This window comes from Cavia porcellus, unplaced genomic scaffold (genome assembly GCF_034190915.1).
Source record: "Cavia porcellus strain 051 isolate PalLab524CR breed Dunkin Hartley unplaced genomic scaffold, mCavPor4.1 scaffold_1, whole genome shotgun sequence".
Lineage (NCBI taxonomy): Eukaryota > Metazoa > Chordata > Mammalia > Rodentia > Caviidae > Cavia > Cavia porcellus.
The window spans coordinates 167,603,532-167,891,889 of NW_026947484.1; the positions used below are offsets into that span (position 1 = coordinate 167,603,532).

Below are 288,358 nucleotides of genomic sequence, written 5' to 3' on the forward strand. Positions count from 1 at the left end.
AAGACAATTCACTTCTGGGACTCTTTCATAAGAAAATGACGTAAGAAGCAAAGACTGATGCACAAAAAATATTTCATATTCCAGAATTGTATACAATTTGGGCCAAAAAGTGGGCCCAAATTCTGGTAATATTTGACAAGCAGGATGTAGTTTAATGCTTATGCTTTCTGAGATAATACATGGTCATTAAGAAATCTTAGGAACAATTATTAAAACAGAAAGAAAAATGGGGCATTTGAAGATGTATATGGAATTCTACTCTTTAAGAAACTTTTGTGTATGTACACCAGAAGCTACATTTCAAACTCTCCATTGCATTATTTGTTACAGTAGAGTAATTGGAAAGAGTCCAAGTGTCTTGTCAATAGGAGGATGGATAGATTGTGGTGTATTCATATACTTTGAACAGAATTTTATGCAGTAATGGAAAATGCATAAATCACGGCTATATTCATCAGTATGGATGAATCTCAAAAACAGTGCTGAGCAAAAAATGGCAAGTCGTGAAAAATATATACAGTATAATTTATATGAAAGCAAAAATGAGAATAGACTATATTGTTTAGAAACACGTGAGAGTCCTATAAATAAAAGCAAAAGAGTGCTGTTGGGCGCAGGCGCTCAACATACCATACCCCAGCCGGGACTAAGGACCACGCCAGCTTCCGCAATGCGCTACGTCCCTCTTTAAATTAGCCAACCCGTGTGCACCCCGCGCTCACTCCGTACTCTGTGGCAACTCCTGATTGGCCACAGCTGGATATAGTAGCCAGAGCCTGCATCTCATTCCCGCCCTGCTTCCTTGTGGCAGCCTGTGATTGGTCACGGCCAAATATATAAACCAGAGCCCGCGTAAATAAACTAGCAGTTAACTGTCGTCCACAAAAGCGTCTTCTGTCTCCTGTTTCATTGGAGCTGCGCCGGTCAACTGGTGGCCCGTACGGGGAGCCCGGGATGCTGAGACCCTCTCTCCAACAGTACGGGGAACGAACCTCTCTCTCAGACGGAACAGAGACGTTAACAGGTAAAACCGTCAAGCGCCAATAGCGGGGGCTACTTGGCGGGCGGGGGCTGACAGGTTAAACTGCTCAATGTTGGTAGCGGGTGCTACACAACAGGGCCGGATGGCGGGGGCTATCGGGCAACCTTGGGCGGACGCGTCGCAAGGGTCAGGAACTCGTAAAGAGAGTTCCGGGGGGCCGTAAAGAGGCCGGTTTTGGGGGCGCCGTAAAGGGGCGCGGGGACTAAGCTGTCCCTGTATTAAAAAAAAAAAAAAAAAAAAAGGAAAAAAAAAATAAAAATAAAAAGAAACTCTTGAAATTCCAGTTAACATGGGCAACACGGCTACTCAGCCACTGTCAGTCGCCTTAAGCGACTTACTGAAAGAAAAGGGATTACAAATGAAACGAGAACAAATTCAAAACTTCCTCGATCAGGTCGATAAGGTAGCACCTTGGTTTGGTCCCATGGGGTCCGTTACCATCCCCAGCTGGGATAAATTAGGGAGAGATCTTGACTTTGCAGCAGAAAATGGCCTCCTGGAGCCAGGAGTCAGACCCCTTTGGGCTGTAGTGAGAAGCTGCCTCGCAGACACCTCTTGTCGTGACCATATAAGGGCTGGCGCCATGGCGCTTGATTACCATTAGGCAGAATCCTCCCGTGAGCAATCTCGCGAGTCCAGTGCCGCAGGCGAGGTGACCCCACCCAACCCAGAAACAAAGGACTCGTCAGATAATGAGGGGGAGGAAGGAGAAGTATACAAAATGGCGGATGCAGACACCACCGAAAGAGGGGAAGTCACACACACACGCAGTCGAGAGGGCCCTACTCTGAGGCCATAAATGAGCTGCAACACAGGATTTCTCAGAGTAAATGGGTCAATGAAAGCGAGTACGGGATCCCAGGGCCACCCCGTATAAGACCTACGGCTCTACCTCCCGACCCGCCAGATTATCACGCCCACCGGAGACCCTGCCATCAGCTATGTAGCTGTCCGCAACGGGTCCAGACGTCCCCTGGGACATTCCAGGAAGACCTTTGGCATCAAGTCAAAAGAGAGGACCCAGGAGGCCTGGGCCGTTTTCTCCAGGCTTTTCCGGTTGCTGTAGATGCTCAGGGAAACAGAGCCCACCTGCCTATAGATATGAAGGCGATAAAGCATCTTAAGGAGGCCAGCACCATGTACGGTGTTAACGGGGCATATACCCTGTCCCTAGTAGAAGCCCTGGCAGAAAATGCCATGACACCTGCTGATTGGGCCAGTTTGTGCAAGACAGTGCTCAGCCCAGGCCAATATCTTGATTAGAAAGCTTAAAATGTTAAACTTGCCACAGAACAGGCCCAAGCTAATACCCAGAACAATCAGGCCGCCTAGAACGCAAATATGTTATTAAGACAAGGGCAATATCTCAATAACCAGCTGATATTTCCACAAGAGGTATATACACAGATAAATAAAATAGCCATACAAGCATAGAAACGGGTCTCGGCTAGGGGAGAAGTCTCAGGCCACTTGACAAAAATTTTGCAGGGCCCGAGCGAGCGAGCCTTTTTCAGATTTTGTGGCCCACATGATGGAGGCGACAGGAAAAATTTTTAGATACACAGAGACAGCCATGCCCCTCATTAAGCAGCTCACAGCTGCTCTGGGTCAGCACCAGGTGTAGTTCGTTAACTTGGCAGGAGTCGGGGCTTGCCATTGTTGACGGCCCCTACCATGAGACAAAACAAAAGCCACATCCAAACTTATTCAAGAGCAATTAAAGTTAGGCCTCATCAAACCCTCAAGTCTATTCTGTTTAAACAAAAGGAGGGTATTGCCCAGGGCATGACACCTAGGGCCAGACTAAATCTCGCCCTCTTCACTTACAATTTTGTAAACATCAACCCACAAGGATCCACGCCAGCACAGCTACATGCCAACCCTGTCGCACCCAAACATGGTTGGGTACGCTGGAAAGACCTCCTGCATGAGGTGTGGAGAGGCCCCAGCCCAGTACTTAGTTGGGCGAGAGGGGCGGTCTGTATCTTCCCGCAGGAAGAAGGCAGCGAACCTGTCTGGGTCCCGGAACGCCTGATACGTCCCTGCAAACCACCAGACCCCGACCCAGAGGAAACGTCAACCACAGAACAGGAGAACCAACAGGAGCCTCACAAACCAGACCAAGCAAGTACACCCACAACTCCCATTAACCATGGCACCTTGGCCAACTCCCCTGGTTAGTAGCCTCCTTTTCCCCTCCTTCTTGCATCTCGTACGGTCCTTGCAGCCAATGACTTTTCTAAATTGCTCCACCGCAACCTGTTATATGTTATAATGTTGGGATAACAGTACACTTTCAGCTGTTGTTATGCAGGTACTCCAGTTCACACCGATTCCAGTTATGGCAGACTCAGACGAGTTTCCTGTGATCCAGCTCGGGCCAACTCTCCAATTGGCTTTCATAAAGGAATGGGCAGGAACAGGGGCTCTGGCTACCATAACTACACTTGCCGCATTTGGCAGTCTACTTCTGCTTTGTCGGATTCGCAGACAAAGGAATAGGGACAAAGTATCAAACAAGCATTGCTGATCATGGAATCTGGTCAAAGCCCGGCAGCATGGCTCACCATGCTGTGACACAGGTGTGGAGCAAAGCATCGCAGGGGGTGTCGTCCTTGGCCAGGAGACACCCCGGTCCCCATGTCGGTGAGCATGTGGGTTGGGCTCATAAAACAATACTCCCGCCCCCTCCAAAAGAGCACCAACGAGTAGTGAGGCACTGTCATGACTGCAGCGTGACACCTCACGAGGGGCACCGACCTCTGGAGACCCTGCATCAGTTATAAAGAAAGGGGGAGATGTTGGGCGCAGGCGCTCAACATACCATACCCCAGCCGGGACTAAGGACCACGCCAGCTTCCGCAATGCGCTACGTCCCTCTTTAAATTAGCCAACCCGTGTGCACCCCGCGCTCACTCCGTACTCTGTGGCAACTCCTGATTGGCCACAGCTGGATATAGTAGCCAGAGCCTGCATCCCATTCCCGCCCTGCTTCCTTGTGGCAGCCTGTGATTGGTCACGGCCAAATATATAAACCAGAGCCCGCGTAAATAAACTAGCAGTTAACTGTCATCCACAAAAGCGTCTTCTGTCTCCTGTTTCATTGGAGCTGCGCCGGTCAGAGTGCTTAATACAAAAATAAATATAAGTCAGGACCATGGTATACATTTGTGATCTCAGCTACTAAGCCTCAAAGCAGAGAATCACAAATTTAAGGTCAGCCTGGACAAACTACTAACATCTCGTCTCATAATAAAAATGAACCTGGGGTGGGGTATAGCATAGTGCTAGAGTAGTGGCTTAGCATGTGTGTCAAGGGCCTAGGTTCAATTTTTAGAACCCCGCACAACTTTGTAAGGGGCAGAGCACTCACAGATGACTTCAAATGTATTGATAATATTCATTGTTTACTCTGTGTGTGGGCACATGGATTTTCACTGTGTATTCATACCTTGAAATTCATGGAGGATTGATTCTGGGACTCCCCGAGGATACTAAAATCTGCACATACTGGAGTCCCTAGTGTAAAATGGTGTAGTATTTGCATATAACCTCATGCATATCTTCTTGTATAATTTGAATCATTATAGATTACTGGTACTTTCTAATATAGGACAGGTAAACAATTGCTATGCTGTGTTATTTGGAGAATGACAAAAAGTTGGTAAATGTTCAATACAAACTATTTTAAAACATTTTTGATCTATGGTTGGTTGAATCTGGATATGAAACCTGTGGACATAGGACTTATTGTATTCTTTTTAAAACAATATGTGAACACACACATGGGTATACATGTAACATTTCATGGTGAAAATTCTTAACAATATGAACTGATGTACATGATGTGATATGATTTCAACTATGTTGAAAAATATATATAAAGAAAGTATTTAGAAAGAAACACCATAGTTTGATGATATTTATGCTAAAGAACAAACAATGCACTATACTTTATTTCACAATGGTAAAAAAAAGTATATGGTTTTTTAAATGTATATGCATCAAAATCTGATAATAGTGAAAAGAAAAAATATGCCAAAAACATCATTATAGTTGGAGAGTACAACACCTCTCAATGTACAGAATAAGTAAACCAAAAACCAGTAAGGATATAGAAAATTTGAACAACACTGTCACCAACTTGACCTAATTGACATGGAACACCTCACTCAACATTAGGATCATACAAGATATGATCACATAATACAGCAAATGCTTAGATTTTAAAATATTTATTACAGTAAAAGTAATGTTGCCATTTATGCCATCATTCTTTCTGACGTAGTTCTGGAAGTCCATTTTCATGAGTGTTTTTAGTTGCACAGTGGGGCTGCCTTGATGTCCTGAATCCATTCGGAGTGTTTACTTTTCATGGTCATTTTTACTTGGAGGAAGAGCTAGAAGTTCTGAGGTGCCAGATCTGATAGATAAGGTGTAGGAGGACACACAGTAATGTGCAAGCCTTCCTTTCTGTTGGGTGGCAGTGAACAGCAGCAGCATTTGCTTTATTTTTGATCATACCTCATAAAAATAATATTTTTGTCAGCCCTCCTTGTACATTCCTTTCAACACACATAGAACATTTACCAAGATAGACCATATACTGGACAATAAAATAAGATGTAACAAACTTAGAAACAAATGACACATTTGATTATAATGAAATTAGAAGTTATATATCAGGGAAATTCCAGAACATTTGAGGACTAACACTTATCTAACATGTAGAGCAAAGAAGTGAGGAATGGTTAGAAAGTAGTTTGAACTGAATGAAAATAAAATCGTAATAGTTCCAATTTGTAGGATGCAACTAAATCAGTACTTAGAGGAAAATTCAGAGCACTGTTTCTATATTAGAAAAGAAGAAAGAAAAAATCCTTGCTTCCATCTTAAAGTAGAAGAGGAAGAGTAAAATAATTCCAAAGTAAGCAGAAGAATTGAAAAGCAAAAATAAATAAAAGAAACATCAGAAAAATAGAAGAAAAAATACAAAATAGAACTGAAATCTAGTACTTGTGTATGTCTTTGTGTATGTTTTGTTTGCTTGGTTTTTTTGGGTTTTTTTTAAACTTCTAGCCAAATGATCAGGAAAGTTAGAAGAGAGGGAAAAGATATAGAAAATAGCCAATATCAGACATGACAGAGGAATCACTGTGGATTCTACAGACCTTAAAGGAATAATATGGAAGTTTATGCCAATAAATTTGATGACTTAGCTGAAAGGTTCCTTGAAAGACACAGACTACGTGCTTACTCAGAAAGAAATATATAGTCTAAATTGTCCCATATCTATTATAAAAATCAAATTCTTAGTTAAAACCTCCCATAATTTCCATGTCCAGATAGCTTCACTAGTGAATTCTAGAAACATTTTAGAGAAATATTATTTGTCCTACATAAAGTCACCCAGCGGGAAAAAAAGCTAAAGAGGCAGCAATGTTTCTTACATTTCATGAATCAGCAATACCTTGATACCAAAATCAGACAAGAAAACCATAGACAAATATCTTTCATGAACATAGACATAAATATTTCTAAGAAAATATATGCAAATTAAATATATATTTATTTATTTTTAATACATGTTTTTTAAAAAGTATTTTATGACCAGATGGGTTTTATCCCATGAATGCAAAATTAGCACAACATTTGAAATGAAATGTAATGGATCATCTCAATAGATGTGAAAAAACATTCAACAGAATCCAATTTTCATTAATAAAAAATGACAATGATTACAAGATGATGATGTAACAAAAAACATATATTTTTGTTTTTGTGTGTCTTCTAGGCAGAGATCCTAAAACCTTTGAAACTTGTTAAGTGACAAAGGAACCAAACATGTAAATAGAAGGTTGGAAATTTCAACCTCATCTTTCATCTCAACCTCTGGGAAGGGAAAAAGAGGTGGAGATTGAGTTTAATTGCCAGTGGTCAATGACTTACCCATGTCTATGTGGTGGGAGCTCCATAAAAACCCTGACTGAAGGGGCTGGGGATTTAGCTCAGCCGTATACGTGCCTGCCTTGCAAGCAGGCAGTTGTGAATTTGATCCCTGGTACCGATAAAAAGGAAAAAGCCCTCTCCACCCCCCCAAAAAAAGCTCTCGGGTTGGTGAATATATGGAAGTGCTGGGAGGGTTCTGTGTCAAATTTTGCTGGTACTCTAACCCATCTACCTAACCCTGTGTATCTCTTACATTTGGCTGAATTATTCTCTTTCTGATATACAAGCATAAAATTTTTTCCTGAATTCTACAATCGATTCTAGCAAATTATCAAACTAAAAGGAATCATGGGGACTGGCATCTGAGGTAGGACAATCCCATGAGAGCTGATGTATAACTCAGGATCTGATGTTAACTCTAAGTAGACAGTGTCACAGTTGAACTGTCCAGAGGATGTTCACAAAGAATTGGAAACTTGCTTGGTGTGAAAAACCCACACTTTAATATTATGAATAAAGTGTTCAAAAGTAGACAGAAACAGTTTTTTTTTTTCTCTTATATCTCTATCAGATTATCTGTACAATTTGAGGGCAGGACTGTCTTCATCCTTGGAGCCCACTGACATTCACAGACCTGGTTCCCTGTTGGTGTCCATGGATCTTGCTAAAGTTCCGGGGGGAAGAACTATGAAAGGATGAAGAAAATATAAAGAGAAATCTGGAGTCAGGTGGAACCTTTCTCCTGCTGAGAGGAAGACGCTGCTCAACTACCACAATGTATTTATTTATACACTTGTCATACCATGTCCCTTTGCTGAACTAGCTCACCCTGTATTCTCAGGGCTGGACCACCTGTTCACCTCCAGCGCTCCACGCCCTTGGGGTGCTTCTCAGGTGCCCTGTTCCCTCAGGGCACTCCTGTTCAGGCACTTGTGCTTTTGGCTCCACACGTGTGAATGATCACTAGTTCAGCAGCTTCCAACAGTACCCCACAAAACCTAATGAATGTTAAGAAATGAATACTGATCATTAATCATTCATGGTAAACATGTACAAATACACTGCTATCTGTAGCTTTGAATTAGTGCAAGCATAAACCAAAAACCAAACAGACTGCTATTTGGCGGAAGCACGAAGTTACTTGTGAGTGACTCCAGGAACATCCTGTGCAAAATTCCCTTGGGTGAAATGGTGTAGATGAAATTGTTTCCATTGATGCGGAGCCCTCAGCCACAGATAGGAATACATCCTTACACACTGCAACACATGCTGACTGAACCTAGTCTCATACATATGCTCCGGGTGCTCTCCCTTTCTTGTCTTTATTTTCAGTAGATTGCAGAAACAACAGGCTATCTCTCAGCTTTTTAATTTCCCCCAAACATTTTCCAAATGAACTGTTATCTTTAATCACTACGGTTAGGGGACTATCCGGCCTCATTTATGGAAGCTACTTTTGCCGATGGATGAGTTCTTAAAGACAAGAATAAAGACATTAAGCATTGCCCATTAAGATTTTGCTTTAGTTGAGATAATAATTTGGGGGCAATTAAGCAAATTGTATAGACGGCAATAGGCCATTAATCCTCAAAGGAGCTGTCTGAGCTGGAGAAGTCTTGAAATTCTGAAAAAAAAAGATGAGAGTTTGGCAGTAGTTACATTTTGAAACTTTTCTGTTAAAACAAAAGATAACAATGCCAACAGGTACTGTCTTGGGTAAAAACTTAACTTCATTTACTTATAGCCTTTATCTTACCTTTTGTATGAAAAGATAGACATCTCTAAACCTTTGAATTAAAGATTAAAGTGTCAGCTAAGAATAAAGAAAATAGAAATATACCAGAAAATCTGAGCTAAAAGGTTACATTAGCAATAGACATCCAATTTAATTATAAGCTTCCCAATGACTAAGAAAGCATTTAAAAATTCATACTGAAACACTAGGAGAAAAATGTCTTTTTCTGGGCTCTAAAAAATGATAGGTTTTTTTTTTTTTTCTTTTTTGTCTTTTTCCTTTTTATCGGTACCGGGGATTGAACTCACGACTGCCTGCTTGCAAGGCAGGCGCTTTATGCCGCTGAGCTAAATCCCCAGCCCCCCAAAATGATAAGTTTTTAAAAAAAAAATTTAAAAATGATAGGTTAGTACAAAGAATATCTGCTTTTGAGGCATAGAGATATATGGCTTCCTGATTCAGTTCAGAGTTAAAAGAATTTGGGGCACATCAACTTAGTCAACTCTTAGTCCTGTTGTCATCACTTGAAGAAGGAATAAGGGTTGTGACCTTACAGAGTTTTAGTGAGGTAAGGTGACATCCTACACATGAAGCACCAGGCACATACAAGGTCTACAACGAACCACAGTTCCTTTTTCTCTTTTATGCAAGAGACCTTTAGTAAGAACTACAAAAAACACAGTACCATTCCTTCTCTAGTGAGTAGAGAACTGGGTCAGGAACCATGAGGCTTGTTTTCTAGCTAAAAAACCAATCTGCAGATTAGTATTGGAGCAAGGCCACTCCTTGATTTTGGGTACATTTGGAATGACACCCGGAATTTTCTAGGTTGAACTGCTGCTGTGTTTGTAATTTGCTGTGGGTGGTTTGGTGCCAGGAGGCTGAAACAGGCAGTGTGACACCTTGTAGGCATTCTGAGGTCCCACTGAGATGTGCTTCAATTTGGAAAGTGGAAGCAAGGGAATTGCAGGCCTTGGTACACTGGGATCTAACCTATGCTTTGGTGTAAATTTACAGTGAACATGGACAGCCCACTAATCCCATTTGGAGCATAGTTTTCCGCTGGTATATCCAAGAAGTTTAGTTAAATGTTCTGTCTGAGGGCCATTTTTAACCTTGTATTTTGTTATCCAAGGAGAAAAGGGTGTTTGAACATAAGCTCATTAATTCTGGTTAAATTTACTAATTTACTCTTTCACCAACATTTATTGAGCATCTATTACCAGCCAGACACTATTACAGACCCTAGGATATGGACGTAAAAGTTCCCGCTGTTCATAGAAGACAGACATAATAAAGTACATACTGTACAATTTCAATTATAAATAAAACTAAGAAACATAAATCTTTAGCAACATAAAGTAGGTCAGCAGTTTTAGAAAGGAGATGTAACAACTAAACACAGTGTGGAAACCTGGATTGGATCCTGGACCAGCGAATGGAAATTAATGACAAAACTGATTAAATTCAAATAAGGTCTGTAGTCAGTAGTATAGTTGCAATGTAAATTGTAACAACTATGCTATGTTTATGTAAGATGTTCATATTTTAGGAAGCTGTTTGAAAGTTTGTACTATCTTGGAAACTTTTTTCTAAGTCTGAAGTGACTTCTAAATGAAAACCTAACAGAGGAGAGAGAAATGTGACCTTTGGCAAATTTCTTCCCATTTCTGAATCTTAGTTTCTTTGCTTAGTTTTCTGTTGTTCTGACAAAATGTGTAACACACATCATGGTGGCAACTCCTAGTAAACAAGTTGTTCCTTTCCTGGTGGCCAGGAAGCAAAGAGAAAGAGGAATGGCCCACATTCTAATAACCTCTAAGAGATCCTCAGCGACCCAAATTCTCTCAAGTAGGCTCCACCTCTTAAAGGTCCCATCGGCTGGGACCAAATCTTTTACCTATGGAACTCTGGGGAAATTTAAGATCCAAACTATAGCATTCTTCCTGTGTGGAGCTGGGCAATCATCCCATCTACTTCATAGTGTCCTGAAGAGAAAATGGAAGAGGTAAAATAGCAATGCAAATGTGTTGATTTGTAAAAAGTTACTCTTGCTGTTAGTAATGGCAAAACACTGTCTTCAGCTGCTTAAAACCAGAAACATTCCACCCAAATTAAAAACATCTGGGTACAAATTACTTCTAGTCATTTGATATGACCTTGTCCAAGGAAATAATAATGCCAGCTTTGTGGCAAAATGGCTGTTGTCAAGGAGATGGCTCAGATAGCCCAAACAGCTGGTAGCAGTGACATCACCTCTAGGCTCAGCAGAAAGAAAAGCCAGTGATACAGACAAGGCAAAAGCCTTTGTATCTGACCATGAAACCACTACTGTAGCAGGGAAAACAGCTTCTCATGTAGCCTTTCCTTTCTGCAATTGCTTCTATTTTCAGGTTCCAGATTCACTAAAGGAATTTGAACTAAATCCAAGAATATGGTCTTGCTGAGTAAGTTAATGGATTAATCTTAACAGAACTTCTTATAGGTTATTTCTTTTGTATAATTTCCAAAGTGTCTAATGAGATAATGTACCATATAAGCCTGACATTATCTGCCCCATTTCATACACAGGAAAACTAAGGTGAATCAAGGGGGAGAGATCCCGTGGATCTCAAGGATAAGGTAGAGTTAGAATTCAGACATTCAGATTCCTAGGCCTGCAGGCATATTACTTACATTAAGATTCACCTCATAGCCACCTTGGAGCAGTTACACAAAGAGCAGAGCCTGATACATGGCTCACTTAAATACTGTGTTATCTGGATGTAGAATTCATCTCTATTCTCAAATTCTAAGGTGGAGAAAAACAAACAAATGTGGAAGAAAGCTGCCTGAAACACTTGGGTTACTGGATTTCAGAGAGACGAGGGCTCAAAACTTAGATCTGGCATGTCCCAGCATTGGGACTTCAAGTAAGTTGTCCCAGCCTCGGTCTTCTCAAGGATGAGTGAAAGAGTATAACAGCAGCACCTATTCCTGAGGGTTGATGATGGTTAAATGAGAGTGTATGTGATAAGCCTGGCCCGAGTGACACATTAGATGTGATTAAAGAACAACAAAAAAAGACCTCCTTGTTTCTTCTCTCAGAGTTTTTTCTGCTGAATGGAAAATTATTTCCTTCAATTGGGAAGTGATGATTTATAATTCAGCCTCTCTCACCAGAATAGAGCTGGTTCTTTGTTAGTAGCTTTCAAATAAACACAGAGAAATCACCCTCAGAACAGCAAGGTCCAGGGAGCTCCATCCATCCTTCATTTAACAGATTTAGACATAAAGAGCAGAGGTGGTCTGTCAAAGATCACAGAGTGAATGGCGCAACCAGGATGGGAATTCTGACACTCTAGTTTCCTTGCTATTAATCAATTACTTAACTGAAGGATGAAAAACAGAGGTTATTCATGATTCTAAGGACGTCACTATCTACTGCTCAATCATATTTCCAAGTTCTTTTAACCCAGGACTCTCCCAATAACCTGCAAAGGACGAAGAAACACTGAAAAGGAAAGGAAGGTTAATTTCAAAACAAAGCCCAAATTATCTAGGTGTCTTGTGATTGCTGTAAGCTTTAAGACAACCAGGGGTATACAGAGCCTTGATGTAGCTGGCAGGAGCCCCTATCTGGATCCAGTTGACAGATGTACTTTGAGTGTGAGTCCTAAGGGTAACAAAAGGCCACTAAGAACCTGAAAGTGCAGTGTGGCCTACTTTTCTCTTGTGGTTGAGCTGCTCCAAAGGAACTGTGCAAAATATTGCTTTTGCTAGGATCCTGCAGGTAGGATTTTTCTAAAGGGAAGCAGCACCTAATTACCTTTCAAGGCAAGGTGGTTGTATGGACCCTAAAATCTAAGGGGTCATTATTCTAGAAAAGCAACTATTAGGAATTCTGAGTTGCAGTAAAGGGCAGTATTTCCATCTCCCGCTCAAATTAACGGACCAAAATTGGTTTTCACCCTTAACAAAAAAGGCGGTTCCCGTTCTCCGCCCTTTAGTGCCCTCATAAAATATGGCTGCCAAAATTTTTTCCCTTAACTTGGCCGGTCCAAAGACTGATGCTTTGCCCTTAGTTAAGATGGCACCCACCAACTTTTCCCTGCCCGACCTCTAGCCCTGGCAGATCGGCTTCATTGAGCGAACTTCGATGACCCCGCCTCGTTTCCGCAGGAAGCAGCGCGGGGGAAAGATGGCGAGAGCTGCGGTTTGAATTCCAGCGGCGGCCCCACAGTCTGAACGCGAGCCGGATTGGAGTGGGCGGGGACCTAGAAAGCCGGGCGGGTCGCAACAGCCGGGCGGGGGAAACCAGTGGCGCTGCCTCTACCGACACTGTTGCCACCACTGCCTTTGTGTCCGTGATGGACTCCGTGTTGGAAGAAGACGTCACTGTCCCCGGGACGTTCAGTGGCTGCAGGTGCGGCCCGGGTACTGGGGTTCGCGGTAACTGGGCCGGAGTTCCCACTGATGGGGAACTTCTCTCTAACCCGGTTTTGGGGTTTGCTCTTGAGGGTGGGTGTGTGGTCAGGGGCAGAGTGTGGGGTGGGCTTCTTCGGGCAAGGTCTACACTGGGGCCCGCCTGTTGATACTGAGTTTGGGGCCTACGAGTTCTTGATCTGCACTACACTCGATCCTTTTTGGGGCAAACTTGAAAGGGTATAAAGGGCAGTAGGATGAGGGAGAATTGCTTGGAGTATGGCATGGTTTCGGGGACGGGGACCTTGCAACCTTGAAAATTAATTCTGGTTTGGGCTTTGCATTGATTATGGGGAGTGTAGTCCTTATGTTTAGACTTTTGATTATGTGTTCACACAGTGGCCACCTAGGACAGAGACAATGGAGTGCAGTGGTTAAGAGCTGCTGCTGGAGGTAGATAGAATTACAATCAAATCCAGTTTGTACGCTGACTAGCTATGTGATTTGATAAAACCGATCGTGATCAACTTTTCCATCTGTAAACTGGGTTAAGGTAGTATCGACTTAGTAAAATTAGGGAGAAGATTAAAAGAAGCCATGCCTGCATCAGTGATGGAGAACTGAGCCTGTATTGTTGTTAGTGTTGTTATTGTCACTACTACTAATATAGGTTGAGTATCCCATATCTGAAATGATTAGGGCCAGATATGTTTCAGGTTTAAGATTTCTTTTGAATTTTTTCATATACATAATGAGATATATTAGAAACGAGACCCAAGTCTAAACATGAAATTTATTTATATTTCATGTATACCTTATATACTGTTTCGTATACACCTTATACGTGTAAGATAATTTTATAGTATATTTTTAATGTTGCCTGCATTTTGTGATCTGTCACATGAGATCAGGTGTGAAACTTTCCACTTGTAGCTGTCATATTGGCATTCAACAAGTTTAGCATTTTGGATTTTGGATTTTTAGATTTAGGGATGTTCAAACCGCATTATCAGTAGTGGTAGAATTCAGGAAACAATGACTGAAACTGACCTTCCAATGAACCTGCTCAAATGGTTGGAGTCTTTTTGGCTGGTGGAACTGAGGCCTTTTTGGAGGCTTGATGGGGTGCTATATTGCTCCAGGGGCCTTTGGTTCTCGTGGGCTCCGGTTTGGAGAGTGGGTAGCAGGAAGAGAAAGAGAGGACCTGACTGAGAACTTGCAGTCTTTATCTATTTCTCTAGGGATGGGCTACTACTTTTTTCAGATCCTACTTGAGAGTGGTTTTATAATTTGTTCTGCACACCAGATGCTATTAAGTGAGCACAGTTAACATTTATGTCTGTTGTCTTACTTTCTTGTCCCTGACACAGTACCCAACACCCACAACTCTAGGAAAGTGAGGTTTATTTTGGCTCACAGTTTGCAGAGGCTGAGTCCGTAGTCCTGATTGGCTACGGGGTAGAGGGGCATGGCAGAGGTGAACCAGCTGTTGTGGCTCCAGGGAGGAGGATTGACTCCTCCAGGCCACGCCCCCAGCGGCTATTCTCTGATAGACTTCATCTCCTAACATCACATTTAGCTGTAAATTCCTCAGTTGACTAAACCATTGATGAGTGTCACACCCCCATAATCCAGTTGCCTCCCCACTTATGAGAATCTGGGGCTTTGGGGCAACATTTAAATATAAACCCTGATGCTGGGACAGCAAAATAAGCATAAACAGTTTCTATCTTGGGCAAATCTGGGAAATGTTTACTCTGTTTATTGAGAATCTCCTATCAGGTATCAGACAAAGAGCGTAGCCCTTTGTAGTTAGCTCTGGATCCAGTGAAAGTTCATCCTGTCCCCTTCTCTGCAATTTGCCTACGACTGCCTCTTAACCTGGATTGTCCTGTCTTCCTTCACATCTCTAATAACCCTTACTAGTACAGCTTGAAAGCTTCTGACTTGTAAATCTTACCTTCTTAAGCTGCTGCCACTGAACCCCGGGCATTTGAACTGAGCTACGTCCAAGGACCCCTTTTGTTTTTCTGAGACAGAGTCTCTAAATTGCTATATTGCCCAAGCTGGGATCATACTCAAGTATTCTGCCTCAGCCTGTCAGAGTGCCAGGATTATAGGCATGTACTACCACACCTGCCTGGGCCTCAGTTTTCATTAACTCTAAAATGGGCTAAAGCTTAGGGTTGGCGTAAGAGTTAAAATGACTCCAAAAGGGTTTAGCCAAGTGTCTGATCCAGTGTAGCTCCTCAGCATATCTACAAACCTTTCTTTCTTCTGCCAGCATTATAGAACCCAAGTGCTGAATACATTCCTGATAACTAACGCTTTACCTACTGTAGAGTCTTGGCAGCTTCTTGCCACCCTCAGAATGAAAGTCTTTAATATGATTTCCAGGGTCCTTCATAATCTGGCCCATCTACTTCTCCCGTTTCTAATTTCCCATGCCTGTCTCATCTCCAAGCTCTTCACCCTGTGCCTGGCTGCCAAGCTCTTTATCTTGCCGTGTTTCTTGCCAGCAGGCCTGTAGACTTACTTGCTGTTTTGCTGCCTGAGTTGCCCTCCTAATTCCCCTTTGCCTTATCATTTCTTTCTCAGAGCTCAATTTAGGTGTCACTGCTGGGAAATCTTCACTGCCATTTCCAGGCCTTAGCTAGGTCTTCTCTATTCTTCTGATCACTTTATCTTTCAGTGATCCTAGTGGACCTCACCAAATTTTACTGGCTAGCACTTTCCAGTGTATATAATTTGAAATTTTCTAGCAACCACCTTAAAAAAAGTAGAAGAAAAAAAAAAAGATAATTTTTGTCCTTTCTTTTTTTGTGTGTGTAGTGTTGGGAAATCAAACTCAGGGCTGCAGTGTGTGCTTTACCACGGTTACCCCACCAAAACAGTGCATTCAGTAATACTGAATATTTTATTTAGCCTAATATTTCTTTCTTTTCTTTTCTTTGTTTTGGTATTGAGGATTAAACTCACGACCTAGGGCTTGCCAGACAGACGCTCATGCCACTGAGCTAAATCCCCTAGCCCCTTTTAGCCTAATATTTCCATATGTTATTTTAATTTGTAATTAGTAGGTAAAAAGCATTGATGAGATAATTTGCATCCTTTTTTCCTCTTACTAAATCTTTGAAATTTGGCATGAATTTTAGATTTACAACACTTCTCAATGAGGACAAACCACATTTCAAGTGCTTAGTGGCTTCTGTAGTGGATCCTGAAGGTGTTGGTTATTAACTAACCTGTTGCCCAGATTTGAGAGCAGAAAGTACATTTCTTTAGTGCTTTTTTTTTTTTTTTTTTTTTTTTTTATCGGTACTGGGGATCGAACTCACGACCGCCTGCTTGCAAGGCAGGTGCTTATGCCGCTGAGCTAGATCCCCAGCCCCTAAGAAAGTACATTTCTTTTGTCTTTGTAAATACAGTTCCTAACCTGGTATTAGGGTCTCTGTGACTGCTAATCACTGAATAAGCAGAGATCCTTGGAGTGATTGCATGATCTCTAAGGGGACCAGTGAGACTTAGAGAACTGAAATGTGTGGTCTGGGTTCACCCAAAAAGTGCACAGAGTCAGGATGTAAGACCTCCACTTACTGACTTCAAAGCCTGTGCTGCCTTCCAATTTGGATTGAGGGGATTTGGGGGAGATATTGAAGACCTCTTGGACTGAAGAGGTTCTAAAGAGTGTCCAAAATATCCTGAGAGGCAAGGTCTCTGTTAGATGATAACAGTGAAAAAGAGTAATGCCTCAGATAAAATCTTACCTTCTTATTGTACTATTTTTTGAGTGCTCTTCTGCTGGATAATTTCCAAGCCCTAAAGTATAGTCCAATCTGTTCTTAAACTTTCGTTTGAGTAGGACAGTGTGTGTCATTCCCTCCAAAACTCATCACCTGCGAGTGTCCCAGACAGCTCTGTCTCTGGGACATTTAGGCCCAGATTCTGGCCTCAGGGTCCTCGTCCAAGCAGAGGCCTTTTATTAAGCCTGCCTGGTGGTGTGTAAAGAACCTGGCATTGGTGGTGGAGAGGATTGGGTATAAATCCTGGTCCAGCCAGTTCCTGGTTTTGGTTCTATGAGTAAGTCACTTAACCCTTCTGAGTTTTCTTTTTAACGATCCTATCTGTTGTGTTGAAGGGTATGCAAGTGCAGTGAGAGTTTGTGTATTAAGTGCCTGGCACTACTGGAGGAGTGTGAAATGCTGATGCCTGATGCACTAACCCCAACCGTAACCTTGCCAGGAAACACTGGACAGGACTTCTTTTTTTTTTTTTTTTTTTTTTTGTCTTTTTCTTTTTTATCGGTACCGGGGATCGAACTCATGACTGCCTGCTTGCAAGGCAGGCGCTTTTGCCGCTGAGCTAAATCCCCAGCCCTGGACAGGACTTCTGTACCACTGCACTGGGCACTTCCCTCTGCTTCGCCCACTGTGAGCTTCCTAAGGTCCGAGCTCAGGCTTATTTACTCACAAGCTCGTCCAGCTCTTGGCCATTAAGTGTTCGTTTTGTGCTATGAGCACAGTTTGTACTTTCTCGGGCAGTGTGCCTTTATGGACTCATAGTAGAAGGTCAGGAAGTGGGAGAGTGGACTGAAATTTCTGGGGAAGGCTTGATGGGAATGGATTGCTGCTTTGGATAGAGGGTCCCTCCTGAGATGTGAGGTATGAGAAGAGCACTGGTGTGTTCTTTCCTGTGTCTTAGCACTTATATTTGTGTCTGGCACGTAGTAGAGCCTCCGCATATATTTGTTGAATGAATTGATTTTGCTCAGTGTCTTTTTAAAAAAATGAAGACCATGTAATCTAGGCCCCATGTTTAGTAGTGAAATACTGAAATACTGCTTTGTTATCATTGTTAAAAGTTGTGTACACAGACTACCCATTGGCATAGTCTTTCTGGGACACAATTCGACATTATCAAGATTAAAAATTATGCCTGTGTGTGTTTTTAAAACAGTTTTATAAAGATATAATTTATGGCTGCGAGTGGTAGTGTATACCTGTTACTGGTTACCCCCAGTATTCTATGAGACTAAGGCAGGAGGATCACAAATTCAAGGCCGGCCTGGGCTCCTGAGCAAGACTCTGACACAAAAACCAAAAAAAAAAGGGCTATGGATATAGCTCGGTGTGGAGATGCTGGATTCAATTTCCAGTTACTGGAAAAAAAAAAGACATAATTTATATGCTATAAATTTTACTCATATAAAGTATACCAGTAGGGCTTTTTAAAATAAGTTTTATTAAAAATTTTTTTTCCCTTTTGAAACTGAGGTTGAACCCAGGGTCTTATACATGTTAGATTAGTGCCTTTCCACTGAGCTATATCTCAGTCCTTTTTATTTTATTTTTAATTGGTTAACTAACTAATTAATTAAGTGGTGCTGGGGATTGAACCCAGAGTCTTTACACTGAACCATTCCCCCAGCCTTTCGTATTTTTTGTTTTGTGACATAGTCTTGCTAGTTGGCCAGCCTGGCCTCAAAATTGTGATCGTCCTGCCACAGCCTCCTGAGTAGCTGGGGTTACAGTTGTGTGCCACCATGCTCAGCTTCAGTGGCTGTTAGTATGCTTGCAGAATTGTGCGGCCACCACCAGAGTACACCTTTTGAACATTTTCATCATTCAGAGAGAAACCTTATGTCATCAGCTACACTCCCTACTCTTGTACTCCTCCACTTCCCCTCTGAGCCCTACAAAACCTTGATTTGCTTTTTGTCTTGAATATTCATAGAATGGTGTCTTCCAACATGTGAACTTCAGTGAGGTTCATTCATGTAGTAGCATATCTGTACTTCATTCCTTTTAATGGCCAAGTACTATTCTTTGTACCTATTAACTTGGTTACTTTTCTCTTGTTGCTGAGACAAAATACCCAACACACAAAGTTAAAAGAGGAAAGGTTTATTTAGCTCAAATTTCTACAGTTTGTAGAAGTTTTAGTCCATAGTTGGCTGGCTCCAAGAAAGGTACAATGGCAGAGGGCAGCAGAGCATCAAATTAACAAAGAAGCAGCAAGGGACAAGCGATGAACAGTGACCTTTCTGTCCCTTATACCCTTCCAGGCTGTCCAACCTTAGGGTGGGTAGCACTCACCCCAAGCGTGGTGCAGTTTTTTTAAGTTTTTTTTTGTCTTTTTCTTTTTTTTATCAATACCAGCGATCGAACTCACGACCACACATTTGCAAGGCAGGCGCTTATGCCGCTGAGCTAAATCCCCAGCCCCAGTGGTGCAGTTTTAATCCTATCATCTCACCGTAAATCAATCCCAGCATCCCATACTCTAGATCCATCCACCTGTGAAAAACCCCATCTATGACTGCATGAGGCTTTGGGGGGACATTTAGGTACAAGCTGTAACATCATCTACCAAATTTTGTTTATTCATTCATATTGATGGGAATTTGGATGTCTCTGTTTTTGTCTATTATGAATAATGTTGCTCTGAACATTTACTTCTGTACAAATTTTCATGTAGATACATGTTTTCCCTCATCTTGGGCATATATAAGTATAAATGGAATTGTTGGTTTGTATGGTTAACCCTTTAATATTTTGAGGAACTGTCAAGAGTCTATTCCGAAGTGGCTGTACCATTTGTCCCTCTCACCAGCAGTGTTTGAAGGTTTTAGTTTTCTTCACATCCATACCAACACTTGTCATAACTGTCTTTTTGACTGTGGCTGTCTGGAGGTGTAATGTATCTCAGAATGGCATTGATTTGTGTTTCTGTAATGACTAATGATATTAGATATCATTTCATGCGCTATTAGCCATCGGTATGTTTTCTTTGATGAAATGTTTACTCAAACTGTTGCCTGGTTTAAAAAATGTGAGCATGTTTTGACCGAGCAATTTTGCTCCATGTTATTTATCCTAAAATCTATCCTAGAGAATTCTCATGCATGTGCACAGTGGGGTCTGTCTGAAGATATCCATATAGCATTATTTGTTAAAAAAACAAAAACTGTGGAGACAAATTGAATGTCATCAGTAGAGGACTGGGTAAATATGCATCCTTTCAAGTGTCTTTCAGACTGTCTCCCATAGGTAGCGCATGAAATTCAAACTTTGTAAGTTGCAACTGATTTTTAAGAAGTTGAACAGAACATAAATTATTTCAGGAATTAAATCTTTTATGTATTATGGTCAATAAAATTTGAAAAAATCACTGCTATGGAATGCTTTGTAGGAGTGGAAAACATTGAAGCAGATCCACTTTACTGTCACCAGAACAGTTTTAGGACACGTCTTTCGTAGCTGGAATATGGTGCAGAATAATATATATACTTCGGTTGCATTTGTTTTCTTTTCAAAAATAGTGTCTCAATGTCTGTGAATAAACAGAGGTTTAAGGTCTGGAAGGAGAACCTTCGTCACATCAGTGGTTACTTTTTAGGTTAATTTAGGAGGGGATTGAGGAGTCATCCAGAGTGCTTTCGATTCATCTGTGTTTGTTTTTTTTCAAATTAAAAGTGAGTATTGAAGCTATGAATTAAGAATAATGAAACGAGTTGTGTAGGATGAAAGAGGCCTTGTTAAAAGACAAACAAGAGTGCGCTTGTTGATGTTGTTTACCGTGTGTGATGTCCAGTTCTATCCATGGTTCTTGTAACGCTCTTCAGTGAGACACGTGGCCCTTGTTGGCTTTGTGTGTGAAAGGACCGTTGTGGCCGGCAGATATATGCATGGAAAGAGATCGCTCGCTTCTACAAGGCAGCAGTGGTGCCAGATAGGAGGCCATGGTGTTGAAGCTCAGGTGAGACCGTTCATTCATACTCAGCCAACAGTTGACACACAGTGGTAGCCATGGAAGTCCTCTGCCTGTGTCTGCTCAGTCTTCACTGCCACTCCACTCCCTGGAGAAAAGTGTTAGGGTTCATCTTTATTCTGAGGTTAAGAGTGATGATCAGAGTGAGAAGAGAACTGTTTGCACTAGAGGTGTGGACAAGACTGAACCACACAAATAACGGAGATACAGAGCATTTTAAAAGTGGGCAGGTAAAGCCCACGTGGGAATTTGACAACTTGCTATTGCCTGTTGAAGCTGTTAAAGATTGAAACCTTTGGCTTTGCCTGCCAGATAGTTTTCAGGTGTGATTGACCTTGGCCTGAGTTATGCATGGGCATTTCAGCCTGTGGAAGTTCAGGTAATGGCTTGGTGGAGAGCACCCCAGATTAAGGAGGGAGGACCAGACTTTAGGCTAAGCCTGGCCAGTAACCAGGTATGGTATGTGATTTGGAGTCTGTGAGTCCATCATCATTTGCAAAAGGCAGGTGTAGAACTTGACTTTAAGTTTTCAAATTCAGTTTAAAAAATGGAGTGATGGGCTGGGGCGTGGTGGCACACTGCCTACCTGGCAAGCACAAGGTCCTGAGTTCAAGTCCTGCTACCAGAAAAAACAAAACAAAGTCCCCAAACTAAAAAATATGGAGTAATTGATGCTAATGAGAAGAAATTGAAGATGATAGACAATTAAGTTAGGAGGAAATTATTTTTTATTTCCCTATACATGATGGTAAATATTTTAGTGTATGTTCTTTGTCTTGTTATGTATTTATGGCTCACGTTGTTCCAAAAAAGGATTTGGGATGATTTTAAGTGTGCCTGTATATATTTTTTCCATGTTTGAGGACACACTATATTTAAGCTTTTCCAGTTTTCTTTTTTCTGTATGTGTGTGGTACTAGGACTCAAACCCTCACATAGGCAAGCATTCTGTCTCTGAGCTACATCCTTAACCTCCGGTTATCTTTAAAGCACACACTTTCTATGTAATCACTTTCCAGACGTTGAAATTTTATGAATTTTCTGGTTGTTTGCTTGATTTGAAATGCGAAGGTCACATTCTACCTGCAGAGTTTGGTGATTAGGGAAAAGTGTCCAAGAAGCACGATACATTTGGATTTAGAAGTAGAAAAGAGCAAATGGCCAGTAAGTGAAGCTGAGTATTTGTCAGTTTCTGGTTTATAGGTTGGAAGAGACAAGTGTTTTGGAGGTTAGTCTCTGGACTTTTGTTTTCTGCTGCCGTTTGATTCTGGCTAGGACACTGAAACTGAACTTCAGAGCCTTCTCTTGAAAAATATACAGACCCTTAGGGAGTTGGGCAGTTCTAACGGAGGTAAGTATTTTATAAATTATAAAGCACAGTATGTTTCACAGGGACAATGATGTTTTGCTTCCATTTATGTAGTGCACACAGTGTGCCAGGTATCAGGCTGAGCATTTCTTGTTTAGGGGCCGTTACTCTGTGAAATAGCTGCTGTTCTCCCATTAGAGCTGAAGAAGTGAGGCTTGGAGAGGTACATGCAGAGCTTAAACTGGAATCTAGGTAGATTCCAGATTCCAGTTTAAGCTCTGCTGCTTCTCTGTTATGTCAAATCATAATCATCTACTTTTCTGTCAGTGTTTCCAAATCTGCACTCTTTCTGTTTATATGATTCAACCAGTCCAACTCTCGGATCAGTGAATGCTGCACTTTTTGTCTGACATTCATAAAATTTTTGATTGTGTTGATATATTAATGATAGCAATAAAGAACAAGAGTAACAAGTGCCACTTATGCAGCTGTTACTATGTACTAGGTGCTTATACACATGAACTCATTTATCCACACTAGTGTGATGTGTCCATCTGACAGAGAATGATTTGAGACTCAGAAACCCCAGTAGCTTGTATTTGGCGCAGTGCTCTGCACCTAGTGTGTACGTGGCACGCAGAACATTTGCTGTACGAATGAGTGAGTGAGTGAATGGGCGTGCTGCAGGCCACCGGCTACTGAGTGTTACACCTGGGACTCAGCCAAACTCAACCTCAGATCCTGAGTTCTTAAGCTCTTCACTTCATGCTCCCCAGGTAGCTGAGCTATGTGACCACGTGGCCATGGCCTGCTGGTTACCTCATGCAGGTGGGGCATTCTCAGTTGTCTCTGTTGTTCAAAGACTACCTCATCTCTTACCTGTGTGTTCTCTTCTAGTGGTCTTGTTCCTCCTCTACCAGATGACCCGGATGGCATCAGCAGCATTGCCAATTTGGGAAATGCAAGTAAGTACACAGAGCTGGGTTTCTCTTGAGGAAGAACCAGGGGAGTAGGCAGTAGATCGTGAACACCTTGAGGCCTGGGACTCAGACTGGGGACTTCAGACTGGGGTCCAGAGCCTCCCTGTCCTGGCACACAGTGGATGCCAGCATTTTGGATTCCATGTGGTACTGGTTTGCTCTCCACCTGGTTTCACAAACACTATACTGGAGCAGTTAAGGGACTGTACTTGTTGGGGGGTGATTTTTCGTACTACTAGTCCTGTAGGGTTCAGCCACTGTTTGCTGAACTGGACGACTTGAGCAAGGCCGACAAGGAACTGGTGAGCAGGCCCAGCATGGGGCTTCTATTGGTCTCCACTGTCGAGGGCCTGGGGGCCCAGGAGAGCTGCTGCCTGGGCTTTGTATGCCAGGCCTTTCCTGGCAGGCTGCTGGCGTCCATTTGCCAGCTGAGGTCCAGCATTCCTACATGGGCCTGCCCTTTGTACAAATAGCTGCTGAAACCCTAGGCGATGTTGCTGAGTAAATAAGTAGTGTATTGTATTTAAACTGGATTATGAGGAGACTCTGCACTTTGGGTTTGGGTGAGCACGCCTCATAATTTTCACTGTGAGAACAAGTGAATGCTCTCCCAAGTGTCTGTGTGGGTAGTGCTAATAATTAGCCTTGTTGAGATATCTTAGAATTATTTTGACTTGTGTGGTTTCTTTTCCTCATCTCCAAAGTGAAATGTGCAGAAAAACTTTTTTTTTTTTTTTAATATCTCCTCCATGGCAGACTCGGCTCAGCACTAGGATTCATCATTGAACATCATTACCTTCAAGCTAAGAATGCAGACAAAGGTTATGAGGAAGCATGTGCCAGTGTGAGGCCTGAAGCGGTGTTAGGTGCTGTGAACAGGGACAAGAGAGATTTACCTGGTGTGAGTCAGGCAAGGGTTTCCTGAGACATTCACGTGGGTCCCGAGACTTGAAGTAAGACTTAAATAGGGAAAAAGGAGAGGGCAAGCATCTTGGATGGCAGAACAGCCCAGATGAGAAACAAGAAAACGTCTGCGCCCTCTGCGTCCCCAGTCTGGTGTCCAAGGCTCTGCGTAGTCTGTTCAGCCTGTGCCTCAGGCTCCTTCTGCTGAGTGGTTTCCAAGCATTGTGTGCACTCCCACCTTTGTGCTTCTATCTGGGCTGCTTGCCATGTGCTTTCTGCCTCTTTAGGATTTAGCTCAAATCCTAAATCCTTCTTTGGCCTAATTAGGCTTTTTCTCTCTGAACGTTATGCATTTCACTTTATTTACTCCTGTTGGTTACTTTTTAGAATATCAGAATCAAACTAGGTCTATGCAGAATCAAACCAGGTCTCATCCACTGATACTACAGACCACCAGGATCTCTAACCTGGGTTATCTTGTTATTCTGACTGGTCCTTTTGTATTCTCCTATACTGGGAGAATTATAGTCTGTCTGTTCTCTGCAAGACAGCCAGAGGGAGCCTGGAGCAATGTGAGCCTGCTCTGGTTTCTCCTGAGCTCTGAGTCCACCAGGGGCTGTTCAGTCCTTAACAGTAGCTGCAGTCCCTCTTCCAAAGCCTCTCATAGCTGCTGCTTCTCTCTTTGTTTGTTGATCTCCAGCCATTGCTTTCTAGCTGTCCTTCAGACTTACTGGGTGTGCTCTCACCCAGGGTGCTCCCCGCACCTGGAGTCTTCTGCCCCAAGGAACTGACTGCTTCCCTTCAAGCCTGCACACAAAGTTCTTCTCAGTGAGACAATCCCTGATAACCTTATTTAAAACTGCAATCTCCTCCCCACCCCTGGATTTCCCATCCTTATTAACTATTTTTCTCCATAGCATTTCTTGCCTTTGAGTGTATTATGTAGTTGCCCCATTATTTGCTTATTGTCTATCTCCCTCTAGAATAGAAACTCGATTCATTTCCTGTTGCAGCCACATCCAGAAAGCTGCCCGGCAGAAATTAGGCGCTCAGTATAGCTTTGATGGGGGTATGAGTTCATTCATTGACTCCACACATATTTACAAACCATCTGCAAAGCACCACGTATTCTGTTTGGTGTGATAATGGTTTGTTTTTCTCTCTCTTGCTCACTTGATTGAGAAGGATCAGTGTCTCCTTCACCATTGTTTCTCCAGCACACAGGATGGTGCATGATGCATAGCAGGTGTCTAATAAATGTTCCTTGAATTAAGGAAGCTGTGGAGAAATTGGTACTGGCAGTTTTTACTCAAAATGGGGGTCAGCAGTTTTCTGACTGCTGCCTGCTTTTGGGAGTAAAGTTTTGTTGGCTACTTGGTTTATGAGTTGGCTGTGGCTGTTTTTGAGCTGCAGCAGAGGAGTTGTGCAGCAGTGACAGCTTTGCGTGTGACCTGTATTTGCTGTTTCAAGAAGTTTGCCAACTGCTGCATCAACATGCTTTGTTTCGGTGCTCCATTACTGACATGAAGATGAGGAAGTGCAGGTCAGGACAGCCACATGCCCAGTGTATTTTCTGGGTTCATCCCTGATATGCACATGTACACTGGCAGTAGTTTAAGTAATTCCGTTAGTATTTGAAATAAAAAAAAGGTTTAGCGTTTTCTCTGGTCTCAAATCAGTAAATCACAACAGGCGGAAAATGCCAATAGGGGACATGGTGGAAACTCCTCATGTTTTCTCTTCTCTGGGGTGGTCCCTAGTAGGAATATTGGGCGGTTTGCATGCCTTGATGTTTTCCTTTGTCTGTTTTGCCTTTTTATAGTCCTCCCCACTGCATCAGAAGAAAAGTTGTCGCCTACCAGAGCACGGAACATGAAGGACTTTGAAAATGTAAGTGTAGATATCAAATTGTTGTTTCTAACAAATCGCTTCTGCTGCTTCTGCCCCAGCCAGATGCAGAAGGGCGCTGTGTTTTGCAAGAATTTGTTCCGTAAATATACAGTCAGCCATTACTGCTGCTGGCAAGGTCAGCAAATCCCAGCTTTGGGCACTTGGTATGTTGCTGGTGTCCTGACGATGAACAGGTGACACATTGCACAGTTGAGGAAAGCTAACATTTGTCAAGGGACTAACGGTAATGCAAGGCATGTTCTTTATGACCCTTGGCTGGTCTTTGCTGTATAACTCTTGAGGTATTTCATGTATCCCCATTTTAGAGATGAGGAATCTTAAGATGAGGAAAGACCCATTTATAGTCATGTAATATGTAAAGGGAAGAGCTGAGATTTGCATCTAGGTTTTTAATGATTCTAGAGCTATTGTTGTTTTGCACTGCTTCATGTCTCCCCATTCATTTTATAGACTTTGTTGCTGTCGAATGGAATATGAGTAGCCTCTTACAGTACTGTGTGGCAGTTGTCTGCAAATGGATTACTCGGTGATAGATTTAGCTCCTGATACCTAATGTCTTCCAGCACTGTGTCTTTCATTTGTTAATGGAGGGGGTTTGTTGTCAAGTAATAGGAAAATAAGGTGATTTTCTCCATTCCAATTCTCTTTAACAAGTTACCTGCTCAATGCTCTCATTTATCTTGGGAAGAATTAGACTCTTCTTCATTTGTAACCAAATGAAATCCACACTATGCAAGACACGGGAGATATTTATCAGAGAAAAGACGGAGGACACAGAGAGAAGGGCGCTCCACAATTATGTTTCTCTCTTCCCAGTTGTCTTTACAGAACAGAGTGGTGCTGTCTCTGGATTTAATTTAGAATACTCATTACTGCTAATAGTTATCTGCAAACCACCAGTGACCAATTGAAGAAATGACTTGTCAGATCTCTAATGGAAACAAGTAATTTCTGAGCTTAGAGTTGTTATAATTTCAGCAATACAATGAGATCTATGCTGTGGGGTCTGGGGCTTCAAACGAATGAGATTTGATTATTCCACATCGTGTATAATTAAAATATGCTCTGCTGTTAAATGGTTGTTCCTGTTTTATCATAAGAGTAATAATAGCTACTGTTTATTGAGCTCTTGCTCTGAGCTGGGTATTTTGTGTTAAGTTCTGTGTATATATTCCTTTAATATTAAAGCAGCTTTCTAAATTGAGAGCTATTACTTGTTTTTGAAGGGTACCATTTTAAATTTTACTTCTAGATGGGAAGATTTAACAGAATTGTAAAATTTTGGTTTCACTTTTTGTTGTCTGCCTTTTGAACTAGAAAGAGTCCTGGATCCCACTCTTTATTATACGTAGGAGAAACTGAGGCTCAGGGATGCAAAGTGGCAGAGCTTCTTTCAGAGACAATCTATGTTTGCAGAGCCAGACTGCCTTTGTGTCCACCTCTGCTTGGTGATTTTGGGCTGCTCTGTGCTTGCTTCCCCTTTAAAGTGGGTGTACCGATGGGCTGGGCTTCGAGGAGCTCCTGGGAGGACTGATGAGCACAGCATGTATTCCTAGCACAGAGTACATTCCATGTTTTAGCTCTTTCTCCTCATTATTATTGTCATTTTTCCCCACTCTGCCATGTGATTCAACTTTCTCTTGCACAGACACTCTTGATGGCCTAAATCCTACTTTATTTGAAGGTGAGAGAGAGCCTTCTATGCCAATATGTTTTAGGATTTATGTTTTTTTCTTTATGACTGTGGTCCTTTGCCTGCTGTTAGTTTTTTATGGCATTAATATTTTTTATTGTACCATTTTCAAGAGCAAATTCTGTAGCTGAAATTGAAATGACCACACTATTTTCAGTGTGTCCCTTTTAGGTCTTTTATAAGTCACTGAAATTTTTCATTTGGCCTCAGGTTGATATAGTAGCTCAGGCCATAGATCTTTGCGTGGTGGTAGACCGAACTTTCTGTGGGGTGCTCATAGGAAATGTGTTTGGCATCTAAGGCTAATTTTTTTTTTTTGGTACTGGGGCTTGAATTCATAACTTCACCCTTGCCAGGCCGGTGCTTATGCCACTGAGCTAAATCCCCGGCCCCTCTAAGGCTAATTTTACACTCAGCGTATATTTTAAAGGGGACTAGACTTAAAGGAGAAACTCATTATTCCTCTATTCTAGTCATTAGCAGTTGTGGTTAGTCCCTAAAGAGTTAAAGATATCCTATTACAGTGATACATGTACACTCATATTTATAGCAGCACAATTTTATAATAGCTAAATCTTGGAAACAGCCTATATGCTCATCAACTGATGAATAGATAAAGAAAACATGGTATTTGTATACAATGTGGTACTACTGTACCACAAAGAAAGGATAACCTAAGGCATTTGTAAGTAAATAGATGCACCTTGAGACTGTAATGTTAATTGAAATAAATCAGACAGAGCCTTAAATATGGCATGATTTCTCCTATATGAAAAACTCGAAATATAAATAAAGAGCAAAGTAAAAGGTAGATGATAGGGAGTAGGGAGATCTTTTTCAAATGGGAAGGGGAACAAGGGGTGGAGGGAAGGGAGGCATGGGATGGAAAAAAAATGAAAATAGAGCTTTTACAAATAGGAAGGGCACCAAGAGTTGGAAAGAACAGAGAGGCATGGGATGAACAGTGGCTGAAAAAGCAATTGAAGTATGTTATGACAATGTACCACCTCCCAATGATAAATATAAACATTATTACTGCAGACACACCAATGAAAAAGTAGATGCACCAGGAGAGGTTCAGATAAGACATAGGCCCACTTACAGTTTTGCTCAAGTTCATCCATGCAATAAGCAATTTCTCATATATGCCCTACGCCAGCCTGCCTGCCAGAGCCTTGGAAATCTGCAGTGATTAAAGCCAGGTACGTTTCCTTGTTAGGAGGTGCGGAATCTAATTGGGATGGTAGCGAGGAACGTAACATGGTAAGACAGTGAAGTATGACCCAGGTGCTGTGGGGCCATGGAGGAGGGCCTCTGAAGGACAGGGAGGTCAGGCCACCAGGGATGAGGAGGAAGGGGGCAGAGAGGCCTGGGAGAGACTCGCAGGGACAAGGTCTTGTGCAGGATTGAGTGAGCACACAGGGCAGAAGAGTTCAGGGACTTGTAAGTTCCCTTTGGCTGGAATGAGGCTCTATCAGGGAAATGAGGCCACCGAAGCAGGCAGGGGCCAGATCCTGCAGGTTCCTGAATGTTATACTGCTTGCTTTGAGTTTTGTTCTAAGGTGAAGGGGAAACCAGTGATGGGTTTTAATACGGGGAGGGAAATAACCATAATTGTGCTTTCCGAGATTGCCCAGGTTGACAACCGGTGAAGAAGAGGGTTTGGAGGGAATCAAGGCTGCTGGCAAGGCGATGAGGTGGAAGCTGCTACGGTGGGGTGGGGTGTGGGGGCAGAAAGCTGGGAGCTGAGGGGCTGTGATGATCCGTCGGGCCAGCTCACACTGGAGGAGCTGCAGCATGGTGCCATCCGTCTGCTCATTGGACACACGCGTTTGGGGAGCCCTGCGGGATGGGCTCTTCATCAGGCTGGGAAGCCAGACCTTCTGGCAGGAGACCTTGCACCCTCCTCTCTGTGCTGCAGGCACGCTCACTGACGTGTGAGCCTTCCTTTGGTCTTTAACCTGGGGACGCATGGTCCACGGTCCTCCTTAGATGTTGATGTTGTCACTTATGCAGGAGGGCAGGAAGTTGGTGAGTCAGTTTGGTCTATAATAGAACCTTCTCACTGGTCTTTTCTAGACAGTAATGTCGTGGGGAGCTCCTGTGTTGAAGGAGGCCTGGCGGAGGTAGTGTTTTGTGAAGCCCTGTGCTTCTCTGTGGTGAAATGTTCTAAATGTTAACATTTTTCTTGTCTTGCTTTCTTTCTTTCTGTCTTGTCTGTTTTTCTTTTCATCTGTCTTTCTGTCTTTTTTGAGACCGGGTCTCACTATGCAGTTCAGGATGGCCTTGGGTTCACTTTTTAGCCCAGGCTGGTCTCAAACTTTCAATGGTCCTCCTACCTCAGCCTCCCAAGTGCTATGATTATAGGAGTGTGCCACCATGCCCAGCTTTTTTTTTTTTTTTAAATTTTAAGTTTAAAATTGGACCGAGGAACATCTGGAGTCTGCTGTGGTGTATATCCAGTTGGGCAGCTGCCTTTATCAATATATAGAAGAGTTTAATTCTGGCATTTGACAGAGAATGATATGGATAGTTTTTCATTTCAGTACTAATGGAAGGCATTATTTGATCACCAAAATATTTCACAAGAAAAGGTTTCCAGAACCTCATGTGTAAAGCGGGGCTAGAGTCTTTTATTCAGTTACAGGAGGATTAAAATGAATGGATTGGGTCATAATTTATATAATTTCCTACTGTGGAACATTTCAAGTTGCTTCTCATTTATACCTATTACAAATAAAGCTGTAATAAGTATCCTTTGTATATATCTTTTTAGAGTTATGTGATTTTTTTTTTAGGGGGTAAATTCCTAGAAATGAGCTTTTTGTATGTCAGATGTTTCATGTGCAAGTTGTATGTAACAAACAGTACATACTACAAAGAAAGATTGATTTTGGTGGATTCTCTCTTAAGAAACTGGGGAAACCTTCTGCGAGGTGTGGCTGAAGCATTTGTCACATCTTGTTCTTACCCCAATCTCTTTGTCTTTGTCCGTTGTTTGAATTTTTCATTCCCTGATACCCAGAGATGGTGGTGTTGTAGCCCTTATTCCTGTTTGTTGAAAATTCTTGGTCTCTGCTCAGGCAGATTTGAATGTCTTTTCTGGTTCGGCAAGGAGCTTTGAATCTTTTAAGTTCACTCTTTGAGCCAGGCATAGTGGCTCAGATCTATAATGCTAGCACTCAGGAGGCTGGGGCAGGAGTATTGCAGTGAGTTTGAGGCTGGCCTGAACTACATAGTGACTTCAGGACCAGGCTGCACTATGTGGTGAGACTGTGCCTCAGAAGATCAAAACCCAAGCAGAGACACTGCTCTTCGATGTTTGTGTTATCCACTGACAGTAGCACCTCTTGCATTTGTACAGCCCTGAAGCTTTCAGAACACCATGGCATTCTGAAACATGGAGTGGAAGATGACGAGAACTGGGTTTCAGGTCTGGTTTGGCCACTTCATGACATGAGTAGTGGTTTCCAGAATCTCATGTGTAAAGTGGGGCTAGAGTCTTCATTCAGTTACAGGGGGAGTTCATGAGTTGTGGTATGAAGAACCCCTAGCATGATGCTGAGCTTACGGTGTGCACTCAACAACACCAGCATCTCCTCTAATTTGAAGTTATCTTCACTGTAGCCACTGCTCCTGGGTTCTGCCCCATCAGTTTTTATTTTCTGCTGGTCCTTTTATGTTTGACTTTGAAATTAAATCCCTGACTTCTTGTTATGGTCCAGGAGATCCTACCCTGGGTGCTGAGAAGTGCCTTACCTCTCTGAGCTCAGCATGCTCCCCGCTCCCCTTGCACACAGTGCTCCAGCCGCACAGACTTTTCTTCCTCAACCACACCCAGCTTGTTCCTGTGCCTGGGACACCCAGTGTCCCTTTTGTTTGATTGTCTGGCTTCTGGACCTTCCTGCCTTGGCTGTAATGTGACCTGGTTAAGGAGGCTGTCCCTAATTCCTTTCCTCCACTCACTGTTCCCTCTTCTGCCAGGGACTCCAAACTGCATTATGTCCTAAGTCCTTAGTATGCTTGTTTATCTTGTGTCACCTCTACCATATGTCTAGTACCCAACATTAAACCCAACAAGATGATAGACACTTAATAAATATGTGTTGATTGAAAGTGTGACCTTGTATGAGAAAACAAACTTATGAGTTGTGAATACTTTACATATTAAATGGAAAGAATAATACCTCACAGGATTAAATAGCAGTGCCAGGACAGCACCTGCCATATTAGGTCTTAAGTAAACGGGAGAGGGCTGCCGTGATCATTGTTAATCCAGCAGCTGGAGACAGTGTGGCCAGAGGGCGACAGACTGTAATGAGGTCAGATTTTTTTTTTTTTTTTAATCAGTACCAGGGATCGAACTCAGGACTGTGCACTTGTAAGGCAGGTGCTTATGCCTTACAAGCTAAATCCCCAGCCCCATGAGGTCAGATCTTATAGACCCGAAGTCACGAGGGAGGAAGCAGTGATGAGGCCAGGTACAGCTAGGAATAGGAACATGTAGCAGAGCCTGCAACAAGGCAGGACAACATGAACCAGATGGGCTGCAGACCAGTGCGAGGGCTGAGGACCAACTCTGCAGCTGGCAGAGGGAGGGTCATGGCCACTGTCTGTGAAAATCTCTGCACAGCATGGGGCCTTTGCAGAGCCTAACACATGGGATCACATTTAATTTACCAGTGGTGGGGCTGTCTGGTAAAGTGTTAAGCGCAGGTTCATTCGGGTAGCAGGAGACTTCTGTTTCATGGATTGAACTCTCTGGGTTCCCGTACCTCTGCACGTCCTGGCCATGTCCTCCAGAAAACCTGGCCAGATGGCAGGCTGGGCAGTGTAAATTTTTACAATCTTTTTGAAAGCTATTTGGAAAGAGATTTTGATAACCATAAAAATAAAATCACTCTTGAGCCCAATAATCCATTTTTGGGAAATTTATTTGAAAGAAACAACCTGGTAGAATGAAAAAGCTGTTCATGAAGGTGTTTGTTGCTACACAGTGTATAATTGGGAAAAATCAGCAACAAGGGAAATTATATATTATATTTGTCATCTCTTTTTGACTTCTTGCAACAAGCTTGTATTGAGGGTATTTCATGATGAGGAAGTGTACTTTGAAGAGTTTAAATGTCTTGTCCATGAGCTTGGTCTGATGGACAAACTGAAAGAGTCAGATTTTACCTCTTGTCTTTCTGATTGCAAAGCCTTTGTATTGTACTTTCCATTAGGGCACATTGAACCTACAAATGCTCAGTAGAGAAACAGTTAAATAATTGATTGCCAATCAATTTAGTGGAATTTAGTGTAGTCATTTAAAGGATGATTATGTGTGAGTGTGCAGCATCATGAAAATACTTGATATAATATTAAATGAAAGCCATGAAATGTACAAATTCACTTATAATTCTACACAACATGTATATTCATAAGCAAAGGCTGAAAAGCAAATGTAGAGAGGTGATTTCATCAGGCAGTTGTGTTCCAAGCATTGTTTCGGTTCAATTTTAAAACTCTGCTTATTGGTACAGTTTTGTTTGTTAGTAAACAGATATTTGCCTAGTAACAGCATTCTTAATGATTTGAAGACACTAGGGAGAGTACTGGCTTCTGAAACTAATTCCAGATTTTATTGACTCACATGGCTGCTGTTGGTGGAATTATCTTACAAGCAGTATTGTTTACCAGAGGTGAACTTTGAGCAGCAAAGGTGCATGGTCTTCTGTTGTGTCTGTGTGAGGCCTAAATGTTTTTGTTCTTGAAAGAGGGTAAAAAATTGTTTGTAATCCAGAGATCTGCTTACTGAGGGCTTGCATGAGAAATGGGTTTCTTTTTAAAGCTATGCCATGTTTACTGCTTGCTAGGTGCCAGGCTCTGCCAGGTGCTTGGCTCATTTAGTTGTCACAACACCCTTCTGCGGTAATTGATTTTATCCTCATTTTATAGATGAGCCAACAGTGGCTCAAAGCTGTTAAATAATCTTCTTAAAGTCACACAATTCACAAGGAGCAGTGGCTGGTAGTTTAGTCAGTTACTGCTGAGCTCAGAGCTGTGCTCCTGGCCCTCACGTTGGGAGAAAGATGGCCTGGTAGGGTGAGCTTCTGCTTTAGATGACTCTGCTCTTGCAAGCCAATGAAACTAAGGATTAGGCTTGCTCCACATTCCGTTGAGGCAGGGTTGTTGTTGTTCTGATTCTTTTTTATCCTCTTAAATTTTTGTTTTTCTTCCTTTTTGGATGGAGCTTGAGGCTTGGTATCTTAGTTACTTTTTGCTGAGACAAAATGCCCAACACCTAAAGTTAAAGGAGGAAAAGTTTGTTGTAGCTCAAATTTTGTAGAGGTTTCAGTCCGTAGTCAGCTGGATCCAAGGCAAGGTGGCATGGCAGGGGCGCATCATGGAAGAGAAATAGTTCATGGAGTGGCAGGGCAAGCGGAAGGCTGCAAAAGAGCGATTAGAAGTAAGCAGCGTCTTTCTGTCCTTTTATCCAGGGTGGCAGCCTTTTGGATGGTGCCACCCACAGCCAGGATGGGGTACGGCATCACACACCCTAATCCAGCCACCCACACGCCTTACCTGTGACTGCATGATGATTGTCAGGGACATCTCAATACAAGTCATGACACTCTGCAGGGTTTTTGATGGACAGTGGGAGTAGGAAGAAGCACCCCCCATCCTTCCCTCTCTCCCACTTCAGAAGATTCTACCTCATGATCATGTGCGGGTAGTTCCCGTTTCAGACGGCTGCAGTTCCACAGTAACACTTGAGTTCCCAGGGCTGGTATGTGGCAAGCACAGCCCTTGCTTTAGCTCATTTTCAAGCCTTCAGTTTCTAAGTCTTATTTGGTGGATTTTATATTTTAGGGTGTTTATTCCTACTGTGTGGCAAGCTGTTTTCAGTTTTTCCAATTCAATTTAAAATTTTTTTCTTTGAACTTGTTTCTTTTAAAGGGAAAGGAACACATGAGAGGAACATTAATATGATTTAAATTCTTATGCTGTGCCAACCACCACACTAAACATTCTGATTCATTTTCTTGAATCCTTATAATGGCTCAGTAACACAGGCATTATTATTATCAATATTTTATATCTAAAGGAATTGAGGCCAACAGAGTGAACTTGACTAAGGTCAAATTGCTAGTAAGGTAGTGTAGATATGTTAATTCCTTAATTTATTCATTTAACAGGTGTTGGTTGAGCATCTACTGTGCTCTAAATACTGTGCCAATCCTTCCAGGAAGTAGGCATGAAACATTAAGTCCTTGCCTGCAGAAATGGATTATATTCATGTAACAAACATAATAAGAAATAACAAACAGGCAGATACAAATAAGATACACACAGATTATGAATAATTCTAGCCAAAAAAAGTAAGATCAATGTGTTACTTGATGGTGTGACTTGATGGGAGTGGTGGAGATGGGAACCACTTGAAATTAGTTGTTAAACAGTCACATTGGAGCCAAGGTGGGAGGGATGAGACCAAGCCACCTGGCAGGTGCTGCGGGGAGGGCTTTGCAGGGAGACAAGAGCTTACTTAGCTTCTGTAAAAGCCAGAAAGGCACTGTTGAGGCTAAGACTAAACAGGGAGGAAGATGTTACCTTAGGAGGTTGGAGAAGCAGGTTGGAGCCAAATCATACACCACTCTGTTTGATCCCAAGAATGTCGGGGAAAAATAAAGGAGAATTTAAGGTAGAGAGTGATGTGGGCAGATTTGCGCTCATGGAGCTCTCATTGCATCATACGTATATGTGTCTGTCCCATCCCTCCGTCCAGCCACTAGCTGTTTGGTAACCACCTTATTTCAACTAGAATATACAAGATGGATCTGATTCCCTATCTTATGTAGGGGTGGGGGGAGGCAGAGAAGCAGTAGCCATTGGTACAATGTTGAGTGAGCATTTCTGTGACAAGGAAAGTAAAGGAAGCATTGAGAATGATCCCTAGGCCAGCCAGAGAGAACTTTGAGGGAAGTAGTATTAAGCAGAGGAATGACTGGCCCCCATTGAAAGGGGGGCACCTGTATTTCTTTGTATTTATTTGGGCCTGTCTGGCGTTTGCGTGACCTTCTGAAGGCATATTTGCCATTCTCATAATTCTTAAGCTTCTTTAAACCTATGAATAGGAGAAATGTTTTTTCAAGTGTTGTTAAGAGTTTTAGCATTGTGTACAATATGGGCACTCTAAGCAACTGCCATAAATATTTTATTGGTAACTAATAGAATAAGGTTTCTCTTCATAGGAAGCATCTGGTGGGATAGACTTTTTTGTTTGGATGTTTTATGTGCTGTTTCCTGGAAACATTTAAAAGGAGGCTTTAATGAACCTACCAATTGTTTCATGTACTGTGCTTGTTAGCAACAAAATTGAAACCTTAAGTATTAACAAGAGAACCAAAGTCAGATAATTTGAAAATATGCTGAATATAGAATATGCTTATTATTTTCTTTTATCTAGTCCTAAAACTGTTTCTTAAAAAGTTATTTTTTAAAATGCCAACAAAATATCTAAAGAGCTTATATGTATGGAAATGTATACACAATGTGTGTGGAAATGTATCCAGGTACAGGTATTCTCATTTTGCTACATTTCATTTTAGTTATCTTTTAAAACAAAGAGATTGAGCTGTAATTTGCACATAAAATAAAACAATAGTTTTAAGTGTTGGAGAATATTGATGCATCTCTTCTCTTGTAACTACTATTGTAATAGAAACATAATTATAGTAAATAATAAATATATTTAAGTTATAGTAGAGATGTGATTATAGTTTTTTAATACTTATGCACAGTTCTAGGCTCATGTAACCCATCACCACAGTCAGAATATAGAACAGTTTCGTAATACCAAAAAATTCTCGTTTTTTTTGCGTCTTTGTGGTTAAACCCTGTCCCTGGCAACTGATGTTCTGTTTTCTTCATCCCTATAATTTTGCTTTCCCCAGAATGTTATATAAACAGAATCATACAGTATATAATCTTTGAGGCTGGCTCCCTTCTTGCAGCAGAATGCTTTTGGAATTCATTCATGTTGTTTATCAGAGTGGCTGGGTACTGTCCGTATTATGGCTCGACTGTTTATTCATTCACCCTTTGAAGAATATTTATAGTTACTCTACCTTTTGGTGATTGGTAATAAATCTGCAGTAAATACATGTTTAGAGGTTTTTGTGTGGATATATGTTTTCATTTTTTCAGGATAAATAACGTAGAAATGCACTTGCTGAGTCATATGGTAAGTGTAGGTATTTGGTAAGAAACTACCAAATGATTATGTGATGTGGTTGAGCATTTTACTTTCCTTGAGCAGAACATGAGAATTCAATTTGTTCTACATTCTCATTAGCGTTTGGTATTGTCAGTTTTTAAAATATTGTAGTTTTAATTCGTACTTCTGTAAAGTCTAAGGATGTTAAAAATCCTTGCCATCTGTATATTTTCTGTGAAGTTTTTGTTCAAATTTTTTGCCTTTTTTTCCCAGAAAAATTGATTTGTTTTGGTTGTTTCCTTACAGTTACATTTTGGGAGTTATTTGTATTCTAGATGTGATTCCTATTTTAGATATGTGATTTGCAAATATTTTCTCTCTGTGTAGCTCGACTTTTCATGCTCTTAACCGGGTGTTTCTCAGACCGAGTTTCACATTTAATGAAGCCAGTTTATTGACTTTTTCTCCCCTTGAAGATCAGGCCTTTGGTGTTACGTTTAAAGAACCTTTAGTCTTACTCTAGATTCCAATAGTTTTCTCTTATATTTAAAAAAAATTATGTAGTTTTGTATTTTACATCTAGATCTGTGATCTAATTTGAATGAACGTTTGTTTGATTTGTGAAGTTTAGGTCAAGATTAATTTTTGTAGAAGAATGTTCAATTGTTTGTACACCGTTTGTTAAAAAATCAAGACAATTCTTTTTTTGTTGACTTGTCTTTCCATCTATGATAGAAATCATTTTGGCCACATTTCTGTGGGCCTATTTCATATTTTCTATTCTGTTCATTCTTCTTTTGCAAAATTGTTTTGATCCATTTAATAGGGTTTTTTTTTGTCGTTGTTGCCTAAACTAAATTTTATACTTAGTATGTTTGATTTACAAAAAACCCTGCTGAGATTTTGATTTGAATCGTGTCAGATTTATAGATAAATTTCAAGAGGATTGGTATCTTTATTAATTTGAGTATTAATTTGTGAAGCATATATTTTAGGCTTTATTATATTCGTACTTAGGTAATTCGCTTTTTGGGGCTATTATAAATGGCAATTAAAAATTGAGCTTTTGATTGTTCATTGCTAATATGTTAAAATATAACATATATTTCACTAGTGAGTACTAGGATTTTATTTAGTAGGCTCATTGTGTTTTGTTTCTTCCTTTCTAATCTGAATGTCTTTTATTTTTTCTTTCCTTATTATATTATCTAGGATTTCAAATACAGTGTTGTTAGGAATTATGAGAGATCTCCTTTCTTTATTCCCAGTGCTAGGGAAGCAGTGATTACTTTTTCATCCTAAATATGTTTTCTGTAGATATTTCATGTTTTTTGTGGATGTACTTAGTATGTTCATTTAATTTCTGGTTTGACTGTTTGTTTTTTTTTTTAATAAATGACTCCTGTATTTTATGAAACGCTGTTTCTACACCTATTGATATGATCATATTTTTAAAAATTTTTTAGGCTACTTATGTAGTGAATTATCTGAATTGACTTTCAGATTGTGAGTTAGTTTTATATTGCTTGGATAACTCATACATATGAATGATTAATCTGTTTATTTGGTAAAAAATTGAAGATGTTTTATGTTCATGAAGAATTTGGCCTGTAGGTTTCTGGTAATTACTTTAGTCTGGTTTTGGTTTCTTTCATAAAATGAAGTGAGAGAGGTCTCTCATCTTCTGTTTTCTGGAGGAGATTGGGGAGAATGGTGTTATTTTTCCTTTAAAGATTCAGTAGGAATTGCTACTGAAATCATCTCCCTCTGAAATTCCCTTTTATGTAAGCCTTTTAACTACAAAGTCAGTTTTAAACATTATTACATAACTACTTAGATTATCTTTTTTTGGTGAGTTTTAATCAGTGGCTTTGAAGGAATTGGGTTTTTTAAATTATGTAATTTATGTGCATAGTTATATGCATTATTCCTGTATATTTTTTAAGTATCTGTATTAGCAGACCCTTTTTCATTCCATTGAACAATGCCTCCAGCCTTCTTTCATTTTTGATATTGATAACTTGTATTTTCTTTTTTAAAATTTGTTTATTGATTATTTGATAAAACCTACTTTTAGAATTTATTTTTCTATTTATCTAATTTTTGCTCTGATGTTTATTATATCCCTCATTCTCCTTATTTAGCATTTATTTTCCTCTTTTTTCTTTTGAGGAAGATTAAATTATTGATTTTAGACTTTTGTTTCTAAACTGTTTGATGGTATACATTTCTCCAAAGTACTGACTTAACTGCATCCTATAAATTGTGATACACTGTGTTTTCATTTTAGTTTAATCACAGTGTCTTTTAATTTCCCTTAAGGCTCTCTCTTTGATGCGTGGATTGTTTAGAAATGTGTTGTTTAATGTCCAAGTATTTGGGGATTTTTCAGTTTACTTTTTACTGACTTTTAGTTTAATTGCATTATGGTCAGAGAACATAGTTTGGTTTCATTCCTTCCAAGTTTGTTAAGATTTGTTTTATGACCCAGGATATCTTTTTTTTTTTTTTTGTTGACTCAGGATATCTTGTCAAATGTCATGCTCCCTGTAGTTATTGAGTAATGTTTCGTAAATGTAAATTAGATCCTATTAGTTGATAGTATTATTGTTCAGTTGTTCTATATTCTTGTTGACTTTTTGTTCTACTTCTGTGGATTAATAAAAGAGGAGTATTGGTATTTCTAAGTGTAATTGGAGATTTACCCATTTTTCTTTTCAATTCTATTGGTTTTTACTTTATGAATTGGAAGGTATGTATAATTTTAGGCATATACACATTAGGATGTTATATTTTCCTTATTATTATGGAATGTGTTTCTTTATGCTTGAAAAATTTTCTTTGTTCTAAAGTCCATGGTTTCTGATACTAATAACCATGTTAACTTTCTGCAATTAGTGCTTACATGGTAAATCTTTTTAATTTTAACCACTTCTGTGATGATATTTAAAGTAAATTCCTGATGCGTAGCATGTAATTTTTTTCTTTAAATCTGTTACCATATTCTCTGTATTTAAAGTGGAATATTTATTCCATTTCCGCCTAACGTACCAGTGTGTGTGATTAGGCCTACCATTTTCTTACTTGTTTTCTGTTTTTCCTTCTTCTGTTTCTCTGTTCAGACCTCTTTCAGATTATTTTAGCATTCCATTTAAATTGTTCTGGCAAACATTTGCATTTATCTTTTTGTATCATTTATTTAAAAACTTAAATTTTAGTGACTGCTTTAAAGATTACAAAAGATGAGTGTAAGCATACATACATACACACACTTAACTTTTTATTTCACCACAAGGAATATGTGAAAATGTTACTACTGCCCACCTCCAATATGTATTATCCCCGTAGACTACATTGTAGTTTTGTTTTTGACAGTTACATGTGTTTTAAAGAATTTTGGGCTTTTTATTTGAATTGCTTCTCTGGGTAGCTGCCCAGGTATTTACTATTTGTTTTTTTTTCTTTCTTTCATTTCTAAAGTTCCATGGTTCCTTTTGTTATACTTCTGGTCAGTCTAAAGAACTTTTTTTTTTTTTTTTTGATACTGGTGATCAAACTCGTGACCTCGCACTTGCCAGGCAGGTGCTTATGCTGCTGAGCTAAGTCCCTGGCCCTGAAGAACTTATTTATCATTGCTCTTTATTTTAAATTAAATGTGATATGTGCAGAAAAACGATGGACTCCAAAAATTTAAAAAAGCACTTTATTAGCTGAGCTCAGTGGCAACACTGTCCCAGAAAGAAGCCAGGTTAAGTGCCCACTGAGCCAGGGGCTGCAGGGAGTTATAAAGTAGCAAGCCCCAAGGTCAGGGTCTTAGGACCAGTTTGTCTCCATAAAAGGTAATTTGGTTTAGTTTTACAGGAACCAGGGAGGTAGGGAGGGGGTCATATGGGGGGTATGTTACAAGGTTGCAACTTAACTGGCAATTTCACAAGTTTTACAGGAAGAGAAAAATAAGTATAGCACATTTTGGATTTTTGAGTTTATAACGAAATCAGTTGATTTTTTTTTTTTTTTTTGAGACAAGATTTTGCTGTGTAGTTCAGGCTGGACTTTAACTCATTGTGTAGCCCAGGCTAGCCATGAATTTGTGATCCTGCAGCCTCAGCCATCTGACTGCTGGGATCACAGGCATGTGCCACAATATCCAGCTAATTTCTTTTTATAACAGATTTATTGCTGATGAATCCATTTTTCTTTGTGTTATATTTGAATTTTTTCCTACTTTAAAATGAAGAAAGAATAAAAATAATACAGAATTTCAAAACAAAATAATAGGTTAACAATGGTTAATATATTGTGTATTGTTATCTTCAAAGTAATTGCTCAGATTACAAGACAGAGTTATAAAAAAATGATCAAACAGTGAAAACACACAAAAAAAGTCTTCATTTTGTCTTTATTCTTCAAGGGTAGTTTTAGTGGATATAAAATTGAGGCATAACAGATTTTTGTCAGCGTTTTAAAAATGCTGTTCCACTGCCTCTGGCTTTTGTGGTTTTGATGAGAAGTCTGCTGTCATTTGAATCATTGTTCCTTTCCCTGTACGTAGTCTGTCATTTTTTTTAGGCTGCTTTTGAGAGTTGCTTTTACTCTTCTTGGCTTATCCAGTTTGGTAATTGATAAGCTGCTTCTGTATGTCTTACATTTTTTTCTAAAATTAGAACATTTTAAATTATTATTTCTTCAAATATTTTTTCTGTATCACATTCCTGTTTTTATTTGTCTTCTATTTTTTCAGGGACTTTAATGAATGTTGAACTTTTGGGTATTGTCTTAGAAGCTATGTTAAGTTTTTCAAATTTTCTTTTCCTTTATTTTTGTATTGAATGACTTGTTGATCTATCTAAGTTCATATTCATTTTTTGAGACCATCCGCTCAATTGGTTTTTTAGTATTGCATTTTTCAGTTTTAAAATTTCTATTTGGTTCTCTTTTATGCTTTCTGTTTTGCTATTGAGAATTTTTATCTTTCATTCATTTTAAGACCATATATCCTAATGTCTTGGAACATGACTTTACATATTATGAATATCAGTCCCTTGACTATAAAGAATTTTATATTTTGATATAGTCAAATGCATTTATTTCCTTCTCCAAAACCCTGTGAGATTGATTTTATTATCTGTGTGATAGAGATGAAGAAACTGAGGCTCAGAGAGGTAGTGTGGCCAGGGTTGCAGCATGAAAAAATTAAGATTGACCTTGATATTGTCTCCAAAGTCCTGGTGATTCTGCATTTACTTTGAGAAGTGAGCTTGGGTAGTGATTTTGAGAATGGAAAGGGAACAGCAGATGCATGGCTATAGTGTGGGCAGACATGCTGGATTTAGTAAAGCATCATCAGCACTTGTCACAATTTCAGACAGTTTTAAAAAAGATTTCTCTCGTCTTTTATTAAATTCTTTTGATTTTGCCTGTACTCCTGCACTTGAGAGGTTGAGGCAAGAGGACTGCTGTGAGTTCGATGTCAACCTGGGCTATAAAGTGAGTTCAAAACCAGCCTGAACAACATAGCAAAACTCTGTCTCAACAAACAAACAAACAAACAAACATTTCAAAAGATAAAAAAGAATATATAGCATAGTTCCCATACATCATTCTGTCAAGCCAATAAATATACATTCAAGCTCAGCCCCCATTTTGGAAGTATGCGATGAATTATTATTATTTTTTTTTTGTATTGAGGATTGAACTTAAAACTGTGTGCTTGCAAGGCAGGCACTTATGCCACTGAGCTAAATCCCCAGCCCAAATGAATTAGTTTTTGAGTCACAGTTTGGTCCAAGGTCACTAAAACTGTTTTAATTAGAACGTTATACCTTTTGTTCACTTTCGTGTTCTCCATTTACATACTCTCTCGCCTACCTTTTATTTAAATGATAATATACCATATAAGTAACAGTCTGTATCAGTGATGACAAACCTTTTAGAGCTTTCAGTGATAGCAAACAGCCAGCTGAGGCAAACATGCCATAGGTTTGCCACCAGTGGTGTATATCATGGTGTTATTTTGTTTTTTCAATTTTAAAGAGAAAAAAAAAAAAACAGTGATACAGAATTTCAAAACGAGATAATAGGAAATTAACAGTGGTTAATATATTACATATTGTTATCCTCAAAGTAGTTGTTCAGATTACAAGATATAAGCATGCATAATTGCTCAAACAATATAAGCACAAACCATTTTTTTAATGAACTAAAAGAAAGCAGTAATATAATGATCTTTGCTATTTTTCATATAAATACATATATAAAATATATGTTTTCTTTTCCCTTCCTTCTTTTTTGCTTTCACCCTTCTCAGTTGTTGCTTCCTTTTGAGCAGTTTCTTTCCCTTTCACAATATATATATATATATATATATTACAGATTTTGGATCTTACTTTTTCAATTTCTTACACTGTGGAGACAATATGATGTTAAATGCGAGTTTGATTTATTTCACTTATGAGTATGGTCTCTAATGGCATCCATTTACCTACAAAAGCCTCAAGTTCATCCTTCTTTGTAACAGACTAGTACAGCATTATATAAAAATAGCACATCTTTTTTATCCATTCCTCAGTTGATGGGCATTTAGGTTGTTTCCAAGATTTAGCCATTACAAATTGTGCTGCTATAAACATGGGTGCACATGTATCGCTGTGGTATATCATAGTGTTTTTATTTAACAATATTGTGGAGAAAATTTGCTATAGGAGTATACAAAGTGGTCTTTTTTTATTGGTTCTATAATATATCACCAAGTGGAGATAACCATAGATTAGTTGACTTTTAATAATTTAAATTAACCATAAAGTATAGGACTTTAAAAACCTTTTGAGGTATAGTATACCTACAGGAACACACACATATATGAACAGTTCAATGGATTGTCAAAAAAAAAAACAAACAAAAAAAACCAAAACAACCCTCACTCCTGTAACTATCATCATTGATAAGAAATGAAGCATCAGCATCAGTCTCCTCCTTCCTGGCTCCTCTCAAGTGCCACCTACTCTTTCTCTTCAAAGGTAACTGTCACCCTGGACTATTTTCAAGATTTCTAAATTTTAATGGTGCTTTCTCTTTTGTAATCAGTAAGTCCTCTGTGGGAGGATATCTTGAGACTGAATATATTGTTTTACAGTATATTCATCATCTGTTTAATGTTGATGATTCTTATGTTAATCAGTTATTACTATAGAGGTCAATTAATGATGATTTTCTGTTCCTTTAATTTTTTTACACTGATGAATTGAATTTTTTATGTAAAGGGATTCCTCTCTCCCTTCTCTTTTCTTCCTATGTCATTGGTGTGGAGTCATGAATTCTTTCTTTAGTCAAGCATCATTCACTCCTGTCATTATTCACTATCCTAAATTTGGCTGCTGGGAACCACTTAATTCTTCTGGGGGGTATAATTATAGCAAAGGTAAGTACTTTCTAGTAAAGATAAGCACTCCATAGTATTCAACATTCAAATCCATTTGGTAGCCTTGGAAACTATGGGATTAATGTGGGTACTATTTGTTGGAACCTCTGCCTTTTGTTTAATTTAGATAACCCTTCTGTGCTTATTTTTCAGCAAATCACTGAGCTGAAGAAAGAAAACTTTAACCTAAAGCTCCGCATCTATTTCCTTGAGGAAAGAATGCAACAGGAATTTGATGGCCCCACTGAACACATCTATAAAACTGTGAGTGGCCCACTTCACTCTGCTGTTTCTTTTCTTTCCTTGTAGTCGTTTCAAGCAGGTACTTGACTGATACTTGTTTTCAGAGTTAACTTGAAAAGGCAGAGGGTGCTCTCATTTAATTTGGATTGATTATGATGGGTATAAAGCTATTCAGCTGACCATTATATTAAGCAAGAGGCACATGATTAATGTTAAGGAATTCTTTTACCCTCTTTCTAACATCAGCATTCTGTTTCACTGTCTTTATCTCAATTGTCTGTTCATAATTATTTATTATTTAGAAATGGGCTATGGACTATTAGAATGGCTTTGGAATCGATCCTGGTAACCAACTAACTGGGGTAACTTTAGGCAAGTCGCTTCAGCTCTCTGGGCTTGCCCCACACTTGAGTGATAATCTCTGTGTCACAGGGTCATTTGTGTGGATTAAAATGGGATGACAGCTGAAAAGCTCCACACACAGTCAGTGCTTGACAGTTACCGTCACTGTCTTAGGGAGGATTCCTTTGGCTGCCCAGAGTTCGGATTGTCAGTTTTTCTGTGGTTTGACTTTTCTGTATTCTTTTGTGCTTGCCTAGAACTGTCAAAAAAAGAGCCCATTTTTATTTGAAGTCTTGACCTGGAGGTCTTTGTCTGAAAACAACCCTTGGTTCTGAAAGTTCAAAAAAGAACTTGGCTTTCTTGAAAAGACATGAATACAAACAATATTTTGGTGCCCATTTCTTAGCTCTTTCTGGTAGATTAGCCCTTGGCCTGGGAATAATTCTGTCTTTTGTCCTCTGAAATTTGTACCAGTGGAAATTTTTGAAGAGAGAAAAAGAGCTCTCCTTGAGTTTCAGCAGAGGAGTTTAAATGGACTTTTCTTGAAGAGGGATTGTTCTGTCCTGAGCCTTTTCAAGAATTGAAAAGCTCCCTTGTTCCTGAAGGCACAGTTTTTTCGATGTGTGTATGTGTGTGTGGGGAGTGTAGAAAGGCAATGAGGATGTTTCCTTTTTTGGAAGGGGGTGGTGGTGAAATCAGAATTGCAGAGGAAATTGCAGTGGTCTAAGGCATTTTATGTGTAAATTACATGGTCATGGTCTCTGAACTTCTGGGCTAAAGCATGTCGATTGCCCACGGTGTCAAGCACCATCTTGGATGTTTGTGTTTGTCATTTTGTAATTCTTGGGACACTCTGTGCAGTGGAGATTATCCTCCTATTACAGAGAGAAAACTGAGGCTCAGGAAGAAAATGAAGCTTAGGAAGATCAGTAACTTAACTGATGTCAGATAACCACTGTATGAGGTGGATTTTGAGCCCAGATCTGCCGATCTTTTGGTACTATGCTGCTTCAGTTATTCTTTCCCATTATCTGACTAGGTGGGCAGATTTAATTACCCTTTTCCCCTTTTCAATTAGGTTTTAAAAAACAGACTGTACAATGAAAAGATGTTCTCCCACTCTTGGATCCTAGATCTAACCAATATTATTCCTTATACAGAGGACTTTTATGTCTATAGAAAGAGGTATCTGATGAATGGGATATTAGCCTTGAGCAAAGCAGTCTAATGAATATGTTCGTTTTCTATTCTTTTTAAATTTGGTAGGCTGAGGTGCCAGTTGATTTGTCGGAAGACAGAGCTCTTAGAATATACTGTATCAACTCCAAAGTTGAAGCTCTCTGCCCTTGTGAGAGTTGGAAAAGGAATCTTCTGTTTTAGGGCATTTCTACAGCTTTCACAGAGCATTGCTGAAGCCATTTTATACTGCCGCTCAGTATCCTTTATGCAAAGGTCACTTGTTCCTCATATCAGACTTCTTTAGTTCTTGTGTGACAGTAAAAAAAATAATCAAGGCTTTTGTCATTTGCTGGCTTAGTTATGTTCTCAAATCTCCTGTGTTGTGTGGGCCTTTTCACTTGATTTTTAGGGGTGTCCAAAAGGAATAGCATTGGCTTTCCTACCTCCTGGATTTGTGCTTCTATGGACAGGTATAGTGTCATACCTCTAGATTTGTATTCCTTGGTAGTGCACAGGCTGGGCCTATGCCTGTCCTATTTATTCCACCATCTTCAGTGCGAGGTCTGTCACAGGTGCTTGGTAAGTGTAGAGGGAGGGAATGAATAAAAGAGTGTGCACTGACTTACTTTGATCTCTTTCTGGACTTGGAACCCATGAGATTCTGGTTCCGTGCTGTGACCTTTTCACTCTGGCTGTGGTTTTGACTTGTGATACTTGCTCTCCTAGGGCTGCTTGTGAGGAAGGAGGGAGGTATGGCCTTTGAGATGATAAATTTTATTGGCAATGTTGTTTTTATTTAAAATAATATACATGTTATAGTATAGAATGTAAAACCAACATGAAATTCTAAATAGGAGAGAGAATTGAGAGAAATCTCAGATTTACAGCATTCCTCTCCAAAAGTACACACCCAGAACACTGTCTCCACTGCATGAATCCACCTACTATTCCTTCTGGGATCCATTCCTGGGGAAGCGTCAGAAGCCTACTGTTGTTCCACTGTCTCACACAGCTTTCCATCTGCCAAAGATTCTGTCCTTGGATTCTCACATGAGTTATAAGCCCAGGGCCATGTGTGAATCCCTTTGTTCCGAGTTAAGAGAGAGACAGTTAGTTGGAGAACACCACAGTGTCCTATTCAGTTGTGGCTGTTTTTGTAAATGAGTGCCCTGAAATCTTATACTGGAATAAGACAGGCCATGCTGTGGCCTTCCACTTATCCATTATTATTTTTTTGTAAGTTGTAACGTGTTCCCACTGCTGCAGCCATCACATGCATGATTGTAAACAACCAGAAGTAATTGCCTTGGAATGGTAAAAGCAAAGAGTAAATTTACTTGGTGGAGGGCAAAGAACTTTTAAATCAGCCTCACTCGTGTGACATTTATGCTTTGATATTTGAATGCTTTGGCTGTTAGGAGCTTAGAACATGTACATAGTTGTTCCAAGTCTTGAGAAATCCAGAGCTTTCTTTTGAGACCACCAGTGTTTAATAATTCCCTTTTGCCTGTGCCTTGGGGCAAATGAGGGTTTTGAATCTAACATCTGCTATTACAAGCACTATAGGGATTGTAAGTCTTGTGTCTTACACTGTTTCTTTTCTTTCCTTATCTTGTGTGGAAGAACATTGAGCTCAAGGTGGAAGTAGAAAGTCTGAAGAGGGAGCTCCATGAGAAAGAGCAGCTGCTTATCAAAGCCTCGTGAGTACCTGTCATCTTGTCAAAAACTTGGAAGTCTCCAGGGCTTCTTGTGGTAGCTACTAGGCTGATCACTAACACAGAACCACTGCATTTCTAAGCCATTTGTTCTCTAGCTGGCCTTCAAGGACCCTCCAGGAGGTTGTACTTTTTATTTAATTACTTATTTTGCAACCACCTTTTAAAGTCTGACACATGGAAGGTGAAGAGATCCTAAGTGTACAGTGTGATGGATTTTCATGAACCATACATGCCGTGGAGTCATCTGGGTCAGGAAGTGGAGCATTACCAGCCCTTAGAACCCCACTCTGCTTTCAAGAACTTAGCCTTTTCCCCTGTAATGATCATTGCTCTGATCACTGTTACTGTGATTGCTTAGTTCTGTTTTCAAATTTTATATAAGTGAAATTGTAAAATATGTACTCTTTTGTGTCTAGCTCCTTTCCTTGGTAAACCATTACTGAGAATGGGAATCGACATTCATTTTCCTTGCTGTAAAAGTCAAGTATATCTGAGGAGGTACAGGAAGGTGAGGCAGGGGATTAGGAGTGGCTCCCATCAGAGTTAACTGATGTTAATATCTGTTACAGATACTGGAGTTCCTTGTAATGGTTTGTTTGAAAGGGGTTCTGTTACTTAAAAAAATTTGAAAACGAGCATTTTCATTAATTCATGTAATCAAGCAGTCTTTGAATAACAAGCATAGTTTAAAGAATGCAGCCTATAAATCAGTTGGTTCTTCATTCATTCATTACTAGTTATCGTGTAATTACCTATGTGCCACACACTGAGAATCTGAAGTCACTGCCTTCTTCCCAGAGACTAGTGAGAAGTATGTCACAGCTGGAGATGAGTGGCATGTAATGGAGGGGCAGTGACAGAGGGCATTTATGGGAAAAGTGAGGACACTCCGATGTGCTCAGTTTTGCTCAGTTTCCCATTACATGTGGAAACCTCAATTCCCATGGGGTTCTGTACATGCCTTGATGCTGAGACAGGGATGGAGTGTTTGTGGCCTTGTGTGCGAGTTTGTATGCGTCCACCTGGCTGGTGAAGGCCCTTTGTGATCTGATCAGATTTATTAACTTCAGGAGATATTTATTAAGCAGCATGAGAGCATTCCTCTGCCCAGGGCTGTCTGCAAGCTTATGTGGAAATGCTTCACTTGTCCGAGTGGGCAGCAGAGCTCCTGCTGGGTGTGGAGGGCCAGGAGCATGCAGTCTGGCTTAGGGCACAGCAGCCCTGCTCTAGACCAGGCCAGGATAATTCTTTTCATTGCCACAGGTCCAGCAGCTGGAAGTTGGCCTGTGTTGGCTTTGAGCAGATTAGAAGCCCAGGCTTGTCTTCTGAATTATGCTGAACTTGGACACATGGTATTTTCTGAATGAGCAGATGAATTAATAAATACAACCAGATTAACAGGCTTTTTTTTTTTTTTTTTTTTTTGGGTGGTTTTTGTTATTTTTTGGAAGCACATCACTCTCTGGGCAGTAAAACGAATCAGCTTTACCAGACCTAAAGATCAGTAATAGAATTTGATCTGTTTCATACTAATTTCCATGCCTGCTGCAGGTCTTGGCTGGGATTTGATTTCAGCTAGGCATTTATATGTGGAAACCCTAACTCACAAGGGCTTGTGTGCATGCCTTAGTGTCAACACGCAAGATGGCCTTGAGGGCCTGTGTGTAAGTTTGTATGTGCCTGGCCTGCTGTTGAAAGCCCTTTGTGATCTGACCAGGTTTATTAAGTTATTCAGGAAATATTTATTACATAGCTACTGTGTGTTCCATGGGACAAGGTTGCTGGGGATACGTGGAGGTTACCTACATTCCAGTGGTGGTGATGATGATAAAATATCTGCAGTAATAAACGTATGCATAGAAATTGAGAGAAGTATAAAGAGAAAAATAAAGGAAGCATGTGAGTTTACAGCTGTGGCAAGGAAAAGTGTCCTTGAAATCTGAGTCATAAGTAGGGATTAAGCAGGTAAATGGATGAGGTCTTCAAGGAGAAAGGAACATCTGAGGAAATGCGAGAAGACTAGAACATTAACAATGTGGTCTTTATCCTGAGATCAAATAAGCAAGTGTCACTACGAAGAAGTTTCCTTGTTTCGTTATTGCTATTCAGACCATTGGCTGGTGGGGAGCAGGTGGCAGAGGGAGCTGAGTGGAGCCTGGGAGATGCGTTAGGAAGCCAGTCCAGGCGGTGAGGCGAGAGCTAGGTGTTGGACTCAGTAAGTGGTGGGTAGGGAAGAACTATGGGGAGCAGAATCAGCAGCTCTTGGTTTTGGACAAGGAGAGGGATGTCAAGGACAACTCCTGTCTGGGGTTAAGATGAGGAGCTCTGTTTAAGAGTGATTCACAGTGACTTTACTTCTTCAGTGTCCTCTCCACACTAAACACCTCTTTGTTTAAAGCACAGCTCAGAGATGCTGTGACTTTTCTCCTTGCTGCTGCTCTGACTTTGCCCTGGCAGATCTCTTCCCTCTTGGCAACCCGCCCCTCCCAGTGCCCTCCCACCACCTTCATAACGATTCAAAGGTGGCTCACACACAGCTCCCCCACTCCACATCAGCCTCTTCACAGCCTTCGCTGGCATACAGTGACCATCCCTTCTGTAGTACTTTTCCGTTTATAAAGCACTTCACATCTATTAATGTTGCATCCTTATCCTGGGAACTGTGCAAATGTCACGGAATCCCTTCATTGTATAGGGGAGGAATGTGGGTCTGGGGAAGGGAAGAGCCATGAGTCCCAGCCAAAATGTCAAAATTGTGACTAGAACATGACGTCAGATGTCAGGTCCAGCACTAAGTTTCATGTTCTGTTTTTCAATTTTCATGTGTAGATGTAGCTTATGAACAGTACCTCTGTAGGGTTGTTCAATGACAGGGTCTACCCTGTGACTGCTGAGTGTGCTTTTCTCTTTGTCCGTGACTACCCAGCATCCACAGTGTGTCTGTAGTTGATACTGTTGATGGGAAAACATTTTTATTCATGTGCTGCCTCTGGCTCTCTTTTTCAGTGTTGCAGTTTTGGTTGTGTATGTGGGGACATATGGGTTGAAATGGGATCTTTCATAAGAAAAACTCCAGTTTTTCCTTAGAGAACTATAATTACGGTGGAAAGAATTGGAGGAAATGTTGAAGTAATGAGTATAGTGTTTGTAGAATGTTCTTTCTTTGTGTTGAGTGGAAAGCTGGATTAGATGAATTTCCCCTTACCTCTTAATATTGTCTCTTGGCCCATATTCTACACGAAAAGAAAGGGTAAGGTGGGCATGGTGGCGTATGCTTGTAATCCCAGCAGTTGGCTCAGGCAGGAGAATTGTTGCAAGTTCAGCCTGAGCTACACAGTGAGTTCACTGCCAGCCTAAATTACATACCAAGACCCTGTCTCAAAAAGCAAACAGGCAGAAAGGCCGGTAGATGGAACTACCAGTGGTGAAGATCCACTTAGTCCCATGCTTAGCACCTGTGTCTGGAACATACTTTATTGAGTTTGATCTTTACAGTTATGTGAGGCAATCTATATTCTCATTTGCATGCAGAGAAAACTGAGGCCCAGAGGAGGAGGTGAACTTGCCTGAGCTAGTAATCAAGATGAGTCTGATTAGTTGCAGAATCCATTCTGCCTTACCATGAAGCAAACATATTTGTTTGTTGGTTTGCTGTTATTATACTTATCAGTTACAGTAAGGGTACATTAAAAAGAAAAGCAGTCATATTGTTGAGAGTAAATTTTATCTCTGCAGCTTTAAAACATAAACAGAAAAATAATAATTCCATTAGCAGAGGAAAATTGTACCATACTGCTGAGTATAAATTTTATTGCTACAGTAACTGAAAAATACAAGGATGATAAATGAAAAGTTGGAACATTTATTATTGAGAATATATTTTATTGGTATAACTAAAACACAAACAAATGGAATAATACCAGTGGTTGTTAAAAATTGTAGTCAGCCTCTTGACAGAAGATGTGATTCAGCCTGTAAAACGCCACGGTTCCATCTGGCTGATGGGAATAGGACCCTGCACTCTGGCCGGTTGGGTGCGGGTAGGAGTCACAGAAGAGAGCTGTTTTATGAGGGGGATCCAGAAAGCCCCAGTGCTAAGTCATTTGTAAATGTGTAGTGAAGATTCAGGAGTACAACAGTCCAGTTACGTACAGCTCAGACAGGAGGGCTGTCTGGTTTAGAATTCTTTTGGATATCTGTGATGCTCCTTGAGTGACAGAAACGATTATGAGTCACCGTGTGTCTGCGAAAGCACTGATCCAGAGTGAGCCAAGGGAGTGGGGGCTGAAGACACTTAATGGCATTAATCAGGAAGTGAGCACAGTGGCCTTGGTTCCGGCCAGGAGATCTGTTTTCAGCAGAGACCCCAGCAGAGGGGTGGCAGGAGGCCTCTCACAGCAACTCTGTGGGATCCAGAGCCGCCTACCCTCAGAGGAAGGGCCAAGCGTGCAGAGCGCTCAGCTTCGGCAGGAGGAGGCCCCCTGCGTGTTAGCACATTAATGCTAAGCGATAATCATCTCATTTTTCACATGAGGAAACTGAGGTATAACAGGTGACTTACTGAGGCTGGGTAATTTACCCAGAGACACACTGGGGATAGAACAGAGCAGGAATTTGGAAGCAGAGTTCTCTGGTGTCAGGCTTGTGTTCTTCCTTCCTTTCATTGTTCATGGCGAATTCCCTTAGTGTGGTATGAAACTGGGACCTTTTGAAGCTTTCCTAATAAAAGGAGAAATGGATGTGAGTAAAGTATTTGTGGGTAACTCCTGTTTGAGACTTGGGTGGCACGTGTGGCCCTCTTGATTTTCCATTGTTTTTAGTCACATTCAGGCCACATTCACACAGGAAGGTCTGGTCACACAGCTCTTAGAGAAATTTTATATACTCCTAAAGTAGGGCACCGGAGGCTTGCAGTGAAGAGATTTTTTTTTTTTTTTTTTTTTTTCTCGTGCAGTTTTTCTGAGAAACTAGCTTTAGGTGGAGCCATTTCCTCTATTATCCTGCTTTCTGGGAACCTGCAGTCATTTAGCAGTCTGATGAGGACCGCTTAGCGTGTTGAGCCTTACATCCAGCAGTGTTTTACTTTTGGCATAGTGAGTGTGGTCCTGTGTGTTGGTGTGCCATCTCTAGCACTGATTGTCATGCAGAGACAATATTCCAGGTGCTGCAGCAGTGTGTGCTGTACATTTTATGTTGCAGGAGCGGAGTGTAGAACGCTTGCATAATCTCCCTTCTCCATGCTCTGAGTGGTAGCTTGTGCTCGCAGATTGATTGTGCTGTCATTAAAATGCTTTTCCCTCCAGTTGGTACAAAATAAAGCATACAAACCCTTAATCTCGCAAATTTATTTTTTTGCATATTGTTTCTTTGCACGTTAGTTTGTCAAACCACTGTTCCTACCCCACTGGTGCATGTGTGCTTTATTGTAAGCTGCCTAGTGGGAAATTTGGCTCCAGGTGAATTATGTTTTCCCTGTCACACATTGATTCCTGTTCTAGGAAATTATCCTAAGGAAGTCACTAGATAGAAGACATACAAGGATGATTTCATCATAGCATTGCTTATTATATTAAACGATGACACTAATGTTTATTGAATGCTTACTTTGTACCAGGCACTGTTCTCAGATCTTTATGAGTTTTATCACAAATGTGTTAAATCAGAAACAATTTAAAATATAAGGAATTGATTTAATATATCACAGTGTATTTCACACAGTGAATTAATATGTAATCTTTGAAATGATGTTATAGATTATTGATACAAAAGGATGCTTATAGTGTATTAAGTAATAAAATCAGTTCACTGACATGTACTAAATGGTTTTAATTTTGTGGAAAATGTCTGAAAGGTTGTATACTAAAATATTGACTTGGTTTCCTAAGTGACAAGATTATGCACAATTCTTATCTGTTTATTATGTTTTAAATTATATAAGCTTAATTTTTAAAAAACTTGGCTCAGGAAAGTGGGAGAAATGACTGACAAATATCCTCTGGTGAATGTGAGGGCTGTCTGGGTGTGACATTGTCACCTTATTGATTGCCAGGGTTGATTTGGCTGACTTGCTGGCTGAGTGTTCCTTTCCTCCTTCACCCCTCCATGTGCATCCCTTCTGAGGCTGTGAGCTCAGTTAAGGAGAATGAGCACCCAATAGAGGAGGGCTGTGTCCCCCAGCTAGAACCCCCAGACAAGGTCTCAAGATACCAATATCCCCTGTGTCCTTGGGCCTGTGAGACTGTCGTCTTCACACATTTTGCCCTTTTCCTCTTTCTGCAGCAAAGCTGTTGAGAGCCTGGCTGAAGGGGGCGGCTCTGAGCTTCAGCAGGTGAAAGAAGACGCTCGGAAGAGGGTGCAGCAGGTGGAAGAGCGCCTGACCGAAAGGATCCTCATCCTGGAAGGGGCAAGTCTGGAAATCCCAAGGGCACCGTGCTGCTTCCGGCGGGTTAAGAACCGAGTGGAGACAGTCTTATTCCTTTTTTTATACACTGTTACAGCAGGAACAGCGGTCCCCTCTCCCTTCTGAAGCATCTCTGGGCTCCAGCCCCGGTTTGGGCACTTTGTATGTGTAATTTATAATCCTCACTCACACCTGCAAGCCGACCACTGTTGTCTTCATGCCCATTTGAGGGCACTGAGTCAGGGAGAGAAGTACGAACAGGGCCCCATTTAATCTCGGTTTTAAAGCCGTGACTGCTGTTTTAAAGCCTGTACTCTTTCTGTAACACCAACTGCTATCTAGTTTGGTTTCTTTATTTTGAAGACGAGGAAGTGGAGGCCTAGAGAAGAGGGAGGACTTAACAGAATGTTGGCCAGCCTTGGAGGCTGCCCTTCCTGTTGGCTTTGAGCCACTGCTTGGCCATCCAGGTTCTGTCTGCGTACCCACTTTCCATCCAGCCACATTGCCCATGATCATCGAATGACTTTTCTGTCAGGCCTTGTATGTAACTGCTTCTCCTTGTTCTTAGGAGTTTCCTGTGATTATGGTAGGAATCAGGTTGTTTCCTGGATGTTATACAGTTTTTTTTCCCCCATTTTTTAAGCTAGCATTCATTAATGCAGGTTGAATAGTCCTTATCTGAAATGCGTGAGACCAGTAGTATTTTAGATTTGGAGTTTTTGGATTTTGGAATATTTGCATACATGTGATAAGACATTTTGGGGAGGGAACCCAAGCCTAAACATGAAATTCGTTTGTGTTTCATATGTATACTATATACATAGTCCAAAGATGTTTTTATATTTATGTAGTGTGCCTAGTTTGACTGAATCTTGTTGTCTGAGGTCTCATCGAATTTTGTACTTGTAATTTCATACTGGTGCTTAAAAATTTGGAATTTTGGAGCACCTTAGAGGTTGGATATTTTGGATTAAGAATGCTCATCCTGTATGGATTATTTAATTTTTGGTCTTTCAAGTTGTTTCATCTAAAATTTTCTACTTGAAACATTGGTTCTTTTTAGTATATACAAAGCCTAATGACACCAAAAAGCACTTTGGAAATAAAAACACAGGTACAGTGTTTTTCAGCTTACACTTTTCCTTTCATGCTGTGCATGTCAGGCCTTGTCTCCTCCCCTTGGGGGCATTTAGCTCTTAGGACCAAAGTAGAGTTGAGGAAACTGAGGCTCAGAAAGAGCTGAGGAATGATCTAAGTCGAAAGTGGGAGAAGTAGAACCAGAAGCAGGGGCTCCTGGAGTTTAATAGATGGAACCTGTTGACTCAGGCACCCAGTTTTGTCAGGAAATGCTCCTGATGCTTGGGGTTCCTGGTCTCAGCTCTGTCCCTTGCTGTCTTTATCAGCTTGGGCGAGGCATGTGCCTTGCCTGAGTCTCTGCTTTCTCGCTTGTGAAGTAAGGGTGGTGCCTCTGCTCTGCAGCGGTCATTGTAATAAGGGGCAGTCCGGCAGTCTGGCGTGGGCTTACCCGTCGGGGAGGCACCTCCCAGACCCTTTCGGTACCTAGACTTTATCAACCCTGTGAGTGGACTGATGAAGGAGATACTTCATCTCCCTTTCCTTTCTCTTTCTTTTTTCAATAGACCATGAGCTACTGTGTTCTCTCTTGCATGGTAGCGTGGCCTCATGCTGTAGGGCTACTTCTTTTCCTACTTTTCCATGCCCAAACTTGCTCTGCAGAGCCTGTTTCTTTTCCTACCTTTAATAAAACTTTGTTACCATTACAAAATAACTACTTGATGAAACAGGCACTAAATGGCTAAGTCCTTTGATCAAGGTCATATGGGCAGTAAATGTCAGGTGGCCTGGCTGGCCATCTGCATTCGGTGCTGTTGTACTGTCTCAGTATATAATGTTTAGGGTTGGGTGAGGATCGAATATGGTATAAAAAACCTTTTCCTCAGAACCTGGCGTTTAGTAGCACCCAGTAAATAACAGGCTTTCTTGTTTGCTGTCTGAGAGTATGGGAGATGTGTTTTTCCAGCCTTCATTAAGACTGACGGGTGAGCCTCTGGGGCAGATGTTGCCAGGGAGGCACCGCGCAGGGAAAGGGCAGTGAGAAAGAAGCCAGCAGTTTTGAGCTTCTTATGATGCAACAGGTTTTTGACAGAGTCTCAAGAAGCCCTTTGATGGAAAAATTGTTGTCCCTGTTTTATAGATTGGGCAGCTGAGCTTCAGCTGTGTCATGGGTAAGTCGGGGAGCTGGAATTTCAGCCTATTTTGATTTGACTTTATGTCTGTGATGCAGTCACAGGCAGTGGGTCTGAACTGTGGAGATTCGGACCCCCCCTCCCCCAGTCCCTTGCACAAGCACTGTGTTCTTTTCCCTGGACGCAGACACTGCCTATGTGGTTGAGGTAATTTTTTGGTGCTCAGCTCTCAGGAAGGACATAGAGTTTTTCGCCACTTAAATCTCTTGGAGGTATAGAAAATGTACGTGTATAGAATTGTGTAGTCACTATCTTAGGAAGAAATAGTGAGGGGGCAGTGGGGTGTGGGATGAATTCATATGGAGATTAAGGTGCCTCTTTGGAATTTATGTGTGTTTAGTATTGAGAGGGGCATTTTCTCCTTGTTCTCATTGAAGTCATAAATATTGATCTGATTTTTCAAAACCAAAAGTACAGTTTTTGTAGAGGTGAGTCTTTTCCATTGGAAATACCTATTACACTTCAGGATACAAGAGGGAAAAATGGCTGGCAAATGTATTTATTACTGATTCTTTCCATGTATAGTACAATTCAGGGAGGGGAAATATGCTGGAGAAAAAGTCATAAATATTTATATTTTAATCCAATTTCCTTTCAAAATGTTCCCAATTGTATTGAAAAATTGCATCAAATGCATTTAATTTAACTCTAGGATGTGAAAGCCGCTCAAGCAGAACTGGAAAAGGCCTTTGCAGGGGCAGAAACAGAGAAGGCTCTTCGGCTGAGCTTGGAAAGCAAGCTTTCAGAAATGAAGAAGATGCACATAGGCGACTTGGATGCAGCTCTGGTCTTGGAAGAGAAAGACAGGTCTGGCCCTGATCCCTGTGAAACCCTAACATCTCACTCTCGGCAGTATGGGGGAAGGATTGTTCCCTTTCCTTCCTTTCTCTTGTTCCCCACAGAACCTGAGTGACTTACTGGAACATGTCCAGTATAATAAAATAGAAAACTAGGGGTAAAATCCGGGTACAGAGGAGTAAGATGGTACTATGAGGACAGAGACAGAATTAGTGAATAGAAAGTCGTATTGAAAAGTTCTACTTAGATAAGCTTCCTGGTAGCCAAAGGGAAAAAGGAAAAACAATCTTGGTGGACACAAGATTTGCATAACTCATGAGGTGAGACAAGCCAGTAAATCAAGAGAAACCCAGTTTTATTTGGCACTGTCAGAAGGAAATTTCTCTGTGGTTCTTTCCAAAGGCAACATGAGTGGCCCATGTCTCCACAATAAATACTAGTGAATTTTGTTTGACTTGTTTTCCATTACATCTTTTTTTTTTTTTAAGTGCTAGTGTTGGAACTCAGGTCTTGTAAATCCTAGGTACATACCTTCCATTTAGCTGCATCCCCAGCCTTCCTTAAATTTTTAATCCTGACCAAAGGCATAAATTATTACAGTGCAAGGGCTCCAAAAACAAAACAGTATAGATCAAATATAGAATTGGTTGTTGCTGCAGAGTAAAATGTGTGCTGTTTGTTCAGAGAAATGGATGGAGGGTTTGGCCTTTAGGTGTCTTTATATTCATCGTATCTTATAGTCATGCTTTAGATACGAATAGATGAGATTTTATTCTTTATCATGAATCTTGCATTTGGTACTCTTGCTCTGGTTGGTGGTCACTAAACGGGAGATTGAGTTAATGAATTATAAGTAGACCACCAGCCGACCTAGCTACTGAAGAGCCAGACTTCTGTGGAATTTGATGGGAACTGCTCCAGAGTGAGCAATTCCCAGAGATTCTGACTGTGGGTCCTGTCCTTGGTCACTCAGTGCCCCGTGTAATGATGCTACAATCATGTTGTTTGTGCTCTTGTCCCCAAATGTTCTTCACTTTGGTACTTATCTCAGTGACACTTTTTAAGATTTGAGTTTGCCACTGATTTTGTTTATGGGTTGGGAAATCAGATGAGCAACCCTTTAAGGATTATCTGTGAAAGATGGTAAATAGGCCATGTGAGAAAGCCCATGGTCTCCATGTTTATTTAAGTGTCTTAACTTGAGCTTTGGAGAAGTCAGTATTCATTCGGTATGTTGCACCCTTAGCTTTGATCTAGAAAATGGAAATTTTGTGATTAGGGAAGTGAGTTACTTCTCTGTGGAGCTTGGTGGAGTGAATGAGCATTACCTCATTTTACTTATTTGAAACCTGTATTTTTCTTGGCTACAGTGCAAAGAAGAGAAAGCTCTATGGAGGGTACCTTTTTGCTGAGCCTTCCCCTCAGGGTGCTGACCTTTCCAAGCACCATCTGCAGAGTCAGGAGCCGTTAGACTGTGAGAAGTTCCACACAAATAACTATTACCTTTGTCCCGCCTGAGCAGCAGTGAAACCTTTAGAAAGCTTAGGGACTCATCTTCCTGGGGGAACTACAGGTTCCCAGCAGGTAAACTAGGGGCAGAGGGCCTAGGGAATGGAGTGGAATAGAATGTGTGGGGAGTCATCAAAGCGGAAAAGTCAAAATTCCTGGAGCCTGTGAAGGAGAAGGAAAGAGCCCTTGGAGGGAGCTTGCAAAGAAGTTCTGGGAGAGAAATAATTGGAAAGGTCCTGGGAGGGGCTCGACAGATGCCTGGCAGATGATTCATTGGTTCCACTGGATCCTTTATGTCCTTTATTCAACAAATATTTCCTGTGTGTCTTGCATTATACACAGCAGTGATAGTCCCTCCTTTTCACTGTGTAAATTGAAGCTTACCATTGATTTAGATGGAAAGGGTGGAAGACAGGAATAGAATGATGAGAGTGGATGGGAAAATGCTGGGTTAACATAATATTTATCAAAGTCAGTTTAGAGGGTTAGGAAGAGCTTCCCAAAGGAATGGAGCCCCCCTCCATGGGTTGCAAAACTCCCAGGGGATGCCTGAAACCCAATGGTGTTGAGCCTTGTGTATACTGTGTTTTTCATACATACCATTGATAAAGTTTAATTTATAAAGTAGGAGATTAACAACAATAATAAAATAGACTAACTATAATGATATTCTGTAACAAAAATATATGAATGTGATCTTTCTCTCAAAATCTGCACTGTATTCACCTTCTTGTGGTGATGCTGGTGTGGTGTCAGTGTGGTGACGTGAAGCGAAGTGGGTGACGCAGACTTTGTGATGTAGCTTTGGATCACTACATGCAGCTTACTTGAACACAAGCACTGCATTACAGGTGATCAGATCCCCGAGGTGACTACTGAGTGACTAAAGGTGGACAGTGCGTCCAGTGTGTGTGTGCTGGACAAAGGGCTGATCCAGGTGTCGGGAGTGGAGGTGGGGAATAGGAGATTTTCTCAGGATGGCTCACATTATAAAAGTATGAATTATTTGTCTGTTTTTCTGTTTAATATTTTTAGACCTTGGTGGATCACTGTCCACTTCCCACAGAATCAAAAGCATGGATAAGGGTGGGCTACCGTACTAGGGCAGGAGTAATTACTTGGACAAAGAAAGGAAAGGAAGGGTGCTCCAGGGACTAGGAGCAGTAAGTGTGGAAGGCCACGGCATAGGGAACATGGCGTGACCCAGGCAGGGAAGGGTGTGCTGGAGGGCCTGAGCTGTGTTCTGGGAGGAGGTGGGAAGAGGAGAGGAGAAAGACGTTGAGGAGGTCGTGAGGGCCTTGTGGAAAATTCGGGTTTTATTCCAAAGTCCTGTTAGAAACCTCTGAAAAGTTAAAGATGAGCCTTTGGGCATACAGGACCAGATTTAAATTTAAAGATATTTTTCTAGCCACCCCTGGTGGATGGGTGGTGTGGGAGCAGGATGGAAGACTGGTCTTAGGCTGATACAGAGATCCAGGACTGTGAGGGGGTAGAACTAGAAATGGAGGACAGGCAGAGAAGTGGTGGAGTGGCCACGGTGGGTTTGAAGGGCTTTCGGGCTGAGAAGAGGCTGCAGTGACACCTCCCCTCCCAGTCCATGTGTGAACCAGTGAGGGACACAGTGCAGCTTCTTACCTAACTGCTGAGCATGGCTTGGGCATGTGTGTGACTGCAGAGGTAACCGTAGTCTGCTTACATGAAGCTCCCAGTGAGGGAGAGGAGACGGAAGCATCCTATTAGATGCTGTGACAGAGGTAAGGCCAGGGCTCTGTGCCTGGATGTGGGGCAGAGAAAGCTCATCAGAAAAGCTGTGGGTATTGTCACATAGAGGGAATAGCATGTACAAGGGTACAGAGATTGGCACTTTTCATGGCAAGTTGAGGAAAGCTGTCCCCATCCATACGCGCTATCGAAGCTTGACCTCCCATCTCTTTTGATGATGGGGATTTGGGGAGTTATTTCCTATGTGTGGGTAGTGGGTTCTCTATGGATGTGGGTGCTCTGGTTAGGATGTTGCTGAAGACTGCAGTTGCCTGAGATTTCCTATAGGTCAGGGTAGATAGCGCAGAATGCTGGTTTTTCAGCCCTGAGAATGCGTCTGTCTCAGAGATGAAGGTTTCCAGCCACATTTGCAGTCAACACCTAGATGCCAACCAGATTTCAGCTCAGGGTGTGACCCCTATGCCCTTCCTGGAAGCTAACCTGCTCAGAAAGCTAAATGCAGATCTGAAGGACAGCTAAATGCAGATCATTGGAGCAGGTGGCTTGGTTATGTCCTGGTGAGATGGGGCCTGATCTGCCACACAGAGCAGGCACTGTTGGGCAGGGTAGACTGTCAGATTTTGAGGCCCCAGCCTCTTGCTTGGGTGAGGTGTCTATTTGGGCTTCCACTACCTTTCTCATTTTTTGGTACTGGGAATCAAACTTAGGACCTTGCGCTTGCCAGGCAGGTGCCGTGCCGCTGAGCTGCATCCCTGGCTCTCCAGCACCCTTTCTAAAGATATATATTTTAGCCAGCTTATTTCCTTCAATCTGGCTTTTGAGCTAATCTATAGCTTTGAGGCAGTCAATGTTGAGGAGCGTTACAGGTTGAGTATGGTCAACAGAATTATTTCTTTGGTCTGCACAGTATTTTTAAGTTTGACTTAATCACAGTGTTTAAAACATCAGATTTTTGTGTATAGCTCTGAATTTCCATTTCACTTGGAGACCTGGAGAAGCAGTAATGCTGGGTGCATCTTGCTGGATGGAGGCCGCCGCTCCTGCAGCTGGACTGGTGCTTCAGCTGGGCCTGGTCCCCAGTTGTCCTGCTCCAGTCTTTTCATTCCCTGTCTAAAACTTGCTTTATGGCAACTTAAAAAAAAAAATAAAAATCTTTGAGCTATAAATTACATATAATACAAGGCATCTATGTTAAGTCTACAGTTGGGGAACTTTTTACCTATCCAATTGATCATGTTATGATTTCAGAGCTGAACCCCTAGAGGGCAACATTACTCCTCCCTGTAGGTTTTTGGGAGCATCGCACAAGTGCTTAGCACCCTGATCCCGAAGCATTGCTAGGTGTTTCAGCTGCCTGTGTCTTCCCTCAATCTTCTGGGTGCTTCATGAGTGTAGCTCTGCTGGAATTCTAAGTCCTGCTCTTTCTGCCTTGCTGAGCTGCTTCTACAGAAAGGCCTCAGAAAGGGTCCGCTGACAAAATGCTAATTGTTGAACATTAAAAAAGTAATAATTATAGTAACTGTCGTTTGTTGAATTCTGCCACATGCCAGGAGCTGTGCAGGGTTGTTTAAAATAGCTTATCTCTAATTCATGTGAGCAAGTTACCCCATTTCAAGCTGAGGACATGTAGGTATAGAGAGGTTGGATAGCTTGCTATGGGCAGGGAGCAGTTGACTTGGGGAATTTCGTGGCCCAGAGAAGTATATGTTCAGGTCTCCTCAGTGTTCCAGGCAGCACTTCCCTGAGGGAAGATGTTTAATCACCTCAAAGGGAAGAATGGGTGTTTATCAGGTGGAGGTGGGTGGGCTTGGGGAGGGCACAGCATATCCAAGGGAGAGAGGCATCAAACAGCCTGGCTTTGGGGAGAGCTGGGAGTGAGGCTATGAAGTGGTGGTGGACAGGGTAATGGTCTCCTCTGAGATGAGTCAGAGACTATTACAGCCCAAAAAGTTAGAGCCTCAAATATCTTGGTTAGAATTTTGGCCTTTAGCTCGAAAGTCAATGTGTTTTTCAGCTTTGCTCTGAGAAACCGTAGAGAAGCATCCTTGTTTTTCCCAGTCACTAGAAGTGCTCTCAGTAGGCTGTGTTTGCTTAGGCATCAGTGGCAAATTTCTTTTGGAGAGAGGATTTCTTAAGAAAAAAAATTAGTTCTCCATTGCTGTGGGTGGGGGCAGTTTAAGGTCTTTGAGCAGAGGTGTGATATGACCAGACTCAGGTCTGGCAGCCCAGAGTTGGATCTGCAAGGCCTTGGCTGGAGGCAAGGGGCCGTGTTAATGCACACAGATTCTCCTTGGCCCTTGGTCTCTGACCTGCGAAATACGATTCTGTTTATGTTCAGTCATTGGGTAGGTGTGCTTTGAAGAAGCCTGGTCCCATTTTCTACCTCCTTCTGCTCCACTGAGCTAAGAGAACAGCTTAGAATTAATATTTAAATTTTGTTCTCTTTTAGACTGATTGAGGAGTTGAAGTTGTCTTTGAAGAGCAAAGACACTTTAATTCAGTGCCTTAAAGAGCAGAAATCTCAGATGGCATCTCCTGATGAGAATGTGTCATCTGGAGAGCACCGAAGACTTTCTGCTGCTTGGAGGGAAGAAAACGAGACAGACGCTGAGGTGAGGCGATGGGGCATGAAGGGGGGCGGCAGCAAATCAGTCTTCTCTATGGGAGAGGGAGCACCATTCAGTCCATAGTGCACACAGCTGCTTCCAAATATAAGTTCCTTGTTGCAGGGATCAGCAGAAACCACATTGGTCGGTGGCCTTGGCATACCCCCACCTCATGTTCCTGTAAAGAGTTAGTAAAAAAACAGGCCAGGTCTTGCTCACCTCCGCCTCACCCTGTGTCAGTGTCTATTTGCCTCCGGACTTTTTGTTCTTCCAGCCTTCTCGGGATGATAAGATTGTGGTGCGCAGCACTCATCCGGTTTACCTTTGTGGTTAGGGGCAGGCTGGAGGCCGACTGCAGTTGGGATCTTCAGAGGCAGTGAGAGAAGGGAACTAAGCCTATTGGCAGGTGATAGGCAGACTATTCATTCTCCAGCCATCTGGCAAGGTAGAGAGCTCAGTCCCCTGGTAGAGTTCAGAATTAGGCTCAGAGGAGTTGTTAAATTTTTCCAGCCTCCAAGAAGGTGGTTCCTAGTAGCTGTCCCCAAAGTATGCTGGATTCCCCACCCCCAGTAGCGTCCGTGGCAGGCTCTTTGGGAAGGGTGGACAAGTGGAGGAAGCACAGACCAAGGGTGGTTGCTGCATGTGCTCCCTCACCCTAGGGGCTGTTCTGGATGCTCAGGAGAGGTCTAGATTTCCCTGTGAAAGAGGTAAATTAGTTGTTTATCTGGAATTGGCTGTCCTCTTCCATCCCTCCCTTTAACCCTCCTTCCCCTTCCCTGGGCCCTGCCCTTCAGCACCTTGGTTTCTTATTGGTGGGGCTGGGGATCAACCAGTGTGGATTGCTTGTCTTCACATTTTTCTTCACTCAAATCTGGTGGGATTTTGGGTGGGACAGAGAGAAGGAGGGGTGTTTGTTTTAATGAGTTCCATAGCAGTGGGAAAAAACAAGGGAATGAAGTATTCAGTCTAATTGCCGTGGAGGAGCTGTTGGATTATGGGTGCCATCCTTTCTGGTCACCAATAAGTGACTTTTCTTAGGTTGCACAAATGGAGCGTCAGAAGGAGAAAAGAGAGTTTGAAGAGAAGATCCAGGTATGTTGATAATTTAAAAACATTTAGTGCGGTTTTATCCTATTCTTGCCTCTTACTTTATTTTGAGTGTAATCGACAGTTCTGTGTAGTGATAACTGCCATTTATAGAATGCAATGGGTGTGCCAGTCCCATTACGGCCTATTAGAGGCAGTTTCTAAATCCTTGCAATAACTCTATAACGTAGACATTCCCATTTTGCAGATGTAGACCTTGAGGCTCAGAAAGATGAAGTTACTCGCCCAAGAGCATGTGGCTGGGAAGAAGCTTAACAAAGGTTCAGACCTGCCAGTCTGATGCCAAGCCAGTGCTCCATGGGCCCCCATTACAACAGCGTTCGTACAGTGCCTGCCAGCTTAGAGAGCGCTCTCACATCCATTATCTCATTTGATCCTTACAACAGCCCAGGAGGGAGGCGGCAGTGATTATCTTCAGAAATGAACTCAGACTATAAATGTATAGTTCAGTCCCCATCAAACCAAATTCTCTGTTTGCTTTTGTAGCATTGAGGAATGAAATTAATGATGTGTTTTTTTCCCCCCAAATAACCTAGTGCAGATTCAAAGGCTCGGATGTGACTGTATTCAAATTTTAGAAGGCATTGGCGTCCTTCCCATAGGAATAGCTGTCATTGCCTCAACTGATCTCATCTCTCCCTTCACCCAGCCCTGTTGCCGTGAGCAGTAACACAGTAACTCAGAGCTGATGCCACTACATTCAGCTCCACTTGGAAACATTAATCACAGGTTGACAGGAATAAGATAGAATAACTGCGTCTGAGTGTGCTCTTAAAGATATATTTACAGTACATTTTGCTTGGAACGCATCAACTTAGTGAATCTTTTTCTAATCTAATTTAGGCACTTCAGGAGGACCTGAGAGAGAAGGAAAAAGAAATTGCTACAGAGAAGAAAAATAGTTTAAAGAGGGATAAAGCCATTCAGGGCCTAACCATGGCATTAAAATCAAAGGAAAAAGAGGTATGTGTGATATACTTGAAGTGGGATTTTTTTTTTTATTACTTTCTGTGGCTGGCCTGTCTTATCCTGAATTTTTAGCTGCAGATAAAAAGTTCATAAGAGAACTAAGATAGTATAGAAAGTAGGAGAAGGATCCTTTAGTCAACTGAGCAAATCCTTTTTGAGTGTCTAATCCAGCGCTGTCCAATGAAAACGTACTGTAAGTTAATCATATAATTTAACATTTTCTAGTGACCAGTTAAAATGTTAAAGAAACAAGTAAGATTAATTTCAATAATTTGTACCTTTCAGGCATTATCATGTAATCAATACAACAAAAGTAACAATGAAGTATTTAATGAATTATTTTTTTCAGTACTAAAAGGTTTGAAGTCCAAGCACTTCTCAATTGAGACTCACCACATGTCGTATGGCAGGCGCTGTCTTACCGAACAATACAGATCTAGTCTTTTGAAGGATAACAGAAAATTGAGATAAAGGAGTTTTGGGAGGCTTGGTCATGACTGTGAACCAGTTAGGGAGCCACCTGGCTTGTTGCCTTTGAGATCCAAGGCGGTGGCTGATGGCTGTTTTCTTGTCATGAGTTAGCACAGCAATCTGTTGTGTTCTGTGGTTGTGCTGGGTCCCCACACAGGGAAGATTTGCAGCTCTGCTTCCCAGTGGAGAAGAAAGAGTGAGAGGTGCTGTGGTTGAAGGAAGTTTAGGAGTTAAGGCAGAGGGAAAGGACCTGATCCAAATGAGGTGTGGGCATGGGAAGCCTGTGTTGGGGGCCACAAATTCACAATGGCTAATTTTGCATGCTTCCTTAAGGGATAAAATGGTGGCTTGGGATTATCAGTAACACCCATTTGAGACATTAACTCTCTAGGGATGGGCCATCCTCTCTCATTTTCTAAGACTAAAACTAATGTCACTGAGTCTAAACACTCTAGGGCAAGACCTTTCTTAGCATAAAATCGTCTCCGCCCTCTTGAGTCATCCCGAGATTATACTTGCCAGCCATGCCATAGACCTCTGAGTCTTCTGCCAATTTTGAATCTTCTGCGAGCTGTTTCTGTTGCTGTATACACCCAATAAATAGTGGCTGTCTTGGAATGTTGCTCTCCCATCTGGAGACTGACTTCCCAGTCACTCATCATGCACTACTAAATTTGTCTCTGTTACTTATTTTATCTTCTCACTATACCCTTAACAAAAGGCAGCTGGGGCTCTTGGCCATGTCCCCAATAAGCAGGGGTATGCTCAGAGGAGAACATGTCTGAAACTGAGACTTGAAGGATGGATAAGTGTTAGCAAGGAAGGGAGGCAGAGACAGGGAGGGCACTGTGGAGAGGAGGAGGACATCAGGGAAGAGCCTGGCATGTGATATGTGTGGCAGCACAGACGGTTTAGGGTTGCCAGAGTACAGTGTGAGATGAGAGGAGAAGCTGGCCTGGTGCAAGGGGATAGCCAGGGGCAGAGCTAATCCTACTTAGCCAGTTGGGTGGCACAGCACAGAGCAGGAAGCGTATGAACATATTTTCAGTTTGGTGCCATCTCTGGCTGTGTTCAGAGAGTGGATTGCAGGAGAGAGAGAATAGGAGCAGAGAGGCCGGAAGCCCATGGGAGAGCCAGGGAAACTTAATGAGGGCAGCGATGTGGCAAGTGGAATGGAGGGAGGGGTATATTCAAGGAATAACACTGCAAATGATTAGAAATTTGGAAATACAGTTGGGAAAAGTGATGGGTAAATGTAGTCCCTTAGAGAAGGAATGGTCAAGAGTGACTCTAGGTGCGTGGCTTGCGTGACTGCCACCCATTCAGTTCAGAGCATGGAAAATGAAGTTTGTGTGCAGGAGAGAGGCAGAGGTGTGGACGATGAATCTGTTGCACAAGTGTTGACTTTACGAGCCTGCGGACTCTCCAAGGAGTTAGCTGTCCAGGAAGCAGGGGTTGTGCTAGGGTTTGGAGAGAACTCAGCTTGGTCACTTCTCCATGTGCGGGAGTTGAAGTTCTGAGAGCTGAATCTGAGGAGAGCATAGAATGGGAAGGGAGGAGGCTGATGATGGGACTGCAACACTCTAAGAATTTCAGGCTGCAGTGCACACACAGACAGGAAAGAAGGGAGTGGACACAGAAGTAGGAAACTAAGCAGGAAACTGGTACAGAAGAAGAGAAGGGAGTGTAAGAGTTTGAGCAACCACCAGTGTGGCTCCTAATCATAGAAGTTATAATTCACATCCTATATGGGGAGGTCAGGGCCTTGCTGAAGGTGTCCTAATGTTATCGGTGGGGTAGTTCTGGGTGCTGTCTAGGCTCAGAGTGTGGGCATGGTAGTTCACCACTGGCCGTAGGGTTTGAGAAAGAGCATTAGAAGATTGGATGTGTCATCTACGGGCTCAGTAATATTATTGTAACATTTAGTGTGAGCCAGACATTGTTTTAGCACCAATATACATCACCTTGCTTAATGGTTATAAGCCCACAGTGGGACAAGTGGTGGTATCCTCATCTTATGGTGGTATAAGTCCATTTTTCTTTCTTTTTTTTTTTTTTGACACCAGGGATCAAACTCATGACCTTGTGCTTGCCAGGCAGGTGCTTGTGCTGCTGAGCTAAACCCCTGGCCCAATTTTTTATTACTGTAATTAAATGCCAGAGGCAGGATAACTTTATAAAGAAAAGAGACTTATGTAGCTTATAGTTGCTGGGAGGCTACAAATCTGGGATTGAGTAGCTGCATGCATTCAGCATCTGGTGAGAGCATGATGGCAAATGGTTAGGTGTGTTTCACAGGGAGAGAGCACATCACCAAACAGAAAGTCAGAGACGGGGTTCCTAGAGTCCCTCCCATGCACCTGTCCCCAGTTGACCTGAGGACTTTTTACTAGGCTTCATCTCTTAAAGGTCCTACCTCCCAACATTATCACACTGAGGACCAAGTTTACAACAAATGAACTTTAGGGGTGATCAAACCATATCCAAACTGTAGCACTGGTTGAGGAAATTGAGTCTCCGAGAGGTTAAGTCACCCAGTTAGTAAGTGGCCAAACTAGAAATTTCACTGTGGTCTTTTCTAATACAAAGGCATCTAACTGAGCAGGAAAAGCATCTGGGGTAGGCAGAGAGAGGACAGCATAGCTGTAAATGTGGCTGCTATTCTTCATTTTCCTCAGGTTCAGGAACTTAACTCTGAGATCGAGGAGCTCAGCACCGCCCTGGCTAAAGCCAGAGAGGCCCCGCAGAAAACACAGACTCCAAGAGTCCATGTGAGTGTTTCCTTTGGGTTGTCTTCTTTGTCTGTGTCCGCCTCTTATATTTTACCGTAAAGACTCCTGCTGGTCATCCCCTTGGTCTTTCCTTTCTCTTCCTAATTTTAGTTTTGTGCTTTTGATTATTTTAACATTTTATTCCCATGTTTCTAGTTTTTCTGCATGGTTTATGGCTAATACTAATAATTTCATAAATCAATAAAGTTCCATCATCCCAGTAAGTTCATACAGCCTGGAGCTCTCCTCCCACCTCCTGCACCGATATTGCTTTTGGTTGTAAAGAGCAGTTAGAAATTAAATCTAATTTAAGACTGTTTGATCCTAAGATTCATATCCCAAGCCTTATCTTTTGCAGAACTTTGGTTCACACTAAGAATAATTGAAGTAATTCGGTTTGAATCATGGTATGCTAGGAGCACAGAGAAACCTGTTTTGGGGATCTCAGACTTGCCCTTTCCCACTGTTTTGACGTTGGCTGATGAAATGGAGCTGAGATTACATTATACACTGGGGTTTTTTCTTTTTCCTTGCTTAGGAAGTAATCAGGTTTTAAAAGCTGAATTCTTAGCAAAACTGTATTTTTCATTTCTTAAGAAAAGAATATGTATGTTGGTAATTGATAGCCAGAGACCAGACATCCTTGGAAGCACTGTGATTTTTTTACTTATTATGTTGGGCCTTGAAGGAAAGAAAGGAGCCTTATAAATTTAAATTTTACTCAGATTTATTACATACATACATACATTTATTAATAATTTAATTTAGTCCCAGCAAAAGACTTTAAAGGATGATATTTGAGGTCTTGTCATACACAGTGCTGGCAGGGCTTCTTGTTTTGCAGCCCACAGAGACTGGGAATTGTTGTACCAAACTCCTCAGGTCGTGCTGTTCACAGAACGTGTGTTGAGTCCTTACCCAGCTGAGTTTGTGAGCTTTAGACAGTTTGCATCAGGACTCTAATTCAAGTCTGTCTCCATTGTCTGTGGTTCTTCTGTCGATCAGATTATGTGAGTAAAGGTACATGGTACATCTATACTGGCTGCTTCATTTGAGGTGTATGTTCTGTAACTGTTTCTTTACCATATTTTTGCCATAGCAGTATAGATGGTTCTGCTCAGTCTTCCTCATTTTTATTATGAGATAATTGTTGATTCACCTGTCATAGATTTCTTTCTGTATAGTCTTTACTCAGTTCTTCAACATCTCCCAAGTCACACAACTAAAACTGGTCTTGAAGTAATTCTATATTAAACTCATCATGTTCCTAAACAGTGAGAAAGAGTGATTTGTTTAATATTGTATTTGGCCTTCGGTTTCTTATCAAATCTAATTGGCTAAATATTTGCCATTGGGATATCATTAAGAAAAAGGTAAAAAGTCTCCCGGGAAATTTTTTCAAAGTCCATTTAAAAGAGTTAATATTGACAGTTTTTTATATTAATAAAATCAATGGAATTTGTGCATCTCAATTTTTTGAGCTGAATTTTTCTTTCTTTTTTTTTTTAAAAGAAGGTTAGCCCAGACTGTCCTTGCACTCCTGATCCTCCTTTTAGGCATATTCCACTACACCCAGCTGAGCTGGGATTTTAAAAAGAGGCTTTCTCTTTTTGTTTATGTGATAATTCTAAAGAACTTTCCTCACTTGACCATAACTGCTAATGATAATGTATAACAAGCTCCTTACTAATGTTCCTGTCTCTAGTTCTTTCCTCTCTCATTTAGTCTTGTTTTTATTTTTTCCAGTTTATTGGTGTGAACTGAGATTACTGCTTGTAAGGGCAGTGGGAGGAATGCAGCCTCTTTTGTTTGAATCTCAGGTTTTTCACCTGTGGTCCATGACAACATGTGCATTGGGTAGTTTTGAAGCCTCAATTGCTTAAATGGGCAAAATCAAGTGTATTCTTACAGTTGATGTGAGAAATAAGAGGTATCAGGTGTGGAAATGTGCTTATGTTTGGTTTAGCTCCTTTTATAAAATCAGTGATTAATACAAGGTAGCTGCAGCTGGGCGTTGTATGCACCTGTAATCCCAGCATTTGTGAGGCTGAGGTACTTGAGGATCTTTATAAGTGCAAGACCAGCCTGGGCTGCAAAGTGAGCTCAAGGCCAGCCTGAACTGCATAGCAAGATCCTGTCACAAAAAAAAGTTGTAAATATTGTTCAAGATGAGAATTTTCCAATTGTTGTTTACCTTTTTTTGCTGGGTTTATTTAAGCATTGTCATAGACATCCAAAAATGACCTTGGCTTCCTATTTCTTTTTATTTATTATGATTTCAAAGGAAATTATAAAAGTTTTCATAAACTTACATTGAAATTTGAATGAGGTTCATTCTCATTTCATATTTCTGGATCCAAAAGAGCAGTTAAGAGGGTCAGGCAGCTAGATGTCTGGTTTAGGTGGTCCAAAATAGCAGAGCTCCTTACTTCCCCAGGTAACTGGTTATAGTCTACTTCTGAACATCTGGGTTGGCAATCTGAACAGCTACACTTCACTAGTGATGGGGGTTGAAATGGATTTTCTAGGAAGGCCAAGAATTTTGTAGTAAGTCCTTGCTTCCTATCTGAGCTGTGACACGTGACAATTCAGATATCAGTTGTTTTTGAATTCTTGATCTTATACCTCTAACTGAAAAAAATCAATTTATAAAAAGTGTGTTTTACTCTGCTTCAGCAGTTTTTCCAGAAGTTAAAAATAAGAAGAAGAAAAGGCAAATTTAGACAAATATCAACATTTTGATGTTTTTCCTTCTGCATTTTCTTCTTAGACATAGATTTTTTAAAAGATCTTATACATCTTGGTCTTTTTTCATATAACATAATGTAGATTACTGCATCACATGTTACTGACTTTTTGTAAATACAGTTCATTTTGTGTCTTCTTTATATAGTTTTGTATGATTACATATTTAGGTTGTTTGTTATTGTTTACTACCATAGTGGTTCCCACACTACTAACATCACATTTTGTGCGTTTTCCTTCTTGAATTACTTTTTTTACACAAGTAGGTTTCCCTGTTTCATATCAGTGTTACACCATAAACATTATTCTGTGTTACTCAGAAACCGTCACATTGTTTGTGCTTTTTATCTTCAATATCATCTATGTTAATCTTCTTCTTTTCCTTTTCCTCCCCAAACTGAAAAGGGAGCACAGATTTTGTGGTTTAATGAGGTATGAAACTCAGCTCTTCTCCTTGCTCCCTTCTCTGCTAGGGGTCTGAAGACTATGAGGCTGCTCTGACAGAGAAGGAAGCCCTTCTGGCTGAGCTGCACTCAGAAAACCTCACCAAGAGTTCCGAGAACCACAGACTGCAGAGGAACATTAAGAAGGTCACCCAGGAGCTGAGCGATCTGCAGCAGGAGAAGGAGAGGCTGGAGAGGGACCTGGAGAAAGCCCACCGGGAGGGGAGCAGAGGAGCCCGCACCATTCATGTGAGCGTTGTCCGGCCCTTCTGATGTGGTGGCGTGGCTGTTTCTGTTGTAGGGAGATAAGCTAGTCAGTGCAGAAAATGGAAAAGTATGAAGACACTGCAGGCATCAGCTCTTTGCCTAGAAATGACTAGGTTCAACTATTCGATGTTGTAGTTGCTTAGTCTGCCTCAGTATCAGGTTGAAAATAGAGTCTTGCATCCTATTTTTTTATTTAAAAATTTATTGTATTTTTGGAACTGGGGACTTAAACTTAGGACCTTGCACTTGCCAGGCATGTGCTTTGCTGCTGAGCTATGTCCCTGGCCCTGCATCTTTTTTTTTTTCAGTTCAGTATTCATTGTTTGATGTGTTGCTGTGTCTCTTTTTTTTGGTCTTTTTCCTTTTTATCAGTACCAGGGATCGAACTCAGGACTGCTTGCTTGCAAGGCAGGCGCTTATGTTGCTGTGTCTCTTAAGTGTTCTTCGGAAATATGATTTTTTTTTGTGTATGTATCTGCACAATATTTCATCACTTGGCTACAATTTGACTAGTTAGTCCCTTATTGTAGAACATTTGGGTTATTTCACATTCTGTTTTGCCCGGTAACAAATACTGCCGCATACATTCTTCTACATAAATATTTATGCACTGATTATTTCTGATAGAAGTATAATTAACTAGGTCAAAGAGTGGATATATCTTTTAAAATATTTTGTAGATACACTTCCATTATTCTGGAACAAAGATTGTACCAGATTACTCTCTGCAATCTTTTTTTTTTTTTAAAGACTGTATGCTATTCAGCATTGAGTATTAGCATTTAAAAATTCTCTCTAAATTTGGTAGGCTTATTAAAATTCAGTTATATTAAAACTTAAGTATTCAGCATCTTTTAATTTAATCCATCCTAAGAGTCACATCTAGGTACATGGTTTTGGTGCAGTTAGGTTGGGTAGAATCTAAATGATTACTAACACACAGGTTAATTGAATTACCTGGGGCAGGCAGTCCATAGTAGAGAGCTCAAAAGAGGAGCCCTCGGTGTGGTGCTGTGGTTGGTTCACTGAAGACTGCTGTTGGCAAGGACGCCAGCATCTATGGGTTGAAATCACACTGTGAATACTGCAGGAGAGAATTGAAGCACAAATGTTTGTGCATTTTAATAGCATTTCAAACGTTAAGAGACCAATATTAGACATTCAGAAAAATAAACTGTCAGGTAAAGGTAGACCACCCTAGTGAAACAAATGTTTTGGTTTTCAGTATGACCTTCCAGGTGCACTAGACTGTCTGCCTAATTAGGCTAAGTACTGTTCTGTGACACATTTTTGAATAGTGTAGTCTTTCACTGATAGCTTTTACATGATTATGTAATACTTTCCTCCTTTGTTGGTGTTATGGCTGTGTCTAGATGTCGCCCAAAGCTCGTGCATTCATAGGTGAGTGTTTTTCAGAGGCGGCTCCATCTAGTGTGATGATGGGATTAAGGTTGTGTGATTACTAAATCACTCTGCTGACTGAATTGGCACTGCCCTAATCCTGGTAGCCTAGATACAATATAAAAGGGGCAGAAAGATGCTGTTAAGGTCCCTCTCTTGCTGCTTTGCTACCTGTGCTCACAATGAACTGTTTCTTCTCTGTGATGCTGCCTGCCATGGCACCCTGCCTTGGAGTCAGCCAGTTACGGACTGAGGTCTCTACAAACTGTGAGCTAAATAAACCTTCCTACCTTTAACTTTGGGTGTCAGGTATTTTGTCTCAACAACAAGAAAAGGAAAATAGTTGGTTAAAGAATTTGACTGCTTAAATAATGCCACAGTGAACATCTTTATGCATAAAGATGTTTTCTCTTAAAATTCCTACGAGAGACTCAGGATGAAATTACTGGGTAGCATAGGGCAAATATTTTATATTGGTTAATTATGCTGCCAGATTATCAGTACAAAGGATTGCCACCAGCAGTATTGAATTATACTATTTTATTGCAGCCTATTAGAAGACTTTCTCATATTAATACAAAATTACTGATCACCAGATGTGTCTACTTTATGTGCCGATGAAAATGTGAGACAGTTTCTGAAGGTTTCATTGTTCTAAAGGAGATGGAATATTACACATGACAAAATATAAAATGTTTTGTATTAGTCAGCTTTCTTGTCACTGAAACCCAGTACCTGAGACCTATAACTTAAAGGAGCAGAGGTTTCGTTTGACTCATGATTTGAGGGGATTCAGTCCATGGTTGGCTGGCTTCAAGGCAGAGCAGAGATGCTCAGTGCATGGTGGACAGGAAGCAGAAGAGGGGAATAGTGCTGCAGAGGAACCAGTCATAGACCCAAAGGCCGTGCCTCTGTGGCCCATCCAGACACGCTCAGAGGGTGCTCCAGCAGTCTCTCCTGCGTGGGTCCTGAGGCCAGTCAAGTTAATAGTTTACCCTAACTACCATATATTTCCAACATCTAAAGCTAATTGTTATTGTGTGAAAAAGATCCTTATATCAGGGAACCCTTCCTGCAGGAGGCAGCATTTGAGTAGAATGAGGAGAGCAGAGTAGTGTGCCTTTATAGATGAGGTGATAAAAAGCCGGCCAGAGGGTCCTTTGAGAGAGTTGGCATGTTTGTGGTCCATTCTTATACCCTTCACTGCTGGATAACAACTTTTTTTTTTTTAGTTTAAAGTATATTCTTCCCTTACTGCCATCATAAAAATGTTCATATGGTAAAATTTGGATGGCAGGGGATGAAGCATATAATTATATATTCATATACAATATGCAGTTCTTTTTACCTTATAACTTACTCTTCATAAGCATTGGAAATCTCTGGAAATCACATCAAATAGATACACTGTGTTTTACTTATGTATCCCTCTGTTGTCAGGCAGTGTTTGTTGGTTTCATAATTCATGTAATCATATAAACCGTGGCACTTCTTTAAAGAATTTTGGGCTGCTGCTGCTAGAAACACGTAATACACCCACATAATACACCCTGCATAATACACCCACACTTCATAAGGAGGTTAAGATACTTGGCAAGGAATGAAGAGGACTATGACAGTGAGAGGGAGGGATTGGCAATGTATTCTGTGGGTGGGACTTTGTTTTGAATAGCAGAAACGCAGCCTGAACTAATTTTGGCAAAAGGGAACGTTATTGCTGTGTGTCACTGGAAGGACTGATTCCATCTCCCTGAGAGCTGGCTGCCTTTTTTTACACCCACTAACTTCCGTTCCAAGTGGCTGTACCCCTCATTGCTAGCTCTGCTGGGATCACATCTTCCCAGTTTGTTGCAGAAGAGAATGGTGGACTCCCACTCTGCTGCCCCTCCTGTCATCCTGTCAGGATGGCCAGACAGGAGAGGTCCTGGGAGCCTTCCTGCTTTGGCAGGGTTGGATGTGCTTGCACACGTGCACTATTCTTGGCAGTCTTCTTGAGAGCCTTGTGTTTGGAGGAGTATGAGCAGGTGCCCAGGGAAGCAGTGTTTTGTTGCAGGGCCCAAGACACAACTGTGTGGTCTAAATGCTCACCTCAGGGAAGCATGCCTGGGACTCAGCTTCTGGGTACCTCATCAGGTCTGCCTTATACTTTAAGTCACATACTTGTTTCTGAAAGATAACTTGGGTGGTTTCCTACTTTTCACATGTATATTGCAACCCTATGGTATCTCAACTTCTGGTTATAAGTCTAAGAATTTGGCTGTGTCTGTCTCGTGAGAATGTTTTACACCAGATTGTGGGAGCACAGATTCTGGGGAGACATGCTGGGGTGGTGTTTTTGCTACATGGTGATGGGATGAATGCACAGGTGGAACCTTGCATATCTTACCGGCTCTTTAACCAGAGTGCCTCCTACGCACCAGCTACTATTGCTGTTACTTTTGGATTGCAGCAAACCAACAAACCCCGTTCCTTCTCGTGGCCTGTCTTGTCCTGGCAAAGAAAAGGAATTCACACATTCAGCAACATTGAACACTTCATGCAGGCCTTCTGCTAGATTTGGGCACAATTCCATGACAGACAGGGACACATTGCCATGGGAGTGCAAGGAAAGGAGGTGGCTTGTGGGACATAGAAAGCTCCTGAGGACGGTGACTTTGGCACTGGTTCTGAAGTCTAAGTTGAAGGTTAACAGATAAGTGGGTCTTCGGTCTGGGGCACAGGCTTAGAAGAGACAGTGTGGTGTGTTTGAAGAGCTTGATGCTGTGATGAAAGGCAGTAGCCTCTATGGATGTGGCAGGTTTACCTGGGGGAAGAATTGGTTTTTGGAAAGTCTGGGATGCAGAGTTTGGGAACCTGGACTTGACATGTAGGCCATCAGGCCTCTGTAGAGTAAAAAGTAAGGAGAAATGGACAGGCTCGGATTTGCAGTTTAGAAAGACTAGTCCGCAGGATGTCAGGAGGAAGGATTGGTGAGCGCTGGCTGGAGATGCGAAGATAAGCAAAGGCCTTTGTTTGACACGTGAGCCTGGTTCTGAGGTGAGGGCAGAGAGAAGAACCTGTTCCTCAGTAGCAGGGATGCCCAGGGATGGCTCCTAGGTGTCTATTAAAGCGTCACCCACAAGGACTCACTGATGGTCAGTTTTGGGTCTCTTATGTTGTTTGAACTTCACTGCATCCTACGGGTAGGATAAATAAAACATTGATAAGAAAAATATCCGAAGCACGGGTTTTGTTCTGAATCCACATTCATCTTGGTGCTCAACACCCTTTTTCCTGAGCAGTGAAGACTGGTCTTCAGAGAGATAGAAATAGAACAGGTAGGTGACGCCTTACAGTTTATAAAGAGACTGCTCATTTTTCACATGTGTCCCATAGCCCTGTGTTTGGTCACATAGACTATTATTCCCATTTTACAAATTAATCTGAGTCTCCCAATCTAAATGGCTTGATCATGTAATGTGATAGTCCTAAGAAACGAATGTTTTATGTATGTATATGTAGCATATATGTAGCATTGTGGATTCTAATTTCAGGACTTTGTCTAAGATACTGTGTTGTGGCTATGGCAAACCATCAGTAGTTAAGAATACTGTGCTTTTTGGCAGAAAGAAAGATTTTTTTTTATATTTTCAGCTTTTCAACAGATCAGAACAATATGTTCTCAGGAAAACAACTTGAAAAATCCTATATTTGAAGATCTAAAAATTGTAACTTGTTCTTTTTTTTTTTTTGTTTCAGAAACATTTGTGAGGTTTATAAAAATTGTAAGATTAAATGAGATTTAAAATAAAATAAAAGACTTAGGATCAGGGAAGATAAGGGTGACTAGTACAATGGAACCACAGAGCTACTACATAAAAATGCCCTTTATAGTCCTGAAAAGGACTTAAAATTCAGCTGGTGGCTCCTGGCAGCGAGAGTAAAAAGGGAAATTCAGTTCCAAGGTCTCCAGTGTCTGTAAGATGAACATGTTTAGATAAAAGGCAGCTTTTGCTGGCACTGAGGCCTGAGGGAAGAATCGCCTCTGGTGGTTTTTATAAAGAGGACTGAGCAGTGTATAGAGTCTTTAACAATGCTCCATTCAATGGAAGCAGTTCTACACAGGGCCAGATCAATGCGGTCTGAGTTGGTGAGCTTGTAAGTATTAAGGTTTTCAGTCCCTGGGACTGTCTAGCTGCTTCCCATTCTCTTTTCCTAGACAAGAGCTTCAGAGTCAGTTTGGAAATACTGCATCCCGGTTTACAGATGAGCCCTGATTTAAAGTCTGAAGGCCCCATTGCAGGCAGTCTGGTTTCTGTGGCATTCCCTGAATTCTAATGGTAAGCCAACCTGTTCTCTTTTGGATATGATCAAACCATCCTTTGCTCTTGCCAAAAACCTTTCCTGCCAGCCTCATTGTACCAGTCCTTCAGGCTCTCTTGGGGGAGACCATGCCTTTGCTGCAAACCCAGCTTGGATGAGAGGCAGATGGATACACAAGGTCTGATCATGCACAAACATGAGGAGTGGGGCTGCAAGGGTCGATTCGTCCTGCGTGTTTGTTTTAATTACCTGTGAGTGTAGTGACCTTGTGTCAGTTGATTTGACATGTGTTGTAAATTACAGTTCCTTTGTTTATTCAACACACATTTATTGAGTGCTTGCAATGGTGCAGATGCCGTCATTAGGCTCTGGTAAGCACAAGCTTTTGTTTTTACTTTGGGGAACCTTGTTTATAATGAGTAAAGTCAGAAAGTGAGTGTCGCAAGTCTCTGTGTAACACAAGGAGATGTGTTATACCTCCTTGCCACCAGAGGGCCTCATATCCCTTTAAGGAAATTTGGGAGCCTTTGTGAGAAACAGTGTTCCCTACTCAGTGTCCTGACTGGTTCAAATCTCAGATCTACAGCAGCGATGCTCTTTGGATTTTTACTTCCCTGCTGTCACATCTCTGACTTTGATGCATTATTTGACCTGGAGACTTAACTCCTTGTAGGCTGTTCTTTTCACATGCCTACATGAAAGAGAGGGATTGATGAAGGAGGGAGAAAGAGAAAAGAGAGAGACAGAGAGAGAGAGAGAGAAACAGACAGATCGATCTTTATTTTAGATTTACTACCCTTAGGTGCTTTGTATTCTCAGATTGAGTGGGGAAGAAGAGTGAGTTACTGTCCTTTTATCCTTCTGCATAGCAGCCAATACAGCTGTTAGACCTCAGCTGAGCTGTGATTCTCAGACTGTCTCATCATCTCATCTGTTAGGGGACCACCTGTCATCTACCACCTTGACAAGTGTGCTTCAGTTCCTGGGCACTTCACTCTGTGGGGTGTACTTGCTGGCTAAAGCCCAAAAATCTAATTAAAGTGATACTCATCACCAGTGTGATAATCCTGTGTGCTTTCACAGGAGTGGGTTTAACTTCAGGCTAGTTCAGCCTGAACCCCTCTATTGATGGATAACTCCAGGTGAACTTGGGACAGCACTTAGTAAATCCGTTGGTGAATTGCAATTGAAAATGGCTTATGGAGACAGTGTCTCAGGCTGGTTGGTTAGAAGTAAGACCATAGACCTGAGATGGCATGTTTTTGCCAAGTTCAAAATCTTTTACTTTGATTTTTGTTTTTTAATCAGCTGTAAAGATTTTGAGTTGATGTCCTCACAGCATAATGTACAGTTCACATGAACTGTGATGAGAGAAGTTCTGTCATTGCAAGACAGCCCGAATACAGAGACACTGGTCATGCTGGATTGAGTCTTGGCTCCATTACTCAGCACCTGTTGATCTGTGATCTTGCCTCTCTGAACCATGATGTCCATTTCTTATCAGCAAAATAGGGATTAGTTGTAAGGGTTTTATGGGGTAGGGCGTAGCACTTAAGAATAATACCTGGAACACCATAAATGATTAATAAGTGGAGAAGCGTAACAGTGTTAATAGTGTCTTTGGAACAGTGGAAACTGGTGCTGGACTTGAGTTAGAATCATAGCTTCACTTAGAGATGCTTATTCTCTAAGCCAACTTCTTCTTCTTGAAAGCAGTGTTTGTTTACTCCTCTCCTAAATGGGGTTGATTATATTTATTATAATCCTAAATGAATAATATATAGTGTAAAGTGTGAGAAAGTACCTACAGTGATTCTGGCATAGAGAAGTAGGTACTCAGTGTGGTCAGATTTCTTCTGTTCTGGCTTTTAATTGTGTGGCAGGTGCTGGCTCTGGACTTTAAATGACAAACTGCTGCCTACTAGAATCCACTGGACACTGCTGCCTAATAAATACAGTCTGCCTCTCTACAGTCAAGTCACCAAAGCCATATATTTCTTCCTTGATGAGCAGTAACCTCTGCTCTGAAGAAAGTACTTGTCTGTTCTTTCCCAGCTGATTGATCCCGCTAGGAGGGGGGTTAAAATGCTCTTAGAGTGAGAGACTGTGGAGTAGCCCAGTGGCTCCTGCGTGAGGCCACTGTGAAAGCTGCCTTAAAAGGCTGTCCCCCTCCCTTTTCCTGTGGAATTGCTGTAATCTCTATGGGGAGACTTTCCCTCGATGCTCCTCCTTATTTTACCATTTCTTGCCAGGCTCTGTCCTGGGTACTAGGAGTACCAGACTGAATCAAATCAGTTTCTGAAAGCATCCAGAGGAGAAATGTAATAAAAATGCAGACAAAGAACTAATTAAAGTATAGCATGATAAGTGCTGGTGGACCAAATACTTTGGGAGCACAGGGAGTGGAACTGTGCTCAGGGACCAGAGCGGGAGGAATGGCTTTGAGCTGAGCCTTGAAGGATAGAGAGCTGTTTTCCCAGGCTGTGGGACGGGGAATTGTGTTCCTGGTAGAGGGAAGAAGAGTGAGTGGGGCTGGAGCAGAGGCGGATACGTTCCTGCACATCCTTCAGGAGGGCTTTTAGTGAAGTGCAGCGTCCTGTGTGCTGCCTGACCCAGCTGGGCCTGGATGCCTGCTTAGCCAAACCCACATCACTTTGTCCGTTCTTCCCCAGAGTTCTGGTGGCGTCTATATCGAGCCCCCTGCTCAGAACTTCAGCTGTCTGCACAGCCAGCATCACAGCCAGACGAGGCACACTTGTTACCTGCTTCATTCCAGTTGAGGCAGCTGCTTTTGTAAAGCCTGTGAATCTTTTGTTCAGATGCACTCTGATGGAGAGAGAACGGGTAGTAGAGCTGCCCAGGGGAAGTGGGGGTAGGACTCCCCTCCCCTCGTGACCAGCCCCTGCCATCCTGCAGGAGTGATGAGGTGGCACAGAACGTGTGTTGAACATCACAGCGCGTACTGGTCCTGGAAATTCTCCTCACATCACTGAGCGCCTGCACCTCATTAAGAGTTTGGAGAAATTTCTTTTGTATATTTAAAGGTAACCACTGAGCGCTTTGACAAGCTTTCTCACAGAGAAACCTGATAAGGTAGAAATTTGATGGATGAGAACCTTCTCCATCTGGTCAGAGATAAAAACATTAGCTGGCTCGAGGAGAAAGTATGGGGACCTGGCTTTTCATTTCTAATGTGATTCTAAGATTTTAGGGATATTTTAGTTTTCATATAATTTACTTTTTAGAACCAACCTGTTCTCTGGGACAGCCCTGATATGCTAGGCATTCTCAGCTCAGCACTGGCCCCGAGTGCACTCTGAATCCCAAGGGAAACTTGCCATTAGTGCAGAAACCCAGGCTGTCTGTCAGTCCGTGCCGTCACGCGGATCTTGCCGTGCAGCTCTCACCGTGAAGCAAGGTGGTCACCGGGGTAGCCTAGCGGATTCAAACTCTCTTGAAGCTCTTTGTTTATAACAGCAAATAAAACAGGTGTATTGAGGACCGCTCTGCAGATTCTTGTAAAACTAAATGCACATTTCTGTGCTCACCCTAGGAACATGTAGTTAGATGGTTCTGTTAGCCTGATTTGGGTGTTCCTAATTTTAGGGCTTCTTGGGCTCAGTTTGAAAAATCACACATGTGATAAAAAGAATACAAATAGATTAAATATAAATAAAACCTATTGGTTCCGTGAAGAATGTTATTTGTATTTTGATGGCGATTGCCCTGAGCCTGTAGATTGCTTTGGGTAGTATGGACTTTTTTTTTTTTATTAGTACACATTTGCAGTACTTAGGGATTGCATTCCATGTAGGAGTTTGTGCATGTATATTACACATTTCTTAATTATTTTTCCTTCTTTCCCTCTATTGTCTATCTCTAAATCCCCTACTCATTTGCAAAAGATTTATCTCCTTGTCTCCTATTATCTTTTGCTTTTACATTATTTTATTGTTGTTTATCTAATTTTTTGTCTTTTTGAGACAGAGGTTCACTATGCAGTTCAAGCTGGCCTTGAACTCACTTTGTAACCCAGGCTGGCCTTGAACTTGTAGCAATCTTCCTGCCTCAGCCTCCCAAGTGCTGGGATTATCTCACTCACATAAGAGAACCATAGATATTTAAGTTTCTGTATCTGATTTATTTCACTTAACATCACTTCTGGACATTTTAACAATATTCCTTCTTTCACTCTGTGAAGTGGGAAGACATTCCATCTTTTAGTGTCTTCTTCAGTGTCTTTCTTCAATATTTTTGTGATTTATATTGTAATTTTCTTCATTAAGTTTATTTCTGGTTTTTAAAAAATTTTCAATTTTTTGTGGCTATTGTAAATCAGATTGCTTTCATGATTTAGTGGCAAATTCATTAGTAGTGTACAGAAAAACTACTTTTTTTGGTATGCTGTGTATCCTGCTACTTTACTGCATTTCTTTACTCAATTCTGATAATCTTCTGTCAGAATCTGTAGGTTTTAGGTTTTTCTGTGTGTGGAATTATATCTTCAAACAGATCATTTGAGTTCTTCTTTCTATTTGTATGACTTACTTATTTCTCTTGCCTAACTGTCTTGACTAAAATTTCTGTATTACAGTGAGAATGTTTTCTGCATGTTTAACTTCTATAAACCTCCTGTCTCTGGATATCCGTGTCTTTCCTAAGATTAGGGATATTTTCTGCTGTTATTTTATTGTATAAGTTTTCTGTGCCCTTAATTTTTCTTTTCCTTCTGGTATGCAGGTGATGTACATGTTTGATCTTTTAATGATATGGCAACCTTCTTGTGTACTTTCTTTACTCTTTCTTTATTTCTGCCTGGATGCTATTTCAAAAGACCTACCTTCAGGCTCCAGTATTTCCTCTTTTGCTTTATCTAGAATATTGTTGAAGCCTTCCACTGAATTTCTTATTTGGCTTATTGAGTTCTTTGTTTCCAAGATTTGTGAATAATTCTTTTTCAAAATCAAGAAAGATTTTTCACTGTGCTTAATTTTTCATTCATATCCTGTGTTGTCTTCCTGATTTTTATGTAACTGTATATTTATATTGTCTTGGATCTCATTGAGCTTTTAAAAAATCATTGAATTTTTTTTGACTATTAAAAAATAAGCAAAACAAAAAAGGGTAGAAATGATACAGAAATTAAAAAAAATAAGAAATCTCTACTTGATATGTTTCATATTATTATCTTAGAAGTAGTTGTTCAAATTACAAAATCAAAATATAGGAAATGAACAGACAATGACAGAATTTAAAAAAATAACAGTAAGAAATCATCTCTAGTTGATATATTACATATTGTTACCTTAGAAGTAGTTCAAGATACAAAAATCAAAGCATAAAAATGAACAGGCAATCAAACAATGACAGCACAAACTATTCTGTTTGATGAACTATCAAAAACTCAGTAATATGGTTATGTATCTTGCACATGTAAACATGCATACAGTTATATGTGTCTACCTACAAGTTTTCTTTCCTTTCAGAGCACTTTTTTCTCTTTCATTACCTCAAAACCTATTATACATTTTGGATCTTATTACTCTTACAGTTTATTATTATTTTTTATACTAGAGAAACAAGATTATATTTACAAATGTGAGTCTGATTTATTTCACTTATGGAGATAGTCTCAAATTGCCTCTATTTACCTATGAAGGCCTCAAGATCATCCTTTTTTATAGCTGAGTAATATTCCACTGTATAAAAATACCAAATCTTTTTCATCCATTCTGCAGTTGATAGACATTTGGGTTGTTTCCAAGATTTAGTTATTACAAATTATGCTGCTATAAACATGGGTACATATGTATCACTGTGACATGACCTTTTCAATTTTTCTGGGAAAATACCCAAGAGGGGAATAGCTGGATTGAAGGGGACTTCCAATCCTAGTTTTTATCACTGAATTCTTTAACAAGCATTTTTCATTCACTTCAGTAACTTTGGAATGTGTTACTAGAGTTATGCTTAAAATGGTGGAGGTGGACCTATGGATCACATGTTATATTTCTTATAAAAATATTAATATGCAGGTTACGTTTTCTAAACTGAATCCTCAGTATTCATATTTAGTTGCAGCATTGGCACTTTATGATGAATAAGTGGGTGTCTTACTTTTCTTATTGCTGAGACAAAATACCCAAACCCAAAGTTAAAGGAGGAAAGATTTATATTGGCTCACAGTTTGTAGAGGTTTGAGTACATAATCAGCAGGCTCCAGAGCAGGGTGGGATGGCAGAGGAAATCACAGAAGAGAAAGTTCGTGGTGTGGAAGGCAGGAAGGAACAAAAGCAGCAAATGACAAGTGACCCCAGGAGCTCTGTTTCTGTTCCTTATATTCTGTCCAGGCTACCTGCTCTTAGGGTACATGGCACGCACATCCAGAGGTTCACTGTCATTGTGCACTCTCAGAAGTATGTCAGTCCCATCGGTGGACTAATTTAGCAATGACACACCCTTGATCCTGACCTCACATGCTTAATCCCAGATCATACACACTCCAGATCCAGCCACCTCTGAAATGTCCCACATATGCATGCACGAAGCTTTGAGGGCCTTCTAGATACAAACTATTACAGTGAGTTTTGGGCTGCTATTTGGGCACTAGGTCTTTAAAGGTTTGGCTATCACTGCTTTGTTAGGTTGGATGGGATTTTAAATCCCGATTCCACCACTTTTTACCTGATGCTTTGGTTAAATTGCTTGAGCTCTCTGAACTTCATTTTCTGATTAGTACAACAGCCACAATCTGGATGTTTGCTTCCAGGGTTGTTGTGTGACTTGAATGAGGTCATAGGTAAAGTGCGTAGTACTCCTTAAAGCTCCAAGGGTTTGTAAGCAAAACTGGTGGGTGGTATGGAAGATGATTGCTGAGGGCCAAACAGACAGGGCTTTGTGAAAGAGACAGCACCGGGTCAGACCATGAAAGATAGTATGATGGCTCTAGGTGTAACTGGGAGGAATTTTATGACATTTTTGCAGGTGGACAGAACTGGATAGACACATGTCTAGAGCCTGAGCTGTGGGTGAATGAAGTGGTTGAATGAGGGAGACAGGTTGGAGATGAGGCTAAAAGGCAAACTGGAGTCCATTGGTAGCAATTTTCAGTGGACTGCATGGTATGAGAGCTTTGGTCTGCAGTTAAATTGGAATTAAGAAAGAATTCTGAACAGACACATGCTGGCAAGGTCTGTGTATGGTTTGATGGAGTGAACCCAGAGATAGACCAGGTAAGTGTGAGCAGAGTTCTGAAGGCCTTGGCAGTGGGATGCAGGCAGAGCATGGGGCAGAGACACTCTTCTGCCCCAGCACTGCAGCTGGTGCCCTTTCTCCTTTCCTCAACCTCTAGGGCTTGGGGGTTGTTACTTATCAGTTAATCAGAGTGCAGTGTTTTATGGGGCCATTCTTGTTAGTGAGGGTTGTTATTCTTTAAGGCAGGAACCTGAGTTCCTGATTTCTTTGTTTTCCTATCTCTGCAGACTAACTTAATTTCCTTGTTGATCTTCTCTGCCAACATATCTGCTGTACTCAAGTAAGAGGACTTAAGTAGCTCTATGAGTTTGTTTATCCCCCCCCCCTCAAAAAATAAAACAACCCCACAAATAACAAGTAATAAAAAAATAACCCAAATCCTATGTTTTATAGAATGTTCTACCTTGGATATGATATTGTGCTTAGGGTTATAAATCATGAAGATTTATATTATCTGTGCTTACACACCTAATTAGCAATAGAGACAGATTCAAGGCAAAGTCTGTTTGTCTTCACAGTATAAGAATATTGAAGTAGTTTGGAGAAATCATTGAAATTATCAATTTTCAGTTCTGATTGTTTTGCTCAGGCAAGACACGCTGTCTCCATGCCTCCCCAAAACATTTCTTATGACGCTGCTGGTTGTGGGAACATGAGCCCATCAGCAGCCTTTGTGTTGCCATGGCAGCCGCTCCTCCTCAAGGCCACCTCAGTACATACTTCCTCTCATCCTCTGTGGTCTCTTTGCTTTAAGCTTTTTCTCACTGTCGTTCATACGAGTTGTGCAAGATCCTTGATCCCTCTCTATTCATCAAGAGGAGGACCTCTGTCTGCCTCAGCCCAAGTCCTTGAGAAATGATAATGTTAGCTTGGAGTATTGGAACTGTCGACCAATAAAAGCCCATTCTACAGGGTGGTTTTATACCTCTTTGATTTTAACAGTAGTGCAGTTGGGTGGAAAGAACAGAATTTGGGGAGATGCTGAGTTGGTGTTAAATTTCTGCGCTAGAAGTTGCTTGTAAAGCTTTGTCAGAATTTTTCAATCTCTGAGTTGTAGTTTCCTTTCTTCGAAAACAAGACTTGATGATGTTGTGCAGGAATTATTATTAAAGTTAGGGATATTTTATGTAAAAATGCCTTGGCCCATGCTTGGCTTATCGTTGGTTTCTGTTACTAAGGATTGTAATCCTCTTGAGTGTCTTGACTTTCCTCAAGACATTGATGATGCTTTGTGTCTTCTACCTACAAAGTATATACATTTGGATATTTGCATAGGCAACACTGAATGTTCTTTGTAGAATTCAGAAATGGGAAATTTTCTTTTTTTTTTTTTTTGGTACTGGGGATCTCGCGCTTGCCAGTCAGGCACTTACATCATTGACCTAAACCTCCAGCCCCAGGAATGGGAAGTTTTTATGTTAATTTTGTCAGTTTTGGGAAACACATGAGAGAAATGTAGCCTTTATCACGTAGGACATTTAAGAAGTTCTTCATTTAGGTAGCTGAATTAAAACTCAAAAGGCAAGTGAAAAGTAGAATGGAATAAATCACTACTGAACATACACACTTACTAGAACTTGACATGGGCATCAAAACGTGTGTCTGACAAGTGTTTATATGAGGGGAGATACTCATTCTGAGACCCACAATTACTGTGCACAGGAACAGTGTGAACTTTTACATACATGATACATGAATGTTTAAAAATTAACAAGAGTAGTGCCTCATTTGAAAATATAATTCCATGTTATAGTAATCAAAATATCATGGTATTGGTGCCATTGTCTCTTCAGTAAATCAACCAGATATCTATGGTCAGAATAGTGAAATTGGATCTGTATCTCACATCATATACATATTAAATCAAAGGTGGAAATCTAAGACCTAAAAGTGTGTATGTATGTATGTATATTACTAGAGGAAAACATAAAAGAAAATCTCAGTGTGGTCTTTGCCATGTTTGTTTTTTTTGGTGGGGGAGGCTACATTCCTGAAAGCATAGGTAATGAGAGTAAAAACAGACAAATGGGTTACATAAAACTAAATAGCTGCACAGCAAAGGAAACAGTTTCAGAGTGAAAAGGCAACCTGCAGACTAGGAGAAAATATTTACAAACCATGCATTTCATAAGGGGTTAATGTATAGCCAAAATATATAAGAAACTAAAATAATAGCAAAACCCACCAAAAACCAGAACAAAACTATTTAAAAATGGACCAAACACTTGAGTACATATTTCTCAAATAGCTAACTAGTTTATGAAAAAATTCTCAATGTCATTAATTGTCATGGAAATGAAAATTAAAATCACAATGAGATACCACATCACAGTTGTTGAAATGACTATTAACAAAAAGATCAAAAGTAAGAAATATTGGGGAGGAGGCTGAGAAGAGGAACTCCTGTACACTGTGAGTGGGAATGTAAATTAGTACAGTTATTATGGAGAAGGTATGGAAGTTCCTAAAAAACTAAAAATAGACTTATAAAGTGATGCAGTTATCTCACTTCTGAGTGCACATCTTGGAGCATTGTGATCAGTGCACCAAAGAGACAGCCTCACATCTACGCTCACTGCAATGTTTTTCATGAGACAGGAATGAAAAAACCTAAATGTCCACTCAGAGATCAATGGATCAGAAAAATGTGGTGCATATACACAATGAAAATACTACTGTTTAGCCATAAAAAGAATGAAACCCTTTCATTTGTGATAGTGTGGATGAACCAGCAATGGAAGAGCTTAATCTATAAAAGTAGGGAGGAGAACAGTGGTTACCAGAGGCTAAGAGCTGTGAGAACGATGGGGGAGGATGAGGGGATGTTGACCAAAGGGTCCAAAGTTGCGACTAAACAGGAGGAATAGAGTTTCTAGGTCTGTTGCATCCTATGTTGAACATAATGATTGTATATTTCAAAATTCCTGAAAGAACAAATTTTAAATGTCACAGAAAAAAATTTGAATTGATAGGTGTTATTGGATATAATCATTCTATAATGTATACATATATGAAAACATCACATTGTATTTTACCCCATTGTTACATAATTATTATTTGCCAATTAATAAAAATTTAAAACAGTTTCACAATTAAAAAGAAGCCAGGATCTTTCTAGGATTGCTTGTAAATTTATTGTGACTTTAAAGAGATAATAATTAAATGATGAACTTATAAGAAAGATCTTGTAAGTATTCCTCAGAGTAATTTTTTTAGAGGGAGATTTCTGAAAGTTTCAGATGGGAGCAGTAAAGTGAGCTGAGATTATTGGACTAGTGGGCGATGGAAAGAAAATCCAAACCTATGCCATAGTGTAGGGGCTGAACTGAGAGGCTTTGGAATTAGGGGCCTGGGAGGAGACAGGTGTGGCTCCTTAGTGACCCTGATGAGGGTAAATTATGTATTTCAGCCTTTTTTCTCATTCATAAAATGAGAATGGGGTGGAGTGATATGGCTTAGGTGGTAGAGTGCCTGTTCAGCATGTATTAGGTCTTAGAGAAAGAGATTGATTGTGTCCATCTTGTTCTTTCATTTATCCAGTAGCTATTTAGTGAGTGTTTTTTTTTTTTTTTTTTTTTCTCTCGTCAGTACTAGGGAATGGAATCAAGAATCTTTTTAGTGAGCTATATCCTTAACCCTGTTTTTTTGGTTTTTTAAAAAATTGTATTTAAAGAAAGAATAAACAAAACAGAAAAAAGGTAGAAATAATACATAATTTCAAAGAAAAAATAAACAGTAAGAAATCACTAGTTGATAATTACATATTTTCCTCTTACAAATAGTTGTTCAAGTTACAAAAGTGAAGCATACAAAGTGGACATTTGAAGGGTGAGACTGCAAACAGTTCTGTTCAACTACCCAACTTTTGTTTTTACTTAGTAATATGTTTATCAACCCTACACGCTTAAATATACATGCAGTTACCCATATCTTCGTGTATGTTAAGAATAAACCAAAGCAGGCTAAAATCACTCTGAACAAAGAATAATAGTATTGTTAGATTTCACATCATGACACTATGGGATCAGCATTGGCTACTGTAGTGTCTCTTTTTCTTCAAAGTAGTTGTTCATTTCATCATGCGTTGTAAGATCAGTTCTCATAAACTGTTTATAGGTTCTACGCATGCATGAGTCTTTACATGTATATCTATCCTTTCTGTATTAGAGGGAGAAACAAAACAAAGCAAGACAAAACAAAACATATTCCTATAAACACATGAAACAAAAAAGTCATATAATACTACAGTACAAGGTGTTCTACAATGGTTACTGTGTTGTCTCTTGTTATCTTCAATAGAATTATCCATATCATCATGCATAATATAATTGAATATAGCAGTATATAACAATATTAATAAAAACAAAACATTGTAGGTAGTGTAAAACTTCAAAAACGGGTAATAATCAAACCAGAATGGGTATCGTAGTCATCTTCAGTGTAGCTGCCTATACTCTCAGACTTGATACTATCAATCATAAGAGTTTTGAATAAAATCCGTCAATACCAAACAGCGATCTAACAAACCAGATTCAACTAAATCAGTCATGATAAAACAGTATAAGTTATACAGGGTTTCAGATTAAGTTAATAGAAAGTTAAGGATGATTACCATACTATATCCTGCTATTTTAGGGGTAGCTATCTGTGCCCTCAGATCTACTGCAAGTAGACAAACTAGGACAGAATAATCTACCTAAACAGAGTGGTGTGAGTAATGTGGGTTTTAAATCCTGATATATTATTAACAATATCCTCTGCCTTCTTTCTTTAGACTATTCCTCCCCTTTCACTCCCACAGGCTGTACTGTACATTTTTGGATCCCACCAACCCCATCAGTTTTTAGATTGAGGGTGCAACCTGCTATTTACCTAAGTGGTTCCGAACCTTCTCCCTTTTGGACTTGATCTCAAGTTGTATTCCTTTACCTACAAAACTGGTCTTTCCAACCTATCTGCAGGGGCTGGTCGAGTTGCCCTTATTACTCTCTGGTTCCCTGTCACATAGAGCATTGTTTTCTCATATTTGCTTTTTGGTCTGTAAACCCTTTTTCAGGTTAATTATATTTCCTATATAGAGCATCTCAGTGGACCCTGCCTTCTGATCTACTCTGCCTGTGTATCTTTTTTTCTTCTAGTGTATCAGGTCCATCTATATTAGAGATTATAGCAAACCTTCTCTGCCTCATTTCTGTTGTGCTCTTTTTCTGCCATTAGTTGTCTGCTTTTCTCCTTCATTCCACTTTTTGCTCCATTCATTGAGGCCTCTCTGCCACTGTTTTTGAATCCTGGTACTTTTTTTCCTCTCTAGAATGTCCTTCAGTATCTCTGTAGGGTTGGATTGGTGGTTGCGAATTCCCCCAGTTCTTCTTTGTCTTGGAAGCGTCTTGTTTCTCCATTAATTTCTAGAGACAGTTTTGCAGGATACATCAGTCTGGTCTGGGCTGGAGTTTATTTTCTTTCAGGGCTTGGAATACTTCTCTCCGAGTTCTTCTTGATTTGATAGTCTGTGTTGAGAAGTCTGCCATGATTTTGATGGGTTTTCCTTTATAGGTGATATTTCTTTTCTCTGATGGCTTTATATTCTGTTCTTATATTGAATTTCTGGAATCTTTTAATATTCTGTTCTTATATTGAATTTCTGGGATCTTGATTATTATATGTCTGAGTGTAGCTCTGTTTTGGTTGTTTGCATTTCCTTTGTTTTTACCCCTATTTCTTCATTCACATTCTTTATTATTAAGTTATAGATCCTCTTGTTGTCTTCTAGCCTTTGTATTGTTACTGTCTGTTTCCTTGTTATTTTTAAGAGATTTTTTTTTCCCTTCATGATCACACATTGCAAACCTGTCTTCAAGTTTTGATAGTCTATCCTTAGTTTCTTTCAAGCAGTTTTGCCAGCTTTCTATGGAGTTTTTTTTATTTCCTGGAATAATCTCTTTGAACCTGCTTCATGTATTCTAGGTTTTCTTTATATTCTTCCTTGAACGTTTCTCTCCTTTTTTTGTGTTCCTCATTTCTGTGTCTTCTTGAGAGGTGCTTAGCAGTTCTTTTATTAATCTACTTATATCTTGCTTTACTTGATTAATAATTTCATTTTTGAGCTCATCTATGAGGTCCGAAAGATATCTCTTTATGTCCACTAATGCTGTGTCTGATATTGCATGTTTGCTGCCTTCAATCTCTTTTGTATTTACCTCTACTGGATCAGTGTTCGCAGGGCTGGAGGCTGGGGACTTTTTCTTGTTTCCTTCTTTTGTCATGTTTTTGGTTTCTTCCAAATAGGTGTATAGAGGAGTCTCAGCCCCTTTTCTTGTTGGCTATGGTTCTTCTGAAGTGCACTGGCTAGGGATTTCTGCCCTTTGCAGTTTGCTGTTGGTCACTGTGCAAACAGGGGCAGCTATGCTGGTTCCTCCCCTGCAGGTCAGTCAACCTGCCGGGGCCTTCACTGTGTTAGAGTGCACCGTGCCTAAGGAATTGGTTTGGGGCGACTTATTGGGTCCTGGCTAGAGGCATGACCCAGGCCAAGCATATCCCAACAGTCTGGTCTGGGAAGGGAACAACTGACTGAAGTCACTACTGTTCCTTGTTCCTGCCTGTCCTGCCCGATTCCAAAATGTCGTCCAGTTGGTCGCCCCTTTCCCATGGGAGAGTCTTACTCCCACCACTCACCGTGGGTCAATGCAGGTCACTTGCCAGCTCCATTGTCCATTGGGCTCACTGACCTCCGATTTCAGCATGACAGCAGTTCTAGCGAGTTGCAACAGCAGGTCAGGCAGCTTGATCGAAAGCGCAGTGGCGGGAATTTGGGCGGCATAGTGAGTTGCAGCTGCGCGAATTTGGGCACGGTGGCAAGGGCACTGTGGCTACTAATCTTAGCTCCAATGGTAGCCACAGGACTGCTTGTTTGACTGGTTCTTTTCCCTTTAGTTTCTTCCTGGGTCAAGAGGATCCATCTCCTGTGTCCCTACCTCCCCACGATGTTTTATTCCAGCATCTGAGTTGTCTGTCTCAGGGAGCCTCTGTGTTCTGCTGCTTATCTGTCCACCATCTTTTTTGAGGCGAGGTTTCACTGTGTGTTCAGGCTGACCTTGAGTTCACTGTATAAGCCCAGGCTGGCCTTGAATTCATGGTGATCTTCCTGCCGCAGCCTCCTGAGTGCTAGGATCACAAGTGTGAGCCACTGCGCCTGGCCCTCAACCCATTTTTAAGTTAAAAAAGTTTCAAGCTAAATTACCCAGGTTCCTCGTGCCTTTCTCAGCCTCTTAAACAATAATTTTATATTTCACTGTATTGGTCAAGGGCTTGGCTGGGTAGTTTTCAGCTCTACAATAACTCAGACACTCATGGTATTCAGCTGGGGGGTGGGCTGGTCTGGAGGATGTGACTTCATTCACATGTTTGGTATCTTGTTGGAGATGGCTGGAAAAGGAAGCACCGTGGGGGCTTATCATCTAGAACACCTGTTTGTGGCCTCTAGCACAGAAGCATTAGGGTGGTCATTCCTTTTACGCGTAGGAGTCACAGGGCTCTGAGAGTGTTCTTAGAGACACAGTTTAGATGCTGCTTGTTTTCTAAAGCTTGGGCCCACAAACTGGCACAGCACCATCTTTGCCACATTCTTTTGATTGCAAAAAATCACGTGCTGTTAAGATTCAACAGACCCTACATATCTCTATGAGAGGAAAGCCAAGAGTTTATGACTATCTCATCTGCCTTGGTGCTCCCACATGCAAAGTACCATTCTAGGACTTGGAGATGTAACAGTAAACAAAATACACAAAAATCTCTGCCTTCACAGAGCTTGTAAAATATGCACAAAACAAAATACATTACAAGATACTTAGGGAACAGATATGAAGGGAATGAATTTGGGGAGCGAGGTTGTGGTGGAGTGATCAAGGAAGGCTGCACTGAAAAGTTGACAGATGGGCATAGATGAAGGACGTGGGGACACACCCTTGAGCCTCGGCAGTGGGAAATGTGGAGGCTGTGAACTGGTGCCTAGCTGTTGTATAAGAACAACAGCAAGAAAAGCCAGGGTTGCCAGGAGCAGGACTGGTGGGTGTGAGTAGCAGGAGGAGAAGCAGATAGGTAGTTGGGTCCAGCTGGTGGAGGACCTTGTAGGACAAGTGTCCAGCACATGGCTGGTAGTAATGTCTACTGTCAGAGAGCTCTGGTGTGCAAGCTACCCCTGCTCTCCATCCCCTGCCCTCCTTTCCTCCATTACCCACTCCTCAGCCCCAGCTGCTCCTCTGGCACTGGTGGGAATCCTTGTCCTGATTAGTCACTCAGCAGCAAGCACAATTGTGGAGACAAACTAGGATGAAGTACATTTAGTTGAAAGGTGAGTCCTCATCCCTCTTCTCATAGCTTTGATAAGATTTAACTTTGCCCTGGTAAATTTTCTGATGAGTTTAAGTTTGTTGTCTGCACATCTCAGTTTATTCTTGAGAGATCAAATTTTTGTTAAAACTGCCCTCAAACATATTGCTATTCAAGGACAGTTTTGCACAAGGTGAAATCTAAACAGCAGTCAAGGAAATACAGACACTTTTGAAGAACAATTTCGTATTCATCACATTAGCAAACCTTTACGTAAAACATAATAATGTAATGTAATGACTGGTGAGGATGTGGTGAAACCAAAAACTTAGACTTCAGTGGAAGCATTTTGTCCACGACCTTTATAGAAGAAAGTTTGTCAGTTTGTAGAAAAAAATCCTCAAAACATGCTTGATCTTTAGCTTAGTAATTCCACTGTTGGGGATGTAACCGAGAAAGTCAAAGAATAATTAAAAAAAAAACAAGCAAACTGTAATAGCACAGAACTGCTCTTTTTATATTACATGTAAGAGCAAACTGGTTGGAGATGGTGGGGAAACAGATAAGTGAATCAAGATATGTTCATTAACATAGATAAATGTGAAGATTATGTGGAGTCTTCCACTAAATGACCTGTCTAGCCTTTCTTTGGGACTACAGGGGTGGCTGAGCCGAGGTAGAATCTCAGGTCTGGCCTTTCTGTAGACCTTTTCTCATCTCTCTGCTTTAAAAGCACCACCACCACCACCACCACCGCAAAAATTCTCTCAAAAACTTCTTGATTTTATGTGCTTTTTATATTCTGCTTTTTGTTTTCATTCCATTTTATGTTCTCATTAGTTAGTCACTGTTTTTTGGTAGGTCTTTGTATAATGGAATAAATAAAATTGGGAAAATTCCAGACCAAAGTCAAAATTATATTGAAAATTATTGCTGCAGATGGACAATGACTGAAAGGAATATTCTGTTTAAAAATGGTTTAATTTGTTGGCATGTCTGTATTTTGGGAAACATCTTAATTTTTTTTTTTAAATTCTGTTATGCTGCCTTATGTTTATTATATTTGGCCTCCATATCCTTGAGTTCTTCATGTATGTATTCAATTCACTTAGGATCAAAACTGTTTGAAAAAAAGTGTGTCTGTACTTGAGGTCAAGGTTTACAAGTGTAAAGATTTGATACAGGACAAATAATTTATAGGATTATTTTATAATACTCACCCGAGGAGTTAGATGCAAAAGTGTGCAGGAGATCTCTCCACGCATTAGAGACCCAAAGAATCCAACCAAGGCTTTGGATCTTGCAGCAGTGCCCTGCACGAGTCCAGCTGAACTCCTAGAGCCCACGGCAATGTCTCATGCAAATCTGTGTCAAGGATCTGCATTGGAAAGGCCCAAAGGTCAGTGGTGGAAGCTAGAGAGTTAGTGCTAGTGGGGTGAAGGATCTAAGCCAGCACGCTGAGAGACCTGCACTGGAGCCACACTCAAAGTCAGTACCAGAGCTCCCCTAGTGAGAACCAGAGACATCCTCACTGACAGCAAGGACCTGAGCTCCTCTGATAGTAACAGCAGAGTTCTTACCAGGAAATCAGCATGACAGGCTTCTCCAGGAGAATCAACAGCACACCATCTTCCTCTCATCAGCTTGATTGCGGTGGGGCAGGCAAAGGAGATTTTCGTGGATGAGGTCCCAAGGTTAAAACATCAGCAACAAAAGCGGGCAGCATGGAGCAGAGCAGAAGAGGGCAAGCAAGGCGGCCTGTGTCTTCATTGTATAATTCTTGTACAGGTTGCTTTCTCATGTTTCCATTCTTACATAGTGCCATAACCTGTGCTAAGTCATGGTTACATAACTGTCCCACTGTGTGCCTGTGTTAGACAAGCAGGGGTCACATCCTCAGGTGTCCTTAGATGCCCCTAAGCTTTGAAGCAGTCTGAATGGTTCCCCCAACACCTTCCTGCTCTCTTTTTATGTTGGTGGCAACAGTGCTTATATGGGCCTTCCCCACGTAGCACCACACTGATTCAGTTCAGCTGGGTGTTGACCATTAATTCATCTAACACAGTACTGAAAACATAAAGACTTCCCTGTCATTGTTCCATAAACAAAATAACATAACCACCATTTATATCCTGTTTAGGCATTAATCCAGAGATGATTTCAAGTAAATGACTGAAAGTATGCAGGTTATATATAAATATTGTGCCATTTTGTCTGAGGAACGTGAGCAACTGCTTTTGTATCCCCCAGGTGTCTTCAAATCAGTCCCCACAGATACCGAGGAATGACTATTCAAGTAATTCAAACAAACAAACAAAGAAACACTCTTTTTTGCCCATCCAGAATTGAATTTCTATTTTCTATTTGTATTTCATGATAGGTTCTTGGTTTATTTGTTTGGGGGTAAATTTTCCAGGCAATTTTATCATTTTGCTTAAGAAAAAATTTAGCATTCAATTTTTAAAGTTTCTTTGTTGCTTCTAAATATTTGTCATGGGTTTTGTGATGTTGCAAAGTGGTGATAATCTCATTTCAATTTTTTGGTAGCTGACTGCTTGTTCAAAGATACTTTATATTGTCTATACAGTTACCCTGTTGCAGTTCATTCAAGAAAGATTAAAAAAGAAGAGTTCTGTACGATTGTCCAGAGGCTGGTATATTGGCCTTTTGGTGCTGCTGCAACAGACTGCCAGGAAATTGGTGGCTTAAAAACATACATTTAGAGTCTTACAGCTCTGGAAGTCAGAGTTCTGAACTGGGTCTCACCATGTCCCGGTGGTGGTGGTTTTGTGTTCTTCCCGAAGGCCCCAGCTCTCTTTGTCTTTTCCACTTTCTACGGGATGCCTTTTTTCTAGACTGGTCTTCATAATCAGCAATAGTTGAAGGAATCTTTTTCCTTTTTCTATTTGTAAGTGTCCTTTGCTTTTTTTCTTTTTTTTTTGGTACCAGGGATCGAACACAACCTCACGCTTACCAGGCAAGTGCTTGAGCCACTGAGCTAAATCCCCTTCTAGTGTAAGAGTCCTTTTGGTTAAGGACCTGCCTGTTAATCCAGAATAACATTTCTATTTTGAGGTCAATTAATTAATGACTTTAAATTCCATTTATTACTTGTATTTGCTTTTGCCATTTGAAAATTAGCATGTGATCATTTTGGGCATACTGTCATTTCACCTATCAGATTGACTCTGGAAATATGATTATGAATTTATAGATTTCTCTCTTTCCTTTTTTGGTTCTGGGGATTAAACCTAGGACCTTGTGCATGCTAAGCACGTACTTTGCTACTGAGCTGCACCCCTAGTCCTGATTTTTGATGTATTTGGATCCATTGTTATTATCCCTATTAAAATTCTGATTTTTTTTTTAATCCTTGGACAGTAGAAGGAGCTTATCCTAGTTGATGGCTGAGTTCCTGGGATGTGAACCCTGTAATCTTTGGTAGTTTCTTTTGGGTGTGAAAGGATCTCTGGGCATACATCTTATGCATTCCTGCTCCACGTTTGCAATCATCATGCAGACCTGACTGTGCATCAGAATTGCCTGGAGACTTCTTAGAACACAGACCGAGGGGTCTGCTGCAGAGATTTGATTTAGTAGGTCTGGGTTGGGCCCCAGATTAGCATTGTTAGCCGTTAAGTGATGCTTATTATGCTGTTTTAGGGCCTACAGTTTGAGAGCCACTGCTTTAAGGGATTCTGCTCTTTAGGTAGGAAATGGAGTTAGGATAACAGTTTGGATACCCGGGAAGACACTACGTCTGGCCTTTCTCAGTGGAAGGAAGGAAATAAAATATGTTCATATTGGTGGTTAAAATTCAAATTTAGAATTGCAAGTTTTAGTTTAACTTCTTTTTTGTATTTCTTTTCTGATACTTAAAATCATGGTTTTTGGACAGGGATAAAGCTCAGTGGTACAATGCTTGCCTCACAAGTGAGAGGTTGTGAATTTGATTCCTCATACAAAAAAAAATCTTAGTTCTTATGAGATTAATATGTAGTTATCTAATAAATATATATTATGTACATACAATTTCAGAATAATAGCATCAATATTAACTTTATCACGATTACTGAAAACAGTTTAAGGTTTTTGAAGTCCCTCTGTTTTTATATAAATATTTTACTAGGGATGTGTACAACTACTTTGCATTCCTGTTATTGAAATAATTCCTCTGTTTGTATAACCAGTCAACTTGATAGATTCATCTGTTTACTCTTTCAATTTTACTTTTATTTTGAAGATAATTATGTAAGCATTTAAATGGTTCATTTAAATGTCGTGTATGTATAATAAATTGTAGCCCTTCTTTTTGTTGTTTTGAGACAGGGTCTCACTAGCTATGTAGTTCAGGCTGGTCTTGAAGTCACTGTGTAGCCTAGACTGGCCTCAAACTCGTGCTCTTCCTGCTTTAGCCTCCTTAGTGCTGGGATCTCTGGGATCACATTTTTAAAAGTTGGTTTCTGTAAGACTCTAAATGGGAAGCAAGTGTGTATTTGGTAAATATATCTTTAACTTGTTGTCTTCTAGCAGTAATTTGGCAAGCCAAATGTAAGTGATTGTGACTTTGAAATTTTTATAAATGAATTCCATTTCTTCTTTGTTTTCTAATAGGACCTAAGAAATGAAGTTGAAAAATTACGCAATGAAGTAAATGAACGAGAGAAAGCAATGGAGAATTGTTATAAGAATCTTTTGAGTGAAAGCAATAAAAAATTGCATAATCAAGAACAAGTGATCAAACATCTGACAGAAAGTGCCAGTCAGAAAGACTTGTTACTTGAGGTACCATAACTTCTTTTGTATTTAGATCTTTTAATTTAGCCATGCCTTCCTCCTCTTTTGCAGGAAGATTTGTGATTTTAGCCTTCATTGCCATGATTTAGAGCACATTAAATGTTCTTTATATCATTTGGGCCTTAGTCAACTGGGGAAGTAAGAGAAACAAAACTCAGAAGGAAGAACTCATCCTGGGTCGTGGTTAAGCAGCGGGTGCCTGGCCTGTTCTGCTTGGTGCCCACACCACTTACCAAGTACTTTTGCTGGGAATACTGCCTCTGCCTTACTTGGGACCTGTCCCTTCTCTCTTCTCTGCTTCTCCGACTGTTCCTTTCAGTTTGGAATACCTTTCTTGTTTGGTGTGTAATGAATTTTTGAAATTGAACCCAGACTTACAAGTAAGCATGATGAACTGAACATAGATATCGATTTCTGCGTCCTGTGGAAAGCCTCAAGGGTTATGAGAGGAGAATAGGAGGAGGTACAACAGAAGGTGTGAGTGGCAGCTCAGTCTTGGATAAGTGGATGGATGAGCAGTGGTAACGGCACTGGATTCAGCTTTTGCCATTCTGTACATGTTTGGGGGATGAAAAGCCAACAAGAAGCAAACTGATTATGATACAACTCCAAAAAGGCTCAACAAGTTTTGGGTGTAACCTGATACCTTTGAAAACAGATTTAAATGGAATCTTTAGGATTTTTTTTTTTTTTAAATCGGTACCGGGGATTGAACTCACAACTGCCTGCTTGCAAGGCAGGCACTTATGCCACTGAGCTAAATCCCAGCCCTGGAATCTTAAGCAATGATAGGTGATGTCTTCTTCACACCAGCAGGAGATCACCAGAGACCTTAAACTGTAGGAACTCTAGCCTAGAGGTTACCAGATGCAACTGAAAGCAGAAGTGCATCTTGAATAAAAGTGGGGAGGGAGTAAGAGGTGACATTCTTCCCTGGAGAGAAAAATCCGAAAGGTGCTGAGAGCTGAGAATCCTCCAGCCAGACAGCCTGGTGCCCACATCTCACGGTGAGGCCACTGTTGCCATGGTCTTTTCACACTCACAGTGCTTTTGAGCACTTGTAACCCTTGAAGGTAGGTAGATTACCTGAGTTCATCAAACAGGAGAAAAATGTTTAGGATGATAGACAAAGGCCAAAACAGACAGGGAAAAAGTACACCAAGGAAATAGAAACAAAGCAACATCAGATGACTTTTAAAAATTCAACATTGTAACATCATAAGAAATAAGATCAGGATCTGATTTTCAAAGATACCTATAAAAGAAAAATGACCTATTGGGAATTCAAAATATGGTTGTAGATTCAAAGTATGGTTGTGATTAGTAGAAGTGTTAGACGATAAAGTTGGGTAAGTCTCCCAGAAAATAGAGTTAAATGCACAAAAGACGGGATCAAAGGAGACGAAACATAAGGAAACTACAGGTATGATTCAAGAGCTCCAAAATATGGCTAACAGGAGTTCCAGGAAGACAGAACAGGCAAAGCAGAGGGAAGAACAATTTCCAGGCAATGACTGTTTCCCGGAGTGGAAGGACAGCTGTTCCTATGCATTGAGGGCTTGCTCTATTTCTAGCACAAGGAGAAAAGAAGAGACATGTGCCGTGGCTGGTCCCTGTGGAGTTCAGAACACAGGGATAAAGAGAAGATCTGTAGAGCTTCCAGAGGGAGGACAGAGTAGGCCACAGACAAAGACCTGGACCTCCTGTGACATCAGCATTTAGCAACAACAGACACAAGACAGAGCAACAGTGCGTTTAGATCTGAGGAAAAGTGATTTCCAGTCTAGCATTCTGCCCCAGCCATGCTGTCATATACCTTTAATGCGAGGGCACATTAAAGGTACTGCCAGCTGTTTGCTATCCTCAGTCGTTTACCTCCAGTGTGCTCTTGGAGGAGGCTGTGGGAGCGCGATTCCAGTAAAAGGGAATCAGCAAAGAGAGGGAGGGAGAGAGACAGGCGTTCAGAAAGTAGGGATTTTTTCTGGAATGTGGCAAAGGGAAGTCATAGGGTGAAGCTGGCCACTCGTGGAGAATCCAGGTTTGGGCCATTGTGGGAGGGAGTCTGCTTCGACAGGTGCAAGACACTGAAATGGAACTGGTTGATTACCTGATGTGTTTTAAGTTGTTTCAGAGAATGTGGAGATAAATTTACATTTAGTACATAATTAAATTTTATAAACCAAGTAAACAAATAGGATACAGTATTTACTAGTTCCAAGAAAGCAAAGAATGGAACATAAATGGAAATGTAATCATGGAACACTGGCTGAACATTATTTGCATGGCTATAAAAATATAAGTGTGGAATATTGATTTGACTAAAATTATGTTATAATTGTGAGGAAAAGTGTTGAGGTGCAGATGATACGAGAGTGAAATCCATAATGTGAACCAGTAGATAAAACCAAAGCTCAAGAAATTCAGAAATTTGAGAGTAAGACTATAATATAGAAGGAGGGAAATAAACAGCTGAAGAAACAGAGTTGCATGTTTTTTTCTGGAAGTGGAACTTAAAAGGTGAGAAATGGGGAGGTGGCGAATTACTGTTTACCAGTTAAACCTTACACGGTGCCATTTGACAAACTGCATGTGTATAATTGAGCTTATAAAAATGAAAATGAAAGTGTAAGTCAAGCACAGCTGTATTAAGGCAATTCTAGAAAGCTGGTGTTGGGTGTTTGAGTCCTAGTTCTTCCTATTACAGTTCAGTGGTTTCCTACAAAGAATTGCTTCTGCTTCTCTCTCCTTGAATTCATCTGACTTCTTCTAAATGTTTTCCAAGTTCAATTAGTCATGCTAGGGGCTGAGGAGTAAGCTGTGGTTCTTACCCTTGATTCCTACAGAGTGTAAATAGAACCAAGTTCGGGAGCCTCCCAGTTTTAAATGGTTGAAATACAGTCCGTGCTTGAACTTGGCCAGAGACCATAAAAATGGTCCCCAGCCCTGTCATGTTGGATTCAGAGCTTTCCAAAGGGGAAAGCTTTCCACCTCTAGGTGGGGATCATATTGTGTGTCATTAAGAAAAAGCCTTTTAGATGTGACCAGACACTACTGGTTTGCAGTCCTTGCTTTTTTCTTTCTGAAAATCAGATCTTGTGGATCTAAATGATTCAAACATTGTGAAATTTGCAGTGCTGGATTTTAATGTACAAGCCTTCTAATCCCAGTAGGCCAGCAGAATAGGAAACAGACCTGAGATTAAACCCTAGGGTGGCCCCAGGAGTGTTACTAGTTGCACTCAGTCAGAGTAGAGTCAGAACCTCGTGTTATCTTCCACCCCCCACTGAAGAGCAGTCTCAGTAGTGGCAGGTAAGGAGGGTTCGTACTTAGTGCCACCATCCCTGATTCTGCCTTGCTGGAATGCTGCTGCTCTCTCTGTTGTAATAACTTGGAAATGGAGTTACATTACTTTGTAATTGCCTAATATTTTGGGATGATGGAAATTATTTAGGGGACCTGTGGGTATTGAAACAAAATTTTAAAAAATCTTCCTTTACAGAGTTTAGGAAAATCTCTTAGTATTTTTTTCTTGATGAGAACTTTCTTATGATTTGTTTCATTTCCTTAGAAATTCAATGAAAAAGATTTGGAAGCAATACAGCGGAACCGTTATTTAATGTCTGCAGAGGATCTTGAGTTCAGGAATGAAAGCTTAATAACAGAAAAGCGCTCTTCTCAGCAGTCACCAGGCAGCAAACTCATCTTCTTGGAGGTAAGCTTGACTGAAATTGGATGTTCACATGCCAATGTATTCACATTCTATTCTGAAACATATCTGATAACTCTTTTGATCTAGACATCCTCAAATGCCTCCTTTCTGATAATTGAGCTCACAACAGGTAGGACAGGGAGTTCTTCATCTAGCTACCATGCAGACTAGCATCCTTCAGCTGAGTCTTCAGTGTTCACCCTGTGTGTGAAACCGAGAAATCACAGCTTGTTAAAAGAAAAGCCTCATATTTGCTTTCTCAAGGATCACCTCTCTGGTACTATGTGGTCCCAAGTGGTGAGGTTTTTCTGTTCAAATGCCATGAAAAATGATACAGCGGTTCCTTGTCATCTAGCCCCAAGGCATCTTTCATGACCAACAATAGCTGATTTCTTGCAGATTGCTGAAAACGCCATGTTAGGTCTTTTGTGCCTTTTTTCTGTGCTTTTCCATCTGCCTGCGTGGCTTTTCCTTCCTTGTCTTTTAGCTGATTCCTGAGAATCCCTGTACGACCCACTTGAGTGTCATCTTTAAAGGGGCCTTCCCTGACCCGGCTGCACTGTGACACCTTTTCTTCCTCTGGCTGGCAGCACTTTAGAGGCCCCTCTGTTGTCACACTTGCTCCTTGTTTGGGTGTTTGCTTTCCCTCACCTGAGCCCCTATTCAGCACTGAGGGCAGACTTGTAGGAGTGGGAACTCATACTTATCCCTGAATCCCAATACTCAGCCCAGTGCCTGGTTCTACAGCTGTTGGTTGAGTTAGGGAATGAATAATGCAACCAGGCAACCAGATATGGGACAGGAAAAGAATTAACTGTGGGTCAGATTCAGCCTCAGAACAGACTTGGGCAGAAGGGCTGAAGTGGGGACTGAAGACTTGCCCTTGTGCCAGGCTCTGCCTCTGTAGATAATGGATCATGGGGCAGGCCCTAGAGTCCACAGTGTGGGGCCAGGCAGTGGGAGTGGCTGAAGTGGATGGGCTTCTAACAGGTGGAGGAGTATTGTAGCAACCAGGACTAGCCATTATGTTAGCTCAGTATCCGACCTGGTCATGTCCCCAGGAATAGTTGGAACTCATTCTTAATTCTGGCTGTTTGTGTATTTGCATTTTGCTGATGCTCATGAGAGTGCCAACATGGATTAGTGCCACTATAGGGTTGGGCCAGAAATCTGGGGCTCTGGATTTCTGTTTCAGCTTTGTCATTTTATTTAGGTAACCTTGGGCAAGTGTGACAAAGTCTAAGAGGGCTAATATTTTGTGAATCTAACTTAAATTTATTATCTGATTTTTGACCAGAGTTAGTTTTAATCTGTAAAAAGACAGTGGATTTGAAATAAGATAGCAGCCCAGCTGCTGTTGTCGCTGCAGCCTCTTCTTCTCCTCTTCCTCCTCCTCCTCCTTTTCTTTCTCTTCCTCTTTCTTCTCTTTATCAGTGATATAGTTTCACTAATCTGAATGCATTTAGTTAAATGTCATTATTTTGAATCATATTTTAGTCATAAAAAAGTGTGTGTTGAAAACGTTTATAAATTTATTGAAGAGGGCATTTTTATATTTAATCTCACCACTTTTATAATCTCTGCCATTTTGCTTCTAGTTGTTGTGCTGCACAATATCTGTACTGCTTATAACCAACCACAAGTTGAAAGCCATTCCTTAGGCATTTTGGTAATATATAGATCCTGGTGATGTTTAAGTTACTGTGACAAATACTGAAGCATTTTAGCAACGGTTTTAATTCTGTTCTGCGGTACTAATTGCAAATTAAGGGTAAAGAATTAGAAATTATTATAAGAATTATAAATTTCTAAGTGTCAAAGAAATCCCAGCTGTTGCAGACTTACGCTCTCCACTCTTGATGCTTTTCAGATTGTAGTCTTTTGTAGAAAATGTAGATTTCTTCTGCTGTGCTCTGGGTCATTTTGTGTTGATTGAGAATTTTTCCTCTGTCCATTTATACAAAAAGCTGGAGGCTCTGATGCTGTCTCCATAGAGCCTGGGCAGTCTGCTTTCCTTCTAATCATTGTGTGATCCTGAGAATTAATGCTTAGATGATAAGGGAATTGAAAAAGAGAGAGTAAAACACCCTGACCGTATTTGACTTTTGACTTGCTGAAACCGGAGATTTATACTTTGGTTCTTGACGTGTTTGGGACATTGCTGCTGAATTTTACAAGTATTAGAATAAATGTCTTTGTTGCAGGACATAGCTACTGAAATAAACACCTTCTATTTACTAGGCCACTAAATTGCCTTGATTGCCAAGAAGTGATCCATTAAAGTTTCTCTTTTCACATCTGCTGCCTCTTCAGATTGTGGCCTGCACATTACATGTGTTTCCTTCAAGCTGTTAAAGAAATGATGGCCTAGTAGAAAGTAGAAGGCGCTTTGGTGTCAGAATGTCAGCCCTGCTATTTACCAGCCCTGTGACCTTAGACAAGTAGTTAATCTCTCTGAAAAGCACCTCCATAATCTGTGAAGTGGAAATTAGATGCCTCTCTTTTGAGAAGATTAGAAATAATATAAGTGTACTAGATAAAGTACTTTGGAGTGCAAGCTATGGAAGCCAACCTTGAATAAACCAAGGTGTCCTAACTATGGACATACTGGATGTTTTTGCAGATACCAGGCAAACACTGAGTAGCCACATCTTGGGGAAGGTCTGGATCTCAACAGCAGAGGACATGGGCTCTGACTTCTACATGACTTAGCCCCTATGACTCTCTGATGTCTTGTGTTTCTGTCTAAATCTTGCAATTCCTTGAGAGATTGCAAGAGGGAGTTGTTGTGCGTTAGTGTGGGGTTGGGTCCTGGCTTACAAAGGAGAGACATCTTTCTGGGACGTGGCCCTGGGGACACTGAACCACAGAGCTTCGCCCTGCTGTGGAGAGCATGCTGCAGTCATGTGCACAGTAGATGTGCAGCAGTGACAGGTCTTCCCTGTGAGAGAGGCCTCCAGTCTCGGCTGCTTGTTGTTTGGAGGGGCAAGGTAGAGGGTGAGAATGGTTATCCCCCTGATTAAACTGAGTGCCTCTCCCCCTGGGCAGCCTGGCCCTCTCCCTCTGTGCTGAGGAGATCTACTGGGTAGTCAGATGCTGAGGAAGCCAAATGACTTCATTCTAATGGAGCATGATTCAACGCAGGGGAATAGGTGATTGATGAAATGGGACCCAAATGGCTCTGAAGAGTTCATTTATTTAACATGGGTGAGCAATTTGCTTCTAGGAAGACGTTGACTCACTCTGACTTCCATTATGCAAAATATCCACAGGAATCTCTGCTCTTAAGATTCATATCACTCCTTGTGTTCCCCTCTCACCTGTTTAATCATCAGTTCTGCAAGTGTTTGTGGCAGCATTTGATTTGTGCCAGGCACTGTGCCTGGCTTGGGACACTGTAGCTGGCAAGGTGCTCAGACTATGAGTAGGTGATTGAACTCCAGTGCTCTGGAGCCTGGAGGAGGGCAGGAAGGTTTTCTGGGGATCTGGTCCAGCTCTGGATGCCATGGAGTGTGTCAGTGGGGAGTGGTAAATGATGGCAGTCAGACTTTGAAGAGTGAGGAGGAGTCCATGCCCCTCCTGGAAGCCTGCGTGGAGGGACTTGTTGGTGACCTGAGGATGGAAGGGCAGGACAAAGGGATGAGGGCAGGATGAGGAGAGTGGTGGCCTGAAGACCCTGTTGAGGGTTGTACTAGCTAGCTACCAGGAAATAGAAGGAAAAGGAGCTGAACTGTGTGTGCACCCAGTCCCTCGATGTGGTAGTGGGGTTTTTCTCTAGAGCTTAGAGCCCAGCCTCGTGCGATTCAGTCAACATGGAGGGACCCAGGGAGAGGGAGCACATGTGCTCCATGTGCTGTGTTTCTGAAGTTTCTGTTCCATCCACCAGAAATCTTCATTTACCTGTTTTTTTTTCTAGCCCTTGTTGGTCAGCTTTAAGTTACAAACACAAACTCTGACTTTACCCCTTGTTAGCTGGGAAACAAATTATCTTTGCTTCCAGAGAATCAGTTTCATCCACCGAAAAATAGGCAGACTAATCTAGCACTCTGCAGTGTTGTGCTAGAGGCAATATCTTTAAAGGATCTAGCATAGTACCTGGAACATAGGACAGCTAGCAATTTATCAAATGTTTACCCCCTGCCAGGCATTGTTCTGACAGCGTCTGTAGATTAACTCATTTCATTTTAGCAATTCTGTGTGGTATATAGATTATCACCTTAATTTATGGCCCATGCCCCACCTTATGACCCTGCCTTCTCTGCGTGGGGAGGGAGTAGCAGCTGACTCACTGTGAGGATCCTGCAGAGCTCTGGCATGCTGAGGACTTGTTCTTGTATTATCTCCTTGTCTTGATGTCCTTTGCAGCCTGAGTGACTTTCTTCAGGTTGCTCTGGCTGCACAGGTGTTTGTGTGTAGGTTGGGAGCTGAGAGAGCCTGACAGACACAGTGTTGGTGTGCAGAGTTATCTGGGAGCCCCTGTGCCAGTGGCATGTGGCATGGTTCACACCAGTCTTGTCATTTCTAACAGCACTGAAAGCCTTGCTGGACAGTTGCTGCGTAGGGCCTGTTTTATTAGTACTGGAAGCACAGCAGGGTGCTCCTGGGTCTGTGGACTTAGCCTTTCTTCCTCCTCTTCCTTTTGGCAGCCTAACTGTAGCCAAGGATCCCTTCCCTGGAAACCTATCAGTACACAAAATAAATGTGTGGAATTATGAAGGAATTACTAAACATTTTGAAATGTAGTTTTCAAAATATAAAAACTTATGCTGTAAAATGGTAGACCATGACTGTAATGACTATTATAGATCTGAAGCAGTGATAAGAATAAATATCTTGTGATATTTTGTGGTATGTGTTTTACATATAAAAGAACTGTGCTTCTTATGATGATCAAGTCACCAGGATAACGCTAGTACTACGACAGTTGATAGCAGTACCAGTTTTTATAATTGAGAGGTGTGCTAAATTTCATCCAGGTGAATGGAAATAAACATATAATATTTTCTTCTGTTCACATTCTTGCAGCCTTGAGGTTTTAGTTAGGCTGAGAACCCCTCGTCAAGTTGATATCATAATGTGAATTATAAAGGCTGTTTGTGGTGCCCATTAATGGGGTTTTCTCTCCAGCATTTGGATAGTACCGTATCCCTGCTGGGTACTGTGCTAGGTATTCTGCATACATTAACTTCAGTGTTTATTTTGTGTGTTGAAATAATTACAAGTTTATAGAAAATTTACAAGAATAAAGGATTTTTTCTGAGTTACTTGAAGGAAAGTTCCAGTTGAAGCCCTGTCTCTCCCAATACTTCAGGGTATATTTTCCCTTTAAACAGGGACACTCAGGACAGCCTCCACAACCAAGAAATTAGCCCTGGCTGAACACTCCCTGCTAATCTTCAGACTCCTGTGTAGTTTATCCATTGTCTGTAATGCTCTTTGCAGTGAGAGTCGGGTCAGGATCATGCCTCACTCTTTCCAGTCTTGATTCTTCAGTCTGTGGTCTGAGACAGTTCTGCAGTTTTCTCTTGACAGTCATGAGCTCGAAACCTTTGAAGTGTCCAGTATGTGGTGGATGGAAGCCCTTCAGTTTGGGAGTTTCTGAGCTCCCTTTTGGTTGTGAGATTTAGTCTGTACATCTTGGGGGTATCACAGTAGTAGTGCTGTGTGCTTCTTGTATCTTGTCTAGTAGTGGTACATGATTTCAGCTTGTCCCATTATTATCCCAGCCATCCTGATTTTGAAAAGTGTACAAGGCAGTGTCTGTCAGGGATCTTGACCATTTACTCTTTTTTTTCCTTTGTATTAAATAAATATTTTGCAGGAAGTATTTTATGTCTGTATAAATTGTGATCTTCAAGCTTTCACCTACTAGTTTTATCATCTTTTTATGTTTCTTGGCTGAATTATTTATTACTATGAGGATTGCCAAATGGTGATGCTTCTAATTCCATCTTTCATTCTACATTATTAATTATCATTTTGCTATAAAGAAAAGCCAATTCTTCTTATTTACTCACTCATGTCAGTATGGATTCATGAATTTCTGTTTTATTCAGTGGGTTATAATCCATCATTATCATTATTTTGATGTTCAGATTGTCCCAGATTTGGCTGGTGAAAGCCTTTTGAAACTGGTTTCTGTGTCATGTTGACAATATTCATAATTTATTTCTTTTTTAACTTCATTGAAGTATAATTGACAAGTAAAAATTTTATATTTTTAAGGTGTTACAACTTGTTATTTTGATATTGTATGCACTGTGAAATAACTACCATAATCAAGTTAATTAATATATCTGTTGCCAATTTTGGGGGCATCTTTAAGATTTACCTCTTAGCAAATGTCAAGTGTGTGATACGGTATTGCTCACTATAGTCACCATACTATACATTGTATCTCCAGAATTTACTCATCTTGTGTAACTGAAACCTTATGTCTTAAAAATAACTCCTTTCCCCTTGCCTCAGTCCCTGGCAACTGGCATTGAACTGTGTAAGCTTGTCTTTCTTTTCTTTTTTTGTCTTTTTCCTTTTTATCGGTACCGGGGATCAAACTCACGACTGCCTGCTTATAAGGCAGGCGCTTATACCACTGAGCTAAATCCCCAGCCCCGCTTTCTTTATTTTCTAGCACAACAGAATGCTGGGATCATTTCTTTTGCTGTCCCTAATTTCCCTTGTCTTAATATTGGAACTAGTCCAATTGTATCTGTTTCCTAATGTTGTTGTACACAATTTCTCTTTAATCTGCTGCATACCTCTATAAAGTAGAGATTATTGTTCACTGTTTTATAGGTAGAAATGCCAGAGTTACTGGTAAGTAATTTTGCCAAACTAGTAAGTGGCAGGGCCAAAATTTAACCTTAAAAAAATACCTCACAGTTGTAAACGTTCACAAACTGTATCCCCATTTCATAAAACTGGGGACTGTACCTAGTAGAGGACTGATCAGCTGCTTACCCAAAGCCATGCAGCTATCTTTCTGTGGTCTGGATGCCTTCCAGATGCCACTCACTTGACTTCCTACTCTAATATGTTCGTGATGGGGCCATAACTCATGTCTCACTGTGGGGCAGCTTGAACCACCAGTGGTACATGGATGCCTGTCTCATCAGGAGGCTTGTAGCAGTGGTGGTACAAATGGATTTACTCATTGTTATCAGTCTTTTTGCTAACAAAGTTAATAAAAAGCTTCCAGTTAAGACAGCCATGCAGTTTGGACCACGGGTTCAAGCTGGCAGGAACATGTTACATTCCTTGACCCCACGATTTGTTAGGGTTTAGTTTATGGATTTTTCTTCTTTAGAGCAAGAGCAAGTGTGGCAACACATTTTCTTTTTAGTGTTGTGAAAATGAAGATCAATAGCTCTGAGGAGTGATAGTTTTATCTTGGGCAAATAAGGTGTATGATTCATAGCGGCTGTTGGGTGTTAGGTGCATGTCTCTCAGCCTTGTGCTGGGTAAATGCATTAGCTTCGTATTACTATAGCAAAATACTTGATGCAGGTAACTTATAAAGAGAAAAGATTCATTTCAGCTCACAGTTTTGGAGATTTCAGTGCAAGATTTGCCAGATCCTCTGATGAGGGTACCGGGGGGCAATGGCAGGGAGTAGGTAGACAGTGGAGCAAACCACTCACTTCAGTGCCAGCGAGCGAGCAAAAAAGAGGAGGGGCCCTTCTCAAGGGCAAGCCTCTAATGACCCAAGGGCCTCCCACTAGGTTCCACTTCTCAGTTTCTGCTGCCTGTCTGTGGTGCCACCCAAGGGACTGAGTTCCTAACACATGGGCTTTTGGGGGACATTCCAGATGCAACTGTGCGAGGCGGGCATTCCCCACTCCTCCTGCAGGTGGTGCTGTCTGACTGTGATCTGAGCCAGAGCCTGGCTGGGCCTTACCTCCCTGTGTTTTTAAAAAACCAGAAATGACCACATATGTTTGATTATTATAGAGCTGCACTCTTAAGATTCTTTCCCTAATGCCGGGTTCCTTTGTTATTTCCAGGAAAAGCAGCAGGCAGACTATGAGGAGCTAATGCAGGTCTTAAAGAAGGAGCGGGACATCTATTCCCAGCTGGTGAAGTCTCTGCAGAACTCAGACAGGTAAGGGTTTCTGTTTGGATGTCACAAGCGCCTGAGGGTAGACATGTGCATATGGGCATGGGAAGTGCTGGTGGCCTCCGAGCCAGCAGAGCCCTGCCAGTTTGCTTAGGAAATTTACAAAGTACCTGGATGGTAATGGCCTTGCTTAACAGGTTTTTCTGTTTTTGGTCGAGTTTTGGCAAGAACATCAGGATAAAATATAATACTCAAATTTTACAGTATTTTATTATATGCTTGGAGATGCTTCTGTGTGTATTCCCATGTGATTGTCAGAGCTATTCTGTGAGGTAAATGATAATGTTGTAGCTGTTTTACACGAGCCCATGAAACCTAGGGGAGGTTTAATGACTTGTCAAAAATCACACAGAGGTTGCCAGAACCCCAGGACCTGAGAAAGTCTGGGCCTCGGAGTGACCTGTGTCTGCAGAGGACTGAAATGATTTGGTGCTGGAGGTGTGGTGAGGAGAGTGAGTTACCAGCCAGTTGTCTTTTTCTGGTCTTGGCTTTTCCACTCACTAGCTCTGTGTCCCGAGGCAGGCAGTCTGCTCCAGGCTTCTGTATGCACATCTATAACTGCAGTACTGACCTCAGGAATTTTTCACATAAAAACAACATTCCTCTCCACAGCAGATACTTACAGTTGAAAGATCTGATATCTGAGATTCATTCAAAACAGCACAAAAGCTGTGAAGCCATGGAGATAGTGAAGGAATGAGATGGGTCCTGGTCCCTTGGATTGTTGGCTGGGTTGGAGTGGATGGGGGCAGGCTCATCACATTAGTTTCCAGAATTTTCTATAATGAGTTAACCAACATTACTCTTCACTGTTCCTAGGACTGTGTGCTCCTGCCTCTGCCCTCACCTTTGTTTTGTTTCTACCCACTTCCTGACTCCCCGGCTTTGTCTCCCACTGCTCCTTCAGAATTTGCCTTTCTGTCACTCTTGTGAGGAGGCTCACCTATCCCCTAGCTTGTTGTGCTTCTGTGTTCCTTCTTCCCAACCCCCTGGCCCTCTTGTGGTCACCTGCGGCCACTCCGCCTGCTCTGTTTCTCTAGCAGCTCTCCTGGGGTCCAGAAGAGCCTCTGCAGGTTGTGTTGCTCAGGGACCCTAGGAGGTGCTCCCTGGAAGATGCTAGATGCAGAGCAGCCCTCCCATGGTCTAGGCTTCTAAACAATGAGATAATTTCCAGATTTTAAAATCTGAAATGAGTTTAGAGAAAACAAAAATATGTTGATGAAATCCCAGACATGGGCTTCTCTCTCTGAGAGTGAGCTTTTTCAGGAGACCTCAGCTGCTGGCCATTTTCACTTGGGAGTGAGGATGGGAGTGCCGAGTCACAGAGAACTCCAGCGGGGCCTGGACCAATTTTGCTTTAGTTGCGCAGCTTCTCCAGGAGGGAGCAGGGTAGATTCTGAGTGCTGAGAAGTGCTAAAGGGGATGGCTCTCAAGCCCTCTCAGCATTATGAATGGCTCCAAGTTTCACGGGTTCTTTCCTAATAAATAAAAATGCAGATAAGGCTGAAGTGGGTCAGAGCAGTGACCAACAAGGGTGCTTAAAATGTTTCCTGTTCATCTTTAGACTTGGAGTGCATTAGGGAAGGATGGCCTGGGTCCATACCCAGCTCTGTCACTCAGCGGTTTCGAGCTCTTGTGCAAGTCATTTCTCATGCTGAGCCTCAGTGCATGGGTTTGTAAAGTGCAGGTTGGCTGATCTGCCTACTTAACTCCCCACTCTCCACCTCCCTACTTATCTGCCTACTACTCACCTACCTACCAACTAATCTACTACCTACTAGTTTATCTGTGTACCTGTCAACTCATCTACATGCCTGTTTACCTACTTACTTACCTACCTGTTCTCCCACTTACCAACCTACTCACCTCCCTACTTTCCTACCTTCAGGCTTGTCTGGATACAGAAGATGATACTGTGTAAATTCCCAGCCCTGCCTGGCACAGAGTAAGCACTTAGTGAATAATAACACTTACTCATCACGACAACGTGAAATGCTCCTGCATGCCTCACTGTGCCATCGTGCGTGAGCTTATCTCGTGGGCCTTTGGATCCTCGGACCCAGCCGGCAGAACTGTGGGCGAGGGCAGGTGGTGCTCTTGTTTGTGACTCCAGCACTGCTAACTCTCCAGCAACTGGCAATAAAGGAGGGTGACTGGAGACACATGTATTTGTGATTAAAATGGAAACGAGAGGAAGGAAATTGTGAGCCTGAGCCTTTCACCTTTCCTTTTTATTCTCCATGGGAGCCCTTGGAAATCTGCGGCTTTATTGCACATTATGTCCCTACGATGTTAAGGGTACCGCAGTGAAGAGTGATCAGAGCTGCGCTTGGTGGCTGCTGAGCCTGGGTCCTTGCTGGTATGCCTCCGTCTCAAGGGCTGGTTCACTCTGCCCTTCCTGTAAGCCAGGGTTGTTCAGCCTCAGCAGTGCTGTGGCTGTGGGCTGGATTTCTTTCTCCTTGTCATGAGGGGCTGTCCTATGCATTATAGGAAGTTTACCAATATCCCTAGCTCTACTCCATGCCAGTAGCATACTCCTCCTCCTTCAACCACAATTGTGACAACCAAAAATATCTTTAGACCTTGACAAATGTTCCCATGGGACAACATTGTCTCTGGATGAAACTTGTGGCTGTAGTTTGTAAGAATCAGAAATTTTGGCTCATAAATATCCTTTGTATGGGAGTTGGGGTGTGCAAAAGGAAGGAAATGATGTTTGTTAAGCATCTATTACGCTTTAGGCACTGTGTCACATGCTCTGTCATGTCACATCATATTTAATGCTCAAAACAGTCTCAGAGGAAGACTATTTTGGGGTGGTATTATCCTCATTTTACAGATGAGATGGTTTGATTGACCAGCCAAGGTCAAAGAGCTGCTTCGTAGCAGTGTGTCGCTGTGAGCTTGGCTCTCTGTGTCTCCTTGTTTCTACTCCCCCCAGTCTCTGCCTCTAGTCTAGAAATAATACACAGGGCTTTTATTTCTTTCTGCATGAGGCACCTTTTGTTCCACCAATTCCTCACATCTTTATACGATTCTGGAGTTGGGAAAACATAAATGACAGACACAGGAGCAGCAGCTGTGTCCTTTTCACCCTGTCAGAAAGTGGAGGAGGGAGTGTGGCAGGTAGCTTTCCCCAGCCCGAATCGCAGGAGCTTCGCTAAAACAATCTCTCTCTCTCTTTCTCTTGGTTAAATGTCTCGGCAGCATAACCGCATCCAAGCTGTGCTGTGCTGTGCTGTGACACCTCGGGAAGGTTTCCTATCAGCCGTACAAATTGATCATTATGATTGTCTTGAAATGGAACTAGGTACAAGTTACCAGTGTGCCCCTGCCCTTGCATGAAGGCTGCTTCACAGTGCACCGTCCTCAAAGCAGCAGGCGTGGAATATTAGGCACTAATGGTTTATTTTTCTTCCAGGGTATGTTGATTTATGTGTACAGTTAGATACATGGACTGGAAAAGAAAATCTCTGAAGGAAAAATGAGGCTTGAATACTTGGCACATGTATTCAGAGCAATAGCTCCTAGCCGTTTTGAGGTTCTCAGCCCCTCTGGAAAAATGTGATAAAGCTTTGGACCCTCATCTTAGGAATATCCTTATATTAAATTTCTGCAGATAGTTTCAAAGTGTTGATGAATCCTCTCAAACAATGGCCCAACACTGGCCAGAGAGTGATATATTGTCAGTGTGCAGAAAAGGAAGCCTTCTGATTTGTTAAGGTGTTTTAGTGGCTTTAAAAATATTCACATGCTTTGACCCACTAATTTCACTGCTGGGAATCCTTTTTTTAAGGAAATAACATCAGACCGCACCATGGACCTGCAACTGTCCAGTAGAATGATCAGTAGATATGTGGTTATTTAAGGTTCAGCTTACTTTAAATTTTTCCCTCCCCTACTAAAACTAAAAATCCAGTTACACTGTACGTTTCTGGGGGCGCTAATCCACTAGAGTGAAGTTCTTTTGGCCCCTAACTTTATCCTTTGCTCTTTTAGCATTAACTCACTCTTCTTCCTTGACTTTTATTTTCCTCCTGTCCCTTACTCTTTCCCCCAGTGTGACCTCTTTGATGGGAACACAACAGAGATCCTCTGTCTTTCTCGTTTGAAGTCCACGGGCCAGGTAACTCCCCGGCCCTGGAGCCTCTCCCTCTACTCTCATCCTTCTCGTGGCGGTCATTATTCCAAACAGAGGCACATACATCCTAGAGAACTAGATTGTTTCACCTAATTTCATCTAGCAAAAACTCAGAAATGACCCAAATGTCCACTCATAGTTACAGTAACTGGTGGGTTATTCACCAGATTTAATATTACATGATCATCAAATATGTTGTAAATAATTTGTAGAACTATAGATTAGTATTTAAAGCAGGGATGCACAGTTCAGCATTGCACACCCATTATTATTTCCACCTTGTGAAAATGCTTGTAGAGAAAAAGATTAAGGGGAAATGTAGGCTGCTGTGTATTAATTGGGAATGGGATCATTTTTGGTTTTTTATACTTTTGAAAACAATTTTCATTTTCTTTATACTTTTAATTTTCTGTAGTAATCATGTATTTATTAAAAAACACAAGTGACATAGAAATCACAGAAAGACTTGCTGGACTTTGCATGTGATGGCACAAACAGGCCTGTCTGACAGTGTCTGGTATCTTGTTTCATCAAGCATCGACAGTCTGCATGCTGAGTTAAATGCCATTTTTGCCCTACGGAAGCAGCTGGAGCGGGATGTGCTCTCCTATCGGAATTTACAGAAGGTTCTGGAGGAGCAGATCAGTGAAATCCGGAGGCGGGAAGGTACACATTGTCTTCTGTGTATACGTCTGTTTGGTTCTTCTATTTGGAGAGTCTTGGCTGAACTTTCATAAGAGGAGTTGGGGCAGCCATAGTATTTTACCTGGAGATCTGTTATTGTCATGGCTGTGTGGATGTTGCCGTGTCATCTAACTGGCTGGCTTCTCCTTTCCTGGCAGAAGGGCCCACCAAATTGTAGTCATTCTGAGAGGATCTGTTGAGGCTCGCTTCACGGCCACTTTTACTATTTTCTGTATCGTGTGCTGCCTAGAGTCAGGTAACCTTGAGGACTTGCAGATCTCTCTGTATGCTCAATACCCCTAGGAGGTGTTGACTGCGCCCTGCTTGCCTTGTACCTCTTGCGGAGAGCTCCAGACAGCACAGGCATTGGGCTGAGCTTACTGTTTCCTGTGGAAACAACATTTTTAGTGTTGTGACTTGTTCAGGGAGGGCTATAACATGAGCGGGCTTGGAGCTGACGCTGTTGGGCTAATCATGGTGTGCTTAGCCCTGTCCCTTGCCAGACCCAGATCCCCCTGGGGTGTGGGTTGGTATTTTATTCCTTTCTGTAGCTTGAGGCCTCAGACATGTGGTAAATATTGGTGATCGTGGTGGGTTTGACATATCTTGGGTACCTACTGTGTGTCTGTCTGTGTACCAGGTAGAGTGCTGGGCCCTTCCATTCTCAGCAGTGATCCTCACAATCATTTCATTGGGTAACACATTTATTAATTTCATTTTAAAGATGGAGAATGGGAGCTGAGGGGGTGGGGGAGAATTGATTGGTTCCGATTTGAGCCAGTGCCTGCCCCTTGGGGGTCTAGCTCTCTCTAGTTTCCTGTATGTAATACAGGTGCAGTGGGACTCACCCATGTTAAATGCGATGCTTTTGGAATGTGTCCCACTCACTAAATGTCCTCCCTCTGCTCCCCGCCCCCTGCTATTAGAATTGCCATTTGCTTCGGAGGAGGAGGAGGAGGAGGCGCAGACCCTGACATGTAGGTGACCTTGGCTCTAGCAGGCACTTTTTGCACTTGGTGTACTCACTTCCTAGGTGGGCTCTGAAGCTAGTGAAAATACATCAGGCACATTTATTTCCTTTGAGTTCCTTGAGTACCCAAAGGGTACTTTGGGTCACATCTAATTTTCCTGTATTCTCACCTGCACAGAATCACTCGCTCATTTAAACTGATATCACCATTTGTTTGTGCCATTCAGAATGGTCTTCAGGCACAGCACTTGATATGCAAATTGTAATTCAGCACTGGCCATAGTGAAAAACCTACAGCCCAAGATGAAGCTGTATTATATTGAGATACCAGCCTGGAGAGCGAGGAAAATTACTTTTGCTCCAAAGGTGGTGCTGTAACCCCCCAGTGTGTGCTTCTGTCTCCCCGCCCCTCCCCATTCAAGTTGCTGTAGATGGATTGCACTGGGAATCATCTTGAAAAGATCTGTTTCTGAAATTCTTTTTCTCCTCCCCCTCCCCATCTTTTTTTATTTTATTTTATTTTATTTTACTTTTTATTTTGGACAGAAGAACCATTTTCATTTTATAGTGATCAAACATCTTATCTAAGTATTTGCCTTGACGAGCACAATCGGTTTCAAGTGGAGCATTTTTCTCAAGAAGAACTTAAGAAAAAGGTATTGAGCTATTAACTTTTAGTGCCTTTATTTGTTGCCTCTTGGTTTCCTGGCCATGGGGATGTGAAAGTCCGTTTCCTCTCCTGTCTTCCCCTCCCTGTCACCCTGCTCTGGCTCTTGAGCACACTGCTCAGAGTGAAGACCCCACCCTGGATCTGCACCCCTAGAAGAAAAGCTCCCAGGCTCCTCTAGGAAGGGTGAACAACTTTCTCCTCCACGCATTCCCCTCTCCTCTCTGTGTGTTACATGCTGATGTCCTTCTTGTACGGATCTGTGGTTTTTTGGTTCTTCATCTCTATGTGGGCTATGAATATCTTAAAATCAATGATCATGGCTTGTTTCTGATATCCCAAGACCTCATGCACATAGCAGGAGTTAATAAAAGGTTTTGAATAATTATAGCTCCAAGTGTGATCAGTATATCTATTTTTTATAAATTGAAAAGGTTTCTCCATCTGCCCATTGGTGGTATGGTTAATGCTGTATATGTCTCAAGGTTCTACATAAATAGGACGTGTGAGCATGGAGGAGTCCACGTGATTTACTGCAAAATTATCTTAGATCAGCAATTGAGGTTTAGTTTCTTTTATAGAATCATTCACATCCTAGCAGAGAAAACAGGCACACAAACTTTTAGGTTGCTGTGAGAGTCAGCTTGCAAGATATAGAGGTAACAGAGGAGAGATTATATAGTAATCACACTTTACTTGGTGAGGAGAGGCATCTGAACAGAAGTGAGCCTTGAAGTGGGTTTTGAAAGATGAATAGGAGTTTGTCCAAGTGGAGAATTTTCTCAGCAGAGAGAAGGAAGTCTCTTAAGGCTCAGAAGAAGTAACAAAGAGAGTTATAAAAATTGGGGTACCTGCGGAGGAGTAGGTCAAAGAGCCTTGAGGCAGCTGTTAGTTTTTGATGAGGAGGAAAAGAATATAATCCTAGCTGCTGGCTAGTACCTAGTGTGATCCTGGTCAGGGCACCAGGCAGTTTGCTTGCTTGGTACTTACCTACCATATCTTCCATGAGGATTGGATTAATTTTTATTCATATTTTGATGTATTGGACATCTACCATGTGTAATCAAGGTGGGACTTTCTACTCTATTTGAAGAGCTTATGATTGTCCCTTTTAAGTGTTGAAAAATGACTGGATACTTTAAAATTATTTGAAGCTTGCGGGGAGCCAAGGTATCAGCTCAGTTGCCTGTGTCCCTCAGGTCTCAGGAAGTAGCTGCTCTCCTCCCCGGAAGCTGGCACTTAGGCCATTGTTATTACCTTGTGCTCCTGACAGCCTGGTTATAGGCGCTGGACAGTTAGCTTCTCTGTTCCTTGTTAGAAAGCAGGGATGGGCTTTATAGGTCTTTTGCTGGAAATGACTGACTAAAGCTTGCAGGAGTTTTTCGCTATACATTGCTGTGTAATAGACAGCTGTTTTTATTACTGACATTGCTAGATAGGTATACGAAGAGGGTCTATGCCATAAAATCAGGACTGACACAATTGTAGAAACTTCAGCCATGGAGACTTTGCCTCCAGAGGGTCCCCTGTTAGCTCTTGTTGACTGAGCACTGAAGCTGTGTTGAGGATATTAGATCATGGGAAATTCTCATAGTGGCCCACCCACAAATGAAGAAGCAGAGGCTCACATTAGACAGCTTGCCTAGGATCTCTTTGCCTTAAAGTGGTGGCTCTGTCCCCCCTGCTCCTGTCTCCCAGGTCAGCGACCTCATACAGCTTGTTAAGGAACTGTACACAGACAACCAGCACTTGAAGAAAACCATTTTTGATCTTTCCTGTATGAGTTTCCAGGAAAATGAGGGAGCCGAGTCAACAGAACAAAGAGAGGTAAGAAGTAACATTCCTGTTGTCTTGTGCTATTGCACAAATATAACAACCCAAGAGATTTCTCAAGACTGCATCTGCTCTAGGGAGCTCTGCTTGGAAATTCCCTTTTTATTGGATGGGGCTTTGCAGGCTGATTAGGTCAGCAGGTCTGTCCTCTCACTTCCTCTTGTTTGGGTTATTTCTTCATGGATATGTTTAGTATATTGTGATGCTTTGGACTGTGGTCCAACGCTGGGATCCTGCTGGCAGTGGCACATCTGGGTGACCGATGTGGGATCCGAAAGGCCTGGAGAATTGCCAAATCACCCAAATAATTTGTATAGTGTAGATGCAGCCTTAATGAATCTGTTAACACTGAAAAACAGATGTCCATACCACCTGGGGATTCACCCTGAAGCCTCCTGGGTCTTGAGCCTGATCTTTGTGATGTGTTGTCTCAGGTTTTCTCTCTTCTTAGCCTGTGCCACATGGTAGCAGTCCCGGAGGCTGTGATAGTGCGGTAGATCCAGTTGTTTCCTCTTTTTAGCCCCTCACTTTCCTAACTCACCCCTATGGAGAACCTTGTTCCATGCATTAGTGCCATTTTACGAGACTAAAACTACTCTCACCTGCATTCAGAAAGTCCATTCTGTCCTTGGGTCTCTCATAAGCAAAACAAGAATCTTCTTGCTTGGGGTTGTCCTGAACTGAGCCTGAAATGCCTAGTAAATGCAGGTCTCACGTTTATTGTCACATGGTTTCCTGGAAAAGATTTGTCAGCCTTAAGCTGTCTCCTCCCACCTTCAGAGAAGGAACTGCTCAAAGGTATTTATGCTGTGCTCTGGCCATCTGCTCTCTTTTGAGACAGGGAATATTATTGATCTTAGCCTTCAGGGCTCCAGATAATTTTGAAAACCAAGAGTAACTGCAAGCCATTTAGGGAGAACCAAGTCTCCTGGTTTGCTTCCTCCAAGGCAGTATTTTTAATAAGCAGCTTGTTCTTCACTGACTCCATTTGGGTCATAAGTGGTGAGTTTTGTTTGTTCATTTGCCCTTTGAAGAAAATCTGTTAAATGTCCCATTATGTCATTTGGAGAACAGAGGCTTTTTTCCTCTGCCCACTCTAAGATCTTAATACCAGCCGATTCAGGTTTGAGTCATTTGAAAGATTGCACTTCAATTTGATGTTCCCTGTGAATAGCCTTGTCTTTTATAGCACAGTTACCTGTCCCCCCCACCCTCAAATGGGACAGGAAGATCTGCGTGGGAAAGATGAGGTGCCCATTGTAATTTGGAGCTGAGAGAGGAGGGGGTACTAGGGTGAGAGGGGATGACAGAGGCGGGCCCACTGTTCCCCAGGAGAGCTTATGGGTCACCTTCAATGAGAAGCCAGAAATAAACCCAAAATGCTTATGTTGTCCACAGCATTTTCTGAGTGGCAGGACTTGCAGAGTGGGGGCTAGGAATGATTCCTGCTCACCAGGAGCATATAAATCAGAAAGAAAGAGGGAGAGGGGGAGAAGGAGTGAGAGAGGGAGAATATAAATGAGAATGTTTTTTCTGTTTTTAAATTTCAAAGAACAGAGAAAAGAAATGACCCCTAGTTCTGTCACTTTAAAACAGGTATAATTAATTAGCATTTTGGAATTGTTCTTTGCACATTAGCATGCATACACACACTTATACCATAATACAGTTTTTATCCTGCTTTTTCCCAACTGCCATTAAATCATAGCATCTTCTGCCATCTTCTGAACGCACTGGAATTTAACAGCCTCACCTTTGGACAAGTAGATGGTTTCAAGTGATTCACCGTTGTAAGATACATACTTACAGTTTCTGTACACAAATCTTTTTTTGTGTGTAAGGTTTTGTTTCTTAGATTATATTCCTGTACATGTAGTTACTAGGTCAAAGGACAAGATAGAGATATGCAGTAAGCACAGCATTCCTTTTCACACACCCTCTGCAACTTCCAATTTGCAAAAGGGTAGAAGTTATTGAGGACCCTGGCAGAGTTTGTCCGGTTTTTCTTTATTATGGCTGTGCTGGTACAGTGTACCAGCCTGGGAGCTAGGGTACTTATTCCCTCATTGCTGGCTCCACCAAACAAACAAAGTCCAGAACCACCTATACTTTTGTTTCAGTATGTATTTGAAAACTTCTTATCAAATGCCCCTTATTTTCTTTATGCGTCTATGTATATATGCATTTATTTGATTCAACCCAAGGTCTTCCCATTGACCTACATACCTCAGCTCTTTTTTATTTTGAGATAGTGTCTTGCTAAATTGCCCAGGATGGGTTTGACCTTGTGATGCTCTTGTATCAGCCTCACAGAGTATCGCAGTTATGGGCATGTGCCATCATGACTTGCTTATGATGTATTTGTTGATTATTAAGTGATGTTATAGAAGGTTGAGATTTGCCACACAGGAGTGATTGCAGCGGGCTACAGGCAAGGTGGTAAGCATTGAAAACCATGAACTATACACACATGGACCTGCCATCTGTAGGTGCTAAGGATATGTAGTATAAGGCACGGGTACGTTGAAGTGCGCAGCAAAGGTCAGTTACTACTTGGACCATTGTATTGTCATCCATAGCATGGTTAGGAAGCGCTTTTTTTTTTTTTTTTAAATTGGCATGGAAAGAAAGCATGGCTAGATGAGCATAATTTAATTGAGTGCAGCTATTTGTAGGGTTGTCATGTTGAACAAGAAGTAGACCTTGTGTGCTCTAAAGGACAGAAATGCTACTCAGAAGTAGAAAGTGCTTATTAAATGTTCTATTAAGAGTAACAGGATAATTTGGTTTGTCAGAGTAAATTTAATTTCATTAAAAGGAGGAATATTCTAACTATTCAACTTTAGAAGTTTTTACTTAGGAGTTTCACTTGGCTTAAAAGGCCTTGGCATGGCGCCTGGCATGTAGCAGGCACTCAGTAAAACACAGCTATTCCATTTTACTTTTTTTTTCTTTAGTGAGTCCGTGGTAGAGTCAGAATCATAACCCTTTTCTGGCTCTCTTTGGAGCTGTCCTTATAACACAATGGGCAGTGCTTCTAAACTTTTATGGGTTTGTGGCTTTGCTGATGACCTTGTTAAGATGCAGATTCTGCTTCATCAACCTGGCCTGGTGCCCGAGAACCCGTATTTCTGAGAAGCTTCTGAGTAATGATGCTTCTGTTACTCTGAGGAACACATTATCAGTAGCAAGAACCAAAGTAATCCTGAAAACCAGTTGGTTCCAATTCTCATTTGGAAAAATGTATTTACTTCTACGTTTGTTCTTTCAGCAGTGTTTTATTGAGCACTAGGCATTGATATTAAAACTATGAACCAAGATGTGAACCCTGTTCTTGTCTAGTGCATAACTGAGAAACAGCCAGTTGCCCCGGTGATGTTGCTAGAGGATTGCAGAGTCCCAAGGATCCTGGAGCTGGGTGTTAGCCTGGCCTGCCAGGAAGGGGGAAGGGACAGAAAGAGCCCAGGGAGAACCAGGAGACAATGGAGTCACAGTGTGGTGTTTTGAGGAGGGCATGTTGTGTCAGATTCTCTGAAAAGGCAAGAGTGAAAAAAACCCAACCAAGTCCCATGACCTAGTCAGTTTCCTGAGAGTAAGAGGAGGAGCCAGCTTGCAGTGACTGGAGGATGAGGAGGAGCAGGGAGATGGAGGTGGAGATGGAGATGGAGATGAGCTGGTGCAGGTCCACACTGGGAGCGGTGGGTCCTCTCTCTGGCTGGTGGCAGGGTCGAAGCAGAGCCTGGATACAGTGACTCACAGTTTGTTCTGACATCTTGTCCTTTGTCTTTAAAAACTGCTGAGTCACATTGATGTTAGGGATATTTCCCTGTGTCCACACATTTAATTTCTTGATGATTGCTGGAAACTGAGCATTTACTTTTAATTTAACCAAGTCAGCAGAGTTGGAGGCATGCAGGTTACTGTGTCTTGAGGAATGGCATAGTTGTGATTCTGGAAAGGCAGAATAACTGAGATTTTTCGATACTTGAACTTGGAATGAAACGTATTAATGATAATTTGCTCAGCTACACTTGGGTGAACTCTTCTGTCCACAGTAGGTACCAAGGGGCTTCTTCATTCCTTCTCCCTGACCCTACTGGGATTTTACTCCTGTGCTAGAGGTCTTTGGGGACCTGGCATAGGCAGTGTCTGGAGAGTGGTGGCAGGAAAACCCTCATGGCAGAAAGTGAGATGTGACTCTTTTCCAGAAGCTAGGAGGGAGAGTGCTCAGTGGCCACAGTCCATCATCACTCAATCTTACCTTTTTGAAAAAGGAAATTTATTTGTAGCTGATTTATAAAAAAATAAAAATTATAAATATCAAGGGGGGTACTCAGTGATGTTTCAGTACATGTACATTATGAAATGGACAAATTAGGGATTAAACTGTAACTCACCCTACTTCCTGGGAACCGCATTCTACTCACAAGTTCTAAGAGACCAGCTTTTTATATTCCACTTGTAAAGGAGATCATGAAACACTTGATTGTCCACCTAGATTCTGTTAACATTTCCACATATATCCGTCATCACTATGCTTTACCTTTTTTGATAAATTTTAATTAAAATTGCAAATACCAGTGTATTTTCCTTAATTACTTCAGCATTTATATCTTTAACTTCAGTATGTTTGTAGTTACCTTTTCTAATATATGATGAAGAACAGAGATTTAAGCCAGTATTGACTGAGGTTTACAAGTATCAGATCCTTATCAAGATTCTTTGTGTCCCTTTTTGTCAGCCTGATTCTCCACGTATTTCAGCTTCTTCTATGATTTTGTCTTCTATGATTAATGTTTCCTATGCTATGGCAGACCTTCATATAAACAGAATTGTATAGTATTTTCTCTTTTGTGTAAACTTTTTTCACTCTCCGTGTTTTTGAGATTCATTCATGTCTTTATGTGAATCAACACTTTGTTCTTTTTTGTTGTTCCATTCTATGAATGTATTGAATTTTTTCTTTCTTTGCGTAAAGGGTAATAAGAACATTCAAACACAGTTCTTTTTGTTATCATATCACTTTTTCCCCTCATGATGAATGCCTATGCATAAACTTCCTGGGTCATAGGGTTATTAGTTTTGTAAGGAATCACCGTTACTTTTTCCAAGGTGGATTAACATTTTTATATTCCCACCAATAAGTTTGATAGTTCTAGACGGTCTGTATCACTTGAAAATGTTTTAATAATGAGGGAGAAACAAATAGAAGCAGAGATTTCCTCACCCATATTTGTAAACTTTTATGCTTTATTAAATATAATTATGCATATCTGGTCTCTTTAATGCTTGATGGGATAATAAGATATGGGTTTTGATCACCAGTTCTTTTTGATCCTGATCACAGATTGGATGTGGGTAGAATGAATATGTTCTGGCCCCGAGAATTTTCTGTAAAATAATGTTCTAAAGTTGGGTTTTTTTCTTCCAAAATAAGGTTTTCCTCTAAGCAGATCAGAAGACTTTAAGTTGGGCTGAGAGAGTTATGAACATAATGGACTAAATGTAGGAACTCATAAAACATAACTGTAGCTATAGAACCCTAAGTGTCTCATATGTGGAGCTACCCAATATGCAACCTGGCACTCTGGTTTAGCATCTTTAGTGCAGAGCTCACCACTGATTAGTGAGACAGTTTTGCTGTGATTCTGAAACAGCTGCATTTGATCCCCTTCCTCTCATTTTCCCTTTGGTTATGCAAGTGTTCCATGACTAGAATCTACTTTTCTGGCAAGCTGAGGTCTGGCTTTCCTGAGAACTTCGTGCTGTCCATTCTGCAGAATGAAGAACACAGAAGTTTTGACATCTATACTTCTTTGAAGTGTTAGATTTATGCAGTCTTTATAAATAGCTGTCCTTCATATCCAAAAGTATAAAGTTACCATCAGACAAACTCAGTACTCTTCTCATTAATGATGAGGACATTTTGTCAGTAAAATGACAGTGTGGCTGGGACTGTCCATCTCAGATGTGTGACAGTCTGACAAGAGGTTTATGTGCTGTGTTAAATAGGAGAAGTGATGCATAAATGGGCACACTATAAATTTCACTAGCTGCTTTTTTTTTTTTTTTTGCTGTTTAGTATTTTCAATTCCATCAATAGCTGTTTTCTAGAATCTCTTTACTTTTATATAATGTGAAAGTGGATTTAGCAGTGGCAGAATTGGCAGTAGCACAACAGGCAGCTTAGTTGTTGTCCAGCAGTGTGGAAAGCAAGGGTACACGAGATGCCTTTCACTCTTTCTTGGGAAACCTGTCCTTAAATTTTACTTGATCCTGGATAGCTGTATGTGTGATTTGCTAGAATTAGCAACTCTTAACTTTGGTTAATTTTTATTTCATGGCTTTGGCATTTGTTCCTGCCTCTTTTTTGTTTGTCTGTTTATTTGTTCTACATTTTTAAAAAGACACCAGTGACTTATTCATACATATTCATGCTGCACTTTGTTTTGGGTTGCATTTTCATATCATTACATGCTCCATGTAGCTTCTGCCTAGCAAGGAGGACAAGGACTCTATCAAAGATGAAGAGGATGATGAGAATAATTTCCAAAGTGACAAGCATTTGGAGCCAAGTAATGAGGTAGGAACATATCTTCTTTGCACCCCCTCCCTTCAGGAGCCAGCCTTCAGTTGGAGTGTGTCTGGAATGTGTCCTGTTTGTCTGCCTGTATTGACTGCTTGCTGTGTGCCAGTTTTTTTGCTATCAGAAGTTTTAAACTGGATGATAGAACTAGTCATGAAACATGAGAACAAATGTGTCATTGCCAATAAAAAGAATAGAATAACAGGGATTGGATGTTGGACCTGGATAGATGTTTAGACATCTAATTTAGCGTGTTCATTTTATCATTGGGAAACTGAGGCTTTTGATAGGAGATGATTGATTCGCAGCTCACAGTAGTAAGTCATTGTCAGGGCTGGGATAAGAACCCTCAAGTGTAGACAGCCATGAACTCTCAGATCACTTGAATGCAGTGTAAGGGACATGGATGGAAGTAAGTGCCCTTCAGTCCCCTGGTGTTACCTGGGCGTGGTGCAAATTTGATCCCATCCATGTAGAATGCTCTTCCTGTCATACTCCAACTGATTAGTTGGAGTATATGGTCTCCAGGGTTGGAAAAATCCTGTGGACTGAGCTGTGGTAGGAGATAGGAGGCTACAAGTGTGGCATTTTCAGTCTTCAGTGTTCAGGTTTGTGGTGTCACAAACAGGAGATACTATAATGGACATAGTTTCAGAGAGCAAAGCAACTGAAAGCAGGGGCTTTGGAATCTGATGGGCCTGATTCTGAGTCCTGGCTGTGGCACTGCTCTCTGGTGATTTTAGTTCACTCTTGCTTAATTTCTAAGCCTGAGTTGCCTCATCAGTGAGGATACTAATGCTTCCTTTAGGATTATTGTAATATTTAAAAAGAAAGTCATGTAATAAGTGCTCAGTAAGTGATAATGTTTCTATTTTTATTATTCCACTCTAGACTGCTCCACTTTTGGAAGTTGCTTGTATGATGGATTTAATAATTAGATTGGTGGCAAACAAGAGCTATAAATAACAGCTCATTTGTGTGGGTCTTGTCTTCTATTTTAAAGAGTCATAGTCATTTTTCCCGTGTGGAGAGATGGGGGCGATGGCTAGTGTGTATATCACTGGCAGCAATGAAGTCAAGAGGAGTTATTTATAGATGGTAGAAGAAATTTACAGCTTTGGGTAGGGGAGAGAGAATGCTAATTGGAGCATCACAAAACATGCCCAGAACAGGCTTTAACTGGATGCTGCCTTGGTGCCACTCTTCTGGGACTTTCAGTGACCCAAGAAGGTGGATATGTAAATAACATCTCCATGGGAATTAGGAACTCTCCACCTTCCTAATGAGACACTTCAAAGCCATGTTAATTAATATGTGTCTGTAAAGAGCAAGTTGGTTTTCTAGTATGGGCAAGAGGTATATAATAAATGTACAAAGCACTATTGATGACATGGATTCCATGACCTCCTCAGGAAGAACTTTTAAGGAGCTAGCTATTGGGTGGGAGAACACATGTCCATCATGTACCTTTAGAAAGTAAGACATTTGCTATGTTTTATTCTCCAGACCACTTTGGGAGGTGCATTGCTATCCTCGTTTTATAGATGAGGAAAGTGAGTGTGTATTGACCTATACGTCTGCAACCCTCTTTTTCTTTCCTTGTCCTCTTGCATTTCCCTCTTCTTATTTGTGCTCATTTGCCCTGCATCTCCATCCTTTCCCTTTTCTCCAGGTATTCCTTCCTCCTCTTTCATGTCTCAGTATTTGATCAAGTACTTTTGTTTACAGATTATGGAAGATTGTGCCAAAGGAAGCTGTAAAAATGGATATTCAAGGCACACGGATTCCAATATTTTAGTGTATGATGGAGCTAATAAGGCCGGCTTCCCTGGAGACCAGAATCTAGAGGGTGTCAAGCTCTTGGGCCTACTTGGCCCTCTCTTCAATGAGAGAGCCATGCTGTCACTGGAATCCAGGTAGGTGTGGGGCCCAGGCATGGCTTTGTCACTCTGGTTTGAGGGGAGAATGCACTCGCTTTGCTAAATGGATTTAGATGGGCATGCTGCACAACATACCTGAGAGAGCTCCTTAAATGGCTTGGAAGGAATCTTGCCAGTCATGCAATTAGGTAATTAGGCTGTGCTCTGGTGGCTGTGAGGGGGCTTCAGCAAACCTTGTGCAGGCCCATTAGAAAGAAGTAAAAGAAAGCTTTCCTTGAGAATTATTCCTGGGAGCCCTGGAAATGGCTGCTTGACTGTTGGCGAGAGAAATCAGCCCTGCTGGAATCTCCTCCAGTTTCTACAACAGCTTAAAAAATATCATTGTAGTTGTGACTCTGCTGTTTTATGTTGAGCTTGAACTAAAATTCTCTTCTCATTATATCTGCTGGGAGTCATTCCTATGTGAGGAAATACTACAGGTTGTTTTCCTTAAAACAAAAAAAAAAAAAAAAAAAAGGAGAAACGTTCAGTACATTTGTATCTTTTAAATTAATCCTTTATGAGCTGTTTTCCCTTTCATATTTTTTCTAGTTCATCCATGACTGCTGCTTGGGTGTTGGAATCAGAAAGAACTGTACTTTCATCTCTCTGTGCCTCAGTTTCTCTGATCACTTCTTAAGGTTGCTGTGGGGTAGGAAAAAAATCTTAAGAACAAGGGGTGGCATGCATCATGTGTTCAATGAAAGTTTTCAATTCTTGTCTGTATAGATAGAGTCATTAACTACTGCCCACGACTGTTGGCAAAGGCCCAGGCATTGTAGTATGTCTGTATTTTCACTGGGCTAAGACTTAGATCATTGTTGAGTGTTGCTTCAGTGGGAAAAAAAGACTGAAGCATTCTGTTTTTGTGACTGTGAGGGTGACTCTTCCCAGTCATTGATACCTAACATTTTTGAAGCATGAGCCCTTGAGGGACATGCCCAGTGGGTGTTCTGGTTTGTTATCCCAGGGAATTAGGTGACCATAATTCGTATGCACAAGCAGAATGCTTCCTAAACATCAGGTTTGTAACCTCGGCATCAGAGTTAGAAGATAACCACTGTCTCTCTGAGGACTTTATAAAAATGCCTGTGGGGAATGTGAGCTAAGAAGGCACATTTGGCTGCTATGTGAGCATGGTAGGCTGGATGGAGGAGTTCCTTTTAGTGGATGGGAGCTTGTCCGTCTCAGCCAGTTGTCAGGCAAGCACATGGGCTCTGATCTTAAGTCTTCCACATTTGTGTTCTGAATCTCTTGAGTGTTAAGAATTCGGTATAGACTTCCGGGAGAACATGGCAGATAGATAGCAGCAGCAACAGAGGCTCTCTGAGATACCCGCTTAGAGTCCAGGAATGGTGCGGTGCGAGGAGTCCTAAGCAGGGGGAGATGTACCCTGCTGACCCAGGAACGAACTAAGCTAAGAGAAACCAACTGGAAATGCAATCCCAGTGCTATAACAGGAACAGATAAGGTCTCAGTGCAGAAGCTGGAGCCCGCGCCGCTGGAAGCCACAATTTGAATTTTCTGCTACCGCTGCTGCATCTGAATTGGCACAGCAAGGAGAGAGATGTGCGAAAACTCTGAGAGTGGGAACCAGTGAACAGAGTTGAGAGTGGGACTGGCAGGGAGCCCTGCATCAAGCTGTGGTGAGTGAGCAGAACAGGGACCCTTCCATAGAGTAGGAGGCTTCAGCAAAGGACATACTGGGACCGGGCAGACTTGCCGGAATAGGACGCTGCAGTAACTTTAGTTGTATATTCCCCTCTCAAGTGGGATTGGTGGGGAGTGCCTGGCCTGGGTGATGCTGCTGACTAAGACCCAGTAAGCTAGCCCAAACCAGGTCCCAGCGCCTAGAGGTGCACCATAGCAGTGAAGCCTTAAGTAGGTGACCTGGAGGGGTGGGCCCAGCAGAGGCTGCCCAGGTTGTGTCTCCCTAGTACACTGCTGTGGGCGGGAACACCTAGCCAGCACAATTCAAACAAACTGTAACAGACAAAGAGAAAAAAAACTGGGCCTCCTATATTCGCTTGTATGGAAGGAACAAAAAGTATAGGAAGAGGAAGCAACAAGAAAGGGTCCTCAGTCCCCAATCCTGAGAACACTGATCCAGGAAAGGTGAATGCAAAGGAGAATGAGGAAAGAAAACATGCAGTATCAGACATGGCACCAATAGACATAAAGCAATATCTCTGGAGCCTCATAGACGAGTTCAAAAGCGAAGTATTTAACGAAATAAAGCAAGACATAAGTAGAATAGTTAGGCACCGCCCAAGAAAAAACAGATGGTGAAATGGAAGAACAGAAAAAAAGGGGAGAATTGTTTGATGGAGAAAATAGAGAAAACATAGAATACATGAAGCAAGTACAAAGAGATTACCAGGAAACTAAAAACTCTATTGAAAGCTGGCATAACAGCTTGAAAGAAACTAAGCATAGATTATCTGAACTGGAGGACAGATTTGTGATGTGGGAGCATGAAATGAAAAACTTCTTAAAAATAACAAGAAAACAAACAGCAAAAATACAAAGGCTAGAAGATGATAAGAGGATCTATAACTTAAGAATTAACATAAAAGAAGAAGTAGGGACACAAACAAATGGACTACAAAAGCTATTCACAGAAATAATCCAAGAGAATTTCTCTAATTTAGCAAAAGGTAAAGATACTCAGATGTATGAAGCATGCAGGACCCCAGCCACCTACAACCCAAACAGAGCTACACTCAGGCATATAATAATCAAAATTCCAGAAATCCAATATAAGAACAGAATATTGAAAACCACCAGAGACAAGAAACAGATCACTTACAAGAGAACACCCATCAGAATTACAGCAGACTTCTCAGCACAAACCATCAAATCATGAAGAGCGTGGGGGGAAATAATTCAAGCTTTGAAAGATAATAACCTCCAACCAGGATTGATATATCCTGCACAACTGTCCCTAGAAATTAATGGAAAAACAAGGTGCTTCCAGGATAAAGAGGAACTAGGGCAATTTGCAACTCTACAGAGAATACTGCAGGATATTCTAAAAAAGGAAAATACCAAGATCCCAGAAACAGTGGCAGAGAGGCCACAATGAATGGAAGAGAAAGCGAAATGAAGAAGACAAACTGACAACAAACGACAGAAAAAGAGCTCAACAGAAATGAGGCAGAGAAGATTGGATGGTAGGAACAGCTTTTTGGAGAAAACAAGACATCATAATAGCTAGTGCTGATTTAATATCATCTTGTTTTGAAGTCCCATCAAGCTTTTATTCTTCTGTCTCCATCGGTCTTAACAGGTTGTATCTTACTGGATTTTATTATATGTGATAATATAAGCAAAAACTTTTATAGACATGGAATTATACAGAAACTATTGTTCATTTTCTGGTAGTTGGTTCTAAATACCCTGTAATACTGTCATTTTCTTGAATGCTTTTACATTGTCTTGATATATTTGGTGCTACAGTATACAAAGTTATACTCAAAGATTTCAAGGAAAGAGACACTATGGTAACTACTTTTATGTCAGGATATTTTGTGGTGAAACACTATTTTGCTTAAATGGTTATGCTTTGACCTGTGCTGTTTTGTTGTTATGCCCTCTTTTATCTCAATCTCCTTTTTTTAATTATTTAATTTTTTATTTTTATCTTTTTAATTAAGGGAAAAATAAAAAATAGCAGGATACATTATAGTAACTCACTTTGATTTCCTATTAACTTGATTTGAAACCCTGTATAGCCCTCACCATCTTGTTTTGACTGATTTTCCCCTATTTTGCTTTGCTTGATAGTACCAAGTTCGAAAGTATAGGCAACAACTGTGAAGAAAATAAGATTCATTATGATGCCCATTCTGGTTGACTATTATCTTCTTTTAAAGTCCTGTAATGTCTCCAGTGTTTTGGTTTATTCTTTACTGTTTTGTTCAATTTTATTATAACTGATAATATAGGCAGTTCTTTTTAAGATAGCAAGAGGCAGTATGGTAACCATTGTTGATCACCTGGTATTTTGCTTTTACATTATCTGTTATGTCCATCCTTTTGATTTGATTGACTCTGTTCTGTTATATCACATTTGGTTTTAGTCTCTTCAAAAAAAAGTAGTAAGAACTGTGGGGGTAATAAAACCCAAAATGTGTAATTGTCATTGTGCAAAAGAGAGGAAAAGAAAGTGCTCTAAAGGATATAACTGCGTATATATTTAAGTGTAAAAGATAGATAACCATATTACTGAGTTTTGTTGGATCATTGAACAAAACTGTTTGTAGTCTCACTGTTTGAAAGTCCACTTTATATGCTTTAATTTTGTAACTTGAACAACTATTTCTAAGATGAGAATATGTAATCTATTAACTAGTGATTCCCTACTGTTTATTCTTTCTGAAATTCTGTATAACTTGTACCCTTTTTCTGTTTTTTTTTTCTTTTTCTCCTTAAATAAAATTAAAAAAAAAAAAGAATTCGATATAATCACATTTTTGAAGAAAGCACCTGCCTAGCCAGCACAGCAAGCAGACTTGTGGCATCTTGTGTTCAGTTCTCTCTAGGATACCCTCACAGGTGTCTGCTCTGTAGGCTTTCAGGCTGTCGCTGGCCAGTGCTAGTGTTAGACTACCCCCAATCTGCTGCCCTGGCGTGGGTTTTGACTGGTGATGAAGTTTAGGCTCCTGCAGAAGGCCTGGCCAGCATACATGCTCCACACTAGGCTCTGGCTGGACATGTCACTTGCTTGGTCTCATCTCACCTTCATAAAAGCTTTATGGGCTGTTGCAGGTGATCTTCTTGGTCATTCATCTTTCCCTTAGCTAGTTAGTGGTAGCACCACTGGAGGACTTTACAGGAAATGATACTCTTATTGGCTGGGGAAGCACCAATTACCTAGACATTCCTTCCAGAGGTGTGTGGGGGGTGTTTTCCTTACCCTGGGAGAAGCAGGGTTTGGAGTGAGACAGACTGAGCTCCTGTTTAACTGTACCATTTAGATCTTGTGCCATCTCTACTCATCTTCGTGTTTTCATCTGTGAAGGAGGGTTGGGTGGGGTAATGACAATTATTTACCACATAAGGTTCTGATAAGGGTTAAGGGAAGTAACGGATATATAGATTCAGGTCAGTCTCAAGTAAGATTTTGGCAGTATTACTCTATAAATTGTGCCTTTCCAATTCCTAATCTTTCCTAATTTCCCAGGTAAGATTCTTGACATATGCAAGTACAGCAGTCAGCCAGGGATCTGTGCCTCTTTATTCAGTCATGAGCCAGTGTCTGCTGACCCCAGTGCACAGGTGTAATAGATTCAAGCCTAAGATGCTCAGTCTTTGAGCTCCTCTGCCTTCTAGCCGTCTACCCGAGGGCCTCATGGGGTAGTAACAGTGAACCTGTCAGGATGGACTAGGAAGCAGCTTTTCTACTAGTAACATTAGTCCGATTAGTTGTCTTTCACTTGATCAGGGTTACTTATTTGTTGAAGGTGGAATGAAAAGTTCAGCACGGCCCATCTTGGAGGTGGACTGGCAGGTCCCTCTCCTGCCTTGACATTCTCTGTGTGCGGGATGCCCAGCCCTTGCTTTGCATGCTTCCAGCTCATTTGACCCACACTCCCAAGAGAACATGGTTTAAAATTTTGCCAATGTAAGTTTTTGGTGTTTACAGCCTAAATTAGGTGTGATATTTCATAGCTAGAAAAGTTATAAAAATATAAAAGGGGGTCTCTTTGGGGATGATATGCTTATTTAAGAATTTAAGAAAAGATGAGGGCAGTCTTGAGTTTTAACTAAGTAGAGAGGCCTGCTCCTCGGACATCTGGTTTTGCAGTTCTGGGGATGGTTGTGGGACAGGTAAGGGGCCACCAGAATGTGAGCCTGGCAGGGGTCCCTAAAAGTCCACAGAGGATCAACAAAAGGACTAAGTATTTTTCTGCTAGGGAAGATGTCTTGTTTCAAGATTCTATATTAGTGAGGGACTAGACTGTCAAGTTCTAGACAGGACCCCAGAAACCCAACATCCACCTGGGTGTTCCTCTTTCTTTTACTGCCCAAATCTAAGTTCCAATCATTCTACCTCTTAAATAGATCTTGAATATGTCTACTTCTCTCTGTCTCTGTTGCTTCCTCTCCCCGTAGCTCATGTTGCATTTCTCCAGGATCACTGCAGTAGCCCCCTAACCAGTCCCCTGCAGTTATCCTTGCTACTATCTTCCAGCCTGTTTTCCACAGACTTTTGGAGCAGTTATTTAAAAATTCAGTGTATCATCTTATCTAGACCCTTGAGAGAATCTCCACACTTCTTGGGCTCAGCATCTTTCCCTGCTTTGCCAGGCCCTGTGAGATCTGGTAACCCAGCCCCTTAGCTCTGTGTGTGTTGTTCTTATCTTGCCTTCTGTTCTTCAACCACAGTGCCTTCTTCCAGTACCTAAAAGGGATGAGTGTCCTTTGTTTTGAGACCATTGTTCACTGAACAAACCCTCTGAGGTGCTCACTCTGGTTTTGCGCCTCCCTCCAGCCCCCGGCCCTTTGCCCTTTGTTGACCCCATTCACATGCCATGTCCGTAAGACCCTGATATGGTCAGGAACTCAGATAGTGTGTGTTCATAGGTCACATCACATTTTGTATTTATTGTCGCTCATTTCAAAATGAGCTTTCAACATGGCATAGACAGGGCTGTTTTGCAGCTTTTCCGCTCCTAATTCCACCCTTTCCTGGCCAGTGACCTTGATCCACACACATCACTGAGAAAGCAGAAACAATTGAATGCAAACCATTGCTTGCCTCTGTTGCTACAAACTTTCTGCCTGTTGCTGTGGGAGAAATATCCCTGCTCCTACTGTGACCAGTCCTCCCCTGTGGCTTAGTTCTTGTCCTCTCTAGCCCCTTCTCTTTTCTGTATCAGCACTTTTCTCTTATATTGAATCATTGCAGCAGCCCCATATGTGAAATAAGACATATGTGAAGTCTGACATTTGGGAAAAGTACCCCTTGTCCTCTAATTTCACATCCATTGCAGCTCCTTCCTCATTTCTTTATTCCCACTCAAACCAGGCTCAGAAGATTTGTCTGTTTTCACTGCTTCCACTTTCTTCCTTCTATTCTCTCTCTCTCTCTTTTTTTTTTTTACCAGTCTAAGTGTTTTCATAACTTCTGCTGTGTCTATCAAGGTCAACAATAATTTCCAAGTTGCAAAATCTGGTGTCTGCTTTGAGCAGAAGCCAGCCCCTCTCTCTCTGGCATGTTTCCTTCTTCCCCAGTGGCCACTCCTGCTCCATCTCTGCTCTCATCCCTTTCTTTGCTGCATCTTTCTACCCTCTCGTGATACTAGAGTGTGCTTTGTGGTTGCTGATTGTATGCTTATAGTCCAGACCTGTCCTCTAGGTCGCATAGCCAGCTTTGCCCTGGGCATCTCCACCTGCATGTTTAGTAGACATTTTACCATGAATTGATCAAAATCCAACTCCTTGTTCTAATCTGATTCCCCCCATTCTGCCTCGTGTATTAATAGCATTTCTGTCTATCTAAATACTGTTACCAAAAGTGTAATTTCCTCAGTTCCTATGTCCATTAGCAAATCCTATTGATTCCACCTCCAAGATCTATTACTGATGCAACCACTTCACTTCTCGGTGCTTGGTGCAAACTGCTGTCACCTCTTGCCTGACTCCTCCAATAGTGCATCCTCCTTAATTGTCTCCCTGCTTCCATTTCTGCCCCTCCATTCTCCAAGGTTACCAAAGTGATCTATTTATTTATTTGAGATACAAGGGATCAAAACAAAGATCTTGTGCAAACAAGGAAGTTTTTCTACCAGTGAGCTATATACCTCCAGCCCCCAGAATGATCTTTTTAAAATTTAGATCAGATCATGTCTCTTGCATCCTTAAAACCCTCCAATGACTTCCTAGTGTTGACCAAGTAAGATGGGAATTTCTTTTTTTTTTTTTAATTTTTTATTTTGAAGGTAGTAAAATACAACAAAACAAGACAGAATAGCCAACTGAGACAGTGTAATGAAATTGGTACAGAACTTCACAGCAGGTTACTGGGATAATAGTGTAACAGTGTAATAGGTATTACACTATATCTCGTTATCTTTACAATAGTTGTTCTTTCAATCACGTATATCAAAATGAAATACAGAACATTATAGAACTTATCAAAACAGAGCAGTACCATTAATCAGAATAAAGCAAAACAGTAATAAAAATTTTGCCTTCAAAGAGATGATAGAAGGAAATCCCCCTAATTTGCTATATTGCATATGGTCAAACTCCCAAGACATTCTCAGATCTCTGGTTCCCATTTGCTAATGGGGGCAGGGGAAGTGGGATGTTTGACTCTCAGCCTGTGGGCCAGTAGGCTCCCTATTGCTTACCAGGGAGGGGAGCTGCTTGCTTGGTTTCCCAGCGTCCTAAGTTCCAACATGGCGTGGATCTCAGGAGACACTGGTGGTTCTCCCCCTGGAGGAGCCACAGCCAAGATGAGAATTTCTTGACCCAACCCCTACCATTTTTCTGTCTTCATCAGCCCCCTCTCCTGTTCACTGGACCTCAGCTACACTGACCTTTTTGTTCTGCATAATCCAAGCTTGTTCTCACCAGTGGGATTTGAAATAGCTATTCACTTTACCTGGAATGTACTTTAGCCACATGTATATGACCAATGGTGCCTCTGCTGCATAACAACTTTGTAGAGAGGCCCACTCCATCTAAACAGAATCTTTTTTTTTTTTTTTTTTTTTTTTGTGGCACCGGAGATTGAACTCATAACCTCACACTTGCCTGGCAGGCACTTATGCCACTGAGCTGAATCCCCAGCCCAAAACAGAATCTTATTTGATGCTTTGTCTCTGGATTTATTCCTTCCTCCTTCCCTACCTCCTGCTCATATTACTTATCATTACTTTACATTGAGGTACTTTATTACTGTAGTTATCAGTATCTATATGACTGTGTCTGTCTTCTAAACAGAATGTAAGCTCCACAATTCTTTTTTACCATGCATAGCCACTGCTTTATGTCTCACATTGAAAGTACTCAATAAATATGTGAATGAACATGCGGACAATTAATAGCTCACCCTGGTAGCAGAAGTTTAGAAAGCAGGGAAGAATTGGTTCTGCTTTTGACATCAGAAGGGTTTGGGTTCTAATCTTTGCTCAGTCATTTTTCTGAGGGATCCTGAATCTTGTGAGCACATTTTTTCTACCTGTAGAGTGAGGTTAATAATAGTTCCCCTCTCACAGTCTGAGTTGAGGATTCAGTGTATTTAAAGGATGAGGCACATTGTAAGTGCTTAATAAATGTCAGTGCTTTTCTTTACACCTTCTGTGTGGCACAGATGCTCAGGAAAGGGCATGTAAACACTTTTTGGGTCTCTGATAGGACCCTTGGACTGAACCATTCCAAAGGTCCTGGTTACAGTGATAGCTTAATGAATCTGCTATTAGATTTCCATGAAAGTAACACTTGAAATGTTTAACTTAATAACACCTCTGCTTTAGCGTATTATAATGGCCTCTTTTCCCACCTTCTACCCCATTTGTAAAGTGTTTTTCTTGGGTTCTATTGTGTGTTGTTTGGTGTGAGGAATTCTCCTTTGACTAACTGAAATAGCACTTGTCCTTTCTCATCTATGTTAAAGAAGGAGGGGAAAGGAAAATTTAGGTTAATATCTCCTGATTCTTGTAATACAGAAGCATTTTTAAAGTTTTGGTTTTTGGTAGTTTTAAGATGGTTTTCATACTCTGGATGATACCATGATAGAAGTGAGCAAGGTATCACACATCTTAGTTTTGTTTTTTGTTTCTTTGGTCTTGTTTCCTGATGATGCAGATTGCCCCTGCCCCTGATCTGTGGCATAGGAATCAGGCTGTGAGGAGGGCTGTTTTCTTGCCCTCAGAGGATGCAGTGGGGCAGATGAATCAAGATGCCTGCTACTTCCAAGAGTAGCAAAGATCAGGGGGAGAGAGGGCCAGGGTATGTTACAGGAACTATAGTGTCTGTTCTGTCTCAAAAGATTTCTTGAAGCAAGGCAGGAAGAAGGAAATGCAAGGAGAGGAAAAGGAATTAAGATCGTGTGGCCATCCTGCCTTCTCCTGCAGGTTGCATGGCCTCACCCTGACCCGCACCATCCCTTTCCTGGAATACAAGTGGCCTTCTAGCTGGCCCTGCCTGCAGCCTGCCCCATTCCTCCCCCACCAATTCTCTATCTTGGTTTCTTCACTTCTTCATTTATTTTGAATACATTTCCTTCCTTTATTTTGTGGGTGATAAAAAACATTCTTATTTTTAAGTCTTCTTCTGTGAGTTCTATTTTCTTTATGGAATTGTTACCCTTTTTGTTGGATTTTCTGTGCAAATTCGGTTTGCTTGTACTAATAGATCTCACCTATATTCTCCTTGTGTGGTGGCCTTGAAGTTATCTCAGCTGGGCTTCTTAATAAGGGTCAGTGACATTTTTGTGGCTCCTCTTCTACCCTGGGAGTTGAACTTCTGGCTTCACTGCTTTCTGCAAAGGCCCCCAGTCTGACTCTCTTCTCAGGGCTATTTCTTCTGTGTCTGATCTGTTGGTAGCTTTATTTTGAGTATGAGCCCACTGGTGGCACCTTGAAATGATTTCTTTCATGGATTTTTACTGTCATTTCTGTGACCAGAACAGAGTGGAAGGAGTTCCTATGTGTGCTCACACCACCTTCAAAGTGGTAGGCAGTCCCTCTACCTTTCTGGAGCACAGCCTTTTAGGGCCCTCCTTTCCTTTATGTGACATGCCAGACCCTTCATGTCTCCCCAGCCTGGCTTTCCGGTCTTACCTCTTTATTCACTGCACTGTGGTAACTGTTCATGTCATTGTCAGTGCTCAGATTGTTTTGCACTGATCCCCTGCCAACCTCTCCTCAACTACAGAAGCTCCCTTCTGTCTGACATGTTTCTTTCACCTGTAGTCTGGTCATTGGGATAGTTGACCTGTAACCCTACCAAACTTCCACACTGCCTCTGTTTCCCTTGTCACATTGTGGAGTGGTGATCTGTGTACACGCTGGCTCTCACAGAAGTCTAATTCCTTGCTGGCAATTTTGTATCCCTGGTTACCCCTACAGTGCCTGGCATAACAAACACATTCACAAAAGAGTTGTCTTAAATCACTGGCATTATTCTGCGTGTTTTACATGCTGGCCTACTTTTGTTTCTTTGGAAAGCAGAGGCTGAGATACAGATGTGGGTACAAGTGATTAATTTGGAATGTGGCACCAGGGAGCAGGAGTGCCAGAGGGAGCTCAGGGAGAGTGAGACAGTGAAAACCAAGCCAGTAAGAGTACAATGTTTATCTGGTAAATGCTCTAGGCAGCTGGGGCCCCATCCTGCTGAGCACCCTTTTAGGGGCAAAATAGCCTGTGCCTCTGTTGTCCCCTGAAGGGTAGAGCCTGAAATTTTCCCCACAGATCTCTTCCCCACTGATTGAGAGTTCCCCAGAGGTATCAGCTGACCCCACTTCCACACTCCCTGGCTGGCTGGCTCAGAAAGCTTTAGAAAGAACCCAGGCAATAACGTGCAGAGGTGCTCCAGATGGGACTGGCTGTGTCTGTAGGAGCTGTCCCACAGCTGTAGCGGAAGTCAGAGAGGAGCCAAGGATGTGTGACAAGGGACATAAAAAGTAACTGCCACCCAGACACTATCTTGTTTAGTCCTTGTAGTTCTCCTATGGAAGAAGACTTACCTTTTTTTCAGAGAAACTCAGAGTTAGAATTTGAGGTCATTTTAGCTTACTTTCTTATTTTTTGTACGCTGGTTATTGGATCTGTGGCCTTGTTCATGCCAGGAATCCCTACCCCCGAAGGCATTTTTATCAGCCTTCAAAGCCAGTGTGCCTTCTGATCTACCTGTATGCATGTTAATGAAACATCTCTTCATTTATTTATTGAACACCCACTATGCACCAGAATAGATCAGGTTACCCATGAACCAGACACATTGGTGAGATACATTCAAAGCTACATTTGCCCTTGGATATTTGAATGAAGCCAGTGTCTTGGGTTGGAGTTGGGCACTCTGATGTCTTGACAGCTTATAGTCCCACTTGTTCCTCCGTAGGCCCAGCCTGCACTCACTATCCATGTGGCCCACTCACTTGCTGTGTACCTTGTGCCAAATGCTGCTCTTATCCATGGAATAGACATGGTAGTAACTGCCTTGCTTGGGTGTTGTGAGGTTACATGGGATAAAATGCTTGGTGTAGTTCCTGGCATACAGTGGGGACTATATTTAGCTAGGCAGAATCTGGACAAAAGTTGGTGGGGACAACTTGGGAAGTGGATGAAGGATGTGTTTATTTCTCTTGCTTCTTACTCTTTGGAAAAACAGGCCAGACCTTCTGAAAGCACTACATGAACTGCTTCTGGAACAAATATGCTTAGCAGAGCAGGGAGTTCCTGAAGAACACCTTGATGGTCAAACTGAGAAGACACTTAAGAAAATGGCCATTCAGCTGAGAGATGAACTTGGACATTTGGTCCAAGCCAACTCATTCACCAGGCCCCATGGTGAACTGAAGTCAGTGGAAGCCCAGCCAATAAATATGAGTGAAGTGGCCAAGGTGGAGCTGAAAAATGCCTCAGTGCAGACTGTGCCTGTGGAAAGCTACCTGCTCAAGCTACCCGAATGTGATGGAAAGAGAGAAGCTTGGGAAGAGAAGCCAACAGATGCCATGTTTGGTGCCGAGCCAGGGAACGAATGCAGGATGCCAGAACAGCAGGCCACTCCCTTTCCTTGCCCCAGTGTGGCCAACAAAGTAAGTTTGTATATTGCGTGCATTGCCACCATATTTTTCCTTTTATATAAAGAAGAAGTCTGGTGTTTCTCTGCCTGCACTGCTCTTGGCCTCCACCCAGAGGTGTGTGTGCTTCCAGCTTTCCTCCTCCCTCCCTCTCTCCTTGCTCCCATCTTCTGTCTCTCTTCCTAGCCCCAACCCTGTCTTGTTTGTCTATGTCAGGATATTTTCATATTTTCCTTGGGAAAATCATATATGGGCTTATGTTTATATATCTTTCTGTAGCTTTCTCTTTCATATTATGTATTGGAGACATTTTTCTTTATACTGGCTACATAAGATTTCAGTGTGAAAATGTGCAAAAATACAGTTTTCACCTGCTGATGAACCTTTCCTTTAGCAGATTGAAATAAAATTGTAATGACTTTAGAGTATAAACAGTTAAGGGCTTGGACTGGGGCTCCCAGTGTATCTGACACTTTCCCCTTGGTCAAGCTTACCTCTCAGTCATGGTAATCCAAAATGGTACAGTATTCTCTTGAAGTATCTCTGCAAATGTAATCAAATTTGCAGGATTGTTAAAAACCAGGCCTTCTTGCCAGTGATTGATTGGGTCTTCACTACAATCCTTTTGAGAGTAGAGGTTGGGTCGAGAATCCCTGTGGCTGGGAGATGTGTTCTGCTAAGGAAGAGGTAGGTTGTGTTTCTAATAGAGTTCCAATATAGACCATTGGATTCTTGTCTCTGATGGCTGTTTTTTACCTGAGAAATCAACTGTACACACTGCTTCATAGCATCAGAATGGAGAATTATGTTTATTTTCTGACCACTAAATTACTGCTTTTGTGCATACCAAAGAGCGTTAGATATATCATTAGCAAAATTGCTTTTGATTGTTTTAAATTATGCACCAAAACTGTAATTTCCAGAAAAGGGTTTTCTAAAGATATCTGTAGAGACCTAAAAATATATATATATACTGCTATTATATTAATGGTACTCAAAATGCAAATTTGTGCAATTTGGCTAGAATGAAAGTGCTCTCATCTGCCCCAGCTACTTCAGTCAGTACCTGTCTACTAGGAAAACTAGGTAGTTTTTTTTTTTGGTTTGTGTTTTTGTTTGCTTTTTTTTTTTTCTATTGTGTATGAGATGTCATTTTCTGTTCAGGAAAATTGGATAATTGAATGGATTTAATTTTCCCAAATATATTAAATATTTGTGCTTGAAATTATCTGTCTTGCTTGTGTTTTAGAAGAGAAATTGTGCTTTAAAATTTTTATTATCTACTATGTATATCAGAGATTTGCTCAGTTCTCTCTATACCATCTCATTTAATCTTCTCAACAACCATGAGTTTTGTAAAGTATATGTACATTTTACACATGAGGAAATACAGACATTAAAAGGCTCAGGAAAATGATCCAGTGTGCCTTGGCTGGAGGTGATAAGCTTGCCCAGTTTTAGAGGCAGACAGCAATAAGGTAAGCCTACTTTTTTCAGGGAGTCTGGAACCCTCTTGTCACCTATGTGGTTTCCAGTGTATGCAAAGTAAAGGAAAGTTTAATAATTTTTTTTCTGGTTTTGGTGGTGGCTTACACTGCAGGTCTGATATCCTGCACATGTAATGTAGGTGGAGGATGAAACAAAGACCCAGTATCTTGGCTGTTTAGTTACAGAGGCAAGAGGAGAGACTTTACTTAACCTATGTTGAGTCCCTGGGAAATCAGTTACCTGAACTCTCTGTGCTTTGAATAAGATTAATGTGGCCTAAACCCTGTGGCTGGAATGCTGGCAGAGAGGTGTTATGTGTCATGAATGTCTAGGGCAGGATGTTCTCTGTGGTAGGAGAGGTCAGAGTGCTTGAGTTCCTGTCTCCATCCATTCCCAAACAAAGAGACTCCTACTGTGGCCTAGGTGAGAGCTAACAGCTATCTTCATGTTGGGTGGTGGCAATTGTAGGATGAAAAGAGTTGAAGGAATTGAGACACAACTTAGGAGTTGGAATCATTACACTCTGCTTAGTGCCGAAAGTGATGAGAACAAATAGAAGTTTAAAAATGACTCCTAGTGAATGATTGAGTAATTTACCGAGACAGCCAAGTGAAGTAGTGTAGATTTATGGGCGAGGATGTGCCATGATGGCATCGAAGTGTTGAATTTTTAGTTGGCTTTGGAGTGCCTATAACCAATTGCACATGAAGGTGTTGAGGATGGATGGGTTGTGAAATCCCCTGGACTAGCGACTCAGGAACCCCTGAAGTAAAAGGGCAGTTCTGGTGGACTAACATGGTGGGAGACACATTGGCTTACATGAGGGATAGGTGGGAAATAAGAAAAGAAGTGGAGGAAAAAATATTTCCCAGAAGATTGTGTTGGAACTGCTAAATATGAAACATCTGAATTGTTCAAAGACAGTAGGCCAGGGCTGAGAGGATGTCAAGAAGTTGACCCTTGACAATTACAAGGGACACCTGCCAAGATAGGTGCTCCTTAACAGGAAGTTGAACATAGATGCTATTGTAGGAACCGGCAGTCTTGGTGGTCAATTTGAAACCTGTTTCATAAGATCAGTAATACTTTTATAAGATCAACCAAAGAGTATATTTGAAGTGTATTCATTGTTGTATATATGTGTTTTCAGGACGTTAAGAGGTCCCGCTTGCCAATCCCAGAAAAGTTGTCCCGGTCATTAGGAAACACGTATCATCTTCCTGCTACCCAGGAGGTGGTAGCTCATCTACAGAGTCAAATCCTGGAGTTGCAGGGGGAGCTGAAGGAGTTTAAAACTCAAAATAAGCAACTTCGCCAAAAGTTAATACTGACTGAGGCGTTGATGAATGAGATGCCAGCACCTGACCAAACGCTACTGAATGGTAAGCACCAAGAAAAATGCCTTTGCCATGAGCTAGGTGAGCAACATGATAGAACTACCTGAAATGTCAACCTTGTCATTTAGAATTGCAATAAGTTTTGAGTATAGATTTCATGTGTTGTAGTAATTAATCTTAACAAATGCACAGTGAAGGAACACAGAAAGGGAAGACTTAATCTGTTGTTTCATTTCTATGGTGGGATATGGATCTGTGGGATTTTTAGTGCTCTCAGGTCTTGAGGGGTTGTTGCGGCCTTCACCTGGGATTATGTGCAGCTGTTGAGTTGTGGACAGCTTCCATCGGAGGTTTTGGCCTGGCTGTGTCTGTGGAAGCCTTGGACACATGATATCAGAGGTATGCAAGTGGGAGTGCTCTTTGCAGGGTTCTTTTGAACAAGGCATCTCTGGGCTAAGTACAAACCTTACTGGATTTATGTCTTTTCTCTAGAAATGAGCTACCTCCCTGTCTACTTTGAATCTACTGCTTCTGCTCTTTTGGGGGTCGTGAAAAGTAGAGAATTCATGGGTTGAAATGCACCTGAAGGGGCAGAAATCAGAGACTGGAAGAAATACCTCAAATGGTGGCCTCTTTGTCTAGGACAATGGTGCTTAGAGATTTTGGGTCACCACCCCTTTGAAAATGTGGAGAACACTAAGAGTCCTTGACAAAACTATGTGGATAACTACATAGTAGCATTTTACATTGTTTTCTGAGAGTTCATGAATCCATAAAAGTGTGTATGCTGACTCCTGATCGTCAAGCCAAATGTGTGGCTAGTGTGAGTGAGGAAGGGGGACAGATGTAGAAGATGAGGTTAGGGGTGGGTAGAAAATTGGGTAGGCTCCCATAGGTCATTCTTGTCTAAAATCGGAAATTGTTGGAGGATTTGTAACAGCAGAGTAATGTGATCTGACTTAAGCCTTGAAGCACATATGAGCAAACCTCTGTCTTTGGGCCAAATCCAACTTGCTTGCCTGTTTTGTAAATAAAGTTTTGTTGGCACACAGCCACATTTATTTATCTGCCTGTTAACTGAAAGTAGTTGTAGTATGCTCACAGATTTGAACAACTATGATAGAGATTCTGTGGCCTCCAAAGCTTAAAATATTTATTACTAGTCTCTGTAAGAAGAGTTGGTTGGCTCTTACGTTCAAGGATTCACTTGTGATGTGAACCGTTAGAAGAATGGAGTTGTCATACACTGAGGTGGGAATGGCTGCAGGAGAGGCAGGCTGTGGGGATGTTAGATGTCTGGTTTGGGACATACTGAATGAAGTACTTGTTGGCCATGCGAGTGGAGATGCCAGGGAGGCAGTTGGAGGTAGAGTTTGGAGTTAAGAAGAACGATCTGGGCTGAAACTTAGGAAATAGCCACATATCACTAATATTTAAAGTAATAAACATTTAGGTGGTCTTTTAGGGAATTGAGAGTGGGACTCTTTAGAGGTTAGAGTAGCTAGTGAGGGAAGATGCCAAGAGAAAGTACTGTTTTGGAAGCTAAGCAAAGAATGACTTGGTGTGTAACATGCTGCTAGGATTAATGGAAAAAGAGAGTTTAAGATTGGCCTTTGGGCAATGTGGCCTTTTCAGAAACTGATTCCATGGAGTGGCTGGGGCCTGGTGGCATGGGTTCCAGACAGAATGGAGGAGAGAAGCTGGAGATTACAAGAACCGAACCCTCTGAGGAACTGTACTGGCAAAAGGCATAGAGAAGCAGGACGGCCAGGAGCCACAATGTCAGAGTCTCCAGGGACCCAGTGAGCTGGTGGATGGTGGATGACTTCAGTGAGAATAGTCTAGCAGCATGTAGTTCAAAGCTGGAGTTTTGAGGGAAGAGATAGAATGGTCTGGAAGTAATAGTGAGGAGCAAAGGTGCTTGCATATTTCCAGACTCCAAATTCAGAGATGTGGGAATAAATAGCCACTTCTGTGAAGGCTGCAGGAGCAGCAGTGTTCTCAGGGGACACCCTTGATTCATGCAGAATGAGATGTGACACAGACATCCACAGAGGAGCTTGCTGGTCCTGGGGATTTGCCAGTTAGAGGGCTTTACTGGGGGAGAGTGTGTCCAGTTAAGGAAATTTCAGAGGTTGGTGATGGTGCTAGAGCCTTGGACTTCTTGTAGTATTAATACAACAAGCACTTTTTATTTATTAATCCCTGCCATAGGTGTTAAAGACACAAAATAATTGTTAAAGACCAGTCCTCTGATTGTTTGGTAATTGTGTCCGTCTTCAGTTGAGGGAGCAGTTTCAGAGATAAAGTGACTTGGTTATAGTCACACTGGTCCTAACTTCCAGAGCTGCTTGTGAACCAGCCTGCCTGGTTTTGGAGCCTGCATTCTTTCTTGCTTTACAAAGCCTAGTGTATGATATTTCTCATGTTGATGTTATGATGATCTGTAGACAGAGGTAAATTCCATTTAATTTTAGGTTCTCTCTTGGGTTTATCATAGTTGAGGCTTCAAGGTGAGTTAACTTTCAGCAGAATTGCTCTTCCTCCATCTCCTGTCAGTCCTTTCTTCGTCTCGTCCATACATCTACTCATGCATTCAGGGAATGATCCCCAAGCAACCACTGTGTCCCAGCCTCACAACATGGTGTAGGAGCCAGAGAGGACTCAGTTGCAGTCTCTGCCTCTGAGAGGTCCTATCTAGTTGAGGGTGTGGGCTACTGTGGATAATTAAATCAGCGCAGGAGTGGGGTGGGGGCTTCTGAGAGGAAAGATTTTGGTAGAGGTGACTCAGCCCCAAGAGAAACCCTAGCACTGAGTCCAGCACCTGCCACTTGCACTTCAGAGCATTTCTGCTGCTTGCTGAGACACTAGGTGCCTCAGCTGGGTGCTGCTCCTGCCATTGCCCAGAGGGCCCCAGTGCCTCTCTCACATAGGAAAAATGGGAGCTAGTCGATGGAAATCATTTTCTCACTCATGGTTTTTTGAGAACCTGACTCAAGAAGCCATTTCAGACAAGCTGTGAATATTTATGCTTTTTATGTCCTGTTATGGCAGCTTGATAGATTAATTTTATCTTATAAATTGCATTTTGCCTCCCCAGTGCTTTTACTTTCCCTGTTGTGTCTTTGTGTTCTTTTCAGTTGCTTGGCTAAGTTTCAAGTCTGTGGTTTTGTTTTTCTTTCTCTTTGCCAGTGCCTACAGCTCAGTGTCTCGTGGGAGCAGCTTACCAGGACAGCCCAGGAGAGCAGAGTGGAACTGAAGCAACACCTTCTGCCCAAAGAGACAAAGAAAGCAACAGTGACCAGCAAGCAAGCTACATGACTGGTCAGAACTCAATCTCTGTGAACACTGAACACCTTCTGGTGCCGCACGCCATTTTGGATAGCTTAGGTCAAAATTAACACGAGGCTCACAGTAGTTCTCTCAAGGCATCATTATCCTGTTCCCCTAACACATGGGGAAGCTGAGGTTTTTAAAAATGATTGACCTAGGATCCTCATAGATAAGGAGGTAGAGGAGTCTAGGCACAGCGTGGTGTCATTTAGAGCTCATTGGTCTGTTTGGTGGCCCCTTCTTTTAGGCAGGCACTAAGTTTTTAGTGGTTTGGTAAAAAAAAAGTCATAGTACCTGTTCCTCAGGTACCTAACTCATGGGAGACAGCTATAGGAGCATCCTGTTAGCATCCAGGCTTCTGGCTGCTGTGGAGGTGGGCACAAGGTTGGTCTCTACCTGCCCTGCGGGAGAGAGTCACAAGATAGCCCGCCACTGAGGCCATGTGTGTGGTGTTTGTCAATGGGTCAGTGGAGAAGGTGCAGGGATGTGATAGGGGCCTATAGCAAGGTATATTTGCTCCCTCCTTTTTCATTATGAAGTATTATAAACATACAGATACACACAGGATAACAGAGCAGATACACGTTACCAATCAATTAGAATGAGCAAATGCTTACATTTCCTTTTTACCTTAGAGCTTTTTTTAACCCTTTATTAAAAAAATAGTCACTGTTATTCTGAATCTGATTCACTCTGCATGAAATAAAGGTCACTGGGAATCCTGAGTGTGTTGCAGGATGGCCATGGGAATGAATAACCGGCTCTAGAGAAAGACTGAGCTCTGGGCGCCATCCCACTGGTGTGCACCTTCCTGAGGCTGGAAGTCATGCAGTGCATGCATGGCTCCATGGTCTGGGTCTACTGGGCTTTGAAGAGAAAGCAGCTCTTCTGTGCAGTGAGGGACCCCTTAGTCAATTGTGGGAAGTTTTAGAACTGTGGTATGTTTTTATGATCTAAACAGGTGGCCCTTGGGACCTCTTTGGACTTCTTACTCATAGTTAGTGATTAACAGAGACTTTCTGATGGTTGCTCCTTCCCACTTAGCCCAACCTCATTGCTGAACTTGTGTTTTTCCGAATGGGCATCTAGATCTTTGTACATGGTGTTACCGCTGCCTGCGCTCCTTCTTGAATGTGGCGTAGGGACGCCTCATTGTGTAGCTCCCCACCTAGATTTCCTGAGTCCCCAGTACCTGAGAATCCTGTTTGCCCCTTTCCTTTCTCAGCATCCTTTGGCACTGAGTTGACTCGACTTGCTTAGTAACTGCCCTCCTTGGGTGGGTGCTGTGGGTGATGCCTTCACTTCTTCAGGAGCCCATTGGTAGGCACTTGGGAAGTGACCGAAGGGACCACACAGCCATCACTGGCCTTCATATGTGGCGCTCACTGAGCTCTCGGTGAGAGTGCTGGTCAGGAGGCAGCACTCAATGTGTTGAAGCAGGCAGCACCATGTTTTGATGAAGGGTCCTGCTGTTCTCTTACCCGGAACCTTGGTCAAATTAGCCATCTCTGAAAACCTTAACTTCCTCTTCTGTAAAATGGGTAATACTATCAGCATCCCCTAGGGTTGCCCTAAGTAGACAACAGAGGTGAGGTGATAGGTGCGTAGGGCAGGTCCTGGCACATACTTACATGTCCTGGGCTGTCAGTTAGGCCTGCTGTGTCCCCAGCCTCACACACAAGGTGGAAGAGAGAAAAGAGAGAGATGAATTAATTGCCGTCTCTACCTTCAGAGAACTCCCTGTTACTTGGGGATGTAACAAGGTGTGGAGAATTAAATCAATACAGAGGTTGGGGTGACTTCTTATCCTACAATCTATAGTCCCCCGTTTCCCCTGCTCTACGAAGTGGTTCTGAACCAAACAGTGGGAGCAGCACCTTTGCATCTTTATCAAAGGTTCCTCAGCAGTGGCTGGCAGTGCCACATTGCCATGCTGGCTGTGAGAAGCTTAAAAGCCAAATCCTAACAGCTGCTAAATCAAATTACTATAGATTTTGGACTTTTGGGACTGTTTCTAAGGTCAAAACTATCAGTGGGATATGTCTGATGTTACGTTTCTTGCATTTTCAGAGAAAGAGTTAAAAATGCTGGCCTAAGTGTTCCTGTGAGAGTGCACCCCCTCGCTCCGGCATTATCTGGGGATGTTTCTCTGTGTGTCTAATCACAACTGACTACAGTCTGTATCAGAAATGGACATTTGTATAGGACTTATATTTATCTTTACCTTATGATTAGTTAATGGAATTCATTGGAACTAACCTTTGGTTAAGAAGTAAACATTGCTTCTTGTCATGAAATAAAGACCAAATTCCATTTCTCTGAGGTGGTTACAGCAAAAATATTTTCTAACACTGAAGAGTGATTCATTGGAGCAAAGCCTTGTTGAGACTCTCTCTCTCTCTCTCTCTCTCTCTCTCTCTCTCTCTCTCTCTCTCTCTTTCTGCCAGATTTACTGATTACCTTTCTGTCACTGGTCTTATATTGGTGGTCTTTTTTTTTTTTTTTTTTTAACAAAATGTCTGACATATACAGTTTAAAGGACTAAATGTTTATTTTGGCTTATGCTCTCAGTCTGTGATTGGCTGACTCCAAAGCAAAATCATTGTGGCAGAGGGCGGGTGGAGGAAAGCTGCTCAACCCATGTTGTCCAGGAAGCAGAGAAGAGGGAGGAGCTAGAGATGAAGGGGCCAGGGACTAGATGTACTCCCCTTGATCCTGCTCCCCTGACCCAACCAGACATGCCCAGAATGTGTCCTACTAATCTCCAGCTGTCTCTCAAGTCAATGAAGTTGATAGTCAAAATGAACCACCACAGACCCTGTGCCAGATGCTGGACTAACAGATGAATCACATGGTCTTTCCTGTACAGAACTGCACAGAATAGTGATCCTAACATAGTATGCAGTAAGAATGCTGTATTAGGAATGCTTCCTTTAGGTCATGTGGCAGCAACTGTCAAAACCAAAAAGGGTTATTTTATGGTATTTGCCTCATGAGCAGAGATAAGAGTAGCTCTAAAGTCATGAGGAACAGATTGCAGAACCAGACACTGGAGCATGCAGTTTTATGGGATGGTTGTGTGGTTTTGCTAGATCTCCTAGGTCACCTGGTCCTTTCTGTATTGTTGCTTCTGCAGCATTTACTTGATGTTTCCAGTGATGGGTGTCTCCTGCCATCACTGAATGGTTCTGTAGAAACAAAGAGCATATTCATGTTAGTTAGCTTCCTTCACTGCTATGTGTCAGATGCTGTGTAAGCCTCCTGCCCCCGTTTTGCAGATAGTGTTTTATTAAATCCTATAAAACAAAACAGATACAGCTTTTCACAGTGAATGGTGACCCTTCATCCATTTTATAGATGAAGTTACTGAGACTCAGAGAGGTTAACCACTTCATCTAAATAACTGAGGTCATACAACTGGTAAATAGTAAATTCCATGTTTGAAACTCAAGTCTGTTGGATTTCATAATTGATTTTCTCCACTCTATTCTGCTGCCTCTTTAAGTATTTGAACAGCTCCTTACGTGGAGTTAAGTTTCTCTGAGAAACAGGCTATAGGGCTGAAGGGTAGAAGTTGTGTAGTCAGGCTTGAGCCTGAAGCCTGTATTAGGCATCGCTTCTCTTATTTTCCCTGCAGGCTAAACTGAGGCTTTGAGAAACTAAGTTACTTGCTTAAGGCCATGCAGCCAGCAAGTAGCAAATTTAGTTGTGATCTTACTGCTTTGTTTTCTCTCTGATCCATCCATTCACATTTTAAATAAGTTGGGCTGTCTCTCTGGAGATTTAAGCTTGGTATCAGAAAATGTTGCTTGACAGGCTTGTGAGTTAATGAAAACACTCACAAAGGAGCCATCATGACATCTCCTAGGTACTAGTAGGTTTGGAAATGAGCATACCTCCTGTTGTGGACACTGAGAATGACTGCTCTTTAATGTTGCTTCATGAGACCTTCAGTATTCCTCCAACTGTCACTGACTTCTGATCTGTGTGAGGTGCTGTACTAGACCCTGAGAACGTGAGGATAGAGGGCCACATTCCTGCTGTAAAGCAGTGTGCAGTCCAGTGGGAGACAGAGGCATCCAAACAACTAATTGCTATGTAAATAAATAAACATAAGCCAACTGTAGTTACTGCATTGGCTCCAGACCACAGTATGTTTTTGGGATAGTGTACACAGAATGTATAAAGAGCTATGGAAGCACAGAGAGAAAAGAGTTTTGCATAGTTTGGAAATGGGGTTGCAAACCAAGATAGTTTAGATCTGGAGGACAAATAGGAGTTCTTAGAGCAAGGAGAATAAGAGAATTAAGGGTTTCCCAGGCAGAGAGGCCCCAGCACATCCAAAAGTATGGAGGCACAAAAAAGCATGGTGTATGCTGGGAAATGTGGTTAATTTGTGGGAAATCTTCACAGGTGGTATCAGGGGATATTTCTTGAAAGGAGGCCAGAACTAGATCGTGGAAGATCTCAGTTAAGAAGCAGGCAGCAGGTCTATTGCTGGTTTGCTTTGATTAACTCACTCTTTTGAAAATTTTGCTGAGGATAATAGATTGAGAGATAAGAAGGCAGGCTAGCTAGGTTTCTATTGCCATGACAAAATAACCTGAGAAAATCAACTAGTTGCCTGGCTCTGTCACTTTGGACCTGTGGCAAGGCAGAACGTCCTGGAGAAGAGTGCCTAGTGGAGCACAGCTGCTCACTTCTTGGTGCCTGAGAGGTAGTCAGAGGATGAGGGGCCAGGGTTGTCATCTTCCTTTCATGGGCACAATCTCTGCTTCATGAAGGCACCTCTGAGAACTTAGCCTCTTTCCACTAGGCCCTGTCTCTTGCAGGTTGTGCTGCTTCCAGGAGCACCATTAAGCTGGCCTTTTAGGGATATTTAAGACTTAAACCATAACAGGAAACACTAAAACACTAGAGGCAGTGAGGCTTATAGGTGGTTTTTGCAGTAGTGTTGGCTCAGTTGTTGCAGTGATGTAGGAAGGCAGGGTGAGTAGTAGTAAAGGAGATACTCACGTAAACATATTTCATTTTCAGACTCTAAAGTTTTCCCAGCTGATAACCTTGCCATATTACCGGCATGCAGAGAGAATCCTGAAGATTTGCTGGACTCAACTTCAGTATCTACTAACTTGAGTTCCAAGAGTCCGCTTTCTGTTAGAGACAATGTGATTTGGACTGAAGAACCTGAGAACATTAACACCTCAAATGATATAGAATGCTTACAACAGAAAATCCATGACTTGGAAACTCAGCTGGACACCTACCAGAAATTTGTATCTCAGCTTCACAAGCACTCTCAGTGCAGTGAGGCCATTATTACAGTTATGTGTGGGACAGAAGGGGCCCAGGATGGTTCGAACAAGCCCAAAAGTAGCACTGATGAGGAAGAAAGGCCCTTTTCAAGTTTGCACCAAGTACGGTATGTGAAACATATGCAAATCCTCCATCCATTGTCCCCGGAAATGATTGATGGCAAGGTGCTGGAAAGCCTCAAACAGCAGCTGGTGGAACAGGAGCATGAACTGCAGAAGGAGCAGAATTTGAACCTGGAACTCTTCAGTGAAATCCACAACCTGCAGAATAAGTTCAGAGATCTCTCACCTTCAAGGTACGCCCCACTTTTGCCTTCTCCCATGTGTAAGGTTGCCTCTAGGTAGGGCTTGTGATTTACAAGGGGTTGCTGCCCTGTGTAGGGTGCGGTGTCACAGTATCACAGCCTTGCGGCAGGCTTTGTGGTGGGGATCAGGGGGCCAGACCTTTGGAACAATGAAACACGAAGCCACAAAGCATAATGCCTCCACACATGGCAAGTCAGCTGTGAGTTGAGTGCCCTCTGAAATTGGCAAGGCAGCTTTTGCCTTCTCTGGCTGCGGTCTGGGGTAAAGGTTTATACCAGTCACTGGGTGAATCGCAGTGCATCCGCTTTATTGCAGCGTTTATTCTTGGACTCTGTTGTTGGCTTTTGCTGCACTGTGGGATGAAAACTGATGTCCTAGGCAGAGTGGGAGGAATATAAATATTTTTCATATCTTTACCCTTTCAGGTCATCTTAGAGAAATAAGGCTGTGTTGAAAGAGAATTCTTAGGTCATGAAGATAATGCCTTATGAGTATTTATGGATATAAATACATACAGTTTTGCTTTGTGAGATATGGCAAAAATGGGGTCATTTGTAAAGTTAACCTTCATTCGTCACTAATTTGAGACAGCACATTATTCTGAGTTGTAAGGAGCCACAGTGAATTTTTCAAGACTTCTCAAGCAGGGAGATTGAAGAAAGCTTGTGCTTACTGATGGGTTGTTGTGTCAGGCCCAGTCAACAGAACTTTTCTTGTTTAATCCTCCAAATCCTGAGCTTGAGGTGTTCTCATGTCATTTCTATAGATAAGGAGCCTCACATTGGTTGCTGTGACTTGCCTGTGAGTATTCCGAGGGCTGTCAGAGCTGCTCTGAGGTTTGTGCCCATTTCGACCCACTTTAGTACCCATGCTCCTCCTCCTTCAGTAAACCAGCATCTCTTCTGGCACTGGCATCACAGGATCAGTATGTGTATTCTTAGTGTCACAGGTGCTCACCAGGTCGGCATACTGGTGTCATTTCAGGGAAAAGGAACATGGGGAGCTGAAGGGTCAGTCAAGTCTCTCTGGAGTCAGGTTACTCCAGAGAGTAACTGTGGCCACAGTTGACATGAGCCCTCAACCAGCGGCTTTCTCAGTTCTGGCTGACACTCCTAGGCCCAAATAGACAACAGGGCAGTACTGCTAACACTCCCGGTGGTAACAAGGCAGTATTGCATAATCAAGCTTTGCAGAATTGTGTTTGAAACTCAGATCTTCACACTATGTAACTTTGTGATCACTTTTGTTTCCAATAAAAGGAGGCATTAAAGCATTTGTTAGAAGACTGAGAGAATCAGATAACTTATATAAAATACCTCCTTCAGTGACTGACAGATCTTGTGTACTCTGCAGGTGGTGACTGGGAGTATGATTATTCTCTGACCTTTCATTTGGGAGGAGATAGTCCTATTTTATACTTTCTTTCTTTTCTGAACTTCGTGAGGGTTTTTGGTGGGTGCCTGGATTCTTTGGATACTTGTTTCTACCAAGTGTCAGAATACAGCTAGTTATTCTCTTGTGTCCTTGACAATCTGTACTTTGATTGGGGGCTTTATAAGGTTGAAACTATTGCAGAAGAGTCTGTATTCTGACTTGTTGACTCTAATCTTGAGGAAGGAATGGCCTTGTACAGTTTCAGTTTTTCTAAAACTGCTTGTATAGCTGCAGGTAAAAAAATTTTACTGTCATTTTTTTAAGTAGCATTAAGGTTGCAAAAATTCAATTCTACAATGACACAAGCATTTTCTTCCTCCCTTTTATCAGATATGATTCATTGGTTCAGTCCCAAGCCAGGGAGCTCTCCCTTCACCGGCAACAGATTAAGGATGGCCATGGCCTCTGTGTCATTTACCGTCAACACATGGACACCATGATTACGGCATTTGCAGAGCTGCTGCTGGCCAGTGATGTGGATGACTGTGTGGCTGCAGGTTTCCAGGAGCAGCTGAGTCAGTGTGCAGAGCTGTTGGAGAGGTTGGAGAAGCTGTTCCTCCGTGGTAAGTGGGGCGGGCTGGTGGATCCTGAGACAATCAGTAATTGACCTGGGACTTCCTGGGTGGACCTGAACGGAAGTGATGCATTGGCCTCCTTTACCCCTCTCGCCTCTCCCTTGGCAGGGTGACAGTAGAAGACCCTGGCTGCTTGTATTGTGGCTTCTGGTCTGCACTGTGCCAAGCCACAGGTCTGGGTCAGATGCCTCAGGGGCCGGACTAGTGAGGTGCATGGTGCTGCCCTCAGCACTGGCATGGTTCTGAATGATCTAGAAAAGATGGGGTGCGTGTGTACTCGTGAGTTTTAAATGTTAGCAAAAACAAAACAGAACAAAACAGTTAAAAACATATTCAAGGGCCAGGAATGACAATAGAAAGGATGAAAGAAAATCTTAAAATCTTTGCTATATGCTAGATATTTTTCTTTTTCCTCTCTTACCCCCACTCCCAATCTCTTCTCTCCTTCCTCTCTTTCAAGACAGTGTCATGCTGTGTTGCCCAGACAGGACTCATGCAATCTGCTGGTTTCAAGCAGTCTGCTGGCCTCAGGCTTCTGAATAGGTGGAACTGTAGGTGCATGCCACCACACTTGGCTTGTGCTGTTATTTTAATAATGTTACTACATAATTTTTAAATGATTTTTTTCAAGACTGTAACAGAGAATTCCCGTATACCCTTCATCTAGCTTCATCACTTGTTAACATTTTGCCCTGCTTTATTTTTGCTCTCTTATACACATATTAGGTTTCTGAATCTATGAAGATGTATCAACCGTGTCATATCTCCTTTCCCCAAGCTACTCCGTGTTGTTCTTCAGGATAAAAACATTCTCTTATGTATAATTATCAAAGCCAGAAATTGTATAATCTAATATACTGCTATTTAATACACAGTCTGCATTCATATTTTTATAATTGATTCAATTTATGACCGTTTTATTCCTCACCCTGATTCAAAATCTTGCCCCCATGTTGCATTTTAATCCCACAGTGTTGGGTTTGAACCCAGTGCCTTTCACATGCTCAGCAAACCCTCTGCCACTGAACTAGATCCACGCAAGCCTCCTCCACCCCACTATCTTTAATGGTCATCTCTCTTTGGTTTCTTTTAATCTGGGGCCCTTCCTCACTCTATCCTTTATGACATTCATGTACTTGAGAAATTCAGGCTAGTCCCCACATTCTTTGGATTTTCTGTTTACTCATGATGAGATTTCTGACTAGCTGAGATGAGTTATGCACTTTTGGCAAGAAGGCTGTTTTGTTCTCATGCTGTCTCAAGTGTTTTGTTCTCATGATGTCACATGAAGGAAGCATGAAGTATCAGTTTCTCATTTTTGGTGATATTAACTTTGATGGGCTTTGCTGATATCTTTCAGGTTTCTCCACTGTAAGTTATAACATTTCGCTCGGTAAGAAATGAATAATTGATGGGAGCACTTTGTAACTGTATAGATAGTCCATTTCTCTTTGAACTTTTACCCAAGCATTTTAGCTTCCATTGATGATTAGCTTGGGTCAAGGGTTGCCATGGTGGTGGCTACATGGTGATTCTTTTTTAACACCATCTCCTTCTTCCTTTATTATTAGGTGAGAGTTGCTAGAAGGATGCATTCTACATTAAGCTCATTTTATTTGTGTATTGTTATTGTATAGGCTAGTAGATTATTTTATTCAGTGATCTCTTTTCCATTCTATCATCCATAATGATGCACACATTGCCCCAGGTTTGGTGAGATGTAGTTCCTTTTGATACATTTGTTTCCATTTCTTTGAAGAGCACTTCTTACTTTCCAGAACAACAAAGACGCTCTGGACTCTTCTTGTACTGTCCCATTTCTCTCAGTCAGCCATTTCTGCAAGCAGCCTTGGTTCCTTTTAGTGGGGAGTGCTTTTTAAAAGCTAAGATATAGTACAGGTCGAGTTCATTGCTATGGGAGTGTCATTGTTTCTAGGCCCTTGGCAGGCAGAACTTGTGTGTGTGTGTGTGTGTGTGTGTGTGTGTGTGTGTGTGTGTGTGTGTGTCTGTGTGTCTGTGTGTCCGTGTGTGTATGTGTCTGTGTGTAATGTATAGTTTAAAGAATCATTACAGTTGTTACTACCTAAGAATTCTAGGCTGAACTCTCTTAAGTTCTCTCTTGTCTTCTCCACCTCCATACTTGTAAATTCTTTCTGTTGCTCTGGCAGTAAAGAACCTACAGATTTGATCATCTATTTGATAAGTGTAAATGACTCCAAACTACCTCAATCACCCCACTATGAAGGACCTAATAGAAGAGTTCAAAAATTCATTTGCAGTTCTTTTTGTTTTTAGGCCAGTGATGTATAGTTAAGTATTGACTTAAAGATACTTGGTTTCATTCTTTCCATATGTTGTTACATTATTTGAAATACAAGCTTTATTTGTCTCTACCTGAATTCAATTTTAATTTTTACTTTAACTTTGTGTCCTTGTTGATTTAATTTTATTGTTTGAATATGAAAAATATTAATGTAGCTACAAAGTCAGTACATTATTATTATTGTTGTTGTTGTTGGTGGTGTTGTTGTTGGTGGTGGTGGTGGTACTGGGAACTCATGACCTCATGCGTGACAGGCAGGTGCTGTGCTGCTGAGCTTTCTCCCCAGCACAAAACCAGTACTTTCTTTTAAATTGTTTGTATGATGTCTTTTTTTGTGCTGGAAATCAAACCTGGGGTCTCCTACATGCTAATCACACTACTCCAGAACTTCATGTCCAATCCCTGGAGTCATTAACTTTGTCCTTTTCCTTTATGTCTATCAGTATTACTTTCCAGCCCCCCCCCCCCGCCTTTTCCTCTTAGAACCATTAGGAGTTGAGTTTTTAGATTTCCTAGCCTTGCCACTGAAATGCTTTGTCTAAGTCACTGACAGCCTCAACTTTATACAGTTTAATGAATAGAATTTAGTCTTCATCTCAGGCTGCAGCAGTATCTGCTGAGGGTGATTCCCTGTCCCTGGGGAAATCGTTTGCTCACATGGTTTGTGTGAGGACCCCATTTAGGGTTCACTCTCCTAGCTCACCAGCTGCTGCTCAGGAGCTCAGCCTTCATTCAACAGTGTTCCAGATTAGCTTCACGGCCCAAGCTGCTGCTGTTGCAGTTTGCCACCCTCTTTCTTCTCAGCTGGTTGCTGGCCTCTGCACATCTGCCCTTGTCCACTACAGTCCATATTGCACACAGTCATGAGAGTGACCTTTTCAGATGTGAATCAGATTGTGTCCCTTTCAGGGCTTTCCTTTGTGCTTAGTTAGAAAGTGCAGATAAGGGGCTAAGCCTGTGCCATCACAGCTGTATCACAGACTTCATCTCGCCCCAGTCCATCCTGTCCCTCCAGTTCCCACTGCAGGCTACACTGACCTGCAGTTTTCCCGCTGTGCTCTTTCTTCAGGCCTTTGCACTCTCTTCTCTCTGGTGCCCCTTATCTCTTTTCCCTTTGTCACTTTGTCAGGCAGTTCCTCGTAAGGCCCCACCCCATCACTGACATTTCCCTTCTCCTACTCCATCTCCACCTCTTCAGCCCACTCCATCTGCACAGCATCTATCTATGGTGATGTGCTCCGCCTGCTAGACGGCGAGCTCCACATGGGTACATGCACCTTGTCTGGCGTGTTTGGTGCTATTGCACCAGGAGATAGGCAATGTCTGGATGTAGTTGTTACTCGATACATGTCGTGTGGGAGTCTGAATAAATGAATGAATCACCGAATCCCATTTCATAGAAGCAACTCATCTGTGATCATTTATGGAGTGAATATGACAACTAGGATTTCCAGGCAAAAATCTCTTTCTGTTAGATCTTGTATTCCTCTTGGGATCATGTGTGTTCTTTGATTGAAACTTTGGATGATCTTGGAAGTGTGAGGTATTATCCGAACTTCCATGATGATGAAGCTGGGGTTTAGGAATAGTGAATGCTCTGCATATCAAGACATGTAGATCTCACAGTGAAGAATGTAGCATGGAGTGGGGCTGGTGGGGTTATAAAACTCAGGCTCCTGCCTGTAAGCTGGGTACCTTCTGAAACCTCACTCCTTGCCTTAGTTTCTTTTCCCATAAACTAAACATTCTAATACCTAATTCACAGAGCCATTAGAGTCAAATTAAATAACCTCTCCGAAGCCTTGGCTCAGTGCTCAGCATGGGGTCATCGTGTACTGAGTGCATATTTGTACTGTTTGTACTTACGTTGAGTTATGGGTCAGAGCAGAAGTACTTGTTTCACCAGCAAAAAACTTAGCCTTAAACAAGGAGACCATGTTGCTCACAGGCCTAGATGAAGGGGTTGGAACAGAATTTGATGCTGTTCTTTTTTCTTCGTGTGTACCGAACAGATGGCTAGGAGGCTCCCCATACGTTCAGTTTCATTCCAAGAGAAAGCGTGGAGTAGGGGCCAGTCTGGGCCAGTCAGTGCTTTTCCCTGAAGACCTGTTGTAGCCAACTTTCTTGGTATTAGTTCCCCAGGATCTTTAAGGAATAGGGTGAGAGATAGTACTTGCCTTTCCTCAGCTTTATAAAAATACACTGTCTTCCAGTGAAGATTGTCCACATAGCTACTTTTCATTTTAGTAGTGAGGAAATAACCAGGTGACTGATAGAGCTGTGTCTTCTAGGCACAGGTGTTTCCTTGCTGTTTTCCTTTTCTTCCCACAGCCCTTGCCCTGGCCAGTGGCAGTGGGCAGCTACAGGCAGCTGCCTCCCACTCCCATCCACCCACCCCCTGACTTGGGCACACCCCAGGAGAACCCACTTCTTGCTTCCTGTGGATTCTGGAGGCAGGAACATTTCAGGCTTAGCAGACGATACAAACATAGAACTTTGTTTTCTTGTACAAAAGATGTAAAGTCCCAGGACCTTCACTACAGCTTCTCTCCTTAGAGAATAAAATATAACATGGAGCTGGGTTTTTGTTGGATGCTTTCTAAGGGTTCTGGTTCCTGAGTTACGAAACAAACTTGTAATGAAGTTGTTTCATATTTGTGGCAGTTGCAGTTCTGAAAAATTTAAACTTTGTGAAATCAGTACAGAATACTTTGTGTACAGTAGAATAACAGGTAAACAAATACTTTTAAAACTATATCATTTACCCTGCAGTTTGTATGCCAAGAACTTTAAAATGCATATGTGTATTGCTTGCAGAAATGGGACTGTTTGCAACCTCTTTCTTTGTTCAGCAATAATAATAATGTACATTGTATTAGTAGCTGCAGAGCATTCTTTTGTGAAAATGTACCATATTTTGTTTAACCATTGCCTGTTAGGTGAATACTTAGGTCGTATCCAGGTTGGGACCGTTTGTATTGAAACCTTTGTCCATGTCCTCAGTGTTTCTTTCATAATATTTAATTGGTAGGACCTGAGAAATAAAATGATTAGGTAGTCTCTTAATAGTTGTAAGGAGTCAGAATTCCCTAAACTAGGGATTTCCCCTAAACTAGGGATTCACTAGGTGCCTGGGATTCTGCAGGATTTTGTGGGTATGCACTTTTCTGTGGTGAGTCATGGTAACTTTAGAGTCTCCAAGAAGGCTGGGACCCAGTGTAGAATAGGAACTGATATTGCAACTGAGTTTTTCACCATGCTCTGGTTTATGATGCCTCCCTAGCCAGTCACGTAAATGAGGAAGACAGTATTTTGACTGAGGCTTGGGGAAGGTACAAGGAAGGTTACAGAAAACTCCCTCAATGAGTTTGTTTAGCCACAGGAACAGAAGAAAGGTGCTGGGATCCCTGGCCATAGCCCTCCTTTGCTGACGGGGATGAACCTAAAGCATTGGTTTCTTCTCAAGGCTTTTCACAGTCTGCCTTTTCTAGGCTACTACCTTCCAGTGATGAGGATGATGGAGCAAACAGCTAGGAAATGAGAAACACTGGTCATATTGAGTGTTTGCTATGTGCTAGGCATTGTTCTCAGCCCATGAGGAACTACTGTAAATTGTTCTCATTTGATAGGACGAATAGAGAGATTAACTTGTTCAAAGCCACACAGGAAGTAGCAGAATCTGACTTTGAGCCCAGGCCGTTTGCTTTCACAACCTGCTCTCCTACCCACCATGGTATCTTCTCACACTCTTCTCGAGTTGGGTCAAATGTTTCTGTGGACCAGGCCCTGGATTTCCCTGCACTGTGAGTGTTCACCCAATCCCAGTCCACTTCTCTAAGGAGGTTTTCCTCCTCCTCTACTTACAGGACATGTCTTTGTCCACCCCAAGTGGAAACAGACTCTGGTTCCTTTTCTTTATTGTGGGTTGTTTGTAACTCATGCATGATGATATATGACCCTGTGATGGAGGCTTGAGGTGAAAAGAACAGGACTTTTGGTATCAGATATTTGAGTTTGAACTGTAGCTTTATGGGTCATTTGCCCCTTTAAGGATCATTTCACATCTGCAGAAATAGTAGCACCTATTTTCAAGGAGTTGCTTGTAAAGATTAAATGAGATTGTTTAAAGGGTCTGGTGTCTCACACAGCAAATAGTAGGAGCTTGGGAGGTGTTACTGTGGTGATAGGTAGGGTAGACACGGTACGGGTGGCATAGTGATCCAGGCTTTCAGATCAAATGGAGGATTTGACTTCCAGTCACCCCTGGAATCTTCCCTCCTCAGGATTTCTTTCCTTCCTCCTTTTAAAAGCAATTCTTCCTGCTTCAAAGACCCAGCTCACCTTCGCTACATTTTCCTTGATGACCCAGACTGGATTATGCTTCATCCTCTATGTGCCCTTCTACAGTCACCTCACTGCCCCTTGTCCCAGCACTGCCATATACTTGTCTTTTGGGCTCAGCGTCCCCAGCCTGCTGTGAATTCATTGAGGGAAGGGTGTTCATCTGTGGATCCTCAGTGTTTCACCCAGTCCCCTGGAGGACATTGGATGCTTCCTTCCAATTCTGAGGGGGGGGGGGGGAGAAGGAGCAGCGTTGAGGTCGTGCTGGAGATATGCCAGGCTGCATCGCTGGGACTGTGCTCTGTGTGACTGATGTGTTTGGAGCTGAGGAGTTGTTTGAGAAAAGCTTCCTGCATGGCAGCAGAGTACAGGATGGGTCAGTGTGGAGAGCAGTTGGAAGGTAAACCAGTCACAAGTCTGTCTTGCCCAGTAGTAGTCTTCTTGCTTGTTTACATAGGAAGGGGACTGCGAGATGGTTTTATTTGAGAAGATGACCCCACCACTGCCACAGGCTGCATAGCTTTTAAAAGTGCAAAGACAGGATTTGCCTGGGATATGGGAGCAGCACTTCCACAACATGCGTCCGAAGCCTGACAGATGGTACCCTGTCACCTGTGTGAAGGCACTTTCCACCGAGAAAGTCAGTGCTCCAGTTGTTATGATCTCCCCATGAGTTCCACAATAACCATTTGTCATTTAGTTTTAAAGGAACCCTTTTGTGACAGGGTAGCAGGTGGAATACAATTGCTGGTGAGTTACTGCAAGTTCCCCAATGGATCTTTTATTTGAAAAAGGAGAGTCTCGTGCTGCTGGTGGCATCAGGGCACTTCTTTCTGTGGTCGTGGGCTTTATGAGGAATGGAGAAGAGGTCTTTGATGACTTTAAATGGATTTTATGGTCAGGAGATTTAGTGTGTTTAATGCCCCCTACTTCCAAGCCCAGGGCACCACCCTGTGAAGTTTCTGGAGAACAGGGGTACACTGAAGCAGCTGTTTCCTGGCTTCTGCCTGATAGTACACAGATAACTCTTAAGCCCTTTGGGGGAGTTGGGCAGCTGGCCCAGCCTCAGGGTCTGTGAGTCAGAATCTCACCATCAGCTGAGTACTGGTGAGTAGATTTGGTGCAAGCCTGAAATGAAAATTGCCGACTGAGTTCTTCTTTTAATAGACAGTTGTACTTGTCTGGGACTTTCCTTCATGGCCTTGATATCTGACCCGGTCAGAGGTGGATTTCTCCTGGAGGAGGAACACAGAAAACAGAAATGTGGAGGCCTGGAGAGCATCCTCCGTGATGGAGGTCTGCCCGCCTCTGCCTCCTTCCAAGAAACCATGCCATTTTGAACACAAGGTGCCCAAGGAATTAAAAGCATAGATTTGTGATCGCACTGGCTCTGAGGATGCCCTGCTTCCCTTGCTGATCTGTGACATGCCATAGCGTTAGTGAGTGAGGATGGAGGGTAAATCTGGTAGCCTTCCTGGACTTCCACTTCTTTGCTGGAAAATGCAGATGCTAATAACACTGTGCCTGGAATTGAAAGGGAAGAGTGGACATTAATGAACTATGCCTGGCCTGGCGCTTGGTTACTTAGGCACCCTTGAGTCCTTCCTAGTGGTGACAGTACCCTGTGGTGGAAGGCCACTGTCTAGCCTTCGTTGTGTATGTGCTCTTGGCGCCCAGGTGGCTGGCTGGTAGCTTGGAGAGGGCCTGGATGTCAGTGCCAGCCACTCTGCTAGTTGTAGGCAAGAACCACAGACAGAAAGCAAACATCCAAGCTCTTTTCCTACGCTGTGGTGTTTGAGAAATTTTCCTTTTAGGAGTAGTTTTAAAAATTGTATGTGTGGGTGCACTTTAATTATAGTCTCATTTTTCAAGTGCAGGTATAGAAGTGTTTGTTTTTTTTTCTTTAGCCATGCGTCAGTTTCTTCAAAGAGCTCATCCTGGTCTGCAATTTTCAGAGTTCTGAAGTATTTTAAAAATAAAGTTGTTAGTCTCTTTGAAATCGGGGCTCATGCTTCCTTTCAAACAGTGAATGGTGACATTCAGTGATAGAGCGGAGCATCTTTTGCCCAACAACATCCTGAGCTTTAGTTTATTTTCTTTTGTCATTTCTTTTGGTCGTTTGCCCTGCTGTAGACAGTGTTCGTTTTTCAGCTGCACTCAAATATTCCTTCTGCTGGTAATCCCAGTTCTGAGAGTCTTTCCTAAGAACACAATTTAAATGCAGATAAAGCTGTATGACCAAGATGTTTATTTCATTTATTTGTTAAAGTAAAATTTGGAAATGCCCTATATATCTTATAGAGAACTGGTAAAAACTGGTACATGTGTGCCCACTATGGAATATTAGTGTGGACATTAACAACTTGGTTTCTAAAGCAAATTGAATAAAAGGAATGCTTATAATAAAGCACAGACTGAAAAAAAATTAAGAAGCTGCAGCATCATTTCTGCCCAAATGCATGGAAGGAAGAAAGGAAAGCAATCCAGTTGCATGCCTGCAGGGGGTAGCAGGAAGAGAGTGAGCTTTTTTGATTCTGTTGCTGTTTTCTTGCAGTTAGGTTATGTTCTGTTGCCAGAGTTTTAGGGAAGGAAAAAGAACTGCACCCAGTGATGCCTTTATGATTGCTTCTTTGATTCAGTGCATCACCTGGCACTAGTGCCAGAGCAGTGACAGAGCAGGAGCCTGTCATCTCAATTGTGCTCCAGGTAATCCCACTTTCAGTATCAGAATTGTAAGTATTTAAGCATTTGGAACATTGTAAGTATTTAAGCAAATGGAACAGTGTCCTTGCAAATGTGTGGGCAAGAAATTATTAGGAAACACTTTACAAACATATTTTCTTTCTTTCTTCATGTTATTTCTGCTTTCAGGAAAGTCAGCGGGAGTGGAACTGAATCTCCAGAATGAACCAGTAGAGAGGTAAGTATGCAGCAATTGTTAAGAAGACTAGCTGGCTTTGGTTTCCTGCTAGATTTTTAAAAATATTCAGATTCCCTCTCATTCTGTAAGTTTTGTGCTTCTTTTAAATAAGGCATAAACGTCTATAGAATTGACAATGGCTTCACAAAACCAAGAGTTCACACAGTGTGTTCATTCAGGTGGCTCATGGAATTGGTTGGGTGGTTTGAACCAGGTGACATATTTTACCCCTTGGTTTCTGGGCCGCTGCAGGATAAAAATCCCAGCCTCCTTACCTTGGCATCAAGCCCTTCTCAGGTGGCCTGGCTTCCTTCCCTTTTCTTTCCCTTCCCCTACCCCTTCCCCTTCCGCCCTCCCCTCTTCCTTCTCTTCCCTTCCCTGCTGCTCACTCCCTTTCCTTTTCACCGTGTTCCTTGTACTGCATCTTACCTGGGTCTTTACTGTCCTGGCTGTGGCTGTGCCCAGGCTGTACCTTCTGCTTCCCTCCTCCTGTAGTGGCAAAGTCCTTGCCAGTGTCCGTTGGAGTGGAAATGAACAAGGCTCTTCCTGGCACTCTACTTTTCCGCTATGTCCCGGGGTCTGTTACTCTTGCTGAAGCAGTGGCCCCTAGTTATATTAAGCAGCCATCATACTTCCTGCATCCATCTTCCTGCTCCCGGACTCCTTCAAGCAAAAAGGGAGCTAACTAGCACTGTCTGGGTGTTGGTATATATCAGCTGCTGCCTTGGTGGTTTCACATTTATTATTTCCAATCCTACGAGGTGAGCATTTTTATTTCTAGTTAGGATTGGAAGCCTGTGGGTCAGGACTGCACACTTGCCATTGAGAAGCAGAGCTAGGACTTACACTCGAGTCTGTCCTACTCCAGTGCTTGTGCCCTTACTGTTATTCTGTGTTGTCTTTTGAGGGCAAAGACAACAGGTGATTGTACACATTCTCAGCCTGCCTCTATGTCCATGGAAAATGCCAGGGTCTTGCCCTCCTTTATTTGTTAAAGGTTATGAGAGCTGTTACAGTCCTGCTGCTGGAGAACCTTCTTTTTCTGTAGGAATATGGCCTTTTGGGGTCCTAGGGGCAAAATAAATAAATAGGCATTGCTTTTGGATGAAAAATTTAAAAAAATTATTAGCATCATGAAGGCTACCAGCAGCTTTGCATTGAGCAGGCAGGGAGGTATCACAGCCCACTGGAGGATCTTTTAATCAGGGCTTCTATGAATTTAGAAGAAGCACTCCTTCTCCCACTGCAGTATCTCAGAGATCCCTCCCAGCTCAACCCACTATTTCTACCCTCATAGTGAAGGATCATACCCCACTGTCCAGTTGTGGAGTTGGCAGGGAAGGGCTGCTCAGGTTAGATCAGTCTTAGCTGAAATAGATGAGTGTAAGGGGCCCAGGGCAGCTGGGAGACTGTGCATGCTAGACGCAAGGCAAACATGACACCCTGCAGCAGTGCAGCCAGTGAGGCTGCTGGACCCATCGGGCTGGTTCTCAAATGCTATGTAAAAGAGTCCCAACACTATTCTGTAGGAAGAAAGGAGTTTTTGAAGGAGCAAAAGCTCTGGAGCTAGACCTAATCAGGTTGACCATTTGGAAGACTACTTTTTTAATATTGGTAGTTCTGGGATCAAATCCAGAGTGTTGCTCCTGCTAAGGCAAGTGCTGTATCACAGCCCTTGCCCCTGAAAGACTGCTGAGTTTGTTTGGAGAATGGATGGGAAGGAGATAGTAAATGTCTTTTAGGCCCCCTCAACCAATGTGTCTGCCCTTTCTATTTCTCACAAATTTGTTTTTCCTTTTCTTCTGCCTTTTTCAGCTGTAGGCTTAGCACTCAAGGGGTCACTTCTAAGCTAATTAAATGGGTGCCCTTGGCCCATTCTGCACGTTTGCAAGCAGCAGCAAGCCCATGTATCCATCATGCTGTCTGGGTGAAGTTGCATCTGGTGTTTACCTGTTAATGAATATGTTGCTGCTTTGGAGTCCTTTGCTCTCGTCTGAGCTCATGAATAATGAGACTGTGGTCACTGTCAAGAAGTAATAGGAAAGAGTGGGAGAGAAAAGAGCTTAAATTAAGGAGCTTATCTATAATGGAGATTCACACGGGCTTTTCACAGCATTTGGGTTGTTTTTCCTCATGGTTTAGGTGGTCCTTGGGAAATACAGGTTAATAACCGCATGATTGCTAGAGTGATGCTGTTGGGAACTGCTTAGGGGCCATGAGGCTTTGAGATTTTTAATTCCATAAGGCTGTTTCATGGCGTTGGGCCAGACTCTCACATCTCCCTGAGGTCTTGGAGTCAGATAGGCCTCATTGAAATCTGAGTGGTGCATCTTATGAGCTGACAGTGGGCTGCTTTATGCCGAGTCTCAGTCTCCCCAGCTCCAGAGGAGCATAGCACTCTCTTTCTCAGAGGGCGACAGTTAGGACCCAGTAAGATCTAGAGTGTCTGGTCCACAGTGGGCATTTGGTAAATGGCTGCATCTGACCTGTGCCCTCTCTCTAGTTGTTCCCTTATAACCAGATCATGGGGCAGGCACAGTCCCCTCACTTCGTTTTCTGGTCCATGGAATGCTTTTAGTTTTTAAACGTTGTTGCTTAGCATTTTAGGGATATGAGAGGTCTGAACTGCAAACATGGGATAGTTACCAGGGGAAGTAACCTTGAGTATCCTGACATTGGGCGTGTGTGTCTTTCAATTCTAATGATTCAGGACTGAAGACAACTTAACCTACCAACATATTCTTCCTGAATCTCCTGAGCCTTCTGCCTCTCACATGTCTGATTATGAAATGTCCGAGAAGTCCTCCCTTTCACGAGACCAGAAGCAAGACAGTGAGACTGAGAAGGTGGTGAGCCATTTTTCTCAAGGTAAGCTATGCCTTGGTAGGCACCATAAATGACCAGTTTTAAACTCTACCCTGCTGCCTCACCTGGGTAAGCAGAGTGTGGGGACTTTCTCAGATGATAGGAGAGTGGGATGCTATAGCAGGCTGGGAATGACATCTCTATCACTGGAGAAAGGTGTGATGTGTAAGTGCAGGTGGTTGGTAGAAGTCATTTTTGTTTTTTAAATGATGCTCTTCTAACAAGGCTAGGCTAGAAAGCACTGCAGTCGTGTGTCAGTGTCAGGGCAAGTTTGAGAGAAACAAAAATTACCTTTTGTTTCTCTCACCCTAAGGCAGGGTTACTTTGAGGATGCTTCTGCTTTGATTTGTAGCTATCCAAGAGCATTCAGCCCCCTCTTGTGATTATTTGGTCTGAGTACAGTTGTGACTTTTCTTGCTTTGTTTCTCTTAGTGTGACACTAGGCCATGGGCCAAGGCATTTGTGTTAGTCCATTCAAGTTACTATAGCAGAAAACCACAGACTTGGTAGCTTAAGAATAGCAGGTGTTTGTTTTTCATAGTTCTAGAGGTCTAAGATCAAGGTGCTAGGCAGCTTGCTTGGGTTCTGTGAGGGTCCCCTCTCAGGTCAGAGGCTGCTATTTTCTCATTGTCTCCTCATATGGAAGAAGGCAGCAAGAGAGCTCTCTGGAATTTCTGTTACGAGGGCATGGTCACTGATCACAGATCCCGTTCGTGAAGATTACAGCCTCATGGCCTAATCACCTCCCAAAAGCCACCTCCTAACTCCGCCACACTGTTACTAAGGGCTTCAAGATTCTGACTTTGGAAATGTGGGCATTCAGACTGTAACACTCTTGCACTACCTCTGACCATGAACTGAGCTGGTAAAATCAGTGTTCCCAGGAGCCTGCCCCAGTGCCCTGCACCTTGTCACCTTTTCTGTACTTGGAACCGTTTTTTGTTATTGTTTTGTTGGTTGGTTGGGTTTTTTTTTTTTTTTTCCTGTGTAGTTTGGGCTGCCCTGGAACTTACTATGTGGCCCAGGCAGGCCTCGAACTTGCTGAGTGCTGGGATTGCAAGTGTGCACTACCAGATCCAGCTGAGCTTAGAATCTTGATTTCCTCCTGTTAGGGTAAAATGTAGGGCTTAGTGTTTGTAATTGAGTATATTTCAAAGAGTTAAGGGATTGGATAGGCCAGATCGGATAGACCAGGCATCAACAACCTCTTCCTGGGAAGGCACAAAAGGTGAATGTTCTAGGCTCCGTGGTGTGTGCGGCCTGCATTGCCGTTGCTCAGCTCTGCTGTCACAGCACAGAGGCAGCCACAGTGATGTACCTGGATGGCACAGCTGTGTCCAGCAATGCTTTATTTACACGAAGAGGGGCTGAGCCAGGCTTGGCCCTGGGCTGCATTTTCCAGGCCTTCAGTAGGTGTGGACTCTGGATCACCCCTGAAATCTCTGTTCTCTCCTTTCCACAAAGTGCCAGCATGGACTGCATAGCATGAAGCGAACAGTGCCCCCTGCCCGATACTCTGTTGACAGCTGGTCACAAAGGTCATGATTTTCAAAAAATCTGAAGCCTTTTGAGCTCAACAAGACCTGATTTTTTAGGTGAAAATGTATAAGGAGGCCCCATCCAACGTGTCATTAAGACCTGAATGGAGCCTTTTCCTCCAGGACGGCCTCTGCAGCTCTCCTGGATGCCCGGATGTGCACAGTAGATAGACTTGGGTAGGTTGTGAAGTGCACGGTGTTGGGGTGACTCGGGTCACCCCATGGCCAGGCACCTGGACTGCACTGCTTAGGATTTTTAGCTGTATTCCTCTGACACTGTTGTGGATTTCTTTTGTTTGTTTGTTTTTTTGGGTCTTGTTTTGGTACTGAGGGTTGAACTCAGGACTTGCGCTTGCCAGGCAGGCATTTATGCCTCTGAGCTAAAACTCTAGCCCTGTTGTGTATTTCTGATTCCTTGATTTTTCTGCCATTTCTTGCGTTGGGAATTTGGGTCAGGCCACAAAATATTTCCCTCTCCCTGGTGCCTCCTCCTTCTGCGCTGTAAGAACCCAGTCCTTTTCCAAGAGCCCCCTAACCACTCCTGTGAGGCCTTTGTATGGACTCAGTGGAGTGAAGGTCTGTAGAACTAGGAGGAGGGAGCCTTCTTCAGAGCAGAACATGTGAGCCCCCTGATATGCATGGGCAGGGTGCTCTTCCTCTTGCCTGTCCTCTTTCTCCTTCACCCTGTCTGCCTCTCTAGCCTCATTTTATTTCTGCTGAAAGCCGTTTAGGCATCTGTGTCTGTTCCTCTAGGGACCCATGCCTTTGGTTCCCTGTACCCTGATGGGAATGGGGCTCTGTACAGCTACCCTAATATATCTAGCCTTATCTTTTTTTGCTTTGCTTCTCTTAGCCTTTTATTCTCTGCATCTGGTTTTTCATTTTACCATATTTATAATCTGTGTAGGGAAATAATTTAGTATTGTTTTCTTCTCTCATTTAACATCCTATCATAAGCTTCCAAATATGCTTTAGATAGTGTCATTTCTCGTGGCTTTAGGATAGTCCGAGTGACGGAACTGCGGTTTTCCTGTTGCTGAACATTAAAGTCATTTGCAGAATTTGCAGTTGTAAACAGTGCTGCAGGGAGTATCTTTGAACATGAAGCTTTCCCTTTATTTGTGGTCATGTTCTTAAGATAGATTCTCTAAATTGGAGCTACTCGGTAAAAGATACACACTGTGTGTGTGTGTGTGTGTGTGTGTGTGTGTGTGTGTGTGTGTGCATGCGTGCACACACGCGCACTCATGTAGCGATTGCTTCTTATAGGATTATGATTTTAAAGAGTGCATTTATCAGAAGGATTTACTGTAAGAGAGACCAGCATTTATCTCCCTTTTTGTAAAGGCTGGTACAATATTGTGTTTCCTTCCCCTCACTAAGGCTGCATAATTAATAAGCGGTGTCCCGTTCCATTGGGCATGATTCTTCTAGCCCAAGTGATAGCTTCAGCTCCTGACGGCAGGTTCAGTGGAAGGTGGCTGTCTTGATGGCTACAGAGTATTAACGCTCTCAAAGGCAGCGGTGTGTGATGTGTAGACCAGCAAGGTCGGTTGCGGTCAACACTGGTCAGCTCCTGACTGACTCTGGCCTAGCCACTGGGAGAAGACTTCAGGGCCCCGACACGGGAACGGGAGGTACAGTGCTGGATGTGCCAGGAATGGGTCGCAGGCAGAGCCTTCAGGGTTGTGCTGCAGCAGAAAACCCTCCCAGGGACTCACCACTCTTCAGGCATTATTAGGAGATAGCTGAAGGTCTAGGAATTAAGTCATCTCATAAACATTCAAATTCATGGCAAAATTACTATTTAATTAGGAAAAGATCTGTAACATTGTGCTACTTTTAAATGAAAGCCATTTTGGAGGAATTAAAACTGGGTTATAACATTAGTATAATGTTTTAAAACAAACATTACTAAGACATACTGAGTATACCCTAATTGATGAATTAAAGGCATTAGTTTTGCCTTTGGATACTTAATGTGATTATGTTTTAAACACTGACTCTAGAAAGCTACCTCTGGATTGCAACTGTGTTTGCTTCTTTCTTTGTTACAGTGAGCTGTGACAGAGGATAAAAAAATAATATGTCTCATTTTAGGAAGTTTGGAAGTTTAACATTTGTACCTATCATTAAATATTACATTAAAATGTAATACAGAATTTTGAAAAATCCTGTATTACATTAAAATGTAATACAGAATTTTGAAAAATCTAAAAATCTATCTCTTGGTTATTAACTGCTGGTAATATTTAGGTGTACTTCCTTCTTTTGTATATTTGTCTTTCTTGCCTGTGTTAGTTTTTACATATTGTGTTGAATAACGAATTTTGTATCTATTTTAAAATTTAACATAACATAATTTTCCCATGGTATTATATAGTTTTCATAACATAATTTTAGTAGTTATATAATACTGCATCATAATGGTTGTACTACAGTTTAACAATTTGAGTTATTTTCATTTTTACTGTTATATGCAATGCTGAGACAAACATTTTCATGTATTCTGGCAAATATTTGTCAGTATCTCTAGTGATCTCTTTAAATAGAATCCAAGAAATAGAATTATTTGATAAAGGCACTGGAAAAGAACTTTTCTAAGGCTAATGATATAAATAGCCTCAAAAGGTCTTATCCACTTTTACTCAGGCTAACAGGATATACTCTTGAGATTGCCCTTCTTATTACCATTTTTGCTAGCATTGTTTTGCTTTATTTTTAAGACTTGAATTAATAAGTGATAAACGGATAACGTATTCCTTTCAAAAAAACTAGTCTTGAAAATATCTGAATTCATGATGGAGGTAGTTTAATCAACTCTCAGGCAATTCAGGCAGACTTGAAAGTGATCTGTTAGTTTCACCATAAGGAAGATTTTAAATTAATATTTGATATTGAGAAGAATAAAAGCTACATTAGAGTTAGCATTAAAATTGTATGGAATGTAATTTTTCCGTGTGATGTGAAATAGCTTCCTCATGGAAGGCTGCAGAGAATCATTACTGAGCTGTGTCTGCAGGCTGTGGGAAGTAGCGCTGCCTCCCCCAGCCTAGGAAAGAATTGCCAGTCGCCGACTGTCTTAACACATCCAGTGCTGTTTGGAATTTCAAGATCTCTGCATAATCTATAAATTATTCAATTTGTTGGGGGCTTCAGACTTTAAATTAAAAATGTCCTTCCTTCCTGTAGATTTGCTAATGGAACACATTCAGGAAATTCGAACTTTAAGAAAACGTTTAGAAGAATCTATTAAAACAAATGAGAAGCTACGGAAACAGCTAGAAAGGCAAGGGTCCGAATTCGATCAAGGTAAGGAATGACCTTCCCACAGGGCGAGCCCTGTGAGAGTTTGTAAGCCCGTGAGAGCTTCACTGTGTCACGTTTGCCTGAATAAGCAGTCTGTGACCAAGACAGGTACTTGATAAATGTTAATTTCTCTATCATTTCAGAAGTCCGCCAGCCTCTGGCATCCTGAATTGTGGTTGGCTCTCATTGGATGGTGGAGGCTATAAAGATATAGATAGGTATTTTTTTAGAATAGCACGAGGCCGTATATTGTCTTTTTGTCAAAATGGATTATAAAAGTATCCACATTTCAGCAGTCTGGTAAATCTCCCATGCCAATCAAAAGGGCACCAGTATTCCTGCATAACCACTGTCACTTTTAAATGGCACATTCTTCCATGACAGCTGAGCATATTTTTCCTACAGGAAGACATTTACAGAGTTTGAAAATTAAAACTTTCATAATTTACCTGTTAACCCTGGCCTCCTCTTCCTCCTCCTAGTTTTTGTTGGCTCTCTTCTGTATCCTTGCAATGATTATTTTCAAAGTACAAATACAAATATATCTTCTTATTCTCCCTCTTACTGTCCCCAAAGCTAGCAGACTGTGTGCACTCTTCTGTACATTTTCACCAGGCAGCACACCCTGAACCTCGGAAGTGTGGATACCAGGCCTCGTGCTTATTAGTTTTATGACTGGCCATTTCACTCCATCCCTCTCCCAGTCAGTTTTTTCCCAAACACCTTCATTTGGAGCTCAGGTGAGGCCGTGTTATGAATTGTGCTTTGTTCAGTGCCTCACTATTTATTAATGGTTGATTTCATCATCTTTACCAATTATATTTTGCAATTTTATGTTGTATAGCCCAACCACTTAACATTGCAGAGCTCTGCAATGGGCAGGGACCCTCATGCCATCCCATCTTTAACAGTGAAATTCCTGAATTCTGGGAAGATAGTTGGTACTTGATGGTGACTGGTCCTTACACCCCTTGTCCATGTCTTGTTCCCCTTTAGCCTACTGTGCCATCAGCTTATAAGGACATCTTTCCAAAGTACTGTGCGGGCTTCAGTTTGCAGGGTAAACAGAGCAGTTTCTGTCATTCCCTCTCTATCCCTCCCTCCTACTCCACCTCACCTCCAGCCTGCATCTTTCCCCTTGTTCTCCCCCCAAAGAAATTGATTAATCTGAATTATTAGTCATATCAAACACAGGAAAGAAATATGTGCCTGGGCCTTTCACATTCACTCTTGATAATGCCTGAATTAGGTTCATTCTGTTTTACATTTTTGCTGGCAAATCCAATTATAGAATTATTTGGGGCCCAAATGGCCACCGGCTACAATGGAGCAGGCAATTGCTCTGAAGAGTAATTCCCTCTGACGGGAAGGTTTACAAAAAGGCATTCATAAAGTATTTACGCTGGTGGGAAGACATGCTGTTCTCACTATGTTGCCACAGTCTCTGAAAATACAAAGAAATAAAAGTGGCTCCGCCTCTCCCTGCTGTGAAATACTCATCTTGGGACTAGGTTTGAGAAAAGGACTGACTCCCTATAATATTGAGGTGGAATATTGTTAAAAACTGCTGTCCCATGCATTTGAGCCTCTAGCTTGTCACTGGTCACCCAAGGTGTGGAGTGGTGGTATTCAGAGGAGGCTGGTCACTTGAGCATTAAAGTAGTCTGGTCCTTGCCAGCTTGTGCTTGTTGCTCTGATTTAGCCTGTTTCAGGATCTATTCTTTGACTTAATTATTCTTTTGAAAAGTGACTGTCTTAGCTTTCAGTATTGTAGACATCCATAGAATTTTTCCTGCTTATATAGTTGATTCTTTGGTCCTCTTTTGGCTTCATCCTATCATGAATGGTAAAATTACTACAAAAACAGGAGTAATAATAATGTGAATAATTTTTATGGAACTAGTGAAGACTTGGTAAAGTTATATGACTACCTTGAGATCTTACAGCTATTGAGAAACCAGAGCCACAGTTTACCCGTGGGGTCTTGGATAGGAAAGAGTGAAGGAAGATGGTAGAGAGAGAGAGAGACATGTAAGAATTTGAAAAATTATGACATTCTGATAGCAAACCATTAGCAGGAGAAAAGGGCTGTGCTGTAGACTGGGAAGAGTGGGAACTTCTGGGAGAATTGCCATACTTTGTCTCCAGGGAGCTTGAACATCGCGGGAAGTTGGTTTTATAGTAGGATGCTTTCAGCTGCTGATAGCAAAATCTGGGTGAAACAGGTTATAAGCAAGAGGATTTCTGTTTTCTTACATAACAAGAACTCTAGAGGCAAGAAGTCACAAGGCAGATTTTATGGCTCAGACACAGTAGGGTTTGGGGGTTGGTGTCCTCAAGTGATGACTGGAGTAATTATCAGCCTTCCATCTTCTGTAGGAAGTGTCCAAAACATGGGGAGGAAAAGGCTGGGCTTCTTTCTGGCCTTCTGGCTTTATGGAGTAGAAAGTCTTTCCCTGAGGCCTGCAGCAGGCTTCCTTTGGGGTCTTGGTGGTCCGAAAGGTTCGTTGACCATGTTCTCACCACAGAGTGGCTGGGAGAACAAGAGGCTGGCAGTTGGGCTGTGTTGTATAGGTTGTGTTGTCAGTCAGTATGGAGGCTGGAAGGGGAAGTGGCTGCCTGCTGCATGGAGAAGACAGCTGTGAATGTGAACATTATAATGGTATGAACGGGGGAGGAGATAGGGAGTTGTCCAGCAGGAGGTGTCATCTAAGTTGGATTTAGGGGAAGGATGAGATTTCAGCAGACAAGACAAGAGCTTGGTGGGGTACTTATGGGTGAGAAAATCTTCTTCAACCCAATCTGTCTAGCTTCGGACTCTAATCTTTATAGCATGCACTGAGAGGCAGTGAATTTAAGCCAAGAGTTGAAAAAGTAAGACTTCAGCAGATGAAGAGGGTGATGGGAAGTCCATACAGAGGGAGAACCTCATTCTGCAGCATCAGAAGAGGCTATGGCCATACAGGTGGACACGGCCCACGTACTAGGGCGTGAGTGGAGATGGAGTGGGTTTGTCACAGAGGGAGCATAAAGAATCCCAGAATCTAGACTGAGAAGTGTAGGTCTTACATTTAGCTTGTTCCATTGTCTTTTGGGCTATCATGTTTTTGAGTAGATGATAACATGGAAGCGATTGTGTGTAGGATGATAATCCCATTGGTGGAATAGCCAGAAGGGAGGTTGGGAGCAAGGTAATCAAAGCCTGAACCTTAGGGACCAAAGAGTTGGCTGGGGTCCAAGGCATTTTGGAGGAAGAATCTGCTGTCAGGGTGGCTGAATTGGAAGTGGGACAGAGAGGAGTTTAGGAAGACAGATGGTTTCAGCTGCTGGTGTGGATTAGGGATTGAGCTAATTCCATCATCTGGGGCAGGGAACAGAGGAGGAGAGAAAGGTTTGGAGGGGACTAAGTGAGGCCTCGTAGGCAGATGACAAAGGTTGTGACTGTTTCTCACCATCTCACCCTGTCCTGTTCTCTGCTTTGTTCATCTTCGGGCAGGTAAGATATGAGAAGCCCCCTCTTACCTCTACTTTTAAGCTCACTCTCATTTCCCGTTGAGCTCTGGCAATCCCTTATGTAGTCCTCAGAGTGATTTCCATTGCTTGTTTCATTTCTTCATTGTTAAAATGGTTTTCTAGGAGGTTCCATCCTCCTCGTGTGTGTTTTTGTAGGTTCTACAAACGTTTTTGCATATGGTTCAGAACTGCACAGTTCATTGACGTCAGAAATACATTTCCTGAGGAAGCAGAACCAGGAGCTCAACACAATGCTAGTGAAGGGGTCTCAAGGTAAGAATGAGAGAAGCCATCTTCAGCATGGGCCTCAAAGCCTCCCAGTCAGGCAAAGAATACAGGTGTTGAAGCCTGACCAAGCCAGGTTCAAATCATATGGCTTGGTGACAACTTTACCCCATTTAATAGTCACAACAGCCTTTTGAGGCACTCTTGTTTTATAACTGAGAAATCTAGGGTTCAGAGAGGTTAAGGAATACCTGATAGGGCTGTTGTGGCAATTAAGGGAGTAAAGCCTTCAGCAGCATCTCTACCAGCTTGTCAATAAGTGTTACTATATTTACTTGTCATTCACCTCCCCACCCCATCCCGCTCCAGCCACCTGTACTCATCTTGGTTCACAGTGGAAAAGAGAATGACTGAAAATACATACCACTGCCATCAACCAGTGAAGTTTATCCAGTATTCCTTCCAAAAATCCCTTCTCTTAATTCCCTCTGTTTGGAGCTTAGCTCCTGAAGAGCTTTCACGTATAATATCTTTCAGTCCTTAAAATGAGTCTTGCATGAGGTATGATTAGCTGTCTTTTACAGGTCAGGAACCTGAGGCCTGGGGAGCTGCACTGTTGTGTGGTCATAGACTAGAGATGGTGGAGTTAGAACTTGAACCAGTTTATAGCACTTTCCCTAGGGAGGGTATCGATGCCAATATGGGCTTAAATGATCAAATTAGAGCCTCTGCAAGTCATTCATTCACTCAGCAACATTCCTTCTTCTCCTGTTCTGTGTCAGGGCCTATGAAAACTCTTAACCAAAAATGGAAGAGTGCTGGTCCTTTCTATCGGGGGGCTCATGCATGGTCTGATGGGAGATACAGCCAGATAGCAGCGAGGTAACATGAAGATTGGCAGGTCAGGGAGCTGTAGGACACTGGAGAAGGCATCTTGGTCCTGGAGGAGCTGGCTCCAGCTGAGTCGGGAAGGTGTGGAGGGATTAACTAGGACCTCTCAAGTTCAGAGGAGCCAAGGCCTTTTAAATGTCAGGAAGAGAGCAGACAAGGCCCAGGACCTGTGGCTCATCAGGAGCGATGTGCATCTTGGCAGGTCTGCAGTGTGGGGCATGGTCCAGAGTCCATGCTTCTGTAGCAAGTCTCATGTCATTGTTAGTGTGGAATCAAAACCCTTGGCCTGAGTCTTGGCTCTGTTGCTTACTGGCTGTGTGATCACAGGGATGTGTTAACCTCACTGTCCCCAGGTTCCTGCCTGAAAGATGAAGAGAATCAGTTCCTACCTCAGAAGTGTACTGTGAGGATTAAATAAGAGGTCTGCATGAAGACCTGTGATTAGAGCTGGAACACAGTAGTTCGAGCCACCACCAGCACAGCTCTTGACAGGGTGCCCCAGTGTGCTTACGAGGTCCTATGCTGAGCCTTCACCTCGACGTAGTGTGTGTGTGGAAACTGAGGCATGGAGGAGTGAAAAACCTCGCTCAAAGTCAAGGAGTCAGTGAACACAGGAGCCACACTTGAATCCCTCAATGCTGCTCTGCCTCCAGCACCTTGCTCTGGGTCTCTTGGTCTCCCATGCCTCTGGGAGTATTTTATTGGGAGAGATGATGTACTCAGGCACCTTCTGTGCAGCCCTGCTGGCCTGGCAGGGGGCTGTTGGCGGCCTTGGTCTCTGCTGGTACTGCCAGAGTGTGGGCCCTGTGTCCTGCCTCTGCCAATAGTTCCTATCCACTCTTTGCTTCATGAAGCCAAAGTAACTGGGTTTGGAAGACCTATTATTTAATAGAAAATTAAACAGGCCCATTTCATCCCTGTGATGTTTAATCTACAGCTTTGATGTTGACAGATTTATCTGCCCAAAACGCATAAGATAATTGGAATGCCAAAACCATAAATGCCAGATTAAATCTCATTCTTTTTTGTATTCTTGGAGTGCTCGAGCTGAAGTGCTGTATCTGAGTAATAAGGTTGGGAGAAACAAATGGTATCCTTCTCACTGGCGCTTTTCGGTGTTTGTAGATAAACAAGAGGAGAATGAAAAATTGCGAGAGTCCATCTCCAGGAAGACTGCAAGTCTGGAGCACATTCAGCGAGAGTATGCCAGTGTGAAGGGGGAGAACGAGCGGCTGCAGAAGGAAGTCAGTGAGAGGGAGAGACACAACCAGCAGCTGCTCCAGGAGGTCCATAGCAGCCGCCAGGAGCTGAGCAGGTGGGCCCGACCTGCCTGCCTCTGTTGCCTGCTGCAAGTCCGGGAAACACTGTAGTCCTGCTCCGGTGCCAAGAGGAGGCGGAAACACTCACGCCTCATGTCTGGTGGGCAGAAGGGATGTGGGGAAAGATCACGTGAGGAGAGGAGATGGTGGAGTGCAGCTTTCCCTGTCTTACTTGGGTGTCCCAGGGTGATGAGTGCTACAGCCCCCAGGGAAGGTTGTTTCGACAGAAGGCACATGGGCCCTGAGGCAGAGTGGCCGCAGCCAAGCAGGGAGGGCAGCACAGCTGGAGGACAGGGCTGAGGTAGGGGCAGCAGTCAGGGAGGTGGCCAGATGCTGAATCCTCTCACTGGGTCCACTTTGACGTTTGTTCTGAGTGTCATTGGGAGGTTCTAGGAGATTCCGAGAGAAGAGTGACATTTGTCCACTGTAGCTCTTGCAAGGCACATTCTTCTGGGTTCCTTGTGGTCTCCCCTCTTAGGCTATGTCTCGCTGAGCATGTTTTCAGTTCTTTATGTGAGCACTCACGAGTGCCGCACTCCCTCAGTGACTGTCCTCACCTCAGCTGCCCGGGGTGTGCAGTGACATAGCAGGGCCACTGTGTTTGCCATCAGACAGTGCTGGGCTTAGGTTCAGGCTCTTCTCCAGAGCTCCACACCCCTGGGTAAGAGATGGAACTTTGTAGCTTTGCACCGTAATAAGAGGAATGGAGGGTTCAGAGAGTACCTCCTTTTTTGGGTGACTGTAGAAGATGACACGAGAGAGCCATGCCTGGGAGCACTTGGGAAATGGTAGCTGTGTGGAATTTTTCACTCCGCTTGTACCATTTTGTCCACACTCTGAGGCCTGCCCTGCGGGTCTGAGTGGTTCCCCGGGGTAGAATTAACCTCTCCTCCCATGCTGGGGGCCATTTCAGAGTGCAGGAGGAGGTGAAACTGAAGCAGCAGCTGCTGTCACAGAACGACAAGCTGCTCCAGTCCCTCCGGGTGGAGCTGAAGATGTATGAGAGGCTGGATAAGGAGCACAAGAGCCGACAGCAAGGTACTGGGTGCTTTGGGGTGAGGTCCTTTGTGTCTGGGGCTGCGAGCTTGCCTGGACTGCTGGTGGCAGGAGAGGGAGGGCAGGAGCTGCCTGCTCTTTCCCGAAGGGCTGAGAGCAAACCCCACACTGCCCTAGGGGCTGACTAGGTATGTCTTGAAGCTAGCCCTTTGGCCCACTCTGTTTTTCTTTTGTTTTGTTTTGTTTTTTAATGTGCTAGGAATCAAACCCAGTTCCCTGCTGTGCTTGGCAAGTATTCTACCACTGCGCTATTCTCCACCCCGGCCCTCGGCCCACTCTTCCAAAGCTGCAGTTTTGGAAGTGTTGAAGGATTCAGATCAAGGGCCAGGGCAGTGATGGTCTATAGTCTCACTCCTTGGATCCCGGCTGTGTGGGCTTTAGCACATTGCTTCACCTTTGGGCCTGTTGTTACCTGTGTAAGCATGTCTGTTACCATCTACCATGTGGAGTGAATTGTAAAAGTTGAATGAGGTCATTTATTAACATCATACACTAGTACCTGGCATATAGTTGGCATTTAAGAGGTAACTTTGATCATAATTTTACTGCTAGTATATATTTCTCTTTGCCCATTTATCAGTGAATATTTATGGAGCACCTCCCATGTGTTGGACATTACCGTAGGTTGGTGGTTGGCCCTGGTTCTCTGTGTTTCAAGAGAGATGCCAGATCAGGATGGCTCAACTATAAGGTCTAATGTTTCAGAATCAATTTTGAGAAGTAGTGAGGTTTTTTTGTTATTTTTTTAAACTAATTTTCCAGATGGTTTCTCTCTATTGAAAGTTTATCTAGAAAGGGGTCATGTCACAGCTTTCGTTTCTCCTCAAGTTGCTTCTCTTATTCTTGTTGTTGTGCCTTTTTAATATACTGTGGCTCTTAAAATCATCCCCTTTCATTCTATAATTCCAGCCCAAATAGATTTTATTACTACTAGACATAATTTCAGGGTTTGGTGTGCAATTTGCTGGGCTTTTATGGCCAGAAGTGAAAATTAATTTCTAGCTCTTATTTAGCCTGTGAAATAGCAGCAATTAAGTCAGCCAATATTTTTGTTTTTAAAGTCGAGTTGTTATTTTAAATTGTACCTAGTTCTTAGGAAGGAGGCGGTGGGTGGCAATGGTGGTTTGAAAACACCATTGAGTTCTTTTGATGGCTGTCCCATTGCCTGAGGAAGATGTCACAACTTCCCTTTGCACACATCCACAGAGGCCAGAGCAGAGGCGTTGGGAGCTGGCTGGAAGGGGCAGGATCCTGGCAGTGACCTGCACAGCCTCCTGACAGAGATCCAGGCTTTACGGGCACAGCTGGAAAGGAGCATCGAAACCAACAGCACCCTGCGGAGCAAGCTGGAAGAGCAGCTGGCACAAGGGGCCAGGAAGGCACAGGAAGGAACCCTCCCGCTGCCTGCCCAAGCCCTGTCCGTTCCCGAGTGGCCCCTTAATCTAGACAAACATGGTATGGCTTCTGCCTTTCCACGCTTTTGGAAAATTCAGCTCTGTGCATCTGTGTGTGACGAGTGAGCATCTAAATGATGCTTCTGCCCGATGGAGGTATTGTTCCATAGACGGCAGACACGCTGTACCACAGGAGACAGGGTACCTCACCACTAATGAGTTGTCAGGCTGGCATAACTCTGACAGACTGGCAGAATCACTGTCGGGGGAGCTTGGTTTCCTAGGTATACAATTTGGGCTTCCAGTCACCCTCGTTGCCTCTGGTCTTGCTCAGTCTCATTCATTTAGTCTTGCCCATGTCACTGTCAGTCTGATGCTCAAAAGCCTTTTCAGTGTTCTTACTGCTTTTAAAATAGAACCTGCACTTCTTACTCTGGCTTTTAGTATCATGCGGGATCTAGAAAACCACTTTGTGGGAATAGTGGGTCTGTTTTGCATTTGCTTGCAGGCTTTTCTAACCCTGAAGAGGCTATGGAGGGCACAAGGGGAGGATGAGACACCTCTGCCACTCACCCACTAAGTCCTAGAAGAAACCATCAAAGGGTCAGGCTCAGTGCAGTCGGCTGGACCATTCTCTGTGCTCTGTGGGTGAAGGAATCAAATCTCAGAGAATGAATGGGATTTGCCCAAAGTGACACTGCAGGCAGAGCTAGACACCATTTCAGCTCTAAGTCTAGTCCTCTTCTGGACTGGAAGACTCAGTGTCTTTGGGATTGTCGTCCTGATGCCCATAGTGTGGTGGGTACGTGCATCCTGCGGGGCAGGAAGTGGCAGTGTGCTTTTGAAAGTGTACAGAATTTGTACTTAGCTCTCTTGGACTGGGAATTAAGTCTGTTGCCTTTGATGAATGAATTTGCAGCACTAGGGATCAAACCTAGGGACTCACTTATGCTAGACAAGCACTCTACTGAGTTACACCCCCAGCCCTACTGTTTCCCAGTGAAATCACAGATCTCTGAAGAAGCACCCAGGCAGTTTGCTTTGCAAATTGCAGTGATTGGGTTGATTGATTTCTCTTTGATAAAGATTTTAAAATTTCTGCCAAAAAGGTGATACAACTATATAGAAAAAAAAAGTAAAAGGAAAAATTCTTCCTTATTCTACACCATGATCAAATTATTTTTTACCTTTGCATATTTTTTTTCTTTCATTGATTACAAGCAGCTTGACTTTGTATTGGCCAGTTTGGTTGTGTTCTTTCTTTGATTTTACCCAATTTTTCATACCATGAGCATTCTCTCTGCTTTTACGTGAGCTTTCTAACGTTTGTTTGCAATTTATTGCCAGTTACCAAATCACTACCCTACCCTGTTGATGGTTAAAGTGTCCCTGATTTGGACACCTGTAGACATTGATGTTGGTGTGCTTCATCTGTTAAGCGTATTCTTAAGATGACATCTGCCTTCTTAACAGTTGCTACGTCATCAGTGTTCAGGTGGAAACTTTTTCTTGACTTCATCAGCATGGCCAGTGCTGCTTAAAATATAGGTTGTCCCCAGCCTTTTTAGGGCTTAAAGGAGAATGTGCCTGTTGGTTTTGGGACTGGCTAGAGGAGACAGAAGCAGGAGAACCATTTGTTGCTCAGGTGCCTAGCAGGAAAACTGGGCTAGCTGCAGTGAGGAGCCATTGAACTGCCGTTCCTGCTTCCAGAACTTACCCAGAGGCAGCTGCAGTGTGCTGACCACAGGCATCTCAGTGTGTGCTCGGAGCCCGTAGAGGTGGCCCTCTCCTGTCCCCTGTCTAGCATAGTCTTGCATTATAGGAAACAGCGTGTCTTCCTTTGTGAGGGATGTTTCAGAGCTGTGCTTAAGTGCAGCTGTTTACAGTTTTAAAAGTTTCTGTCTTCGGTTGGAAGTGATTCCCCTCAGAAGCTGGCTCCAGGTTGCCAACGTCTTGTCGCCTTGGCTTCAGGAGCCCCAGCACACCCTTGGCAGGCACTGGGTACTGCCAGCCTGGCACTGAGTACTGTCAGCCTGTCCCTGAGAGAGACAAGGATGGGAGCTTGGGTAGAGAATCTTAAGACCTGGGTGCTGTTCTTGTTCGCCACAGATGTGCTCACAGTTAGGCTGGTAGACCGCTTCCTGTCTCTACCTCTTGGGCACCCTCTCTGAAATCTGAATTACAATGTCATATTGCCCATTGCGTTATTGAGAATTCAGTAGTTTTTCAGATAGGAATGTGCTTTCCAAGGTTGGAACCTTGCACAGGTCAACTAGACTGTGCTTAATTGATTTTATCTCCGTAAGGTGTTTGATTGCATCTCCTAGATCCTGCTGCGGGTCAGTTTCCTGTCTTGCTCAGGTGACTACAGCAGTCCCCACACTCATTCTTCTGGTCCAAACACAGATCCCAGCAAATGTAATGCCTCAGTGGGTCCCACAGTTCTTGTGATTCTCTTTTTGTTGTTGTGTTTTGTGATTCTGTGTCTTTCCCTGGTACCTGTGCTTTGGCCAGAGGAGCTGCTTTCTTCCTGAGTGATAGTCCACAGCTCTGTGCCCTTGCACTTCGTCCTTTCTCTGCCTGGCATTGCTTACCCTGCTCCTCATGGGTCATTCACAAACAGTACTTCAGGAAGCTGCATCAGAACCAGAAGCTCTCTCACCTGATGAGGCCAAGAGTCTACATCTTCTGCCCTTCCCCGTTTACCTGTCTGGTGAGAGAGTTCTTCCAGGGAGGGCACTGGGCTTGTCATTCCGCCTCTGGTGTATTGCACAGGGCCTGGCGGGACTGGTGCATGTGACAGGGAAGATTTGAATCAATGCTTGTGTTTCTGAATAAATGAATGTATGTATGTGTGTGAGACTCTTTACTGTAGCCTCATTCTTTTTTTTCTGTCTAATGATAGTGAAACTAACAGCTTGTTTCCTTCTCTTGCTTTGCATCTTGTAGATGGTGACAAATATTCCATGGCAAATGACAATTTGTTTGATCTGTTTGATTCTCCCCAAACACTAACACCAAATTCAGGTACAGAACTGAAGCCTGGGTATCTGTCGCAGTGTTAGTTATGGCAGTAGAACTTTTTAAATGGAGGCAAAAGGGTTTCCTGGTCCCACCTAAATATTTGGCAGGGATTTTGGACCCAGAGACTCAGCATTTCCAGCAGTAGTCTCCTCCTTTAAGGCAGCTAATCCTTCTCTAGGTGTTCCCAAACTCAGCATTTTCATTTGGTTTCTGTTGCCTCTAAGTGTGGTCATCTTTATATGGCTTTCAAGGCCCTGCAGGGTGCAGCTGCAGTGGGCTTGCTCAGCCTTCTCTGCCCTGGGTAGACACAGGTGGGTCACCATCCTGCAGACAGGCTGTGCTTTCCTCTCGCCATGATTTTCAGTGCTGCCAGTGAAAACCCTGCTACTCAACACTCATCCTGATTGCAGACTGCTCTGTGAAAAGGGTTTCTTGCTGTCCCAGTCAGAATTAGTTATCCAAACTTCAATGGGTCCAAAGACAAATGGTAACAGGCTTTTACCTCTGCCTAGGGTTATTCTGACTCTCTGTTTAGTCCAGCTGACTTGTTGATACTTCTGGGATCCTTCCACAGCCTTTTTCTCCCTTCTTGGGGGACCGTTCTCTCTGGGATATGATGATTTCCACTGTGCATGTCTCCTGCAGTGTCAGTTTCCGATTAGACCCTGGGCTCCTGTGGTGTGGACCAGCTTGACTCATCTCATGCACCTGGGGTCTTCTGCAGAGTAAGAGGGTGGTAAGCATTGGATAAATGGGCTTGAGGCTTTGTTCTCCTACAAGATGAATAATCAGCCTGACACGGGGTGTGATACACTGAGACCCAGGAGCCAGGCTCTTCCCCTCTGGGCTTGTGCTGGGTAGCACATAGGCCTCCCTTGAGCCTCTTTGCTGGCTTCAATATTGCAAGCTCTGTGAACACAGGGTACTGCTTCTGAGTTGATCTGATGTTTTGCCTCTTGTTTTGCAGCTTCAGAAATTCCACCCCTCTCTGGAAATGACGTGGACTCCCTCTCCTGTGATAGTAGCATCTCTGCAACCACCACCTCATGCATGCCCCGCTTGGTTACTGGCCACAGCAAGAGTGGCCGCCATGTCCTAGGCCTGTTTGAGGACTATGATGCCCTATGGAAACAGATCTGCCAGGGCCAGAGGCTCCTTGCTGAGATTGACATTCAAACCCACGAGGCTCCCAGCCCAAGTCAGGAGCTGGGGACAAAGGTAATTTGACCATGAAAGCCTGGAAGAGAGATGCTTTATAGGGGCAGTAAGTGGTTGGGGCAGGGGAGGTTGGTTGGGAGACAAATGGTACATTTGTCCTCAGTAAAGCTTCAAAAAAGCCAGGTGTGGTGGCGCACACCATCAGCACTTAGGAGGCTGAGACAGAAGAATCTTTGCAAGTTTGAGACCAGCCTGGACTACAAAGTAAGTTCAAGGTCAGCTTGAACTGCATAGTGAGATCCTGTCTTGAAAAGAAACCTCCCCCTAAAAAAAGAAAAAAGAAAAAACAAGCAAGTTTCAACTTCAAAAGAGGGACCAGTAATGTAGCCCAGAATAATTCAGAGGTCAGTTCGAGTACAAGGAGATGTTTGTTGTTGGTAGTGGGAGAACAGCTCGGTGAGGTTTGTGCCGTGTTACTGTAGCTACTCCACGGAGATCCACTGTAGTACTTCTGTGAGCGCCTCTGTTGCTCTAGTCTCTCATCTGCCCTCCTGTCTGTTGGTCCTTTTATGTGTCTAGCCATCCATCTATCCAGTCCACCTGTCCGCTGCCCAGCCAAGTTGTGTGCTCATATGCTTTGGCTGTTGTGAAGAAGTCAGAGGCCTGGATTCTCACGAAGCGTATCCCACCATACGGTGCCACTTTGCAGCACAGCACACATGCCGTAGCACACTGTACCATGCCTTCCTGTGCCACACCCCACCATGCCATCCTGTACCATACCACTCACACTGCTCACGTCTACCCGTATCATGCTGTGATTTCCATAGATGACTTGTGATTGGCTTGCTTTTGGGAAATACCCTACCTCACCTCATGTTCCATGGTGGCTCCGTCTCTTCTAACAGAGGAGCTCTTTGTATGGTTTTTACTGCTTGCTCAGAACAAGCTGATGAACTGGATGATCTGTTCTCACTTAGAGATGCTAGGGCGTGACTTGGAGCTTTGCATGGGAACTTGGTTCTCTGCCCTCTGCGGCTCTCTCTGTATGCTGTGACACTGCTGCCACACGCAGTCAGGCTTGGGCCATATCCACTGCTGACCCAGATCTTTGGCTTCCATGAGTCACAGGTTGTGGTCTTTTGCAGGTCTTTTTACTGAGAATGCTTGAGACCCCTACTTTCTGATACATGTTTTGGCTTTTGGTTTTGTTTTACTATTGTAAAAGGAAATTTTGCATTTTATATCCCATCAGATAATAAGCTTCAAGGAAGCAGGGGTAGTGTCTCTTCTGCTCAGTGTTGTATAGCTACTACCTATAGACCCTAGGAGCAGGTGCTTGGTAAATATTTGTTAAGTTAATAAATACTAGTAAGATCTTGTTCTTTTTTTGGTCAAAATCTTTATTATATGAAAGCTAGACATTGTATAAAAGTTTAAAAATACAATGTATTAAAATACCTCTTAGGGGCCAGCACTTAAAATTTTGATGTATATATATATATTAAGGAATTCATAAACTTTACCAAACATACTCAGAAATATACTACTTTCATTTATTTGAACTCACAAGCGTTAGTACTTTCATTCAGTGTGTTTGTAGCACTTTTTCACTCGCTGCTAATAACCTGACTTGTAAACGTACCATTACTCACACTTCCACAGTTTGTTGGAGGTAGGAACTGTAATAAACCTCCCTATTCATAAATCTGTGATCATATTTTCGATTAGGTGTGAAGTGGAATTACTGGTTCAAAGGTTGTGAACTCTTTCAGCTCTTGTCACATTACTTTCCAAAAAGATTATGTCTCTGTCCATGAGCAATTATCTCACTGCACCTTAGTCTTGAGTATTTTTATTTATGATTTTATGTCAGTTGGATACCTAGAAAGGATGTGTGATTCTATATTTATTTCTTGGGAAGATAAATGCTCTTTTAATTTCCTCTTTCTTCTTCGATACTTCCCCTTCTCTGAGGCCAGCCTGTTTTCTAATGACCTTTCTGCCCCCACTGTGAGTTTGCTGCTAGCAGAGATGGGAGGGAGCCTTCACAAGGCCCGACATCATGTGACAAAAGCATTTCTACTGTTGCCCTTGCTGTTGCTATCATTGGCTCTGGAGGGGCTCCGTGGGCTGTGGTGTGGTGCGAAGGGCTCTAGCGTGGGTCCTTGGAGTAGCAGTAATAAGAGTTAAGGCTGGTGATTATTAATGACGGTTGTTAATTCATCTAAACTCACCACCAAAATTCCCTCACACTCTATAGTTCACCAATCTTTCAGAGCAACTAATTGGTGTGGTATGGCACCAGGTTCTGGTCAGCATAGGAAACACAAGCCCTACCTCTGTGAGACCTTGCTTGTCCAGAATCTCTTTCAAGAATTCATCCAGTGGCTTCTTTTCCTGGCAGGGTCCGGAGTCGGCGTCTCTGAGCAAGTTTGTCTCCAGCTTGAGCATGGCCAGGCAGATCCTGGAAGAGGCCTCAAGGTCCATGAAGTTGCTCTGGAGAGCCTCCCTCCCAACAGAGGGCCAGTGCCCGTTCCGTTGTGGCCAGGTAGGTAGTGACACTTTGTTCAGTGGTACAAGGGTGCCCCTGGGCCTATGTCATGTTCCCCTCTGTGCCCAGCCCAGGCTTGCCCACAGCTGCCTTTAATGCGGGTGTGTGTCAGAGGGAGGGGAAGGCATGAAGTTTGTTATGACTCTGTTGTGTTCTTATCGAACCCCCAGCACCCCGAGAGCTCACCTTGCAGCCCTGGCATGCATGCCCCACTCCTGGTGCACTTGAGTGAGTCGGGTTCTGTCTGCACACCCAGGGACCCTGAGGCTTGAATTGAGGTACCTGGTCAGGGTTGTGAGCTGCCTGGAAAGCATAAGCTTGTGAACTCGGAGTGTGTGCTTTCACTTTACAAGCTTTAAGGTCTGCTTGCCCTCATGGGCCAGCTCCTGCTGTCTACTCACAGTCTCTGGCACTTCAGATGTCTTTGCCTGGACCCTCTGACCCCTGTCGATAGCTTTCATTGGGTTTTAGGGAGCCATGTTCCTGTCTATTTAAACTACTTAGGAGTGATGGGTTCAGTGTAAGAGCCAGGCAGGCAGAGTCCTGCCTCAGCTTCCCATCTGTGGGATCCCCATGTGTGTTGTGACAAGATGCACAACCAGGCTGGCTAATCACGGAGCTCCCTGCTAGAGCAGTGTGCAGGTGTAGGAAATTAGAATTCTCGGCTTGGTAGCCTGATGTCCTCCTTTATTCATCTCTCATATAAATGCTGACCAAAACCCAATGGGATGGCAGAAGGGAAGTGTGAGTTCTGAGTCATTACTCCATTTAGTTGCACCCCTTCTGACATCTCTCCGAGAGGCAGCCCCCTGTGCTCTGCATGTTCTCGTGAGGAGCCTATCTTGAGCTTCCTTCGTGGGATCTTGGGGAGCAGTTTGGGTACACCAAGCTTAGTTCCTGACTTCTTTGTGCAGGAAAATCATTTTTAGCTGATGGAGGCATTGAGTGGAATTCTGTGTAAACAGATGAGTGAATAATTTCTTTTCATTCTCCCATACTCTAGTACCTGCCTCATGTGATGTTTCAGTTAACATGTTTATATTCAGTGTTCAGTCCTCGCTGCAGTGTTTCTGTCTTTATCCCACAGTATGCCTGGAACCTTTGGCCTGTTGTAAAGTACATGTAAACCAGACTTTGTGGCCTGGTGTGAAGTTTGTGGAAAGCAAATGTCCAAGTTTTCAGCAGCAACCCCCATTGGCTTTTAATTAGTTGCCATTTATTACCAGTATTACTAAATTTCCTTTTAATGTCTCATACCATGCAGTCCAGAGGACTGCTTAGAAAGTATCCATCATGTGCATGTTTATCTAAGAAAGTGGTGTAGATTGGTACAAATGTAGATACATACTTGCATAGAATACATGCATACTTTTAAATAGAGGGTAATAAAAATACAGGCTGTGTACCTGGATGTGAAAGAAAAGATTGGAGGGGAAGGAATAAAAGCTAAATTTCTCCAAATAGACTTCATTTTGTGGGTTTATTTTGAAACTGTATAAATGTTTTACATAACGCATGTTTTACAAAACACATCAAAATAGAATGAAAAGCCATTTCCAAATATTTATAATAAGAGTAACAGAATCTGAAGGGCCATAGCCTTACTGTATGTGACCTTGCAGGAACAGCCACATAAGGTGGCCACAGAGAGATGAGTGGACTGTACATCCCTGGTAGAAACTCTCCAAAGTAAAAGGAATCACCAAAAAGTGTTTTGAACTGCTTTCAGTGGTTATGTTTTCCAGTGATAATATTGGTATTGATATTCTGAAACTATTATATTTCTATTATAAGATTAATAACTTTATTAGGGACCAAGATCTTTACTGTTAGAGACTAGAGATATTAATATAAAATCAAAGAAATGAAAGCCATGTAATCTTAAACTTGAATTGTAAACATCACTATGGAATTTGTGATGTATTTTTGATTTTAAAAAATTTACTGATTCATTCCATGTAAAAGGCTGAAGAAATAAATTTTGACCCAGTATCAGTGAGGACCACTAATGACCAAGTTGTGCTTTTCAAGTGCCTCCTCCCTCTAAAAGGGGCTAGACATGGCTGGAGAAATGGCTTGACGCTAGATCTGGACAGGAAATGTGTAATTTTGAGTTCAGAACCTATTTTCTCTTGGTAAGAATGGAAAAAGGCAAGGTGGAGATGGAGCCTGTAAGATTTACAGTGGTTCTCAAAGTATGAGCTCTGAAAATTGCCACCTAGAACTTGTCGCAATGCTAGAACTCGCCCCAGACCAACTGAATCAGCCCTTCTAGGAGTGGCCCTTGCAGCTTATATTTACAGTCCTTCTCTGGGGCATCGAGACCCACTGGACCAGAAGAAATTTAAGAGATAATAAATGTAAAATGTGAAGCTTATTTGGATCCTGTGACTCAAACCAATTGTTTTAAAACATTAATATTATGAAAAAATCAGAGGAATATGTCCACTGACTCCATATTTGGTGATATAGATTGTGTATTCACTATTTGAAATGCTTGCACCAAGCAAACGGTTTTATGTTGTTGTTTTTTTTTTTTTTCAGAGTTTAAGCATAGGTTGAGCATCTCTAACCTACAAGTCCAGAATCAAAAATTCATTGGCTCAAAAAGTTTAGGATTTTAGAGCATTTGAATTTTAGACTTTCAGTTTAGGGATGCTCTACCGGAATTGAGGAATTCTTTCATTTTTAAAGATATGCTAATGATGTTTTGGGGCTTTTAAAAAACACTCTTTTTGTTTCTCTGGAGATACATGCTAAAGTATTTTATGGATTAAAAAAAAACAGGATTAACTTCTAAATTGGTTTCAAAATTATCTCAGAGGCTGAGCAGTGGTGTGGATCAAAATAGTTTGAAGTGACCGTTGCTAAGGCTGGATGGGTGCCAAGGGGTCATTATCTGTTTACTTCTATTGTTATAAATGTTTGAAATGTTTGTCTTAAACAGGCAGAAAGACCTACCCAAAAGTCAGGCTGAACTCTGGTGGCGGGGGGCGAGGCTGGAGGCTCTGAGCTCAGTGCCAAGTCCTTGGTAAGGGTGGTTCGGGTGAGTGCTGGTCGGCTGCCTGGGACCCTGCTTCACTCAGCGTCTCATTTGCCCGTGTTGCAGCTCAGGAAGTTAGGTGTTTTTCTTTTTAATTAACAAATGGGAATGACATTTGAACTATCCTTATGCCTTTTGTGGTATTTTTAATTTTTTTATAATACAGTGTTCTTTTTATTACAAATGTGGAGCTAAAACTCTAGGGAGTTAAAAGGCCCAGCGAGCATGTGCTGGAGCTGTGCCCTGGAGCCCTCACTGATTTTTCTGCAGTATCTTTCTGCATAAGTGAAGACTGGAACCCAGTGGAACAGCAGACATACAGTAGTTAGAATTTCTTGTTTCAAGTGCTAGACAGGACATATCCAGGGTGTTAGGAAAATGGCAATGAAAATGAGCCTGCAAGTGGCAAATGATGTCATGGCACCTGCCCTGAGCCAGGCCTGGGTGATCAGAGGGTACTTACTGATGCAGGCAAGTACTTGACCAGTTATTGCAGCCACTGTGACAGTACAGTGATGGGGAGAAGGGAAGGCAGGTAAGTCCTGGAGTGGGTCAGAGCTGAGCTGACTGTAGAAAAGTGGATGGGAGTTGGCGAGGCAGGTGTACAGTGATCATTCCCCCACCCCAGCTCCATCTCCTGCACGAAAGCCTCACATTACTGCAGTGTGATAGATGGGTCAGAGACTGCCGTTCCAGTGTCACAGATTTTGTAATTAAGGCTGAATGTGGAGTGACTTTGTCCTGGAGTGTTAGCCAGTGGAGCCATGACCAGAACCCAAGTCTTTGTAGACTCATAGCTTGCAGAAGAAAAATCAAAGCAAATCTAATGTTTAAATTAGGATCTTTTTTGGAAGAACCATTAGAACTCCTTGTACCTGGCATGATTGGTTAATCTTAAAAGTAGATTAAGGCAGGGAATCGAAAAATGATACATACCTTAAACACTTCAGTTTAAATTAAAACTGATAAATGTACATTCATTTGCCATTCTTTTGATGTGGGGCCAGGCCTTTTCTTTGAATATGGGTCTGCAATTGGAGTTCCACATCTGCTTTCTTTTATAAGCCACATTCATAATGTATGTCTGTCACTTCTAATTTCTGTTTCTTTAAGATGAAGAAACATCTTAGACACTCACAAAGCAATCTGAATATAGAATTCCTGTAATCTGTGTTCCTCCCACATCTTTTATAGTTGTCTCACCCACACCTAATTTGCCAGAAATGTTTTTCAGTGACTGATTTTTATCCAGTCTTCCCTAAAGTATATATTACTTTTCATCCAGCTAGTTCTCTGCCCATATATGTAGTTCATAGTTTTACTTAGTATTCAATTAAATTCTTTAATTTGATTGTAAGTACAATGGCCATGAACAAGTTTGGGAACAAACTAAAGGGACTCTCCATAAAGTTACAACATGACGTCTCTTGGAGCAGAGGTATTTCACTAGAGTAGCTGGTGACAGGGTGTTTTGCTGAGAGAAAGAGGGTATCCTCTGCCTTGGGGCTGGATAAGGGAGTCTCTGCTGTGTGTGCATTTCATTTCAGAGAACTGGAGGGGTGAAATGCTTCCCATCCCCACTTCATTCTGAAATATTAAAATAGATCCATCTCATGGATCATACTCTTTTTTTCTAAAAAAATACTTTAATGTTTTCTTTGTAAGACTTAAACTTTGCTCCTTGCTATATACCCCCAAAGAGTTAAACCCAGCATACTATAGAACAGTAGTCCCCAGCCTGCTTGGCACCAGGGACCATTTCTGTGGTAGGGGTTAGATTTCTTTTTAAAATTAGTATATGTTTGTGATACATAGTGATTACATTTTTTTGTGCTAGCACTACTGCCTCAACTCTGCTTCACATCAGCAGGTACTAGATTCTCCTAAGGAGCATGCAACCTAGATCCCTTGAGTGTGCAATTGACTGTAGGGCTCCTGCTCCTCTGAGAATTTAATGGTGCTGCTGATGTGATGGGAGGCAGAGCTCAGGCAGTAATGCAAGGATGGAGAGTGGCTGTTAATACAGATCAAACTTTGCTCACTTGTCCACATTTATCTCTTTTTGTGTAGTCTGGTTCCTAATAGGCTGTGAACTGACCCATGGCCCAGATCCTGGGGACACCTGCTATTGAGATCGCTTCATACCTATGTTTATTGTGGCATAGTTCATCAATATCTGATCTATGGAATCAACCCAAGTGCCTGTCAATGAATGGATAAGAAAATGTAGTAGAGCTTTATTTATTGCTATCAAAAATGATGATAGTATAATACAAATTGAATATTATCGGTAAAGAACAAAATTATGTCATTTGTAGGAAAATGGATAGAACTTGAGATTATTTTGTTAAGCAAAATAAGCTAGACTCAGAAAGAAAATCTCATGTTTTCTTGCATGTAGAATCTAGCAAACAAAATTAAAGCATTACTATAGATGCACAGCCTGAAGAAGAACAGGTTTCATTTAGCTCACATTTTCAGGAGATTTGTTACGTGGCTTGCAGACTCCAAGGCAGAGACATCGCAGCCGAACAGTAGGGTGGAGCAAAGCTGCTCAGTTCCTTACACTCGGGAAGCAGAACAGGGGAACAGCGCCAAGAGTAAAGGGTGAAGACCCCTATGTAGTGATAATGCCACACCTCCATGACTCAGCCCCACACACCCAGGAGCGTGCTTTAGTAATCCTTTAGGCATTTCTTAACTCTGTGAAGTGGGTACTTCAGGGTTAACTGTCACAATCCACCTCTTGTACATTTCACACCCAAACACATCTGTTTAAACCATAATTAATCTCCAAATAAAAATAATAATAAATTCATAATGCCACTAATGTAATACAGCTTTCCTGAGTATATCCAGAAATGGGATAATCTCTTCTCCAAATTCTCAACAGTTCCAGCATTTTCCAGAAGTCCAAACATAAGCCTTTTTTGAGTCTCAAGGAAAATTCTTAGCTCTGAACCTATATTTTTAAAAAAGTTACATAATCCCAACATCCAAAGTAAATATTCCCATTCTAAGTGGGAGAATAGAGGATAGAAAAGAATCAGATCAAAGCAAGCCTGGAACCTAGCAGGGCAAGCGTTAAGCCCTGTGGCTTCATGCCTGGCTTCTGAGAGCTGGCAGCCCCACCCTGTGCCCTGCTGTTTGCAGCCCGCGTGTCCTCCCCCGGGCTGGCTGCACACACTGCTTGCAGTTTTCCTCAGCAGACTTACTATACTCCTGACATCTCCAATTTTCTAGGGTCCCCGCTTCATCCTTGGCTTCACTCTCACAGCTTCCTCTTTGGGGTTCTTTGCCTGGTCCCCTATGCCTTCCTTTGAAATCTGAGGGGAAGTTCCCCAACTCCCCACTGTTACATTCTGGGTGCTGGTAAAACTAGCATCATGAAGATGACACCAAGGTCTGCTGCGGTAGAAGCAGTAACCAGTTTCTTTTGGGCCATGGCTGCATCTCATTTCCCAGGACAAAGGGCTCTTCATTCTGTACCCCAGCAGGGGATCAGATACTCAAGGCCAAGGCTCCTTAGAATGTGAGTTGACAGATAAGAGGGACCATATATAATATCCAAGGCCACACCTCCATGATCCACCCATACATCCAGGACCATGCTTTACCATTCTGCTAGACATTGTCCAGTGATGACATATCAGGATTAATAGTCACAACCTCAAGCAATTTGAAATCAGATCTTTTGGAGATAGTGCTATACATGTTTGCCATCTCAGTAAACACAATGGATATAGATATGTTTATATATAGGAATCAGGAATGCCATAGATATAGTATGCAGTCTGTGTTCTGGGATCTTTTTGTCATTATAATCATCTTTTGATAATAATAAGTAAAGCTCCAAACATCATTTTTAATAGTGGCAAAATTATTCCTTTCTTTTTAGGTACCATTACTTATTGAGATTTGTATTAAACAAATCAGGTTGCATATTTTTTCCTACCACTGACAATGCCAAGGTTAACATCGTGGACACAGGCATTTTCCTGTGCTCTTGTTGTTACCAGGTACCAAGGTGTAGGATCACTGAGTCACGGGCCCAGGTGCTTTTACATTTTGGTGGAGCTGCCAGGCATGTTGGCTAGGCCATGCTAGTTTAGTCCCACCAGTGCTTAACAAACTGCTTTCTCCTCACCCCACTGGATTTTATCCAGTTTGGTCAATCTGAAGGGCAGAAAAAGGCTTCCAGTTTTTATTAAAATATCTCTGCTTGGGCTGGCAGCACAAGGTCCTGGGTTTGATTTCTGGTAGCTCCCCCAAATATCTTTGCTAGTGAGATTGGATGTCTTTTGACATGACTTTGTGGTTCTTCCTGTGTGATTTGTGATCGATTGACTGATTGTGGTACTGGAGATTGAACCAAGGGCTTTTGCACTGAGCAGCACCCTCTGCCCTTCATTACTTATTTTGTGACAGGGTTTCCTAAGTCACTAAGTTGCCCGGACAGGGTTCAAATTTGCTGTGTTCTACCTCATGTTTTATGTTCTTAGTTCACTTTTTAATCCCCCTCCCCTTTTTTTTTAGATAGGAGAAATGAAAGCAGAGATCACTAAACTACATAAAAAACTGTTTGAACAAGAGAAGAAGTTGGAAAACACTGTGAAGCTTTTGCAGCAGAGCAAGCACCAGGAAAAAGTCATCTTTGACCAGTGTAAGTAGGTGCCTGGGAGGTGTCTGCTGCGTCTGCTGCTTCTCGCCTCTGGGGGCTGAAGGGCCGGCCCTTACTTACCCTCTGGGTTCAGAGCCTTGGTGATCACGCATCCTGTTTGTGGGTTTCTTTTCGTATCTCATCCTTTCTGCACGGCACAGGCCTGTCTTCTCTGACTATACCCAGAGGAACAGCTCATTGCCACAGACCGTCCTCTTGCTGGGGGAGAGGTGTGTGCTTCACAGGAGCACAAAGTGGGAGTGGCGTGGTTGTCACTCTGGTCTGGGAGGTGAGCGTCCTGGGTGAGTCTGAAAGGAGGAGTAGGTGTTGTCAGGCCGGGAAAGGCAGGGTTAGAGACAGGAAATTGAGTTTTGTCCCTGGGACTGTAGTAAAGTGGAAGTTGCCTGTGGGCAGCTGAGAGGGTGGGGCAGGGGCCAGGGACTGGGGACTGTGTTACAAAAGGCCTCCTGTGGCTGGCTCAGGTGGCTCTTAACTAGACTCGGGGATCCACCTGTCACATCTGTGTGTGATAAAGGCTCACCATGGCTGTTCCACCATTGAGTAGGAAGCACAGGCAGAGGCCATGGCATCCAAATCGATGTGGCTTCCGGGAATCCAGAAGGCAGATGCAGAAGCTCACAGTTGGAGAAGCTAAGCCCTCTGTGAGGTCAGGCCTAGCTCTGGTCTGCTGCTTCAGAGTGTGTGTGTGGGAGCAGGCCCTCAGCGCCCCCAGCCTCTGTGTTCAGTGCCGCTAGGCTCATCGCCCTTCCTGCCCCATCTGCGTTGCAGTCTGTCCTGGGAGACCCACTGACTGGGGCACTGCTTCTCTGAGGTGCCAGCAGCCTTGTGCTGCTCTTTTTTTCCAACTTCAGAAGTCTGGAGTATTTCTTAGAGATGCAGGAAATCACTCACTGCAAAGTAAGGTCTTCTCCTTAGTGAACCCCTCCCCAGGAATCTTCTGAAAACAGACCTCTGAGACTGGCTGAGTTTGAACTGTTAGCGAGAGAAACTGAGTCATGAACAGGCCTGGACACCTGTCCTGCACCCCATGCCAGGCCTGAGGACAGAGATGAGTGAGGAGCCTGGGCTTTACTGAGGATTATCAAGGCACAAAGATTTGCTATAGGGTTAAGTACATCCTGGGAAGCCTAAGAGGGATTCCAGGTTCTGCTTAAGGCTCTGGCTCAAGACTGATTGGGTCTTGAAGGCTAGGTAGGAGTCATTCAGATAGCAGAGGGGCAGGAAGCGATCCTGCAGAGGAAAACCTTGTGGCTTCCCACTTTGGAAGCACCAGAGTGGTGAGTATTCTCGGCATGCTTAGGCCATGCCAGGGACCAGGTTACCTGGAGCCTGTGGGCTGGACTTGAGCAGCAGCAAGGACATGTGTGGCTCATCTGTGTGTTAGGGGTCCGTGACTGAGCATGAAGGCCAACAAGAGACCTGTGGCCTGGGACTGGGACAGTCCTGCAGGCAGGCAGCCAGAAGGGCCAGGCAGGCAGAGGGGGAGAGGACGATTTCAAAGGATGGCGAGGAGGTCCTCTCAGTATGGAGGGGTAGATGTCATGGTCTTCTGACGAGGAGTTCATGTCACTTGAGAGAAGAGGAAGATGGGGGATGGGGCCAGTGCCCACTGTGGTTGGCTGAGGTAGCCTTGGGGCACTTGGGTGAGACAGGGCAACAGGAGGGAAGTGATGCTTTATAGAGCTCCTGGTCCTGGAAAGCAGACCTTGCTTCTGCTCAGCAGCCCAGCCCAAGCAGCCTCAGGGTGTAAAGCTACCAAGAGCCTTGTCTTTGGAAAAGGATGTTGTGGAAGCAGGCACAATTTAGTTCGTGCAGGTCATTACTGTAGCAGAACAGAGGATGGGCCCTTGCGGTGTCCTGCATCCTTGGGTAACGAGGAGTCAGGAATGAACGCAGTTCAGAGCTCTGTTCTCCTGTGTGACCTGGATCAGGTGGCTTTGACTTTGGGCTTCAAGTTCTTCATCTCTAACCAGAGACAGTACTTCTGAAGGACAGAGGCCTGCCACACAGCCTGGGGTCTACTCCAGCTGTGTAGAAAGCACCTCATTTTTTAGCACAGGTCAAGAGCATAGCAGAATTTTGGAAGATAGATGCTAGATCTCTCTGCTTTCTTTCCGTCTGGACAGAAAACTGCATACAGAGATGGTAAATGATTCAAAGTAAGAACCCCCAAGCATCTGGTAGAATTTCCCATCTCTGTCTCCAGGGCCTGACCTGCAGCTGGCTTGACTGAGGGAGACGTGAGAGGCTCTCCCAGGCCTGTCCTCCTCCTGCGTGGGCTCTCCAGCCCCTCTCAGCCTCCCAGGGCGGCTCTGACCCTCACATGACTGAGTGAAGGTGGCATTCCTGTTTCCTCCTTCTCATTCCCCACACAGTGATGGAGATGAGTGAGGGCAGGGATGCTTGGACTGGGCTGACTATCTACCTCTCTCCAGAGTCTATAGAGAGTAGGGAAAGGGGGTCACTAAGGAGGAAATCGTGCTTTGCAATCATTGATTTCCTGTGCCTCTGAGAAAGACCCTAGAAATGCTGGGCCAGGAAGAAAGGGCAACAGTGTCACCCTCTCTGGTGGTGGACCTGGATCCACTGGCTTCACTCCTGCACCTCAGGTCCTCGTTCGCCAAGTGACAGCAGTGACCTGTCCCATGGGGTGGGGGCTTTCAGGGGTATTGGCCTGTGGCCAGGTGGGTGACTCAGGTGGCATCTTCCTTGCAGGCTTCTTCCAAGGAAGGTGGAGCCTTGGATGGAGTTGGGCAGCTCTGGGTGTGAGCCTTCTCTGCACTAGGGCTACTCTCGATTGGAACGTGTTCTTTGCTGTCCTGTCCCTCTATCTCATCGCAGTGGGGACTTCTGTGCTTTAGAACATGAGCGGTGCTGTTGAGATGTAAGGGCCACTTCAGGACCTGGGCCAGGTGACCCTTGGCTCTAACAGTAAATTTTATTCTCTGGGTACATTCGGTACTGTTTCAGGAGTATTTTTAACCTCCTTACTTTGGCACTTAATCTCACTTGCACAATGTTTCCGTTGTTTGAGGCACAGTGTTTGTGCTTCATGCCCACCCTTCTCCACTTGCACACTGTACATCCAGGATAAGCACACTAACTTCCACTCCGCACCCCGAGGTGAGAATGGAGACCCAGAGACACAGGGCTCTTCTGAAGTTCCTTTTGCTCAGTTAAAAACAAAGCCCAGCTGCCCGTCCCTCTTCTCTGGTGTCACAGATTGCAAATACATTTTGTTACCTCCATGTGGAAATTTTTGCAAAAAAAGAAAATGTCTATTTTCAAGGCCACCACAGGGCCTCTGTTCTGAATGATACTGGAGAGCTGGGCTGTGTGTGTTGGGGTGAGTTCTCTTCCTCACGCACCTCTGACCAAAGGCCCCTACTCAGGAAGTGAGCTGAGTTCCTGCCATTGCCACACTTGTCAGAACAGGTTCAAGGTCAGCCCCATCCCCTTGAGCAGTGTCCTTCCTGCCGCTGCTGTATTTGTGTTAAGTCAAGAAGAGGTTGAGGGAGGCAGCAGCCTTTCCTCAGGACTCCCTGGGAGGCAGGTGCTCCTACTGCACTCCCCGAGTTCTGCAGCCTGCACAGCTCCCAGCTTGGGTGTCAGTCAGCAGCATCCCTGCCACCAGCAGCCTACTCCTGTTCCTGCAGGGTGCACCTGGCCTTGGGGAAGCACACTGGACTGAGGCAGGCAGAAGAGACAGAAATGCCCAGGGTTGCTTTCCCCAGGCCCGGAGGAGCTGGCTCTAAGAGCCTCTGGGTCAAACATGGCTCCACACAAGTGTTTGCCTCCCATAGTGCTACTGCGTGCTGACAGGGCAGGCCTGTCTGCTGTCTGTGCCTCACAGAGGTGAGTTTGGGGTCTCTGGGCAGCCACTGGAGATACAGGGCCTTGGTGTTTTGCTCTATGAAGCAGCATAGCCTGCTCTGCCTTCCGTGTCCCTGAGAGGCTATGTCTTAGTGAGGATTTGAGGTGTTTGTGGTCCACCCTTCTGGATAGAGTCTTGGCCATGGGGCACATGATGGCACAGGCAGGGCCCTGAGTGCTTCTGTCTGGCCCTGTGTTCAGGGCTGTCCATGCGACTGACCCTCCTGCTGGGGGCTCTTCCTCCCTGTGCTTGGCTGTCACCTGACCTCGGTGCCTCATCGTTCGCCTTGTGCTTTCTCCACAGTGGTCATCACCCACAAAGTCCTGCGGAAGGCCCGAGGAAACCTGGAGGTAATGGCCCTTTGAGTTTCTGTCCCTTCCAGGTGGGTAGGGGGTTCCAGGGCCAGAATGGCTTCCTTTGAAAGCATTGAAGTTGAAGGCAGAACCAGTGGACATGTCCTTCAAACACAGCTGTGTTTTTCTCCCAGCAGAAGATGAAAAGTTTCATTTTTTAAAATTAATTTTCTTGGCGCTCTTGATACATACAGTGATCACATCCCTCACGGGGAGTTTGTCCCTGTACGTAGTACCTCTGCACTCTTTTTCTCCATTCCCCTCCCCTCCCTTCAACCCTTCTTCCCCTCTCCATTTACAGAGCTTTAATTTCCACTTTTTTCTTCTATTCTCCTCCGCTTTTTTATTCCTTTTCCCTCCTTTGCCTTTCCCCTGCTCCCATTTTATCATGCCTGTCACAGTGGCTGTTCTGATTTTTAGATTTGTGTTTACCAGTGAGAAGCACAGCAAACAGTGGTTGGCACATAGTAGGCATTTGTTAAGTCTTCCCCCAGCGAACAAGCACTCTGTGATCTCATTGTCATTGTGTTTTGCAAACATTTACTGATGAGACTGTATCTTTGAAAACACTCTCAGAATAACATCTTGTCTTTAACTGTCAGGGATCTCACTTCAGAAAGCCTCCACTGACCTAAAATTCTCCTTTCTTTCCCTCATTTTTCCTAGCTCAGGCCCGGGAGGGTCCACCTGGGGGCTTCCAGTCCCAGCAGACCAGGCTCCTGAGGACAACTGCCAGCCAATAAAGCTTATGGCTCCAAGATCACGCTGTGTCTGTTTCCCTTGCGGCTCCTGGCGGTGGACGAAGGACTTAGCCCCAGACATCTGTCCTTCCCTCAGTGTTTCCTCTGGAGTTAGCTCAAGGGCCGTGGGGTTGTCCCCAGGGTTCAGAAGCTCTGGAACGAGCCATTAGGAAGCCCTTGCACTCTGGGTTGCCGTGCTGGGTCTGGGCCAGGAGTAGGGGGCTGAGGCTGTGCTGGTTGGCAGCTTTGCAAGCTCCCCCGGGTTTGCCTTGCTCTTGGCCAGCACCGCAGTTGGATGGGCTCCGTGCAGCCTGGCCCTGGGCACTGAGCCTGTGCCCAGTTGTAGGTGGGGCTAGGTCTTAGCCTTTGCACTGTCCAGTGGTCATAACAGCTGTCCCCGCAGCTGTCTGCACTGTTGCTGATGTACTTGCTGCAGCCCCATCATCGGCTTTCATGCCTGGTTATCCTTCTTCTGTGGTCCAGGCTTCACCATGTCCCTGAGAAGCAAGCAAAGCAGGGCACAGCCCTATTCACAGATGGGTCTCGAGTCTGGTCCTGGGCGTGAAGCACCCCTGAGAGGCAGCAGCAACCTGGGGCTCCCCAGCCACGCTTGGACATGCTGTATCATGTGGCCTGGCTCTCCTGCCTCACAGCCCCAAGCCCATTGCCAGATCTCCAAGAGCAGGTGCCGGCCAGTGGATGGGCCTTGGCTGAGGCACTCACAGATCCTGACTCAGTCTCCCTCTCTGTCCCTGTTCCTTTCATTATTCTGGGGACCTGTGCATCTGTGTGGATGAGCCCTCCATTCGCCTTCCTCTGCATGCTGATACTCTGCCTGTGGCGCAGCCTCCCAGTCTGCTTGCTGCCTCAGTGCCTCTCCTTTGCTTCCTCAGAGAGTCTCATCTCTGGCCGCCTACCCTTTCTCCGGGGCCTAAGCACCTTTCTCGTCTTTGGGCTGGGCTCAGCTCCCACGCCAGCCCTGCAGCAGCCAAATTGCTGAGCAAAATCCTGCACCTGCTCAGGGGCAGCCCATTTCCCCACAGCGATGCTATCCTTGACCCTCCAGCCCACATGTGGCCTCTGGCAGGGTTTACAAGGACCCCCAGTGTGTCCCTCTGGCTCCTTTCTCATCTTGTGTCCTCACACTCCAGCTGGCTTCAGCTAAACTGAATTGTCGCCAGCTCAGACAGGGCCTTGCCATCCTTCCCAGTCTTGGCAGGATGCGCCATCTTAGAAATACTCCCCCTGCCCTTCCTTCTTCTAGCTGTCTTGGAATGGTTCTTCCGAAGTCTCCCCTGCCCTTGGGATGCTGACTCACATGCCCCTGCCATCCGTGCCTGCCACTCCTTGTGTGTGTGCGTCTCCAAACTCTTGGAAGTGTCTTGTGTTTCCGCTGAGTGCAACCCCAGGCATTCAGTACCCAGCTGAGCACACAAGACCGGGCTCTGGGGGAGACTTGATCACAGGAGGCACTGCCTTCACATTTTTCAGTCCATGTGACTCACGGGCATCCATGTCATCACCTCGCTGGAGCCCCAGAACCCTAGGAGGGTTGTGGAGGTCAGCAGGATCTCTGTCTGTATAGAAGGGCCAAGGCCTTAGGTTTCAGTGGTGGAGCTGGGCCTCCATCCGTTCTGTCCTTCTAAACCATAGAGTTGCTGCCTGCAGCTGCCAGATGTGACAATCTGAAGTGACATCTGCTCAGCTGGAGACAGAGTGAGCAGAATGCTGGGGAGTCAGGACAGGTGCATCCCAAGCACCCTGTCCCTCACTTCCATCCATTCAGTGAGGAGCTGGGCAGGTATCAGGTCGCTGTCTGCTTGGCTTCCTGTCACCTGCTTTCTTCTTGAGCAGCTGCATCTCATTTTCGTACTTGCCCACAAAACTCAGCTTCAGGCATGATGTCACATGTGGAATTCCCTTTCTGGAAGTCATGTCATGGACCGCCTGAGAGGAAGCAGAGTCTGCTGAGAAGTCCAAATTCCAGTCCTGGGTCTCCTGTTTCTGTCCTCATTCTCTACATCTGGTAAATGGGAATCACCCTTTTGCCTGATCCTGTGAGCTTCAACATCTGGAGGAAGCTGAACTAGAAAACTTTGTGAAAATCTGTGACTCGTCTTCACTGTCTTTGGGGCTGGCCCTGGGCATGTTTTTGTAATGTTTTTGGAGTCGCCATGTCAGGTGGACACAAACACGTGTTGCATATGGTGTGTGTGGCATGCGTGCTGTGTGGGCCGTTCACATGATGAATAATGCTCAGGCTGAAGTCAGACCTGATTCAGCTGTACCTACAGGGCAACGGTGCTGCCTGCTTTGTACGTGATAAGGGTGCAGCACTTGGAGCTGTACATGCCAAGGGCTGGGGGGTGGTGAGGGAGGAGCCCCTGGTATACCCAGGGCAGTTGGGTTGCTAAAGCCAGGCTTGTTGGGGAGCCCAGCTGGCAGTTCATTTCAGGTTGGCCACAGCTTTCCTGGAACACAGTAATCCAAAACAAATACATTTTTATCCTTCATTTTACAACATTCTCAACCTTGGTCATGTGAAGGCCCTCCTTCTGGGAGGTGGAGGAGCAGCCTGGTTTGTTTGAGCTGGATCAGAGCCAAGAACAAACTGCAAATAAGGACAATTTGGGGAAAGCTCCATTGTCCCTGGTGAGTTAATTTTACCAGCGGCTGAATTCAGGAGGCTCTGAATCAGAAAATGTGTCAATTTCTCGTCAGTGAAATTAATCACCACGTGTGCCTGATTGGCTACACCTGAGAGAAGCAGCTGCAGCAGCCCTAGATGTGGAGAGAGAGTAAGGGGAAAGGGAGGGCACCGGGCCTCTGCTCGCCCACGTGGGGAGTGGGGCCTCAGTCCACCAGCTGCCGTGAGGTGGAAGATGAAACCTGTGACGCTCTGGCGGCACCCACCTGGATCCCAGTAACCCCAGCCTGCATCTTGCATCACTTCATGAATCTTAACGCATTACTCTTTTCATAAATGAGCAAATTAAGTGGCAGAGGCAGGATTTGAACCTGAGCCTGTCAGAGCCTGTTGGCTGGATTGTGCTGACCCCATGTCACCCACTCCACCCCAGCACTGTGTAAAAGACTGCAGCCTTTCTCTCCTGCACGACAGGCCTGAGTCCTCACCCTGCCTCTCTGATATCTGGTTTCCGAGTGACCAGAGCAGGGGCCTGGAGACCCGCAATTGAATTCCTACACATAGAAGCCTGAGAACTGCTTGCCTGTAAATGGCCCGTGGAAGGGGAAGAGTAATCTTGTTAATAAGTTCTCGGCTTCGTGGAAGCAGAGAAACCTGCCTGGGGGAGCCCAGCTCTGCCAAATTGCCTCTTCAATCTTGGCTGTATTTTAAGTCTAACTCAAAAATTCAATTATCAAAATTACTCATCCCGTCTCCTGAGAAAGCCCCGGCTCTGCCTCAGGGGCCAGATGTGTGCGTCTTGCGTTGGGTACCAGGTGGGAGGCTGTGGGCAGATCCAGAGCCCCAGGGCAAGCCTCAGGGGGCCCCCAAAAACCCAAGCCTCAGTTTGTTCATCTGCAAGATTATGAGATGTGGAAAGATAAAATGACCGAGAGGCGCACACTGTACCAGTGTTGCAGGTTTGTCCATTCCTGGTGACAGTTCTGCCTCCAGCAAAATACGCAGGGAGCACCTCACCCCCTTTCTCCCTCACCTGTATTCTGTGGGCTCTCAGGCCACTGTAAGCCCTTGGTCTCCCAGAGTCATGGCTCCATCCAAGTGACCGTCAGCTCTCGCACCTGGACCACTCAATGGCCTACGGCACCCCTGCCCCACGCCACAGCAAGAGTGAGCGTGCAAGTAAAGGCCATTGTATTAGTCTCGAAGTTTACAGTGTGCAATGCTGTGTTAGCTTTCTGGTTGCTGGTTAGCTGGTTCCAAGGCAGAAACGTGGGAGAGCAAAGATGCTTAGTTGATGGTGGCCAGGAAACATCATGGAAATTGTGCCAGAGAGAAAGGTATGAGGGACCAAATATAGATCCAAAGGTCACATCTCCACAACCGCTCTCAAACACATCCAGAAATATGCTTCACCAGTTTTCACCCTAAATTGGGGTAGCTCCCAAGCAATCAAAATAGCAGTTTTAACAGACACAGATGCTTCCCATCATATGTTGTGTGGTACATGTTCTCTGTTTCCAGCTGTTGTTCTCAGTTCCCATGTTGCAACCTCCTAGGGCTTCCCTTTTCAGCTGCAGGGCCTTTGCACATACTGCCCCTGACTTCTCTTGCTAGTGGACTCCTGCCCATGTCCCAGAGCCCAGCCATCAATCACTAATCAGGAGGAACCGTCAGAAGTTATACCAACAGTACATCCATTTGGTCACTGCTGGTGCTGGACTGTGCATTTGAGGATGAAGTTTTGTGCCTCTTCCTGCCATTGGTCATGAGGACATAGGCCCAGTAAAATATGTTCACCCTTCAGTCCCAGTGCCTGGGCTAAGACAAGCAGATGTATTCACTTCCCAGCATCCCCAAGGCTGCTTCCAGCTCCTGGAAGAGCTCAATCTGGTGAGTGGAATGGACAAATAATCCCACTAGTGGGGAATGCGAGTCTGTTGAGTGGGCAGTTAGGAAATGTCATCATGTGGATTCCTCCCAACAGTTACTTGCTTTTTTTAAGATGAAGGACCGGAGCACAGAGAGACCTGTTCCATGTCACATAGTAACTGGGGAGCTGAGTTCAAACAGCAGGCATCACCCATCCCTTGCACACACACATGTACATACATGTGCACACAACCCCTCCCCACACACACACCTCAGCAGGACACATGCTTGGGGCTGGGGCTAGGGCTGGGCTGTGTGCAGTGTACAGCCAGGCCGGCAGAGTCTGCCCCAGCTTATTGCTGGCTCTGAAGGTGCTCACCAGTGATCCTGAGCCAGCCCTGCCTGTGGTTGGCCAAGGATGCCTGGGCTCCACTCTCTGGGCCTCAGGCTCCATCCTCACAGGAGGTGGAATTGGAGTCACTTGTAACTCTTGGTCCTCACAGCGTCCCCCTGTCCCTGTCTGCAGTGTCCATATTGGCCCCAACTTTGGCCTGATGCAGAGTGGTGCTAAGTGCAGGAGCCCCTCCTGTGGGCCACCGTGGTCCCTACCACTTTGTCACTCCCCTCTCAAATGTTGCTGTCACATCCATCAGTGGGCACTCATGCAAGAGCCTAATTACATGTTTGCAGGCTTAAAAGAGCCTCTGTTTGTATTAATGCCACTTTCTCCTTCCAAGTTGAACAGTGTGTAGTCCCAGCTTGGTTTTGGTGGAGTGGCACACAGGATCGTGAGAAGATGGGTTCATTCTGGCCTCAGCTGAAATGACAGTGGGTTTGAGACCAAAGACATGGGTGGGCCCGTAAGATTCCTTCAGGATATCAGTTGATAGCTTGGAGCCTCAGTGGAAGGCATGTGGGAGAAAGAGGTTTGGGAGGGAGGATAGATATTTGAGGTTTGGAGGGAGGATAAGGAATTTGGAGACAATTGATTTTATTTAATTCAAATTCATTTTGTAACACTTCCCTTTGTCCTGAACTGCCTGACCCAGAATGTGCTTGGTGCCCAGAGAAGAGACTCTAAGTGGCCTTAGAGGTGGACAGGGAAGGTTTCCTGCAGTGACTCAGGTGAGGGTATTTGTGGGGTGGGATGGTTGGTGAGACGGGGCATAAGGCAGGGGAAATGGGTAAAGAGGTGTGCGTGAGCCTGGAGGAGCTTTGAGTCCAGTTGGGGAGCAGCAGGGAAGAGCCCAGAGGGGTGTGAGTCTGGACAAGGTACGCCAGAGGCTGCTGAGGTTTGGACCAATGTGTCTTTACCTGGGCAGGGCCAGAGACACCTACGAGGAGGCGGGGCCTGAGTGTCTGTGCAGACCTTGCCCTGGGACAGGGCAAGGGGCAGGAGAAGACTTTCTGTTCATGGGGAGAGGGCATTGCAGGGTCTGCTTAATGCCAACTGCATCCATCCTGGCAAGCAAAATGTGTCAGATGGGGACAAGAGAGGGAGCTTGGGGAGGGTCTCCTATTCAAAGGGTGGGTGGTAGGGAAGTGTGGCCAGTATGTCCATAGTGAGGGTAGACACAAAGACCTCAGCCCTTGTGCCCTTTTTGGAGGATTGCTGGGGAGTCAGGTGACAGGTCAGTAAGATGAGGATGAAAGAGCTGGGTGGGAAGCCTGCAGGGTGTGGTGAAGTGCTATATTGTTTCCGAGGTCTCCAAGGTGGGCAAGACCAGGACAATAAGGTTACAAAGCCCACTTTGGTGGCTCACTGTGGCCCCAAAATGTGACAGCGAGAGAGTGCCAAGCCTCTTCCCAAGCCAGTGGGGACAGCTTGGAGTGGCTGCCAGGGGACTCCTGTTTGGGTGCTGTCTCTGGGCTCCACCCCAGAGTGGGCGGGTGACTGGCTACTGAGAGGCTCTGGAGACAGGACGGTGTCCAAGCAGGTGCCAGACAGGCTGTTTCTGCCCCACAGGGTCCCAGCTGTCTGCCCTCTGGGAGAGACCTGAACGCTGCCAGCCTCCATTTCTACACTTTCCTGAGGGAGTAGTGACGCTACCCTTCTGCCTGATTCTCCCATCCCTCAGGAGCTCCCTCATCCCCATGGATGCCCTCCTGGCCTCTCCCTCCCTTTCACTGGCCCTGTGGGCTCTGTTTCCTTTCTTAAACTCTTTCTCCTGTCCTCTTTGTCCCCAGGCCCTCTTCACAGTCATTGTTGCTCTGGCCTGAATGAGGGCAGCAGCCTCCCCTGTGGCCTCCCTGCCTCCCCTCCCTGCAGCTCTGTGCATGGCCAGATGTATTTGTACCTGGACAGCCCAGCTCTGTCACTTCCCTGCCTGTGAAGCCTCCCATGACTGCACCACCTTTCCTCTTTGGCATCTTGGCCCTCTGATGACTGGCTGGGACTTCACCTCTTATCAACCTGGGCTTTGATTGTGTCCCCAGCCCCCAGCTGTGAGATGCCACTCTTGCCACAAACCTCATAGGCAATGCTCCTCAAAGGCGCCTCCTCCTACAGTTTTGGGCTTTGCACACATGCCTCCTGGTCTAAAATGCCTGACTTTCACCTACCCTGCAAGACCCATGCAGGCGCCAGCTCTTGCCTCTCGCCTCTCTTCAACTTAAGATCACCCCTATTTGAAGTGGGCATGATCTTATTTTTCCATGGTACCAGAAGACATACTTAGGGTTTTAATTGTCTACAAACAGGAAGTTAACTGAGACCAAAGAAGAAGGAATATAAAATGTTGATGTTACCTTGGGTGCATTAATATCAGTACAGAGTCCAAATCAGAGAAGTGGATCATCTCGTTATGTCCGTGACCTGCCAGACTGCTCTGGGAGCAGTGTGGTTATCTCCTATGATTTACTTTAGGTGAATTGTTTACATTTGTCATGGTTCATTCAAACTACCTAAATTAGCAATATACATGTAGTGCCTGCTCAAAGTTTTTAGGAGGAAAGGTTTATTTCAGCTCACAGTTTATAGAGGTTTCAGTCCACAGTTAGCTGGTTCCAAGGTAGAATGGCAGAGGGGCAGCACAGAGGAGAAACAGTCCATGGCAGGGCAGGCAGAAGGCAGTTGGAAAGCAGGAAGCCCCCTTTCCCTTTTATCCTATCTAGGTTACTAGCCTGGGTGGTGCTAACTGCACCCAGGATGGACCTTTCCATTATCCAAACCCATAACTGTGATAAACCAATTTGTGGACTAATCTAGTATCACACACCTTTAATCCTAGAATCATACACCCTAGATCCAGCCACCTCTGAAAAGCTCCAACTATGAAAGCATAGGGTTCTGCAGGACTTCAAGTATTATTATGACCTTTTAATAGATGAAGAAGGACTCACAATTTATTGGAATTAAAATCTTACCCATGGCAGGCAGAACAATTGCTCCCAAAGATGTCCCAGGATACTCTAATCCCTGGATCCTGGGAAGTTTAATCACTTCTGTAAACTCCTTTAGCAAAAAAGGAATTTAGAGAGATGATTAAAATTATAGACATTGAGATGAGGATTTTTTTCCCCTGGATTATTCAGTTGGGTTCATTCTAATCACAGAGTTTTAAAAAGAGGACAACCTTTTCCCAGCTGTGAATCAAGAGGGATGTGAGTACCACAAATGGTCAGAGAATGGCTGGCTTTCAAGAGGGAAGGAGGGGCCACAAGTCAAGAAGTTCAGGTGACCTTGAGAAGCTGGAGGTCTAGAAAGATGCTTGGTGGAGACTTCAGAATAGCACAGCTCTGCTGCTTTTTGACTTTAGCCCAGGGAGACCCACAACACATTCCTGCCTGTCAAACTGTAAGAAAATAATCTTCTGTTGTCCTTAGTCAACAAGTTTGTGCTAATTTGCTATGGCAGCAATAGAAAACTAATATATTGTCTTACCTAGTCAGTATAAATACAATCATATAAATGTAAAGATTGCATGTCAGATGCTTGTAGTAGTGTAATTTCTTGATGACAGGGACCATTGAATAGATTGCCTCGGGGGCAGTGAGCTTCCCATTCCTTGAGGTTGTGGAAGCCGCAGAGGGGACTCCGGCCAGATAGGCAGGTGCTGGCATGAGCAGCCTTAGTGACCCCTCCTGAGAGCCTCCAAGGATTATAAGCAGAAGCTACACGCTCAGGGCTGAACGGGATGGAGTTTTCCCTGCCATCTGGGAGTCCTTGCTGTCACCACCCACAGTGTCCTCGCTTTAGGCGACATATTATATATGGTTACAGGACTCCATTACTTCATAACGCTTTGTGTAATGCATTGAAGGAGTTATTGAAATGTGTAATTACAGTGTGCATTGTAATATAAAACAAGTCTATTATATTCATTTGATGGAACTGTGCTCCATAATGTCTATTCTAATATAAAAGATTCTGTCATTAGAGTGTTATATTGTGTGATGATAATTGTCTGTCTACAGACCTTGTCTCCCTGTTCTCACCCGGTTGGTTCCCACATTCCCTGTAATGTTCCAGGCACTGGGGAACAGGAGCACTCAAGTTTCCCAGGTAGCAAGGCACTTTGGGGCTGGTCATTCCAGCCTGTCTGCCACCCTTAAACCGAGAGGGATAGGCCATCTGCCTGAGGCCCAGAGTTGGTATACCCCACCCCCCAGGATGCAGCTAGCATCCTGCCCAGAGGTTCCCAAGCATCTTTGAGTATTTGAAACCTTGGTTCAAAAGGAATCTCAAGGCAGACAAAGGAATCAACTCTAAGGGAAGCCAAGCTGGACTATCCAGGTGCTGTCCACTCTGGAGCCAGCTACTCCTCTATTTTCACTCTTAGGTCTCTTCACAGAGCACTATAGCTGCAAGCGAGACCCTTTGAAAACCAGTTGGCCAAAGCCTCTTTGGCCAGATGGAAGAGACCCTGAGTCTCTGCAGGGGTCCAGGGCTTGCTTGGCTGAGATCCCATCCCGTGTTTTGGGCAGAGGTGGGGTCAGAACTCACATGCCCTGGGCCTGCCTGTTTCCCTAGTGGTCAGTTTGAAAGCTGCTAGAGACCTATTAATCACAGAACCAGAGGGAACCCTGGAGACAGAGGCATGCCAGGTCTGTGGTGAGCACAGGAGTCTGCATGTTTCCACAGGAGGCTTTGAGAAGCCTGTGGTTCAGAACCTGTTTTTTCTGTTCACACTTCAGGTGTGGTTCCGCTGTGAAACTCCCCGCCCTGCCCTTGGTCAGGACAGTGTTCCTATCCTGCTGGGTGCCAGGTGTGCTCCGGGCCCTTGGGACATATCAGTGGGAAGACAAAAACCATGCTCAGTGCTGAGAGAGGACGGCAAACCCAAAAGGGTCCACTCTGCTCCAGGGGGACCTGAGAGAGCAAAAAGGACCAGAGAGCAGAGCCTAGGGTGGGGGAAGGACTGAGTGTGTCTTGTGCAGAGGGACAGCTGCTCAGCAGTGACCATCGAGCTGATGGTCCCTTACGAGGCCTTTGGTCATGGCTGAGTAGGATGTGCTGGCCTTGGAGGGGCTGGAGTAAAGGAGTGTGAGCTCTACTGACTCAGATTTATGCATCTCTTGGTCCCTGACAGAAGGCTGTAGCACACCGACCTAAGAAAGGCTGCCTTCCAGGCTCCTGGTATCCAGACTAACTCTCTGGCTTCCATGTATAGCCAAGGTGCAGCCAGCCAGGAGAAGGGTGGAGAAGAGGGAATCCCTTGGTGATCTCCTCACACTGCATCGTAACAAAATCTGTCCTATTGTCATTGTTATCATCATTGTGCAAAAGATCACAGTTGCCTGAGACCCTTGTTTCTTACTGTTAAATCTTTCAAAAGTCTGGTGTATTAAGCCACATTTTTCTCATTTTATTCATTTAAGTACTGCTCAGAGGTCACACAGCAGGACTCAAGCCAAGTACTTGTCCTTGTTTCTTGATGAAACAAGGGGCAGTCACCTTCAGTCTTGTTGATTCTAGCAGGAAGAAAACCTAAGTCCCCATCAGATGCTATTTTATATTGTGAGCTAGACAGAGTCGAAGTCAGTTATGACATCTTCAGAGCATTCGTCTCTTCCCATTGGAGTTGCCAAAGCAATCTCCCCTCCTCTTAGCTGAGGGGGAAATGATAATGGTGGCTTTCAAAAAGCTCACAATGAAGGATTGAAAGTTATGCCAATACTTCCTTTGCCAGAATCTATGAAGTAGCATGTTGGGAACAGAGAAGGGGAAAATGCTGCCCTCCTGTCAATGGTCTGTGAAGCTGCCCTGCTTGGGCTGGGGTTTCATGGTCCCCCTGCCTTCCTCTAGCAGCTCGAGGTACACAATGGTCAGCTCTAGGTCTGGGCTGCTCTGAGACCTACCCTGTCTCCACTTTGGAAGTTCTTTCTGCTCTCTTCTTCGCCAGTGCAGATAAATGGATCACTGGAAAGATTGAGTTTGCAAAGCTGTGTAACACATCCCTGTGAAGTTGGGTTTATTTCTCCCATCTTGCAGGAGAACAAATAAAACTTGGTGAGATCAGTGCCCTTTCTCAGTCGTGTGCCTGGCAAATCGAGGAGACCCTCTGGTGGCAGCGGGGCCAGGTCTGTTCGACAGTTTCCACAATACCGTGGTGCTACCTCGCTTGCGGTTTGCTGAACTGCAGATGACTGCATGGAGAGTTAGGCTGGCTGCGCTGGAGCCCCGGGATGGCAGTTTAAAGTGTATTACTCCGATGCAGCCGCCTCTTGTTTTATACTAACCGTCATCAAAGCTCGCTGTGAACGAGAGCCTCATCTTCCTTTGTGCATTTGAAAAATGCCATCTCAAAGCCCATCACGTCCACGTGGTGACCGTGGAGGAGTCAGTAGGAATTAAATCAGAAGCCAGGAATGGGAAGGGGCAGGAAGAAGGTCATCTTTTGAAACGACAAAGAGGTGCTGTTTTCTCAGTTGGGGAGGTGCAGCTTCGGGAGCCCCAACTGGGCTGCGAATTTTAATTCCAGTCTCTGCAGCTGCTAATGTGCTTGTTGCTTGGAGAATAGACACTAATTGACAAGCAACTAAATAAATAACCGTGTAACATGAAAGCAGACACAAGCTTTGTAGGAGAAATAATAGTAAAAAGGATGAAATTTAAAATGTAGGGGGTGTGGAGCAGTGTTTTCTGCGCTCCATTAAAGTGACATCAAAAGGCTTTTCAGAATCTTTGTTTTATGGTGAGGAGATACAGTTTGGCATCATCTGAGCTCTTGTCCCCATGTCACTGTGTTACAGATCAGAGATGGCGCAGCAAGAAGAGCGGAGCAGATTCTTCAAAGGGACCAGGGACCTGTAAAGTGGCACCTGAGGGATGCTGTGCCAGCCTCCACACACAGGGACAGCCTAGCCCAGAGAGGAACACTGGATCATATGGAGACATGATTGGGTCCCTGAGAGGTTAAGCCTCTGATATGGGCTGATTCTTGTCCCCCTAGAAGATACAGAGAAATTTCAATGCCTAGAGCCTCAGCATGTGACCTTATTTGGAAGCAGGGTCATCGCAGTTGGAATTAAGACAAAGTCCCCTGGAATAGAGTGGTGTCTAATCCAGCATAATCAGTGTCCTTACAAGATGAGGAGGAAGAGACAGTAGAGATGAACTCATGGAAAAATGTGTATATAGGGAAAACATGGCCATGGGACAGTGGAGACAGAGACCAGAGTAGGGCAACTGTAAGCCAAGGAATGCCAAGGAGGTCAGCTTCTACCAGCAGCTAGGAAGAGGCAGGACAGGATTTTAACTAGCATCCCAGATGGAACATGGCCCTGACGACACCTAGGTTTCTGACTTCTAGCTTCCAGAACTATGAGCACCTAGGTTTCTGTTGACCTAAGCCAGCTAGCTGGTGGCACTTTGCTATAGAAACCCTAGGAGTCAGAACCAGCCACTATATTTCTGCTCTGGCAGCCTCAAGTGGACGGGAGTCCCATGTCCCAGCCTCAGATACTGCTTCTGAGAATGTCCTCAGCTTATCCTAGTCAGTGATTCTCTGCTCATCAGATAGCCATGAAATGTCATTTGTGTTTGCCAATTTGAATTATTTATGTAGTTCTTGCTACATAGACTATAAGAATCTTCTCCAGTTTCAACTCAATTTGTCCAACAAATACTCCTCAGGCTTTCTAACCAAATGTGCTTGTACCACCAGCCTCTCATTGCCCACCTCTGAATTTTCTCTCCCTCCAAACTGATTTCCTTGCTTCTCTCTCTCTCCTGTGCTGAACATGCTGAACATCCTCTGCTTCTGAGCTCTGCTGGTCTCTCTGCCTGGCACTTCCACCATCCATGCTGTCACCTCCCTCACTCCTCAACTTATTCCTCCATTAGGTCTTCACTAGCCCCTTCCCCATCCACTTTCCTGTATGCCTGATTCTTATTGAGCTGGCTTCATGCTTTGTCATTTTTGTATGGGTTCTACTCAACATTTATCATCTCGTGGATTGTAAGCTCCATGAAGGAGGAACTTAGTCTCCCTTGCTTATTTAGAATAGTGTCTGGCATCTACCATGCATTCAGTAAATATTTGTTGATGAATGAATGAATGATGCTTCCTGTGTGTTAGGCCCAGAGCTGGACACTGGAGAGATGGATGCATGGTCTTTAAGGAGCTCACAGCATTGTACAGGAACCAACAGGAACTGACAAGTCCAGCTCAGGTGTAACAACAGATTGGCCAAACCACAGAAAGGGACTGGCTGAGTTCTGGGGTGGCCACTTCCAATGAGAGTGTGGACCGAAATGAATGAGTGGGGAGTGGTAGGAGGACCTGGTGAGGGAACCAGTGTGTAAAAGTGTGGAACCAAGGGGAAATCTCGTTCTGGTGAGGCCATGTACGATGGTTGCTGGGATGGGAGAGGGACCAAAATGACAGCAGGGCTTGAGCCCACTCCAGGGTATCAGCTCCTGTCTTCTGTTGCTTCTTCCTGGGAGAAGAGAAGGTACCGAGCAGGCAAAGGTGCATCACTTGTGGGTTTCAGAATACCCACATTGAGCCCTTTGCCCTTATATCTCAGAACCACATGATAAGAAGCCACCCCAGGCCCCATCAGACTGAGTTCTTCTCCTTTATAGCTCTGTAAGCCCAACTGCACCACTCAGAACTCCAGCAAAACAAGCAACAGAAACCCATTCTAGACAACTTAGGCCATGATGGAGATTTGGTATCTTGCATAGCCACGTGGGAGGGCAAAAACGAACAGCCCTGGGAGGATCTGGAACCAGACACTTTCTGTGTCTTCCTTGGTGGACCAACTCCCCTCTCTCCCAGGTGGGCTTGGGGTGGAAACACATGACTGTAGGAGTTTCCAGATTCCCATCTTCTCAGCTTTATAACCAGAGAGGAGCATGCACTCGCCCTGCAGCTGCAGAGAGAAAAGTCCCAGGGCACACGTGAATCACCTGGGATGGAGTCTTGAGCCACCTGTGCGCAGACCATAGTTCTGAGAGCAGGCTCCCAGAGTAAGCAAGCACCTCTTATTTGGACTCCTGCCTGGAGTGAGGTGTGAGGAAGGGGTCAGGGGAAGGGAGATACCAGAAGAAGGGAGGTGGGCATTAGGTAGAATCAGACTGAGGTCAACCTACTCCATTGGCACCTGGGTCTAATTCAAAGCCTTCAAGTCATAGTTTTCAATAAGCCCATCTAATTGCCCAGGGGAAGTGGAGGAGTGGTGAGGTCTGGAGTCAGAGCTTGCATCCCTTTTTCCAAAATGTCCTAGCAATTTCCTCACTCAGCCTCAGTTTCCTCTTGTGTGAAATAGGCTCACAAAGCGTTGCTTGGAAAGATCCTCATTCGGGTCGGTGAGATGATAAAAGTGGATGTGTGTTGTGAATCCCAGATGGCTGTGGGTTCAAGGCTGCCGCTGCACAGCACCCCTTCCGTAGCCCATGGTGCAGCTCCATTTCACTGCAGGAAACGGAGACCCAGGATGCAGAGCAGTGCCTTGGAGCTCCCCAGGGATGGCTCTGCCGGGTCTGATGCAGGCCCTTGGAGAGACAGTGATGTGAAAAACTGACGCCAAGGTGGGCGCCCAGCATAAAATGAAATTGCTTATCAGTGAAATGATTCTAAAAGTAAAATAAATTAGATTTTACACTGACGTCGTAATTTAAAAAATTAATTAAGAATAAAAAGAAGATACATCTCGAAGGAAGGGAGAAGTCTAATTTCAACAGACAGTAATTAATTCCTCCATTCAGGGATTCATTAACAAGCCTGAAGTACAAATTGCTCCTTTGCAGGCCCCCAAATCCTTGGGGGCCTTGGTGAGGCATTGCCAGGGTCTGAGGAACCATGGTGGCGAAGCTACTTCTGGGGACTGGTGTTTGGTGACCCTGAGACTGCCTCCCGGTTGCACTGTGTTGCTCTCACTTTTGGAATGTGTGGTCTTTGTAGAGGGTGGGCTGTCAGGCTCCAAACCCTGTTGGTGCTGAGGCCTGGCCATGAGATGGTGGATAATGGACACCCATAGTGTGTGGTGCCCAGGCAGAGTGCTGGGTCTCTGGACTCCCAGTCTGGTGGAGGACGTAGGCCTTCCTGACCACACGTGCTACATGCCGTGCTGCGACTGGGGAAGGAGAGGGGGCTAGGGTCTGTGCAGGTGACTCGAGATGTTTCAGAGGACTGCCAGGCACGTCCAGGAGAGAAGGGGATTGAGCGCACTATTTGAAATGCAGAGGCCAGGGGGCACAAGAAGGTGCAAGGTGGCTTGGGAGATTCCAAAGGCCTTGAAGGCCAGGCACTGAGCTTGGACTTTGTCTTGTGCTCACAGGGGTTATAAAAGGACCTCAGCAAGTGCTTCACCACTGAGCTGCATCTGTAGTGCTTTCTTTTTAATATTTTTGAGACAGTCTCATTAAATTGCCTAAGCCGACCTTGAATGTGTGATTTTCCTACCTCAGCCTCTGGAATAGCTGGTTTTATAGGTGCATGCCACCATACTTCGCTCACATTGCCTTTTTATTAAATAAATGTCTTCATTTTGAAACAATCCTAAACTTTACAGAAAAGTTGCACATCACAGTACACAAACTTTTGATTTCTAACCATTTGAGAATACCGTCCCATCTGAGTCCCCCACACCTCAGTTTATACAGACATTCTCTTACCCACCTGCTTTACAACTGTATTCGTTTACAATTGTATTGCTGAGGAACAGATGACCCCAAAGTCAGCAGCTCAAGACAACGAACTTTTGTCCTTCCACAGACACAACTCCTGTGGCTTGAGGTGTGGTCAAGGTATCAGCCAGGGCTTGGCTGTGGCTGAAGGACCCCTTGTGGGCTGATGGACTTGGGCCAGCTGTGTGTCACCATGGTGGGATAAACTCTGTAGAAGGTTTTATATGGGAACTTGCTTCACACATTTAATTGTGTTTCAAGGAGACAGGGAGAGGAATAGCGAAAAGAGAAGAGGAGAGGAAGGGAGAAGAGAGAAAGGGACTTTAAGATCATATCTTGGAAGTGAAACTCATCTCTTCTCTAAGGTTCTCATTCAGAGGAGGGAGAGACACATGGTGTGAGCATAGGAAGTGAGGATTCCTGGGGACATCTTAGAGATTGCTGACCACAATGACCATCACTGTCAGCAAATCTACTCTGAAATGTTACTACTACCATCTGACCCTTGGACTCCACCCAAGTTTCTCCAAATGTTCCAGTGATGTCCTTCATATCAAAATGCTTATTTAATGTCATGTGTGTTGTGTTCAGTTTTGTGTCTCTTTAACTTCTTCAGCCTGGAGAACTTTATCAGTCTCCCTCCATTTTTGAGACTGGGTATCTCCGGGCATTCCTGAGCTGATCCTCAGTGTGGGTTTGCCTGGTGTCTTAGGAAGAGTGTCCCGGAGGAGCTGCAGCCTGAATCTCAGTGCCCCTCTAGGAGCATGTGTTTCAGTGTAGTCTTTTACACGTGAGGTTTGCTTTGATCTTTCACTCATGATGGCATATGTTACTGTTATTGCAAAGCCCCTTCTTGGACCTTTGACATGAGTAATTTTTTGTGGGTAGATGCATTGGAATGATGCAGTTATCCCATTCTTCTTTACACCACCAACTAATTAAGTTTATCCATACTCGTAGAGATTCCATTTCATGTTTCATTCAGGGGACTACAATCCATTACCATCATTGCTTGCACTGCTCTTGCACTGTCTGGGAGTGGCCAGCAGGACTCCTTTCATCATTGTAACAAGGTCAAGCCACTGTTGGAAGCACTTCACTTCCACCATCTTGAATGAGCCCCTCAGCAGCCCTGTGACCGTTATCCCAGATGTTGGAGGTGGAGGTGTCTCCCTCCCACACACAGCAGCCTCGAGGTGCCTCCCTCACCAAGTGCTTCCTGTTCCTGATGACCAGGAGCCCTCCCAGGAAGACAGAGGAAGGAGAGCTTGCATTTGATCCTTAGCTCAGCCCAAGCCTGGCCTCTGTAAACCCTGGGAGAAGGGCTGACTGCCCTTTAGGACATGTGCTTGCAGATAGAGAATGCTTTGTGAGGCACAGGCTCAGCCATCAGACTCAAGAGGACTTTCAAAATCATCTGGTGACCACCCCTGCTTCTGGCAGCCCAAGGAAGGGAAGGTGATTGTTCTGCACATGCAGTATGTTAGTGATAGAGGTGCAAATAGATCCTGGCCTTTTCCTTCCAAGCCCAGACCCTGGAATAATGCAGTGTAATGCATGTGCTCGGCTAGATGGAGTCAGCAATCACAGGAAAAGGGGTGACCATCTAAGTAGTATCAGTGCTTCTGTAATGTGAGCTCCAGCTCACATTAGCTGGTAGGAGGTATGTTTGCCCCAGGGTCCCTTTGGATGGTCCTCCCTGACCCTCTGCCCTCTTCTATTGCCCCTTTCTTGGAGGTAGGACAGGTGGGGATGGGGGAATCGGTCAGGCAGAATCAGGAGGCATCTGTTGCTTTGGGGCCAGGCTGTAAGACTTGATTTTGAGGGTTCAGAAAAACTGCACATTTACCTTCCTGGGGCTGAGGATTTGGAGGTAAGCACTTGTTTGCTTCAGGAACACAGAGCTTTTTAAAAGGATATGGCTGAGACTACAGACTCTGCTGGCAGAGATGCAAAACTGGGGGCACTTAGGAGAAATGATGTGGCCTCTGTGGGGGTGAGAAACTAGGAACAGTGGGAAAGTCTGGAACCCAGCATTGCCTTGGGGGGAAATGTCTTGTGTGCGGATGATGTAGACACCCTCGGGCTGGGGCACTTGGCATCCTAGGTGCACTGTCAACCAATAGAACTACAAGTCTGACTGTGCACATCATGAGGTATTTTTATTTATTTTTTAAATTTTTATTTATTTATTTTAAGGAAGGTAAAATTAAACAGAACAAAACAGGTCATAAGAAAACAATTTAAGAAACACAGATTTCAAAGCAAGACCACAGGGAGATCTTCACTATCATTTTATGTCTTGTTTTCTTCCAAATAGTTGTCCATATCTTCATACACAGTGAATTAATACCGAACAAAATAGTACTAAACTGATCAGAACAGGGGGATGAAGGCATTTTAGGTCTTCAAGACAAACAAGAGGGAAGTCAACAATGACTGCCATAATGTCTCTTCTTCTCTTCAAAGTAGCTGTGCATACCATCATGTATCTTGAAATTAAACAAAACAAAACAGACTAATATCACTCTGAACAAAGAATAATAGTATTGCTAGATTTTATATCGTGATGCTATGGAATTAGCAGTGGGTACTTTAGTGTCTTTTTTTCTTCAAAGTATCTGTTCATTTCATTGTGCATTATATAATCAATTCTTGTAAACTGTTTAGAAGTTCTATGCATGCATGAATCTCTACATATATACCTATCCTTTCTGTATTAGAGGGAAAAAAATCAAAATAAGACAAAACAAAACAAATTCCTAGAAAAATATGAGATGAAAAAGCCATATAAAACCATAATACTAGGTGATCTACAGTAGTTACTATGATGTCTCTTGTTATTTTCAATATAATTGTCTATATCATCAGGCATAGTATAATTGAACATAGCAGTGCATAGCATTATTAATAAAAACAAAACATTGGAGACAGTATAGAACTTCAAAAGCAGTTTATAATCAAACCAGAACGGGTCTCCTATTCAATCCTGTCATCTTCAGAGTAGTTGCCTCTACTCTCAGACTTGATACTATCAAGCATATCAATTCTAATAAAATCAGTCAAGACACAACAGTGATCTAACAAACCAGATTCAAATAGTATCAGTCATAGTAAGGCAGTGTAAGTAATACAGGGCTTCAGATTAAGTTAATAGGAAATTAAGGATATTTACTGTAGTATATCCTGCTATTTTTGAAATAGCTGTCTGTGCCCTTAAATCTAGTACAAGTAGACACACTGGAACAGAATAAAATCAAACTAAACAGAGCAATAAGAATAATGTGGATTTTAAATCCTGATACACTATTAACAATGTCCTCTGCCTCCCTTTTTTATTAAACATTCTCCTCTTTCACTTTCACAAGGTGCTTTGTACATTTTGGGTCCCACCAACTGCTTTAGTTTTTAGATTAGGGGGGCAATCCATTATCTACCTAAGTGGTTCTGAACCTTTTTATCCCTGAGCTTGATCTTGAGTTGTATTCCTTTACCTACTAAAACCTCAAGGTTTTTCTTCCTTATAGCTGGGTAGTTCTCCACTGCACAAAAATGTCATGACTTTCCAACCTATCTGCAGCTGCTGGATGAGTTGTCCCTATTTCTCTCTGGTTCCCTGTCACATAGAGCATCGTTTTCTCATCTTTGACTTTTGGTTCATAAACCCTCTTTCAGGTTGATTATATTTCCTATACAGAACATCTCATTGGACTCTATCTCCTGATCTACTCTGCCTGTGTTTCTTTTTGTTAGTGTATCAAGGTCATCTATGTTAGAAATTATAGTCTCTGCCTCATTTCTACTATGCTATTTTTCTGCCATTGGTTGGCTACTTTTCTCCTTCATTACAGTGTCTGCCCCATTCATTGAGCCTTCTCTGCCACTGTCCCTGGAATCTTGGTGATTTTTTTCTCTTTCTAGAGTGTCCTTCAGTATTTTTTTGTAGAGTTGGGTTGGTGGCTACAAACTCCCCCAGTTCCTCTTTGTCATGGAAATATCTTGTTTCTCCATTAATTTTGAGAGACTGTTTTTCAGGGTACATCAATCTGGGTTGAAGGTTATTTTCTTTCAGGGCTTGGAATACTTTGCTCCAAGCTCTTGATTTGATGGTTTGTGTTGAGAAGTCTGTTGTGATTTTGATGGGTTTTTCTTTATAGATGATCTGTTTCTCTTCTCTGACAGCTTTAAATATTCTGTTATTGTGATGAATTTCTGGGGTCTTGATTATTATTTGTCTGGGTGTAGATCTGTTTTGATTGTAGGTGGCTGGAGTTCTGTATGCCTCATCCATCTGAATATCATTTCCTTTTCCTTTGCTTGAAAAGTTTTCCTTAATTATTTCTGTGAGTAGCCTTTATATTTTGTGTTTCCCCCTGCTTCTTCACTCACATTTTTTTATTCTTAAGTTATAGATCCTCTTGTCATCTTTTAGCCTTTGTATTACTTCCTCATTCCTTGTTGTTTTTAAGAGATCTTTCTTTTCGTGATCACACATTGCAAACCTGTCTTCAAGTTTTGAAAGTCTAACTTTAGTTTCTGTCAAGCAATTTTTGCCAGTTTGCAATGGAGTTTTTAATTTCCTAGTAATCTCTTTGAATCTGTTTCATGTATACTAGATTTTAAAAATATTCTTCATCAAAGGTTTCTCTTCTTTTTCTGGGTTCCTCCATTCTTCTGTCTGTGTCTTCTTGAGATGTGCTTAGAATTTCTTTTATTAATCTTCTTATATCTTGATTTACTTGAATTAGTATTTTAATTTTGAGTTTGTCTATGATGTCATGAAGATATTTCTTTGTGTCAGCTCATGCCATGTCCAATATTGCATGTTTGTTGCCCTTGATCTCTCCTGTATTTACCTCTCCTGGACTTGTATTCCCTCAGTTGCTGGAGGCTTTGTCTTGTTTCTTTCTCTTGTCATGTTTCTAGTTTCTTTCAGACAGGTATGTGGTAGAAGTCTCAGGCCCTTTCTGTATTGCTTATGGTTTTTCTGAAGCATGCTGGCAGGGGATTGTTGCCCTTTCCAGTTCGCTGTTGATCAGTGAGGTGCATGCAGGGGTGGTGTGGGCTGGCCCCTCTCCTCCGAGCCAGTCAACCAGTGAGTGCCTTCATCACATTAGTTTGTGCTGTGTGGATGTCACTGGTCTGGGACAATTTCATCCCCCTATTGGGTCCCAACCCGGGGCATGACCCATCCCACCAGTCTGCTTTGGGCTAGGAGCAGCTGAGTGATACCACTGCAGTTCTGGATTCAGGCCCATCCTGCCCAACTCCAATATGTTGTCCAGCTGGTAAACCCTTCCTGGAGGATCAAATTCTGAGCACTTATCATGGGTTAGTGCAGCTCTCCACGCTGGTTCTGTTCTCCGTTGTGACGCATCCTCCCGCCAATGGTCTCAGGCTCTCCAATCCCCGATTTCAGTGTAACTGTGACTTCAGTGTGATCATGAGTCATCTGACTCCAAGGTACCCAGTACAGTGTGGGACCGGCTCCAGTGAGAGCGTGAGGCTCCAGTCTTCCATCCATTTTTTCCCTTTCTTTCTTTCTGTTTTTTTTTTTTTTTCTTCTTCCTTAGTTTCTTCCTGGGTTGTGGGAATCCCTCTCCTTTTGTCTGGTCTTCTCCATGTGTTAAATTCTGGCATCTGAGTTGTTTGTCTCAGAGAGGCTCTCTGCCCTGCTACCTATCAATCCATCATCTTCCTATAGTCCTCAAGGAAGGGCTATTTTAAAGGCTTGCTGGACTTAATGAGCATCAGGAAAAATTTAGCCTGAGCAGTAGTGAAAAACTAGAAGTGCATAAAAAATTCAATAACAGAAGCTTGATTAAATAGAGTTGGTGCCCTGGAGTGTAATGGTTGTCTCCATCTCAATACTCTTAAAGAAGTTTTAATGAAATGGAGATATGCTCACAATATAACTCTAAATAGAAAAAGCAAGGTGCAATATGTGATCTGATTTCAGGGGTGTTAGTGAAACTGCATAAGAGTCCACTGAAATGTTAACAGGGTTTAAATCTGGGTTGTAGGATTGTGAGAGTTTTATTTCCTTATCTTTTTGTGTTTTCTGAGATAAACAATATCACTTATATTACTTACAATAAAAATATTATAAGAAACAATATTACTTTTATAATAAGAGAAAAAAGACCCATAAAAGTTTACAAAAGGACACCATACAATTTGTAAGTGATGCTATCTAAGTGGAGCACTGCCATTCCTTCCATGGTATGTTTTCTTAGTGTATCTAGCAGCAGGGGGCACCTGAGTCATTGCCTGCTGCTCTCAAAAGTCCCCTCAGCTTCTGAATGCTCATGGAATTTTAAGTGCACACTAGAGTTAAAGAAGAACTGGCAAAGGGGGTGAGGTGCCTGGCAGGAAGACGAGGGACAGATGGGAGAAGAAAATGACAACCATGCATGTGAGTGACAATTTCCACTAACCCTGAACAGGACAGTTTTTAAAATCTGGTACCTGTCATCCTCCTACCTGGGAGCTATAGTACAGCTTCAGGGGTACTGGGCAGGGTTAGAGTGCAATCTGTAGCCAGAGGACAGATCCAGCGAACTGATCAACCCAGAAACTGAACTAATCATAAAGAAATATGGGCTCGTATGGTTTATTAAATACCTTGTCCTCCATTATTTCATCATCTGCACAAACTATGAGATAGATGTTACTTCTTTTTCAGTAACTAAAAAACAATGATAAGAGAGGTAGGGATTTTGTCCACATCACACAGCTCCTGAACGGCAGGAACTGGGCTTTGTGCTAAGCTCTGGCTGCATACCAGCCAGAGCTGAATCACCTCAGCCACCCACGAGTGATCATCTTGGCATTGAAAACGTGTGACCCAATCCTGAGGGATGTAAAGTGGTCACCTGGGCTGCTGTTCTAAATCCTTTCACTGCTTGGTGAGCTCCTGTCCTTGTGGAAGTTTCCTGGGTTAGCACCATGCATCGTCATAGCACATGGGCCATGTCGCTTCCCCAGGCATTTTTAAAGCAAAGCTGAAGTTCACTGGGTGAGACAACAGAATCAGAAGACTGATGTACCCTTCAGGCACCTCTAGGGATTTAATCAGTTTGACAGTTCTGATGTTTCAGTCTTTGTAGACTTCCATCTAATGGCAGAAAGCAGGACTCAGGAAACCCTGGGTCACATTCTACTGACTTAACACCCAGGAGAAGCAGTCCATGCTTCCTCAAAACTGGATTAAAAAGCCCCAGGGAAACTTCTGATTAGCTAGTCTGGTTCATGTGATCAAACCCATGGCCCAAGGGGCAGGACTTCCTGACCTCCAGCACAAAGAAGGGTATTTCCAGGGTAATAGGGGTCCTGTCAGCTGACCCCCAAAGATCCAGTCACATGCCCATCAACAACTGAAGAGTTTTTTGTTGTTGATATTTTGTTAGTATGTGTGTTCTTTTATAGTTTCTAGGCTGTCCTGTGTCTCCTTATGTAGCCTAGATTTGCCTTAAACTCATAATCCTCTGCCTCAACCTCCCATGTGCTAGGATTACATGGTGTGTACTGCCATACTTGACTTGAAGTTTTAAACATTATATTTCTTGACTTGCGTCTTTAGACAGTGTCTGGTGCCTCCCTGCTAATAAAGTCGAGCAGCTGAACACTTTACTACCTTCTGCCTCTTCTGTTGCTTACTGAATTTTATAGTTGTAGGTATTCTTCTAGTTCTTCTATGGATTGTCTTTGTAAGTTTTAATAATGTACTGTTTCTTGATTTATTCCTTTTAGACTGTAAGCATTGATCTCTGCTGTGAAAAATAAAGGAATAAATGTACTTACATTTTCTTCTCTGTCTCTTGCCCACACCCAATTCTTGTTAAATAATTATTCTTACATTGTCAAGGTTCATAACATTTATATTCACTCTGTTATCATAATGGCCTTTCATGCTTTCTCTATAGGTTGGTTTTAAAATTTTAAAACTAATGAAAATATCATTTATATACTTTAGATTATGGAAATATTCACTGCAGAACTAAGTAAAATGATTAGGTCTATAGAGAAGAGAATGTTATACTAAGTCTTAAAACCCTGACTGCTCAAAGGGAATATTGTAAACATCAGCGTCACTGGATTCTCTTTCAATTTTGTTTGCACTTTCCTGGATCCTAACTTATTCTTAGATGCTACTGTTTCCTGTGCCTCCCATTTGAGTGATTTTAAAGTGTATGATTTAGTGGAATTATGTACATTCATAATGTGAAGCGTCCATAATCACCACCTACTTTCAGAAGTTTTTGTGATCCTAAAAGGAAACCCTGTACCCCCTAAATAATCATCCTCTGCAACTATGAATCTGTCTCCTGTCTCTGTGAATTTTCTTATTATGAAAATTTAACACAAGTGGAGTCACACACTATGTGACCTTTTGTGTGTAGCTTTTTCACGTAACGTAATGTTCTGCAGGCTCACCCATGTTGTGGAATGATCAGTTCTTCCTTGCTTGTTTATAGTCTGATGCCATTCTAGTACATGGTTAGACCACGTTTTATCTATCCACATGAAGATTTGAGTTGTTTTCACTTTTTGGCTATTGCAAATGGCGCTGGTGTGAACATTTGTATACAAGTACCATACCTGTTTAAGTATCTCTTTTGGTTGTATGCCTAAGAGTGAAATTGTTAAATCACTTAGTGATTCCATATTTAATTTACTGATGAGATGCCAAACTGTTTTCCATGGTGGCCACACCAGTTTATATTCTTACTAGCAATATAGGAGGGGTTCCGGTTCCTCCCTGTCCTCTCTGCTCTCTAATGTCTGTTATTTCCCAGTTTTGATCCTAGCCACCCTATGCAATGGTAGCTCAGGTTGTTGCTCGCATTTCCTTAGTGACTGATGATGCTGAACACCTTTTCAAGTGCTTGTGGCATTGTGCACTATCTTTGGGGGATCCACTGATGTCCTTTTCATTGGTTTGCTTGTCTTTTTGTTGTTAAAGATATCTTTAAAATGATTATCATTTTGCTGTAGAAATCTTTCCATAAGCATATATTAAAATTTGGGTGAGAAATATTCTGCATTCTTGAGAATGAAAATATTCTTATTTTGCCCTTTTCCTCATATGATGGTTTGGTTTTGTGTAGAACCCTGAGATAAAAGCATTTTCCTTTGGTAATTAGAGGCTGTGGTAAGTTGATTTCCTCAATCAACCAGGTCCTAATGCCTGGAACCTGTGATTATTTCCTTTTTGATGAAAGAGTCTTCGTAGAGGGGGTTAAAGATCTTGAGATGAGGAAACTGTCCTGGATAATTTGAGTGGCTCTAAATATAAACCTAATGTTCTTACAAGACAGAGGTAGAGCCCAGCTCAGTGATGAATCCCTGCAATCCCAGCATGTGGGATGATGAGGTAGGAGGACTGAAAGCTTGAATTCCACCTGGGCAATTTGAAATTTTTGTCTCAAAATATAAAGTAAAAAGGGCAGGGGTTTTACCTCAGGGTAATGGTCCTGGGTTGAAAGCTGAGTCTTGTACACAGAGAAGAAGGCAATCATGACTCCTGAAGCCAGATGCTTCACTTGTGGCTTTGAAGGTTAAAGAAGAGGTCTGGAGCCTAGAAATGGAAAGAATGCAACTCAAAGCCAGAAAAGGTAAGGAAACAGATTCTCCTTTAGAGCCTTTGGAGACAGCACAGATGGATTTCATACAGTCATACTATAGATTTTAGACTTCTTGTCTCCCACTTTAAGAGAATAAATATGTGTTTTTTTCAGGCACCAAATATGGGATAATTTGTTACAACAGCTGTGGGAAACTAATGCAAAGTCTTGTATCCCCATCAGTTGAGGAGGGGTCTTGATAGTACTTGAGATTTTGCACTCTGAAAGCTCTTTATAATTTTATCTATGGAACACCAAAATCTCACCCATAAGGTCTTTTTCATTCATCCTGGTTGGCACTGGCACACTCTGTTTTTGAGGTGACAGCTATTCCTAGCATCTTAAACGCAACTGCGTCACATCACCTGATAATGTCCTTGTTCCAGGGCCAGTGCAGCTATTTGCACTTGTGACTTGGAGCTTCTCTTAGCCTCCTGCAGTCCTACAGCTACTTCTGCAATCTCAGGCCATGGTTTGCTCTTTCTCTGTCAATCTCTTAATAATCTTTTAAAACATCAAACACTTTTAGGCAGATGCAAAAGCAGAAACGCATATGCCTACAACCCAGTCTCAATAGTTAACAATATCCTTCCCTATTTGCTTCACTTTTCCTCTGGTGCTTTTCTCCCTTTTAATCAGTGATTCTCAGTATCTAATATGCTTGGGAATCACCTGGGGAGCTTGTTAAATTCCAAATGGTGACTCAGTAGTTCTAGGAAAGGGCCCAAGAATTTACAATTCTGCAGGTTCCCAGGTGCAACTTGTGTTCTGCTCCTCAGGCTGTTTGAGCATCAAACTCCAGATACTATGAAATCTCACCCTGGATCCTGCTCCTCAAACACAAGAAATGGCACACCTTTATTTGAGATGATGATATATGTATAGTTTCACTCTCATCTTCTGTATGTTGTTCTGGCCCTTTTGCTCTGCTAAATTTCACGCACTCCTTAAGGCAGTGACTGTTGTTCCTGGGTGTCTGTGTACCCGACTCCTTACACGGAGCTTCTCTTTAGGCTCTGCTCCTGCAGGGCCTTCCCCTGGCTTGAGAGAAGTAACCACAGTTTCTTTGGCATCAATTCTTTCTTCTTTCCTAATCATTGCCTGGCCCAAGCCATGGCTTGTTTTATTCCCCAAAGCACAATAGCATACTAGGGATTCTGGGTGCAGAAGATGGGGCACTGATTAGGGAGCACAGGGCTCCACTCTGGCTGCCAGGGGGGCCTTGCTGAGCTGCGAGGGTTTGCAGCCTAATGGAGCCAGCTGCTCTCTTTTTCTCACTGCAGGGTCTGTTCTGACCGCTTTTTCCTTAGGAAGGGAGGGTGCAGCAAGAACACTGCTTTTCTTACACAAGATGGAAATGGCTCCCTGGGGCTGGCTATGCAAATCTAGACCCCTGAAGGATCTAAAAAGGTCCCTCTCTTCTCCCTCCACTTGACTGAAACATTCAGTTTGGTCCTGTCCAGGTGCCTCAGTTATTTTTCTCTGAGACAAAATGTCCTACACCTAAAATTAAAGGAGGAAAGATTTATTTTGGTTCACAGTTTTAGTCCCTAATTCACTGGTTCCAAGGCAGTGTGGTGTGGCAGGGTGGGGGTTGGAAGATCACAGAGGAGCACAGGTTATGGCAGGCATAAGACAGCAAAAACAAGCAAGAAGTGGCAAGCCTCTTCCTATTCCTAGTATCTTATCCACGCTACTTAGGGCAGTTAGCACTCACATCCTCAATCCAAGTGCCCTTAATCTTAGCATTGTACTATGAATCAATCCCAGTGTCACACATCCTAGATCTGAAAACCCCCACCTATGGCCACATGAATTTTGAGGGGGAATTCTAGACACAGCCATAACACTGGAATTCAGTGTCTCATCTATAAGGCTGTGCCAGACCTGGGCGGGTACAGAGTAGAGACCTTCCCTCACCTCCCTTTGCATGACTTCAGCCAGATGGCCTGAGCCTGCTCAGACCATTGATTGATTCCTGGTGAGGACCTTCTCCCTCCCTGGGTTTGCTGATGGCCATTATCTTGCTGTGTCTTTGCAGGAGAGGAAGAAAGGAAAGGAAGGAGAAAGAAACAGAGAGAAAGAGAGAGAGAGAGAGAGAGAGAGAGAGAGAGAGAGAGAGAGAGAGACAGAGACAAGAGAGACAGAGACAGAGAGACAGAGACAGAGAGACGAGAGAGAGTCAAATGTCTTCCTCTTTTTATAAGGACAATTATTTCATCATCATGGAAACAGCTGAAAGACTATATCTCTGAAGACCATCACAATAGGGATTAAGGCTTCAACAAATTTGAGGGTAACATATGTATATTCACTCCATATCACAGACTAACAAAAACAATAAAATTCAGATTTATCTGCATCAGAGTTCATGATGGTGGACAAGCAGAACCAGGTAAGGGTACCCTGGTGATTGCAGTATGGATGAACCAAATATTTCAAAGTGTTTCCAGAGCCAAGAAAATATTCTGTTCAGAAGGGTTGCATCAGATGAAAATTGTGGGTCACTGGGTTATACAGTCTTCAAGAGATGGTTTGGGACCTGTGAAAAAATATAATAAGTGAACGACAATGTTCACAGTTAGAAGATAGCTACATGTCTGAAAAGTGTTTTCTTTGGACAGAGAAGAAAATTCTAGAATTGTGGATGGACCCTCATTTTAAATGCCAGGAGGTTGATAGGTTTTATGAAATTAGAAAAAAAAGCCATGAGGAGAGAAAAACTGAGGTGAACAGCTGCTTTGGTGAAATATAAAGAGAGGCGGATGAGGTAAAGATTTACAAGAGCTCTGAAATGCAATAAAACCATCACAGCACCCCAGAAATACTGATGCCGAAATTGGCTTTATTGAATCAGTGATGCAGAGTGATATGGTGGACAGTCTTACACATCTCCCTTAGAAAGTAGAAGGACGAGATAAAAATGGGGCACTGGCAGGTATCATGGCAGTTCTTGAGGGAAGAGCTAGACAAATGGTACAAAGCAGACCTTAAAGGTAGGCATGTCAGTCAGAACTTCCTGGTGAGGAGACCACACTGACCAGGGTTTATACAAGGCAATAAGAGGACAAGATGATAAGGTAAGAAAAGATAACTTGCAAAAATTCAAGCAGGAAGAAGAAAAATATTTAAGAAATATCCTAGTGAAAGGAACAAATTGGGCTGGCTTCAGATTTCCTTCGAAGCAACAGACCCATGTCTACATGGTGGCCAAAAGAATCGGTGCAATCCAGTTGTTTTCTTTTCTTCCAAAGAATAATAAAGACCAACTGCTTCTTCATTTTTAAGATGGAACAACAACCTTTCCCTGTAGGAATGTCAGAGAGTCAGGTGGAATACCCATGTGTCTTGGTTATTTTTTACTGGTCGCTGAGACAAAATACCTGATGCCCAAAGTTGGGAAAAGAAAGGTTTATTTTTCACAGTTTTTGGAGGTTTCAGTCCATATTCAGTTGGCTCCAAGACAGTTTGGCATGGCAGGGCCACAGTTCATGGTGGCTGCAAACAGCAAGGCAGAAACTAGCATGAGAGAGAGACATACCTTCTTCCTGCCATTACATGACATCCCGGCTCCATCCCTAGGCCAGTGTAGCACTCACACCTCCAATCCAAGTGCTAGACAATGAACCAATCACAAATGCATAATGCAAAGGCATGAGGCCTAGGGGCCACCGACATAAACCATGACACCATGGAAAGTTAAAAATTTTAGATGAGAACCTGGCATAGATTAGCCTTAAAAACATGAAGAAGCAGACTTCTGCTGGGTCATCATGAGTCAGAATCATCTGAAAAGCAAGTTGAGATGCCCAGAAGGCTACTGGGTTCCTCTCTTTGGAGGTCAAGGCAGAGTCCTGGGCAATCCAAACTGAAGGAACTGAAACACCAGGGCATGTTAGGAGAGAAGAGGAATTAGGAACACCATCTTTGAGTAGGCAGAGGGGAGTGTGGGGCTCAAAGCATTGCTAAATTGGGGTTCTGATGATGATCGTGGCAACCACTTTATCACTGAGAGTCAAATAGTTGTTTGAGCCATGGCCAGTATCTCCTTGTGTATGAGCCTTTGCCAGCCTTAAAAGCCCAGTCCTCCCTCAAATCAGGGAGACACTAAATTATCCAGTGGTGATGAATCTCCCCTAGAACACTCCTGCCCAAGATGCTCACCTTCCACTACCCAGGAAGGCCCTGATCTCTATTGATGGATCAGCTAATCAATCATCAATAATTCCAGACTCTTGAGTTTTCCTTGCCCTCTTGTCAGTAAGGATGCCTCCTCTCTCTTCACAGGTCTGGGCAGACTAATTGGGGCTAGAACATTGAGTGTTTGAAGATTGTATGATTAGGGAATTGTACAAATTCAGTTTCATCTGGGCAGATCCAATTCTGCTCTCATCAGAGAGACAGAAAACTCCAGTGTAATGATGGCGGGGAGTATGACTTTGTTTTGGGCTGTTTATGTGCCTCCTGCTGCAGAGCCTTCCCAGAAGCCAAATCATCTATATTTGCCCTGCAGGGGCCATGGGAAAGGGGTGGGTTTGGGGGGCTTCGTGATTTGAACTTGTGAGAGGCTCTAGAGTGATAGCTCAGGAAGACCTTGGAACACAAAATGGCGTGAAGTGTGTGTCCCTCTGTTTGACTCAGAGACAGCTGTTTATGGAGGCCGGCGGCCCCCTGGATCCAGGGTAGAGCTGAGCACTTGTGGGCAGCGATCTAGGCTTCGGGGACTTTAGGGCTGTCACTGTCACCTAAGCAGCTGTGGCTCAAGGCTTGTACAAGGCTGTTCCTCATTGCCTTGGCACATCTTCCACACACCTGCCTCTTTGCTCCTTCCGTTCCCTCCCCCAGGGCCCCGGCCCCTCTTAGTCACTCATTTTTTAAAGCCAGCTCTGGATAGCAGGTCCTTCCTGCTCTGTTGTGGTGCTGCATGTCATTGCTAATGTTCTCTTGCCCTTCTTTCCAAGGCTCTGCTTTTTGTTTTTTGTTTTTCAAATTAGATCTGAATTTCTGCCATCTCTGTCCCCTGTCACTCACTCTTAGAAGGAAACCAAGGCAGGCAGTTTACAGTTTTGAGTATGCTGAGGACTTAGATTCTCAGGCTTTCCCCTTTGTATCCCATATACAAGGTCCTCTGGAGCTATAGACCTGGCCTTGGGTGACACTGGAGCATCTGCTATAGAATGCTGAAGGTATCTGCTGTCTATGTTCACAGTGCAAGGAGGGAGATAGCAGGGCATAGTGGTGATGTTGGGGGGATTTACCTCAGCCTGGCCTCCTTCATGGTGTGGCTGGGCAGCTCTAATACAGGTTAAAGTGTGAACCTTTGTGCTGTTACTTTAGAGATTTCCTTACCCTCACTGGGCCTCAGTGTCTTCATCTGTGAAATGGAAATAGAGAGTTTTTCTTGCATGATTAGAAGAGTAGATTAAGAGAGAACAGTGTAAGGGTTGGTAGACTTAGCACTCAAATTTGTCTGTGGTTGTTCAGAAAGTTTTCTGGGGTCACTACCACCAGCTGCAGGAGGGCATTGTGAGAGTCCAGACCTATGCAGTGCTGCCGCAGCACCCAGAAATGAGGGCTGTTTGGAGACCAGGAAGAGAGCCGTGGAGCCGTGTTATTCTCTGCCAGCAAGTATGGGAAAGTGGCTGAGCGCCGTGAGACAGAGGTGAACCTCAGATAGCAATTACCCTCTGCCAAGGACCTGGGAAACTCTCTTACACTTAATCTCCACAAGAGCTCAGGATATTGCGGTGGTGTCAGGGACCCAATCACAGATTAGGAAGTTTGGGTGGTCTGAGCATCATGGAAGAAGAGGAGCAGAACACAACATGGGTTGGTTTACCTGAAGCCCAGGGCCTGGGCACAAGCACTCAGGAGCCTAGACTGCATTTTGCAGTCTCAAGGGTCATGGAGGACACCAAGCCTAGAGAAGTCTGTTGTTCATCAGCCCCTGAAACGGGGGCCTTGGGTTTAGGTCTTAGATTTTCCTTTTACATTGGGCATCAGAGGGGAAGAACAGTGGAGCTGTTGTGGAATCTTCCTTTCCACTCTGCCCGGGGACCCAGGAACCAAACTCATAGGTGATGGAAACACCATTTCTGCTGGTGAGTCATTTACTTTGCCCAGAGTTACCAGCTTTTAGGTCTTGCCCCTGGGATCATTGCTGTAGCAACAGAGTCTCTGCTGCTCACTATCTTTTAAAATTTAATGACCTATGAACGATAACATAACTGGCAACTTTGAAATAATCTGTACTGGCCAATTTTCACTCAATTATTTGTTAATAAATACCAAGACCCTCCACCCCCAGCTGGAGTTTTATGCCTCTACACTGAAAATGAAAGGATAGAACACTGAATGGAGTAGAATACCTGCCTCACTCCTAGCAGAATATTTATAAAGAATTTGATTTTGGCAGAACCCAGGAACACCCAGGGTTTACTTGGTATTCATTTACATTGTGAATATTTTGAGATAGTAATTATCTGCCAAAGGTCAAATATTTGCTTTATCTATATAATTCAATTTCCCAACGGCCTTTGGGATTCAAATTAATGTCCTTGTAATATCTTCATTGAAAAAGAAGATTAATTATGCTTACATGGAACCTAATTTGGCTTATCAGACCTTTAATGTGGCTGCAATCGTGAGTGCATTTAAATTTAGGATTATGCGGGAGATCCTGGCCCCTTATTTGGGAGACTTTTAATATTTGTCATTATTTTTATGCATATAATTTTTCCCGCCTGCTCAAGAAAATTAAAATGTCGGTTCTGAAAGAAATAAACATTATGTATTGACATTGGTAATTATGTTTTGGTATTTAAAGATGCATAAAAACTGTGCATAGGGCCTCAAACATAAATTTGCAGTTAATGCCCTCGAATGGAAGCTGGAGCTCTTTTACTCAACCTGCTAAATTGGAAAAAAAGCTCATATTGGGGGTACTGTCTTGCAAAGTCAGGGGTACAAGTTTTAGGTGCACACAAGGAAACTTAAGGGATTGGGGGTCTCAGGAACTCTGTATTTAAGGTCAGGAGACTAGAGGTTTCATGTGCCATGTCTGTGATCAGGACTATCAGAAGCCTCTTCTGAGCCCTGGTTTTCTGTGAATGTTATCATTTGCTTAGGTTTGTTGTACTGTATAATTATTCTCTCAGTGATGTGGCCATCTCTTACTGAAAGCACAGAGTAGCACAGTGTCTGTTCCAGGTGGGTTTGGTGTAGAGCATTGATCCCTAAAAAAATGCAGTAGGGTCTTGAAGATAATAGGGATTGTGAGTCAGAATTTAGTTTTATATCAGTCAGCTACTACTACATAACAAATCACACCAAGATGTAGTGGCTTAATATAAGAACTAATTATTATTTTTCAGGAGTCTATAGGTCTCTGGTACTGTTGTTCTGATTTGTACTGGATGGATGAATCTTGGCTGGGCTTGTTCATGTATCCTAGATGAACTGGTAGGTGGGCTGGGGCTGGCTCTTCCAGGATGGCCTCTGATGGGATGCTTCAAGTGTTTTCTCATTCTCTGGCTCACTAGCCTGAATTTCTTATGGCTGAACAAGGGCTTGAAGGAGAAAGCAAATGCTTTTTCAAACTTCTGCTTACGTTATGTTTGCTGCTGTCTCATTGGCTGAAGTAAATGATGTGGCCACATTCAGAGTCAGTAGAAGAGGAGCCAGAGTGCAGGGCTACGAGGAGACACCAATGTAATCCTCAGGGTTAGGGCTTCACTGTGACCCTACTATTGCTCAGCTATATAAAGAGAGACTTAAAACTTCACCCCTCAGCTTCTTCAACTGTTCATTCTGGCAGAGAGGTAGTAAGATTTCGATGAGATTAATGTGCTTTAATTATTTAGCACCAGGTTCACGAGGGCTGCCCAGAGTGCTTCCCCAAAGATGCAAGGATGAACAGCCAAAGAAAGGTGCTGCGGGATTGTCTATAAGGAGGAAAAGTCAGAAACCAGCTAACTGCCCATCAGGAAGGGCCAGGGTAAATGAATCATGGTTTGTCTGTTTAACAGAATATGTTTTAACTCTAAGGTCAATAGATCAATAAGCTGGCTCAGAAGATGTCTGTGATAGATTTTTGAGCAGAAAACACAAGCGGGTTCTAGCTTAGTTTGTAATGTATGATGCTGGTGTGTGTGTGTGTGTGTGTGTGTGTGTGTGTGTGTGTGTGTGTCTGTGTACTCGCACGATGCCATTTGTGTTTGTGTGTGCTTGTTTCTGTTTATAAAGAAATGTCTGCAAGGCTATGCTCCAAGCTGAGTAGTGGGATTCAAAACTCTCACATGCCTTGAATATTTTATTCTATGGTGATTATGTATTGTTTTTGGAGTAGAAAAAGTAAAAAAGCTAGAAAAACATTTTTGAGAAAGAGCAACAAAAATAATGGCTCTTAGGTTCTAAGTTAGATGAATGATTGCTCTTCGTCTATCATTATGAAATTGATAAACTAATATAAAAATGATAACAGCTATCATTTGTTGAAGATCTATTCTATGCAGAACATATTATATCCTTCATCTGTCAGAGCTGGCATCCCCCACTTCCCAGTGAGGAAACTGAAGTTCATACTAGGAAAACAGACCTGGGCCCAGTGGAGAGCTGCTCGCCACAGTGACTAGTGCTGCTTCCACCCTGGACTGCTGCCCCTGCACCTTGCTAAGAGAAGCCCTGTAACACTGGCTACTAAGGCCAGTCACTGGGAGTGCTAGAAAGGCTTGTGTTCTAAATGCAGGTTGCCTAAGCCCTGGTCTGTATCCAGCCAACAATTCCTTTCTGGAGTGCAGCCCGAGGAATCTGCATTGTACGCATCCACAGGGATTCTGGGGCAGTCAGCCAGGTACTCAGAAGATGTTGACCTAAATCTAATGCTTACCATGAGATTGAGACCATCACCTTCACTTTACAGATGAGGAAACTGAGGGTTAGAGAGGAGAAGTCACTTGCTTAGGGGTGCCCTGACTCTGAGTCCATGTGTTATTCCACCCCACAGAGAAGACAGGTCATGGAAATGCCTTGTGGGAGGCTGGCCAGTGCTTGGAGTGTTGAGGGCCACCTGGTAGCTGGTGGCTGCTAACTGCCCTCTGCCTTGAAAACCCCACTGGGTGGAATCCTATGGCCATTTCTCTGCCAGACATGGCAGCTGATGCCAGAGTGGAATTGTGGGTGGGCTTATTGTCCATGCCTATTTTCTGGTGGGGGAATCCTAGATGATGTTGAAGATTCAGCCCAATAAAACATGGGTAAGAAATGGGCCATGTCCTCCTCCTGCTCTTCCCAGTCACGGGACTCTGATAGCTCCGTTACCTCTTCTTTTCGTTTACTGGTTTTTCCGGACAATGAGAAGAGCTGGTTGTAATCAGAAAGCTTTACACCATCTAATTCAAAGGGTGTGAGAGCCAGAGCAGGCTCCACCTGCAATATAGCCGTCAGAGATAGTAGGGAGTTGGGTGCTGGGAAGCTGGGGCTTGGGGCCACTGGCTGGGTGGGTGGGAAGCTCTCAGGCCTGATGCCCCACAAGACCTCAGGACTCTGCCTTTGCTGCCTCTGCTTTTGGGGTGGGAGGTTGCTAAGATGCTGCTTCCTGACCTCTTCCCCAGTGTGAGCAACCCTAGGATGCCACTGTCCCCCAGCTGGCTTCTTGACATTCATTTTATTTTTTCATAGCAGCTTTATTGAAGTTTACTTTGCATACCATACAATTCCCCCCACTCAGAGTGTGCAAGTCAGTCAAATAAAGGAATAATATTCACAGAGCTGTGCAACCACCATCCCATCAATTTTCAAACATTTTCACCTCTCCCCACAAAAACCTGAAGCCTTTAAGCTACCCGCCTTCCTTCTTCCATCCTGCTGCAGCCCTGGGGCCCCCGATCTTCTTTCTCATCCTATAGTCTGCATATCTTGGATGTGTTGTGTAAACTGAAGCATGCACTCTGTGGCATTTGGTGGCTGGCTTCTTCCTCTCAGCGTGTTTGCCTTTCAGATTCACTCACGGTGCATCAAGTCGCTGACTTCATTTCTTTTTGCTGTGCCATCATATATTTTATTTAATAAGTGACTTTTGTTAGCTCAAATATTTACCAATCACTTGCAAAATGCAAAGTGGTGTATTACCAAATTAAAAATAAAGGTAAGAGTCCATTCCCAAGAATTTGTTTTTTGGTAAGAAGAGTATCACATAAGTTGGAAGAATGATTGGACCAGAAATTCCACAGCTGCTTGCTTTGTAATTACCAAAAATGAAAAAGACCTTAAATGTGTAGAAAGAGGAATCTGGCTAAATAAATTATGCTAATCCATGTAATAGAGTACTGCAGAGGCATGTGGATTTATACTCATTGGCGTGAAAAGCCATCCACACTGTATAGTTGAGTCCATTACACGATCGCATTTTTATAAAACTGTCCTTTCATTTTATGCCCATCTGGAAGGGTGTGCAACAAAATGTTCACACAGAACATTTATTCCTGAGGAGTAAATTTTAAGTGGTGTGTATGTAGTTTTATTTGGGGGGAGAGAGGAAAGAAACTAGGGGTAGGTGTAAACAAGCATAGTAATATAAGATATCCCTAAGAGTGTTTATTTTCTCAAATGCAAGTCGTCTGCATTTGTGTAGGAAGAACTTCCACATCAGTCTTACTCTGTGGGCACTGGGAAAGAGGTAGGGCTGGGTGATCAAATGTATACTTGGCTCTGAGCTCCCCAGCTGCCAAAGCTAAAAGGGAAATGAGCATCTGAGAGTTGTAGCAGAGTCATGGCTATTCCTGAGAGGCTGATAGAGCTCCTTCTGGGTCTCAGGAAACAGCTCTCCCCAACTGTGGTGAACAGCATCGTTCACAATATTTGCTTCATTCACAGAAGAGCGTTGTCCAGGTGTCATCGCTTGTGTGGGCAGTGGAGGGAACAGAGCGAATGAGCTACCACAGGAGGCAGGGTGGGGGTGTCCTGCAGCTCCGGAGACCTGACAACACTTGATGCATGCAGCTGCAGTGGAGGGAGGGGCAGGGTCTCTCCTGGGTGCTGGCGCCGGCCAGGTGCTCCTTCTCTCACTCCACCTCCTCTCCAGGTGGGGCTCCTCTGGTCCATTTGGCGGCTAAGACATCTGCGTGGGAACCTCCTGGCTGGAGCTCATTTAGCTGCAGAATGGAAGGGCAAGAAAGGTGCCAGGTCTTCCTGGGGCTTTGGGGAGTTTGAACACTTTACCCCTACATGCCAGACCACACCTTCCTGGTCTGGGACACCATCCCCATGGAATTGTCTCCTCTCTGACTTTTGGCGAGGTGGGGAAGAGGGAACAACACGTCAGGTGCTGAGGGCTGGACCTGGCATGCAGAATCCCCCTCCCCACCACCTGTGTCTGCTTGGCCCTCTCTCACCTGCTCTCCTGTGTCTCTGAAATGTACCTGTGAGGATGCTAGTCCCTCTTTCCTGAGAGCCTGTGATCAGGAAATAGACTCAAGCCTGCACATACTTTGTTGCATACAGCATGGATCGCTACACAGCACTCCAAATGGGTGAATGTGACCCACACACAACGGAATGTGGAGACAGAATGCATCCGTCAAAGTATGAATCAACTGCCTTTAATCCCACTACTTTAGGAGGCTGAGGCAGGAGGATTGCAAGGTTAAGCCCAGCCAAAGCAACTTAGTGACTATAATTCTGGGGGAGGAGGAGGAGGAGGAAGGAGAAAAAGAAGAAAACTGATTGAGGATACAGCTCAATGTGAAGGCTCTGGGCTCAATCCCAAGTACAGGAGAAAAAAAATCACTCATTAAATCTTTAGGGGCAATGCACAATACACTCCAACACAGACAAGCACACAGTTATGGATGTGTGCATGAGAATGTGTTCACACACACTTCCCAGAAATTTGCACATGATTGGAAAACTCTCAGGAGCTAAAGGTTTGTGAGTTAATGGAGGAGAAGAAAGTATGGAGGCTGCCTCTTGAATGTTTCATTATTGCTCCCCACATCACCTGAGTCACCCAAGTTATCTCAGGGGTTGATCTCAGCAGGTGCTGTGGCCTTTGGCTGGCTGGGTCCTCCTGTGGGTGGGTTGATTCTTCCTTCCCACTGGCATTTTCTGCCTGTGAGTCTCCCAGTGCCCATAACCAGGCAGAGCTGGGTGAAGAGGACATTTGCCATGCTGAGCTCTGGGCACTGATACCACCTTCTTATCAGTGAGTTTCTACCACTCTACACTCCAGGCTGCAGATCAGGCTGCTGGACACTTCATCACCGCTGGGGTGGGATTTCCATTCCTCCCAGGCAAGTGGTCTCCACTGGCACAGAGCAAGTTCTCTGATCCCATACAAAGCAGGCAGGTGCTGGGGTGGCTATGGAAGGTTGATATCTAAAGTTCCCTGCGTTCTGGGAGTCAGAGTGTATTTGTGGTCTGCTCACTTTGCAGACTTTTATGTCTGCAGCCTGGGTGAGGTTTCCTTTGCAGAGCACAGCTCACAGGGAGTTTATTGGCTGGAAAGATGGCTTACTATCCCATTCCCTCTTCGCTGATCTCTATTTGCTCTGCACCCTGCTGCCGAAAGAATGGTGCTCAGCTAACAATCTGCAGGCTTCCCATGGGGCTTATTTTGGAGCCTGACCTACCATGAGCCCCTTGTCTCCCAACCTGTCTCGCAGGGAGGCCTGCAGTAGTCTGCTACAACCCTCACGCCCCACCCTGGGCCTACGCACATTGGTCTTCAAGTCTCTGGTCAGATGTCATGTCCTCCAGGAAGTCGTCTCCGAGCCGAGGCTGGGTTCATGGCTCCGCTATCTGTCTCCCTCCCCCTCCCACCTCTCGTCAGCCTGAATCTCAGTCCTTAGGGTTCTCTTTCATCAGCAGAGGCGCTCTTTGTGGACATGGTGGTATCTGTCATACCCAAAACAGAGCAGGACCCCAGGGTGCCGGGCCGGACACCTCCACATGAGACAAGACAAAGCAGCATAGTGTCAGGCAACGTGGGCGGGTGTATGCAGTCACCAAAGTCTCCCTTAGCTTTGCTTCTCAGTACCATCCTCTGTGCTGTGCTGGGCTGGCTTGGGCTGGGTTATTAGCTTCACTCTACCTGACATGGTAAGTAGTTCCTTACACATCTGGAAGAGACAGGAGGTGGCCTGGACCAACATCTCGGATCCCTTCTGCTGGAAGGGAGGAGTGGCAGGGGGAGCTTTGGGAGGAGCTTACCTGCAGCTGCAGAGACTGGGGCAGTCTTTAAGTGTAGAAGCAGGCCGTGCAGCACCTGTGTGGGACACTGTAGGACACAGGAACCGGTTACCTTCCTGGCCTCTTTGAGCTTGGGAGAAGAGGTGAGAGGTGTGATTAGGGCCACAGCTAGGACATCTAAAGTCAGGACAAGTACTGAATTTCATCCTGTAGGCTACAAAGACAGATCTATGAGCAGACTAGAGAATGCCCCCCTCCCTTTGTCCTTGTCTGACCTTGGAGAAACTTCTCCAGGATGCAGGCAGATTCTCCCAGCGGTTTCTGCATCAGAGGTGGCAGCTGGTGGACGCTCTCTCCGGGAGGGGGAGGAAGCAGCTGCCATCAGGATGGAATGGGGATCAGGTGGGAGGAGGTGTGTGTGTGTGTGGGGGGGGGGCGGGGCTTGAGGCGGGAGCTGCGGCTGCCACCTCTGACTTCCACAAGGGGTCAGTGTAACATTAAAGTTTCTCCCAACCGCTCTGTCCCACCCAGGCCTGAAGGAGGCTCTTGGGTTCCTGAATGTGGGTCAGCTGGTTATATTTGGCACACCTGGTGGGCAGGTAGAAGGCCAGATAGGTAGATGGGGGATTCAGAGTGAATTCTCTTTCTTCTTTTGTCTTGTTTTGAGAATTTCAGGAGGAACTGAGGAGATAGCCATGGCCGATATATCTAAAAATGGACCTTGATTTAGTATAATTGTTTTATGTGCTTTGCATTTTTTTTTGGTCTGTTAGTCTGGCTGTTAATTTGTGTTTATAATAATTAACTCAATAAAGACTTAAAAATAAATTTTAAAAAGATGTTTATGTACAGACTCCCCACAATGATCGTAATCATTATGCATTACAAATATATACTCATAGTAATAAACATTTTACAGGGCCATGGGAATGATCTGTACGTATACAGCTGTAACATGGAGAGGTCTTATCACCCCTTCGCCTCTTCTCAAGAGGCCTGCAGTGGACCTAAAATTGCCCTTGCAAGAGCCCCCTCCTGCTTCTACCTGCTTTCATCCTGGAAGGTGGCTTCCAACTCGAGGGAAGTTCCTGCAAATGACAGATGCCAGGACCTTAGGAAGTCATAAAAATCACATAAAGAGCCAGTGATCCTACACAGTTTACAACTTTCTGCTTGGTTGTTTAGGGAGTTGAGAAATGGACCTGAAAGAGCTGTCTGATTTGCCCAAGGTCTTGTAGCATGGAGCAATGGCGAAGCCAGGTTAGAATCTTGGTGACACCTTCTGCACTGATTTTTTAATTAAAAAAAAATATATATATATATAAAAGGGGAGATTAAGATGAAAGAGGACATAACAACACAGATCATAACAGAACAATTTAAGCAACACAGTGTTTCACCACAGGATAACCCGACTTAACAGTAGTTACCATAGTGTCTCTTTCCTTGAAATATTTGAGTATAACTTCGTATACTGTAGCATCAAACATATCAACACAATGTAAAACTATTCAAGAGAATGAAAGTGTTACAGGGTATTTAGAACCAACTAACAGAAAATGAACAATGGTTTCTATATTATCTCCTTGCCTATAAAAATTTTTGTTTATACTATCACATGTAATAAAATCCAATAAGATACAATATGATAAAACTGATGGAGACAGAAGAACAAAAGCTTGATGGGACTTCAAAACCATGATATTAAAACAGCACTAGCTATTTTGATGTTTTGTTTTCTTCAAAATACCTGTTCATATGATCACAGACAGTAAAATCAAACAACCCAGAATAAAACCATTCCAATTCATGAATGAAAACATTATAAGGCTTCAAAGCAATATATTGGGGAATCATGATTACCACATACTTTTATGTATTCCTACTATTTCTTACACTAGGGAAACTATTCGATATTTATACATGTGAGTTTGATTTATTTTTCTTATGAGTAGCGAAATAAGCTGCACCCACTTATTTATAAATATCTCAATGTGATCATTCTTTAGAGCTGAATGGTACTCCATTGTATAAAAATACCACAACTTTTTTATCCATTCCTCAGTTGATGGACACCTAGGTTGTTTCCAAAATCTGGCTATTACAAATTGTGCTGCTATAAACATGGGTGCACATATATCACTGTGGTATGATGTTTTCAGTTCTTCTGGGAATATCCTAGAAGTGGAATAGCTGGAACAAATGGGACTTCCAATCCCAGCTTATTGAGAAATCTCCAGACTGACCTCCACATGGTTGTACCAGTCTACACTCCCACCAACAGTGCAGGAGAGTTCCTTTTTCCCTACAGCCTCTCCAGCATTTGTTGTTGGTAGTTTTCTTGATCCTGGCCATTCTTTCAGGAGTGAGATGGTATCTCAGTGTGGTTTTAATTTGCATTTCTCCAATGACCAATGATGATGAGCATTTTTTCATGTATTTATTTGCCATTTGCATTTCTTCATCTGAGAATTGCGTATTCATTTCAGATGCCCATTTTTGGATTGGATCTTTAATTTTGAGGGTCTGGTTTTTTTAATTCTTTATATGTTTTAGATAGAAGTCCTTTGTTTGAGGGACAGTTCACTAAGATTTTTTCCCAGTTTGTGCATTTTGTTTTCACTGTGCTGGAGATTTCTTTTTACATGCAGAAACTTTTTAATAAGATGTGATCCCAGTTATTGATTCTGGAAAGTATTTCCTGTGCGGTTTGATTCCTGTTCATGAATTCTCTACCTACCCCTATGTCTTCAAGGTTTTTACTCAATTTGTCTTCCAATAGATTTAGAGTTTCTGTTTTAATATTCAGATCTTCAATCCATTTAGATTTTAATTTAGTACATGGTGATAGACATGGGTCTAGTTTTAATTTTCGGCATACGGAGAGCCAGTTTTTTCAACACCATTTATTGAAGAGACTGTTGTTCTTCCAGTGAAACTGTTTGGCCCCTTTATCAAAGATAACGTGGTTGAGTGTGTTTGTAGTTGTGGTTGTATCTTCTAATCTATTCCATTGATCTTCACCTCTGTTTTGATTCCAGTACCATGTTGATTTTACTACAATTGCTTTGTAGTATAACTTCAAGTCAGGGATTGTGATGCCTCCTGCCTTGCCTTTGCTGCTTAGAAATGTCTTTGCTATTCTAGGTCTCTTCTGGTCCCAGATGCATTTTAGGAGTGATTTCTCTAGATCTATGAGGTATGTTGATGGTATTTTTATTGGGATTGCATTGAATCTGTATAACAGTTTTGGGAGAATGGCCATTTTCACAATATTTACTCCTCCTATCCATCAGCAAGGGATGTATTTCCATTTTCTGAGATTGTCTTCAATTTCTTTTTTCAGTGTATTATAATTTTCTCCATATAGATCTCTCATTTCTTCCAGAGGATAACTCCTGAATATTTCATTTTTTTTGGTTGCTAGTGTGAAGGGTGTGGCTTTTCTTATTTCTTTCTCTGTGATCTTGTTAGTGTATAGAAATGCTATTAATTTTTGAGTATAGATTTTGTATCCAGCTACATTGCTGAATTTATTCATTATATCTAGGAGTCTTTCAATGGAGTTTGGGGTTCTTTTATGTAGAGTATCATATCATCTGCAAATAATGATAATTTAACTTCTTATTTTCCTATCTTTACCCCTTTTATTTCTCTCTCTTGTCTAAGTGCTCTGGCTAGTATTTCCAGTACTATATTAAATAGGAGTGGTGATAAGGGACATCCTTGTCTTGTGCCTGATTTTAAGGTAAAGACCTTCAGTTCTGGCCATTTAGTATGATACTGGCTGCTGGTTTGTCATTGATGGCCTTTATCATATTGAGGTAAAGACCATCTATTCCAATTTTCTGTAAGGTTCTTATCATAAACGAATGTGGGACCTTATCAAAAGCTTTTTCTGTATCTATAGAGATGATCATGTGATTCTTACTTTTGGCTTTATTGACATGGTGGGTTACATTTATTGATTTATGTATGCTGAACCATCCTTGCATGCCTGGGATGAATCCCACTTGGTCATGGTGTATAGTTTTATTGATAATTTGCTGTATTCTACTTGCCAATATTTTATTGAGGATTTTTGCATCTGTGTTCATTAGGGAGATTGGCCTGTAGTTTTCTTTTTTAGTTGAGTCTTTCTTAGGTTTTGGTGCTAGAGTAATATTTGTTTCCAGGAATGACTTAGGAAGGATTGCTTCCTTTTCAATTTCATTGAAGAGTTTGAGGAGTGTCGGCATTAAGTCTTCTTTGTACTTCTTGTAGAATTCTGCAGTGAATCTGTCTGTGCCTGGGCTTCTTCTTTGTAGATAAAGATTTAATTACATTTTCAATTTCATTAATAGAAAATGAGTTATTCAGCAGTTTTACATCTTCTTGACCTAGCCTTGGTTCTTCATATGTTTCTAGGAACCTATTTCTTCTGTGTTATCAAACCTATGAGAGTAGAGGTTTTCAAAATAGGTGTTGATGATCTTCTATATTTCTATAGAGTTTGTAGTGATTTTGCCTTTTTCATTCCTTATTGCATAAATTTGAGCTTTTTCTTCCCTTTTTAAAATTAGGTTGGCTAGGAGCTTATCAATTTTATTTATTCTTTCAAAGAACCAACTCTTTGATTCATTGATTTTTTTGGATTGTTTTCTTAGTCTCTATTGCATTAATTTCTTCTCTGATTTTTATAATTTCCTTCCTTCTTTTGGCTTTGGGCTTGACTTGCTCTTCTTTTTCTAGATGTTTGAGGTGTAGTATCAGGTTGTTTATTTGTATTCATTCTGTTTTCCTGATATGGGAACTCAGTGCAATAAATTTTCTTCTGAGGACAGCTTTCATTGCATCCCACAGATTCTGGTAAGTTGTATTTGTATTTTCATTTTCTTGTAGGTATTGTTTAATGTTTTCTTTAATTTCCCCTGTAACCCCCTGATTACTCAAGAGTGTGTTATTCAGTTTCCGTGTGTTTGTGGGATTTTTGCAGTATCTTTTATCATTAATTTCTAATTTCATGGCGCTATGATCCGATAACATGCAAGGGGTAATTTCACCTCTTTTGCATTTATTTAAGTATGTTCTGTGGGATAATATATGGTCTATTTTATAGAATGTCCCATGTACTGCTGAGAAGAATGTTTATTCTGATATTGTTGGATGGAACACTCTGTGTACATCTACCAAGTCCATTTGTTCACAGGTGTGATTCAGTTCTGTTATTTCTTTGCTGTTTTTCTCTCTAACTGATCTGTCCCTTGGTGTCAATGCTGTGTTAAGGTTTCCTGTTATAATTGTGTTACTGCTAATTTGGTTCTTCATTTCTGTTAATACTTGCTTTACGTAACTGGGTGTTCTGGAATTTGGTGCATATATATTTAAGGTTGTTATCTCTTCCTCTTGAAGCTTTCCCCTAACCAGTATGTAATGACCTTCTTTATCTCTTGTAATCATTATTGGTTTAAAGTTCACATTGTCTGAAAACAGAATAGCTACCCCTGCTTTTTTTTGGGTTCCTGTTGCATGTAGTATTGTTTTCCATCCTTTGACTTTCAGTCTGTAAGTATCCTTTTGGGATAGATGGGTTTCTTGTAGACAGCATATGGTTGGATGTTGTTTTTTGATGTATTCTGCCCATCTGTTTCTTTTAATTGGTGCATTGAGACCATTTACATTCATGGTTATAACTGTTATATGTTGGTTGATTTTTGACATGTTATCTTGCTGCTGTTGCATCTTTATCTTTTCATTCTGTTTAATTGTCTGCTTTGCTTAGTGGTTTTTTCCTAACTGTATCTAAACTATCTTTCAGTATTCTTTGCAGGATTGGCTTGGTGATCATGAAGTTCTTCAGCTGTTCTTTGTCATGGAAGTATCTTATTTCTCCATCCATTTTGAAGGACAGTTTTTCAGGGTACATCAGTCTAGGTTGGAAATCATTTTCCTTTAGGATCTGAAATACTTTACTCCATGCTCTTCTTGACTTTATTGTTTGTGCTGAGAAGTCTGTTGTGATTCTGATAGGTTTTCCTTTATGGGTGATCTGTCTTTTTTCTCTGGCAGCTTTTAATATTCTATTCTTATATTGGATTTCAGGGATGGTGATTATTATATGTCTGGGTGTAGGTTTATTTTGGTTATGGCTATTTGGAGTTCTATATGCTCTACTGATCCTGATGTCAGTTTCCATTCTCATGTTTGGGAAATTTTCAGCTATTACTTCTTTAAATAACCTCTTGACACCCTTTATGTTGTCCCCTTTTTTTTTCATTTATCCCTATCAATTGTATGTTGTTTTTCTTTGTATCATCTTGCTGCTGTTGAATTGTTATTTCCTGATTCCTTGTTATTTTTAAAAGATATTTCCTTTGCTGTTCACTATCTGCAATCTTGTCTTCGAGGTCTGAAATTCTATCTTTGCTTTCATTGAGGTGGTTTTTACAACTTTCAATGGAATTTTTGATTTCCTGTTTATCTCTTTGCATCTGCTTTATGTATGCTCTTTTTTCTTATATTGTTCATTAGGAATTCTATCTTTTGGTTTAGTTCTTCCAATTTTTAAACTGTATCTTCTTTAGAAATGTTCAGCATTTCTTTCATTTCTTTTATCATTTCTTCTTTTACTTGGGAGATTATTTCTAGTTTGAATTCCTTTAAAGCTTCCCAGAGTTGCTTCTTTATTTCAGTTGCTATTATGTCTGATATTTCAGGTGTATGGCATATATTTTCTTCTGTGTACATAGCTCCTAGGGTTTCTTGGGTTGGGCTGGAGGTTTGAGACTTTTTGGTCTTTTGTTTTGTCATTTTCCTATATTTTCGTGTTTCAAGTGTCATTCCAGGGCTTCCCTAGGGCCTGTTGGAAATCCTTTTCTATGCCCTCAGCTCCTGGGACTCTGGCGGCCTAGTTTTCCGGATTGAGAGAGGATCACTGGGGGTGGAGCAGGCAGGCCCAAGCTCTATAGTACAGGTTGAATGTGGCAGGAAGCTGTGAAGTTCCTTGACTGGTGGGAGCAATGATCCCAAACTCCCTGGTTTGGGGGATGGTGTGGGGACACTCACTGCAGGCCACTCAGCCTCCAGAACTGAGGGCACTGGCAGGCAGGGACCCCAGAATCTGCCAAGCATGCAGAGAGCCGGGCAGTTGTTGCAGTTGGCCTCAAGACCCGCTGAGGTGGTCCAGTGCAGCAGGAACCTGAAAAGTTCCTTGGCCAGGCCCCAGCAAGGATCCCAAACTCCCTGGGTTTGGGGGATAGTACCATTAAATCTGCACTGATTTTTGTGGAACCAGCCTGGTATGATGGTGTTAACTTTAGCAGAGGAGGCTCAGATTTATGCAGCTAGTTGTCAGGAAAGCTGGCCTCCAGGAACAAGTTCCTTAGAGAATGCTGATGCTTCCCAAACTAGTATGTATTAGAATCTCTTGGGAGCCAGCTTGAAATACAGCCACATCTCCAGCCATTCTGATTCCCTGGATTGGGTTAAGACTTAGGGATCTGTGATAGTTAACTGTTGTGTCAAGCTGAGTAAGAGACTCCCACTCAGTTGGCTTGGCATAGCTCTGCTTTTGAGTGAGTGATTTACTAAGATAGAAGGCCCTTTCTGGGTATGAGCGGCACCAACCAAAGGGCCTGACTTTTTGTTTCTCTAGTGGGAACTGACTGAAGCAGGATCCATTTTCCAAGTCACTTCCCCATGGAATGCTGAAGCAGATTCCTAGGGGACTGTACTTGGAAATGGATGGGCCCAGACTTTAATGTGTCTATCCGACACCCGGCTATCATGTCCAGGGCCCAGTCAGGTTCAGAGGACTGGGATTAGGCTGGAGGATCTGCCTTATATACTAATGATGCCGATTCAGAGACAGTCTTCTGAGAATCACTGTGGTTGAGACCTGTTCTCATCCCCTGGGCACATGTTAGGGGTAAGTCCCCAGTGAAGCAAATATATACTCTTATTTTCCCTCCCAGGAGAGGCCCATTTATGATATTCCATCACATTCTGAAATTTCCTCTGATGCTCCAATTTAACCACCACCTCTTTACTGTATTGCTTACATTGGAGATGGGGAGACCCAAAAGTAGGAGAAAACAGAAAGACAGAACTCTCAGCAGACTCCTTTGCTCAGAGGACCCCATTGAGCTATGCTGCTACAATTTCTCTCTGACACCCCGACTGTGCAGGGAGGGGTGGGAGCTGCTGAATGCCTTGGGAAATTTAGGCGACTCTTACTTTCCATAGACACCTTTGCACACCTTCCCAGTATTATTTCTAACCTCCTCATGAATCTCATGTTATGTTGATGGTTCTCTAAGTATTTTAATTAGATTTTCTAAGCAAAAGAAAGTTTCCAAAGTTAATTAAAAGTTGCCTCACTATAATTGTATAAAAGAAGCTTTTGCTTCTGAAAATTAAATTATTATAATTAAACTCTTCTATCCATTTAAAGATTTCAGTGGAATGTTTATTTATTCATTTATTCTGAAGAGACCTTGGTAAGTTTGCTACTCTCACAGCCAGAAATTGGTCTAGCCAATGCTGTGCCATGGCTTAACTTTTCCCTCCCTTTGATGATTTCATGACTCTGGGGAGGAAATATGAAATCCTGGGTGAACTTTAGTGGTTATGTGAATGCAGGATTGGAGCCTATCCCTAAAATCTGGATCATGTTGTATGGCAGATTGTTTTAATTACTTTCTCCTTCCTGGGACAAAATACCTGATACCTGCAAATTAAAGGAGGAGAGGTTTGTTTTGGCTCATAGTTTGTATGTAGAGGTTTCAGCCCATAGTTGGCAGGCTCCCAGGCAGGAAGGCATGGCCAAGGGGAAACCGTTCATGACATAGTGGTGAGAAGTTGCTCATGGCGGGCAGAAAGTAGAGCTATCAAGGGAGGAGGGTGTATATTGTGGAGTTTTTGCTTCCGATCCTGCACACAGCCATTTCAGACTCTTCTGCCTCTGATCCTTAAGCCCACCTACTAAATCCCCTTGCATAACTGTGCATACAGTTTCTATTGATTCTGTTCCTCTAGAGAACCTTACCTAGCACAACTTCCAAGCAGGACTGTATGTGGTTTGTTATGGTCTTGTGTTTTGTCTCTGCCATTAATTCTGACAATGTCTGTTAATCCCATAACTTGAAAGGCTAAGGCAGAAGGACTGCTGCTAGTTCAAGGCCAATTTGGCCTACATAGTGAGTTCAAGCCCAGCTTGAACTGCATAGTGGGACCCTGTCTCACATCCTTCCCCCATAATGATGGTGTTTCAGGCTGACAGAGGGTACTCCCAAGCCTGGGGCCCACAAGAAAGGCAACGTGCACAGAGAGGCAGTTGACCATCACTTACATCATCTATGCAAGCATACCCCTGTTGGTACTGAATCCAAACTCAGCCTTCCCCTGATTTGTTCACTGTTGCTCATAGGTGGTATGTTGTGAAGTTTTTTCTTTTTGTTGGCTGGAGGATGAAGGCTGTTTCTAAACTGAATGAATCAGTAAGTTGACAAACTACCTCTGGCCTTGCTTTCCAGATCTTCCTCACCTGACCCTCATGCATCTCCCTGGGAATGTTGACTGCTTCTTCCTAGGCATCCTGTTGTAGTGACTTTCTCTATGATTCTAGACCAGAAGTACTGGTTCATTTCTCAAACTCAAGAGCTCACTGATCCTTATAAGTACATATTTAGACCTCAGCTTTAAGAGCTAAATGTCTTTTCAGTTGCTTCCTTAATGAGGCAAGTTAAATCAAAAGAAACCACAGGCACTGACTGGTGGCCATCAAGATGACACAGGAAAATTATTTTTAAGAAATGACCACTGTTGGGGCTGGAGATTTAGCTCAGCAGCATAAGGGCCTGCCTGGAAAATGCAAGGTCATGAATTTGATCCCTAGTACAAAAAAAAGATGACCACTGTTACTTCTTATATCTAGATGTCACCCCAAGGCCTCCTGTGCTCATAGGCAGGGCTTCTGGGAAGCTGCTGGAACATGGGAGCGTGATAGTGGGTCATGGGTGTGTGACACTGGATCATGGGTGTGTGATAGCTGAATTAGTCCACTGATGATGGGTTTATAGCTGAGTATGATGCTGGGAAGCAAAACATTGTGAAAAGAGATGGATCACTATGAGTGTGGGCTGGATCTCTCTCTCTTTGTGTCTATTATCTCTATCTATCTATCTATCTATTCATCTATCTATCTATCTATCTATCTATCTATCTATCTTACCTGCCTTGTGCCTTGGAACCAGCCAATAACTTTTCTTCCTTTAACTTTGGGTGTTGTGTTTTTTGTCCCAGCAAAGAAAAAGTAACAGACAATCATGGAGAGTTGATCTTACCCAAAAAGAATGGCCATCATACAAAAATCAAATAATAGCAGATACTAGTGAAGCTGCAAGGGAAAAGAATTCTTTAAACTAGTACAACCACATGGACAGAGATTCCTCAAAAGTCTAGAACTAGAAATTCTGGCCATTCCCCTTCTAGGTTTCCTCCCACAAGAATTAAAAACATTGTAGTACAGTGATAATGAGAACCCAAGTTTATAGTAGCAGAATTCATAATAGCCAAATTTTGGAAGCAACCTCTATGTTCACAAACAGGTGAATGAATAAAGAAAATGTGGTATTTACTTACACACAGTGGAGTAGTACTCTGCCATAAAGAAAGATAAACCTGAGTCCTTTTTAGGAAAAGGGATGTACCTTGAGACCATATTTGTGAAATAAATTGTGAATCACAGATTAACTTAAACTAGTTTAGCCTTTGGTCACTCCAGGGACTTTGTGCTGTACTAAGCCATATCATTGTTTGTCCTGGAGGAAGCCTTACAAATTCATTGTGTTTTAAGGTAATGAATGCAGTCAGTACCTTGAGTCTCAGTGGAATGCTTCTAGGACAGCATGAGATGCTTTGCTAAAATGTCTCCAAAAGAATGGTAAACAAGAAGGCCAGGTATAGACAGAGATGATCCCTGGGATAGTTACACAATTAAGTTACCACTTACCTGAACTTTATCCTTCCGAGGTCCACTTCTGTTCTTTGTAAAGAAAAGATTCTAACAAAAGCCAGAGAAAATTGTAACTGGGGCTTCAGTGCTAGAGGCTGTTGCTGCTTGTTCCGTAGCTTTGTCTGTCTTTTGTTTTCTTTTCATTTACCACACCTCATTTTCAGGGCCTGTCTCCTCGCAGAAACCAACAATAAATCAGACATCCGGATTACATATTGTATGGTCTCCTTTACATAAGAAGCCCAAATTATAAATAACAAACAAAATAAAAATAGATAACTGTAAGTAGGGGGATAGATTTTTTCCAAATGGGAAATAAACAAGAAATGAATAGGAGGGAGGAAAGGAAATGAGATGAAAACGGAGTTAAGATGTGTTGTGTACATGGAACAACTCCTTACAAGGAAAGTCAACATTATGTACTGCAAACATGAGCCAATAAAAACAGGCCATGAAATTAAAATTAATATCAAAATACCATTTAAAGTAATTAGTGACAAGGTTAAATTAAAATATAATTTTAAGAATTTACAGGCCCCAGAATACGTCTTGAAGTCTCTCCTTTGGAAAGCATGTGTGAGCTATGTTCTTGTGTATTTATCCACACTCTGAATTTCCCCTCCGTGGTAGAGGAGTGCTGTGTTCTATTTTTCTAGATAGCCTCTTTCCATGTCCTTATACCCAAATCCTATTACCCTTTCCTAGTCTAGCTCAACTGCCACCTCCCGCAAAAGGTCTCGTAATTCTCTAAGAAGGATTTTTCTCTCCCTCCACTGGTTTTCAATGACATTTGATCTACTTTTCTGTTTTAGAATCTTTCCCATTTCTCTGAGGTTTATCATTTACATGCCTCTGATAGTGGTTAGTACAGCCAGCCTAGACTTTGCCTCAGAAACCAACAGCCCCAAATCCCTGGTGATTTACCACTACATAATCATCAGGAGTTAACCTGACTTTGTTCCAGGTCATCCTTTTGGCATCTGACTTAAGGACCAGTCCTGGTCTCATGGTGGGAGAAAGAGACAAATAGTGAGTTACCCAATGGCATTTGTAGCTTTGGGTTGAAAGAGGCACATGTTACTCTTTACATTTCACTAGCCATAGCAAATGTTATGGTTTGTGTCTAGATGCCCCCCCCCCCAACAAAGCCTCATCCAGTCATGGAGGGTGCATTTCCAAGGTAGCTGAGTCTAGCATTTGTGATTGGTTCATTGTTAGTGCTGGAATTGGCAGTGTGAGTGCTGTGTCTGCCCAAGAGCAGGTAGCCAGCATACAATATAAAGCAGGGAAGGAGGCATGCTCTGCCCTTTTGCTCTTTTTGGTCTTGTTGCTTGTGACTGACATGAATGACCGCTCCTCAGCCATGCCACCCTGGCTTGGAGCTGGCCGAGTATGAGCTGAAACCTCCAAAAACTGTAAGCTAAATAAACCTTTCTTTCCTTCATATCGGGTGTCAAGTATTTTGTCTCAGCAATGACAGAAAAGTAACCAAGACAGTAAGTCATATGACTAAATCAGAGGGCAAGAAATGCAAAAAATATTCTTCCCTCAGGGAGAGGCAAGGAATATTTTAAATGATAACAACCTACCAGAGTCCTCCCTTTTGGTTATGACCTTTCATTTTCTTCTCTTTTGAATCCACTTGTTTCCTAAGGGAGACAAGTGTTTAGTTACTTCCAATCACAGCATCATGCTCCAAGTTTGGCACCTTATGAAAGTCTGGGTACCATTTGTGAGCTATTGACCTATGGCTGAGAACAATCCCTCTGTTCTCACAGCTATAACCACAGTGACTGATTAAGGACAGGGAAACAGCATGGAACCCTCTTCTTCAGAAAGAGAGGCTAGAGAGTCACACAGTGGTTATTGGTCCATGGAAATTCTCTCTTGCAGGCAGATGGCATGTGAGCCTGCAAGCTGAGTCTGCTCACAGGAGGATGGGACAGTCCCCATCCTCTGGTTAGCCTCGACCAAGGTGATGGCTCTGATCCTTGGAAAATTTCTCATCCAGTTGTCTTCATGACTTTGTTCTCTATGACTTTCTACTTTCTGGAAAGTCCTTTCCTTTTCATTGTTCCTTTAGTTGCCTTCAAACATGTGTTGGAAAAATCTTTCTAAGACAGATTCATGCCCTTGGAAGGCTGGCTGCTTTTGGATTAGTTTGAATACTGAACAAAGCTAGTGTCTTTTAGTATAAAATAGTGGCTCTCAGTTGTGCTAATTCCTGGATAGCACAATTCTTTCAAAATTTTAGCCAGCCCTATGGACTATTTTTAGATGCCTCTCTCCCTCTTGTCTTAACTGCAGTCATATTGAGGATCTTAGACTTTTGTAAAAAAAGTTATATTCTTTTTTTCTCTTTCTTATTATACAAATTAAAGGGTTTTACTTTGGTGGATTTTTATGTGCACAAAATAGACTTTGATCTTTTTTAGCTCCCCTTGACTCACCCCTCCTCACGTTTCACATCTTGGGGGAGTATTTCAATGCACATAATGTTTTGCTCGTAAGTATGCCCCCTATTACTCTTCCCCACCATATCTTCCCTTTATTTCCTTCTTATCTAATAGTAATCTCTCTTCTGATTTCTTTCATCTTTTTTAGGTTTCACATATTAGAGGAAACATGCAATGTTTATAGGAGAGCCATATTTCCCTAACCATTCCAACAGAAAGGAATTACTGGGTGCCATCTTAGCTCAGAGGTTTTCATAAAAACTGTTATGAACATCATTTTTGTTTGATCTTTACCAAATCAGCTGTTGCTACTCCGAGTTGGAGGTTTTATCTATTACTGGTTGAAAGTGAAAGACATTTATAAATGCTAGAATTTCCAGACTCCATTCTCTTTCTTTTCTGCTTTTAATCTATTTTCTGAGCTCATATCTTTATTGAACTAATTTTTCAGATCCAACTAATAGTCATGAAAGAAGCTATAAATATCACTTCTCAAACTGGTTACCTAAATTCACAAGGTCATTTGAATATTTTTTTGCCTTGGTTTTCAGTTTATTGTAAAATAAAGTTTTACTAAATGTCCAACCACTTTGTACTGTTGGTGTGTTCTTTCCTGTCCTCAGTGAGTTTTTTCCCCTATTGTCCCTGTTTAACTCTGAAATTAATGCCATATATGCTTTTCTTTTTTGCCTGAGTCTTTTTTATTTCTTCCAAATCATTCTAATTCCAGCCTTTATTCCCAATTTAGTAAAACAAACAAGGAATATTATCTCTTTATACTATATTCAGGTTCCCTTGATGGATTTTAAAAATGTTTTTTATTTTACGGAAAAAAGGTAAAGCAAATTTGTATAACAAAGTAATAGGAGAATAACAGTGATTAATACAATACTACTTTAAAGTAGTTGCTCAGGGTACAAGATATGGACATAAAAATTCCTCCAACTGATACTAGCACAAACCTTCCTTTTCAATGAATTAAATGTCAGTAATTGTATAACTGACTTGCATTTTTTCCCTTTACCATCTGTACTTTCCCCTCTAACCCACATTAGTTTTCCTTTTTGAACAACTTCTTCCCACTTCACAATATCTATTGTACATTTTAGACTTTATTTACATTTTGAACTTCTCACACAAAGGAGAAAATATGATGTTTACATTTGTGAGTCTTATTTATTTCACTTATGAGTATGGTCTCAAGTGGCATCCACTTACCTATAGAAGTCACAAGTTTATCCTTCCTTATGGCTGAGTAGTACTCCGATGCATAAAAATACCACATGTTAAAAAAACTCATTCCTCAGTTGATGGGCATTTAGGTTGTTTTCAAGATTTAGCTATAACAAATTGTGCTACTTTAAACATGGGTACACATATATCACTGTGTTATGATGTTTTTAATTCTTCTGGGAAGATACCCAGAAGGAGAATAGCTGGGTCAAATGGTGCTTCCAACCCTAGTTTTAAAAAATTTATTTATTTATTATTTTTTTATCCTAGTTTTTTGAGGAATCTCTTCACTGATTTTCACAGTGATTGTACCAATCTACACTACCACCAACAGTCGAGTTCCTTTTTTCTTCACGGATCCTCTAGCATTTGTTATTGGTTCATTTCTTGATGATAGCCATTCTTTAAGGAGTGAGATAGAATCTCAGTGTTGTTTTAATTTGAATTTCTTGACTGACCAGTGATGGTGAACATTTTTTCATGTATTTATTTAGCATTTGTATTTCTTCATCTGAGAACTGTGTATTCATCCCAGATGCCCATTTTAGATTGGGTCTTCGAATTTAAGGGGCCTGATGTTTTTCATTTCTTTATATTTTCTAGATAGAAGTCCTTTGGGAGTATGGACATTTTTACTATGTTTGTTCTTCCTGTCCATGAACAAGGGATATCTCTATTTTCTGGTATTCTCTTTGATCTGCTTTTTCAGAGAACTATAATTTTCAATACATAGATCCTCTACTTCCTTTGTTAGGTTGACTCCTAGGTATTTAATTTTTTTGGATGTTATTGTGAGGGTGTGGTTTCCCTACTGTCTCTCTCAGTGAGTTTATTGTTTATGTACAGGAATGCTATTGATTTTTGAGTGCTGACTTTGTATCCAGCCATGCTACTGAATTTGGTATATATATACAAGCTAGATAACTATACCACTAATCTCTGTAAGTTCATAAAAAACCCAAATTTGTGCTTTCATTGTTTGATCATTTTTATGTCTAAATCTTGTAATCTGAATAACTACTTCTAAGATAACAATATGCAATATATTAGTGTTAACTTCCAACTAGTTTTTGAAATTCTGTATCATTTCTACCTTTTTTGTTTTTAAAATAAAAGTTTAAAAAAATCTAAAACTCTTTCAGTGGAGTTTTTCATGTCTTCTATGTAGAATATTATGTCATCTGCAGATAATGATAACTTAAGTTGTTCCTTTCCTATTCTTATGATTTTATTTCTCTCTCTTATCTAATTGTACTGGGTAGTTTTTCCAAAACTATATTGAATAGGAGTGGTGATAGTGGACATCCTTGTCTTATTCCTGATTTTAGAGTGAAAGCTTCTAGTTTTCGTCCATTTAGTATAATGTTGGCTGTTGGTTTATCATAGACAGCTTTTATCAGATTGAGATAAAGACCATCTATTCCAATTTTCTGCAACATTTTTATCATGAATGAGTGTTGGACTTTGTCAAAAGTTTTTTTTGCACATATTGAGATGATCATATGGTTTTTGTCTTTGGTTCTGTTAATATGCTGTATTATATATATTGATTTGCATATTTTGAACCATACTTGCATCCCTGGAATGAATCCCACTTGGTCATAGTGTATAATTTTCTTGATGATTTGATGCATTCTGTCTGATAGTATCTTACTGAAGATTTTTGCATCTTGTTTATTGTAGAGTTTGGCCTGTAGTTCTCTTTTTTGGTTGGTCTTTTCTCTAGTCTTCAGGAATGAGTTAGGGAGTCTTTCTTCCATTTCAATTTTATTGAAGAGTTTGAGGAGTATTGGTGTGAAATCTTCTGTAAATTTCCTGCAAAATTCAGCAATGTATTCATCAAGATCTGGGATTTTTTTGTTGATAAGTTTTTAATTACATTTTAATTTCATTGATTGATATTGAGTCATTCAGAATTTTTATAACTTTTTAATTTAGTTTTGATAATTCATACATATCTAAGAATCTGTCCATTTTTTCTGTTTTCTGTTCTCATGAGAGTAAAGATTGTCAAAGCAGGTATTGATGATTTGAATTTCCAAAGGATCTGTAGTGATTTCACCCTTTTTATCCTCATTGTATGAATTTAAATTTTTCTTTCATTTTTTGATAAAGTTGGCTAAGGATTTATCAATTTTATTTACTCTTTCAAAGAATCATTAATTAAAGAATTAATTAAAGAATTAAATAAATAATCTTTGAAAAAATTCATTAATTCTTTGTGTTGTTTTCTTAGTCTCAATCATGTTAATTTCTTCTGTAATCTTTAAAATTTCATCTCTCCTATGGGCTTTGAGCTTGACTTGTTCCTCTTTTTGCTTTACATGTGACATTGTGTTGTTTATTTGTGCTTGTTCTGTTTTCCGGATGTGAGAATCCACTGCTATAAATTTCTCTCTTAGGACTGCTTTCATTGTGTCCCACAGGTTCTGTTATGTTGTATATGCATTTTGTTTAATTGTAGATATTGTTTAATTTGTTCTTTGATTTTATCTGTGGCCCATTGGTTGTTCAGGAGATTGTTATTTAATTTCCATGTGTTTATGGGGTTTTTGTGGTTTCTTTTGCCATTAATATCCAATTTCACTGCACTATAGTCAGATCGTATGAGTGGGATAATTTCAACCCTTTGCATTTACTTAAGCATGTTTTATGGGCTAGTATATTGTCTATTCTAGAGAACATCCCATGTGCAGCTGAGAAGAATGTGTATTCTGATGTAGTTGGGTGGAACATCTGTAAACATCTACTAAGTTCATTTGCACACAGTTTTGGTTCATTTTTTATTTTTTGCTGATTTCTTTGGTCTGGTTGATCTACCTAATACATGTGATAGTAGAGTATTAAAATCCCCCATTACAATTGTGTTATTTTTCATGTCTATTAATATTTGTCTTATGTAGTTTGTTTTATATAACCTGGACTTTTTCTTTTCTTTGGTTTCTATCATTTAAGAAATGTCACGCGTGTGTCTTCCACTTTCCTCTATCTTGTTCTCTCCAGAGTTTGTTATGGGTGACTTGGAGGTCTCAAGTTGCATTTTGCTTCTACATCTTGTCATTTTTTACTTAAAAAGTTTTTAATTTGTTTTCTATGTTGATCCTTGTAAGTTTTTGTGATAGGTAACTTTATCACTAGTAATATCACTTGCCTCTCTAGGTAAGATTGGTTCTTCAGGGATGTGTTGTATATATAGGAGATTCTTGATTTTGTGTCTGTGTCAAGATCCTACCTTTTAAATTAATTAAGAGTGAGATGTTAGTATCTGTTTGGCTCATACCCTAGTCCTTTGGTGTGGGGTGTGGTGAAGTTATTTTCCCAGAACAATTGATGAAAACAGATACAACATCCTAACTACAGTAGTATAATTAGCAATAACAATATCATCAAGCAGTCTAGAAACTGAAAAACTGTGGTAACTATGAATTTCATACCTTTAAACACAGGAGTAAAATCTACAATTATATTACAGAACCGATTGTAAATTGGGAGCTTGTATGCAAAGTATTTCCCTTTGGAATGGTGGTTTTACCCTGTGGTGGTGCAATTTCAGAAAGACAGTGTATAAAACATAGACAACTGAAAAGAAAGCAGAAATCAAGCTGGAGGACAAAGGATGATCATGAAAGTTTTGAGACTCTAGAGAAGAGGACAGAAGAGAAAGAAAGAAGGAATAAATAAGGGATTATTTGAAATTGGTCTCTGGCTTTGGGGGGTGGGACTAGTTTTCTGTGGCTGGAGACTAAAACTAAGATCAATAGGGCAAGATCCTTTTTAGCATAAAATCATCTCTTCACTTTTGAGTCATCTCCGAATTATCCTTACCCACTGAGTCATAAACCTCTGAGTCTTCTGCTAAATTGGATCTTTTGTTAGCCCTGCCAATCACTGTGTACACCCAATAAATAGTGACTGTCTTGGAGTGTTGGCTCTTGGCCCATCTGGAGACTGGGACTCTTGGCCAGATCCATGATACAGAGATTTCTTGGATTTAGGGGAAAATAATTCTTTACAGACATTGAATTTTGAAATTATTTGTTTGACACTATAGATACGTAGAAAACAATGGCTCTTCACACTACCACCAAGTACAAAATTTCTCTTCCCCATGAAGTTTTTTCTTAATGATGTCATGTAACAAATACATGTTGACTGCCAGTTATATTTCAGGCAATGTATTAGGTGCTTCATGTACATAATGTTATTCAACCCTCAAAAATAACCCTAGGGATAAGTATGCTTACCATATTCACAGGAAGCAGGAATAGTGAGGTGAACCGTTTTGTTGAAGTTCACAACGCAGGGAGAGGCAGACCTGGATATCAAATCCAGTCTCTGCCCTTTCCAACATGATACCATCTTTTGATCACACCTTTTTCCTACCCATGCTCTCTAGCCACGTGTTTATATGATGCTTTGAAGCAGTTCTAGCATAGTGCTGGGCTCAAATGTAGTAAAATGTTGAGTTAATGAATGTGCATGTAAAGGAAAGAGGGGAGTGTAAATCCCTGATCTCAGATTCTTGGCTGGAATCTGTGGCTTCTGGTCTATGTGACCTTGATAAAGTAATTTCCTCTTTTTTATTTAGAGAAAAAAGCAAAACATAAAAAAGGGTAGAAAGTCATTTCTTTTGAGTTTCATTTTTTTATTCTATAAATTAGGGCTGAAAATGCAGCCCTTAAAGATGGTGGATAGTATCAAATTTGACCTGGCTGGCCTAATGGATCCTCAGAATATTATCACCAGGTGAACTATACATTTGTTCTGGGCACTGCCTAGTGGGATTAAGATCTGGGCACAAAAAGCACCTCGAGTATTATTGAGAGCCAGTGAATTTCCTTGTCATTTTTCGTGTTAACATCAGACTTTTTTTGTAGAAGTTGATACACTTAGCTGTGCACTTAAGTGCAGGAGCTAGGCAGAGGACTGGGACACAATGACATTATAGATCATTATGCCACTCCTTGTTATTTCTCAGACATTCAACCTTTGGGTACAGTGGAGACTGCAGGTGTGGTCACTCTCCAAGGTTCTGAATCTCAACCCAGACCTTGGTCCTTCTAACAAGTTTTTACCAAAGGAGAAAAATCAGAGGTGAGACAGAACTTATTCTAGTTGCTAAATTGAATGACATTTTAATCTTGTAACCCTTTTCTCTCTACTATAGAGACTGTTAAATTTGTTCCTATATACCATTTCATGTCAATCTCTCAAGAAATCCATAGGAAATTTGTTTCCATTTGAGGAAAGAGGAGAGAGAACAGAGCCTGGAGATGTTACATAACATATCCAAGGTCCCAGAGAGACTAAATACTTGTGTACAATGACTCTGCATCAAACTTACACGAATTTGCTCTGATTATCCTTTGTTGTTGATATCTCAGTGATTGGCACCTCTTTCCATCCAAAATATTTGTCGTCACAGATGTCTCCACGTTTCTGATCCTCACCATCTAATTAGACCATATGTGCTACCCACATTCATATTTAATATCTGGTCACTCACTCCTCTCCATCCCCACTGTAAACTCAAGACCTCATCTTCTCTCACCAGGATTAGTCACAACCACCTCATCTTGCTCCCCAATCCATGATTCATCCTGGGGCTGACATACTGATCTTAAGAAAGTATGTGTAGGAGCTGGGTGTGCTGGTGCATGGTTTTAATCTCAGAACTCTGGTAGGGTGATGCAGAAGGATCACAAGTTTCAGTCCAGCCTGGGCAAATTACTGACTTAGAGAAGGTGTCTCACAATTAAAAAAAAAAAAAAGAAAAGAAAGAAGGAAAGAAGAAAAAAAGAATTGTGAATCACCTGGGATCAAGCCATCTGCCTTCCATAGCTCTCAGGAATTAAGATAAATTATAGTACCCACTAAACATTCAGGGACCTTTGATATCTGACTCCTGCCTTTTTCTCTAGCCCCAATTCTTACATATTCATCTCCTCTAAGTCTATCACATTCTCCACTCTGAATGGTTTCTTATTCACTCCATCATCTCTTTTATATCCTTGTCTTTCTCAAAGTTGTTTACACTCCTTGGAATGACTTTTCACCTCCTGCATCTGGATAACTCCTACCTGATCAAATGGCTCAGCTTAGGTAGCTCATTCTGTGGAAAATATTCAATGGTAATAAGTCAAGGTTAGCTGCTATTCTTGCCAGCTCCTGTAGTTTTCTAGGCTTTTTGACCCAAAAATACCCATGGTGCTGTATGTAATTGTCTGCATCCATGCCAGTGTCCTTTTAAAACTGAAGCCACTGAAAATAAGTATCGAGTCTTACATCTGTGTATACTCAGATATAATGCCAGAGACATAGAGAGTTTGCATTTAAATATTTACTGAATAAGAAAATAAGGTTTGGAGGTTAGATAGATCTAAATTCAAATCTCAGTTTTACTGCTTACCAGCCAGGTGATTGTACACAATTTCCTTAGTCTCTTTAGGCTTTCATTTCTTTAGCAAGGGGTTAGTTTTTGGCTCTTGATGAGTTCCATGCTTCTGGGTGGACCAAACCCATCAGAGTGATGTTCAGGATAGGGAACTAATTAGAGCAGTGCCCGCCTCTACTCCCTCACTCTGTGGAGTTCCAGAAGGATGAACATCTCTTTCTCCAGAATTGCCTGAGGAAAATTTCAGATTTGCTTCCACACCATGATGCCAAAGGATCAACCCACTTAGGCTACTTGGATCTATAGCTGCATGTTTTATCACTCAGTATAGGTCGGACTGAAGCTAGGGGAGAGACAACGGATTGACAGAATTTGAGTGGTACATTTTTCCCTGAGGTGGAGATTCAATTTGGCCATCCATCCTAGTCTTTCCCTGTATATCCTTTTAGCCTGTGGCACAGCGCAACTCCACTTCCCAAGTTACTACTTGGATCTTTACTCAGGATGGCATTTACTATACCACATGTGGCTTCCCTTGTGGGAAGCAGCAAAATGTCCCTCTTCGAGGTGTATTCCCAGCCATGTCCCCAGAACCTGTGGGTAGTCTACATCATATAGAAAAATTGCAGGCAGAATTTGTACTGTTAATTAGGTGACTTTTTGTACTGTTAATTAGGTGATTCAGGGAATATCTTGGATTTTCTGGATAGAAGCGGACAAGTAGAGGAAGGAGATACTGATAATGCTGGCTGTAAAGATGGAGCCATGTCAAAAGCTAAGCGTGCAGATGGTCCCCAGGAGGAGGAAGAGGCAAGACTAGGAATTCTACCTGAGAGTCTTTCTTTTTTGATTTTGGCTCAACGAGGCCTATTTCTGACCTCTAGAATGTTAGGATGATAAATTTAGTATGGCTTCAAAGCCTCAAGTTTGTCATAATTTGTTACAGTGACAAATGAATAGACACCCTGACTATTGTTTTTCCATTTCTGTGTCTTTCCTCTATTATACTGCTGCTGGCAAAAAGTAGGTTTTCTGTTTTCAGGGAACTAGGGAATAGAATATTAGCAGAATAGAATATTATCTCTTGGATGAAGACTTTTGTCTCTCCCAAGTGGGCTTCTCTCTTGAGTAAAAAAGAGCAATCCCTCCACATTTGTGCTTGCCTTCTCTCCTTCCTTCATCCTTCTCCCTACCACGGCCCGATTGTCCTTCACACTTTCTCCTGAATTTGCTGGCCAATTTTTCCCTAGCGAGTCTGATACTCTTCCATATTTTAAACATAGATTTCTCCTGATCAATGTTGCTAACATCTCTCCACTTTTCCAAAGTGCCCCCTTAGACATTTTGCTCATTATATAAAAGGAACTCATTTGTAATTTTCTCATCTATCCTATTTCCCTTCCTTTTCTCTTTCCCCCTTCCCTCTCCCTTTTTCTTCTTTCTCTCATATTACTTTGCTACCACTTTGCATGGATAATGTCAGAATAGTGATACACTGAAATGTAATTTCATACACGAGGCAACAGCCAGCATCAGCTGTTCAGCTACTGACTCTCTCTTTGCTCAGAAGCAGCCTCTTTTGGCCACGGGAATGGCCTCGCTGTTTTAGGTGCTGCCGTCTCTCAGTTTCTTTTTAACTGTTGTGTCTTGTCCTCTAAATCAAAACTCCCCACTTGGCTCCCCCTGGCTGACACACACCTTTGTTTCCATTGCATTTTGGTGCAGGCTGGAGGAGCACGGATGAAATTCTGACTGGAATCATTAAAGATGAGCTGTGTGCTGGCTGTGGGGGAAAGCACTGGCCTGGTGCCTCAAATTCTAAATTTCAGGTCCTCCAGCACCGAGCACCCCTGTAGTACATATTTTCACAAACACTGTATTCCACGGGAAAGAAGGCACTGAAGTTTGCCCTCAGCTGAAGTTCAGGCATGGGACATAAACAGGACCTCCACATTCCTGAAAGAGATGACATTTGAAGGCTGAATGCAGACAAACTGAGAGGTTTTGGTTAAAATCCTCTAGATTCTCCTCTGGAAACTTATTCTTCTATTTCTTTTTAGAGAGTTGTGATAGGACAGAAATTTACATTCCACAGTTACAAATATACTTGTAGTCTAGGAGCATATTTCAAAGCACAAGCAGGTTAACAATGGGATAAATCAAGAATCCCCAAACATTTTCTAGTCAGCCCAACAGATGCCTTTTAATATTTCCTTAGTTCCCTTCCTCTCTGTTCAGGTTTTGTCTTAAGTTGGGATTTAAATACATGTATATATGTATATATATCATAGAATTTATTGATGAAAACATATTTTCATGTACAATTCAGTGGCATTAATTATATTCACAACACTGTGCAAATCCTACCACTGTCTTTTTCTGAAACATCCTGATCATCCTAAACAGAAACTCTCTACCACTAAGGAATGACTTCTCAGTCCCCTCCCTTTAGACCTCTAACCTACTTTCTGTCTGCATAAATTTGCTCAGGTAGCTAATTCATGTAAGTGGAATCATATAATATTTGTCCTTTTTATGACAAAGTAACATTCCATTATTATAATACCATCATACTTTTCCTTCTTGTGACTAAATCATATTTCCTTATGCACGCACACTGTCTTTTGTTTTTCATTTCATCTATTGATGCACATTTGTGTTGTTTCTACCATTTGGTCATTATGGGTAACTCTACTATCCCTTTAGTTTCTTTCTTTCTTTCTTTCTTTCTTTCTTTCTTTCTTTCTTTCTTTCTTTGTTGGTACCGGGGATTGAACTCACAACCACGTGCTTGCCAGGCAGGCACCTATGCTGCTGAGCCAAATCCCCAACTCCCTGTTTAATTTCTTAAGGATGCGTAAGTACGTACTTTTTAAAAATCCGATTTCTATATTCTCATTTTTGCCAAATTCATTAACAACATTAGCCCAAGCCACGAAGAATTCAAACTCACACTCCAATGGGCAGTGTCTTTGCCAGGGGTTGTAGTGGTGTCATGCTGGTTTCTGGTATCTTGGCCCCTGTGAGGGGTTCAGGTTGTGATGCCCAGAAGATGAACGTGCGCCAGGAAAGGCAGGAGGTCAGGTGCATAGGCTTCAGTTTGGAAAGGGGGAAGGACTCCACAGGAGTCTGGAGTTGAGACTTGGACCATTGAGAAGTGACTCAGGGTCCTGATGGGGAGCCACAGACGAATTGAGGAATGAGCTCCATTCCACTTCAGTAGGCCCTGTGAAGGCCCATGAGGGTATGCAAACCCATGGCCATTGCTGTGTGTGTGTGTGTTGGGAGAGGGAGAATAGAGTATATGATGCAGGATATCAGGTCCACAAGCTTGGAGACAGCAAAACACATGACGAAGAGAGCTCTTTTAGCCCCCTGCTACCTGAAGACTCCTAGCATATCCTGGTCTTAGTGCCCCTTGGAAAATAGGACTCAGGTCTGTGGTTACCTAGGAGTTAAACCCGGGATGATTGCAATCTAATATCTAAGAAATTGATTCTAACTGTGCCATCTGCTCCCTGTTAAATGCCTCTCTCCTTTCTTTTTTCCAACCTTGCTTCTGTTGTACACATTATCTCCTGGTCTCTAGGCATACACAATACATGAGACACTGCTATCCAGGGCCCCCCAGCGCTGTTGAGAGAAGTTAAAGAAGCCAACCCCTACAGAGTCAGAAGAACTGGGGATAAGGAAACTCAGGACTCTTTGGGGCCTCACTTAGCATTGTGCAGGCTGCAACTCCAGGAGGCAGTGACACAGTCTGCCAGTGTTTCCCAATTCAGTAGCCTGTCTCTCTGACTCCCTGCCTTGAGGCAAAATCCAGGCATCCACTGTCCTCTCAGAGCAGAATGGAAAGGTCCAAGCTTGAGCCTGGCCAGTAGCGCTCACAGAGCCCCCCTAAAAAGTGCTGGCGCAAAGCCCAGAGCACAGGGAGAAACCTTGCCAGGCTCAGATATGCACATGCAGCAGGTGGTTCTCGGATTGATATTCTCCATGGGCACTGGGTTCATTTTCTTCTGCCTGAAATTGGGACTGTTTTCTTCCTTCTCTCTTTGGCAAACTTAACTTAATCTTATGTCATGTTTAGGAACGCTCAGGGTCCCATCAATCCTGAGAGTCCTATCTTGTGGGTGAAGGAACCTGAGACTGCAGTGCTTGGCTGGAAAGGAAAAGGGAGGGGGAGAGGGAATTCCCAGGGAAGTCTGTGTTTTCATTCTTCCTTTCATTGTTTCCTGCTTTTTTAAAAAAATCAAGGTGAAATTCATGTAACAACATTAACCATCCAAAGTTTATATTCAGTTGCATTTACTGCATTCACAATACTATATAATTACCACCTCTCTCTAGCTTTCAAAACATTTCCATCATCTCGAAAGGAAACTCTGTATCCATTAAGTAATCACTTTTCTTTCTCCCTAGTTATCCCTAATCTGCTTTCTGTTTCTATGGATTTGCTTACTCTGGACATTTCATGTGAAAAGAATCATATAATGTATGACCATGATGGGCTAAATTGTACCTTCTAAATTCATACGTTGAAATCTTAAACTCCAGTGTCTTGGAAGGGGACTATAATTGGAGATAAGGTCTTTAAAGAGATAATCAAGATAAACTGAGACCACTAGCATGGGTCCTAATTCAATAGGACTGGTGTTTATTTATTTATTTTGCAGTCCTGGGGATCAAACCCAGGATCTCATGCACACTAAGAAAGTGCTTTACCCCTGAGCCACATCCCCTGCCTGATGTTTCTTAAAAAAAGGATTAAGGGGGCTGGGGATTTAGCTCAGCGGCATAAGCGCCTGCCTTGCAAGCAGGCAGTCGTGAGTTCGATCCCTGGTACCGATAAAAACAAAAAAGACAAAAAAAAAAAAAAAAAAAGGATTAAGGCACAGACACACAGAGAGGGAGATTACCTAAGACACGAGGAGAAGGGGAGAAGACAGCCATCCATGAGCTAAGGAGTGAGGTCTCAGGAGAAACCAGTTCTGCAGACACCTTGATTTCAAATTTTTACTTTCAGAATGGTGAGAAAATAAATATTTATTGTTGAAGCCACATAACTGGTGGTACTTGGTCATGGAAGCATAAAGCTAGACATAATGACAAGAAGTAGAAGTTCTAAAATTGAATAATACTGGGGACAAAATCAAGCCACCTGGGAGCAAAGTTTGACTGAAGTGAAAGTTATTAACATAAACTCAATGTTTAATTAATTAAGATGTTAATTGTTATTTTCAGCTAATCACTAAGAAAATAAGTAAAAAATGAAAAAGAGACAAGAGAATTAAATCAAGAGAGAAACAGAGAGACAGGGAGATAAAGACGCACACATGCACAGAGAGAGAGAGAGAGAGAAAAAATACATGAAACCAAAAATTGAAGGGACAAATAGGCAATTGTACAGTCATAATTGGAGATTTCAGTAATCTACTTTTGAGACTGTATCTAAGAGACAGAAGGTCAGCAATGAAACAGAAGATTTGAACAACACTGTAAGTCAGCTAGATTAAACAGATGTCTACAGATGCTCTACCCACAAGTGTAGAATACATATTCTTATACACGCTCTTCTCAAGTTCAAGTGGAAAATTTCCTCGGTCTGAAGGCTGATTAACAAATATGGTGTGTGCTAGAGTTTTAAAAACTGTTACGTGAAGACACATTGCCATTAGTCCCCCTTGGAATCTTTCTCCTCACTTTGCACATGCTCATCCCATCACTCTTGGCACTTTCTGAAGCAGTTCTAGAAATCCTCTTTTGAGCATAGAGGCTAATGACTTAAAAAAAAAAAACTTAAATTATTTTTGGTGGTACTGGGGATTGAACTCAAGGCCTTCACACCGAGCTACTGAGTAGTGTTCCCAGTTCCTTTTTATTTTTAAAGACAGGATCTTTCTAGGTTGCCCAGAGGGCCTCAAAATTGTGATCTTTCTGCCTCTGTTTCCCTGCTAGCTGGAATTACAGGCACGTGCCATTGTTCCTGGCAGGGCTTCGTTGTCTGGAGTAGTTTCAGGTTCATAGCACATTAGGTGGATGGTACAGACATTTCCCTTATAGCTCCTGGCCCTACATACACACATCCTCCCCATTGTAAACATGTTTTCAAGGTTCATTCCCACTGTAGCATGTGTTATCCCTTATTTCCTCTTTGTGGATAAATACTCCACTTATGTATAACCCACAATTTGCTTCTCTGTTCATCTGTTGGTGGGCATTTGGGTTATTTCCACTTTGTGGCTGTTGTGGACAATGCTGCTATGAACATTAGTGTACAAATTTCTGCATGACATACGCTTTGGTTTCTCTTGGATATATACTCAGGAGTAGAATTGCTATGCTTATCTTTTTGAGGGGTTTACAGACCTTATTTATATGTGGCTACCACTTCCCTAGGAGCCCTGTGGTGGCATAGTGACAAGTATGATTCTGGTGCCTAGCATGGCTTCACTCCTGCTGCTGGCTCTGGGACCCCTGACAGGTTTTCTGTATTTTTATTGCTGATTTCCCTGAGAAGTGGATACAAAGGACTTAGTAAATGTGAGCCATTCAGTAAGTGTTCACTTCTTTAAAATCACTGGAGGCACCTAGGAAACACTCAAATTTGGGTGGTTGTTATTTATTACTGTGGCTCCCTTGAAGGATCTGGACCTGAGAAAGTGTCAGGGGCTGGTACTGCAGCAGAAGGGGCAGAGGGAGGGAAGGCCTGGTGTAGGAGCACAGGTGCAGGGAAGGCTCATGTGGCTGGCGTGTGGAGCGTAATGCCAGTGAGGAGGAGATACAGTCTCAAAAGTAGGCTGGGCTTGAACACTTTCCCCTCTCAGCAGGCTTTGCAAGGCAACACTGGCCTCAACCCTGGAAGCTCCTGCATACAGGGGCAGGTAGCAGTTTTCCAGCTCTGTGGGATGTGGGATGTGTCCTGGGTGTGCACATAAATCCCTGGGTTTCTATTTCACCCCGATCTGTAATATTGGAGCTCAAAAGTTGTACTCCAAGGGGCTGGGGATTTAGCTCAGTGGCATAAGCACCTGCCTTGCAAGCAGGCAGTCGTGAGTTCGATCCCCGGTACTGATAAAAAAGAAAAAGACAAAAAAGAAAAAAAAAAAAAAAAGAAAAGTTGTACTCCAAGTTTTTAAAAATTGCGGGAGAGAGAAGAGATCCATTCAATGCAGTTTCTTAGCACAGAGCCAGAAAAATATGCCCTTAACATCATGATAATTGATGGAAAGGCCACTGCACAAGCATGTTGCCAAGCCTTGAAAAAACAATATGAAAGAAAAGACAAGAAAAACAAAGATGTCGTTGTATTGTTAACTAGGGTTGGCTTGAACACTTAAACAGAGATCTAGTTGGAATAAGATAAGTGGTTATTTGAATCCTGGAGAAGATAATGTAGGAGGCAAGCTACCTGCCATAGTAGTTGTTTTTTTAATCAATTTTTAATAAAGCCAAATTTATTCAATTTTTGTATTTCCCTCTTGTCACACAATTACAATATTCCTAAACATGAGATAAATGTCATATAAACATATCCAATAGTATATTTCCAATTGTATATATGCAATTGAATATATTATATGTATATCTAATAGGATATATAATATATAAACAATTTTATATGTCATTTATATCCTATTGTATATTTGTTCAATAATAATCATTCATATATGTATTAGTTAAATGATGGTTTAATAAAAGTGATATATAAATATGCTTTAAAAAATCAAGTGATAGGATTAAAAAAAAGAAATGCCTCCCACAATTATACTCACCAGAGTATAGTTTCATCCTAGAATAGTTTTTAGTACAGACATATCTGCTTAGATATTGAAGTATATGTCTTCCAGAGCTTTCTTTATTTAACAACATAGCAAACTTTTATTGTTTTTTCAAGTGTTGTCCTAGTTTAGGCTTATCTAAGATTGGGGCTTTCAGGAAAGTGACCTGGAGGCTGGCAGGGGGCACTACTTCTAGCCTAACATGTCCTTGGACACTCAGTGAGAGATTATACAACTTTTAAAAAATTAAGAATAGATGCTTTGAGACCCCAGACTCACTATCTGAAGTGAGCTCTGAATCAGGTCTCTGGGTTCTTGTCCCAGAATTTCCTGACTTCACTCTCTCTTTATTTCTGTAGGGTTGGGTGGGAATAGCACAGGTTTGGAATCAGAATGGCTGGGACACACTGGCTCTCAGTGGATCCTGGCTCTGGGTCTCTATTTGCCACACTGGGATAAAAGAATTGGGAGAGGTGTTTGCATTTGTTTTGGTGGAACTTCAAGCACGACTTTACCAGGATCTTATTACAAGGGATTACACTGCTTACAAACTTCCTTAGTCACTCTCTAATTGCTGGGATTAAATACCCAGCATCTACAGCTTAAAGGGGGAGAGATTTATTTTGGCTCACAGTTTTAGTCTATGGTCAGCTGACTCCAAGGCAGAAAGGGAATGGTGCAGGGGTCTGGCAGAGGAAAGCCGGTGTCCAGGAAGCAGAGAGAGAAGGGAGGAGATGGGAAGGAAGATATCCTCTTTCAAGTTATGCTCCCAGTGCCTGCCTCATCTGACCAGGCTCCATAGTGTAACAACACATTCAACTATAGTGCTTCCATGATCCAATCCAAATTCCTGCTTCATGAAAGTTTTGGGTGTCATTCTTGAGCTAAGTCATAATATTTCACCTCTGACCCCACAAAGACTCATGTGCACCTTTTTATGCCAAATGTATTTAGTCCATCTCAAAAAGCTGCCGAAGTCTTAACGATTTCAGCATTGGTATAAAGTCCAAGTCCACAGTCTTCCCTGGGACTCAAGGCAAACTCTTACCTGTGAGGCCCTGTAAAAATAAAAAAGAATGTTAAACTCTGCTAACACAACGGCATTTCCATTCCAAAAGATAGAAATAGAAGGATAGAAAGGTATGAGACCTCAGCAAGACTGAAACCTAGCAGGGCAAACATTGAAATCTACAAGTCTGTGTCCAGCACCCAGGACAGATAGTGGAGATATGTGAACTCCAAAGGACTCAGGCAACCTTGCCCTTATAATATTGCTAGCTACATCAATCTGCCTTTTATCTTGGGCTGGTTTTGCACACTGTCTGCATCTTTTTCTAACAGATTCCATGTTTCTGGCTTCCTGAACTTCCTGGAGTCTTCACTATACTTTTGGCTTAACTCTGACGGCTTCATGAACTGCCTTCTCAGGGGCACATTGATTGTCCTCTGAGGTCTTCTGAAATATTACTGGAATACTTTCTGACTTTGCTGATATTACATTCTACATGTCAGCAACACATAGGTGATGCTAAAATCATCCATACATCATTAACTGGCCTCCTCTTAGACTGTGACTACAGAGGCCTCTGGGTGCTTTGATGGTTGAGCACTGTGAATTGAATCCAAGGGAACTAATTTTCTAGGTGGTCTTTCTCAAGCATGGTGCCCCGGGGCTTTCTTCTCAGATGAAAACTTTATAGCGTTATTCCCTTGAGTCGGAAGTATGTGGCATCTTTCTGATTTCTGAGATGCCTTCAACGAATCTTTACTATTGTCCTGATGTAAAGTACTTGGGTTCTTTTTAATTTTAATATTTTAAACAACCAGGCCCTCTTTGGCTCAAAATTTATAGGCTCCAGCTTCCCAGGAGCTTGTTTTCGGCCTCTAGTAAAAATTTTCAAATTATTTAGTTCCGCTTTTTGGTTTTGCTTCTCATAATAAATATTTCTAAAAGCTGTCAAGAGTACTCATAACCCAACTTCAATATAAAGTTTTAAAGTTTCTTCTACCAGATCAACTAGTCCACAGGTCTTAATCTCAATTGCCTCCAAAGTTTCAGGACATGAACAAAGAGTAGACACATTTCCTTTTAGAGAGTAAAATATGTGGTTTTGAGTCTTTGTTCCCAAATGAAACCTCTTGAGCTTGCTTTTAGCATCTGCATTTCTATCAGTATCCTGATCTTTTGAGCTGTGGACAGAATCTCCTATTAAGCTTGATTTATAGCATTCTAGGGCTTATGTAGCTGGTATCTACAAACCTTCCAAACTCCTTCTATAATCCAGTTCCAAAGACTTCTAATCCACATAATCATATAGTCACAGCAATGACCCCACTCCTGGTACCAAAATTTGGCACTTAGTCACTTTCTTGTCACTGACACATAATACCTGACATCTGTAGCAAATTTCATTTTGGATCACATTTTGTTTCATAGTTGGCTGGCTCCAAGGTGGAAAGGGCATGGTGGAGGGATCTGGAGAAGGAAATCTGTGTGAGTCATGGGGCCCAGGAAGCAGAGAGCGAATGAATGGGCTGAGGAGAGAGATATATCCTTCTAGGTCATGCCCCCAGTGACCTACCTTTTTACATCACTTTCAGCTATAGTGACCCCATGATCCAATCACCTTCCAGAAATCCTACCTTTGAGCTCATGAGTTTTTGGAGCCATTCTTAATCTAAACCATAACAGCAACTCATAGGGCCACTGAAGAAACAGGTTCTATGGTGAAATTTTGGAAGACCACACACATTCCCTAAGTACACACACAACTGGGCCACCAAAGTGGCTGCTGCCACTACTAAGATTAGAGAGAGAGCCTTGGAGGTAACATTGCCAAATTGAAATGTTCCCTCCACTGGTTCAGATCACAGCCACACCACCTGTTCTTGAGCCAAATTGGCACAATGGATACCTGAGCCCTGCTTCGAATAGCTACCAAAGAAGGATGAATCTCTGGGTGCCTCTGTGGTAGCTGCTATGAGGCACCTGTGTCTGGGCTCATCTGCAGCAGGGGTAGATGAAACATTTCTACTCCCATGGTGCTTCTCTTTTGTCTTCTGAAGCAGGCATAGGAGCATCTGTCTGGCAGAACCTAATCACATTTGAAAGCACAGCTGCAAAGGAGCCAGAGAGTGCAGCTTACAGATCTCTATTCTGTAGTTCAGAGATACATAAAAAAGAATCAGCTAGTGCAAAATGAGTAAGCCCATTCAGACCTTAGGGTTTAGAACTGAAAATCCTGGATTTGAGTGTTCCCTCCTTCTCTTGATACTCTGTGACCTTGGCTAAGTCATGTCACCTTCCTGAGTGTCTTCTCAGTTGTAAAATGTGAAATATCAACAACTGCTTCCTAAAATTGTGTAAAGGTTTAGATGTGGTTTGTCCTCACTGAAACTCATGATGAAGGTTGGTCCTCAACATCATGGTGTTGTAAGGTGGTGGCATCTTTGGAGGCAGAGCCTAGAGGTAGATGGGTCATGACTGACCTGGTGAAAGGAGATACTGGCTCCTGGCTCCTGGAATTTCATTCTTCTAGGAATGAGAAGACACTGGCTGTGTTATAATGGATTAGCTGAAGTTCATGGAAAACATAACCATAGGCAAAAGTTTACATGTTCTGTTTTGTGTTACTACATTAGAGTATTATAGATTGAGTAATTTATAAACATTAGTAATTGATTCAGTTCCTTAGTCTGGAGACTGGGAATCCAACATCAAGAGCTGAAATTTACTAAGGGCTTTCATACTGTATCCTTCCAAGATAGAGGGCAAAAAAGCAAGAAATCACAGAAGAGCAAGAGATTGAATGCACAGCCTCAAGCTCTTTTATAATCTATATAAACCCACCAACCTATTCACCATGGGAGGTATCAGCAGTAGAGTGCTTGCCTAGCATAATTGAGGCCTTGCATTCCATTCCAACCACCACAAAACAAACCAAAAAACCAACAATGGAGACAGAAACTTTCATGGGGTAGCATGAAAGTTTCTTTTGGGGACACATTGGAAACGTAGCACTGGAGAAAGCCAGCTCAAAGCAGTGAGAGTGGAGGTAAAGGGCAGCAAGATAAGGAACTTCCGCAAATCTAGGAGAGCACACTGCTCAGCTGACCTGTTTGTGTAGCTCACAACGCAGCCTCATAAGACATCATCAGGAAGACTATGGAAGTTTTGTTTCTCCCAACAGTCTGTCCAAGGGAGGAAGGCACAACAGTTTTTCTACTGGATCCCTTCTCCTATTGGTTGGACTTCACTTCCATGAGGTATTGACTCTGGCTCTTCTGCAGCACAAATCACTTTGTACCTTCAGCAAGCACTGTGGGACATTCAACCTTATGATGCTGAGCCAGTGGGCAGGAGCCAGTACTTTTTCCACTTGTCTGTTTGTCTTGTGCACTGTAACCTTGGTCACAGTTGGTTGAGCCAGTGTTCATGTGCAGTCCCTGTGGATATCTAATTACATCTAATACATTAATGGGCACAGGGAAGGGACAGGAGATGAGAGATGCCAGCAGGCTAAACCCATTAACAACACAAGGCAAGGTGCAGCTGTCTCAGCAGGATTACCCAGGTAAGCCCGTTAAACACGATGATGCCAGGCCCCCATGGCAAGGGTGGAGATGCAGTTCAAGTCCTAGTAACAATCCCTATCTCTTCTCTTGGCTTTTCTAAGTACAGTTATGGCCAAGCGTCTTCACAGAGGGTTGCAAACAGAAAATCACTGCCAGTGGCATCAGCAGGAGTCTGGTAGTGATCAGTTTCCAGTTGCAGAATGTTGATATCTGAGCTCTCATCTTCCATCTTCTTGGTGTCAGGACTACATAGATAGAGCAGTAGGGGACAATGCTCAGGCGAAGAAGGATGGGCTGGGATGATTAGGGTGAAGGGAATGTTGGATCCAGAAAGCTTATAGCCACTTAAAATGGGCAAAAGTAGCTGAGACAAAAGCCAGAGAGCAGAGGTGAGATGCTAGGTGACACTTTCTGGACTGGAGGGATCAAAGATGCGAGAATGGATACCTAGAGAAAACTTAGCAAACAAGTCATAAAGTCAGAATCTGAGGGTCACAAGGAGCTTCAGGAATCACCTTATTTGACTCCTTTTTCAAGGTTTGAATTCTGTAATTATAATTTCTTCACTCACAGCCACATGGGACTCACACGGTCACCCTCAAGTCTCATTTTGGTCCTCTGGTGCAGATACTCCTGTGATCTGTTATGTTTTCTTTTCCACTTGGGCAGCCCCGCCCTTATTCTAGCATGCGTGAGATATTGATTCTGACACTTGTTAGTGAATATTCTTCTGGCTTATGTCCTTCAGAAAGGCCAGCATCTGGGATCTAAGTCCACATACCCCAAGATTAACCACATCTGTGCGAATACGTGCCAGCTTCCAATCTGCCAAGTTTCAGGGGGGTCGGAGCCATTGGCCTTTGGCAGCTCAACCCAGCCCTGGAAACCTCTGATTATAGGCTGCCAGGTGGCAGGCGTGTCTTTTCATTAGTGCCAGCCATCAGATACTGACCTGAGCTAGGCCTAATGCAAGGAGATGGAGGATAATAAGCCCCTTTTGTATCCCTCTTTCCTCTGGCTTGTGTGTCTGCAGGGGAAAGCATGAACTCCATGCCTCCCCTTCTCTGTGTAACACTTATGATCACTGTCAGGGCAAGAAGGAGCTGGGGAGCTCTGTCCTTCCAGTCATCCTTCCTGGGTCCTTTGCTCTTGTCCTTTGCTTCACCTGCCACCCCCAAGCTGGGATCCCAGAATGGCACTGCTGACTTGGAGCCTCCCAGGTGCTCCTGATCCACAGATCCTGTGGCTTCATGGATATCTGCATCTCGATACAGGCAGCTCCCACATCTCATTTCCAAACCAGACCCTTTGACCTTTCCTGTGAGTCTCTGTCCTGTGTGGATGCCCTCTCCCAAAGGCACATACTCTAGTCACCCTGTCATCACTGCATTTGCCATCACAATGGCCATCAGAAGACACTGACCAGCTCCAGCACTTCCTGGCACGTCCCTTCCCCAGGGCCACAAGAGGCTTGAAAGTAATGGGTCTCATCACTCTGCTTATAGTCCCTCAGTCCATTGCTTGGATGCTAAATTGGGACACCAGCTCCTGCCTGTCTTTTTTGCCTCTAGCCTAGTCCTCTTTCTTTTGCATTTAATTCTCCAGCAAGTCTGAGCCAAGTGTGATTCCCCTAAGCAGCCATTCTGTGCTGTGCCCTTGGGCTGGTCTCGCTCCAAAGTACACCAGCCCCACGTCTCTGATCTGAGCTTTCTGGTGAACAATTTGTATCTCAAAACTGTACTTCATTGTTGTCTTCTCTGTGAAGCCTTCCTCAATAAGCTGGAGATCATTCATTCATTCATTCATTCATTCATGTATTTGTAAGACAGTTTTAGTAAAGTCGGCTCTACACTGTCTTGAGACAGGTGTGCTGGTGGAGAACGGAGAGGAGGTCAGGATGTGTCCAGTGCAGGTGACATAGCCTGGGAAAGGGGCCCTGTGTCTGGCTGTAGACAGAGTTGCTGCAGCACAAGTGCAATCTGGGAAACAGAGGACCCTGGGAGGCCCAGAGTGGATAGGATGTGACTGTTGGCCCCTGACCTGCACAGTGAGTTGGGGATCAGAGCTAATGTCATTTGATTCTCAAATCTATAAGGTGATCCTGGCAGCTGCCAGAGTCACCTTGATAACAAGGCAGATGCTTAATAAATGTTGTGGGTATGAATGGAACTTGATTAGTGCCTTTGACCTGGGAGCCCTCTGAAATGTCTTAATCTCAGGCAAAAAGGGGCTTTGGCTTTTGTCCACAGTCCTCATTCTATTCCCTGCTCTGATTTCTGTTTATTCCATTAATGGACCCCTTCCCCAGCCATCTTTCTCTCTTTCTCTCCATTTGTGGATTGTGAAGATGGTCCAATGTTATGCTTTTAAAAAGTGCATTTAATTATGACGTCTCCGACCCTCTGCAGCAGCTTTTGCTGTTTAAATATGGAGGCCCTGAGCTAGTGAGAGTAAGGGTGGGGCTGTAGCTCACCCTTGGCCTGGCCCTACTTTTACCAGACCCTTTCCTCCGCTCTCAAGCACTTAGAGCAACCCTTGCAGTGTCAGCGAAAAGGGATCCCTCTGAGCAGGAAACACACACTTCAGCATTTAGCTTGTGGCTGCTAATGTGCTTCATGTAATTGTTCAGAGAGCCCAGGACAAGCATGGGGGTGGGGCTGGTACTGGGGCTGCAGGCCCAGCATTTAGAGTGATTTGATTAACTCAGCAGTGAGAAAAACTAAGTCTCACCCAGGACTTCTTACCAGAGCTTGGGTTAGGACTTGTGCGTGGCAGATGGCTGGGAAGGACCTGGGAGGGCAGGTGTGAAAGAATAAAGATTTCCCCCACCATGGTCTCTCAGGCAAGCAGTAGAGGGGGTCACGGTAGGTTGGGGGCACTGATGTAGGGCGAGGGAGAGCAGGCCCTCCTACAGACACATTCCCCATCTGTGCAATGGAGACAGTGATGCTTGCTTTGCAGGGCGAAAATAGACAGATGTCAAACCAGCTTCCCTCCAGACCTTCTGTCCTACCACATTCCCCATTCTATAGGTACTTGGAGTCACTGCCCTTGACCATCTCTGGACACTGTTAGGTGTGTGGAATGCCCTTCCCTACCTCGGCCCGCAATATTCTCATCAGAGCCCATCCCAAACCTCCTCAGCCTGGTGAAGCACTTCCCTCTGTGTCCTTGGGCTCTGTGACATGCATGTCATTGCAACAAGACTGGTTAGAGGAGACAATGAGACATGATGGCCAAGAATGAGCGTGCTTTGTCCCTTGCTAGCTGTGTGACTGTGGGCAAATTACTGAGCCTCTCTGAGACTCAGTGTCCTTATCCACAGAATGGAAGATGCATGGCCTCGATAGTGGTTCTTAATAGGATGCTTGCTGCTTGTTGCTGTTATTCCCACAGTACACTGTGACAGGTGCTTTTTGCATCTTCCTTTACCGGAGGAGGCAGTGACCCATCCCCTCAGGGTTCAGTTAGGCACATAATAACCATTTTGTAAGGACACGACCTGTGCAGATGGCCTCTCTCAGCTCCTGACACTGCTTGGGTGTCAGTGAACTTTTCAAGAAGGGCCAGCACCATGCTGGCACCTATATCCTTTCCTTCTGGCCCAGGGCTGGGCACCCAGCTCCAAGGGTGCACTCATGGTGTCGCCTCTTCTCTCTGCTCCTTGTCTGAAACACAATGCTGTTCTCCTTCATGCTCCCTAGATCTCCAAGACTTTTGTGCCTCCCAGATTAACCTCAAACTCCTTACCTGGCCCCCTGAAATCCCTTTTCAGTCCTGGTCTCCCTCTAGCTTTCCATGCTCTCTCCATAGTTACAGAGGTGGGCACCTAAGGACAGCCCGGCTAATGTCGGTGTATCCCTGGGTCTCAGCCTCCCATGCCCCCATCTGGACAGGTGTGAAGCCAGGCAGGTGGGGTGTGGCTTAGAACCCTGCCTTCTGTTTACTAGCTGGCCAATTTCTGTAGCCTCTCTGAGCTGTGGTTTCCTTATCCCTGAAAGTGGCCCAGCCCAGGATTTTTGTGACTCTTTAAGGAAGTTGCCACTCCTATGGCTTTGCACATCAGCATCCTCTTACTTCGGAGAACATTTGCCTTTAAGACCAGGAACGGATCTTGGAAGATGTGCCGGTAAATATTATCTCCCTAAATGTTTGATTTAAAGAGCTTGACTTAGAGGACAAAATAAAATAAAGCTGCAGCTTGGTGTCATGTATTATTAATATCCGTAAATGGGTGACGGTGTGGGCTTTCTGTCTGATGCTGCTTCTTGGAGCAGCAAGGCTTTAAACAAGTTTTGCTTATTGAAAATTGGACTGTAAAAGGGGGAAAATGAAATCCCTCTCCAGAGCGAATGATAAAGACGTGGTAGCAGGCATCCTGCCATGTGGGCCCAAGGAGGATGGCTTGGAAAGAGAGGGAGAGGTACTGTTCATTCATTCATTCATTCACTGGCTCATTCATTCACCTGTTTGGTATACATGCTGCCTTCCTTCCATTCTTTTGTCCCTCTCTTCCTCCTGCTTGGCCACCATTGTCCCCACCTCCGTCCACTGAGAGAGACAAGGCACACTGATCCCATCCAGAGAGGGGTATTTATTGCCATCTTCACACAGCGGTGAGTGGTGGGTGGGGAGTCGGTGCCCCAACCCCTTGAAGGCAGGAGTTGTCTGGGTCAATTGCATTCCTCAGTTTCTTGCAGTGCATGTGGCTCAGCGATGACACCAATTCCTTGTCAGATAGCGGGGGGAGGGGTTGTTATCCAAGGAGACTTCAAAGAGGAGGAGATTTGAGACCACTCAAGGCCTACAAGCAATCAGAATGTAAAGAAGAAAGATGATTGTGCTCATCAGCGAAATCCAGCTTGCCACTTACCAAACAGCAAGAATGGTACTTAATCTTCATAGAAACCCTATGGCACAGGGGCTTTTATCCCATTTTAATAAATTGAAAACTGAAGTTCAGAGTAGCAAAATGACTTCCCTGAGGTCACACCATGAGTGGATCTGGGGTTTGACCCCAGGCTGTCTGACTTCAGGGCTCTTGTGTGCTCTTATACTCCATGCTAACCTTGTCTAACTCCAATGCAGTGAGCATCCAGTTGTGAGTTTTCCTTGTGAAAAAAAGAAGTGTTGCTGGAAGCAATGCTCTATCTGTGTATCTTCTTGCTGCTGGTCACAATGTGTTGAAATTATCCAATTAATGGCACGTGGGACTGCTCTCACCTATTTGGTTCCTTCTCAGAGTTACTTTTTGGGTTACCACAATTGCAGAAAGAGAGCAAAGCCCCAGCCAGGCCCCATCTCCCTTACTTTACGGGAGACAGAGAGCTGTAAGTCTCTGGGGTTCTCCATGGGAGTCTTCCTTTGGAAGCAGAAGGAAGTTCTGCTGTTCCTCTCAAAGTCAAGGAATATCCAGGATGATGTTTTTCCACTTGCAGACAAAGAAGTTTCTGGAGTAGTTTGCAAGCACTCAGCTGGCTCAGCCCTTGCTTTTTATGAAGACTGATAGAGTCAGTTCTGTTTATTCTTCCTTGCTAAGTCCACTTTGTCAACCTACGGGGAAAATAAATCTTATAAATGTGATCTCTGAGGAGTTCCCAATCAGGATTCACTCTGCCCAAATGAAAATGTAACTTCTTGCTAGAATCCATCATTGTGGATGTTGAGGGATGGTATGTATCTGGGCGGTCAATGATGCCCCCGGGTTTCTGGCTGGAGAACTGGGGCGGTGACAATGGCATTGACTGAGACAAAGGAGTTGGAGAAAAGAAGGTCACAGTGTTAAGCTTCACTTTGGACAGACTGAGAATGGTGTGGGCGGTAGGTGAAGATCTGGAATCTTTAACTCTAGTGGCTGGTGGGGAAGCTCCAGAGTGAGGAGCAAATCAGCTCATTACAGCGAATAGGCTGAGGAGAACTGATGCCTCTGACACTGAAGATGCATTCAGAGGTCACGCATCTCATGAAAGAAACCCAGACAATGAAGTTCCATGTGCTTGGAGCTGTTATTTCAGTCTGTCTTCCACTGTGAGTGGAGGTTAGATTTCAGGCTTGAGCTTATTGAAATTTAATTTCAGACCAACCAACTATAGATGTCCTTGCGCTAAAGATTAGGACACAGAAACACTGGAGGACTCTGTCCTCAAACTGCTCACACTCTGTGGCCCACACCAGCAACTTGTTGTGAGACTCCTGTGTTCCGGAAGCTGTACACTGGCTCATCCCAAGAAATGGCAGAGTGCAGAAGATAGAGTAGGCAAGCCCTTCAGTACAAGGAAGATCTGTTTGATGTGCTGACAATACCGCCCATGTACAGGGATTTTTTTGGCCCCAGGATTAAATTGGTAACAACAGGTTCCTTCACAGAGCCTGATTCATCTGCCAAGCAGGTATCTCCCCCAAGTGGCCACAGCGCTATACCTGTCATCCTGATACAGGGATGAGACAAATGCCTCTGTAGAATCCAGGTACTGCTAGGAGAATGAAATCATAACTCACTTTAGAAACCAGTGATACATATTTATACTCTGACTTGTGCAGGCCTGAAAGAGCTCTTTACTTTGTGTGTTCCCTAGCCTCAGATGAGCATCAATCTTCTCTCCAGTTTATTAACACGGCTGCCACTCAAGCCAGATTTATCGTCACATGACTGATTGTGCAGACAGTTCATCATGGGAGCATTTGCTTAATTTGGCCCGTCCAAAATGTTCCCTGCAACACTGATGCCTGATATCGCTCCATAAATGACATTTCTTTTCTGTTGGAAAAATATCTTTGGCCCCCCTTCTTGTATTCCTCTCACCTTCTTATTTAAAGGAAGCAATAAATGTCAGAACTATCTATAATTCCACAGAAGGAAAGTCAACCTACAAGGCCAAACAAAACTCATATAAACTGCCCTTGACTTGGGTGGAATTGGTCTGATGTCATGAACTGGGCTAATTTCTTCCAGAAGACTTAATTTAGGATGTTTAGTTATATTGAAAAAAGAAAACCCCACCTAGTTGAATACCTTATATTTTCTTTGGGGACTGTGTGCCCTCTCCTTGGGCTTGTTCCCATTAAGCCTCTTAGTTCTTATTAGTCTTCCCTCAAACTGATTCCAATTTCAGATGTAAGCACTGGATCTGCACTAGACACTGAAATGCACATTTTCATTCATTATCTAGTTTAACCACAGAAGTAAAAAAATTGTCCTCTTACAAATGAAGAGATGTCAAAACTTGTGAGATGGATTGTATTCGTTTGGATTTTTCTGATTTTAAACCCATGGAAATTTACACTTTTGACGTTAAATTTCAACTTCCCAAAATCAAAAGAGCCTTTAAACTACTTTGTGAAGTGTGTGTGTGGGTATGCTATAGAGGCTCAACCCAAACCTTTAGAGACATAGCACATAGCTAACATTTACCTAGGCTTACTTTATACTGAGTAATTTAGTCATTTCATTTAAGTCTAATAATAATCTTGAGAGAAATATTCAACTGTAGTTCCCATTTTTCATATTGAGAAACTGAGGTCTGGTGAGGGAGGTTGACTGACTCAAAGTCACATAACTTGTAAATGAGAGAGATGGGGTGCAAACTCAGGTCCTTCCAATTACAAGGCTGCATTCTTACACATTTAGCTGGGACATCTCTACTCCACTCCATCAGTTCATGCCTACAGGGTGGGGTGGAGGAGATTCATAATGGAAATAAAAGACTGGATTCTTCTTTAGGGGAGAAAATTCTTCTGTATGTGTAAAAGGTGCTGCTTGTGGCCCTCAGCATTCCTGGCTGGTGAAATGTTGGTGCATATTAATGAGGACTGGAGGGAAGCCCACTAAAGGGAGCTGGCTCAACCCTAAAGGGAGGACATTAGGGAAATGGACGAAAGTGTTCTAGAGGCCTTGGCACTGAGCTCGCTGCAGACACTGCTAGGCAGCATCAGAGAGAGGGGTGCTGGAGGCTGACCTGACCAACTACGGCAAAGTCCTTGATTCTTTATTGGGAAATTGTAAACAGTTGTGATTATGCACTTGTGCCTTCTAAGCCTGTAAAGTAAGAGCATCTCTAGGGTGTATTCTGTCAGCATGAGCCCCTTAGGGAGTCCCATAAGTGCTGGTGGCCCTGGGGCTCCTCCCTTTTCCCTGTGGTCACATAATGTTCTCTCCTTGAGAGGTTTCAGTCACTCCCACAGAGTCAACTCTCCCAGCATCTCTCTAGCCCAGCTCTCTGCCCAGCTACCCTTGTAGAAAGCTCCCTCCTGCCCCACAGGTCCCGAAATATTAGCATGCCTGAGCTGGCCTCACCTTGTCCTCAAACCTGCTTCTTTTCTGTGCTCCTTGTCATGCTGAATGCCTCCTTCCACTGACTCACCCAGGGAGAGGTTCTAGGGTCCTTCTTTTTCCTTGCTCAATTGTTCACTGTGTCCATACTAAGTTTACCTTTCTTGTGTCTTCCCAACATTAGCTCATTTCATCCTCACATTAAACCTACAAAGGAAGGCACTCCCATATTGCAGAGGAAGAAACAGCACAGAGAAAGTAAATGGCCTAGGAAATGGTAGAAACTGAATTTGAGTTCAACTCTGCTTCATGTATCTGATTTTTCTGATATTGTAATGATTGAATTGATATGGAGGAGATATTGACAAGTTGCCATCTTCATATTAGCTTGCTGAAACTCCTGTAAAAGAGTGTCTTAGACTGAGTACTTTAAACAGATATTTGTTTTCTCAAATTTCTGGAGGCTAAAAATCCTAGAACAAAGTGTTGTCAGTGTTGGGCCTTTTGAAGATATGGTCTCTTACTAATTTTCTTTTCTTTTTTTAAAATTTTATTTAAGGAGAAAAGAGAGAGAAAAAGCAGAAAAAGGGTACAAGTTATACAGAATTTCAGAAAGAAACAGTAGGAAATCACTAGTTAATGGATTACATACTGTCATCTTAGAAATATTTGTTCAAGTTACAAAATTAAAGCATATAAAGTGGACATTCAAACAGTGAAACTGCAAACAGTTCTGTTCAATGATCCAACAAAACTCAGTAATATCATTGTCTATCTTATACACTTAAATATACATGCAGTTATATCGTTTAGAGCACTTTCTTTTCCTCTCTTTTGCACAATGACTATTACACATTTTGGGTTTTATTACTCCCACAGTGCTTGTTACTTTTTTGCAAGAGAGTAAAACCAAATGTGACATAACAGAACAGAGTCAGTCAAATCAAAAGGGTGGACATAATAAGATAATGTAAAAACATAATACAAGGTGATCAACAATGGTTACCATAATGCCTCCCGCTATCTCAAATAGAAATGCCTATATCATCAGTTATAATAAAATTGAACAAAACAGTAAAGAATGAAACCAACAAAACCAAAACATTGGAGACATTACAGGTCTTCAAAAGTAGATAATAGTCAACCAGAATGGGCGTCATAATGAATCCCACTATCTTCACAGCTGTTGCCTAAACTTTCAAACTTAGTACTATCAAGCAAAACAGAATAGAGGAACATCAGTCAAAACAAGATGGTGAGAGCAATACAGGGCTTCAAATCAAGTTAATAGAAAGTCAAAGTGGGTTACTATAATATATCCTGCTTTTTAAATTTATTTTTCCCTTAATTAAAAGGATAAAAATAAAAAAGTAAATAATAAAATGGAGATTGAGATAAAAGAGGGCATAACAACAAAACAGCACAGATCAAAACATAACCATTTAAGCAAAATAGTGTTTCACCACAAGATAATACCGACATAAAGGTAGTTACCATATTGTCTCTTTCCTTGAAATCTTTGAGTATAACTTCGTATACTGTAGCATCAAATATATTAAAACAATGTAAAACCATTCAAGAGAATGACAGTATTACAGGGTATTTAGAATCAACTATCAGAAAATGAACAATGGTTTCTGTATAATCTCCTTGTCTATAAAAGTTTTTGTTTATACTATCACATATAATAAAATCCAATAAGATACAATATGTTAAGACCTATGGAGACAGAAGAACAAAAGCTTGATGGGACTTCAAAACAAGATGATATTAAATCAGCATTACCTATTATGACATCGTTTTCTCCAAAATAGCTATTCCTATCATCCAATCTTATCTGCCTCATTTCTGTTGAGCTCTTTTTCTGTCATTAGTTGTCAGTTTGTCTTCTTCATTTTGTTTTCTGCTCCATTCACTGTGGCCTCTCTGCCACAATGTATTTCTGGATTCTTTGTATTTTTCTTTTTTAGAATATCCTGCAGTATTCTCTGTAGAGTTGAATTGGTGGTTGCATATTCCCCTAGTTCCTCTTTATCCTGGAAGCACCTTGTTTTTCCATCAATTTCCAGGGATAGTTGTGCAGGATATATCAATCTTGGCTGGAGGTTATTATCTTTCAAAGCTTGAATTATTTCCCCCCATGCTCTTCATGATTTGATGGTTTGTGCTGAGAAGTCTGCTGTAATTCTGATGGGTGTTCCCTTGTAAGTGATCTGTTTCTTGTCTCTGACGGCTCTTAATATTCTGTTCTTATATTGGATTTCTGGTATTTTAATTATTATATGCCTGGGAGTTGCTCTGTTTGGGTTGTAGGTGGCTCGGGTCCTGCATGCTTCATACATATGAGTGTCTTTACCTTTTGCTAAATTAGGAAAATTTTCCTGGATTATTTCTGTGAGTAGCTTTTGTAGTTCATTTGTTTGTGTCCCTACCTCTTCTTTTATGTTCTTAAATTCTTAAGTTATAGATCCTCTTATCATCTAGTCTTTGTATTATTGCTGTTTGTTTCTTTGTTATTTTTAAGAATTTTTTCATTTCATGCTCCAATATTACAAATCTGCCCTCCAGTTCAGATAATCTATCCTTAGTTTCTTTCAAGCTGTTATGCCAGTTTTTGATAGAGTTTTTAGTTTCCTGGTAATCTCTTTGAACCTGCTTCATGTATTCTGTTTTCTCTATTTGCTCCATCAAACACTTCTCCCCTTTTTTTCTGTTCTTCCATTCCACCATCTGTTTTTTCTTGGTTAGTGCTTAGCATTTCTCTAACTATTCTGTTTATGTCTTGCTTCAGGTCATTAATAACTTCATTCCTGAACTCGTCCATGAGGCTCTGGAGATAGCGCTTTATGTCTATTGGTGCCGTGTCTGCTATTGCCTGTTTCTCAGGATTGGGGGCTAAGGAGCCTTTCTTGTTGCTCCCTCTTCCCATATTCTTTGTTCCTTATATACAAGCATGTGTAGGAGGCCCAGCTTCCTTCCCTGTTGGCCACAGTCTTATTGAATTGCGCTGGCTAGGTGTTCCTGCCCACTGCAGTGCACCAGGGAGTTATGGACCGGGCAGCCTATGCGAGCCCCCCCCCCCAGGTCAACCTACTGAAGGCTTCACTGCTAGGGTGCACCTCCAGGCACTGGGACCTGGGTTGTGCTAGCCTACTGGGTCTCAGCCAGCAGCATCACGTAGGCTAGGCACTGCTCACCAATCCCACTTGAGAGGGGGATATGTGACTGAGGTCACTACAGCACCCTGTTCTGGCAAGTCTGCCTGGTCCCAGAATGTCCCCTGTTAGAGCCTCCTAGACTGTGGAAGAGTCCCAGTTTCCCTCACTCACTGCAGGTTGATGCATGGCTCCCTGCCTGTCCTGCTCTCAACTCCATTCACTGATTCCCGTTCTCAGGGGTTTCGTGCATCTCTGTCCCTGCCGAGCCGATTCAGACGCAGTAGCGGTGGCAGAAACCCAAATCACAGCTTCCAATGGCGCAGGCTCCAGCTTCCAAGCTGAGGCTTTATCTGTTCCTGTTATAGCACCAGGATTGCATTCCCAGTTGGTTTCTCTCAGCCCAGTTCATTCTTGAGTCAGCAGGGTATATCTCCTCTTGCTTAGGATTCCTCACTCCGCATCATTCCTGGATTCTAAGCTGGGTCTCTCAGAGAGCCTCCATAGCTGCTATCTATCTGCCATGTTCTCCCGGAAGTCTCTCTTACTAATTTTCAGAGGGTCATCTTCTTGTGTTTTCACCGTAATTATCCTTGTAAAGATTTTATCATCAGAAACAGTCACAATATAAGGGCTTCATGAGTTGGTTGTAGGGGAGCATAATTCAGTCCAGAAAAACAATCGACTAAAAGAAAATCTTAGATGAAAAGATACTCTTTGTTTGAAATAGGAAATGTTCATATTGTAAACCTGGAAATTCTTTTTAAACTTATTTATAAATTCAATATTAGACCAATAAAATTCTAGTAGGTAATGACTCATATCCTGAAGTTCATACAGAAATGGGGACACATGAGAAAACACCAGAAAATTATAGAAATAAGGGAGGAAGCTATGGAAATTAGGAAATATTAGAACAGATTCTAAGATGATAATGGTGACGATAATATGGTGCTGGCATAAAGTCCAGAAACAAATCCAAGAACATGAGGGAACTTAATGTTTAATAAGGTGGCATTTGAAAGGATGAGGATAAATAGTATCGAGTCTACTGGTTGGTTGCTGGTGGTGGAGAATAGGGCAAGCTATAGTTCTACCTTATTGTGCCAAAACAAGTTGCAATTCAGTGAAGATTTAAATGTACTTTATACAGCTGTAAGAACTCAACATAGACATAGTTGAGAGTAAAAGAATAGTGGAGTGGCAAGAGTTCTTGTAAGCATTGCATAAAATGATAACCCCAAAAGGAAAAAGACAAACAAATTCATGGCATATAATTTAAAACAGTTCTGTACGACAAAAGTATCATCACAAGTCAAAAAGCAAACACTGAACTAGTGCAAATATTTGCAACAAATGACAGAGAATATTCCTTCATTAATAAGTGTTTAGAAGATATAGGAACAAAAGAACAAAAGTGGAAAATGGTATAAGCCTTTTCTAGAAAAAAGAAATACTAATGCACAATGAATATTTGAAAAGATGTACATTTTCACTCATAACTAATGAAATTTTAAAATAAAAAGTAGTTTCCTTATAACTATTATCGATTGGCATAAAAGGAGATAGAGAAATGGAAAACTCATGTTATTGCTTGGACATTGATTTGGATGGGAAATTTGGCAATATTCAATATAGTGAAGTGATTCTATTTCTAGGTATCTGTTAGAAATTATCTGAGTTTGGCATGAAAGGAACCATGAAGGAACACAAACAGAGTTGCTGAGGTGTAAGGTTAAGCACTTTTAATTGACTAAACAGAGCCTCATGAGTTGCACTAATTTAAAATTCCATGAGAACTGCATGAAAGTTATTTCTGTACTCCACACTCATATCTAGTATTATCCAACTTTAAAATTTTTGCTGATATAATTTGTGGAAGGGGCTCTTACTCTAATATTCATTTCCTCATTAATTATGAGGTTGATTAGCTTTTCTCATGTTTATATTAGCCATTAGGTTTCCTCTTTCCAGAAGTGTCTGGTAGCTTCTTCAGTCAATTTTTCTTCTGGGTTGTTTATCTTTGACTGGTTGGAGTTCTTAATATATCTTGCATACTAATGTTTTGTCACTTAGATACATTATGGTATTTCTCCCCAGTTGGTGGAGTATTTTTTACCTCTATTTAAAAACACTTTGTTGTACATTAGTATGAATTTTAACGTAAAATTTATCAATTTTTTTCTTTTGTGATTTCTGGCTTCTCTGTCTTAAGAAATCTCTTATTAGTCAAGGTCTTAGAGGTATCCTCACATATTTTCTTCTGAAACTTAAACTATTTTGGTGGAAAACTTAAAATACACTCAAAACCAGAAAGAATAAAGTGTGAATCTCCACACGTCTTCCCTTAGTATAAACAGACATCAGCTTCAGTCCACCTTGGTCTCACCTGTTTCGCTCTCCTCCTCCCACATTTTTCCGGGCATTTAAAAGTCACAGACATCATGTCGTGAATCCAGTGGTAGTTTATAAATAACAGGGATTCGCTCAGAAGGAATATTGCTTTTCTCATTTAATAATTAATTTTGCCTTATTGGCTGAAATGTCAAACAAAGCGTATATGTATGCGTGTGTGTGCCTGTGTGCATGTACACATGAGTACTTGCGTGTGTGCGTGCAAGTATGCTTGTGCCTCTGTGTGTGTACTCAGGCTCTCTACTGCAGTCTATTTTATTCATTAACCTATAGGAAAAAATATTCACTTCAATGTACTTTACTTTTGTTGTAAATTTTGACAGCTGGTCCCAAACTTCGTATTATTATCTTTCAAAATTATCTTGACCATTTTTGATATTTTATTCATCTTTGTTCATATTAGGATCTGATTGTCAAGTTCTAAACAAAAATAAAAACAAAGGAAAAAAACAAAAAGAATTGGAAAGCCCCACAAAAAAATTCCAATTTTTGTTTTTGTTAGAATTTCCTTGAACCTGAAGGTGTATTTGGGGTCCTTTCCAGTGTTGCATCTGCACTATTAGGGCATGCCGTATTTTTTCATTCATTTGTTTATTTTTATGTTATCAGTAGCATTTTATTATTTTTCATAACCATCTGGGAACCTTATAATTTCAATTGCTACTATGAACAGAATTTTAAAAGCTACATTTTTCATCTGGCAATGGTGTCTCAGGTGGGAAGATCACTCAGGAGTTCAAAACCAGCCTGGGGAACTTAGCAAGATTCTGTCTCAAAAATGATTTACATTTTTGATTTGTTGTTACTAGTGTTTATGAAATTGTCGATGTCTATATATTGATCTTCTGTTCTTGTGTTTAGTGTCTTTTTATATTCTATTAGTTTTAATAGTTATTATAGATTCTCTTGAATTTTCTGTGTGACAAATTTATCAATTGTGAATGACAGCTTTGTTTTTTCTTTTCTGACTTTTTTGCTTATTATATTTGTATACATTTCTTTTTTTAATTGCACCCCAGCAGAAGTTATGAGAGTGGGCATCTTATTTTGCCCCTCATCCTGCAGAGGCTATTTTTATGCTTCACCATGCATAGTACTTGCTATAGGTTTTTCATAGACAGACATTTAAACAGGCTAAAGGAATTTTTATTTCTTGTTGCTCAATTTTTGTACCTCTTGAACATGTATTATTTTATAAAATAGTTTTCTCTATATCTGTCAGATCACCCCATAACTATTCTTCCTCAGTATATGGGTGGGACAAATTATCTACAGGTTTTTAAATGTTTAATCATTTTTAAATAATTAAGATAAATACTACTTGACTAAATCATATTAAAAGAAAATTGCTGGTTTAGTTAATTAATATCTTAATTGAGCATTTGGCATTTCTGTAAATGATATTGACCTATGTATTATTTTCTGATGGGTTCATGTTTGCATGTTGTAAAGTGAATTTTTGAAATCTATGTGTCTTTTTTTGGACTCTGTCCACTTTTCTTCAAATTTATTGGTATAAAAATGTTCATTACTCACTAAGATTCTTATTAAATCTCTGTTCTATGTATTCATCTCCCCCCTTCCACCTCTAATTTTCTCATATCTTGTCAGCACTTTCTAGCTTTATATCCACTTGATTCATCAGTTTTCAAGAGAAGTACAAGGCCATTTCTGACCAAGATTGGGGACCTATCAATAATAATGTTAGTGCGTGCACAACATACATTGAAGCTATTTGTTAGGTAGGTGCACATTCAGGAATGCTGTATCTTCAAGGTGAATTGCTATTTTTATAAAAGTCCCTATTATGTTTTTATCTTACTGCCTATTTGTCAGAAATTAAAATTCTGATAGAATTTTTGTTTCTGTTAACATTAGCTGGTAGTGTATCTTTTCTTAACATTTTAGTTTTAATCTTCTTGCATTTTTGTATTCTAAATATGGCTAGTGCATTATATAAGAAGTTTCAGATAAGTTTAATTTGAGAATTTCTGTTTTTTATAAATACAGCTCATTGTTTATATTATGCAGTTAATAATGTTTTCAGTTTTCTACTTGTGTTTGTAATTTACCAGTTTTTATCTTTATCTGTTTCTCTTTTTGTATCTTCCACTTGAATGCTAAAGTTTTCCCAGGCTCTTACTTTGCTCTGCTGGTTTGGAAGTTGCTCACTGTAGTAATCTTATATTAGTGGTTACCCTAAACTTTGCTGTGTACCCAACAGCCCATCCTTAGTATGTCCCCAGGATACGAAAGGTATCAAGCACTGCTACCTATCAGTGGCTGGTCTCTGAACCAGGATCTCAGACTCTCAGCAGTCTCTTTTCTCAGCAGGGATGCACACTTCCCATTCTGGAAAAATAAGAAAGCCTCTGCCCTGTACCATCTGCTCTGTAAATAATTATTATTAATCAATTGGCTTCCTGGTCAAACCAGGAAAGCCTGTACGTAAAGCTAATGGGAAGAAGGTTTAATATGACTGTATGCATTTTTTCTTGCTGTGTAACAAATTACTGCAAATTTAATTAGCTGAAAACAGCATCTATTTATTACCTCACCATTTTGTAAGGGGGAAGTCTAGTGGGCTTGACTGGGTTCTCTGCTTAGAGTCTCCAGGGACTCAAATGGGGATGCCTTTTATCTGGAGTCTTTAGAGAGGAATCCACTTCTCAGATCCTGCAAACTGTTGGCAGATTTCAGTTCCTTGTGGCTGTAGGACTGTGATCCCCATTTTTTTGCTGGGTATCTGCTAAAGGTCACTTTCAGCTCTACATATAGTGCACCCATCTGCCATCAGCCATGGTGAATCAAATCCCCTCAACTTCCCATTCTGCTACCAGTGAGAGAAAAGCCTGCTTTTTATGTGATTTTGATAGGCCCACTTAGATAATCTCCGTTTTAAGGCCAACATATTAGTAATTTTATTTAGGGTTTTCTAGATGATCAGAATATGTATAATACATATGATTTATATGTTTTTGCAAGAGGATTTAGTAAGTAGCTTTCCAGGATCAGACATGGGAGGGTCCTCTGTGCAGTGGAGAGCCGGAGTATACAGCAGCTGCTCAGTCCAAGAAGTGGAAGCTGCTGGATAAAAGTGAACAAGAATGCAGTGTCAGTCCCCGACTGAAGGCCTGAAAACTTCCTGGTGAGTCAGAGTCTGTGTTGAAAGGGCAAAGAAACTGGAGTGTGATATTCACATGTGATAGCAATATCAAAAGATGTACCTTTTCAAGCCAAATGGAGCTTTTCAAATGTAGTCCGACTGCCTCCCTTTCCCCCTCTTTCATTCCATCCAGGGTACAAGCCTGGTGGATGGTGCCACCTCTAATCAGGGTGAGTCTTCTCCTTACTTTACTAGTTTATGTATTAATCATGTCTAGAAACACTCCACAGAGACACTCAGAAATGTGCTTTACTAATCTGTTATACATTGTTAATCCAGTCAGGATGGCAAATCACCATTAATGGTTACAGTATCCTTGAATGTGTCTGTGCAATCCCTGCACAGCAGTGTCTGGGTTAGTGATGCACTGGATCTTGGGTTACCAGAGTTTAGAATTTTGAAATTCTGCTTACTTCAGTGTGGAAAAGCCTGAGATCTGAACTGGTTTAAAGAAGAGAGTTAGATGCATTTTGGCCATTTTTGAGAAAGATGAGAAAAGAGCTCTCTCCCTGAGAAAGAAGAGAGAAGAACAATCAATGTTTTTCATTTCTAAGAAGCATCAGTGAGGCACCAAAGGCCAGGCAGAGCTCTGGCCACTGGTTGTGACTGCTAGTGGACCTGCTTTGCTGCCACACCAAACTTGCTCACTTCCTATCTTCGTTCCTATGGTCTAGACATTTAGCCTTCCACACACTTTCTTCATCTGTAAAATGGGAACAGTGCAGCCTGATCAGCTATCCCATGACAACTGTTTTCCTAAGAAATATCAGTTTCTCATAATTGTGTTTTAGAAACGTTTCAACAAGAGCCAAACAGAGTAGGGCTAAAGCATTCTAAACTCACTGGTTGCTTATTTTCTTGTAGTAGTTTAAATCAAGAGACATTAAAAGAAACCTCTAGAGGTTATTTTGTCATTGCACTTCAAAATAATTTAATTGATTAAAACTTACAAAACTAAATCTAAATGATATAGTGTAACATAGAAAAATCAGTGTTAACAATCAGAATAAATGACACCAGTCTATCTAAGCAAAAGAGAGCGTGAATCTGTATCCGTAGCTGTTTTCACCAAACAAGGTTTCCTTCTAACTTGCTAGTTCATCCTGGGGACTTAATGAATGATTTGGGGGTCCCTGTTGTGTCTCCTAACTAAACTCTGGCTCTTAAGCTCATTCACACACGTGGGTGTGGATGGGTGAGTGTGGGAGGGTAAATGTCTTTGATCCACAGCTCCCATGTCTTACTGGGTTTTGCGCTGCTGCAAGGCGACACAGCAGA

General features: G+C 42.5%; 1 protein-coding gene and 1 long non-coding RNA gene across 11 annotated transcripts; one reads left to right on the forward strand and one right to left on the reverse strand.

Annotated features, from left to right (window-relative positions):
* Positions 1-12,884: 12,884 nt before the first annotated feature.
* Positions 12,885-198,260, forward strand: Cdk5rap2 (CDK5 regulatory subunit associated protein 2). Of its 10 annotated transcripts, none has more exons than XM_063259938.1 (39): positions 12,885-13,131; positions 23,107-23,174; positions 25,915-25,982; positions 44,469-44,579; positions 47,703-47,779; positions 54,077-54,200; positions 57,117-57,271; positions 62,943-63,105; positions 63,759-63,806; positions 64,138-64,191; positions 65,050-65,169; positions 68,325-68,417; positions 71,636-71,854; positions 97,769-97,939; positions 101,520-101,663; positions 109,664-109,761; positions 114,453-114,583; positions 116,118-116,227; positions 117,937-118,065; positions 124,559-124,654; positions 126,386-126,573; positions 138,922-139,348; positions 141,972-142,203; positions 145,351-145,482; positions 150,529-151,102; positions 152,877-153,109; positions 162,657-162,705; positions 165,416-165,573; positions 170,301-170,420; positions 174,087-174,203; positions 176,172-176,361; positions 177,279-177,403; positions 178,628-178,876; positions 181,765-181,842; positions 182,807-183,057; positions 185,405-185,548; positions 193,131-193,257; positions 197,453-197,499; positions 198,174-198,260. In XM_063259938.1, exons 1-39 carry the CDS (start codon positions 13,076-13,078, stop codon positions 198,243-198,245), a joined length of 5,748 nt encoding a protein of 1,915 aa, XP_063116008.1. In that variant the 5' UTR covers positions 12,885-13,075; the 3' UTR covers positions 198,246-198,260. The 10 variants fall into 10 exon arrangements, 9 of the variants coding, with proteins under 9 accessions (XP_063116008.1, XP_063116013.1, XP_063115994.1 ...); XM_063259924.1 differs by having other exon boundaries at positions 12,891-13,131; positions 198,169-198,260; XM_063259918.1 differs by having other exon boundaries at positions 12,891-13,131; positions 116,121-116,227.
* Positions 198,261-233,147: 34,887 nt separating this feature from the next.
* Positions 233,148-237,052, reverse strand: LOC106025523 (uncharacterized). The gene is made up of 3 exons (XR_001199101.3): positions 236,922-237,052; positions 236,668-236,776; positions 233,148-234,611 (listed from the first exon to the last, which is right to left on the reverse strand). It is a non-coding gene; the product is annotated as an uncharacterized LOC106025523 (long non-coding RNA).
* Between the last annotated feature and the right edge of the window lie 51,306 nt (positions 237,053-288,358).

Bases quoted from the DNA above. Each gene is read 5' to 3' on its own strand.
- Cdk5rap2 (XM_063259938.1), top strand. From the start codon at position 13,076: ATGGACTCCGTGTTGGAAGAAGACGTCACTGTCCCCGGGACGTTCAGT. The intron at 126,574-138,921 runs GTAGGTGTGGGG...TTGGAAAAACAG, and splicing joins ATGCTGTCACTGGAATCCAG to GCCAGACCTTCTGAAAGCAC. The intron at 177,404-178,627 runs GTACTGGGTGCT...ACACATCCACAG, and splicing joins GCACAAGAGCCGACAGCAAG to AGGCCAGAGCAGAGGCGTTG.